Here is a 288,358-nt window from a genome sequence, read left to right on the forward strand (position 1 = left end):
CAAGCTCTTTACTTGCTGCACCAGAAACTGGAAGTCCCTATGACTTTTTCATATAATCCTCACCACAATGCTACAATATAGACATGACTAACTCAGTTTCAAAGATAAAGGAAAACATGAGAAAAGTTAAGGGACCTGTGTAAGCCACACCGCTTGAAGTGGCAGAACCGGAATCAAACTCAGATCTCCCTGCTCTAGGGTGACCATTATCCTTCCACAGTGCCTATTGTCTCTGCTCATACAAAGCATCACAGGTTTATACTTCATTTGGCCAGATTTGTTCTGGTGCTTACCTTGAAGCTCTTTAAATTAGAACTTGAGTATTTTGACCTGGTTTTGCAAATGTGTGGGTCTTCTAGGGAAATCCAGCTTTTCATCATACAGTGGTTTATTACCTAATTCCTTTTTAACCTATGATTTTGCTTCTACTTGGGGAGAGAAAAAGAGTGAAAAGTGAAATATGCTCATTTTATAACTTGATATTAGCTCAAGTAAAATGATTTAGGATGGCATAATTTGAAAGGAAGAGCCAAAATGTAGCTGTAGGAATACATGTGATCACTGTTAATTTGTGCAGAAATGAAAAATGGACTTATAATCATCAGGCCAGAGTTTCAGTTGAGTCCTGGCTCTGCCCTCAATCTGCAAAGGAATCTGAGTCTCAGTTTCCTCATCTATAAATAACTACTTTCTTATATTTGCATCATGATTGATTTAAAAAATACCTATCAACATTTATGGACTATCTCTGTGCCAAGCAGTATGCAAATAGACAGGAGTAATATAAAAAATATATAATGATGCTTGTCTTGATGGGGGTGTTTGTGGAGAGTGGAGAGCTGTGTGCTTCAGGAGACAGGTTGCAAACTATCAGACCTTGTACTGGAATCATTTCTGTCCTGCAAAATCAGTTGAGACATCTCATACCTTCTGCTTTGGCTCCTAAATTCCGAGTTTTTTGTTTAATTTCCTCATGTCCTTGCCTACTGCTCAGCTGACTGCATCTTTCTGTTGGTCCAGTAGTCTATCTAATCTATTTAGTTACAAAACAACTCTAGTTTCATTTAGTACAGCATCCTTCAGCAGACTTTGCCACTTTCCACCTATAGACCAGTTCTGACTCAAATGCTCAGGGATCCTTTTCCCCATTAATTCCGTGATTCACCTCATTTGTACTTCCTTTACCTTTAAAGAAAGCCAACACCAAAAGAGTGTCTTCCCAACATCTCAGTGGTAACCAGTATAAAATAAGTAATGCTTATAATTGAAGTAAAAGGCAAAGGAGAAAAGGAAAGATATACCCATCTGAATCCAGAGTTCCAAAGAATAGCAAGGAGTGATAAGAAAGCCTTCCTAAATGAATAATGCAAAAAAAATAGAAGAAAACAATAGAATGGGGAAGATTAGAGACCTCTTCAAGAAAATTAGAGATACCAAGGGAAAATTTCATGCACAGATGAGCACAAAAAAGGACAGAAATGGTATGGACCTAACAGAAGCAGAAGATATTTAGAAGAGGTGGCAAGAATACACAGAAGAGTTATGCAGAAAATACCTCAATGACCCAGATAACCATGATGGTGTGATCACTCACCTAGAGCCAGATATCTTGGAGTGTGAAGTCAAGTGGGCCTTAGGAAGCATCACTATGAACAAAGTAGTGGAGGTGAAGGAATTCCAGCTGAGCTATTTAAAATCTTCAAAGATGATGCTGTGAAAGTGCTACATTTAATATGCCAGCAAATCTGGAAAACTCAGCAGTGGCCACAGGACTGGAAAAGGTCAGTTTTCATTGCAGTCCCAAAGAAGGGCCATGCCAAAGAATTTTCAAACTACCACACAACTGCACTCATTTCACAAACTAACAAAGTAATGGTCAAAATTCTCCAAGCCAGGCTTCAACAGTATGTGAACCAAAAACTTCCAGATGTTCAAGCTGGATTTAGAAAAGGTAGAGGAACCAGAGATCAAATTGCCAACTTCTACTGGATCATAGAAAAAGCAAGAGAATCCCAGAAAAGCATCTGCTTCTCCTTCATTGACTACACTAAAGACTTTGACTGTGTGGGTCACAACAAACTGTGCAAAATTCTTAAAGAGATGGGAATATCAGACCACCTTACCTACCTCCTGAGAAACCTCCATGTATGTCAAGAAGCAACAGTTAGAACCAGACATGAAACAATGGATTGGTCCAAAATTGGGAAAGGAGTATGTCAAAGCTGTATATTGTCACCCTGCTGTTTAACTTATATGCAGAATACATCATGTGAAATGCCAGACTGAATGAAGCACAAGCTAGAATCAAGATTGCCAGGAGAAATATCAATAACTTCAGATATCAGATGACACCACCCTTAAGCAAGACAGCAAAGAGGAACTAAAGAGCCTCTTGATGAAAGTGAAAGAGGAGAGTGAAAAAGTTCTCTTAAAACTCAACACTCAAAAAACTAAGATCATGGTATACAATCCCATCACTTCATGGCAAATAGATGGGGAAACCATGGACACAGTGACAGACTATTTTCTTGGGCTCCAAAATCACTGTAGCCATGAAGTTAGAAGACACTTGCTTCTTGGAAGAAAAGCTATGACAAACCTAGACAGCATATTAAAAAGCAGAGACATTACTTTGACAGCAAATGTCCACCTAGTCAAATCTATGGTTTTTCCAATAGTCAGGTATGGATGTGACAGTTGGACCATAAAGGAGGCTGAATGCTGAAGATTGATGCTTTTGAGCTGTGGTGTTGGAAAAGCATCTTGGGAGTCTCTTGGCCTGCAAGATCAAACCAGTCAATGCTAAAGGAAATCAATCCTGAATATTCATTGGAAGAACTGATGCTGCAGCTGAATCTCTAATACTTTGGCCACCTGATGTGAAGAGCTGAGTCATTAGAAAAGACCCTGATGCTGGGAAAGATTGAGGACAGCAGAAGAAGGGAATGACAGAGGACAAGATGGTTGTATGGCATCACTGACTCAATGGACAACAGTTTGAGTAAGCTCCAGGGGTTGGTGAAGGACAGGGAAGCCTGGCATGCTTCAGTCCATGAGGTTGCAAAGAGCTGGACATGACTGAGTGACTGAATGACAACAACAATAATTGAGCACATTTAATGTAAGACCTCCCACCCCCACATCCAAAAGTGGACACAAGACAGTCTGCATAAATTGTGCCTGGCAGAGTTGAGTGCATTTGTCATTCTGAATCCTGCTCTGTTCAGGTTCAGCTCAGGAATAGAAAGTTGGAGTATGCAATGAGTTGCTTCAAGAATGTGGCAGATGAGGTCATCATCCAAGAGACAAACCAGGAAGACTCAGCAAACAGTGGATACACTTGGCCATGTCAGGCGGAGTCTACCCTGAGAAGAGCTTTGTAAACATGCTGCTGATGGAAACTTAGGAAATATTCAAGTGCAGCTGAGGATATGACCTCAGGCTTGGATTTCACTGCAGGAAATATTTGTTGAATAATCCTTTGGAACAGTGGTTTGGCAAAATGACCAGGCTGCATTGGATCTGGGAAGAAGGAATTGGGCTGTGCAATCTCACCAAAACCAACCTTATAGCCATGAGAATGTGGGTCCTCAGAAAGGTTTTACTTTGATACAGATTCCTCATAGCGCAACAAGAGCATTCCCTCACTTGAGAATCTTGAATGGTTCTCATGTGGGGGTGATTTTTCCCCAGGAAATACTTTTCAATCTTCTCTAGTATCCAGTCAGTGGATACTATCCAGTATAGTGATAGCAGCAAAATTGGGGGATCTAGGAGGCTTTCATAATAGTCCAAGTGAGAGATGGCAGGGCTAAACCAGAACATAGTACTGGGGACAGAAGTTAAGGACTTCAAACTCCTTTCCACTCTTCTCAAACACTTTGCTTGGTCACTGTTCCAAAGTAAATCCCAGTGCAGCCTCAGCTAATTACTGGGCCAAAAACAGCTCTCCCAGGAGCCTTTAAACCTTCATGTCACCGTTCCCAACCTCTTCTTCTTGTGGGAGTGCTTTTGAGTCCCTAGGCATCCTTGCTTGTCAGTTTGACCTTGATCAGAATCACTATACAGTATCCAGTCCAGTGTTCTGGAAGAGTGCATTTTGACCTGAGAAAGAGTAGAACATATTCTTGGCACATTTCCTCTTCAACTTCCTAAGTTCCTGACCCCTCCATTTGTGTTGTTGGAGTGCCATGGTCAGAAAGAAACAACAAAACCTTTAGCAAGGAATGAATAAAGGGTGATGGGGGTGGGTACAAAAGTGATACAAAGAATGCAGCCAAAGATAAATAAATCTTTAAAAAAAATGGTACACATTTCCCTGCTCTAGTTTTGGAGACAAGAAGTCTGAAATCAGTTTCACTGGGTCAACATCAAGGTGCCAAGAGGGTGGTTTATTCTGGAGACTCTAGAATAGGATCCATTTCTTTGCCTTTCCTAGCCTCTGGAGGCCACTTGCACTTCTTGATTCATGACCTCTTCCTTGCATCACTCTTACCTCTGGCTTTTGTTGCACATCTCCTCATTCTTCTTTTGTAGTCAAATTGCCTCTGCCTTTCTTTTATAAGAAGTCTTGTGATGACATTTAAGGTTCACCTCATCTAGAATAGTCTCCCCATTTCAAGATCCTTAACTCAGTCATATCTACAAAGTCCTCTTTTTCGCCATATAAAGTGAAAGTGAAGTGAAGTCGCTCAGTTGTGTTCAGCTCTTTGCAATCCCATGGACTGTAGCCTACCAGGCTCCTCCATCTATGGGATTCTCCAGGCAAGAATACTGGAGTGGGTTGCCATTTCCTTCTCCAGGGGATCTTCCTGAACCAGGGATAGAACCCGAGTCTCCTGCATTGCAGGCAGATCCTTTACCCTCTGAGCCACCAGGGAAGCCAGAGGTTTTTAAGGTAACATGGTAAAAGATTCCAGGAATTATAACTTGGATATCATTGGGAGTCATTATAAAGTCTACTACAATTATAGAATGGAGAAAAGGGTATTGGGACTGGACCTTGAGGAATGAATGAGTTCTGGCATTATTCTAGCTGAAGGGATATAATATGGAAAGCCTCACCTGCTTAGGAAATACGAAAATCTTTCAAGTAACCAGAATATAAGCTGTATGATGAAGGAAGACAGAAGTTGAAGATGGTGAGGAGAACAAGGCCAACTCACAAGAGCCTTGAATACTAAACCAAGAAGTTTGGATCTGGCCTTCCTAAAAACAGAGCTGTTAAACAACAGATGGAATGGGCTGTTGACACAATCAAGTGCAAAGATGATGAGTTCTGAATGAAGGCAGACACTGCGTTCATCAACTACTAAATAACAAAGCTGTTCCTGCTGGAGGTGGGTAGGAATGCTGAATATTCTTAACTTCTGTCCCCAGTACTATGTTCTGGTTTAGCCCTGCCATCTCTCACTTGGACTATTACGAAAGCCTCCTAGATCCCCCAATTTTGCTGCTATCACTATCTAATCAATTTCTTAGTCTGTAGTCAGAGTGAGGAGAAGGCAATGGTACCCCACTCCAGTACTCTTGCCTGGAAAATCCCATGGACGGAGGAGCCTGGTAGGCTGCAGTCCATGGGGTCGCTAAGAGTCGGACACTACTGAGCGAGTTCACTTTCACTTTTTACTTTCATGCATTGGAGAAGGAAATGGCAACCCACTCCAGTGTTCTTGCCTGAAGAATCCCAAGGATGGGGTAGCCTGGTGGGCTGCCATCTACGGGATCGCACAGAGTCGGACACGACTGAAGCAACTTAGCAGCAGCAGCAACAGTCAGAGACCTTCTAGAACATAAGGCTGACCACACCACTGTTCACCTAGTTAAAATGGCATCCAGTTGCCTTTAGGGCACACAGTCCTTCAGCATCTGGGTTCTTCTCGCCTTTCCACTCTTATACAGTTTGCTTGGTCACTGTTCCCAAGTAAATCCCAGTGCAGCCTCAGCTAATTACTGGGCCCAAAACAGCTCTCCCAGGAGCCTTTAAACCTTCATGTCACCATTCCCAACCTCTTCTTCTTGTGGGAGTGCTTTTGAGTCCCTAGGCATCCTTGCTTGTCAGTTTGACCTTGATCAGAATCACTTGAATCCTCTTCAATATGATTTAATAAATTTGAATCTCAGGGTGGAGATTCTAGGAAGGATGGAGTTCTAGGAAGAATCCCAAGGTGTCTCTCAAGCTTCACCTTTCTGAGTCTCACCCACCTCATGCCCAACCCTGGGTAGATGCCTTGAATAATCCTCTCTCCTTTGTGGGGGGGAGGGGAATCTGTGGATGTGATAGGGTATCACTTTCATGACTAGTGATCGAAAGTTCAACAAAAGACAGATTTCCCTGAGTGGGTCTGACCTCATCAGAAGAGCCTTTAAAAGAAGTTAGAAACCTGTGGTCCTGCTGACCTTAGGGAAGAGGAAGATATACTAAATGTGAGAGGGTCAGTGGAGCTGAGTGCAGGTGGGGGGTGCTATGGCAAGGACTGCAGTAAAATTCTGGAAGCTGAGAGCAGCCCAAGTCACCAACCAGCAAGAGGATAGGGGCCTCAGTCCTAGAATCTCAACAAATTGAATTCTTCCTACAACTGCCTGTGTTTGGAAGAGGACTCGGAGCTCTAAGAAGGAACACAGCCTGGTGAACTCCTTGACTTCAGCCCCTCAGGCAGAAAATCTTGCTCAGCAGAGCGCAGATTTCTCTGCAGAAACCAGATAATCAGTGGATGTTGTTTGTCACTAAATTTGAGTCCCTTCCCACCCAGCAGACCCCCCGGACTCCTTACACAAAAGCATTCATTCCCTTCCCAGGGCTCTGCACAGCAAGAGGACCCAGGAAGACATCAGGCCACAAAGTCCTTTTCCATCTTTCTCTCCTGGATGCCTTCTGGTTTTAGAGTTACATAGCCGAGAGTGTTATCACAAAGACTCTTCTCTAATAAAGTTCTGTGTTCAAAGGACTTGCTGGCTCTACCTACACAGAGAAGCAATGCTGAGCTGTCCGCTTGGGACTGTATCATGCATGGCTAAGAGTGAGGAAAGGAGTAGAAGGAGGTGTTCTAAGGAGATGGTGTAAGTGGTTTGCCCAGCGTGGCCCTTAAAGCAGCACCAGAAGCAGCGTCTGGGAACTTGCTAGAAATGTGAATTCTCAGGCCTCATCCGGATCTTCTGAATCAGAAACTATTTTAGCAAGCCCTCCAAGTGATTCTGACGCACAGTAAACTGAACCACTGGCTTAGATAAGTCATTCTTGATTGCATTAATGACATATAGCAGCATTTCCTTTTTTTAAGTCAATTTTTATCAGAGTACAGTTGATTTACAATGTTGTATTAGTTTCTGTTGTGCAACAAAATGATTCAGTCATGTATATAAATATATTCACTCCTTTTCTTAGATTCTTTTCCTATATAGGCCATTCAGAGTACTAAGTAGAGTTCCCTGTGCTGTATAGTAGGTTATTAGTTATTTATTTTATGTTAGTAATGTGTGTATGTCATTTCAATTTCCCATGATATCCCTCCCCATCTTTATCCTCTGGTAACCATAAGTTTGCCTTCTACATCTGTGCCTCTATTTCTGTTTTGTAAATAGGTTCATTTGTAGCATTTTTTAAGATTCCACATGTAAGCAATATCATATGATATTTGTCTATAGCAGCATTTTTTAAGAAACCCCCTCTAAAGACTACCAGAGTAACAAAAGATGTAGAGGGTGGCCAAGGCTCAAACATGCCCACACTGGCCACAAAGTGACCAGCCAGTCTCAGTTTCTCATAGACTCTGATAACAGGACAGAGAGAGAATCTGTGATGTTAGGTGTCAGGGTCAGCTTAGGATTTAACCCCTGTCTGCAATTTAATCTTTGTCCTCATGAAGCCTGCCACATAGTTGATGTTCAATAAGCAGATGTAAGATGCATAAATAAAACAATCCTTTCTGGTGGGAACAGAGAGACCAAATCCCTTACTCAGGCCCTGGGGTTGGAGTCCTCCTCCCAGTTAACTCAGGGATAAATTCACCCTCATTAAGAGAGAAGACAGTCCCCTAACCTGGCCTCCTTTTAGAATCTTTCTGGAAAACCAGGAGTGTGGTACATGGTGAATAGTGCCTTGGCATTCAGAAAGAAGCCAAAGAGCAGAAGGAAGTACCATTCAAGAGCCTGCAGAGCCCACCTCTGCCCCGTTTGACCTCCAGTTCAGGTTATTGGAGTGGGTCCAACACCTGTGTTCACAGTCAGAGCCCTTGACTGCTGTTCCTTCACAGGGTGCCTCAGACAGAAAATCCTGCACCTCTTCTTGTCATATTGAAATGAAGAAGAAACCAATTTGCATTAATGTACACAACTAATAGATGGGAAATTGAATGACTCTCTCTGGGTAGCAAAGGTGTTCCCAGGACATTCAAGAGCAGAAGGTATTTTTTTAGTTTGGTCAGTTCAGTTCAGTCACTCAGTTGTGTCTGACTCTTTGTGACCCCATGGACCACAGCACGCCAGGCCTCCCTGTCCATCACCAACTCCCAGAGTTTACCCAAGCTCATGTCCATTGAGTTTGTGATGCCATCTAACCATCTCACCCTCTGTCGTCCCCTTCTCCTCCTGCCCTCAATCTTTCCCAGCATCAGGGTCTTGTCAAATGAGTCAGCTCTTTGCATTAGGTGGCCAAAGTATTGGAGTTTCAATTTCAACATCAATGAACACTCGGGACTGATCTGTTTTAGGATGGACTGGTTGGATCGCCTTGCAGTCAATTCTTTGGCACTCAGTTTTCTTTATAGTCCAACTCTCACATCCATACATGACCACTGGAAAAACCATAGCCTTGACTAGATGGACCTCTGTTGGCAAAGTAATGTCTCTGCTTTTTAATATCTATCTAGGTTGCTCATAACTTTCCTTCCAAGGAGTGAGTGTCTTTTAATTTCATGGCTCCAATCACCATCTGCAGTGATTTTGGAGCCCCCAAAAATAATAAAGTCTGACACTGTTTCCACTGTTTCCTCATCTCCTTGCCATGAAGTGATGGAACCAGATGCCATGATCTTAGTTTTCTGAATGTTGAGCTTTAAGCCAACTTTTTCACTCTCCTCTTTTACTTTCATCAAGAGGCTCTTTAGTTCTTCACTTTCTGCCATAAGGTTGGTGTCATCTGCATGTCTGAGGTTATTGATATTTCTCCCGGCAATCTTGATCCCAGCTTGTGCTTCATCCAGCCCATCATTTCTCATGATGTACTCTGCATACAAGTTAAATAAGCAGGGTGACAATATACAGCCTTGACATACTCCTTACCAGACTTTAATTCCTTCTGGACCATGTATTATTATGTGATTCCTGTTGCCTTGGAAAGCTCAGATGATTAAAAGAGTTTATATTTGCCACTTCCAAGAACTCCTCTTGCAATTTAAATGATTCATGCATCTAAGTTTTACAAAGAGGAAAACAATCTCCTTGTTATTTGCTCTATTAAAGCCCTCAAGGGTTCATCTTATTATTTTGTTATCTGGTAAAAAGGGGGAGTTTAATTCTCTAATCTTTTCCATGGGAAATTCTTAACAGCATAATAAAAATCCCTTATTTAACTAGCAGAGAAATAGCTACTGCTGTCATCTTTTCTCCTTTTTGGGGAGGGTGGAAGAGAGATACTGTTGGTTACATGCTAATACTCTCATGCCATGTGGCAAATTTCAGAAGAAGAAATGGGAAGAAGCCAGGGCAGAGTGATAGGAGTATCCCTCTGTCCCTGGTCTTTGCACCAGAACACTAACTGTTATGGAGACTGCTTACCGTCCCCTGGAAATCGTCTCCTTCTTCCTTTTCACAGATGGAGTTTCACTTGTCCTCGCTGGTGGGCTTGTTATTTTATCACCCGTGTAGGTCTTTGTGGCCATCCTCACAGTCAAGGTGGAGAGTGATTCTGTCATCACAGTGGTCCCTAGTGTTGCCTTTTTATAAACACATCTATCTTCCTTCTGTTTCTCCCCTCCTCGCCTAACCAACCCCTGGCCCTCCACTTGTGTCTTTATCCCTGGAAACCATGATCTATTCCATTTCTATAATTTTGGCACTTCGAAGATGTGTAATGGAATCCTACAGTATACACCATGTTGGGATTGACTTTTTTTTCCCAGCATAATTCCCTTGAGATTCATACAAGTTGTTTCATATTATCAGTAATTGGTTTTTAAAAGACATAGAGACACAGATGTAGAGAATAAATGTATGAACACCAAGGGGAAAAGGAGAAAGTGGGATAAATTGGGCAAGCCACCTGATGCAAAGAGCTGACTCATTTGAAAAAGACCCTGATGCTGGGAAAGATTGAAGGCAGGAGGAGAAGGGGACGACAGAGGATGAGATGGTTGGATGGCATCACCGACTCGATGGACATGGGTTTGGGTAAACTCCGGGAGTTGGTGATGGACAGGGAGGCCTGGCATGCTGCAGTCCATGGGGTCACAAAGAGTCAGACACAACTGAGCGACTGAACTGAATTGAACTGGACCTGAGCTATACAGTAGGCTCTCATTATTATCTATTTTTTACATAATATCAACAATGATACATACACAGGGAACTCTCCTCAGTGCTCTGTAGTGACCTAAATGGGACAGGGAAGCCTGGAGTGCTGCAGTCTGTGGAGTCGCAAAGAGCTGGACATGACTGAGTGACTGAACAAGAAATGGGAAGGGAATGCAAAAAAGAAAGGGGAGCTGATTCACTTTGCTATACAGTAGAGACTAACACAACATCGTAAAACAACTATACATAAATGAAAATTAGTTAAAAATTATTTTTCTATTGTCGAGTAATATTCAAGGTGTGGGTGCATCAGTTTTCTAACCATTCAGCCATTTAGGAATATGTAATTGTTTTCACTTTTTGGCTATGAGCATCTGATAACAGTTTTTTAATCAACAGTGTCACTCCTCTGGGATAAATGTCCAAGAGTGCAATTGTTAGGATGTATGGTAGTGGCATGTTTAGTTTTATAAGAAACTCCCAAGTGCCTTGTACCATTTTTACATTCCTACCAACTGTGTATGAATGATCCAATTTCTCCACATCCTCACCAGCATTTGCTGTCACTATTTTTGTTTTAGTCATTTTGATAGATATGTAGTATCTCCTTGAGGTTTTAATTTGCATTTTTCTAACGGTTAATGATGTGGAATATTTTTGTGGGCTTGTTTGCCATCTGTATATCTTCTTCACTGAAATGTCTGTTCATATCTTTTGCTCATTTTCTAATTAGATTGCTCATTTGAGAATAATTAAACATTATTTAAGTTTTGAGAGTCCTTTGTATGTTCCAGATACTGATCCTCTATTAGATATGTGGTTTGCAGTCTTTTCTCTTAGTACTAAACTTCTGGGGTTTAAGCTGGGCATCTGGCTACTTTTCCCAACCTCTCTTGCAGCTAGGTGTGGCCATCTGGCAAAGTTCAGAGCAATGAGATAAAAGCAGAAATCCTACATGCTATGCCTGAATCATCTCCAAGGAAAACAAAAACTGTGTGTTCTGAATTTCCATCTTCTCCCTCTTCACGCAACACGCTGTTGCAACTACCCAGCTTCAGCCATGTATATGAAAACTGTGCCTTAGGGCAAGATGGGCAGACTTTTTGTTGAGGGACAGACAGTTTGGGCTTGTGGGCCTTACGGTCTCCACACATGCTCTTCATCTCTGCTGTTGATAGAAAAGCAGCTGTTGTCACGGAAGCAGCTGTGACAGTGTGCAGTCAAGTAGGCATGGCTGTGTTTACATAAAATTCATTTTGAAAAACAGGTGGTCTGCTCACGAACTTCAGTTTGCTGACTCTCCTTTAGGAGTCTATATTAACACAAAACCACACACAGCAGGAATGGGATCTCTGAAGTCACATGGAACCATTCCATCATCCTGGATTGCTACCCTCTAGATTAATTCCTGACAAAGAGATAAACTTGTCTTATTCAAGTCACTTTCTTTTACAGGCTCTTTGGTAGCATCTCAGCCTATGCCTATCTAAGAGCAATAAACTTGGCTTTCACAAGGCACTTGTTCTGCTTGATGTACAAAGATGATTCAAAGGTGTATACCTATATTCATTGCCTAGAGAGAGTTTGCAGTGTGGTGTGAGAGAGTATCCCAGTACTGTAGATTGAGCTATAACCTAATTATAAAAAAAAAAAAAATGTGCTCTGTAAACAGCATGGGGATGACTGGGGAGAAGGAAAGAAACACCGAGTGCCTAACATATGGCAGGCATTTTAGTGTTATTATGTGGCTGAAGTTTCAGAGACATCTATGAAATATGTTGCATTTCCATTTTAGGGAGAAAAAAATGAGTCTCCAAAAAATTATTGAACTTTCCCTGTAGCAGAGATGAACCTTTGAAAAGTGTCCACTTCCATCATGGATTTACTCCTTGCTGACATTCACAGACTGACCTGAGTCCCCTCCTTGGGCAGCACAGCACCTTTCTCTCCAAGTCCCCTCTGGCAGGCAGAGCCCTCATCATCATATTCTGTTAAAGTTAGCTCAGCAAGCATTTACTATGCACCTTCTATCTGCCTGCAACCAAAACCAGGAAATATAAAGGAATGTAGTAAAAGGCCTGAAAACTGTTTCATTTTTTTTTTTTTTTCTTCACTTTTTGGCTATGGGGTCTTTGTTGCTACTCACGGGCTTTCTCTAGCTGTAGCGAGTTGGGGCTACCCTCTGGTTGTGGCAAGAGTGTTTCTCACTGCAGTGGCTTCTCTAGCCGTCAAGCACAGGCTCTGCAGCAGTTGTGACTTGCAGGCTCTAGAATGTGGGTTGAGTAGTTGTGGTGCAGGGGCTTTGTTGCCCCGCAGCATGTGGAAACTTCTCTGACCAGGAATGGCATCTGTGTCCCCTGCATTGACAGGTGGATTCTCAACCACTGGACCACCAGGGAAGTCCAGGAGTTCATCTTTGAAAGAACAAATCTTTGGACAGTGTTGCATTTTATATGAGCCCTGCACTCCTGGAAGCTTTTGTGTTCCTGGACTTGCTAACAACAAAGGAGGTCCTTGTATATTCTGAGATAAGATCTGTCTCCATCCTTATCCAGGACTCCCATGAGACTCCTAATAAGTTGTTTGCTTACCTGCCTCTATAAATCCCAGGTCCCCTTATTTTTCTGTGAGACATTCCTCATTAATTACCATTTTCCTTATTGCAATAGTATAAGTAAAATCATATCCTTAATTGTCCAATGCATTTTGTCTTTCACAGTTTCGGTGCTGTGACTTAAACAAGATTGGACCTCATCTTTGAATTCACATTTACTCTATCTACATACTGAAGCTTCTCAGAGTCAGCTGTGCTCCCTCCTTGACTTCTAACTTGGGACCCCCATGGTGCCCCTGACTCCTGGCTGGTATTCTGGGCTCTTGCCTGTTAATAGCTGAGTAAGGATTTGGTGCTGATTCTGCGTACTCACTCGACTTCCAGTCCTGGCTTTTCTTGGTTTTATTGTCTGACAAATTGGTGTTCTCTGTAAATAGACTAATGTAAATGTAACAGATGTAACATCATGAAAAAGTTCTTTTCTCTATTGGATGGAAGATAGCACAGAATCAGAATTGTTAGTCTTTCCTGTTTGTCTTTTGTTTGTTTTGAATTTGAATTAACTAAGAATTTGTACGGGAAAAATTCCTTGATACAGACCAGCGAGTCTTGTATTTCTGTTTTTATGCTTGATCCATAGCTGACATTTTAAACTTGAAGCTATTTCTCTCTGTATGTGTTTGTGTGTTTATATATATATGATTCAGAAAGACCTTCACCTTTCCTTTGTGTGACTGTGTAATGTTTTCCTGTTTCTGAATTGTATTACTAAATTAGATTATAAATCTCTTTATAGGAGCTCTATTCTGATTACCTTAGAGGTAAATAAGTGCTTATGTAAATGGAATATTCCTAAAATTCCAAGAAATTAAGGAAATTAAGCCCCAAATATTTTCAATGTGAAAAAGAGATATTCCTATGTAAATGAACTCAGAAATGATTTAAGAATTCAAGTTAACATAATTTAGGTAAATCTTTCACAAAGAAGACTTGTATAATTTTGGTTTAATAAAAACAGCTGTTTTTCTGAGTTATTGACAGTAAGTATAAAAATAGCATATATTTTGTTGTACTTTATGGGTTTTCTAAACATACACGTGTTCACTTATTAGATAATTAACATTACTTTTACTTAATGCTTAAGGTTATGAAAGACATACATTTATATTTTCCCAAATTGAATCACTATTCTGAAAACTTTATTTCAACAGTAATTATCTTTTGTAATATGTAAGCTTGAAGGTAATTTCCCAGAATATTAGGTGATTTAAAACTTTAGACTTCTACTAAATTGAGTTTACATACATCACCTCCAAGTAAGATAGAGTACTAAAACATTAATTACTAATCATAATTTAAAGTTTGAATACACTTGCCTCTTATTTTTATACACTGCAGAGAGGTTTTCTACTTTGGGTTGTTAATGAGCATGTTTAATTTTTGCCACTTTGAGACACTGTATTGTAAGGGACATGTATGGTTACAGGAAGTTGTGAGCTCTGCTAATGTGCTGCAAAATGCTGGTGTGTGGCAGATTGTTCAGTTATCAGCCTCTTAATTTTCCCTCTGGAATAGAAGTTGCTGTGGTTAAAAGTTATAATCAATATATGTGAAGGAGATGCCAGAGAGGACTAACTCCATATGCAAGGTAGGTAGGATGTGCTTTTGTTAATGAAGCAAGAGAGTGGTTTGGTTCTAAGCTATCACTGGTTGCTGCAGAATGAGAAAGAGAAAAGAGGAAGGCCGAACCTAAATGGATGTAAAACCTAATAGAAAATTTGTGAAAAGGAAATTTTATTTGTTGTGGTCAGTGCTATCTCAACTTTGATAGGTTTCTTATAAGATTTCAAAAAGGGCTTTTAGTGTCAAATATTGGTGGTAGTGGTTTAGTTACTAAGTCATGTTTGACTCTTGCAACCCCAAGGACTGTAAAGTGCCAGGCTCCTCTGTCCCTGGGATTTCCAGAATACTGGAGGCGGTTGCCATTTCCTTCTCCAGGATCAGGAGAAGGGATCCTGATCTTCCTGGATCAGGGATCAAACCTCAGTATCCTGCATTGAAGGCAGATTCTACACCATCCAAGCCACCAGAGAAGCCCGAGTGTCAAATATTATGCTGATGCAAAATTGAGATTGTTTTTATCTCTGTTAAAACGGCAAAATTTTCTGTCCATTTAGCATGAAGTTTTAAAATATTATTCTTTGCCTTCTGCATAATGTTTTAGTTCACAAAGATTTTGTGTCTTAACAGAATAACCCTCTATGGTTTAATGTTGGTTTTAATGTATCTTTGAAGATTTAAGAAAATAAAAGCTTATCACTTAGGAAAAAGCACGTTACCTTCGGTGTTTATTTTTGGATGTTCCATTGTCACTTTGAAACAAGAAGCAAAATGTCTCAGGCACTCATGATGCAATTCTATCTTAGATGTTCAAATTTCCTAACAACTTTTGAGTTTTGTATTTCCAAAATACAGTTATAAATGATATCTTTACACCTAAAACTGCCTTTGAGATTTCCCAGAGGGCCCCTAGAAACTCACAGAGAATTTGTTCTTTCACCTTATCAAAAGAGAGGTGCTAGAAATAATCAAATTTATTTCCTATGTTACTATTGATGAAAGGCAAAGAGTTGTCAAATCAAAAGAGATGCTTAGCCTTCCCTAGGTAAATTTGTATGGGTGATATTATTAATACAAACATTTTAAATTGTATGTCATAGAGGAAGTTCCTAGAGATCTGTCGGTGCCCTTGCTTTCTACAGTATGTTTCTATTTATCAGATTCCTGGTTCTTCATTGCCTTATATTAGATAACATCAGTGTAGTATTAGTCATATTTTCAGTATTTAAAAAAAATTTAACTTTGTTGCAACTTTATTTCTTTACTTTAAATCTGATAACTTCTAGAACTGAAATCTGACTGCCTAGATCCCTATTAGGATACTAGATTGCCTTGTAGGTGGTGCTATTTCCCAAGATCTGAAGAGGCCCTGCAAGCTGAAGCCCAGCAACTTGCCATAAACTTCCAAGGGCTCACCACTGCAGCAGAATTCTCCCTGTACAAGCTGTGTTTGGATCACTAAGTGAGTGCAGTGAAAAGTTCAGGTCATACATGCTCTTTTACAAGATGTAACCAAGACAGTGGACAACATCACCAAGAACAACAACGTCCCAACTGGAGAACTTTAAGAAATCGAGTACTGCCGAACAACCTTCTCCAACCTCTTGGAGTCCATTGGACTAGCTGCCCTTAGAATTCAGCTTCTGGCTCTTTACCTTAATACAACATTCAGTGCTAATATTTACCTTTCTAACTTTAGGTATCCCTCTTTCAAGATGCCTGATCTCCAGAACCCTAAAACGACTGATCTTCGCTACCACTTCTCAACAGATGGTTCACCTGGTCTTACATGAATGGCATTAACAAGAATGCTTGCATTGCAGGAAGAGGGACCCTGAGAGTGGATTCTTGTCTAACACTTGGAAATGAATTGGCACCTCCTTTTGACTTTCCCAAGTTCTTCTATTAATCATTGTTGGTGGCTTGTTAGTTTCATGTTCCTTACCAGGATCACTTGTCATCAAATAACTCACACAAATTGTTACTGTGGTGGCTGGCCAGGATAGGCAGTTTCAGTCAGTGTTTTCTCTAACAACTACCTTCCTGCAACACCTGGGAGACTATTTCTTAGATTCTACCTTGCCCTCTCAAGAGGCTTATAATTACCTCTGAGTTGTTCAGCAATGAATGATGCTTGTCTGGAAAAAAGGGGTTCTGACAATGTTGAATTATTTTCTGAAACTTGTGCTCTCAGAAAGTTGCAACAGTTAAGAAATCCCTACACTACTGTATATAAAATAAACAAGGTCCTACTGTGTAGCATAGGGAACTATATTCAACACCTTGTGATAGCCTATAATGGAAAAGAATTTGAAAAGAAAATTAGTTGTGCATATGTGTGTGTGTGTATAACTTTGCTGTACACCAGAAAATAACACAGCACTGTAAACCAACTATACTTCAAAAAGTAAAGTAAAAATGAATGCCAAAAGTCAAAAATCCAAAACCAACCAACCAAACAAAAAAGAAACCTTCCCCCTAATCCTTCCTTTGTATACTCCAAGATCCATTCCCATCCTTTCTCTTGACTTCCATAAGACTTGTAGATTACTTCCTTATTTATCTGCTCTACAAAACCCAGGTTCTCTTCCTTTTTATGAGATGCTCTTCATTAATGAATGTTGTCCTTGTTGCAATAGCCTGAACAAAATCATATCCTTAATTATCTGATACAGTCTGTCACACTCTCATTTCTACGGTTGAGTTCTCTCAATTTCTTCATTTCTCTGAGCCTCAATTTCCCCATCTATAAAGGACCATTATGTCCACCTCCAAAAGATGTGAAGGTTGAGGCAATACACAAGATAGAACAAGCTAGTCTAATAGCAGGTGGTCAATAAGTAATAGTCCTTCTCCCTAGAGGAAAACAATCTCAATGCAATTGGTAGCCAGAGTGGGAACTGTGGTGACTCAAGATTGAAATAGCAGATGAAACCAAGGAGGGGCTTGGAATGCAGGAACAGAAAAGCCAGACCCTTATTGTCCTTCCCTCCCCCATGTTGTAACTATTAATGGATTTCAGGTCCTCCTGGGCAGTGTAACCTGTCTCCCCTCCTACCCCACAGGGAGAAGGTATTTGCCCTACTCTTCCCCCCACCCACTACATGTGCCTTATCCAATCAGCAAATGACCCGCAAGACCCCTATCCCACTCCTTGTACCCTGGGTATAAAAGTGGACTAAGGACCCCTGTTCAACGTCCCTTCTCTCTTGAGCTGGCCAGCTGTTCTAACAGCGCCTCCCACTCTAATAAACTGTATTTCCCTCTCATTCTGTCTCATGTCTGGAAATTCTTTTCCTACTACTGCCCGGACCACGACCTTTTTGGGGCCTGTATGGGGACTTGGGGTCTCTTCCCCACTGCCTCAATTCTCCTTTCTCAAAGGGACCCCCTGCGAACACACAAGTGCTGTGGAGCAACTGAGGCACTCTGGCCAGGGTTATCCTCTGGTGTGTTCCAAAGGGCCCGCTGCCCGCTGCGCCCCAGTAGCTGCCGCCAGAACGGGTGAGGGTCTTTCCTTTGTCTTCTTTCCAACTGAGGACTAGGCCAACCAATATCGTGTGAGCACAGGTTAGGCACTTAAAAGCCACATGAAGACTCCCGTGTGAGGATAAGGGGCACACGGAACAGATCAGGCCACAAGGGCCTCCGCCCACAGCAAGACAACTTCCATGCACCGTGTCAGGCTCACAGTGGTTAACGCAAAGCAGAGCCCACTGTCCCCTGGTCACCGCCTCCCCAGGAGGCTCGGAAGGCAGATTCCTCAGCCTTCTTCCCTGTCACTCTCCCTTCTTTCCCTTTCAGTCCGGATTCGGTTACAGGAGCCTCGGTGTTGCCTCTGGGCCATGCCAAGAGTGCCCTCCGCGTTTCAGGGAGTCTCCCAGCCGTGCATCACCCTGTTGCTCCCGGGAAGCTGTCTTTCTCTGCCCGGGTCACACGGTGCCCTAGCTACACGGCTCTCGGGGGTCGCCTCTCACTGTCGGACACGGCTGTGGGGAAGGGCAGCCATTTTTATGCCGTTAGTGGCACAGAGAGATCCCTGGGACAAAGGGACGCCTTTCTGTCAGCCGGTGACTCTCAGGACCCACGTTCTATGGCAGGTAGGCTAAGAGTGGGTTCTGGGTGTCCTGGGAGCCCTCTCAGACTCACCCCCTGGCTACATTCTCAGAGACGGGAAAATTCTGACCTTGTGAAAGGTCTGGCCTCAATACAAACTGGGGGACGCCCCCAAAATGGCCTCTGAATGGCACACTAGCTCTTGCCAAGAGCAGGGAAACGACCCAGAATCTCCTCACATTCAGTCCTTCATGGCCCTCAGTCGGAATTCGGATTTCAGGACTCATGCCTCACGTGTCTGTCTGTTGCCTCCTTATCTCCCGTCCCCCTCTGACTCTCTCCACCAGATTTCCTAGGCGACCCCTACTCGACCTTTCATATCCGCATGATTTCTAGGAAAGGATTCTGAGGTTCCCTTTGGTCCAAGTCTTTCTCCTATATTCAAAAGCCTGAAGGATTAAAACCTCTCCTAACATTCTAAAGAATGTTCTAACTACACTCATCTCACGGGTGTGGAGGGAACCAAGCTTTCCCCACTCCTGAACATCCTAAAGAATTCCCTTCTAACTACTTCTGTTTCTCAGGGTAGAGAAATACCAAGCTTCCCCCACTCCTGCAAACTCCCTTAACCCTTCAGATTCTTCTGATGTGACGAAGACCTCCCTTCCCACCAGAGATTTTTATCAGCTGATATCGCCTGATATCAGAGTCAGTTTGAGCACTATTTGGTCTATATTTTAGCTATAGAACTATGACTACAGAAAGGAAAGATGACTTTTTGACACAGGATGGCCATGATATTCTTTAGACTCTGGAGAAATCTGGTTAAAATGAAAATTTTTTTTCTTGGAAATTGCAAGACCAATTCTTTTTGCATATGCAATTAAAAAAAAACTAGCTTGTCAAAAGGCCTGCCTAGGGAAAAGCTTGAAGTTAACCCCTTCCATGTCCTTGAAACACACAACCAACTTTGAGACCTCAACCTTGGCCAAATTAGAACTGCAAGCCAAAAAAGAGGGTGGGGGCCGGGGAGGTGGTGTCAAAGTGATATTTTAAAGCTCAAGCAGAAAATTATGAGATCTCGCAGAAAACTGAGATCTCTGTCTGTCTGTCTGGATTTATGCATGTCTCAGTGTGTGTCTTTTGTGTTTTGTTTTTTTGATAATATTGCTGAAGTTGTAAATGAGTTCTAAATTGGCCTAAAGAAAAGTAAGCACTTACAAGTGAGATAATTCTAAATACAAGAGAAATTAACCTAAATGAATTTAAGATTCACATGAACTGGGAAATATTCAGTATTAGATATCTAGTATTAATGTTTGCTTGTTAACCTAATATAGGCATGTCCAAGAGTTATTAACATTAAGCATACTATTTTCACTGTCCCTAGGTTTATTATAAGTTATGTGTTATTATATTGTTATTATCTATTACAAGTTTATCCACAAGGAAAGAACCTCAAGAGAAGAAACTTCCAAAAAATATGTAAATGAGATATGAGCTTTTAGATAAACTCTGTTAAGAATAACCATACTTTAGAAATGTCTGTCTAAAACAGTCTCTCTAGATTTTGGTAACCTGAATTTCTAGGGTTGTGCTAAACTAAGTAACAGAAGTTTATTGAATAGATAGGTCATTTCCAAATAAAATAAGATTCTGAAACATTCATTACTGAATACTAACTTCCTCTTACAGAGAAACTAGAGATTTTGGACTATTAATGAATAATGTTTGATGGCATCCTGAGATGTTCTATAGAATTTTTTTTTTTAGAAATTGTCTATGTTCACCAATCTATAGAATGCTAATATAAAAGTCACTTCTTGGTTGCTTGAGGAAGGTAGGATGTGTGTTTTCAGTAAAGAAGGTATGAGGAATGAAATTACATTTTATAAATGGAAACATGAGTAGGTCTGACTTATAGGTGGCTGTTTCAGGATGGGTGAGGAAAGTAATGGGTACAGATAGTGATAAGAAGATTTTATGGAAAGTGGACCCCAAGGGAAGAGTTTTTTGCATAAATACAAGTTTTCTTGAGATGTTGAACTGCCTTTGATAATAGATTTTAAGTTTCTTTACCTCTGAAGTGATATGTTCTATGTTTACCTTTGAAATCTTCCTTAATACTTTGGTTAAATGAATATATTGTTTTACAGTGATCTATATGATTCTATCTGACTGTTATAAACCCTTTTGATATTTATCGACAAAACTTCTTAAATAACTTAACTTCTAGCTAACTTTGGGATGCTTCAGAGGGCCCCTGAGACATCCCAAGGAGCTATTAAACTACCTGGGTTCATTGGACATGTTAAAGTACATGGGAAGTACTATTGAAGGGGTGACAAATCTTCTCAGGTTATACTGAATGGTTGATGTTATTAATATAGATATCCTAAAGTTATATGGAATTCATATAGATCTGATATACCCTGAGAAAATGTGGTTAACTATAATGCTAGTTAGCATATTGAAGTGTTACATCTCACAGCAATGACCAGGCTATTTTGTCAATTGGAATTTAATCAGATTTTAAACATGCCTTCTATGGTTTCACTCTGATAACTGCAAGAATACTGCTACTTCAAGATTTATGGAAAAGACTTATCTAAGATTAACCAATAAACAAATTTTCTTTGTTTCTTATCTGGTAAACTGGTAACAGACTGGAATTTATTCTACTCTCTTTGTTAAGAGAACAAAGTTTTCTTAGAATGAAACTTTTGTTAATGGATTATGAATTTCTTTGCCTTTAAGTGATTTATATTTGTTTTTAAAATCTTTTGTTACTTTGATAAAGTAAATAAGTATTATTTAAGATTATGGTACATATAGGCAAAGCTCATTCTGCTTCTACAAAAAATAAGTCCTCACTGTTAGACCTTTGCTATCCTGATGTCCTTAAAACATGGCAACAGTCTACTCCTAAATCGGGGAATTAGAAATAGGTGAACAATAGCTGTAAATCAAAGAGTCAGGGCTGTGGGAAATCCAAGGTGGCCGCTTGGCTTTCCTTGCTCCCTGACAAACCTCATTTTCATTTGATGAGTTAAAGCCTTCCCTGGCTACAGGGTTAATGTCCTCACAATGACAAAAAATTATATTTCACTTAATATTAAGTTCTAGTTTTGCTAATTAAGGCCTGGTTTAGTACGATTCATTTCTGAGATAGTTCCTTGTTGTTATGTTATATTGCTAAAAGGTTTAATTAATTAAGTTATTAGAAAGGACATTCTAAGTTTGTTTCTAAAGCTTATCTCAACGACTAATCTTTGGATAAAGGTCAGAGGCTCCATGATGTACACCAGGAGATTAACACATGGCTATAGTCATTTAACTAAGTCAGATGACCTGGGGTATACTGGGCTATACCTAATGAAAGTTCTTGACTTAAATTCTTGCTTAAAGTGAAGTCGCTCAGTCGTGTCCGACTCTATGACCCCATGGACTGTGGCCTACCAGGCTTCTCCGTCCATGGGATTTTCCAGGCAAGAATACTGGAGTGGGTTGCCATTTCCTTCTCCAAAATTCTTGCTTATGACCTTACTAATACCTGCTAGCTATATTATTTTCTGTGTCACTTGTTTCAGAACTGTTTCTTATGTTACTAAATGTGTGCCTGAGCCTGTGATAAAATGCTGATATGCAGTTTCATATGAGATCAATGATTGTAATAATGTAACTCTAGAATTGGGAAGAAGCAACAAGAGGGAATACTTTCCTGGACCAAGAGGCTAGTAAGACAGGTATGGTCCAGAGACTTTTGCTACTCTCAAGGTCTGGTCCAATAACAGCACACTGAGTGGCCTCTCAATGGGATCTTCCCAAGACCTGGGAATGAGCCTTCCCAGCACCGTGGGACACAATGGCCATGAAATGCCCCCCAAACATGGTCAAATATGTGACTATGAAGGGATCCTGCTGACTGGAAATTGGTGCTTGCCAGCTATCTCTACAAAGATTACATCATGACCATTGCAAGCTGTTGACCTTCAACACCCCTTGAAAGAAATTCAGGGTGGAGATCAGAAATAAGGCACTCTGTGCTCTGGGAAAAACCCAAAAGAACTGGCCTTCAGAGGGTCAGATGCTTTCAGGTAAAGGTTTTTATGAGCCCAAATTCTTGCATCTTCTCTTACCTGGAAAAACACTAATGTCACAAACCAAAGTCTAGTCCTGGTTCTCCTGGCTAGCTCCTCAGAATCTTTTCTACTTCTATTAGTCTTTAGGCCATATATCTTTAAATTTCTCATTAAGCTGATTTCTTCTAGAAAACAAAAAATCTCCGAGTGATAGTTTGACAAGAATATTCCCGACCAACACCTAGACAATGCTGAAACAAGCCACTTTATTATTCCATGGACTCTCATCTCCCTCCATAAATGCACCCTGACAGAGAGCAGGCAAAGGGAACTGAAACCCAGAGCCCCAGTATGCCCCTACAGCCTGAAGAAACCAGAGTGGTCATCGCCTCTTTTCCTTTGAGACTGGGTTCCCAAATGCTTGAAAAGGAAAATAGGTAGATAGTTAGATGTGAGCAGAGTATCAACAGGGGCCAAAAATTTGGTCCTAAAAGTAAAGAGAGGGAGGAATGTGGTGACCCAAGGACGAATGAGCAGATGAAACCAAGGAGGGTCCTGGAATTCAGGAACAGAAAACCAGACCCTTATTGTCCTTCCTTCCCCCACATTGTAACTATTAATGGATTTCAGGTTCTCCTGAGAAGTATAACCTGTCTCCCTCCTACCCAATAGTGAGAAGGTATTTGCCTTACTCTTCCTCCCACACCATATATGTGCCTAGTCCAATCAGCAAGTGACCCGCAAGTCCCCTATCACACTCATTGTACCCTGGGTATAAAAGTGAGCTAAGGACCCCTTTTCAACATCCCTTCTCTCTTGGGCTGGCCAGCTGTTCTAACAGCCTCTTCCACTCTAATAAACTTTATTTCCCTCTCATTCTGTCTCATGTCTGGAAATCCTTTTCCAACCCGCACACAGACCATGACATAGATGATATAGATGTAGAATAGACTTATTAATAGATGGTATAGATATAGTGCAACTGAGTAGGATTCTAGGGGGCTTTTTCAGACAAGCCTTCCTCGATGCCGTATGCTTCTCTCTAAAGTACCTAGATTTGATGCACATTTCCCGAGTTGTTTTGCAGATGTGAAAATCCCTCCACAGATTCAGTGCAGTTCAGTTCAGTCGCTCAGTCGTGTCTGACTCTTTGTGACTCCATGAATCACAGCACGCCAGGCCTCCCTGTCTATCACCGACTCCCGGAGTTGACTCAAACTCATGCCTGTTGAGTCGGTGATGCCATCCGGCCATCTCATCTTCTGTCGTCCCCTTCTCTTCCTGCCCCCAATCCCTCCCAGGATCAGGGTCTTTTCCAATGAGTCAACTCTTCGCATGAGGTGGCCAAAGTATTGGAGTTTCAGCTTCAGCATCAGTCCTTCCAATGAACACCCAGGACTGATTTCCTTTAGGATGGACTGGTTCAATCTCCTTACAGTCCAAGGGACTCTCAAGAGTCTTCTCCAGCACCACAGTTCAAAAGCAATTTTTCAGCGCTCAGCTTTCTTCACAGTCCAATTCTCACATCCATACATGACCACTGGTAAAATCATAGCCTTGACTAGATGGACCTTTGTTGGCAAAGTAATGTCTCTGCTTTTTAATATGCTATCTAGGTTGGTCATAACTTTCTTTCTAAGGAGTAAACATCTTTTAATTTCATGGCTCCACAGAATAGAAGACACTAATTACTTGACAACTAAAAGCACACAGCCTCAGGCCTCCTGGAGCCTAAGGACTGATAATGTGACACCACCCTGTTCCCTCCCCAAATCAGAGAATTGTATACCAGCTCACCCCTCCCCCCTCACCTGGCTTTTAAAAGTGCTTTGCTAAACTCTTAAGGGAGTTTGGGCTTTTAGGGTGTGAGCCACCTGTCTCCTTGCATAGCCCTGCAATAAACCTTTCTCTGCTTCAAACTCTGATGTTTCAGTTTGTTTGACCCCAGTGTGCATGCACAGGAATGTGTGCTAACAGTAGAATAAGTGTAGTTGATATAGATATAGAATAGATGGAAATAATAGAGACATAGAATAGATGTAGTTCATATAGATGTAGATGTAGAATAGATGGAGATGATACAGATATAGAATCTGTGAAGAGCACCCTGGGGTGACAGTGGGGATGATACTGGGCTGGTGGAGGGACCAGATCCAGGGCTGGCTTACAAGCAGTGGCAGTGACACCAACGAACCCAAGGTGGGGGCCCGCACCATCATTGTGAGGCCGGCCATTTCCTCCGACCTCAGCAGCCAAGAACACATGCCTCCCGCCAGCCCTGAAGTGTCCATGCTTATTCCTGACTGGCTTTGGGATACCATTCAGCAGCAGGAGAACCAGGAGTCAAGGAGAAGACCAGAGAGCCTGCCACTCCCTCACCCTGCCCGGAGGCGAGGACCGTCACCCCCAGCTCAGCCCCCTCCACTCACGACACCCATGATGACAGCAGCGCCCGAGCCACCGATCACGCCGGTGACCGCCACGACACGTGCAGCACCACGGCCGTGGGGGACCACGCTGAGGCAAGCGCTGCGCTCACGGGCAGGACCGGGCCCCCCGGCCCAGCCGCCGCCGCCGCCACCTACCACAAGTAGGTGTCCCTGTCGCACGTGTAGGAGGAGGCGGACAAGGGACCAGGAGCCGGGCGGGAGTTGAGGGAGCTAGGTTGTTTTCCGTTGGTAGCTTTGCCAAGGTCACTTCCGTTTTATCTTAATGGTGCTGACGCCCGCTCCTGGGGCAACTTGGAGAGGAGGGGAAGGGGCTGTTTCCAGGGGGGCACCTGTCCCAGGACTTCTCAGAGGGGCTCAGCTGACGTCTGCTCTATCTTCCTGCCTTTTTGAGGGGAACCATGTTTTTAATTTATATGTCGTTTTCTTAATTTTTAACTTTGTTGCATTTTGGCAACAAAACTTACCTTTGCTTTGGGGGGGCAGTTACAATCCTGAGGTTGGCATTATAATGAAGGTCCACTTGGTTCAGGGTTCTGTGAACTGTGTGGTCTCAATTGGGAAAATGTATTTCCTATACTTGTGTCTTTAAAAATAATGTGAACAGTGAAAGTTTAGGTTGCTGTGAGCGGGAAGTTTCTCGTGGGCTTCTCCAGCTTACTTCTCCTTCCACTGCTTAAAGTGTCCCAGATGCTTTAAGATGAGCTGCTTGGCCCTTTCCCTAACTTTGGGGACACCCTAAGTCATACTGAGGAGGGGGAGCATAATGGGTTTACACCTCCAGAAAGTGACAAGGTTAGGAAATGTTGAGAGTTTCTGTGTGCGTCCTAGCTTTGTTTAGCAAGCTTGAGTTTCTTTTCTGTAGTCCTTGTAATCATTCTCATTCTTAACAGTGCCAGCTTTGCTTGAATGACTTAGAGGTAGCATTGTAAGTGTCCAGAATAAATGTTTGGAATAGTGCTAACCTAAGGGATGGCGATTGGTTGAACTTCAATTCCAGACTGTTAAGATGGCAGCTTTGTGCTGGAGGAGTGGGTGGTTCTTAATAGACTCTAGTGATCTTACTTAAAAAAAAACCAACAAAAAACTTGTGTTATATTTTGGTAAAAATGAGCCCACTTCCTTCTTCTGAAAGTACTTAGTGATAGAGCTGAAGGGGTCTCCTTTTTACATTTAAGGACTAAACTGGATATACCTCCTGTAATTAAGTAAATTTCCAACACTTCTCTTATCTGCTCCTCCCCCATCCCACCTCCTTTATCATGTTAAACAGTCCTTTTGCTTTTCTTATTCCTCCTCTCCTGGAGAGCTGTGATTAGAAACCACACCCATCCTTGAATGAGGGGCTTGAAAGGGAGGCTGGCTACCTGTGAACAAACATTGGCAGCAATGAGGGAAAATGACTGTCCCTGGACATTGGACTAGATTACAGCCAGATATTTCAAAAGCAGCGAGACACTGCTCTCTGCAGCCTCTGACAACAAATGAGACCCATAACACACTTGCTTAAGCTTTTGAAACGTGAATCAGTGTAGCAAAAGGAAAGCCGTTTTCCCCACCCCACCTCAATATATTTTTCTTTTCCTCCTCTTCTGAGAAAGCTTGTATATTGGTGAGCACACCCTCACAAACTTTACTGTTAGAGAATTCTGTTTGCTTTTCTAATCTGTTGAACCATTCCCTCATTCTTATATGAAAGCCTGCGTATTGTTGAATACACACGTACACACACTACACACACACACTTTACTATTAAAAATGCTGTTTGCTTTTCTAATCTGTTTAACCATTCATTCAAGAAGAGTGTGAGGCTATAGTTGGGGAAGGGAGTGACAGTGCATTTTCCGGTAAAATACTGGGGACTAGATTTAAGAAGCTAAAATGGCAAATGCAATTAAAATTTGGGAAGGCCTCTCTAGAAAAATGACAAGTATAACGATTTGCACTTCATTTATACCAAAGTTGGAAAAGTAAGATTTAAGCCCAGGGCAGCTTTTACTTTATGGATATTAAGTAAACAAGTGTGTATTTTCCACAATGGATTTAAGCACTATGCTGATGGAAAGAAGCATGATGTTAATAGTCTTCATGAACTTTCAAAGGCTGTTCATGTTTATAAAAATGCACTGCTCTTAAACACTCACCTAAATCAAAATTAAATTTCAGTATATTTGACAAAACCTGGTACACCGAGCTACAGAACTTTCTGCACATCTAATTCGTCTGCTTTTTCTGCAGCTGCTTAGAACCTTGAAATAGATCCCCTGCCTGAGGGCCAGTTCCTCTCCTGTTTTTCAAATGAGGACCTTTTCTGATCACCTTGACCTCTTCCCAGAAAATACATAGATTATTCTGCTGCCTTCAGTCATTGTGTCTAATTTGGGTTGTTCCTTTTCCTTTTTTTTTTTTTTTTTGTGGAAGAGTGTAAAGATGATGCAGAATTTATCTAAAAGTTGTGAGAGGATGTGGTTGAAGTGATTTAATTCTTACTTTTAAAACAATTATTTTTTTATTTCGGCAACATACCAAACCTAAAAAGAACAACCAATTTACTTTAAAAACAATTTAAGACAGTTAAGAGAAAGGATACTAAGGCAAAGAGCAGTAATAGAGGTAATGCACTGGAGGTTTTTTGGTTCATCCCAGTTGTTAGCGTTGCCTGTTTTCAGTCTCTCTCTCACCCCTGCTCTCCCTTCCCTCAAAGATTAAGCCCACTGCTTCCTGAAGTCTTGCATCAGCCACCCCTCCCCCTACCCAGGCAGAGAAACCCATCTATTTATGCTCACCCCCTGTTTCCATCTCATACTCAATTCTCTCCTGATTTTTATTTTCATTAGGCAGACCATCCATACTCATGAAAGCAATTATAAAATGAAAGGATGTGAGGTAGTTTAGCAACTTCTTTACAGCTAGCTCTGATTTTAGTGAGGATTTAAGGCCCAGTTTAGTCTCATACACAGCTTTTGGGCTGTCCCTTTCGTGGTTCAATTTTAAGCAATGTCTCTCAGCATAGATAGGAGGGTGAAGATTTAGAAGGAACTAATATGCGACCTATCAGTGAATCAGCTGACAAGAGCCTTAGGAAGTCTTTTTACTATGTATTATTAACCTCACATTCTGAAGCTGTCTAAATTGACTGGAAGAAAGTTCTCTTGGTGCCTTATTGGTTTATCCTTGCAAACCTTTGTCATACTTTCTTGCTGTCGCTTCCAACGACGGGCCCATGTGTGTGTTGTGTGTCACTGTGCGCATGTACAGGCTTAAATAATGTGCCAGCAGCCCTGTTTCCAAGTTGGTATTCATTAGGCCCTTTCCTCCTGGGCTAGGGCTGCACTAATCCTGACACCGGCTGCCAGGAGAAAACCTCATGGATCCCGCACCGAACCTTAGTAACAGCATCCGTGACCCGCAGTCTCAAGTACAGAATGGGAACCCCAGAGCTAGGAGACGTAGTTGTATATTTTAATGAACTGCCACCCCTGCTAAAGAGGCTTCTTTCACTTTTGTGCTCTACAGAAAGACCAAGGCGGGTAGGAGGGACAAAGCTTTGAATCACTGCTTTCTAACACTGAATGGGGCCAACAGGACAGAGAACATCACAAATCTAGGCAGGTGTGAGGTACAGTGGCTGAGAATTGCCTGTTCCCTCAGCGTGCCCTTTCTTGCCTCCAAAGTCCAATCAAGTGATCCTGGGAAAGAAATCTGCCTGGGTTGAGGAGGGTGGTTCTGAAAGAAAAAGCTACCAGGACATGAAAGCAGGGTGAAGGGTAGGCAGGATGAAAGTAACTAAGTAACCCGACTCAGAACTCTCAAAAGCTTCTAGCAGCTTGATGACAATTACAGGATTTATTTCAGCCAGGATAATGTCTGTGGTACATCATTTGAAGACAATATTACTTCATGTTGTTAAAAACTGTATGCATAGTATGTATGTGTTGTGGGTGTATATAAATAATTTTTATATATGGGAGATTTAGTGACTTTTGATACGGGTTTGGTGCAGGTGAATTTATTACTGAGCCAAATGAGGCACATACCGAGTCAGTAGTTTGAGCCCAGGGCATTCACTACTTTTTCTGATTTCCACATATGTGTATTGCCTGTCCCATGAGGTATTGTCGATGTCATGTCAAATCCAGAACTCATAAAGCAATGCCAGTGGTATTTTATTTGTAGACAATCAACTCAAATCTATAAATTATTACTGGCAGATGATTATAATATTGAATCTCTTAACACTAACAAAAGGAAATCCAGAGCATCTTGATAAAAAGTTTTTTGTTTTGTTCCTGGAAGTCAGTAGAACAGCAGTTGCATGTGGTTATGTTAGTTTCAAGGTACTTAATTTGCTGACACTATTTCAGATAAAAAATCTGTATGTATTATATTTGTGGGAAGCTAAAATAATGGTTTGAGATTTTTATCAAATATGGAGAGTAGCTATTTATGAAAAACAAAGAAATGTCTGTTTTTGTTTCTTTGTTCCCAATATAGATAAATTTTAAAGTGCATTAAAGCAATGGTAAAGTAAGTAAAAAGATGCTACACAAGTATTTTTCTCCTCATGCTTTTTACAAAGAGACACACTGCTTTCTAAGGGATTCCCTGGAGTAGGAAATGGCAAACCACTCCAGTATTCCTGCCTGAAAAATTCCAAGGACAGAGGAGCCTGGTGGGCTACAGTTCACGGCATCTCACAGAGTTGGACATGAATGAGCATGTGCTGGCTGAAGGCGCTATGTGGATTCTAACTTAATTATCAGATTTTTCAGATATGAGTGGCAACCTTTTTGTTGATAATGAAATTAAGCAAACTCCAATCACAGAAGCAGAACTAATGAAAACATGTTTTACTTGAATATACTTCTTAGGTTTCTCCTGCCAATCCTGTGATTGTTTTATGATTCACTGGAAGAAGGGAAATACACAAGAGCAGAGGCACTGCCTGACATTGTGTTGTTTTGTCAGCTCTGTCTAGACTGCTGAAGCAATTTGGATGGAAGCGGTGCTGTTCTGTGTGTCTGCTTGGCAGTCATGAACTCCCCAAACTTGATCATTCAATTTACAACTTGGTATGAAGGCCTCCCAGGTGGCTGAGACGGTAAATTATGTGCCTGCAATGCTGGAGACCTGGGTTCTATCCCTGGGTCTGGAAGATCCCCTGGAGAAGGAAATGGCAACCTACTCCAGTATTCTTGCCTGGAGAATTCCATGGACAGAGGAGCCTGGTGGGCTATAGTCCATGGGGTCACAAAGAGTTGGACATGACTGAGCAACTAACACCTTCACTTTCATTAAGGTCTAAACACCAGTCAAGGAGCCCAGATAAGGAGATATATATTCTCCCTCTATATTTGTGGAGTACTGGTTCCAGGAACTTTCCCTCCTGCAAATACCAAAATCCACAGATGCTCAAGTCCTTTATGTAAAATGGTGCAATATTTCCATATAACCTACACACAGTCCTTCCGTCTTCCCCCTGCATCCTCCCATATACTTTAAATCATGTCTAGATTACTTCTAATGTCTAATACAAATCCTCAGTAAGGAGTTGTTTTAAGTATAATGCAAATGGTTGGTAGTATGCAGCAAATTAAAGTTTTGTTTTTCGGAACTTTCTTAAATTTTTTCCCCAAGTATTTCCAACCCATGGTGATTGAATCCACTGATCAGAATCTGTGGGTACAGAGGACCTATTGTAAGTTGATTTAAAGTTGCCACTTCCCTGACAATATGGACAGATGCTTAGCAAACCTGAGAGAATGTAGTGTCAAAGTAAGATGAGCATTGTTAGACTGGTACACATTAGGGCATTTGAGAGAATAGAAAATACAGCAGCTGAGCTGGATCCTGGTAGAAGAGCCACTGTGCCTTCCCCATACAGGTCTCCATAGTTGACACATCTTCCTGATGCTTTCTAAGACATTGCTTATTCCCCACCAGTAGAAAAGGGGCCTGTTAGACTTGGGTGGCTAGAGAAGTAGGTCATAATGCATTTTTAGTGGCTTAGTTGCACAGCTCTTTAATTGGTCACATCCAGCAGAAGGAGAGGCAGTATAAGCGTTCTATGCATAGATTTGGGAGCTAGACTGACGAGGGACTCAGATTCCAGCTCCATCAATCATGGGCTGCTTGATCCTAGACAGATGGCTTAACCTTTTAGTACTCTCATCTTAGCACTTTCTCATCTGTGAAAGGGCGATAATGATAGTATTTATATTTTAGAGTTGAGAGGACCTGAAGGATTAAACCAGGTTAAGGTAAGTATCAATAAAATGAGGAGGAAGCAGCCATTCAGGCATGGGATGGGAGAGAATTGAAAGACTAGTTTTCAAGTTTGTGTCTGTGTAAGAATCATTGGGGGTTCCTATTAGAAATGTAGATTTCCTGGCTTCGCTCCAGGAACTGAGATTCGTTTAGTCTAGGGCCCAGGAAGTGGTTCTTTTTGTTTTGTTTGCTTGTTTAAACTTTTAGAATTATTTTAGGTTTACACAGAAGTTGCAAAAATATATACATCTTGCCCTAATATTAACATATTATCATAGCACTTTTGTTAAACTGAAGTCAAGATTATCATATTACTATTAACTCCAGACTTCATTTGGATCTCACCAGACTTTCTACTAATGTTTCTTTATCTGTTCCAGGATTCCCCTCATTTCTTACAAGTTTTCAGCCCATGAGAGGCAAGATGGTCTAGAGACCACATCTTGTGAAATACTGGGACATGTAAAGGACCAAGCAAGGTCAAACTGCCCTATCCTCATGTTGGGAAGATGAATGCAATTTTGAAGCAGAAGGGAATAAACTGGTGAGGTTCTGGAGGGGATGGGGGTGGATATAGCAGTTTGATTTTAAGCCTTGGGATGGAATTGCCTCCGTTGGATGAGAGGGGTTACCTTAAGAGTGAGGCATCTGTTCCTAACGCCAGGTGAAACAAGTTGTGGAGTCTGCACGTGGGGTTGCTGCTTAGCCTGAGGTGATACGTCTAGAATTGTGGGCAGGTCAGGGGACTGAGTGCAGCAGATGGGGAACAAGCACCTTGAGGAGGGCCCAAGCAGTTGATTAAAGGGGATCACAGGGACCAGTTAGCCTGTGAGCCATATAAATCCTGTACTTCCTGGAACCTGCTAAGGCTTTGGAAGTGGATCACAGTAGTAACCAGCATCAAGCACTGCCACATTTGGCACTAGCAGAAAATCAGAGGGTGAAGCTGAGATGATCCTGAGAGAGGCCAGTGGGAGGTGACCGAACACTCAACCTTTGCCCTTGGAAGGGTCAGTTCCCACAGGGAGGTAATACAGGGCCACCGTCTGGGGAGCCAGAAGTAAAGGTTGGAAATGAGAATGCTAGGATGAAGGAATAGATGTTTTAAGAAAAAGTCAGAACAATCTGAGTAGATATGGACACATTCTTGAGTACCTTAGGTTCTGAGGCTGTCGCTGAATTTTTCTAATATTCAAATTACTAGCTCCCTTCACATTTACCTGGGCCTTTTTTTTTTTTTTTTTTTTTTTTATGAAGATTACTTTCCTGTATCCATTTTATGCTTCTAACTTAGCAGTTTATCTTGCACCAATGTTATTCCTGTATTTTTGAAAAAACAGAAATGACGTGTTGTTTGTTTGGTAATTTCTTTTTTTTTTTTTTTTTTAATTTTTTTATTAGTTGGAGGCTAATTACTTCACAACATTTCAGTGGGTTTTGTCATACATTGATATGAATCAGCCATAGATTTACACTTATTCCCCATCCCGATCCCCCCTCCCACCTCCCTCTCCACCCGACTCCTCTGGGTCTTCCCAGTGCACCAGGCCCGAGCACTTGTCTCATGCATCCCACCTGGGCTGGTGATCTGTTTCACCATAGATAGTATACATGCTGTTCTTTTGAAACATCCCACCCTCACATTCTCCCACAGAGTTCAAAAGTCTGTTCTGTATTTCTGTGTCTCTTTTTCTGTTTTGCATACCTGGGCCTTTTTTAAAGAATGTTAACCACTTTTCATTTGACTCTGGATTCCTCTTAATTTCTGTTTCACTTTCCTAGTTCTTTCTGCATCCTAGAGTTCCCTAAACCACAAACTGGTATTCTTAAAATTTGTTTCACATTAAATTGTTCTCTCATCTGCCAAACCCATTTAAAATAGACTAAATTGCCTCCGAAACCAGACTGCACCTGTGTACAAGGGACCAGACTTTGCTGAAGGGCTCCTGGATTTTATTTTTGCTGGCAGTGTCAGGCCGGCCAGGGTGATAAGTAGCCAACAGTTGAGATCTTAGGTGATCTAATCCTTGGTAGATGCTAGGGATAATCGACAGATTCTGCACAGAAACTAGCGCTTGCCTGAGAGAGGCTCTGCCAGCCATCAGGTGCTTTACCTAGTAGCTCTGAACTCACAGACCACGGCTTCTGGGCGAGGAACAGTCCTAGTCACTCTACACGTGGTAGAAGGCTTGTGTGATCAAAGAGTTCAGGTAACCTACATGCTGTGTGGAAACACTTCCCAAAACACTGCATAACCTGAAATATAGAGTGAATGATTTTCCAGTAAATACTGACTTCATCAGCACTTTTAAAAAATCAAGTAATGGTATATCTTATAAAATGGGAAAACTAACAAATGAAACATGAGTTGTTATAAAACCAGGACTTTGTAAGGTTGAATTTCAATAATGGGCATACAGGGTACTTTAGATGTGATAGAATAGGGTCATGATAGAATCTGATACAGAATGGAAAAAACTTCTCAGAAACACTGGGCCCTAAGTTGTCTTAGGGTGAACCACGTGAATTTAATGTAGAAAAATGACAATTTCATTTGGTTCATACATAGATTTGAAACCTTTGTCTTGTCCTTATAAAGTTCAGTTCACAGTATTCCAGTTAAAATTGCACCGTCAGTATATTCCAAAAACTAAAAATGAAAATAAATTTGAGTTGAGGTATTCTTTTATAGTCTTAGTACTTTAGGGAATAAACTCTTCCTAGGTATAAAATCTCAACACTACCCTATTGCCCCTACTAGGAACTAGTTTTCATGCCCTATAGTACTTATGAGAATCTTTAAGTTTTCCATTTATCAAAATGGCTGTAATTGTCTCTAGAATTAACACTGAAAGAGCAATGTTTAGTGATTCTAACTTGTCTTCAAACTACAGTCGTGTCCAAGCAGTGTTCCTACCCCCACTTTTTTTTAACCTTTGACCACTCAAGATGTGACAGCATTTCTGCTTAGTAACTGGCATATTATTACATGGTACAAACTATCTTAGTGATTTGTCATAGTTTTTCTCTCCTTCTGCACTAATTCAGATTATTTCTCCTAATCAACAACTTACCAAGAACAAAGTTAAAAGATCTGACCTTAGGTAGTGAATTAAGGTGGATGAAGACACAACAATACTATCAGGAGTGATGGAATATTGCGCGAGTGCAGTGACTAGGGTCTTAGAGAAACCTGATGGTGATCTGGTACATCACATGGCTTGTTTAACATCACCCTCTTTACAACAACCGCAGTTCTACTTCCTCTTATTCCATTTTCTTTCCTGTTCAGTGGCTTGAAATCCTCAAGTAACTCATGTTCTGATTCAACAGTATTTCTGTAACTCCTTTCTGTGTTTTACCTTTTATCTTCCAATGTGCTTTTTTCCCCTGTTGGTACAATAACACACAATTCCAAAGTGCCATCTAATGCACTATGCCACTGAGCACCACAGCCAGTGATTTTAAGTGTACTAAATTATCTTCTGGTTGAAAAGAACATAAGCCGAAGAAATAAATGCCTCTTAACTAAAGGCAACGGTCAAAGAAACTTTTGAATGGGTAGTCGGAAAATGCTTTCAGGCCTGCCTATCAGAGCGGATTGAGAACATTTGCGCTAAGCAGAGCCGTGATGTTACGTGAGCAGTGAGAAGGTGCACAACAGCCACGTATTTTAATTAAAATACTTTTATTCTTTTCTTTTAATATAAACATGAGGAAGAAAAACCACACAAGTTGTAGCATCCTTTTCAAAATAAAACTGCAATCGATACTTGAATCTCCAAGCTCCATAAACAACATTTTTTGAGGTGGTAGACTGTAATATTTTATATCCATTATTTATCGTTTATGTCTCTGTCCTTTAAAAATGATGGAACCTGTGGCACTCAATATAATGTGAAGCCTTGCTATAAAGAGAGAAAGTATTTATAGCCCAGAAATGCTTTGTTTACAGGCAAAATTCCTAGGATTATGTTTGAGAAGGTAGGAGAAAGATTTTACATAGTTGAGAACACTTTTTTTTTTTAATGTTTCACATTTAGGTGACATCATTACCAATTTCCTAAAAGACTGATTACTGGACCTCCCTGTCTTTTAATGGGCTTCCTGGTGGCTAAGTGGTACCCTGTGTTTTAAAAAGCCTGAGGTAAGGGTTCCTAAGATTTATCTTTCCTCAAGTAACAACTTGAACTGACACACCTACAGCCAGGTTAACACGCAGAACAGAAAAGCTGTTTCATGTCGCTTACTTCCCTGTCACTACTACTAGGGTCCAGTTCCTTTCAGTTTATTATCGATAACTAATGCTATTGTTCGTAATTCCTTTACCAAACCTATAAAAAAGAAACTTCCGGGCTCAAGCAGATCAACAGCCCAGCCAGGCAAAGGACTATTTTAAAAAGAGGAGGCCAGGTCTATAAAGATACAAGATATCCTCCTGAAGTCTTGGTGCAATTTGAAGCTTTGATACTTGTAGAAATATAAATGCTACAAACTTACAAAACATCACCTGAGAGTTTACTTGAATTTCTTCTAAACTCATTTAGTTTTGTAAATTTTAAACATTAAGCTCTTAATTTTAATCTTTTGTTTTAGCCTATTGTTTGCCATCTTCAAGAGGGACTGAAACAAAAAATTCAAATTAAAAGCTTAACATCTAAGATTTACAAAACCAAATGAGTTTAGAAGAAATTCAAGTAAACTTTCAAGTCACATTTTGCGTCTGTAGCATTTATACTTCCACGGCAGTGTCCTGGAGTGTCCAAGCACACTGTATTAAAGCTTAAAATTGCACCAAGACTTTTGGGACACCTTCTATTTCACTATCTGCTTATTCCTGGACTAACAGGTTGGCTGCAATTATGAAAATATCCTTTAATACAAGTATTTAACAAAGAGGAAAATCATCAGAAAATGAGAAGCACCATTAGAGTTAACAAGAAACGCAGCAGGGACCCAATAGAAGCAGGTAACAACATACTTTCTCTGCTTATGATCCCAAACATGCTAATATGCTAATAAGTAGTGCTTGCAAAAAAACTGAATGACAAGTGTTATTCAGCAGCTTTTTGGTTTAAACTGATTGCCAAAAATGACTAGCAGCTTCAATGAAATAGGGAGGAAGAATCCTTCAAAACCTAACAGTGCTACAGCAGTCTGTTCCTAAGTGGCTATATGAGTTGTCAGGAGTCCCGTGTTTGAACGGCAATACTGCACTGATTCTAAAGGAATATGCAGCAATATGGGTGAGAAAAATAGGAAAAAGTAAAAGTTATACAGTTAGTGTCTTTAAAGTCTAAAAATTTAAACTATTAAAAAAACCTCACATAGTTCACAGTTATCGGCCTACACAGTAAGCAAATATCTGTGGGTGGGTTGGGAGCTTTTAGCTTTGGAGTGGTTTTTGTAACTCTGTTTACATTAAAAAGGACAGAAGAGTGTGTTGTCTTGACAAGGTCCAGTTTTTTCCTATGACCATAACCTTTGCTGTCTGCAAGTCTCTTGAATTCAGTGTCTTTCTTCTGGGTGAAATACTAACTTTGCTGGTTTCTGAGCAGGAGAGGTGGTATTTCTCCAGTCCTTGTTACGAGGGGTTCATGATGTTACAACCCCTCACCTCTCTCTGTTCATGAGAGGATGGCATTGGAGCGCTGAATACCAATGAAATGATCAGCGCTGAAAGACCTTCTCACAGCAACTCTGCCCACTTTGTATTTGTCTTCACACAGTCTGGAGATGGCCTAAGAAAGTCAATCAGATAGAACATAAGTATAATTGGGGGAAAAAAGTTCCAACCTTAAAGAAAGCAGCATTGATAAGCCACACATCTGCATTCATTTAGGTTGACAGTTGCTGCTACTTTGGATAGCTCATATCTACACTGCTGATTCCCTAAGATAATATTCTTCAAGGGCTATGATGAGATTGCTGGGGCAGGGAGGAACATATTTAAAAACTGGGTTCCCAAAATAGGCCCCATCTAACAGCAATATGATGTTACCTACATACTAGGTCCTTAAGCATAATGAACACACCTGAGCAAAATCAGTGTTTACCCAGCTATTCAACTTCTATTCAGTCTTCATTATTTACTACACTACGAACATTTTAATGAGGGTAGGTGTGTGTTGAAGGCAAGAAAGGTCTAGTGATGAAGCACTACAAGGTGCTATTTCACATGCATGTAAATTATTGTAGAAAAATGTCTTATTTCTAAAGTACCAAGGTACCAGAAAAAGTGTCAACTTTATATGTATTCATTTCAGTTGTAAATTTTGCTGTATACCCACCAGAAATCACAAACTACTTCAAATTACTCTTCAAATCACTACTACAAATTCCTTCATCCCATGTATGTTACCACTTCCATTAAAAACCCACCTACTTTCTACATCCAGTTTCTGAACCCACATTCTAATTTCCAAGTATAGGTCTCACAGGTTAGCCCCTGATGCTTCTGGTCTAATAAACTCATGGGGCTGAACTGTGATACACAAACACACACTACAAGCTCAGGCAGTTAAGAATGGTAAGTAATTATCAATGTACATATGATTAGGGACACAATTATAAGAATTATTCCTGTATGGTTATATGTAAGTGTGGAGGTTCAAATGGAAAACCATTAAGAACAATTAAATCTGATTTAAAATATTCTGAATTATGGTTACATAAGAGATATCTGTAATTTTTTTAAAAAAATAATGTGATATCTCTGTCTAACCCATAAAAGACACAGGGAATAAGATGCCAATGGGTTAATAAGCTCTGCAAACTGTCAGTCACTGCAGAGTGTAAGTCAGCCACAGACGCTGGCTTTGGTGGCTGACAGAAAACCCAGTTAGTGAATCCCCAGTCTTACCTCTAGGCTCTGTGCTCTTTCTGTGCTAAAAGGAGCAATTGGAAAACTCAGGTTGTCGTCATCTGCTAAGGAGAAAAGGTCAAAGTAGTATCTGGCATAAACACTGGTGGAAACCTTAAGATGAAACTGGAGGAGCTCCACAAAGTGCAGTTCCGCCTCATTCCTGGGGGAGGAGAAGACAAAACCAACATAGGACAATTTTAGTCAACTGGGCTATCTTCAGAAACCCCATTCTGTGCCACAACAGCTCTAAATACAGCTTGGAAACAAATAACGGCTCCCCAGCTGGATTAATACACTCATGTTCAAACAAGGGACAGCTCTTGGTGGTTCTTCCTGCGTCCTGGCACTTGGAGTTTGGGACAAGGGGGGGAGGTTACGGCCCTCTTATGCACCCATGCTGCTGACTCGGGGGCTCATTCCTCAGAGTTCCATCAGTGCAGCTGCGCATTCATGCTCCACGCTCGCTCACACGGCCCCGCTACAGTCATCAGATGACAGGAATGATGTGTGCTGTTTACTAGCTCTGGAGAACTTGCAGACATTCCCACAGATAACAGGAAGGGGCTTATTGAAGTAGAGACACGCCAACAAAAGGAGTAGGCACATCACCACGGCAACAAATGGGGCCATGGAGAGCCACTGCTATTATCTCTGAGGGGAGAAGACTCTTGAGGCAACAAGGATTCATCTCAGATAAATAAATAAATAAGCTACACGCGATGCGAAAGGGAATCCCCTCCCCCCGCTCCAGTGCAGGGGACTGTGGCAAAGGGCAGAATGCAAGTTTCTGTTCCTCTTAATCCCAGTAGGACCAGAAGGTGTTCCTGGGACAGGATGGGATACACTTTTCAAGCTATGGGAGGCAGTAGGATTAAGGGGAGACGTCTTGGCTAGACTAAATGCACCTGAGCAATGACCCCGATGGAGCAGTTCCCCCTGCGCTCTGTCCGCCGGCCCTGACTAGGACAGAAGGTGCATAGGCACGCAGGGGGCGAATTCAATGAAGTGGGAAAGTAGGGTCCTGGGAGCAGGTCTTTCCTGTGGGACCATACACAGTCATTAGCTTGTCTAATGTTTAAGTAAATAAAATCAGAGTAAGTCTTACCACTTTCACAGCAATCACTTTAAAGAGTTAATTATATACAAATGATAAATACCCAGACAAATGAAAGTGACTTATTTTTCAAAATATTTGTTTCCTGGTTTTAAAGTGTTAATATTTTATCCATTGGTAAGTCATCAAATGTTTGATGTTCTCCTGCATGGAGAGCAGAGTGTGAGCAGAAATGAGGTTTCTCATTTGCTGAACTTTAAACCTAACTGAACCTACCTCCAAAATTAATTTCCTGTTCATATGGCCATAAGTCTATAGAAATGTAAAACAGATAATGTTTTGATAATCAGCTAATGAGGACTTAATTTATTATGGGAATAAATGCACTTCACTATCCCTTTTATATTCTCTTCCACTAATACATTTTAATTGTGTGGAAATACAGTACTTCATAGGATTAACATGTCTATTAACAGAGCTTTACTTACTGAAGAAAAAGGCATTAGAACTACAGAATACGCTTCTGCGTTTTTTTTTTTTTTTTAAATGACTAGATGACTGAAGAGCATGCCATTTATAGGTGCAGCAAATTTTCTGAACAGCAGCTGCTCAATATATTCAAACAAGATACATGAATGTTAGAAAACTTTTAAGGAAAAGCTGATAGATGCCAATTTTTCAATTTAGACTCAAAATGAGACCATTACAAATAGCAGCCAACAGCAGGGGGATGAGACAAATGTGACTTGAACACTTGGCTGTAATGCTTTCCAGTTTCCAAAGATCATAAACAAAAGCAACCTATTACGAACATAGCTCCTGGTGATTCTGTTGTACACAGAAAAGGGCTGTTTACAATTAGCTTCTTCCTGTAGCTAGACACTGCCATCAGTGCTATTGGGCTCACATCTATGAACATCCACACACTTCCCTGCATGTTCTCTGATGCTGTAACTGGACCCAGAGCCCCCGTCAGCTTAGCTGCAGGTTCTGAGAAAATTTCAGCTGCCATCATGGCAGACCTGGTGTTTATGATTACACATTTTCCTTCCTTCAAGGAACCAGTTTAAAGATGGATGATAGTGGTGCTCAACGTCACCTTAGTTTCTACAAATTCCAAAAGTACTTCTACTTATCTCGAATTATCTGCCGTAACACTAAGGTGGCTACCAGCAATATCACCATGACCCTTTCTATCATCAAAGTGGACATTTTCACCAAAAGCCACTTTGACAGCTACCAACAATCACTGGTCCCTTCTCTTAGTCACAAGCTTCTTTGCTTCAGTTGTAAATATGCACTTTGGTAAATCTGAATTAAGAGTCAGGGGCAAAGGGAACAAACTCTTGCCACTGCCTGCCATGACCTTGATCGTCCTCTGCTGTTCAGTATAATAAAGAGGTGCCCCTTTACGTTTTCCTAAATGCCACCCACAAGGACATTTTTCCTGTCAAGTGAGCACTTCTAGAGTCTGCTGCAAATACCTCTCTGGTTCCTGCTGCCTCCCACCCTCGAGGCCCTTCCCTGCAGCCAGACAGCAAGCCTGATGTTTCACGCCCATGGGAGCATGCCATCTGTGAGGAACCCCCCAAGTTAACTCGAGGCCCCACCAAGTACCACTGTGGTTGCTGAGTGCCCCGGGTGAGGCCCCACTGACACTTCCTGGGCTATCTGAGACAAAGGAGTTTCCTAACTCAGCAGACCTACTTCTAAACATGGGGAACACTCCTGACAGTGGAGGAGACAGAACACAGAGATCTGAAACCTTTCTATTTGGTCATCTGTACATCATGGTTTCCGTAACAACAGAACCTTAGAGACAACCTCAGATTACAAAAGAAAAGACCTGCAAAAACAAACATACAATGTGTGACTCAAGTTGAAGTTATAACCTCAGTAGTCTGGAGGTGCTAAGATCTCAGCAGTGACCACTTAACTTCCAAGGCCAGACATGTGTCTCTTAAAAACAGACTGGACCTGGTAGACAGCTTTAAGAAAGACGTGAAGTTATTTACTGCATCATGTTGTTCTGGTAGTGAGCTTGTAAAATGGCAAAAACCACCAGAAAAGTAATTTCAATTTATCAAGCAGAATATTACAACAGTAACACACCAAGATTTAACTAATTAATGATGGGAAATACAAATGGTTATACTACAGCTAGACAGAAAGAAGTCTAATTTTATATTTATACCTAATTCAGCTCTCTGCACAATGTAACATTTCTTAAAATGTAACATATCTTAAGCTGTAAACTTTATGGGAGTAAATAAGGTATTGGAAAATGGTTAGACAGTTCACCGTAACCTTACAAACTCACATGTCCTCAAGTGTAATGTCCTTTAGGATCTGGCAGTAGTCCGAAATAGCCTTATCGTCCCAAATCTTGGAGGCAAGAAGAATGGCTCCCAAAACAATTCTTTTCCAGTTAGTGGGGCAAAGGTCGATCTCAGCATAAGTTAAAAGCCTTTCTAAGTAAACCTGCAAAAGTAGAGGACTGACCTTTGATTTTAGTTCAGTTTAAAAGCTGTCATAGAATTGTTAGGAATGATAGGTTTCATCTGTTTTTAACATATCTTTTATTCTTTGGTTCTACAGAGACTTTTGCTTGGCCAGCCAAGGCCAAAGGCCAGGTCACCGTTGTAAGGCAAATATTTCTGTCAGTCTGGTATTTCTACTCTGCCCATGTGAATTTCCAACCCAATTTTGGTCGCAGGAATGAAAGGACATCTCAGCATTCTAAAGACAGGCATTGTGTTATTACCTTCCCACTTGTAAAAGGCAGCACGTATGGCCCAGCATTGATTCAACCGTTCAGTAAATGCTTGAGTGCCTACCGTGTGCAATGTACCTACCATACTGGTGGTGGGTACGTGGCAATTTTACATAAAGCTTGAGTATGTAAAACTCTGGTAAGACTGAGCATTTCTTTATCTTCTCTTCAGAGGGTGAACTTGAAGATAATAACTGGTGGTCAAGGAGCCTCCCAGGTCAAGGAGCCTCCTTGCTGCGCCCCACAGGGCAGGCAGCACGGAGCAGCTGTGCTTTACACTCAGGGCCTCTTCAGGGAAGATTCACGCACAAAGAGCTCTTTGTTCACACCCCGATTTTTCACATCTCCATTATTTCATAACTCACTGGTCTTACATATTCTGCAACTTAGTCAATTTGTTTGGTTCTAAGGTGGTTAAGAGCTGCCGATGTCTGAATCCCTGGGGCTCCTCTAAATCTGCCAGGTAGTTTGTGAGATGACTTCATGGCTTCTTTTATATGTGTCAAATGGCTATTCTATAAAGAACCAGACCAAGTTAACAGCTGAGTAAAGACTAAAGACATAAGTTGTGATGGTGTTACCTCTGCAGAAGAAAATATATGCCATTTGACAAAAAGAAAAATGTCCCGTTATCAGACTGACAGCTCCGATCTGCCAAAGCTCTCCAAACTCAATTGTGTTTCAAACACGGTTACTGAGATTATATACTCTTAGTGAACTTCTGCACCCCACTCCCCAGAGAACTCCACACGCGCCAGTACTCTCCAAGAACGAGTCTCCCGCAGGGTCCGCCCCTCTGCTGTATTATGGCACTGACAGAGGCAGTTCAGCCTTAGGGGCAGTCCCTCAGCTTCCTCTCAGCTTCACTTTATAAAGGCAAACCTGGTCTCATTTACACCACTTGCCCTCCTGTCTCAGTGGAAGTTACACTTCTTTCTTTTCCCTGAAGCTAACTCTTCTATGAATGAAGTCAGTCCCACCTCTCATTTCTGCAGAACACTGTTCCCACAATTCATCTCTTCTTGAACAACCCCCTCTCTGTCAGAGATTTTCTCCAATGTTTTCTTACATGTTCTCAGCCCATCCGTCACCACCCCTTAGAACACTTCCTTCAGGAAATGTTCTGACACTGGCTCCTCATGACCCATCCTCTCCTTAGCCCATCTAGTCTGCCCCTGGCCGCCACTGCCCCCCTGAAACTACTGAGGCATGGTCACTGCTGCCTTCATGACAAACAGCCAGCACTCTTCATCACAGCGCCCCACTCCCCAGGCCTGCCCTCAGAGCTGAGAGACACTGCCACACGCCTGGCTGCCGGGACCAAAGACCTCCACTTGAGTTATCTCACTACCATCTGTTGGGAATTCTTATCTCCACTTTCACTGGTCACCTGCCGGCTCTGCTCTTCTGTCCGTCACTTCTGGCTTCTATCACTGCCATTGCCTCCTAACTTCTCTGCTTCCACTGAAAGCCAACCACAGTCTGTTCTCCCCAGAGCAGCCAGGAGAGCCTCTCAGATTAAGTGCACTTCACGGGCCTGCTCAACATCTGCCAGGGCTCTCCCATCAAACAGGTCACTTCTGTGGCCTGCTAGTCACGAGGCCCTGGGTGAGATGCCATCGTCCTTCTGTGCCCTCATTGCCTGTGCCTTCCCTCATTCCCTACTCTGATCACAGCGGCACCCTGCTGACCCCTCAGCACAGAACCCGCTCCTGTCTGCGCCTCGTGCTCTGCCCCCTGCCTGTGCTCTCAGGCCCCTCATCTTCCTCAGTCCAGCCAGGTCCTGGTTCAGATCTCACCTCTGTAAAGAGGCTCTTCCTGGTCTTTCTAGCGTGCATGTGTTAAGTCGCTCAGTCGTGTCTGACTCTGTGACCCCATGGACCCGTCTGGCTCCTCTGTCCATGGGGAATTCTCCAGGCAAGAATACTGCAGTGGGTTGCCACTCCCTTCTCCAGGGGATCTTCCCAAACCAGGGATGGAACCCAAGTCTCCTGCACTGCAGGCAGACTGCTTCCTGTCTGAGCCACCAGGGAAGCCCCTCGAATCTCTCCATCCCTTTACCTTGCTTTCTCTTTCTAGCTTTCACTACTACTTCAAACAGTCATCTTTTTAAAAATACTCATTTTAAAAAGTCTTACACTCTGTGGTACACCCGATACTTACACACACTGTAAATGAACCATACTCCATAAAAACTAGAGAAAAACAAAACCCTTATGTCTGCTATACTTACCTCAGAAAGGCAAGAACTCTCCTCTATGCCCAGCACTTAGAACCGTGACACGGGCAGGCATCTGGTGCCCATGTATGCCCTAAGGAGTTCCTTGGCAGCACTCAGCACGTGCACCATGCTCTCCTTCTTCAAGCTCTCCTGGCAGCTCTTCTGATTCTGTCCTGGGTTTCCTACCACTCCGGCCACTCCTCTGGGGATGTGTCCTGTGAGTGCTGACAGTCCCCACAGATCTATCTTCTCCTCAACTTTTATTTAACGTACTTTCTCTGCATTTGAACAGCTACACGTAATTCCCTGCCTCTTGCTCAGCTTCGGGCTCCAATCCCATACAGTCAAATGACTGCTAGACACTGTCACTCTGCTGTCTCACAGGTCCATCGGGCTTAACTTGTCTACAAAGAAATGCCCCTCTTCCAACCCACACACCCTCTCCTGCCTGCATTTCCCAGCTCTCCACGTGCCAGCGCCACTCCCGCCTCTCTCAAGCACATGCCAACTGAGCCCTGTACCTGGCTCGCAGCTCCAAGAAAAGGCCTGCGTCTGACCCGGGCCCACTGAGGGGAAGCCTCCTCTCCTACACTCTGCCTGCAGGGGCGCGGGCAGCGGTGGACGCAGGCCCTCCCTCCAGACCATGCAGCTGACCTTCCCCTATGGGTTTGCTATAGGGAGGAGTTAGGCAATCCCAACGACCTCTCAGCTGAATATGATGTATTAGTCAAATGATGAAATCTTACCACAGGAATTCAGTATGGATGACAGAAAGGTCCTCACATAGCTGGAGCTCGGCAGGCTAACCTGAGTAAAGCCTTTCCAAGCACTGCTGACACCCCAGTCCTGGGTACCTTCACACGCCGGCACCAGGGGACAGTAGAGATGGTTAACACTGTCGTCCAAGGTCAGGGAGGTGAAGGCAGTCAGTCTCAATCAAGACACACATCACACTGCCTAGGCAACACAGCCTGAGACTCAGAAACACACTGAATCTACACCTGCCGTGGGCCAGGAAGTTCAGTGATCGCCTCCATCCTACCACCCAGCACACTTTGCCGGTGTGCGCCTGTGTGCCCTGTGTGTGCATGCATCCTGAGGTGTGGAAGGAGAAACCAGAAGTCTCTCCTGCTGCCTTTAACATCAATTGTTTTGTGATGAGAAAAGCAGTGGCAACATTTTAAATCATGATGATTACTAAAGCTCAAATCTGTATGTTTTCATTCCTTTTGATACATTTCTCTTTAATAAAGTTCTGATGATCATTTCAGGAACCTACTTTCATTTGAAAAACAGGCCCATACCTTCTGTACAAGAAAAAAATTTCTAGAGATGCTTCTATTAAGAGAAAAATATATTACCAAAGTCACTATTGCACATTTAATAGTAGCCAGCTGGGCGGCACTGAAGAGAGCATACACAAATCTGTAGATGTATTTGGGTTCAGGATCATGCTGAAAGTACTCCTCCGGAACCCTTTCTCGCTGAAAGAAGAAAAAACACAGTGTTAAGTATCCACTGAAGAAAAATACTTAAAAGTACCCTCAAGATAGCAATCTTCACACGTGGGCCCACGTGCTACTTAAAATAATTTTGACTAGGTGACATATCTTGTAGTCTTTTAAATATAAACAATTGGATCCTAAAGTACCATAGTGATTCAATACTCACTACCATTCATTAAAGAAAAATGCAAGCACAACCTCAGAAAATGTATTTTCACCTTCTTCCCCAAAGAATTCTAACCAAATGCAAACTATTTTTAGGCTCAAAGTCTTGCTGATCATTGTACGTCATCAGACTTTTCTGCAGTCAACTATGAAAACACCTTTCCAGTGTCCTGTAACCAGAGGCTCTAAGAGTGTGCTCTCTTACACAGCGGTCACCAGTCACATGTGTCTACTGAGCACCTGAAGAAGTGAGTTTTTAAACCCTGTCATTTTAATTAGTTTAAAATTTAAACAGTTTTTAAATTTTCTCCTTAGAGGTCTTACATATGTGTTAGGAAATGTTTATATTGTGTGACGCTATGGAAAATCATCCTTTAAAAACCTACATTTTCTGTTGCTTGTGTATGTTTACTTACCTGCTCATTCGTCATACAAAGCGTAACTTGGTTCTTATCAGTCACACCCCTGACACAACATGCTTTTGGTAAAATTACTTGACATAATATGGGGTGGGGGAAGAAGACTTAAAGGAAGACAATCTTGGCTTTGAGCTGGAGGCAATAATTTTCTTCTAGTAATTAATTTCAAAGCAAATCAGCATGAAATAAACACAACTGTAATAAGAGAAAAATACACCTTCAATAAAAGTGACACTTACTGTGAGTGGATGTGATCTCTCATCAAAAATGTCCAAGGACCTATTAGAATCTCTATAAAATAAGAATGTGTATTTTAAAAATTAATTCAGGAGTTACTAGCTTAGTAAAATATCTGCTAAAAGTAGAGAGAGGAGTAGAGGAAGCTTAACCTTAATAAAGCAAACAGTTTTACATATTCTCCTGGATTCTGCCCTTAGAAAGGTTTTCTGACCTATTTTATACTCAGCACACCAAGTTGCATGAAATCTCTTCTATAACCAGCCAGAGCTGCCTTTACCCACACAGACCCCTTCTAACAGGCAATGTTCGTAGACCAATACATTTCCACTTCACTAACCTCACAATGGAATATACAAGAACATTTTATAAAGTGGTAGTAGTAGGCAATAAAGTCTTCTAACTTCAATGAATGTAAATATGAGATTCATGATTTTTTCTTGTCTCCACCCCGCTTTTGTTCTTCATATTATATTCTTATTGTTTATTTCTTCTTGTCTCTTTTAAATAGTTTGAGTTAAAAATTTTAATTGTCTTTTAAGAGAGACCAGGCTTTTTCTTTTAAATTCCACCACACTACTACACTGTGCCCATTTAAACAGTAGTTCTGCAAATGTGGTCTATAGGCCTCTATAGGAATCTCCCCTGGCCCCTCTTCAGAAATCCTGTAAGTCCAAGAGGTCAAAACGTGTTTTATAAGAATACCAAGACATCACCTGCCTTTACCCTGTTTGACACTTAACTATGATTGTATAAAAGCAAAAGTGGGTAAAATTGCTCATTTCTGAGTGTGAATCAAGGCAGTGGTATGAAACTAAATTAGAAGTCATTCACTTATTCCTGGCCAAATGAATGTAAAAAATCTGCTTCACTTAAGAACATCCATGATGAAAGAGTAAAAATTAAGTGTTCTTAAACCTTTACTCTTCTTCTTCATATTCTGAGTAAGCGGAAAGTATGCATTAAGCGCTTGTATGGACTGAAATATGGCTGTGCTAAGGAAGAGCATTTGTAACTTACTGGTAACCAAGTCACTTTCTTCCCCCTAGAACATCATATTTAAACCACTTTTTTCATGAAACGCCAATTGACAGTCATTTTTTCAAAAATGAACAAAGTGAGCCTGTCACTTCAAAGAAAACTCTAAACTATTTGTTGCCAATGATAAAATTCAAACCATCAAGCTAAAAATATTAGGATTTTTGGAAAATTTGTACCTTCCAGTGTGTTATTTATGGTGAGCTTGATTTATCAATACTTAAAGACTTTCCTGATAAGACTGGTAGTGATACTAACAAGAGTGAGTTTTTGACACTGTCTGAAGACATGTGAACCAATACTTTGCAAATGACAATGTATAATATAAAATCATGTACAGATAAAAAGATCCACTCAGTATGCATGACAGATCAATGGGCATTAATTTAACATAGTATCTACCTCAAGTTCACTGATAATGACTTGGAACTCCATCTTAACTAATTTAATAAACTGGCACATGTGGATTTTGGGGACAGTATCAAAGAATATGTCCAATTATCTCAAGGCTTTAAAAATTCACCTTTTCCCAACTATATGTCTGCATGTAGCTGGATCTTCATATTGCTTCTTCAAAGCAAATGACTGAAGACAATGTTGACATGAGAATCAACTGTCTCCTATTAATGAGATACTATCCTCTCCACTATTTTGTTGTGGAAAATGGTTATTTTTCATTAAAAAAATGACTTATGTTAAACACTGGGGTCCCCAGTCAGATGGTGATCTCATCCCTCAGGAGACAGTGTTCCTGTCCTAATGTGGAGAGAAGCAGAACACCTTACTTGCACCTACAGAGCAGAGGCCGGGGTGCTGCTAAACACTCTGCGGCACACAGGGTGGCACCCCACGCCAAAGCCTCATCCGGCTCAGAACTTCAGCAGTGCTGAGGAAAGCCTGTTTTCACATACAGTGGATTTAATTTTTTAAATTTTAAATTTCAATTTCTAATACAGTAAATATCCATGTAAACCACATAAAACTTAAAGAATTAAGAGTCTCAAAATAAAAATAAATGATTCACTTCAATACTGTAATGAAAGGACTCCTAACAGTAAAAGCTTACTCTAATACTGTCCATTGTTATTAACACTAAACTTGATACTGTGTAAATTAATTAGCTGGAATAACAAGACAGGTTTTAAAAGAGCTCACCTGTTTTTTATGTGGTTATATATTTCTAAGCTCACCCTGTGGAGGAAAAAAAAATATTGTAATAATTGGTTTTTATCACATTAGGCCTGAAGACATTTTAAAGGGTTGGTAGAGAGGTAAGACCATCCAGATGCCCGGTGGCCCCCACACCCCCTAATTCAGAGCAGTACCCATAGGTGGTATCCCCCATGTTTTAGGTTCTTTGGCTTTTAGCAAAATTAGGAGACCCAAAATATAGATGTGCTCTTAGAAGACATGTTTGGGTTGATTATTATAATATATAAATTCTTACATATTTCCCCGGTCATTTGTCCTTCTATGCACAGAATCTTTCATCCCATACAAGTTACATCATCTATCCACATGGTTAAATTTAAGCCATACAGATTTTGTGCGTGTGGCTTTTTGTTAGGCACTGCATTTCAGTTGATTCCGTTCGGTGGTCCCCCTAACACATCTATTTTCCATTATTTCTCTAAAAGTAAGTAATACAAGTGCTCCATATCAAATAAAATGGATTTAAAATCACTTTCACACATAATTATTAGAAAATTTAATAGCAAAATTTTATAGTCACAAAATTGATGATAGGCCTAGTTATCCTGAAATAAGCACTGCTAATAAGGCAGCACAATACAACACAGTACACTATCAATGACAGGTATTTCCACATTATTTTAAATAAAGTATTAACTAACCAACAGGTACAAGTCCTCAGATAGTTTTTACACTACTATAGCCCTAAGTTATTCACAGATGCTGTGTATTAGGCAATTAAGGGGTTCTCTGGTTAAGTTATTTGCTTCCCTTTGTTCTCAGTATCTAAAATGAAACTCAAAATAATAGAGAGAAGGCAAATCTGAATTTTGTAACTCCTCTATAGAATCTTAGCATTTGCAGAAAGGCCTGTAACACTGTTAGCATCAAAGATGGATACTTCTATAGTGCTTCAAAGTTTCTTCAAATTGATTTTAAAGTCACAGAATTAAAAGTTACACGATAAAAAGGGCAACTGAACCTAATATGATACTTAACCCATTTTACAAATAAGAGAATCAAGGCTTAAAATTGACTTACTCAACGTCCCACCAGTTATCAGAAGTAGTTCTCTTTCTCCTACCCTCAAAGCAGAGAGTGGTTCCCAAGGTCAGCTGCACACTGGATTACCCGGGACGCTTTAAACACTGCCTGGCTTCTGCTTCAAAATGTTCTGATTTAACTGCATTAGGTACGACCTGGGCAACAGGATTGTATTTAAAGCTCCCCAGGTGACTGCAACGTGCAGCCAAGTCTAGGAATGAATGAGTCAGGGTTAAGATCAGAATCTCTCAGGATGCTTTTGTCTATGAAATCATGCCTCACACATCATTCCTCAGCTTGTCAAAAGGGGTGTGTGTGTGAGAGAAAGAGACACAGGGACAGAGAGGCAGATAGACCCACAGACTGTGTCTTGAGGGCAGGGAGGAAAGGTGGAATTCATGTATGTGTTCAGAGACATACATCTTGAAAAAGTTGCACAAGTGATTCTAATAAGGCTCACCTACCCCAAATGAAAACTAATCCCATCGTATTTTTCAAGATCATTCCTAAAAGCCAATTTGCCCTATTAATTTTCTCAGTAAACCTTTATTTCATCAATAATGAATGTGAATGGTCATTTTTAAAACTTAATGAGAAAAAAATTTACTTTATTTCCAAACACTAAGACTAGGTTGAGAATAAAAAGCATGAAACCTACTTGTCTGAGCAAGGTTAATCTTTAAAACTACTTCTGAATTATATACTGGAACATCAGGCTCTTTTGAATTCAAAAGAAGCTGTGAGTCTAGCCACAGTGAGAGTAGTTTTTAACCCACAGATTTAGAGTCTTGGCTGAATAAAAACATTCAGTGATTACGAGAGAAGTGCCAAAACTCAGGACTTTAAAGAGCAATGGGGCTCAGTTTTTGTTGAAATACGATTTGACCGAAACTAATATTATAAGAAAGTTACATTATTATGATTGTGAACTGGTTGTTTTTAATTAAAGTTAGAAGTTACTGATCATTTAAATAGCTAAAAAATAAAAAGCCTTGCACATTAAAAATTAAATTAAATTTATAAGCTAATTATACTTTTAAGACAGAAAAGTAAAATTAATGATAAGGATACTAATATATTTTTTTTAAATTTTATTTATTTTTTCAGTGGGTTTTGTCATACATTGATATGAATCAGCAATAGATTTACACGTATTCCCCATCCCGATCCCCCCCTCCCACCTCCCTCTCCACCCGATTCCTCTGGGTCTTCCCAGTGCACCAGGCCGGAGCACTTTGTCTCATGCATCCCACCTGGGCTGGTGACCTGTTTCACCATAGATAATATACATGCTGTTCTTTCGAAACATCCCACCCTCACCTTCTCCCAGAGAGTTCAAAAGTCTGTTCTGTACTTCTGTGTCTCTTTTTCTGTTTTTGCATATAGGGTTGTCGTTACCATATTTCTAAATTCCATATATATGTGTTAGTATGCTGTAATGGTCTTTATCTTTCTGGCTCACTTCACTCTGTATAAGGGGCTCCAGTTTCATCCATCTCATTAGAACTGATTCAAATGAATTCTTTTTAACGGCTGAGTAATATTCCATGGTGTATATGTACCACAGCTTCCTTATCCATTCATCTGCTGATGGGCATCTAGGTTGCTTCCATGTCCTGGCTATTATAAACAGTGCTGTGATGAACATTGGGGTGCACGTGTCTCTTTCAGATCTGGTTTCCTCAGTGTGTATGCCCAGAAGTGGGATTGCTGGGTCATATGGCAGTTCCATTTCCAGTTTTTTAAGAAATCTCCACACTGTTTTCCATAGCGGCTGTACTAGTTTGCATTCCCACCAACAGTGTAAGAGGGTTCCCTTTTCTCCACACCCTCTCCAGCATTTATTGCTTGTAGACTTTTGGATAGCAGCCATCCTGACTGGCGTGTAATGGTACCTCACTGTGGTTTTGATTTGCATTTCTCTGATAATGAGTGATGTTGAGCATCTTTTCATGTGTTTGTTAGCCATCTGTATGTCTTCTTTGGAGAAATGTCTGTTTAGTTCTTTGGCCCATTTTTTGATTGGGTCATTTATTTTTCTGGAATTGAGCTTCAAGAGTTGCTTGTATATTTTTGAGATTAATCCTTTGTCTGTTTCTTCATTTGCTATTATTTTCTCCCAATCTGAGGGCTGTCTTTTCACCTTACTTATAGTTTCCTTTGTTGTGCAAAAGCTTTTAAGTTTCATTAGGTCCCATCTGTTTATTTTTGCTTTTATTTCCAATATTCTGGGAGGTGGGTCATAGAGGATCTTGCTGTGATTTATGTCGGAGAGTGTTTTGCCTATGTTCTCCTCTAGGAGTTTTATAGTTTCTGGTCTTACATTTAGATCTTTAATCCATTTTGAGTTTATTTTTGTGTATGGTGTTAGAAAGTGTTCTAGTTTCAGAATCCAGATAGGAAAAGAAGAAGTGAAACTCTCGCTGTTTGCAGATGACATGATCCTCTACATAGAAAACCCTAAAGACTCTACCAGAAAATTACTAGAGCTAATCAATGAATATAGTAAAGTTGCAGGATATAAAATTAACACACGAAAATCCCTTGCATTCCTATATACTAACAATGAGAAAACAGAAAGAGAAATTAAGGAAACAATACCATTCACCATTGCAACAAAAAGAATAAAATACTTAGGAGTATATCTACCTAAAGAAACAAAAGACCTATACATAGAAAACTATAAAACACTGATGAAAGAAATCAAAGAGGACACAAACAGATGGAGAAACATACCGTGTTCATGGATTGGAAGAATCAATATTGTCAAAATGGCTATTCTACCCAAAGCAATCTATAGATTCAATGCAATCCCTATCAAGCTACCAACGGTATTTGTCACAGAACTAGACCAAAGAATTTCACAATTTGTATGGAAATACAAAAAACCTCGAATAGCCAAAGTAATCTTGAGAAAGAAGAATGGAACTGGAGGAATCAACCTGCCTGACTTCAGACTCTACTACAAAGCCACAGTCATCAAGACAGTATGGTACTGGCACAAAGACAGAAAGACAGATCAATGGAACAGAATAGAAAGCCCAGAGATAAATCCATGAACTTATGGACACCTTATCTTTGACAAAGGAGGCAAGGATATACAATGGAAAAAAGACAACCTCTTTAACAAGTGGTGCTGGGAAAGCTGGTCAACCACTTGTAAAAGAATGAAACTAGGATACTAATATTTTCAAGTAGCATTTCCCAAACTGTTCTGGAAAGTCAACATTCATATGCTAAGAAGACATTATTTAATGTTCCATGGACAACCCCAAGGGAGGCAGGAAGGTCTGCATCCTGTTTCGTTTTTAATTCTCTCTCTTAAATAAACTTGAACATTCCCATGATTAGGGCGTTTTGAACTGTGCATCTCCAATTGTGGACTATGAGGGGCTTCCAGAAGTTGAGGAATAGTTTTCGTCATTGTAACACTGTTCGTGTCTTCTTAAGTATAAGCCTGGCCACAGCCTTGTTTCTGAAACTTCATCTCTTTTTTTGTTCTCTGCTTTGATTGATACAGTGTGTTAGAGATACACATATATAAACAAAAATTAAAAAACAAAAACAAAAATTTAATGTGTCTATTAAGTTAAAATCTCAGTTGAACAAATTTCATCTATGGAGAAATTAAGCTTGAGAGTATGCCCCTTAAAACGGTTTTGATATATTTTCCCCCTCTTTGGGGGAGAGGAAGGAGAAGTAAAATTTCCTACAGAAATATTGCAGGAAAAAAATGCACGGTGGGATAAATCTGACCAAGTCCAGTTAAATTTAACTGCAGATTCACTTCAGTGCCAATAGGGGACAAGCTGTTCCTTCTTCTAATGGTAGCTTCCAAACTAGTATACATAGTTGTAGGACTCTCCCAACTCATAAAGAAATAATTTTTTTTCTAGAAACATACAATAAACAGGTACCTCTGTTTCTCATTATGTTCAACATTGTCTTAACAATAGAAATGAATCAAATGAGGTTTACATTTTTCCTGGGATTTCTCACTTGCTAACTGACTTTCCCTTCTATCATGTACTCTATGATTAACATGGAAACTGAAGACTCATATTGAGAGGTCCCTGAAGCCAACATAGAGTTGACACCAGTTTCTTAACCTGATCACTGAAAAGGACAAACCAAACGAATGAAATAATGTATGGCGAGGATGCTTTCAGCATGAAGGGGGTCTGCCACTCAGCCTTGGCAACCTAGTTGTACTCACCATTTTATTGTGGTTCTAAGATTAGGCTCGCTGACTGTGCTGTCATCTGGAAATATGGTTGGGCATGAGCTATACCTTTTAGTAAGCTTCCTTGGAGATACCTGAAGGGGAAGGGAGATAGAAGAAAATGTCACAGTAAGTTAAACCTATAAAAGTGTGTTTTTTCCTTGGTTAAAATGTCAAACGATAAAGCATTAAGATTTTCCTTATACTCCATGAACTGCTGAGTGTGGCATCACGTGCAGCTCCATGGGAAACCTCTGTACTCTCACTTCCACAGGCAAGATCTGAGAAATGTGGTATAAACTGCTGCTCTTGAAAAAGGACCCACAAATGAACCTGGAAAGCACCTATTATAAATTGCCTTTATAGTAATGAGAAAGCTTTTAGTAAGACTTCAGTGTTTCTTCCTTAAGCAATGAAATGCAGCGGAGATTTCTATTTCTATTCATTTACTACAATAAAATGCAATGCTTTATATAATATCGATGTGAGAGCATTTCATTGCAGTCAATGAACGCCAATCATAAATGTATTAGTTTGGGAGACAGTGTGAGGAAACAAGCGTTTTTGAATCAGAGGCTGGGCATGCCAGGGCTGCTCTATCACTAGTGACCTGAAGGCCATAAATCTCTTTGAGCCTCAGTTTCCTTATCTGGAGGATGAAAGGGTATAGCTTTAAGATTCTCTCACAGCCAAGAAACAGACAAAGCAGCTCTGAGAATTTCACGGTTAAGTAAGACTGCCATTATATTACACAAGGGAGAGCCTCAGAGAATACTTTCCACTCATCTCACAGTTTTATTAATTCTACTCTACATGTTATCTGCCACTCATCATGGCACTCTGCTGCCTTGCACATGCTGCTCTCTGCCTGCAGTGGCTTCTTCCTCCTCCTTGTCCCAGCAAGCTTGACCCCATCGACCTCCAGCAAACCTCAGCCAGCAGCCACACCACCAAACTTCTACCTTTCTGCACACTTACACCTCTGTTTCACCACCTGTTACATGGTCTCAACTGCTTGCCTGGTATCCCCCTCCTAAGTAAGCAAACAAGCTCCTCCAGGTGACAGATTCTTACTGCTCCTCCTCCAGCTGCTGAGAACAGAATCTGGGACAAATTAGGAATCAAGAAGCATTTGACCAATTATTTAAGATCGATTACAACTGGAAGGTAAATCATGCTAATGATACACATTCAAACTATCTGCAGTGGTGCTGGGTAGGTGACAAAGAGCTTTGTCAGACCCTCTAGAGAACAAGCTATCTTTAAAACACTTTAGAAGTATCCATTTATTTGTGAAGAGCCCAAAACACAGCCATAGTCAAATACTAAAACAGCCTGAACTATGTGAGGACAATTCTCTTCCTTTAAGTAAAGGCCAATAATCAAATCCCAGTCACTGTCAGTAGCTCTGAGTAATAGCATTCTTTAATACCACAGAACACAAACAGTTTTAACACTTGGTTTTCTTGGGTTTTGTTTACTAATTCCGATGAGCCTTCCTTCCTTCTATTAAAATAGTTTTCACCACGCTGTCACACTCTATCCATGTCCTCCACAAACGCATCAAAGGTGAAACAAGGAGAAAGTCTAGTCAATGTTTTTTTTTAAATACAGAGCATTTAAATAAACATTGCCAGTAGCCAATAATAAGAACTATCCAAATGGGTGTATAAGCCACCGTTTTGCTTGTTTCAGGTATTTTATGGCAAGGCCACTTACTCCTTATTAACAAAAAGTTCTACACATAACATACCTGAAAAGTACCACTATTTGGGAGAATTTCTCCTTCAAGCTAGAAATGATTTCAACTGAAACTCATATATTCCTTAAGCCATCTGGTTAATGTGTAATTTCAGAATCTCAAAAGAGACACAGCATGAAAACTGTTCATTCAAATAGTTATATTCTAAATGAAGTTATCTTTTAAAAGGTCACCACTATTAAGAGTATGACACATTACACACAGTAAAAGTCAGTTCTGACTATAAAATCTACCTATGAGGGGAATAAAAATAGTAAGAAAATGCACCAAAATATAGACTAGTTTGTAGAGCTTTGGCTTTGGGTAACATTTATCCCGTTTTTCTCTATTAAAACTTTTTTCTTTATTATGAATTATATCTGTTTATCTTTGGAAATATTAGTGCTGAAACGTTTAAGAAGTTTAATCAGACGTAGCCCTACAGACTACGGGCGCTCATTTAGTCTATCAGTAACCTACAGACTACTGGCTAGATCCTACCAAAGAAATAGTGAACGCTTCTCCAGGCCTACTCCTGAAGCGATTCAAACTTTTGGCATCTACTATTCACTAAAGGATGGCAGAATTAAAGCCTCTGAGCAAAGCCTGGATGTATTAGCTGCCAACAGGTTACTTTCCCCTCATCTCACTTTAAAATTTAAGGTAACTGTCCTTTATGATTAAAGCCTTATCATCACTGGCTCAAAACCTCAATAAACTACACTGACAAAGATTAATGATATAAAATGCAAATACAAAAATCAAACAGCAGAACCCACTCACTGATAGTTTAATGTTCAATGAAGAAGAGTATTTACCTTCATTCAGAGCTAAGGACAGAACAGATGGACTTCTACAATCTTTACAAGAAGGGAAAAGGCTTACTTAGTAGACTTCAGTGTTAATGGCAAAGACTAGAAAATCATCATACTGGAAGACTAATAAGTAACAATCCCCCCCAAAACTTATCATTAAAAGTCAAGCACCTGTTGAAATTCTGCCTCCACCCAAGTGAATCTTCCCATCCTGCCTACTGCCTCTGAGTTTAACCCATCAAAAAAATTAAGCTGAAATTCACTTTTTTCTTCCCCTTTCCACAAGCTTTAGATGTGTTTATTAATAATTATTAAGACTTTAACTTAAAATTTTGTAATATTCTATGCATTAGCGTGGGGCTTCCCTGGTGGCTCAGTGGGTGAAGAATCCACCTGCCAATGCAGGAGACGCAGGTTTGATCCCTCAATCAGGAAGATCCCCTGAAGAAGGAAATAGCAACCCACTCCAGTATTCTTGCCTGGAAAAGTCCATGAACAGGGGAGCCTGGTGGGATACAGTCCCTGGGGTTGCAGAAGAGTCATGTCTGACTTAGCAACAAAACAACAAGAAGTGCATGAGTGTAAACTACTCCATCCACATTACTGCACGTTAATGGCCAATGTGGCAGGATGAGTAGTCTGAACAGGATTCTTATCAAGGCCTTAGTAGAAATGTGCAGTATTCTAATTGTAGGTATAATAGAAAGTACTGTCTGAGTCAGTATCATTAACTATACTGAATTAAAACTTTTAAACTGAGAATTTACATTCAAAGTATAAATCCAACTTTGAGTGGACCAACCACAAATCTACTTCTTTTCCCACCTTCTTTCAGAGATATCATCTCATTAGAATTAAAAGTATTTTGTCAAAAAAGCTGTACCCAAGACAGGATAAACTGCAGATGATTTTTGATGTTTGAAAGATGAAAAAATGAGATAAAGGAGTAGTAACTGACATGGCATAACAGAGGAAGCACAACCTTGGAACTACAGAGTGACTGGGCCAGGAACAACAAAACCAATCTGGCTTACAGAACCCAAGGCAGGTTCAAAATTCAGAGACGTGGTCGCCAAATCCGTGCAGTGAGGTCTATCAGTTAGCAAAGTGATGCTTCCAATTAGATCTTAACAGACAGCGAGGGACCATCACATGTTTGAGGGAAACCTCCAAGAAGTCACAGATCAAAGCAGGGAGAAGGAACTGATGGGAATGATAAAAATCCAGGAGCAAATAAAAACTTAAAAAAAAATCTTCAACATCTACAGAAAGATGAGAAATTGCATCAGTGAAAAAAAGAATGAAAGGATGGAAGAGAACTCTAAAAAATAAGGTAGACAAAACAATATATTCAATAGAAGGATTAGAGCAGAGTCAAGGAAACCTCCATGAAGTAGGACAAGAAGACAAAATGGAAAACAGAAGGGGAAAAAAATCTGTACAGAAATATTGCTCTAAAATTTTCAACATCTAACAGGAATCCAAAAGAAAAAAATAGAAAATACCAAAGCAGCACACAAAAAAAATCACTAGAAGAAAAGATGTTCTGCATGTTTAAATGCCCCAATAGCGTGACAAGGTCTATACCAAACCATGTTATGAAATTTCAAAACCCCACAAAGACAGAGGGTACTACAAAGTTCCACAGGAGGAAGGAATGGAGAAAAGACTAACTTGGTAATATACAATGTATCAAATTCAATAGATTTAAGAGCAACACTGTAAATGAGAAGACAAGAGGGAAATGTCTCTAAAACTGCAAAAATTAGTTTCGACCTAGAATTCTACACTGTATCAAATAGAAGGAGTTTCACAGAGGCTAGGTCTTTATAAAATTTTTGCTCATGTGCCTTTTTCCAGGAAAATGTGCTCCAGTAAAACAGGACAGAGGGAAACAGAATCTAGGACATAGGCGATCCAACACGAGAGAGCAGTGATGTGAGATCCCAGGTGACTTCACATAGATATCCCAGGAAAACAGGCACAGAGCTAGTCCAGGAATCATTAGTATGTAGGAGGTAGGAAGACAAAAGGTTGGCGAAGAGTGTCTCCAAGAAGAAATGGAACAGATGTGGTTTTCTGGATGGTAAATATTTTTGATAGGCATGTGACAAATGTTACAACATTTGGGGGAAAAAATAGCTGTTAGAGTGAATATAGTCAGGAAATTAATTCCACAGAACAAAAATGAAGAATGTGAAAACAGGGAGACTGGCCAGGGAGCTACTCAACTATGTTGGGCTGTGTGAGATCATGTTTGCTAGAAAAAGCAGAACTGGATTATCCTGAGAAGTGTAGAAGTGCTCAGATTTCATTAATATTGAAGAAAAAGAATGAAAGGTGTATAAGGAGGTGGCACAGAGAACTATATGGCTCAGCAATGAACAATACTTGCTTAGTCATAATAAAGTAAACAGTGATTCCGATTTAACAAAAACTGATGCATGTAAAGGGACCAGAAGGAGGGAAATAAAATCACGGTGGACGAGGAGGTTAAGCTTTCACCTGTTGTGCCAAGAAGTCAATGGACGGTGCTAAAAATTAAATTACCTATTACACTTTTATTACTTTGGTTAAAAACTAAGATAAAAAATTTAAGGCAAAAGAATTTAAGGTAGATCTTTATGCTATAACCATATTATTGAAATTTAACTTAAATGTCAGGACCCTTAAAAAAAAAAAGGGTACTACTAAGTCAAAAACCTTTCTGAATATACTTGATAATTAGGAACTAGAGATTCAGAAATTTTATAAATAAGAGGTTAAATGCTAACAGTATTGGATCCATCATACTTTTTAGGAATCATGGCAGACATACTTTTAATTAATCAAACTATTGATTTCTTAACTTTTCAACTATTTACTCACATGGTTTAAATGGTTGCTCTTCCTCTTTTCTCGCACTAAGAATAAAAAAAAAACTAACTGATGAATTCTGATAAAACTACCATAGAAAAATAAGTCACTAATTATCTGATGGATTACCAATATACACAATGAGTTAAAATTTCATTCTGTTTTTTAAAATAACTTCCAACAAAATATATAATTTAAACCACCCAGCAAAATGAATCCTATAAATAATATTTAAAAACTTAGTTTTACTATTTGACTAATACTAACAGATACTCTGTATTAGGTACAAATCAAAGACTCTCCATTTACAAAAGAAAAGGACAAAGCAAATTAGGCCAGGTGAGATATTTAGCTGATAAAAAAATTTACCAGCTGCACAGTATGTAGTATTTTCTAGTTCTACATGTACTTTAGTCACCAGGATTAACAGATGACAACTCCAAGTTCCAGTTTCTGGTCAAGCACCCGTGTCTCTGGAAGCATCCCGAACCACTTATTGGTCACCTACTCAAACACCCAACTTAAAAAATACAGGTTCTTTACACACTGGAAAGTAATCTATAAATTTTAACATACGTGCTGACCTCACTGAACATACATCGACAGCACATAGAACTGTTTTGCTCCAACAAAGGCCAGAAGAATATAAGCTCAAAGAGGGTCTTAGGCCATACACTTTCCCATGGCATCACAAGCACGAATTCCTTTAGACTGAGGAGAGACAGGGGCATGGGAGAGTGTTTCTTTTACTCTCTCCACCGTCTCTCTACAGTGTGAGCAGCTCAGGAGTCTGGAAAAGACTGAGAAATACAGTAATCCTAACTAAAAATAATTGCCTCAAGGCAAAGTACACACACTTTAAGAAAATGCAAACTAGAAACCCCAGGAGCTCCCAGGTTGGAGAACATGTGGTACACTCTGGGCCCTGCCCCCATGCCTGGCCCTCTTCCGTCTGGCTGTTCCTGAGACAGACCCTTTGATAAAAACCAGTAATCTAATGAAAATAAAAGAGGAAAAGAACCCTCTATTTTTTACTGTGCTGCATTACTTCAAATATTATAGAACGTTCACTTCTGGTATTCCTGCTCTCATAAACAACCGAAAAACCTGATCATATATGGCTTTTTAGCAAATAAACTAGGATTTAACATATATTAAGGAAGACAAGCAGGCAAGACAAGCAGGAGTGCAAAAACTTCTGATTCTCATCTTAAAACAAGCAGGACACTGGAAATTTACACAAGGTTTCCCACACTGAGGATAACCTTCTGGAAAATCCCATATGGCAGGCACATTGGTCTGATTACCCTGACCCAGCACTACATCAGGATGAAAGAACTTTGAAGAGCTAAAAGTTCTTATAAGAACTTTTAAAAGAACTTAAAAATTCACATGAATCTGGATGTGAGAGAGGTTCACCCGGTTGAGCACTGTGCAAAATGGTGCCGAAATCACAAGCCTCGACTCCCATACATAACAACTGATTATGAAGACCTAACTGTGACCTAAACCGTGTCATTCATCTTTACCTCATGTGCTCTTGGAGCGAAAGGAAAAGGACAAAGTAGCATGGAAAAACAGACCACAACTAAATCATGTGGCAAGCTGACTGCTGATAAAGAAATAGCAAAGTGTATAAACAGATGGTCTGGGTGTTTTTCCTCATTAAAACAGTGACACCTAAATGAAAAATGTATCATCACATATTAAAATAAAACATCACATATTAAAATATTATCACATATGAAAAAAAAAAATTAAACCATTCTAAGTGCTTTTCTGTATCTTCCTATAATACACAAAACAAAAACAGTTTTCAATCTTTTTCTCAGGGGGGGAAAACACTGTCTTACCGTCCGTTTCAGATTTGCTCCGGAAAATTGTGCTTGCCCTTGGGTGGTCAAAAGGGTTTGATTCCAAAGCTAAGTCTGCACAGGAAAAAGAAAAAGGTGTGACAATTTAGTTGAGTAGAAAAAGACATGACTTTTAAAACAGCTACACGCTGATTTTAATCAAGTTTAATAGTCTTAAGAAGAGCGTTTAGTAATGACAAGAAGGAAACTGTAGTAAAGGCAACAATACAAAAATTCTATTGGGAAACAGAAAAATTGTAGAAATTCTCCATATATGTGGAATAAAACCAGGGCTATGTCTTAGGCTTTTTTTTTTTTTTTAACTTGCACTTAATCTATGCCACTTTTAGGCAAATCATGTATGTGATTCCCCTCCTACATATTGATTAAAAATTCAGTCACCTCTCTTTAAGCTGATATTACTAGCACATTTCAAGAAGTCTCAAGAAGCAAGTTATGCTGTAGTCACTTACTATCAGATACCAGATCAATCAAATATGCTATAACCAAATGAGCTGCTTTTGGCAAACGTTCTTCAGACAATCTAATGGCTAATTCCAACTACACTCAACAAACCAACTCATTTAGTTGGCTGCCGTTTATCTAGGGGCTATTCATCATGGCAGATTTAAGAGGATTACATAAGAGTTCAATGTTCTGATCCATAGGAACACTTCCAGGATAGTGAGTTTTAACTTTGCCCTCTATTTCCAAAGCTAAACTCTCACTTCTTCCTTTCATGCTGCATGATTAATAGAGGGCTTCAGTAACAGTATTTCCTGGAGCACATCAAAGGGCTGCTTGAAAAAAATTTTGCCCATACCTACATAAAAAAGGTGGGTCTGCTGGCAGTTCACCTTGCACCAAGGTGGGACAGTCTTCTATTTAGGCAGAAATATCAAGCAAGCACAGGCTGCCATGCTGGACAGTAAGGTTGTTGTTTAAAACAAACGTAAAAGCCCTATGGGCAGTTACTTAGTGAAGTCCACCTCAAACCAATTAAACAATCTTTTAAGAAACTGGACCAAGATTTTTAAAGAGCAACAGTTAAGGCAGCATTTCCCAAACCACATAATAATTGGCCTATTTTTAAAGGGGACTTTGGTGGTCAACGTGATTTACACATTATCGCTGAGAATCAAAAGAATATACACATTGATATATTAAAAACTAACCATGTGTTCCCCATCCCGTATGGCAAAAACTACTACAATATTGTAAAGTAATTACCCTCCAACTAATAAAAATAAATGAAAAAATAAATAAAAACTAACCAGTCCCATAGTGAATTCTGTCTGACCCAGCATTTAACAAATGTTATCTACCTAGAAGCCTTTTCTTCCCCAAAGAAAGAATTTTGCATGAACAGTAATTTGGGACTTCCTGGTTTAATGGGAATTTAATTGTTACTGCCAGCACTAGAAATTTACATAGCTAAACCGACTGCTTTGTTCTTCGTGAAAATTCCTTCACTGCATTTGGAGTTTATTAAGCTGTTTTTGGAGAAAATATTCTACTCAACAGTTTTATGTAAAAGACCCATAAAATTATTTTAAAGTTTTTTCCCCCCTACAGATTTGAAAAGTGGGACACTGGGAAAATAAATTATTTCAGTTATACACAAAGTTGACAGGCACAGACTTTCGACCTAAGGCTTCTGAAAGGATTCATGACTACTTACTTGTACCAGAAAGTAAACAGACTACACTGGAATCTAAAAAATAAGCAGAAATGCTTGCAAAGTAGCCATATTTTTCATCAGGGTTTATGGAATGGCAAAATTTAACAAGAGTCAATGGAAGTCCAGGGAAAATAAGTGTCAGGATCAAAGAGAAGCAAGCTTTAACATACACACACACACACACACCCCTGCCAAACACACACACACACACACACACACACACACCCCTGCCAAACCAGGGTGTGTTACAGGTATGCTATGATGTGCTACTACGGATCTATATATAGAAATCAAGAAGGCTGGGATAAAAGAAATGACAACATGCAGGAAAAAAGTAAACTTGCCCAAGTGATCAGAAAAGAGCTGGCACTCCCCCTACCCTACCCTAGAGGTTTCAAGGGTGGGCACATGACCCAGAACTGACTGACAGATCACAGCTTTCCTGGAACTTTCCAAGAAGCAGAAGAAGGCAGAGGGGTGCCCTAGGACCCTTAGCTAGTCTGGGGCTGCTGGACACTCCTCTTGCCATCATGAGGGGAAAGGCTTTTCAGGAGAGATCAATAGAGGACAGCAGAACTGAGATAGGCTGTGAGGTCATTGAACTCCTGGGTCAAGTACTGCTTAATTTACTCATTCAACTCCAGTTATATAAAAGTCAATATATATATTTTTTAATTTAAGCTATTCTGAGACATTTTCTCAAACTTGCAACTGAAAGAGACCTGGTTAACCAGCAGTACTGATGATCACAATGAAGGTGGGGAAAGGTAAAAGTCACTTGCTCATTCCTTTAACAAATGTCATGAACAAAAATTTGCATGAGCCAAAATGACCCTATTTAAAAATTAACCCACAGACTTACAACCCTTACTTTTAGTTGTTTTCCTTATACATTAGAAAAAGCTCTAATTAGTGTATAATTTATGTCTTCTTGTTACTAACAACCCTTCTACATCTCACTGTTGCATATTTACTGTTTAATGAATACACAACAGTCCATCAAGCGTTATTCCTGTGCTGGACTTAGCCAATCCCCTATTGCTGGGGTTTAGGTACTTACAACGTTCTATTCTTTGATGAGGAAACTTTTCATCTATAGTTATACAGCTTTTTAAATAAATAATGGTTTTATCTCCTTAGCAAAGATCTTCAAAAGTGGGATGTCTAAGCCAAAAGGTTAGATCATTTTCATGGCTCAAGGTACAGTGCTAAACTGCTTCCTGAAGAAGGTGGGGCCACATTAATGTATAATACTACCAATCATGACAGTTTTAGTTCCGACCCCTGCTCTGTACAGTTGAGAGGCGGGGGGGAAGTTCTACTAATATAAATAAGGAACAGCACTGTAGATCTAATCTGTATTTCTTTCGATTACACAGTTTTTACTACTTTCCCATAATTATCAGCATCATTTCCACTTTGGTGAGCTGCCTATCATTCATACATACTAAACATACCAGGGCCTTACTGCTGTCAATTTGCATGAGGTTTTCAGAAAATATTAATCTTCTGTTTACAGCCTATATAACAATTTTCTATACAACTTGCACTTTTTGCCAGTGAAAACTACATCACTATTTTATAACAGACTTGACAGGTAAGCCATTAGACAGTAAACTCATACATACACACAATATTTCTGCACACTCCATTAACTGTTTTGCCAAGAGTCTAAGGAGACGATGAAAAAAACCTACCGTACTCTTCACTGTCACAAAGGTAAGACTGTCAACTCTGAAGCAAAGCATTACCACCCACACTTCCCCTCATCCCCTCTCCCACAAGCACACACAGTAATGTTAGAGGTATTTTGAGAAATTACTGTGCATTTTATATGTGAATTCTTCCTAAAATTACTTCTCTAGCAATCTTTAAGAATGTTTTAACCCAGGAGAAATATTCTTGAGCTTATGATTAGGGGTTATCATTAAAGTTATATTTTAAGACCCATCACTTTTATATTACCAATTTAAATTGCAACTTATTTGACAGCATGATAGACTTATGTGGAAAAAGGATGGCTAAAAAAATTTAAGTTGGGGTCTTAATATAAACACTCCCAGGAGGAAACCTGTAAAATACCAGGTCACTGAACATTACTTTTCCTCCAACCTAACATTCTATCAATCGTGAGATCCATCTCAATTGCAGATGTTAAAAATATGAAAATAAAGGCCACTTAGGACAAACAAGATGCATTACTGAAGCCTAAAAGTGTTAAAATTATGCTGTCAAACTGTCAATAAATGATTTTTCCCTGTCAAAATATCAGAGAGAGGGTAGTGACTAAGAAATCATCTGACAGGAGGAGACTAATGCCAACATACTGACTTCAGTTCAGTTCAGTTCAGTGGAGTCCGACTCTTTGCGACCCCATGAATCGCAGCACGCCAGGCCTCCCTGTCCATCACCAACTCCCGGAGTCCACCCAAACCCATGTCCATTGTGCCGGTGATTCCATCCAACCATCTCATCCGCTGTCGTCCCCTTCTCTGCCTGCCCTCAATCTTTCCCAGCATCAGGGTCTTTTCAAATGAGTCAGCTCTCTGCATCAGGTGGCCAGAGTATTGGAGTTTCACCTTCAACATCAGTCCTTCCAATGAACATCCAGGACTCATCTCCTTTAGGATGGACTGGTTGGATCTCCTTGCAGTTCAAGGGACTCTCAGGAGTCTTCTCCAACACCACAGTTCAAAAGCATCAATTCTTTGGCACTCAGCTTTCTGTATAGTCCAACTCTCACATCCATACATGACCACTGAAAAACCATGGCCTTGACTAGATGGACCTTTTGTCTCTGCTTTTTAGTATGCTGTCTAGGTTGGTCATAACTTTTCTTCTAAGGAGCAAGCGTCTTTTAATTTCATGGCTGCAATCACCATCCACAGTGATTTTGGAGCCCAGAAAAATAAAGTCAGCCACTGTTTCCACATCTATTTGCCATGAAGTGATGGGACTGTATGCAATGATCTTGGTTTTCTCAATGTTGAGCTTTAAGCCAACTTTTTCACTCTCCTCTTTCACTTTCACCTTCATCAAGAGGCTCTTTAGTTCTTTTTCACTTAATATATTGCAATTAAACAGGACTGTCAGCATTTTCTGGGCCAACTTCTGGGCTCCAGTTTACTTAAAGGTTTACTCCATTTACTGAACTGCCCTATCACCCCTAGTAGTACAGTATATTAGTTTTATGGCTAATATTACATTTCATGTCTTACAGTCATCCGGTGATTTCATCTGAGTCCACACTTCACACCCTAGCCAAGCGGTTCTTGCCAGCAGATGCTGACCTGGGCTGTCTCACCGGAGGGCACACAGCATGCTCCTGCAACCCCCTCAACTGACCTGCTTCCCCAGTTTCTGACCAACCTGGCTTCCAAACTGCTTCTCAACTTGCCTCTAACTTGGTTCTCAGTCCTGCCTTACCTTAATCCTCAATCAAATGCTGTAATGATGATGACCAAGAGATGAAAGACAGGTAAGTATACCTGGATTTATGTATTTCTAAGGAGTACTTAGCTCGGGCTTCTTGGACTTTTAGGAACCTTTCTGGGTTGCAAGCTATGGTGATTTCATTTCACATCATACAATGTTACTGTTTTAACTCTTCAAGTTTTATTGCTTTAATACCCTAAAAATAAACAATTTTTCTAAAAGGGGCGAGAAAAAAGGTAGTATTTCAAAGCAGAGCACAAAATGACATCAATAAATTTTATCCCTATATGTCATGTACATGGAATTTACAGTCCTGATCTATCAAGGTTTTAAAAATGAGTAAAACCTTGGACAATTCTATACCTCAGAGAAGAATCCCTACACTGCCTAACTCAGAACACGATAAGAATCAAATGAAATTCAAGAGCAATCCATACACTATAGCTTCACAGAGTTACACAAGCCCCTTCACCATGACAAGGCTGCAATCCATGAGGGGATATACTATATAAAGCATAATAAATGACACATCACAGCTTTCACAAATTAACTCAAAAGCCAAAAGTGAACATTTAGCATTTCATAGGAAAACTGATGTCCACTTATCACCCTCAGCCAAATAACATCTTAAGTAGATAGTGCTTTGTTGTTGTTCAGTCACTAAGTTGTGTCTGACTTTGCAACTCCATGGACTGCAGCACGCCAGGCTTCCCAGTCCTACAGGATTCTGTTTGTGCAAACTCATGTCATTGAGTCAGGCCACCCACTAAAGGAAAGAGGATAAGAGTACCCAAGGGCAAGCATTTCTCCTAGTGTTCTTCCTTTTTCTTCTTTAATAAGCAAATACATATCATTTCTCCTGCTTCTGTCATGGAGATTGGTGTATATTTTCTCCCCATTTTTTTTCAGGTTAACATCCCCTGCAGATGAAGTCATTAACAGTGGAGAGAGCTCCTTCACAGCTCCCTAATTCTTCAGTGTCTGGATGTGCTAGTTTACCAGTCCCTTACTGGACATCTGAATTATTTCCAGTATTTTGCTACTGAAGATAATGCAACATATGCAGCCTATACCTTCAGAATAAATTCCTTTAGTAGGATCTCTGGATTAAGTGAGACTGTGCCAACTTCCCCTTCAAGGGTTGACCAATCTCCCATTTTTACCAGCAATATATGAATGTAACTTTCCTCAGTATCACCAAAGAATGCAGTGCCGAGTTTCTGAATTTTCTCCCAACACAAGCTACAGTAGTTGTATTTTCATTTCTCTTATGTGTGAGGATACGCTTAAAAGCCATCCGCATTTCTTTTTCTGTGACTTATCCCATTCATATTGTTGTTAGCCTACTTTTAGATTCACTCAGTTTCTTCAAGTCAGCCTATTTTAGGCCCTTCTTAATGTTGCTTTTTTGTTCAAACCACTGTTGGCTCTCAGCTGAGTGACTACACCAGCCTCCTAGCTTGTCTCCCTGCTTCATTCTACCCCTGCCCACGTGAGAGTAGCGAGTAGCTCGTCTGATCTCCCTCCCCTCTCCCCACGTCTCCTTCCCCTTCTTTAAGAATTATCACCATTCCCTTGCATATAACCTTTCAATGGTTTCCCATTACAATTAGACTAAAATCCGTATTTTTTCTTGTCAAGGTCTACTAGACACAAGGCCTTAACCCCCTGATATTCCTCCTGGCATTCTTTCACTCAGCTGCAGCCACCCTCTTTCTGTCCTCTGCCTACACCGAGCATATTTCCTTCTGAGGACCTCACAGGGCTCCCCTTCACTCCTAGGATGCTCACTGTCACTTAAGGAGACCACCCCCAGTAACACTGCCCCCTCCCCAGTCCATGACCATCCTTTTCTTTCTTCTCAGTGTTTCGCTACTTGACATTATTCCTGTGTCAACAGGCCCCAGGGACCTCTAGGAAGTAAAGACCAGAGTTAGGGTTTGGGTTTTGTCAGTATAACCTCTGTTTGTCCTGCCCCTAAATCGTGCCCAATAATCATCCATTTCAGTGTACCCCAAATCATTTATGCTTCTCCCAATTTTCCTTCATCATCTAAGATTTCTTCTAATGCTGTCCTTTGATGGGTCTGTCACCCAAGACCAGCATTAATTTCAGATCTCTTCGAGCGGTAGTTTAGTTACTCAGACTCAAAGACACCGACAGGTTACCAAGACCCACAAAAACCTAAGAGAGGAAATCTACTGTTCAGTGACAAATCAATGGTAACTTTAATTTGGGGACAGAACATTTAATGTTAAAATACCTTAACTACAAAATGACTCACCCTATGAATTTAATTAAGTCGAAAGACAAAGCCACAAGACCAGAATTCTGCAGGGAAGTACGATACATCACTTTTTATGTCTGTGCCCAGATTAAAGCAATATAATGAGATTATAAAAGACAACCATAAAGGGTGTGTAAATGAATGATGCTCCAACCATTAAACAGGTGGTAAAAAGCAGACTGCACAGCTACATGCAGCTGCGTGGAAATACATCCTGGGGCACGCTTCAGGTGTCAGCACGGTTCCAGGAGCTTCCCGTCTTCACTTTACAAGAGAAAGTTACAATGTGGCACACAAAGAACGATCTCATACAATAAACACAACATTCTGTTTATTCGTATACAAAAGGTTCAGGAAGAACCAACACCAAAATATTAATGAAAATTCTGGATATTCTGAGTATGAGTGAATGACTTTTTAGTATTTTGCAAATCTTTTACCCCAAATGTTTACTGGTATCAAAAAAGTAAAAAAAAAAAAAAAAAAAAGTGTTTATAATAGCTACTGAAAGGAGGAAAAACCTGTTGCTCAGAGGTTTTCCCCCATTACGTTGTCAATTCCTTCCCTACCCGCTCCTTGGAGGATGGAAGGAAGGAATCACTTGAGAGAGCAGCTTGCACCAGAGAATGAGCAAAGTTCCTAAGAGGAGAATATAAAGGCTGTTTGAAAAGCTGATGCATAATAATAAAATCAGATAATAGGACCTTAGCATCTTATTTTCTATTATTGACAGTAACATCAGTTACATTAGATACACTGTTAAAGGCAAGATAGCCACAAAATTCTTTTGAGTCTATCTGATATTTATACTAGGTTCGTAGGAGTTAACTGAAACAGCTTGAAGAAATCATGTTCTTCTCAAAGGTTTCTGAAGAAAAACACACAGCATCATTTATGTTTGGTTTTGTCTAAGTAACCAAATAATTCTTCATTGCAGAAAAGCCAAAATGTTTTATATCAATGCAGGTATTTCTCAGTTTCCAGGGAAACTGATATAAAATTGTCTGAAATAAAAACATTAAGAGCAAACTTCCAATGTGCTTGCACTTTACATTCGTGTTCTGACCTCGTATCTATGGAAACTTAATAATAGGCAAATGCTGAAATTGAGGTTTCTCTCATCACTTTATTGAATGCCAAAAAAGAGAGACAAATTTAAGTAAAATTTTCACAATCATGTCAAACATAAAAAGGTAAATTCTGTGCTCATGAACCCTCTTTTTCTAGTTCCCGGCTCAGCACTCCCCCTCACTAAATGCTTCGTACCTTACCTGCCCCCTTACCGGTTTCTCCTAATGTCCCTCTGTCCAGGGCATTCTCGGCTTCAATTTGAGTCAGCAGAACAAACTCTTTAAAATATACCAACATGTTTACCTGACTGGTAAATTGAGGCTATTTCACGACTTCTTTTATTCCTATCCATTGTAAGAAATGTACAGACACAGAATGCAGAGGTATGTGTTGCTTCTGAGTTGTGAACAATAAACTCAAATGGAAATAACCAAACTGAAGTTGAGTTAGGCCTATCTTATGGATAAATTATAAAATAAAAAGTGCATTCCAAACTTTTTTTTAAGCACCCAACAACTGAATTTGGTGTATCTACCATTCTCAAGTCTGTCTCTTCTGTTCAGTAGCTATGTTACACAGTTATTTCAGAGCTCTAAGTCTTGGCTTCTTCATTGGCATCACAGGGAGAATATTCACAGGCCTTATTTATAGATGGAAGGGTCAGGTGAAATACACCCGAAAATATGTTGTAAATCGTAAAAGAATCATACAGAAGTCCAATTTTGGTCTCCCTACACTAGCCTACTACTGTTTTTTAAAATCACTTAGAGGCTTACCTTATAGCAACAAGCTGAGCAGTTTTCACAGGTATGCACAAGCTTTGTTTTTAAAGCTACAATTAATTTACATTAATTTGTGCTTTCACAGTATCTGAGTATTCTGAAAAGGGAGTACTTTCCACTTACAAAGCCATGTCCATCATATGGGTGAGTTCACAGGCTTACCTATTCTAACTTTGAAAGAAATTAAGTAAACCCAAATAAAATTTAAATAGAAGAGCTATAAGACATATCCTCTATGAAATAAAGAAATACTCTCTGGCATTTAAATGAAACAAGTGGGCCAGTGGGGCTTTAACATCTTTACGGCACAATGTTTTCTACTTTAAAGAACACAGTCTTGATTAATGAGCCACAGTGTTATCCAGAATCTTTTTTTTTTAGAACCTAGAGCCGTCCAGTCTCAAAATTCTAGAGGAAAAAAAAAAAATCAAACATTTCCTCTCCTCTCTCTCCTCTTCTCCATGACAACCCACCCCCACCCCCAGCCACTTCGTCTTCAGAATTTTCCCTGAACGTTATAAAAGTTGACTAGGATTCCACGGGCAGGAGGGGGTTGGAAGGAGAGGTAGCCATGGAGACAACTTTCCTGCAGGATCTGCCATCTCAACTGCCAAATCTTTGCATTACAAATTACAGTCTGAATTTCTCTTTTCTCCTTTGAAACTTTTGACCAACAGTCTCAGGAACCACCCCCAATCCTCCCTTAGAAGAGGCAACATGCAAGTGAAGTTGGTTAAAGCTGGGGAGCTGAAGACATTTTTGTGTCAAAGTGGGAATCTTAATCTGAGCTCCGTGGGATCGTCTTTGGGTAAAAACAACAACAACAAAACTATTCCCTGCAGCCGTTGCAGTAACGTTTCACACCGTTCAGTTATTTTAAGACCCCCTCTAACCTTTTTCTTTCTTATCGTTTTCAAATTATAGTTAGAATAAGGTCGCTTCAATCAGGACAACTCTAGACAGAATATTACTTAACGCCACACTAACTCTGTCGATAGCAGTTTTGATTTTAAATAACAAACCCTAAAATCTGTCTTAATTGTCCCGAGTATCAACTATCCTAACGAGTGGAAGTGTATCTAGATCCTTACCTCGTTCCTTCTCTTAGGTACCACCTGAATAGGTAAGGATTGGAAGATGGGATGGATATCGCCGAAGTTGGGAGTATTTAAGTTTTCATTGAGAAAAGAGAGAATACATCAGAAAGTCTTTACAAAGTCCCACAAGATGTTAAATAGAATCACGAACAGGAGCCACAGACTTGAGGGTCTTGGGTCGGGTTGCGAAAAGGGAATGAGGAAGAATTGGGCGTTCGGGTAGAGAAGAGGGAGAAAGACTGGCCGGACGCGACGGAGAAAGAATAAGGGGTGGGGACGCCAGGCAGGGCCAGCCTCCGTCCTTGGTGCCCAGCCCCGAGAGAGCCAACTCCAGGCAGGAAGGAGCCCTAGGCGGCGGCTTCCTCCCGGGGGACCTGGGGGTCGGCGGAGGCCAGAGGTAAGCCCGAGAGCAGACGGGGCCGGCCCCGCGAGGGGCGAGGCGCGCCGGCCGCTTCCTTACCTTCGGGCATCTCCCGGTCGCTGATGTGCTGCAGGTGGTGGCCTTCACCCGCTCGGAAATCCAACTCGGTGGGTTCCACGGCAGCCGGCGCCGGTGCTACGGCCACCGGGTCTCCGGCCGCCGCCTCGTAGACCTCAGACTCGGAGTCTGGCGCAGGCCCCACGCGCCGGTTGGCACTGAGGCACACGCAACAGCTCAACGTGTTCCCCATGGGGCGCCTCCGCTCGGCCCCGGACTCCGCCAAGCTCAGAGACCGCCCCCTCCCCCAACAATGGAGCGGCGGGCACCGGCAGACCCGGGCTATGCCGGGGCTGCGCCGCACAGGTAGACGCGGCCTCGCCTGCCTCTCTCCTGTCCGCCACGCCGCCGGGGCCGGAGCAGGGCTCCGGCCCGGCCGCACCCCCGCTGTCTCGCCGCCGCCGCCTCCCCGGAGTCAGCTAGTCAGTGAAGGCTGCGACCAGCCGGGCTTATTTAAAAGGGGTGGGGACCCGACAAGCGCTGAGACGCACAGCCACTGCCGGGAGAGAGCGCGGTCGGAGCTCCTCCTCCTTCCGCCGCCGCCTCCAGACTGAAAGCCGCTCGCCTGGCTGGCCCTTGCCAACCGGAATGCGTCCTTCGGTCACCTGGTTACGACGGACCAATCACACACAGAGGTTCCTCCCCGCGCCCGCCTCAGAGAGCAGGCACGTGACTCACAATGCCCCGCCCCCACCCTGCGACTGCCCCGCCCCTCGAGTGGCGCGCCCCGGACTCTTGTTTCCATTCCTCGTGCGGCACTCGGAGCTTTCCGTGTCCTTCGGGAAGCATTGCGGGAGTTTGTGAATCGAAGCTAGAGAGTCAGTGGACCCTATAGAAGGCTTGTTAGTAAAGAGTCAGTTCCGTTAAGCAACTCGGTTTCACCGGGTCTGACAGCTGACTCATTTGATGCATTCCTCAATGAACTTAGTTACACCCGAATTGTTGACAGCTTTTGTAACTAAATGCTCCTCTCAAATTGACTTCGAAAGAGTGTTAGTTTCCGCCTTCAGTTTAACCATAGCAACCCCCCGGGTCCTCAATAAAGAGCTGTGTCTGTGTCTTGAATGAGACTCCAGGACACGTCACCCCTCCGCTTCCTCCTCGGTAAATTAGGGACCGAACGCCTCCCTCCCAACTCTGAAACGCTGGGATTCAGCAACTCGGTTTTCTTGCTGTTTCTCTCTTCCACGGCACGAGTCTCCAGGTTTCCCTACTTTCACCGGTAACATAAAGCATAAAGCACGATTTTCTCATACAAAACTGAAGAGTCGCAAAGTGAAGTACCGCGGTTTTGATTTAATGAAGGTGATGGTAAAGATATGTTCCCAAGGTCACATGATTGCTCAGGGGTATGGCCAGGATTTGGTCTCCGATCGTTTGGATCCGCAAAGGCACCTTATTGTGATTATCAGAAAAGAAAGGTAGAAGTCAAATTTGATTGGAAGTGGCATAGGATTTTCTCTAAGGGAGAACAATTTTTTGAAGTGGATTTTAAAATTCTTTCCCTTCCTTCAACATTGGTTAGTCCCTCCTACTTTCTAGGCACTGTGTTCCTGCAATAGCCCTGCCCTCGATGAGCTCCGTCAGGCACAGGAGAAAACAAAGGCTTAGAAAGTCCAGTTGTCTGAGGTCACTCACACTGCTGCCAAGTACTTGAACCTGAAATTCAAACCCAGATCTGTCTAACCCCAAAGTAGGTTCTGGGGTAAAGAGCTTGATTTTTTTTCCCCCCAGAAACATGAAAGCCTTTGAATGTTGTGACGTTAAGGAGTCACAATCAGGTGGTTTCTAGTGAGGACACTATGGACAATAAGGAGGATTGATGAAAGAAACAAGAGCAATGAAGAGACTTTTTATTCATCTAAGAGCGGAGTGAGAGTTTAAACTAAAGGCAGTGGCAGAGACTGGTGTGGTGGGAAAGGATTTGAGGTCATTTGGTGACTAGATACGGAGCAAGAGGGGGAAAAGAGAGGCAAAAATGGCTACTAGGGTTCTGACTGAGGGAACTAGGGAGAGCACAGTGACTTTTTCCTAGACAGTGCAGAAAGAGGAAGAGGTTTGAGGAGGAAGATCATTTGGGGCTCTGTTAATGAGAGCATGGAATTAGAGCTCTCCAGTTGAAAGTTAGATGTAAACTTCTGTAGGCCAAGTCCATTTTGTGATATCCCATCTTATGTTTTTGAAAATAACACATACTAAATCAATTTTAAAATGTAGTTGGGGAAATCCCCTAACGCTGTGCTGACAGTTAAGACTATGATATTTTTCATGGAGCAAATTGGAATCTATGGTTTTAGTAAATGACATGTCCTATGTAAACTAAAACTGTTAAATGAGAACAATATTAAAATTGTCATTGGAGTACGTACAAAGTAGTTGAAGCCATGGGTGTAGAGGTAATTGCCTCGAGAAGACATGTATAATAAGGAAAGGGATGAAGGGAGGAAGAGAGGGAACTTCACAAATAGGGAAATTTAAATGGCGTTCAAGTAAACCTGCCAAAGGGAGAAGTGGAAATCAAGGGACCTGTGTATTAACCAGAAGTGGCTGATCAGCTGAGTTCCATGAGGGTAGAAATCACATCTGCTCTTTTCTGGAACAGAGCACCTAGCACAGTACCTGGCCAGTAGAAGCTCTAATTTGTAATTCCCCAAACAGAGTCCAGTGTTGTCCAGAGGGCAGGAAAGTTACAAGTACCACTGACTGTGGTACATGGGTAACTGAGGATGGGTGCAAACTGGAAGGCAAGCAGTGAGTAAAAGAAAGAAATAGGCGGTGATAAAGTGGAGACAAGGATTTTCTTCCCAAACATTTGACTGAGAAGAGAGGTGTGCCAGTCATTAGAAGGAAATGTGCAGTTAATGATTTTTTAAGATGGAAAAAAAATGTGAGTATATTTATATGCTAAAGGGTATGAGCCGATGGAGAAAAAACGAGTTTGAGGTTAGAGGAGATGGGAAAATTGACAGAGCAAGGTCCTCAAGAAGGCAGAAGTGGATGTCCTCCAGGGCAGACATAGATTAGCTTTGGATTGAGAGAAAAGCAAGGAAGGAAACAGGACCTGGGTGACAGATGCCTGTTCTGGGTCTGTCAGAATAGAGACATTTCTGATAGAGAAGATGTTTAAGAAGAGCTCATCTGATGACCTCTATTTTTCTCTGTTATAATAGGCTTCTGTTTGGAAAGCTACTCCAGGAAAGTGAGGATAATGTGTAAAGAAGTTTAAACACTAGAAAAGCTTGATATACCTAATAAAAAGAAAATGATAGCTTCCCTCAAGGTGACTTGGACAAAAAAGTGTGTGTGATTTCCAAGATGATCTATGTATAAAATAATTTGCCCTGTGGCCATATCATAAGTCCATATTTTTTTGCAAATGAAATCATATTAGTCCAGAGTTTATTTGCTCAAAACTACTAGGGAAACAGTAGGATCTAGTTTAAATTGCTGTCAAAAAAGCAGGAATTCACTTCAATTTTAATTCTGAAGCTACCTTGTTGCTGATGTTATATTGGTGGGGTCAGGTCAGCAAATAAATCAAATCTTTAACTAGGAAAATAAGACTTCTATTTTCATAGGTATATTTGTTTCCTGTGGCTGCTATAACAAATTACCACAAGCATGGTGCTTTAAAATAGCAGAAATTGATCTTCTCATAGTTCTAGAGGCCAAAAGTCTGAAATCAGTAGCAGTGTGCCAAAATCAAAGGCACTGTGTTGGCAGTGTCCTCCTTCCTCCAGAGGCTCTAGGGGAGAATCCGTTCCTTGCCTCTTCCAGCTCCAAGTATCTGCCAGCATTCTTCGAATTGTCGCCATGTCACTCGAGTCTTCCAGGCCAGCATCTTCAAATTTCTCTTTGCCAGGTCTTCACATCACCTTTTCCATTGTGTATTTCTGATTCACCTTTCCCTAGTTCTCAAATATACATGTGATTGCATTTCTAGCCCCTAGATTATAATCCAGGAAAATCTCCATCACTTTTTTATATAAAGCAACATGTACAGATACTCAGGACCAGGATGTGAATAATGTTTGAGGGTCCCCTCCCAAACTACACAACAATAGGGAATGTTAGATAAAGCAGGGTAGGGAACTGGAAAGAACAAAAATTCTCCAGAAAACCAGGGTCAGGCCCTTGCTTTGTTACAACCGATCTGTATTTCCTAGGCAAAGTCACCTCTTCAAGGCTCACATTTATCATCTATAATACAGATGTGTAAGATGTTGGGTTTAGGAAAATAGATGCTCCCTAGAAAGAGATGGGAATACCAGATCACCTGACTTGCCTCTTGAGAAACCTATACGCAGGTCAGGAAGCAACAGTTAGAACTGGACATGGAACAACACACTGGTTCCAAATAGGAAAAGGAGTAAGTCAAGGCTGTATATTGTCACCCTGCTTATTTAACTTATATGTAGAGTACACCATGAGAAATGCTGGGCTGGAAGAAGCACAAGCTGGAATCAAGATCGCCAGGAGAAATATCAATAACCTCAGATATGCAGATGACACCACCCTTATGGCAGAAAGTGAAGAAGAACTAACAGCCTCTTGATGAAAGTGAAAGAGGAGAGTGAAAAAGTTGGCTTAAAGCTCAACATTCAGAAAACTAACATCATGGCATCCAGTCCCATCACTTCATGGCAAATAGATGGGGAAACAGTGGAAACAGTGGCTGACTTTATTTTTCTGGGCTCCAAAATCACTGCAGATGGTGACTGCAGCCATGAAATTAAAAGACGCTTACTCCTTGGAAGGAAAGTTATGACCAACCTAGATAGCATATTAAAAAGCAGACACATTACTTTGCCAACAAAGGTCCGTCTGGTCAAGGCTATGGTTTTTCCAGTGGTCATGTATGGATGTGAGAGTTGGACTGTGAAGAAAGCTGAGCACCGAAGAATTGATGCTTTTGAACTGTGGTGTTGGAGAAGACTCTTGAGAGTCCCTTAGACTGCAAGGAGATGCAACCAGTCCATCCTAAAGGAGATCGGTCCTGGGTGTTCATTGGAAGTACTGATGCTGAAGCTGAAACTCCAATACTTCGGCCACCTCATGCGAAGTGTTGACTCATTGGAAAAGACCCTGATGCTGGGAGGGATTGGGGGCAGGAGAAAAAGGGGACGACACAGGATGAGATGGTTGGATGGCATCACCGACTTGATGGACATGGGTTTGAGTGGACTCCAGGAGTTGGTGATGGACAGCCTGGCGTGCTGCGATTCATGGGGTCGCAGAGAGTTGGGACACAACTGAGCGACTGAACTGAACTGAAGGTTCCTTTTAAGGGCTTCCCTGGTGGCTCAGTTGGTAATGAATCTGCTTGCAATGCAGGAGACTTCCTATAACACAAGAAACCCAGATTTGATCCTTAGGTCAGAAAGATCCCCTGGAGAAGGAAATGGCAACCCACTCCAGTATTCTTGCCTGGAAAATCCCAAGGACAGAGGAACCTGGTGGGCTACAGTTCATGGGGTCGCAAGAATTGGACATGATTTAGCAATTAAACCACCACCAAGGTTTCTTTCAGCTTCAAAATTATATTAGATATAGATAGCAGAACTGTCATATTTATCCTTCATTCTCTAAGGGAAGATAAACAGTGAGAAAGAGAGGCTGACAGACATGTTTTACATACCTTTCTAGCAACCAGAAAGGTACCAGAATAGTGGAACTAAGTCTCCAGCCCACATCTCAAACCCTACAAGACCATAAAGACAGCTCCCTTTGTTTGTATTCAGAGCTTAAAAGCAACATTTAGAACTAATTCTGTGTTCCAAAGACACTGATTTCAGGAAGTCCTGACCCCTAGGGAAAAAAATATATCTTCTATTGTAAATCGATGAATTGCCTTTCTGGCTGAGAAGCCAAATTTTAGAGGTTTCCTTAGGCTTGACCAATATGACATGACCTAATAAAATATAGTTTCTTAGTGCCCACTGATTTGTGTTACCTGCTGAGGTTTATCCTGAAATAGCCTAGAACTTATTTTATTTAAAAACATTTACTCAATGTAAATAATAACAACAACAACAATAAGGGTGTCTCACATGCGCTGAAGACTTACTCAATGTCGGCACAAGGCTAACTACATGAATTGTTTCACATGTCCTCCGTAATTTTCCATTGAAATAAGTTCCTGTTCAACAAATCATCATGGAACGCTTGCTGTGCGCCAGGCATGTAATTTACGCTGGGAATATAAGGGTGAGCAAAGGAACTTAATGTCTAAAAGAGGAGACAAATATTTAAGCAAGTATCACAGAAAGAAATGTACCATTAACAGCTGCGTTAAATGCTACATATCCAAAGAAAGCACCTGGTGCTACTGTACTCATTGCAAAGATAAATCACTTTAAAAGAAATGATGTGAACTGTTCCAAGTCACAACTGAAGTAAGAAGAAAAGTCCAGCTTTTGGTCGAGAACTATTGACTTGGAACCCCTTGAGAACTCTGGGTCTGCTATGCCTTGACCCACGCCTGATTGCTTGATCATTATTTGAAGATCTATACGCTTGTCTTTTCTGTTGGCAATTATTAAGTGGACATTTCCCACCTTGACTACTTGGCTCCATAGTTTAGTTTTATTGACTCTTCTGAACATTCCTCATATGTGAAAATTCTACAAAGAACCCTCAAGTCATTTCTGGAGTCTCTGACACTGACTTGTTATCTCATTCTATTAAGAGTTTGATTCCAGGGCCACTTCTGAAAAGTGAAAGTGTGTACTCAGTAAATTCCTGAAGCTGACAAAAACCCTTTGGCTATTATTCAAAAATGTCTACTACAGTGAACTAAAGTGGTAAGTTATTTCCGCACTCACACACGACCCCTGCCTTCAAAGTAGAGCACCAAACTATGTTTACCACTGGGTCTAAAACCATTTCCCCTTGAAGATAATATGGAATAATTTGATAATGATGGCGGCCTGGAAAGCTATGTTGACACAAATCTATTTAAATCTGCTACGCTTTAAGAAAGTTATTTTAACTGACCCCAATTGTATGCAATAAATTCCTTGTATAGGATTTTGTAATTAAACTTCACACACTATTAACTAGAAATGGTATTAGTAAATACAGTCTTTCCTCTTATATTAACACAGCTACACTTAGGGTGAACTCTCTCTAAGTTTATCCCCTACAGTATAGTCATTTTTTCATATATAAGCAATATATTTTATGTGGGCAATGCCAGAAAAAGCCAAAATTCATCATGCATTTTATAGTTCCTATAGGTAAATATAAGCAGAAATGTTGACTGTACAACTAGTTTAATTTTTTAAAAAACCTAGTTTCAAATCTTTCTTTCCATTTGCATCCAAGATTATAATACAAATTAGTTATTTTTTAAAATTGACTTTTTGAAAACATTTTTATAATTTGAACTAATGGCAAAAAATGACTTAAAAGAGGTATTTTTTTCCCCTTAATAAAGAAGCAATTTTGAAGAGCTTTCCTCTGAGCAGCTCACTGGCAAACTAGTCAAGGAGTGACCCTGAGACTTATATTATCACCATTACATACTCAAAAGCAAGGACCCTGATCAAGTAAACAGCACAATTCAAACTGAAACACCAACCAAACCACTTTCCAGTCCCATTAAAATTGGTGACAAATGCCATTTAACCCCAAAGACCTGCTCTTCCATTCGTCCCTCCTCCCCTCCTTAACCTGTGAGAGCAGAAGATTCCTGAGAAATCATTTTCATTCTGCCTAGATCTGGTCAGCCCTACTTTAGAAATCCTTAAGTAAATACTTATAATCCCTGTTCTATTCAAGTGATCAGTCAAAGAGGACATGACATATTCTCTTACATGCCAAAGAGCTGTTTCCTTTCCTAATTAGGGGAGAACACTGCAAATGATAGTTCTAAATAAATGTATAATGTAATCTACTGATAATGACAATGTAAATATTATGGCAATTAGGGAAACAAATGTACATATATTTGAATATTCCTCAGAGGCTGAAATCCTTCCATGGTAAATCTTTGGCAGAAAAACTCTCTGGTGGGTGGGTTCCGCTGAGGAAGTGGGGTGTTCGACTTGGCTTCTGGCTCAGGCTCTAGGAGATGATTTGAGGAGGGAGATTCCAAGAGAAGGAGCCACTTGCAGTAAATTACCTTTCAGGAGAGAATTAGGAATCCCTGTTCTCATGGTTTCAAATCCTGGGTGGGGTAAGACTAGATGTCCCCTTGGCAAGAGGTGTTGAGGAACAGAAGACAGACAGTTTGCAGGGATCTGGGCAATCTGTCTTTCTGAGCAGAGCCCTACTTCAGAGTTCACATATACATGGTAACCAGAGATCAAAAGCATTGTTTCACTGTGAGAACATTTTTCTCCAGATAAGGTGGTACTTCTTCATAAAGCATTCATAAGAAGAAAAAAAATATGAAAGACTATACTATGAATTACAACATCTGCACTGATATTATGCAAGTCCTACTTAATTTTAGGCCATGTTTATCTAGTCTTAGTCTTCCCACCATTAAAAAGGGATTGCACCATTCCCTCACACCATATATAAAAGTAACACAAAATAGTTTACAGATTTAAATGTAAGAATGGAGCCCATAAAACTCCTAGGAGACAACATAGGCAGACCACTGTTTAACAAATTGTAGCAACATTTTTTTTAATAAGTCTCCTAAGGCAAAAGAAACAAATGCAAAAATAAACAAATGGGGCCTAATCAGACTTACAGGCTTTTGCACAGCAAAGGAAACCACTGACAAAACAAAAAGGCAATCTATGGAATGGGGACAAATATTTGCAAATGATGGGACTGACAAGAGGCTAATATTTAAAATATACAAAGAGCTCATATAACTCAATATAAAAAAAAACCCCAAACAACCCAATCAAAAAATGGTCAGAATATCTAAATATACATTTTTCTGAAGAAAATATACAGATGGCTAATAGGCATATGAAAAGATATTCAACACAACTAGTTAATAGAGAAATGCAAATCAAAGACAACAATGAGATATCACCTCACACCTATTAATGGTTAGCATTCAAAAACAACAAATGTTGGAAAGGATGCAGAGAAAAGGGAACCCTCCTACACAGCTGGTGGGAATATAAATTTGTACAGCCTTGTGGCTCAGCTGGTAAAGAATCTGTCTGCAATGCGGGAGACCTGGGTTTGATCCCTGGGTTAAGACTCCTTGGAGAAGGGAAAGGCTACCCACTCCACTATTCCAGTCTGGAGAACTCCACGGACTGTATAGTCCATGGGGTTGCAAAGAGTCGGACATGACTGAGTGATTTGGGCTTCCCTGATAGCTCAGTTGGTAAAGAATCCACCTGCAATGCAGGAGACCCTGGTTCGATTCCTCGATCCAGAAGATCCGCTGGAGAAGGGACAGGTTATCCAATCCAGTATTCCTGAGCTTCCCTTGTGGTTCAGCTGGTAAAGAATCCACCTGCAATGCAGGAGACCTGGGTTCAATCCCTGGGTTGGGAAGATCCCTTGGAGGAGGGATCCACTCCAGTATTCCCGCCTGGAGAATTCTCATGGACTGTATAGTCCAAGGGGGCACAAAGAGTCAGACACAAGTGAGCCACTTTCACTTTCACAGCCACTATGGAAAACAGTGTGGAGGTTCCTCAAAAAACTAGAAATAGAGATCCTATACGATCTATGGATCATATATGACCCAGCTTTCTATTCCTGGGTATATATGTAGAAAAACACTAATTTGAAATTATACATACACCTTAATGGTCATAGCAGCATTATTTATAATAGCTAAGACATGGATACAACCTAAATGTCCATCAACAGAGGATAGGGTTAAGATGTAACACACACACACACACACACACACACACACACACATACACACAGAAATATTACTCAGCCATAAAAAAGAATTAAATTCTGCCATCTGGAGCAACATGAACGGACCTAGAGAATATTATGCTTAGAAAATTAAGTCAGTCAGAGAAAGACAATACCATATAATATCACTTATATGTGGAAATCTAAAAAAAACTAAAACCACAAATGAAGGTATATGCAAAACAGAAACAAAATCACAGATATAGAAAATAAACTTGTGGTTACCAAAGAATAAAGTAAAGGCAGGAGGGACAAATTAGAGGTATAAGATTAAGAGATACAAACCAACACGAGAAACAAGGATGTGCTGCATGGTGGTTTAGTCACAAAGTTGTGTCTGACTCTTGCAACTCCGTGGACTGTAGCCTGCCATGCTTCTCTTGTCCGTGGGATTCTCCAGGCAAGAATACTGGGGTGGGTTGCCATTTCCTTCTCCAAGGGATCTTCCTGATCCAGAAATTGAACCCAGGTCTCCTGCATTGCAGGCAGATTCTTAACCGATTGAGCTACGAGGGAAGCCCCTATATACTGCATGCCAAAGAGGATTATAGCTCTTATTTTATAATAAACTATCAGTTCAGTCGCTCAGTCGTGTCTGACTCTTTGTGACCCCATGAAAAGCAGCACACCAGGCCTCCCTGTCCATCACCAACTCCCAGAGTCCACCCAAACCCATGTCCATTGAGTCAGTGATGCCATCCAATCAACTCATCCTCTGTAGTCCCCTTTTCCTCCTGCCCCCAATCTTTCCCAGCATCAGGGTTGTTTCAAATGAGTCAGCTCTTCACATCAGGTGGCCAAAGTACTGGAGTTTCAGCTTCAGCATCAGTACTTCCAATGAACACCCAGGACCGATCTCCTTTAGGATGGACTGGTTGGATCTCCTTGCAGTCCAAGGGACTCTCAAGAGTCTTCTCCAACACCACAGTTCAAAAGCATCAATTCTTCGGTGCTCAGCTTTCTTCACAGTCCAACTCTCACATCCATACATGACCACTGGAAAAACCATAGCCTTGACCAGACGGACCTTTGTTGGCAAAGTAATGTCTCTGCTTTTTAATATGCTATCTAGGTTGGTCATAACTTTCCTTCCAAGGAGTAAGCGTCTTTTAATTTCATGGCTGCAGTCACCATCTGCAGTGATTTTGGAGCCCAGAAAAATAAAGTCAGCCACTGTTTCCCTGTCTATTTGTCATGAAGTGATGAGACTGGATGCCATGATGTTAGTTTTCTGAATGTTGAGCTTTAAGCCAATTTTTTCACTCTCCTCTTTCATCAAGAGGCTGTTAGTTCTTCTTCACTTTCTGCCCTAAGGGTGATGTCATCTGCGTATCTGAGGTTAATAACCTATGATAGAGTGTAATCTGCACAGATATTGAATCACTATGCTGTATACCTGAAACTAATATAGTATTGTAAATCAACTACTCTTCAATTTAAAAAATAAATAAGTAAATAAAAATTTTAAAAAGGGATTGTGCTATATCCCTTCTAGTTCCTTTATGCTCTATCTTAAGGCAGTTAAAAAAAAAGACAGTTAACATCTAAGTAATATACTTCAACTGTTAGATTGACTATTTCTTGATTACAGAATTAATAAGTTATCATTATAATGCAAACATGAATGACTAAATGACAAAACTCCTATTTTTTATCATTAATTTTCTCGTATCTATATATGTGCACACACACACATACACATATATAGGCTATGATAAATATACATATTTGAATCCTGCTTCTGTGACCTTGCAACTATGAACATTTCCTCATATCATTAAAAAATTTGTGAAAATATGGCTTGTAGTGATGTATGATATTCCATTATGTGGATGAATTGTGATATATTTAATGTACCTATCATGAGATATATACAGAGTTTCTAACATCAATAATCTCTTATAAAAATGTTCATCTCTGTTGTGTTTGAGGCTCGCTCTCTCTCTCATGGTTGACTCAAATGCTAACACTGGCAAGTCAGGAATAAAGAGTTTTGAATGCCTGCCTAGTGCTTGCTAGCCATGTGATCTCTGTGGATGTTTAACTTTTGAGAATCTCAGATTCTGGATCTACCAAATGGGGCCCACAAGCCGTATCTTTCATGGCCATAGTCAAGGTGTGTTTATATGTATGTCAAATGTCTGCAATACAGAAGCCTCCTAGTAAGAATCAGATGCTTTCTCCTCCTATCTCTTTTTGTCTTAATCCAGGAGTCCAAACTGCCTGTGATTAGATTTCAGGATTTCTGTAACAATTCCTGGAATTGTGTACAAACTTCTGTATGCTCAGATGTTTTTCAGGGGGAAAAACTCCCATAAGCATTAAGAAGCATTGCAAATCTCATTCCTCCTCCATATCTTTCCATTTTGCCACAGTGCAGTAGGACTGGCATTGACCTTGTCCCTAAGGGCTGCCTCATTGGCCCTGATTTCTCTCTGAAGGTTTCCCTCATCTGTTGGGGAGCTAACTCTACAACATGAACCTAGCCTGACATACAGTTTCTATGCTGACATTCCAAGGCACTCAGCCTCCATTTCTTGGCACACAATGAGTATTCAATCACTCAACTGATGTAACTTGTTGCTGATATTATTATATACTTGATGAAATTTTCAGGAGAGGTCCATGCATCTTAAATTAAATGACTAGCTTGACCATGGAAGGTATGGTACATATGAATGGACACCTCCCTCCTCCTGTCTGTCTTTATCTCTGTCTCTCTCTCTTTCTCAACTCAGACCTATAGGGATTGAACCAAATTCTGAAGTTCCCTTTATCCTAAGAAGGTTTATAAATTTATCAAATGAGTCCAGAGATTACAATTTCTTTTACCTCATAGAAAAGGATGTGCGCAGGGGAGAGGGATTTGGCAAGGCAAACATCAATATACAATGTTAAAATGGGATGATGGTCCATCTGTCTTGAACAACCCCAACCACAAGCTGACTGGCAAAGGAGAACTTCTGAGATTTAGACACCAAGGGATTATCTTTTAATGGGCTGTCACAGGGTTCTGTGGTATGAAATTAAACATTTACTCACAGGTCAGCCACTACTTACACTAGACATTCTGCAGCGTGAACTCCCTGGCACAATTACCAATGTGTGGCTTTACCAAGACAAGTTTTGGGGCTTTTCTCTCCTACTTCTGTTAGAATATAAGTAGTGGTACACACTTACTTCCTTTAGCTACAAAATTTAATACTGTACTTGGAATTCTGTAGATTTAAAAACCGTTTCTTTTTAACATAAGGAATTGTGAGTTGAGCGCAAATAAAATATGCAACAAAATAAAACAAATAATGACTTCAACACAGTTTAACTTTGAATGAAAACTTTCCAGAACATTTATCTGAAAAAGGACTATTTTCCTGCTTCCATGTGTCAAATACTTCTCTATTTCCTCACAACTGTATTCTGGACAGGATGACAAAATATAACTAGAAGACTCCCCACTACTCTCTCTACCTTAACTATTATGTGATAAAGGATGGACTGGAATTCAAAAGCTATTGTTTGTTAGGATTAACGGCTGCTGGATTCGTTGAAAGAATACTTCTAAAATTACATGGATGGACAAACAACCTGAATAGAGAAATGAGCAAACTTTCCCTAGAGCTTCCTTGGCTGGCTGAATCACTGAATGGCAGCTGACAAGGTTTTCAATAATGCCAAGTCAGCTGGTTCTATAACGCTGTGTGCCCCAAACATAATTAAAAGTGTTAACAAGTTTGTAGCCTTTATCAGAACATATCCCCCTTGCATACCTTCAGTGACCTGGTCACAGCTACTAGAGACAAATCTCTTGTTTTACTTTATGTACTAAGGTCACTGTACCCTAGGGAACTTCCTTGACTGTATCATGCCCGAATCCGGAAGACTCCAAAATCTACCCAGATGAATTGTATAGGCTTGCTCCAACAGCATCCCTTGCCTTTATTGGGCTTCCCTGGGGCCTTAGATGTTAAAGAATCTGCTTGAAATGTAGGGGACCCAGGTTTGATCCCTGGGTTGGGAAGATACCCTGGAGAAGGGAATGACTACCCACTCCAGTATTCTTGCCTGATTCCATGGACAGGAGGAGCTTGGTGGGCTACAGTCCATGAGGTGGCAAAGAATCAGACATGACTGAGCAATTAACAGTTTCATTTTTCTTTCACTCCGACAGCATCCCTTTCCTTTCTCAGGATGACAGCAAAACATTAATCCTTTCGGATGTTTATGGAGGAGAAAAATGTGTATGGTTTGGGTCATCTTCTGTTAATTACTTTAAGTCCGTCCATACAACAGTGAAGTGAGCTAGGTTTCCTCAGACTTGTGTTGAAAAGGGGCCAGAAGAATCAAGTTATCCCCAGCGTATTACATTTTGGAAAATGAGGGCTGTAGATGTAAGATCGCTTAGCAGCATCTGAGCTTTCTAACTGCTGATGTACTGCTCTTCCCATACCACACTGTAAATTGTTGTGTCTGTGCTTCTAGAGCTGGGATAACCACATAGACCACACAGGTCAAATCACAGGTCTAAAAGTAGTCACTGGTGATTGAGACGAAACAATGCCAGATATTCTTAAAAGAGAGTAAATGCATATTAAGCACCTACCTAATGTCTTGCTTATATTCAGTACTGAGTAAATGACAGTGATTTTTTTTTTTCCTGTTATGTAAGGCATTATAGATAAATGGACAACTAGACAACAGTATTATTTTTCTTATAAGACTGCTGGTCAGGAATGAAACCCTTCTGTATTCTGCCAGAGGAGACATCATGACTTGATCACAGCATTCTTTCCCACTGATTCTCCTTGGAGACTTTGAATTCTTCAAAAGACATCACTTCCAACAGCCACCATGAAGTTGACTCCAAATGAAACTTACTTATTATACTTAAAGATCAGGATCTGTACCCTGTTCCCCTCTGCATCCCCCTACCAGTGCTACCACATGCTCTGTGCATAATACGTATTCAGTAAATATACTAAAAACATACAATCAACTTAACACCAATGGGATAATTACAAGAGTGCTGCCGGGGGAAAATTAGAGGCTGGGGATTGCTGTTTATTCTGAAAAATCCCAAACCTCTTGCAGGGTTGCTGAGAGCAATAACTCAAAGGACAGGGTTTACGCCGGGTCAGAGAGACATCTTGGCTCCTCAGAGCTCCTTTCTTAGTTAAAACAGGAGTGCTGGGGCAGGAAGGAGGGGGAGGTTGGGGGGGGGTCAAGGGCCACCTAGACCTGAGCTGAAGCCATGTGGTTCTACTTGGAGCTTCCAAGTCAGTGGCGCCAGTGGTCGTTTCCTCAATTATTTTAGGCCAGCATCTCCCCCTTGGCATTGGTTCTGGATCTTTGTGGCTGGACATTTACCCTCCCTGGCTCCACATGAATAATTCAGGGAGGTGGCCCAAAGCCAGAAGCTGCCCCAGAGCCCCAGATTCCATCATCAGCTCTCAGATGGGCTTTACTTAATGGCACCAGGAGACAGGGAGAATATGGATGATGACTCACTATCACATCCCTTAGAGGGAGAAAAAAAGCCCACGGGGAAGAGATGAGCATTCGGCTCCTATGAAGTTAAGAAAATATAATTTAGTCATCCAGATATCTCATTGGTAATAAAATTACAGATGAATCAAATCTAATTAGACCTGTTAAGTCTGGTGAAATGTTTAATTAATCTTAATTGGCTACCTCTGAAAGTAGCTTTGCATCCATTTCTTAAACAAAATAGAAACATTACAGCTCAAGTGACAGACTGTATGATCAGGTGATGAGTAAATACTAGTAGAATTGAGATGGTGTTGTATGAATTTAGAACAGGGGTTTCAAATTTTAATGCTGTCAGGGAACAGGCTGGGATTTTAATTTGAGCAGTAGGACAAGAGGGTAGCTGGGATGAACAGTTCTTTTTTGGCTTAATCTTTGAATTCAGTATATTTATACACTTCTGGCCATTAAAAAAAAAAATCATCTGCAGTCCAAATTTGGCCAGTCCACAGGAGTTTGCAACTCTTGATTTAGAGACTTCCTTAAAATGAGCTCAAGCTCTTTAAAAGAAATTCTTATACTCAAATAATAGATGAATCGTTCAGCAGAGTCAGGTTATTTTCCAATTTCTCATTTCCATCTATACTTCCTACTCCAGCAATACAAAGATGGGCAAATAGAATCTCAGGAATTAAGCTAATGCTTTAGCTGTAGAATGTGGAGATATTTAAGAGGCAGCATGGTTAGGCACTGACCAGTGAGAACAGATGCCAGTCGAAGAACCAGAGCCCCCTTAGGAAACTAGGCCGTTAGTTTCTGGAATGTGAGGAGGTCTGGAGGGACTCGGGCTGGGGGGCGGGAAGCTCAGGTAAAGAGAGGCCTGTGGAGGGCTCAGGCACGACTTTGCCCGACTCTCTGCGACCCTATAGACTCTAGCCCTCCAGGCTCCTCTGTCCATGGGATTCTCCAGGCAAGAACACTGAAGTGGGTTGCCATGCCCTCCTCCAGGAGATCTTCCCAACCCATAGGTTGAACCTGCATCTTCTGCATTGCAGGCGGATTATTTACCTCTGAGCCACAGAGGAAGCAGCCCCGTGACAGAAATATCTGTGTCTTAGAAACCAGTATGGCTGCTCTGTTATTTACTAACTGAATATCCCAGGAGGGGAAGCAAGTTCTGAGTTGCATCCAAGAATATTTCCCATCAGAGTCTGTGCTAGCTTTCAAGACTACTTTTGATACTATGAATCCCAACGGTATCTGATCTGGCTATTGGGCATACCCAGTTCTGTTTGGACACTCTTCCACTGAGCTTACCATTTGAAACCTTAGCGAGACAAAGAAAACTTACAACCTAATGACTTTCATTTTCATACCTGACAGAAGATAAACTCACAATTATAGCCTGAGAGCTAGAGATCTTAGAAAATGACATCATACTTTCCACTTCTCCCAGGTACTTTTGAAAAGAAATATGCCTGAATCACTTCTTTGCTGTTTACTAATACTACACAAGGTGAATTTCAGGAAGCAGAACTGAAGTATTCTGAGGGGAGAGCTTATACAAGGCTGAGCCTAAAATCTGCTAAGGTATCTGGTCACATTTTTCATATTATGCCTCAGATTTAGCAAAATTGCTAGATATCAATAAAAATGGAAGATATTGCTTCCATCAATAGCAACAAGTTATACCATTCATTCAGCTGCCTCTTATGTTTACATTACTCAATGTATATGTATTATCTTTTAAGCTTACAGCAACCCTATGTGGTACATTTTATAATCCCCATTTGCAGATGAAGAAACTAAGGTAGTCACAGTGATACTGACCAAGGATTCTTAGGTGGTCAGGGGCAGGGCTGGAATTTGAATCCTAACATCTAACTACATCTAACTGCAAAGATTCAGCTCTCAATCTCCACCAGCATTGCTCGACTTTTCATTAACCCTTGCTGCTGCTGCTAAGTCGCTTCAGTCGTGTCCGACTCTGTGCGACCCTGTAGACGGCAGCCCACCAGGCTCCTCCATCCCTGGGATTCTCCAGGCAAGAACACAGGAGTGGGTTGCCATTTCCTTCTCCAATGCATGAAAGTGAAAAGTGAAAGTGAAGCCACTCAGTCGTGTCTGACTCCTAGTGACCCCATGGACTGCAGCCTACCAGGCTCCTCCGTCCATGGAATTTTCCAGGCAAGAGTACTGGAGTGGGTTGCCATTGTCTTCTCCTCATTAACCTCTATAGCCAATTTAAACTCTAAGCTCTATCCAAAGAAATGTAATGTAAGCCACACGAGAACGCTGAAAATGTGTGGTAAAATACACATAAAATGTACCGTTTTATAATCGGCATAATTCACTGGTACTAAGTAGTCACTACCACCACTATCCATTGCCAGAACTTTTTCATCACCCACAACAGAAACGCCTTTCCTTTTAAACACTAAGTCTGCATTCCCCCTACTTCTAGTCCATGGTCACTTCTAATTCTACCTTCTGTCTCTATGAATTTGCCTATTCTAAGTATTTGATATAAATGGAATCATGCATTATCTATCCTTTTATGTCTGCCTTATTTTACTTAGCATATTTTCAAAGTTTCATCCATGCTGCTGCATGTATCAGAATTTCCTTCCTTTTAAGGCTGAATAATATTTCATTGTATTATATTGTATTATATACATGAAATAATATTTCATTGTACCACATTAAATTTATCCATTCATCTCTTGACTGGCATTTGGGTGATTTTATGTATGAATTTTTAAATGCTCTGGCGTCTCATTTAAAAGTAAAAAGTGAAGTTAATTTTAATTACATTTTTTTATTTAACCTAGTATAGCCAACTTATTATCATTTCAACATGTAAAATTATTAAGAGCATATTTTATATTCTTTGTTACTAAGTTTTTGGGTTATAGTATGTATTTCATATTTACATCACATCTTAATCTGGTCCAACTATATTTCAAGGGTTCAATAACCACATGAGCATAGGGGCTACCAGCCTGGTCAGAGCTGCTCCAGAAATTTACTTGGGGCCCTTCTCTTTAATGATGTTCCTTTGAGTCTGAAACCTTACTGATGTAAACATACCATCTGGTTTCAATGATATTTAAAGTTCCCTTTTCAATTATCTGTAATTAATGTATTTCTTTCTAACACTGGATATTGTAAAAAGATAATACAACATGGTCAAGATGAGGTTCAAGACACATGTATATAAGATAAAGGCAAGGCAGTATATTATTTATTGCCAAAAAGCAAGGGATACATAATAGCAACTTTATCTAGAGCAAATATAAGGTTCCAAGACTATAGAATTTTTCTTCTGATTTGTGAATTTTTTACACACAGTTTATGAAAGGTTAAAAAATCATTTTACTTAAGCATTTAATAGATCATCTTAATTTAAAATATAACGACATGGAATCTGAAATTTCTTTGAAAACCTAGGATGATTAAAGGAGGAATTAAGGAGAGGCCCATGAATATCAGAGTCATTGAGGAAGAAAGGACAACATTTATGAAATGACAGCCTTGTATAAGCCACACCCCATGCCTACTATGTACACACACAGGTCAAATTGTATGATATCAGTATTTGACTGTTTTTGACTTAGAAAACTATCAGTTTCAAAAAGTTCAACCTAATGCACCATTTCATCAGTGCATGTGATATTAGCAAATTAATTCTTCATGAAAAAAGTAGAGTTCAGCAGGGGTCTGAGGACTGTATACAATGTACATAGGAAGAGAGGAAGGTGAGATTCTTTTGAGAAGATGGAGTCAGGTAAAGGGAAGGGAATTAACTTTATAATAACAGCAGTGGCAATAATAATAATAGTCGTCACTGGTTTTTGAGTGCTTATAACGTGGCAAAGCATTTTATATGTATAACCTCATTTAACACTTATCACAACTTTGTAGGAAAGATATTCTCATTCTCATTTGGAAACGAAGATGCTGAGACTCAAGAGAGACATTTTTGTTGTTGTGGGTCAGTCACTCAGTCGTGCACAACTCTTTGTGATCACACAGACTGCAGCAAGCCAGGCTTCCCTATTCTTCATCTCCCAAAGCTTGCTCAAACTCATGTCCATTGAATTGGTGATGCCATCCAACCATCTCATCCTCGGCTGTCCCTTTCTTCTCCTTCCTTCAATCTTCCCCAGCATCAGGGTCTTTTCTGACAAATAGACAACTTATTCCTGACAACTTATTTATCTCTCAAGTTGATTAAAATTACTATGTTATTTCTGACTCCAAAGCACTCAACAACCATCCATGTTTGCCAGGGACCGAGGGGTTCCTAGAGCCTGACTTCTCATTTTAAAACAGGGACAGTCTTAAGCAAATGGGAACAAGTTAGGCACCCTAATGCCAGAGTTCTAATAGTCTGTTATGGCAACTTGGGGCCCCTGCCCACCAGTTTAAAGAGATCTTTTCACTAGGTACAGAATATATGTGGCAGATAGTAATGTTTTTTCCATTTTTTAATCTTTTTTATTGTTAATGTGAGCCAGCAAGAATATTTTCTTAAACTAGGTAATAGTTGAAACAATTGCCCACAAATGTGGACATTCCCCCATGATGCTGGGTACAATATTTAATAGTGGTGATTCATGGACTGTTTCACTTTAGTATCGATGGCAGGAGTTCTTAACCTGGGGTAGATGGTGGGGGGCATCCGAGAAATTATAACACTATCTTCATTAACTTCTAATTGAAATTCAGCATTTCCTTCAATTATGACTACAAAGAATCAACCACAAAATTATTAGCTGTACCTGTGATTTTATCACTCATATAAATTGTATATGTTTTCATATCACACTGTAGCTATTGAGATGCACGATTTAAACTCATCACTTTAAAATTACAGTAATTATCAGGCCTACTGCAGCTCTGATATTTAATATATTAATAAATACATGAATTACTGATTTGTTTTGAAAAAAATATTTTGACAAATGCATTTCAATATAATTAGTTTGCTTTGCAATTTTACGCTCTTTTTTACACAATCAAAAACATTTTGAAAAAGAGTTAATGCCCCACAAGAGGTTAAGAACCCATGTTCTAAACCTACGGGTAACAGACATACTTCCGTAAATCAACATCAACACTTTTTCTCCACTCCTGATACCACATCACCACATCACCAACCCACTGCTTCCACAGAGGAGTTAACCACCACGTGCCTGGCTTTCAAGATCTAATCGAAGGCTGCCTCTCAGGTTCTAATCTAATCCTGTTCAATGGGAGGATTTGGGCTACAATGGACTAAATTCAGAAAATAAACATATTCACCAGCTAGGAAGTGAGGGACTGGGCTTTAAGCCTTAGAAGGAAGTAGGCTCCCTTAACTCAGTGCAGCCCACCCATTCTTTCACAGGCATTTTCCTTCCCTGGCCAATTGTGAGAGTCTCTTTGTGAATAACATGTCTGGATTAGTTTGCTGAACAATTGCCTCATTTTAGTTAGCCTCTGATTGTCCTTGCTTTTGTGAGTCAAAAATCCTTAATCTTATTTGAATGAAATTTAATTCCCTAGAGAGCTGAGTCTTTAGTCTCTTAGTTTTATAAAGTGAGTGCTTAGAGAAAATGTAGGAGAGCTGACATGGGACTCCTTTAAAGCTAGGTCAAGCTCCTAAGAAAATAATTAGATAAATGTGCACTCCAGTTGGGGAGAAAAGGAGGAAAAGAATTTCTCCACAAATTGCTTTTAGAACATTTAAGTGGAATTGAATTTGATTGTCAAGAGCCAGACAGCTCTCAGGAGGTCATTTGATCTAGTCCCCTGTTGCTGAACCAGAGCACATGTGTGAAAATCTAGCCCAAACTTAAAAAGCTTTACAGAAGAGAACAGATAATGTACCTAAGCAGGTCCTGCCAGGTAGGTGGGAGGAGGTTGCTGACTGAAAGGAATATTCATAATAAGCCATATGGTAGCATGAGCTCATTAATTAATTATTTAATTAATGAAATACATATTTATTGAGCCCCTACCATGTATCAGAGACTGTCCTGGGCACCTGAGACATATTCGTGAGATTACATTTTAGTGGGGGGCAGGGAAACTGATACACAATAAACCTATTAAGAATGTGATAATGTGTGTTGCGAAGAGAGAAGTACACTGAAAACAGAAAAAAAAATTAGAGCAGGGAACAAAAATGGAAGTACTGAAGTGTTGGCAGAGAAGGGATACCTTTGTAAACTTGTAAATACAAATGAGTTACTACATGTTAAGAACTTAGAATGATGCCTAGTATGATAAGTCCTCAATAAATTATATGCATATAAAATATGCATTAAATATACCATATATATTTAGTAATGCATATTATATATTATGCAATATACATTATATATGTATGTATATACATATCATTTTGGTTACTATCATAATAGATGGGCTTGATTGGGTACAAGAAATAGAAACAGACTTAAGCAAAACAGGAATTTTATTAGAAGGGTGGTGAGGGTGCCTCTGAAGAACCTCTCAGAATTAGTTGAGAACTTGATGCCAGCAGAGAACACTTCATAGTGTTCTCTGCCCAGATCTTGGCAAGATGGGGAGAGCAAAGGAGAAGGTCATCTCAAAGAAGGAAATTGGTGAAAAGATGAAGCATTGAGACTGAAAGATAGTGTCATTCTAGTTAATAATGTGACAGAGTTCTATAAGATAGATTTGGTTTCCAAAGCAGGTACTGGAGGAGGGTGTTACACTTTCCCAATATGAGTCACAGATGAATATGATGTCAAATTTAGGGGATGGGTTTTAATTTCACAGCATATAAAGTATACTAGGGCTTCCCAGGTGGCGCTAGTGGTAAATAACCTGCCTACAGATGCAGGAGATTTAAGAGACATGGGTTAGATTCCAGGGGTTGGGAAGAACCCCTGGAAAAGGGGATTGCAACCCACCCCAGTATTCTTGCCTGGAGAATCCCATGGACAGAGGAGCCTGGCGGGCTACAGTCCATAGGGTTGCAAAGAGTCAAGACACGACTGAAATGACTTAGCATGCACACAGTATATACTATGACTTTCCTATCTAAAAATTACTGAATCACAACCATGATCAGTTCACACTTGGAAACCTATAGATGGATTCTGGATATACAGATAATCTCTGAGGAGGGAATTCTTGTCCCAAAGGTGGTCAGCTGGGTAATAAATGAAATGAAACCAAACTATATATGTTCTCTTGACTTTTGATCACCTCTTTTCAAAAGAAACAAAGTCAATGTTGGCTAAAACAACTTTCCCTGCCCTTGGTTTCCCTACTCATCATCCCTTCTTATTGCTTAGTTTAAACTTGTCCACGTGCTTACAGCTCTGACGCAAGAAACTGTCTGTTACCCAGAGGAAACCTGAGTGCCTTCAAGCTGAGAGGTACAGGGGTCTCTATGGGCTATTGAAACTGGTTGTAGTGCATCTAAGAGCATAATTACCAGTTCAGTGTGATTTTCCAAAACTTTCTCACCTGAGACACAATAATTAAAAACACAATAATTCTACCTGAGTAATTCAAACACTTGATTTGTCCCTGTGAATTTCTCCCAGCACATACAGAGGCTGGGATCTGTGGCCACACTATCCCCATTTGCATATTTTACTTCCAATCTCTGGGCATGGAAGTTCCCTTTTCCTTGTAGAGCCTCTTTTTAGGCAGAAATCTCCCATTTTTCAATGAATCATGCTTATTTTGGATGTCATCATGTTGCAGGTGTGTGAAGATTTAAAGGAAGGATTTGAGTCTGAGATATAAATGATTTGGGTTTCAAATATGGAAGGCCAGAGAGACTTATATTTTTATGACCAAATGGAATAGTAATATATTTAGACATATGGTATTCACATTATGTCTCATTTTCTTCAATGTTGTTGGCAGGAAAGCCATAGCAAGAGAAATGGCTTTCTCTTCCCTTGTGGTTATCTGAAGCAGTGGAGAGTCACCAACCAACATTTGGTTCTTACATTGATCCTCTCTGCTCAGGATAAAGAATCACAGGCCACCAGCTAACAATAGGATGGTATAAACCATCAAGTGTTGGGGAATTTAAAAGTATTCAAATGCCAACTCATTACCTCCCTAGACCTTACCATTTTTAGGAAGTACCTAGAAGGAGATAATACTATAATAACCTTACAGAAGGAAAAATCTGAGCCAGAAGCATCAGGGGTCTACTCCAAGTATGAGGATCCAGTTTCCCTTCTGAACCCCTTAAAGAATTCAGAACCACAGGGGAAAATAAAGGTAACACAAGACAACGTTCACTGAAGTGCAATATATGCCTATATCAGTAGGTAAAGTTCCTTAACCAGATGTTGGTACCAGGCACTGTTCCAAGCACTTTACATTACTAACTTATCTAAAAATTTCACAATAATAGTAAGAATTAGACACTTGTTATTTTGATTTTACAGACGAGGAATCTGAGCAAAGAGATGTTAAATGTCTTGCCTATCATCACAAAGCTAGCAATTAGCAAAGCTGGGATTTGAACCCAGGTTTTCTGGCTCCCAGGTCTGTGCTCTCAGCTACCGTACCTATCAGTTTCACATGCATCTATCACTGTATATTTGAAACAAAAAGATAACAAGCTATTATTGCTCTGGATAAGCCTAAAGTACAGACGATACTGCTAGTCCGTTTGGTATAGATATGATACCCAAATGGGCTCATGAATAAGTCAAGCCTTCAGTGACAATACCTTCTATCATATCACATTGGAAGGATGGGTATGATGTTATCTTATGCTATTAAATTAAAACCAATGTACCTATATTAAATTACAGGTTTATTTTATTTTTTTATTTTTATTTTTTTTGATTGCATACTTTTTTTTAAAATTTATTTATTTATTTTTTCAGTGGGTTTTGTCATACATTGACATGAATCAGCCATAGATTTACACGTATTCCCCATCCCGATCCCCCCTCCCCCCTCCCTCTTCACCTGATTCCTCTGGGTCTTCCCAGTGCACCAGGTTCGAGCACTTGTCTCATGCATCCCACCTGGGCTGGTGACCTGTTTCATAAATTACAGGTTTATTTTAAATGTACAGATTTATACAGGTAATCTGAATATCTGTGTATATGGCTTTATTCTTTTCAGGGTTATATTTCATGATATTTTTCCCCAAAGGGCAAAAACTTTGAACGCTATGTTTGAATGATTAATTTTGGGAAACACTGATGGTAGTCCAAATCTCCTATTTTAAAAGTGAGAAATTCAAAGCCTGGGTTCCTAAAGGAACTTGCTAAAAGTAACACAGTTAATGTCAACAATGGTTAATGTTTTTTGAGCTCTTGCTATGTATCAGGTACCATTTTAATTGTTGTTAAAAGGCTTACAGATATAAATTTAATTACAACTTGTAAGGTAAATAGTATTGTTATTATCTCCATTTTACAGATAAGGAAATATAGGCTTAGAGATAATGTTTAATTTGTCCTAAAAGGCAATATGGCTGTAAGAGTTAGAACTGGGATTGGAATCTCAGTCTTTCTAATTCCAGCGCCCAGATGTCATCTGTGCAACTACATTTCCATTCATGAAGTGTTAACAGTTAATTACAAAGCAAATCCTTTTCTATAGTTCTTTCAACATTACATGGCCTCCCACTGCCTCTGTTTACTGAGATTAGCTGCCATAAAATATAACTTTAGATGTAAAAAGTGGAAGGTATTATGCTGACGTGTACCCTCTCCTCAGAAATAATTACTTGAAGTTTCAAAATGAATGCCTTTCACAGCAGAAAGCTATTATCATATCTGTCACAGCAGCAAATGTTCTTCATTTTAATATGACTGAAATAATGCCATTAGATTACAAATAATTAATGGTACATTCACAAAAGTTTTGTAAGACCATGATGTTTTCATAACAAAATGATGTAACATGTTAGGGACCAGCCAAGTATAATTTAACTTCTCCCAGAATTCTCCTTCTCTACCTTCTCTTGCTCCAACCCTCATCTTGTTTTGTATTTCTAAATTTTACTAGGCACTGATATTACTTCAATAACAAACCATAGCCTTTAGGTAAGTCTTTCATCAGAAAGACAATCTCAAGGTTTCCTTTATAAACAGCATGTTGATTCACTGCCACTCTTTGGTGATGATAAAAATGAAGCAATTGCCAGTCGAAGACAGTGGCTGCAGAAGAAATAAAGACTGACATGCATGTATGCTTGGTCATGGGCAACTCTTTGTGACTCCAAGGACTGTAGCTGCCGGGCTCCTCTGTCCATGGGATTCTCCAGGCAAGAATACTGGAGCAGGTTGCCATGCCCTCCTCCAGGGGATCTTCCTGACCCAGGGAGCCAACGCTTGTATTGCAGGTGGATTCTTTACCATGGAGACACCTGGGAAGCCATTAAGCCTGATGTTCTGTTTTTTTAAAAAAGCGGAGCAAATGAAGCAAAGCCGCCACATAAACCAGAGAAAATCTACTCTATGGAGATTAACGAAATCCCCTATCATCTCAGACATGAGTCAAGTGTGATTTCCATTTTACAAACTCAGGAAATTAAGGCCTCAGAACCCACAGGGAGTGGAACCCAGTGAGCACACACACCCACACCTGTCTACTGGTAAAGGTGCCGCTTCGCCATCATCCTGTGCCCAGGCAGGAGGAAAGCCGGCAGTGCACAGGGAGCCCTTGGAACACACACGATCCTGATGATGATCCTCTCTCATTATTTCAGTTTCCTAAACACTTTTCCTGTGATTAAGGAACTGAATTAATTGTTGACAAGGTGGCTGGCCAGCACAGAGCAAAAATCCCACTCATGTGGGATGTGTTCCCTCTAAGTGGGGCAATGGGAAAGCATGCGGTATTGTTTTGTTTTTTCTGAGAAAGGGCTTGACAATTGGTCAGTGTCCAACAGCCTGGTCTTTGAACATAAATAATCATTTCTCCAGGGAAGGCTCTACCTAGGTCATCTGATCTGTTTTCCGCACAAAGTGTATTGCACTGACAAGGCTCTCATCCCAAGGAAGAAAGCAGAAATCTCATAATAAAACATTTTTATCAGTGAATCCCGGGAAGGGCCACAGTTCCAGGAAGGACTATTTATTCCAAGCACTGGGATGGATTTAACAATGTCCAGTCATAAAGTAGATGGCCTCCAAGAAAAGGGAACTGTTGGTAGGAATATAAATTGGTACAGCCACTATGGAAAATTATGTGGAGGTTTCTCAAAAGACTGAAAACAGAGTCACCATATGATCCAGTGATCCCACTCCTGGGCATATATCCAGACAAAACTCTAATTCAAAAAGATAAATGTACCTCAATGTTCATAGCAGCACTATTTACAATAGCCAAGACACGGAAAAAACCTAAATGTCCCATCAACAGATGAATAGATAAAGAGATGTGGTACATATATACAATGGAATATTGCTCAGCCATAAATAAGAATGAATAATGCCATTTCAGCTATCCATCCATGGATGGACCTAGAGATTATCATATTAAGTGAAGTGAGTCAGGCAGAGAAAGACAGATAGCATATAATGTCACTTGTATGTGGAATCTAAAATATGACTATGTAACAGAAATAGACTCAGATATAGAAACAGACTTGCTTGTTACTGTCTGTTTCCGTCATTAAAATGAAACTCACTGAAGGAATGGCCTCTGGTCTATAGTAGCTTCTTCAGTAACTAGAATAATGCCAGGCATGTAGGAGATGCTCAATAACATCTGTAATTTTTATTCATGAAACCAGTCATAAATATAGAGTATGTAATTGTCATTCTTCTGCAACAGAAGTATGCTGTGTTAAAGGGGAAGGAGTATTATATAATGGAAGGGTTATTAAAGTGACTTTATTATTAGCAAGATCTTTTTTACTCATTTAATTCTCTTCCATCAAATATCATTGATTTCCAGTCCTTGAGCCAACAGGTATACTATTCTCCCTGATGTACTGTCAAACCCCTCTCCTCTTCCCTTGCCATGTGTGTCTCCTCCTGTTGGTTTTCCTAATCTGACCATATCATCCCCCAGCTTAAAACATTTCCATTACATGCCAGTGCCCTTACGATAAAGTCAACTAACATGACTTGGAAAACATTTTGCAATCCTATCTGTGCTCAGATCTTGAGCTTCACTGCTTGGCCCTCACTTGTCTATCTTTCCATTTTTTCTTTGGTTTCTTGAATTCTCTCTTGCCTTTGGGCCTTTGCTCCATGCCTCACCCCTCTGCCTGGAACGCACCCGCTTCCAATTCACCAAATTAACACACATTCATCTTTCAGCTTTGAAGAAGATGTTACTTCCTTCTGGAAGCTTTGCCAACCACAACACCTCTTCTAGTATCTTTCTTGCTCCTTAGTCGTTAAGTTGTGTTCGATTCTTTGAGACACTATGCACTGTAGCCTGCCAGGCTCCTCTGTCCATGGGATTCTCCAGGCAAGAATACTAGAGTGGGTTGCCATTTCCTTCTCCAGGGGATCTTCCCAACTAGGGATTGAACCTGTGTCTCTTGCATCTCCTGCATTGACAGGTGGGTTCTTTACCACTAAGCCACCTGTGTAGCCTCTCCACTACATTATAATTTACTAATTACTGCAACCATCAGTCTACACTCTTATCCCAGCTTCCTAGTTTGCCTGCTCCCCCATCGGGTTGTATTTGTCTTACATACTCTTATTCCCCTAGAATTGAGCACTATGCTTGATATTTTTTGTCATTTAGTAATTAAAAAAATAAGACAAAATAAAGGGATGCTTATGGCATGGTTTTAAAGGAAATCTCTGTGTTGACACTTGGGAACTTTTAACCAGTCGTCAAGTGTCTAATAAGCCCTCCATGCCCAGAATCACTTTGGCCCTCTCTCCTTTTTGAATGATTACCAAGAGGCACTGTCACCCCCTGGGGAGGCTTAGTCCCAGACTCTGCCATTTAGAGTGTAATGTAAGAAGTCCTTTTCTGGAAGCAACACTGTGCGTGGTGGTACCTTTCAGCACAGCGAAAACTCGAAAAAGAGGGTGGTCTCAGCCAAGGGTCAAATTGCAGATACAATGCTTTATGTATTTGGCAGTGCTCTAGAGACAAATACATAATCACAGAGGTATGCGATCTGGTTGGAAAATTCGGGCCAGATAGAATGACATGGGTAGAAAAGCACATACACAAACACGTAACAATGAGCACTCTTATTTGTAAAAACCACATTAATGGATGGCAGCTCCCTACCTCTGAAGTGATTTATAAATTAAAATAATTGCCTCTTTGAACTGTGCAGATATTAACTGACCTATCACTAATGTACATACAGTGTCTAAACCATCCAAACATTACCTAAACATTTTATTCCCTTTATTCTGGAAACCCCAAAACCCGCAAAAACAGGCTCTTTGTTCTGGAGCCAAGGGTCATAAAGGAAAAGCCATCATCTTTGATGACTTTGCAATTCTTATTCTAGTTCTTCATCAAATTAATTCTGAGTGAAATTAGTAAGCACTCTGAGCTTGAATAAGTCTTCCTATTCCCCTCCCCATTTTACAATCTCATCCCAAGCACATGGATCCATTTCTGGCTCAAATTTCTGGTAATGAGAGCAGGGCAATTCATTATTTTTTTAAATTAATTTTAGCTTTGGGTACATATCCTAAATCACTCCAGGTTGTGGGCGCCTGGCATTTCCTTCCTACGTAAAATGAGGGAGAAACTAAATTGGCTGAAGCCCAGACATGCATGGACTATGACAAGCTTGCTAAGGGTTCATTCTGGAAGGGTGATCTTGACCTAAATTGAAAGGCAGGCAGAAAAGCACAGCAGTTAGGACAGGAGTCTTAGGGCAGTGGTTATAAACCAGAGCTGATTTTGTTTCCCCAGTGAAAATTTGATAATGTCTGGAAACATTTAGGGTTGTTGCAACTTGTTGAGAGGGAGGTACTGTTGACATCTGATGTGTGGAAGTCAAGGATGCTGCTAAACATCCTACAATGCCCAGGACAGTCCCCTATGCAAAGGATTATCCAGTCCAAAATGTCAGTAGTGCTGAGGTTGAGCAACTCTACCCTAGAGGCTGTGCAACTCTACCCTAAAGGCTGCGATAGTTGAATTCACATCCCAGCTTTGCTTTTTTTATGGCTGTGTTATCTTGAGTAAGTTTCTTGATTTCTTTGAGCCTTAGAAGTTTCTCTTCTGTCAAATAGAGATAATGATAAAGTAACTACGTTGACAGCATTTTGTCAAGCCTGGCATTTGTAAAGGTTTAAAAACATTATATTCTATTTTAACTGGAGTGGGTAGCCGTTCCCTTCTCCAAGGGATCTTCCCAACCCAGGGATCGAACCCAGGTCTCTTGCACTGCGGGCAGATTCTTTACCAGCTGAGCCACCAGGGAAGCCTAAGAATACTGGAGTGGGCAGCCTGTCCCTTCTCCAGGGGATCTTCCTGACCCAGGAATTGAACGGGGTCTCCGGCATTGCGGGCGGATTCTTTAGCAGCTGAGCTACCAGGGAAGCCCCAATTCACCAATTAATGTATTTCAAATAGAAATACAAATTGCCAAAACTAGGCGGGGGGTAATTGCCAACTTTTAAATATGAGTTCCAAGCCCATACTTTATTTTTTCTTTATACTGTTACACAATGGAAGGATAAAAAAATGCATCATTTTATTTAGAAAATAGATTTGGCAACAATTGACTTTTATTTGGTGTGACTAAGTGATGCTAATTTCCAAATCTCAAAGATTCATTCTGTTTTGATTTAGGAACAGGAAAGGATGCATTATGAAGATACACCTTTTCCAGCATCTACACAGATCCATAGTTTCTAAGCCAGAAATACAGTAATATTTGCTTTAATTCATAGAGTTTTTTAAAAAAAAAAGCCTCAGTTTTCCAGTGAGCAAAGCACTGGAATAGCATTCTAAAAATGCCTAAGAGAGTGGAAGAAAATGGAAATAAAAATCATATTCTGATATTTTTCTATGTGATACTGACATAGTATAACAGGTTAAGCAAATATGGTTTTTATACAAAGTTTAATATTTATTTGAATTAAATCAATTTGGACTTATAAAATGTGTATACAAAACAGTTTCCTGAAGTTACTTCCAATAAGAAGTGTTCTAATATTACACAGCAGTCTGCTAGTGCTTTATACCCACTCTGAAAATACTCTCCCCAAATAATTTTATACATGAAAACCAAGATCTCCTAATATTTCTTAATGTTACAACTCCTACTTCTTTGTGCCAGGCTTTACTGAATGGACTAAACTGCACAGTCTTTTGGTCATTCTACAGATATTTTTGAATACCAACTACATGTTCCCATGGAGATGGGTGCTAGGATTATATCATGCTTTGAAACATGCAGATGGTCAGGAGACCACACAGGTTGGTGAGTGAGGACTCAGATTTCCAGAGTCAGAGAGAGTTGGCTTGACCTCTGGACATTTGGCTAAGTTATGTATTAGACTGGTGAGCCTTTGGCCATCTACTGAACCTGCCTGAGGATCTGTTTCCCCATCTGAAAATAGGTGGAAAGAGTATTTCTTGTTTGTTAAGACGATGTGGTTGACATATTAATATATATATTACCATGTGTAAAACAGATAGCTAATGGGAATCTGCTGTACAGGGCAAGGAGCTCAACTGAGTGCTCTGTGGTGACCTAGATGGGTGGGATGGGGGAGGATGGGAAGGAGGGCTAAGAGCGAGGAAATACGTGTGTATATATACACACATATGGCTGATTCAGGGGCTCCCCCAGGAGCTCAGTGGTAAAGAATCTACCTGCGGTGCAGGAGCCGCAGGAAACATGGTTCAATCCCTAGGTCAGAAAGATCACCTGGAGGAGGATATGGTAACCCACTCCACTATTCTTGCCTGGAGAATCCCATGGACAGAAGATCCTTGCAAGTTACAGTCTAGAGAGTCAAAAAGAGTGGGACACAACTGAAGCAGCTTAGCATGCACGCACGCACATGGCTGATTTGCTTCATTTCACAGCAGAAACTAACGTAACATTGTAAGACAGCTATATCCCAACTAAAAACAAACAAACAAACAGGATACTGGTAAACAGCATTGAACTTGAGTCTTGTTATTTATTCAGAAAATGGTTCAAGAATGATTAGCTATGTTATTTTAATGACCACTGTGTTATTTTTTAGTCTAGAAATGGCCTGGTTTAGGAAAATGGAAGCTTTTTGGCATTTTCTTCTTGAAACACACAAGAAAACTGATGGGAGAATTTAAAAAGCATCACAAACCAGAAGTTGAATAAACCGTATTTCTTAGCACAACGTGTACAGGCTTACCAAATGGAGCCAGCTGTCACAAAATAACCCAGGGTTGTTGCTGGTTCTCTTTTTAAGCTTCTGATCGCCAACTGGATGCTTAATCCAGTAGCTGGGCAAGCTTCTCTATGAATATGCAACTTGATGGTTTGCATATTTTCTTAGACATGGAGTAGTATTATGAAATCCTTTGTACAAATCCTTCAGTATGCACACATTCAGAGCTGCTTTCTAACTGGACTTTAGATAAATGACTTTTTTTTTATACAGACAGCTAGCTAATAAAATTCTAAGTGGTTTTGAAGAAAAAAATTACACACTAAATAGCATTTATTAGTTTTGTTACTAAAAAAAAAAAATGCATGTTTCCTATGGAAAATACAAAAAGCAAAAAGAAGAAAATACAAATATTCATCTCTAATCTCAATGACCAGAGATAACGTTTTGTGTATGTATGTATATGTACATATGGAGTGTTATTTTCCTTCAACAAATTTTTCTCCTTTCATTTAATACTATATTGGGATCATTAAATGTTACTACATGAGAGCAGGGGTCAACAGTCTTTCTGCAAAGGGCTAAATGATAAATATATTAGATTTTGTGGGCCATGCAACTTCTGCCCCAGCTACTCAACTCTGCCACCATGGCATGAAAGCAACCAGGAACAACCTCTAAATGAATGACTGTGGCCAAATTCTGCCCGTGGTGGGCTGGGCTTCTCCCCCAACCTGCAGTTCACTGACTCCTCTATACAAAAGCCTCATCAATAATTATGATATGTTATTAAATCTAATTATACTACAGTATCATTGAACTACATTTGTTATAACAGTTATTACGGAAAATGTATGACTTTTTAATCCTCTAGATCTTAGAGATTTCTTCAAGTGTTGTCTTGTTACTGCACACTTTGGGAAATTAAATATAATCAAAGAATAACCAAGCATCAGAGGAATATAGTTTTCTGGAGGTCAGTTAAAAAAATGCAAGAACTCTGACACTACCCTTAATTAAGTGTCTGTTCCATCACCATAATTTCCCAAATTCCTAGTGTTGTTTTGGGAGCAGTGGTCCCATGCAATGAAGGCCAATGCTGCTGGTTACTCTAAGCTACAACAGTGTTTCTGTTTATGACACGAATAGCACAAATCCAACTCTCTGCTGCAGCTGCTACTGAGACCCAGTCACTTTCACAAATAATAACACTGCTTGTTTTGAGATTGTTCTAGTAAGGGGGAATATTCCTTGAATTGATTCCTTTGTCTTTTAACTCTTTGAAACATAGAGTCATGGGTTATACACTATGCTCTGTGGGAAACAAACTCTGGGACAAATACTAGCATTGAGGAGATTTATTAGGGAGTGCTCTTGGGATCATCAACACCTGTGAAAGGAAGGATGGGCTAGAGGGACAACTTGAGCTCTGTTTTATTCGCAGGACAGGCTTCAGCTGACCCCAAGAAAAGTTCTGGAGCTGAGGTGGCTCTGTAGCATTGACTTGAGATGGAGGAAGAGCATGCAGACTTGACACGCTGGAGTTGACCACCTATTGGCTGAGAATGCGTGGGAAGGGCTTGGTGGCTCTCCTTAACAGTCTTTTCCCAAAGGGGGCCAAATAACCAAGGCTGCCATCTGACTGCACTCCCAGCAGTTCATGGGTAAGCCCTTCATTCCTGAAGGGGTTTCTTAGTGTGCATCAAGACATCTACCATCTCATGGGTTAAGTCCCAGTGAGAAACTTGCCCAAGTCAATGTTCTGTTCTCAGTTTGAAAAGCCAATAAAGTGATGTTTTTGAGGTGGTGTGGAATTTTAAGTCTGGTTTAATGAAACCATTTTGTTTAATAATTTCATTCAGTCACCCTATGAATACCAAGATCTGCAAACTCTATGTGCAAGGCAAGTGTGCATAAGTTAGTAAAACAGATTAAAGAGCCATGGGGAGCTTAGAGTGTCTTGGGGGAATGTGCAAATGTGAATTACAAGGTGAAATGATGGCAGTATTGGAGGTGATGTTACAATTATATCCTATAAGAAACCACAATTTGTTCAATTCAAATTCCCATTTTATTTTTTAAACTGCTTCCTTGTTTAAATTTATTAATAAATGGTTATCAGTAGTAATCACAGTTCAATTTCTACTGTAGCAAAGCCTGGAGTCACACATGTAGATGGAAAGACTTGGAGATGGGCACCATGGTTAAGATTTATTATTTACAATACACACTTAGTTATGAGCAGTTCCATGTGCCAGGTAATCCAGCTCTCAGCACTATGATCTATAACCTTCTTCTGGATGTCACTCATTCCTTCCCTCTATGATTGTATATATATTTACCAGCATTTTATAATACATTGCAGGTTTTACTCAGGGGCCCCACTGAATAAAAATACTGTATTAAAATGTATTTTGATTCACACATGGAATGCAGCTTCAGCTCTTTCTCACGTGCAAGTCAAGAATGAGGTCTCTGTACAATTAAAAAGCTAAAGTGGGACTTTATATTGGCACCTGGAGGGCTGTGGACTAAGTTCAAGATTATGAAAAAAATTGATGCAGAATTTCAATAAGGGCAAAAGAGATTTCACTTGGAATACATAAAATGCCAACATTACTGCTTAAGTATGACATATATGCAAGGCATATATGACCACATGCGATTTTATGGTTTCTAGGAAATACTGGGCATCAAAACAGTTTTCTTCAATAAGGCAATTCTGTAATAATGGTGTCACTTATTTATTTATTCATTCTTTCATTCAATAAAGGGTTGATGTGTTGTACATTTCCAGGGAGCATCAGTGATATCATCATCTATGTGGATAGTACCCTTGAAGCGTACAGGACACGACCTTCGCAACCATATTCAGTTTGATCAACAACATAAACTGGGTGAGTCCACGCTTGGCACTGAGAACAGTGCAGTGAGCAAGGCAGATTCGGATCAGACCCCTGTAAAGCTTTATTTCAGATGAAGTCAGACAAAAAACGAGTAGCTACAAAAACCAAATGAATATAAACTGAGATGAGTCCTAGAAGTATAGGGATGGGATAGCACAAGGACCTCTAACAAGGGCTACTAAGAAAGAAATTCGGAGGAAGCAATATTCAAGTTGAAGCATAAAGGATAAGTTTCCTTATGGATGTGAAAACGGGTTAGCAAAGGATGTTTCAGGAAGAGGGAAGGATATTTCAGAAAGGAAAAACAACAGCAACAAATCACATCACGAAAGATATGGGATAGCCAAGGAACTGAAGTGTAGCTGGGAAATGGAGGAGACAGGACTGAAGGGGGAGTCAGGGGCAGTGCCCTGTAGTGAGGTCACGCTTGTGCATATGGAGAAGACATCTGACACTGACGAAATACATGTGGCTGATGATATGAGGACTCTTTCAGTAGAACAAGTGAGAGACAGCGGTGGCTTGTCTAGGGCAATGCCGAAAAAGGTGAGAAGAAGTAGACAGATAAAAGAGGTTTTCTACTGAAATGTCTTAACCTAACTTCATTCTGCTATTTGTTGGCCAGTACTGTGAATTATTTTGACCTTTGCATGCTCTTAAGATAGTATTAAACATCAACTATTGTCAGTGATTCTGTGAAGAGCAGAATTATTTGAAGTTAACATCAAAGACCATTGCAATCAAGTGTTGGGTTTGCCTATTAATATGTCATAATGACAATAAAACAGTCATTACACTCTCATTCATCAGAAATCTATTTGACAACCTAAAATTTAATCCCTCTTTACTCTTCCATAACATGGAGTATCTACTCATTTGAGATTGTGGTGAAGATGCAAAGAGATGATACATACCTAAAGCACTCATCACAATGTCTGCTATACCATATTTGTTGTTGGATATTTTTTACTACTGCTATTATTCATACTTATGATGGGAGTCTGGGGTGAGAATTAATCACCGTTTTTCCTCTGAGTTGGCTGGGCACCAAAATTTTGGGAAAGAGATACAGCAGTTAAATCAAGAGAGATAGAAATATTAGCTTTATCACCAATGTTGCTGAATTTAAGAACATGATTGGCTTTTCTGCCCACTTGCACCAAATCTAGCAATGGATACCCTTAACTGAAGGAAACCTTTATATTTACACCTCGAAATTGCTCTTGTGCCTCCATCAGGAACACAGAGGCTTCGAGCAAGACCAGGACCCTGCCCTGATTCTGGTATGCTTATGTCATGGAAGAAGTGAACAGTACACTTTCACTCTTCCCTGGAACCAGAGAGGGGAGGAATTGAGAGCAAGGATCCTGGAGTTTGATTGAGTGACTATACCTGGCTGTGCCATTCATCAGCCAAGCAGACATACAAGTCCCTCAGAGCTTCTATGAGTTAATCTCCTCACCTAGAAGATGGGAATGATAAAGTGCTACCTCACAGGACTGCTGTGAGGATTAAAGAAATGAAAATGTTGGTATCTGGCACGTAGAAATATGTTTGCCATGACCAGCATCTAAAAAAAAAAAGAGTACCGAAAATGCCGCACTCTATACTTTTCCAATCTCATCCACCAGAAAGATTACTGTTCTTCCCCAGGGGAAGAGCATACGAGAAGAAAATATTTCTGAAAGAGAAGGGAATACATATTTCCAGTGCAATCCCTTCCTGAGGCATGGGATGGGGGGTAAGCCCTTCCTCTATGCTGAAGATGAGGGAAGAGTAGGAGTTGACCTCCCATATAGTCTATCATGGACTTTCCTGGTGGCTCCGACGATCAACAATCTGCCTGCTACTCAGGAGACCTGGATTTGATCCCTGGATTGGGGAGATCCCCTGGAGAAGGGAATGGCTACCCACTCCAGTATTCCTGCTTGGAGAATCCCATGGACAGAGGAACCTGGTGGGCTACAGTCCATGGTGTTACAAAGAGTCAGACACGACTGAGCAACACACACACACACACACACACACACACACACACACACACACACACACCCTACTCTATCACTTGATACCTTGGCCTTCAGTCACACACACACACACACACACACACACACACACCCTACTCTATCACGTGATACCTTGGCCTTCAATCTGTCCTATCTGCCAGGTCCCTGTCTCTCCCTCCAACTACAAAGACAGGGATCTGTCACATTCATCAGTATATCCTCTTTATAACGTTGTACCATGTACTGTGCTTTGCATGCACTGTGCCATTTACAATCCGTGCCTGATGGATTTGAACACGAGCTTCTATGTCTGAGCTACCTTGTTTCTTAACTGACTTAATTATGAAGGGCTGCTGCTGAGTGGCAAAACACAGGCCCTGAGCAGGAAGAATGAGGTTCCCATTTGTCTGCTCCTTTCTTCAGACCCTGATTTTCAGGACTACCCAGAAAGCTGGGTGCCTAAAGCTAACAAAAATTTTCTTACCAAAAGGCAAACACTCTTTACATTTACATTCCTTGCTTCTGATTTTTGCCCTACTTTAAAATTCTTGGGTTTCTCTGTCCAAAGCAGAAACAAAGAATTTAGAAACAGTTTATTATCTTGATATCTTTTATTACCTTGATATCTTTCCTTCATATATATGCTCATCAATTAGATTTAGCTACATGTATGACACAGAGGAAGGAATATTAGGTTGGTGCAAAAATAATTTTGGTTTTGCATTACTGAATTTTGCCATTTGATATTGGAATACATTCTTAAATAAATGTGGTTTGTTATACATTATTTTAACGTGCATTTCTTGCTTTATATTTTTTGCTAATGAATTATTCCTTGGTGTTTATTTTATATGTATTTTAGACTAGGGAAATGATGTTAGACAAAAATCAATTCAAATGATCTTATTTGAGCACAAAATGGGTCATAAAGCAGTGGAGACAACTATGACTTCAACAATGCATTTGGCCCAGAAACTTTTAATGAACATACAGTGCACTGGAGGTTCAAGTAGTTTTGCAAAGTAGATTAGAGCCGTGAAGATGAGGAGTGCAGCAGAGGCTAGCCATTGGAAGTGTACAACGACCAACTGAGAGGATCACTGAAGCTAATCCTCTTTCAACTACATGCAAAGTTGCTGAAGAACTCAACATCGACCATCCTATGGTCATTTGGCATTTGAAGCAAATTGGAAAGATGAAAAAGCTGATAAATGGGTGTCTCAAGAGCTGACTGCAAATCAAATAAACAGTTTCTTTTAGAAGTATCATTTTCTCTTACCCTATGCAACAGCTCTATGCAACAACAATGTGAATTTTATGTAACAACCAGTGATGACCAGTTCAGTGGCTGGACTGAGAACAATCTCCAAAGCCAAACTTGCACCAATAAAAGTGTCATGGGCACTGTTTCATGGTTTGCTGCTAGTTTAATCCACTGCAGCTTTCTGAATCCTAGTGAAACCATTACATCTGAGAAGTATGCTCAGCAAATCAATGAGATGCACAAAAAACTACAACTCCTGCAATCAGTGGTGGTCAACAAAAAGGGCCCAATTCTTTTCTGTGACCTGGCTGCATATCACACAACCAATGCTTCAAAAGGTGAACAAACTGGGCTACAATTTTTGTCTGAGGTGCAATATCCATGTGACCTCTGTCCAACTACCACTTCTTCAAGCATCTTGACAACTTTTTGTACGGAAAATGCTTCCACAACCAGCAGGATGCAGAAAAAGCTATCCAAGACTTCATCGAATCCCAAAGCATAAGTTTTTATGCTATAGTAATAAACAAACTAATTTCTCATTGGCAAAAATGTGTTGATTGTAATGGTTCTTATTTTGATTAATAAACATGTGTTTGAGCCTAGTTACAGTGATTTAAAACTTAGCATCCATAAATAATTACTTTTGCACCAACCTAATAGTTTCTTTCATTTGTACTATTTATTCACTGAGACCATTTATTTGTTATTTACTATTTGCCCTCCCCAATTACAGTGTATGTTCAATGGGACTTTATCTAATATTTTGTCTGGCTCTTGGATGCCATGGTTTTATGCCACAGTTTAGTTAAACTGTGACCAGCTGGCCAAATCCAACATACTGCCTGCTTTGTAAATAAAGTTTTATGGGGAAACTATCAGATCTGTGTGTTCACATATTGTCTTTAACTGCTTTTGCCCTATAACACCTGACCTGAGAAGTTGTGACAAAGATTGGGTGGCCCTCAAAACCTTTTACTATGTGGTTGGCTCACTACAGAAAATGTTGGTTAATCTCTGGCATTAACTACTAACTGATGCATTCTAAGTATTTAAACACTTGCAGAATGAAGGAGTGAGTGAATCAATAAACATATAACCTATATAGATAGAGAGTAGAAAATACAGATAGATAAAATAGTGTGTTAAAGGGATAGGACTATGCTTAAAAACTGTTTTTCTTTTTAAATCTTGTAATATTTAAGAACGTCATTTTTTAAAGCAGATGCAGAATTTTAAAATACCACCACTTCTGTAGATTGCTGGGAATATTGAGTTCTTGTGGCTCAAGAACTGCTTCAAATATAGATTACTGAGCCTTTTGCCCATGCTTTCATTTTTAGTTCAAAAGCCAAGCACCCTCATTCCTAATTATCCTTCTAACTGTGAGCTAACAGTGGGGTAAGCCAGCCCATGGGGATTACTTGAGAAGCTATTTCCACAGTCAATGATGCGAGTTGTTCAAACATGAGTGGATCAGAAACAGACCTGACTTATGGAGTAATGTAAATAATATTTACCAAACTGGTCATTTATCAAAATTAAATTGATCCAAGACCCCACGAGGCTTGGTTATCTTAGTCTCTACTCCAGACATAACATTTACCTGATAACTCACAAAGCTCCCAGGCCAGCTCCATCCTCCTTAGCTTGGCATTTCTTACTTGGACCTTTCAAAGAAGCCTTCTTTGTTTAAACTTAAATCTGTTAAACAAGAAAAAGCAGTGAGCCTTTACATTTTTAAAAGATCAAGAAAAGAAAAGAGGAGAAAGAGACACTTTATTTGTTTCACACAAGGATGAAAATTGGTCTCGCTCACTGACTCCATCCATCTCCAGGTTCCTCTGAGTATGGTAACAGGATTTTTAAAGCTATTTGCTCATTTGCTTAATGCTCCTTTAGGGGGCTTTCCAATGAGTAACACAGCCCAAAAAGAGGAGAAACAATCTATTCACCAAAAGGCTGCATTTTTAAAAGACATTTTGCATACTCCATTTCACAAAAAAACAATGGTTGCAAGAGCTCTGGGACATTAATTTTTCAAAGGCAAAATATTCATCTTTAATGCACATGGCCATAGGTTCAAAAAGCAATGTTAAGTTTGTGTATGTTGGCTGGAGTAACGCTATTTAAGACTTCCTCCTAGTTCTCCACTTCAGAACAGTTTCATCCAACAGTGTTCAGCGTGTTGCTTTGCATTTCAAAGCCCTAAAATCAAATGTAATCAAGGTTCCAGGGTGGCTTTCAATGTAGAAGGCATGTGTTTAAGTGGATTTATAGGTATTTACATCCTTAATGAACACTGGTGTCATTTTTTCTAAAGTAACTCAACAACATGGTGTAAATTATTTGATCTTTTTTTTTTTTTTTTTTTTTTTTGCCAAAAGTAAGTAAAAGATCACAGTGCCCTAGAAAGCGGCCTGACCATCTGAGTGACCTCATTAAACATGGCTGCACCATCTAGCCCAGAGTTCCCATCTATAATTAATCATGAAAATGGCTAGACTAAGTAGAACTCAATTATGATGAAGGGTCAAATTTTTGAAGACAAAGTTGAAATGATTCTGAGGCTCAGGGTGATACAGCTCTTTGTAAAGGTTCACTTCAGAATTGACCTTTCTTGAGTGGAGAAGCGGCAAGTCTTAGACTGAACAAGGAAAGGCAGCAATTCTAGAAAAAACAGCAATGATGTATATGAACCCACACGGAGAATGAAGAGACCAAGTAGGACAGAATGCCAGAGACATTCAAAAAGTCATGCAAACAGAAATGGTGCAGGGATGCTAGTTGTGAATCTACTTCATAAGGGACATATTTTTTGAGGCCAATAACATCTTTCTACACAGTTTCAAATGTAGGATATCACTTAAGCCTCTTTCTGCTCCATATCTAAATCTATAGGAAGTCCAGCAGCCGTGTACTCTGCTTTTACTAGATTAAGCATATCCAGATGATTTTAATAAAGTTTTAAAAGGACATTAGTTTCCTGCTATTTCAATGAAAACCACTTGCAAGATGAATTTAAAGCAACAGATCTATTGCATGTCAACACATGCTCTCTTTATGCAAATACACCACTTTTCTCAAACAGCCAACAAAACAAAACACGGACACAATCATCAAGTGCATGAGACACAGGAGAAAAATGTCATTGTTGTAAATGTTTATGGGTAAAAAAAAAAATGGAGAGTGTGATGGGTGCCAGGGTAAGCTGCCCAGATTTCCAGGATGAAGACTGAGGTTCTTATTACTTCAATGGCTAAAAGCACTCAGCGTCTGTTCGAGTTCCTCTCTCTGGGAATTGTCAGCCAAGCAGTATCTTTTTAAAATTGTTTTATTGCAATATAGTTGATTTACAATGTTGTGTCTCACTTGTGTAGCATATTGATTCAGTTATACATATATATCTACTTATTCTTTTTCAGATTCTTTCCCCATATACGTTATTACAGAATACTGAGGAGAGTTTCCTGTACTAAGCAGTAGGTCCTTGTTGCCTGTCTATTTTATATGTAGTAGTTTGTGTATGTTAATCCCAAGCTCCTGGTCTATAATATCCCTCCTACCTCACATCTCCCCTTTGGTAACAATGTTTGTTCTTGAAATCTGTGAGTTTGTTCCTATTTTGTAAATAAGCTCATTTATATAATTTCTTTTAAAAATTAGATTCTGCATATTAGTAATATGTGATATTTGTCTTTGTCTGACATATTTCACTTAGTATGATCATCTCTAGATCCATCATGCTACTGTAAATGGCATTATTTTGTTCTTTTTATGGCTGAGTAATATCCCATTATATACACACACACACCCACACCCACACACACATATTCTTTACCCATTCCTCTGTTGATGGACATTTAGGTTGCTTCCATATCTTGGCTATTGTAAATAGTGCTGCAATGAAACACTGGGGTGCATATATCTTTTCTTTTTCTTTTTAATTTTTTTATTAGTTGGAGGCTAATTACTTCACAACATTTCAGTGGGTTTTGTCATACATTGATATGAATCAGCCATAGATTTACACTTATTCCCCATCCCGATCCCCCCTCCCACCTCCCTCTCCACCCGATTCCTCTGGGTCTTCCCAGTGCACCAGGCCGGAGCACTTGTCTCATGCATCCCACCTGGGCTGGTGATCTGTTTCACCATAGATAGTATACATGCTGTTCTTTTGAAACATCCCACCCTCACCTTCTCCCACAGAGTTCAAAAGTCTGTTCTGTATTTCTGTGTCTCTTTTTCTGTTTTGCATATAGGGTTATCGTTACCATCTTTCTAAATTCCATATATATGTGTTAGTATGCTGTAATGTTCTTTATCTTTCTGGCTTACTTCACTCTGTATAAGGGGCTCCAGTTTCATCCATCTCATTAGGACTGGTTCAAATGAATTCTTTTTGACGGCTGAGTAAAATTCCATGGTGTATATGTACCACAGCTTCCTTATCCATTCATCTGCTGATGGGCATCTAGGTTGCTTCCATGTCCTGGCTATTATAAACAGTGCTGCGATGAACATTGGGGTGCATGTGTCTCTTTCAGATGTGGTTTCCTCAGTGTGTATGCCCAGAAGTGGGATTGCTGGGTCATATGGCAGTTCTATTTCCAGTTTTTTAAGGAATCTCCACACTGTTTTCCATAGTGGCTGTACTAGTTTGCATTCCCACCAACAGTGTAAGAGGGTTCCCTTTTCTCCACAGCCTCTCCAGCATTTATTGCTTGTAGACTTTTGGATAGCAGCCATCCTGACTGGTGTGTAATGGTACCTACCTCATTGTGGTTTTGATTTGCATTTCTCTAATAATGAGTGATGTTGAGCACCTTTTCATGTGTTTGTTAGCCATCTGTATGTCTTCTTTGGAGAAATGTCTGTTTAGTTCTCTGGCCCATTTTTTGATTGGGTCATTTATTTTTCTGGAATTGAGCTGCAGGAGTTGCTTGTATATTTTTGAGATTAATCCTTTGTCTGTTTCTTCATTTGCTATTATTTTCTCCCAATCTGACGGCTGTCTTTTCACCTTACTTATAGTTTCTTTTGTAGTGCAAAAGCTTTTAAGTTTCATTAGATCCCATTGGTTTAGTTTTGCTTTTATTTCCAATATTCTGGGAGGTGGGTCATAGAGGATCTTGCTGTGATTTATGTCGGAGAGTGTTTTGCCTATGTTCTCCTCTAGGAGTTTTATAGTTTCTGGTCTTACATTTAGATCTTTAATCCATTTTGAGTTTATTTTTGTGTATGGTGTTAGAAAGTGTTCTAGTTTCATTCTTTTACAAGTGGTTGACCAGTTTTCCCAGCACCACTTGTTAAAGAGGTTGTCTTTTTTCCATTGTATATCCTTGCCTCCTTTGTCTTAGGAGTATATCTACCTAAAGAAACAAAAGACCTATACATAGAAAACTATAAAACACTGATGAAAGAAATCAAAGAGGACACAAACAGATGGAGAAACATACCGTGTTCATGGATTGGAAGAATCAATATTGTCAAAATGGCTATTCTACCCAAAGCAATCTATAGATTCAATGCAATCCCTATCAAGCTACCAATGGTATTTTTCACAGAACTAGACCAAAGAATTTCACAATTTGTATGGAAATACAAAAAACCTCGAATAGCCAAAGTAATCTTGAAAAAGAAGAATGGAACTGGAGGAATCAACCTGCCTGACTTCAGACTCTACTACAAAGCCACAGTCATCAAGACAGTGTGGTACTGGCACAAAGACAGAAATATAGACCAATGGAACAGAATAGAAAGCCCAGAGATAAATCCACGAACCTATGGACACCTTATCTTTGACAAAGGAGGCAAGGATATATCTTTTCAAATTATGGTTTTCTTCAGATACATGCCCAGATGTGGAATTGCTGGATCATATATGGTATTCTTAGTTTAAGGAGCCGCTTACTGTTCTCCATAATGGTTTCCCTGGTAGCTCAGATGGTAAACAGTCTGCCTGCAATACTGTAGACCTAGGTTCAATCCCTGGGTCTGCAAGATCCCCTGGAGAAAGAAATGGCAACCCACTCCAGTATTCTTGCCTGGAAAATCCCATGGATGGAGGAGCCTTCCAGGCTTGGAGGGCTACAGTCCATGGGGTCGCAAAGAGTCAGACATAACTTTTTTTTTTTTCTCACTGTTCTTCATAGCAGCTGTACCAATTTATATTCCCACCAATAGGGCAGGAAGGTTCCCTTTCCTCCACACCATCTCCAGCACTTATGGTTTGTAGACTTTTTGATGATAGCCATTCTGACCAGTGTGAGGTGATACAAAGAAAATCTTTTCCAAGGTTATACCTGTTCTCTGGAGACAGCTCACAATTCAAAGACAGATCAATATGTGTATGTATATGTGAAGGGGAGGGTAGTGAGAGGTGTATAAAGTCATGGTTCCCTGAGATCAGGTGACCTGAGGAGCCATTCTAGTTGGGAGTTACTGAAACCTTCCTTGTCACTACAGTGCATTCCAGCATCTCCTTGGGCCCAGTTCAACTTCCTGTAATCTCCCACGGGGTTTACTCTCAAGAGCCCTGCATGCAAATCTCTAAGCCAATTTCCCAGGGAAGCCAACCTAAGAGGGTGAAGACTATTCCTTCCTAATGTCTCTCTCATTGATTTTATTTTTAACTTTTTATTATGGAAACATCAAATATATACAAAAGTCAAGAAAAGAACACAACTCATCAAATTTATAAACATCTTGCCATTCTAGTTTCATCTAATCTTTGTTAAAACTATATTCTTTTAAAGTAAATAATTTCACCCATAAATACTTCACTATGTATTTAACATATAAAGGTTTGGTTTTTTTTTTTGAGGCAATAATCATGCCATTATTATAAGATATAAATTAATTGTAATTCCTTAAAGCCACCTAAAACCCAATATGTATCCAATATTCCTTAGTTGTTTCCATTTTTTTAGAGTACACATTGATTTGCAATTTTTTTTATCAAGAGGCTCTTTAGTTCCTCTTCACTTTCTGCCATTAGAGTGGGATATCATCTGCATATCTGAAGTGGCTATTTCTCCAAGCAATCTTGATTCCAGCTTGTGACTCATCCAGCCCAGCATGATGTACTCTGCATATAAATTAAATAAGCACGGTGACAATATACAGCCTTGTTGTACTCTTTTTCCAATTTTGAACCAGACAGTTGTTTCGTGTTTGGTTTTAACTGCTGTTTCTTGACCCACATACAGGTTCCTCAGGAGACAGGTAAGGTGGTCTAGTACTACCAGGTCTTCAAGAACTTTCCACAGTTTGTTGTGACTCACACAGTCAAAAGCTTTAGCTTAGTCAACGAAGCAGCAGAATTTTTTCTGGAACTTCCTTGCTTTTTCTATCACCCAACAAATGTTGGCAATTTGATCTCTGTTCCTCTGTCTTTTCTAAATCCAGTTTACACATCTCAAAGTTCTCTGTTCACATACTGCTGAAGGTTAGCTTGAAGGATTTTTGGCATAACTTTGTGCGCATGTGAAATGAGCACAACTGTATGAAGTTTGAACATTCTTTGGCATTGACCTTCTTTGGGATTGGAATGAAAACTGAACCTTTTCCAGTCCTGTGACCACTACTGAGTTTTCCAAATTTGCTGGCATATTCAGTGCAGCACTTTAACAGCATCATCTTTTAGTATTTGAAATAGCTTAGCTGGAATTCCATCACCTCTACTATCTTTCTTTGTAGTAATGCTTCTTAAAGCCCACTTGACTTTATACTCCAGGATTTCTGGCTCTAGGTGAGTGACTACACCATCGTAGTTATCTGGGTCATTAAGATCTTTTTTGTAAAGTTCTTCTATTCTTGCCATCTCTTCTTAATCTCTTCTATGTCTGTTACGTTGTTACCTTTGCTGTCCTTTATCATGCCAATCCTTGCATGAAATGTTCCCTTGATAGCTCCAATTTTCTTGAAGAGATCTGTAGTCTTTCCCATTCTGTTGTTTTCCTCTATTTCTTTGCATTGTTCATTTAATAAGGCCTTTTTATCTCTCCTTGCTATTCTCTGGAATTTTGCATTCAGTTGGATCTATCTTTCCCTTTGTCCTGTGCCTTTTGCTTCTCTTCTTTCCTCAGATATTTACAAGGGCTACTCAGACAACCACTTTGCCTTCTTGCATTTTTCTTTGGAAAAGTTTTGGTCACTGCCTTCTGTACAATGTTATGAATCTCTGTCCATAGTTCTTCATGCACTCTAAGAGATCTATCCCATGAATCTATTTATCACCTCCACTGTATAATCATAAGGAATTTGATTTAGGTCATACCTGAATGGCCTAGAGGTTTTTCCCTATTTTCTTCAATTTAAGCCGGAATTTTGCAATGAAAAGCTCATGATCTGAGCTACAGTTAGATCCAGGTCTTTTTTTTTTTTTTTTTTTTTCTTACTGACTATATAGAGCTTATCCATCTTTGGCTGCCAAAAATATAATGAATGAATCTGATTTCAGCATCCACTATGGTAATGTCCATGTGTAGATCCATCTCTTGGGTTGTGGAAAAAGTGTATTTGCTATGACCAGTGTGTTCTCTTGACCAAACTCTTAGCCTTTCCCCTGCTTCATTTTGTACTCCAAGGCCTGTTATAAACTTGCCTGTTATTCTGGGTATCTCTTGACTTCCTACTTTTGCATTCCAATCTCCTCTGATGAAAAAGACATCTTTTTTTTTTTTTTTTGGTGTTCATTCCAGAAGATGTTGTAGGTCTTCACAGAATGTTCAACTTCTTTGACATCAGTGTTGAAGCACAGACGTGGATTACTGTGATGTTGAATGGTTTGCCTTGGAAACAAATTGTGATCATTCTGTCATTTTTGAGACTGCACTCTACTGCATTTTGGACTCTTTTGTTGACTATGAAGGTTACTCCATTTTTTCTAAGGAATTCTTGCCAACAGTAGTAGATATAATGGTCATCAGAATTAAATTCACCCATTCCCGTGCATTTCAGTTCCCTGATTCCTAAGATGTCGATGATCAGTCTTCCCATTTCCTGCTTGACCACATCCAATTTACCTTGATTCATGGACCTAACATTCAAGATGCCTATACAATATTGTTCTTTACAACATCAGATTTTACTTTCACCACCAGACACATCGACAGTTGAGCATCTTCCTGCTTTGGTCCAGCTGCTTCATTCTTACTTGAGCTATTAGTGATATCCCTCCACCCTTCCCTAGGACTGAACACTTTCTGACCTGGGTAACAGAGGTTGGGGGTGGGGGGCGGTGTGGTAGTCATCTTCCAGCATCATATCTTTTCACCTTTTCATACTGTTCATAGGGTTCTCCATGCAAGAACACTAGAGTGGGCTGCCATATCCTTCTCCAGTAGACCACGTGTTGTCAGACTCTTTACTATGACCCATTTGTCTTGGGTGGCCCTGCACGGCATGGCTCATAGCGTCATTGAGTTACACAAGCCCTTTTGCCATGACAAGTCTGTGATCCATGAAGGGGCCTAAAGCTAACACATTATAAATCAATTATATCTCAACAGAAACAAAAAAAATCCGTATTTTCGAAGAAGCCTTACACAAATCTCCTAACCAGAATTAGTCTTTCTCTGAATTCTCAAAATACTTGTGCAACATATGGCAGCAGCAAAGACATAGACTCTGAGTCACTGTTCTGCAGGTTACCAGCAATAGGACTTTCTTATCTACAAAATGGGAATAATGTGGCATTTACCCAGATAAAATTTTTCTGAGGGTTAAACAAGAGAATGAAGGCATATGCTATTAATTCTAAACTCTTAAATTTAAGGCTTCTATAGAATTCATCTTTGTGGTTTCTGATGAGTCTCTTACAGTTTTGAACACAATATATTCAAAACTGTACAAGATTTATGTTTGCTAGAACATTACACTCAACTTTTGACTGAAATTCTGGATCATTTGTTATCTCCTTAACATATTGAGAAGATAAGTTATCTATACCGTTAGAGGGAAATCCTGTGTTTTAGGATATAATCATTGATCCTAAGTGTGCCCTTATATGCTAGATGGGCTTTGGAAGGTCACTTACCCTCTCGAGCTGTTTTCAGATCTGTGAAACTTAAGGCATTGGTCTAAATCAGTGACTCTCAAAAAAATGTCCTAGATTGCCAAGAACTTAAAAAAAAATCAGTTTTCCTATTATTTAAGAGACTTTTTCTTTAAGAAAGCAATCAGCACTAGTTCAAGTAACAATCTATGATCTTCCTACTTTTTATAATCAAAGTCATATAAAAATGATTTTATTTGCTTATGCAACCTCAATCAAAAGTAAGTAGACTGATTTTCCCCTGAGCTTTCTGTAATACTGAACCACAGTACTTAGCCACAAATTGTACCATAAGTGACATAAGTTGGCAACTGCTGTTCTTAATCATTTTTATGGTTCCCTTTTGCTTGCAAAAACTGGGATGCTCCAAGATAAATCAGGCCATTTAACTTTCAGTTCTTTTATGGCATTGTCATGTTTTCTATATGTGCTTATATACTTTTTGTTATTGTTGTAAAGGGACCAAAGACATGGAATCCAGTGTGGGGTACATTTCTAAGCCTGAGTGACAAGTGGGCATCATCTAGATAAGTAATGGGATAAGAGAGTGGAATAGAAACAGTGACTTGAGCAGAAGGAACTGGTATATACGCCTAAACACAAGAGATAACCAGAGAAACTTTGGTACTTTGGGTAATTTACTCTGTGTGCATACACATTTGTACTGTATAATGATGTAAAATGTATTTCTATGCATTGAGGTCAAAAAAGTTTGCTCACCATGACTTCAGACTTCAGGAAGCTTTCTTTAAAAGGCTGCTACAAGTCACCATGGGATATAGGTGGTAGATATCAACAAAGCAGCACAAATCCATCTCTCCCACTAAAGCATGAGGCTCAGAAGAGCATGTCCTAATGCTGATAACCTAAGAGTCTACCAACAAGTTCAAACTGAAAGAAGGACTTCCTTCAGAAGACCCAGAAATGGGCTGCTTCAGAGAGATGCATCAGTTTACTGCATCTTGTGTTTGTCAGTGGTAGTTCTGGGCCATTTCTGTGGTGTTACATATTTGTGATCTCTTCAACTTCCTGTGGCTCAGTCACTTTTCTGCTTAGCATCTACCATGGGAGAGCTGGGACTTGCCATCTGGGCCGGGAACTTCAAAGATGTGTTTTGGTTTACATTCTGTTACAATGAGGTCAATGCAAATTGTTTCTATGTTGTTGTTGTTGTTTTAATTTATTTTACTTATTTTTGGAAGAAGGAGACTAAGGGGAGTGAGCAAGGACCAGCAACAGTTTAATATGGTGTTGGCCTGACTTGAAAAAGAAAATCTAACAGATGTTCATTTTGATTCATTGTTTTCTGTGGGAATTGACTTTTCTACTATTTTTCAAATTCTATTTAGATCCAGATTTGTCTTAGTAAGGGGAAAATGCTAAATTTCCATTTAGAGATAGTCACTTTAACAGTGGCAACTTGCCATATTCTCCTAACTTTCCTTATTTTTTTAGAAATAACACAAACACTTCGTTGAATTTGGGCTGACCTGAACTTCATTTAGCTCTCCTTCAAAGGTCAACTAAAAGGCGTCAGTTCTCATGGAGGAAAAGAATATCAATCAGAGTTCAGAGTGAACCAGAAGAATCCAATTCCTACTAATCTTGCAGAAGCAGCAATCAAGTCTTAGAGAAGTATTGCAAATTCCCCAAGGACAAGAGGTGACTGGTGGTACAGCTGGACCCAGAACCAAGCTCAGGACAACCAGATAAAGCCCTTTCCACTTGGCATCACTACCTCTTTAAACACTTAGCAATAGCTCCTCCAAGATGGTGATTTCATGGAAGTCATTAGCCATGCAAATCAAATAAAACTCATCATACATTTGTTACTGGCAAGGAAATCTCAAAAGTAATTCTTTTAGAATTGAACATTTTATTTATTGGTTAATTGAGTCTATTATCATAGTAGGAGTTTCCAGAGAAAATCTTTAGTTTATTAAGAGTTTTTCCTTTGACAGATAATAAGATGGAACGTGAAAGTGAAAGTCACTCAGTCCTGTCTGACTCTTTGTGATCTCTTTGTGAATTCTTCACGCCAGAATACTAGAGTGGGTAGATCTTCCCAACCCAGGGATCAAATCCAGGTCTCCCACATTGCAGGTGGATTCTTTACCAACTGAGCTACCAGGGAAGCCCCAGTAAGATGGAAGGAAGTTCCCAAAGCATCATTAATTGTGTTATGTGCTATACATAATGGCTTTCCCCTAGAATTACTATTTTGGGAAGTAAGTAAATTATAATCAGAGGAGTTATTCAAGTCACAGGCTGGAAGGTGGAATTGAGGAAGGAAATCTGTAGCAATTTAAACAAGAGTTTCTCAACCTTGGCACTATGAGCATTTACACCAAATAATTCCTTGTTATGGCAGTGGGGGGCTAACCTGTGATTGACTGTAGGATGTTTAGCAGCATCCTTGGCCTCTACCCAGTAGAAAGTGAAAGTGAAGTCACTCAGTTATGTCCGACTCTTTGCAACCCCATGGACTGTAGCCTACCAGGCTCCTCAGTCCATGGAATTTTCCAGGCAACAGTACTGGAGTGGGTTGCCATCTCCTTCTCCAGGGGATCTTCCCAACCCAGGGATTGAACCCAGGTCTCCCACATTGTAGGCAGACGCTTTACTGTCTGAAACCACCAGGGAAGCCCATACACCTAATAGAAACACAACCTCAATTGTGATAAGCAAAACTGTCTTCAGAGCTTGTCAATTTATCTTGTCAAGCTCTTGTCAATATCTCGTGAAGACAGCCTGTCAATACAGCTTGTCAATATCCCTGGGGGATAAAATAGCCCCTAGTTGAGAATCGCTAATTGAAACAAGTCTGGGTGTTCAAATTTTAAGGAGATGGTTTCTTTACTAAGAGAGAGGCAGAAGAAGAGGAGAAGAGAAACAGAGAAAGGTATTATTATTTTTTATTATAAATGTAATAAATATTTATAAAACATAATATATGGGAACATATTACTTAAGCAACACCAAATTACCCAAAGTTAGTCTCAATCTGGTGTCACAGTCAACAAAGTCACAAACTGACATCCAAAAATCAATGAAAATAAATTTAACTCTCTAACAAAATTTCCCTAAGAGATATGGGACAGGCATTTCCCCTGAAATGTCCTTACACCCCTCTTCAACCATCTATTCATACTCTCATCACCACAGTTGCTCTTTCGCAATCTCTTTCTTCTCTCTCAAATCTGACTGTAAATGTGCTGGCTTGCCTGTCTCCTCTCCACGCTCACACTTTAGTGTCCAATGTCTCAGCTTTTCTGATGTGGTTCTCCTGCCTTCTCTTGGTCTAGATCCAGGTAACCTCATACCAGCTTCCCAGGTGGCTCAATGGTAAACAATCTGCCTGCAATGCAGGAGCCACAGAAGATATAGGTTCGCTTGATCCCTGGGTTGGGAGATCCCCTGGAGAAGGAGATGACAACCCACTCCAGTATTCTTGCCTGGAAAACCCCATGGATAGAGGAGACTGGTAGGCTTCAAGTCCATGGGGTCACAAAGAGCTGGACAGGACTGAGCATGCATGCACACACACAACATCTTACGCATTACTGAGATCCATACAACCAAAGTCCTGGATCTTAGGCAAATGCTATATCTTCCTTGGAATACTCTGAGATGGGGGAAGGTTTTTAATTTTATTGTTGTTGTTATTCAGTTGCTAGTAGTGTCTGACTCTGTGACCCCCATGGACTGCAATGCAGCAGGCTTCCCTGACCTTGACTATCTCCCAGAGTTTGCTCAAATTCATGTCTATTGACTTGGTGATGCTCTCTAATCATCTCATCCTCTGCCGTCCTCTTCTTTTGCCTTCAGAGTTTCACACATTTAAATCTTATACAAGACTAGTTTTATCCCTTTCATACTAGAAAGAAGAAAACCAGGATCGGCAGCAATCCCACTCCTCATAAACCCCAGAGTTCTTGGTAGGTGGTTTAGTCACTGGGAGCTGTGAGAAGAGAATCAAAATGAAAAAGTATAGTTTGCAACCCTAATCATGGGAGGAAAATACAACGATCTGACCTTTGCTCCCACATTGTTTTTTCCATCAAATTGTGAGGCTGACTTCAGGATGTTTCCATTTTATGTGGGGCCACCACCACCATAATGACCATTATCACATCATTATCATTTATTAAGTACTCACTATGTGCCACAATGTAAGCATTTTACATGAAGGTCATACTTTCAGTACTACTACTAACACAGGTGCTGTTAACATATTTCCAACTGACTGGTGAGGAAATTGAGTCTCACTGTGGTTATGTAAGCTACCCAGGACCACACAGCTATTCATTTTTTTATTTGTAAGTACAAGAAAAATTCCCATGCTCAGGAATCCCTGCTCTAACTTCTTTCTTTGCCATGTGTTTTCTCTGAATACCTGGTATGGTAGGTGGCCAGGTAAGAAGCACCACGTTGCCACTGCCATTCCATCTTCTAACAAAGGTCCATGGATGACTGATGAAGGGCTCAAATGGGTCACAGGAGACACTTTGCCCGTAATTTCCATTGTAAGAATCTATCCAAATATTCTTCCCCATGCTTGCTCTAGCTCTTTCAGAACTGTCTTGTGGCCTTGCTACTCAAGGTGTACTCCAGAGCATCAATATCACCTGGGAAATTTCAAGAAATGCATAATCTCAGGCCACACTCCAGAGCTACTGAATAGTTTCCCAGGTGATCTGAATACATTCCCTCAGGATGTTAGAAGGTTGTCCCAAATGTAAGACCTCCGTAGTCCAGTGGTTCTCACGCTGAGCAAATGTCAAGTTTACTTAGAGGACATGAGAAGTCACAGATTGCTCAGACTCCGCTCTGCTCTAGGGCTTGGGAGTCTGTAGATCTTGGGTGGGGCCCAAGATTTTGAATTTCTCACAAATTCCTAGGTGGTCTGGGACCACAGTTTGTGTACCATCACTATGGTAAAATACACTGAAAAACTGCTAAAAGGTAAACCAAACTGAAGCAGCTGATTTTCTAACAGGTTTCAGAATTGTTAATATGTTAGTACTTTGTTTCTCAAACTCCTGGCTCATTGAAACTATTTGGGAGGTGGGGAGCAAAATAACACTGCAGATTAGTATTCCACAAAACAAACTTTGAGAAACACTGCTCTACAAACACACAATATAAAGTTTGTCAATTATGATGAGAATGAAAAAAGTTGAATGCCATAAAATGACCTCTTTGGTTGGGTGAGGATTAGTCTTGGTTTTAGTACAGTGTCAGCACAGCTGTTATGTCTTTTAGCAAAAGAATAGCACATATCTCCAAGGGATTTGTACAGACTGAAAATAAATTAGAAATTATTGAGATTCACATAACATAGACCAGTAATTTAAAAGGGTCAAAAAATATATCGGCAACATTTAAACTGCTGTTTCATCCCCCCTGTTGAAATACAAGCCAAGAATAAAACATTGATTAAATAGAGAGCCCTGACATTTTACTCCTGGGCTGCTGGATACCAGCCTAAACAAAGAGCCAGTTAATTTCAAAAGACAAAGAATCCTTTTGTGAGGCAGTAAGTTCATCCGGGAGAAATATTAAGTGAAGTCTCCAAGGAGAGAGTTCCCCAACATCTTTACCTCCAATGCTCATTGAGAGGCACTAGGTAAAATCACATTCAAAATGTACAAGGGAAGGAAGGTGAAGAAATTTATTAGAAGATGGAACTGGGATACACATAAAACTCAACTTTTGCCTCCAGTGAGGGACATTTATATTAGGAAATGAAAATCAAAATGAACAACGAAAAATGAGCAAGAAAATACATTTTTCTGAGTAAACAAAAAGTGTCAATTTTACCATATTTTCTAAAGATAGACAATATAGCAGTGGACAGAATGGACATTCTTCTCTAGTCTCAAAGACTGTCCAGAGTGATAAGGAATATAGGTTCAAAAATAATAAGACAATAAATCAAATAGGAGTTATATTTGAAGATAAACAAGGAGAAAAGAGAGAGAAAGATCGAATTTGAGTAGAGTTGCTTTGTGTGCTTCAGTAAAGCTTCTTGGGTGATTTATTTGAGCTAAGAAAGAAGAGAATTTGAGCTAAGAGAAGAAAGGACCAATATAAACATTTGGGTAAAGAGCATTTTAGAAATCCAGAATAGTATAGGACTATAATGGGAAAATAGGGGTATTTACGGTACTGAAAGGAGACCACATAAGTTGAAAACTTTGCTTTGTACATGTGACCACGCTAAGTCACAGTGCTGAGTCTAACAGCGTTGTGCAGGTGTCAGGTAGGATGGCAGGTGATGATGTTCAAGATAAGTTAGACCTTAGCCTCCTGACTGTGGCCATTTCCCATGATTCATTCACTCAGCCCCCAAAAGCAACAAGCTGGTTTCTGCTGTGTTAGTACAGAACAAATAAAACATCTGACTGGATCCTGTTCTACATGTAGAGTCATACATAATGTCAGTAACTGTTGTTCTGGCCAAAATATTCTTTTATAACCCCTGCCTGCTGTTGAGAGTTATTCCTTGACAATAATGCTAAGTTCAACTGTGGCAAACAACTTTAAACAATTTAACGTTGCCCAGGGACTTTCCTTGTGGTCCAGTGGTTAAGAATCAGCCTGCCAATGCAGGGGACCAGAGTTCGATTCCTGGTCCGGAAATATCCCACATGCCTGCCGTGGGGCAACTAAACCTGTGCACCGCAACTACTGAAGCCCTAGAGACCGTGCTCCGCAACAAGAGAAGCCACTGTAATGAGAAGCCTGCACACTGCAACTGGAGAGCAGCCCTTGCTCATCGCAGCTAGAGAAAGCCTATGTGCAGCAATGAAGACCCAGCACAGCCAGAAATAAATAAAATTGCCCACCAACTTTAAATCTGTAAGGAGGCGTATCACATCTCTTCATAACAGTGTTGCAATCAAACATCAAAGAGGCCTCTACTGGAGAATTCTGAGTCCATTAGGCACGAAGTTCATTCTCTTTGTCACATACTGTAAAAGAGTTTCAGATGAATGGATACATTAGGTGGATTTTAAATATAATGAAATGATTGGTTGGGGTATTTAATAAAGTACAGATAAAGATTTCTTAACCCAAGACTATGAAAAATGAGTATGCAAAGGATATAAACATATCTAGACATGATTTTGTTGGAAGAACATTTTGGAAAGTAAATGTGCTTAGGATTATTTTAATAAAAATAAAAAGTATGCAGAAAGATCCCCAAGGGTTGGGGTTAATTAACAAATCATTTTACTTAAAAGTCTTACAGGGTATTCATTCCTAAAAGACAAAAAAGGTTGGCAAGGGAATTCAACAAAGCAAGACAGCTCAGACTCTAGAAAAGAATTTATCTTCCCTACTGTGATTTCCAATACTATGAATCTGGACATTTGCCTTCTAAGAAGTTCCAGTTCTTGAAATAGAAACTCTCCCACTGTCCTGCATGGACTATGTGATTACTTCATGACTCAGAAGTCTCAAATATTACATTTGCTCTGTGCTTTTAAGAGGCATCAAGTGAATAAAGACTGGCTGAAATCATTTACGGAAGAGGCAAAAATCTGCTTTTCCTTTCTGCAAGATGACCTGATTGTCTAATCACATTCCAGCCAAATCTGGCTTGTGTTGTTAGAGGAATTATCTCCTCATTAAAAACAAATCTTAATAGGCCTAATTTGAAGTCTGCATTTGTCTGTAACTTGATCAAGAGGGTAATGACCGTGAACCATGCTCTACAGAGGGAAAGTAAAAGAAAGTCAGAGACATTAAACAGTGCAGATTATAGTCACATTAGAGGCCTTTTGATATGCAAATAGAGCATACTAAGCAAAAAAAAAAAAAAAAAAAAGCAATGCGCTTGCTTCTATTTCTTCTCTTGATACTTTCCATAGTGTGTGCAGGAAAATCTTACTTTCTAAGAAATGGTTTAGTTTGAGAGATCTATAATTGCTCTTTTCAGGGCCTTAGTCTCCTCAGTTGTAACATAGGGATAACAATGTTTGTAATTATTATAATAGTAAGTAAGTAATAAAGTTGCTCAGTAGTGGCCAACTCTTTGTGACCCCATGGACTGTAGCCCACCAGGCTCCTCTGCCCATGGGGTTTTCCAGGCAAGAGAACTGGAGTGGGTTGCCATTTCCTTCTCCAGGGGATCTTCCCGACCCAGGGATCAAACCCGGTCTCCAGCATTGCAGACAGACGCTTTACCGTCTGAGCCACCAGGGAAACCCAATTATTATAATAGGGCTATAATAAAGATTAAATGAAGTAATATACGTGAAGCGTGCAAAATAACATCCAGGTTACTATCATTAGGCTTAGGTCTTATAGGTTTTGTTATTATATTGGCATTCTTTTCCTATCTCTATACGGTTCTATTGGAGAAGACAAAGGCACCCCACTCCAGTACTCTTGCCTGGAAAATCCCTTGGGCAAAGCAGCCTGGTAGGCTGCAGTCCATGGGGTCGCTAAGAGTCAGACACAACTGAGCAACTTCACTTTCACTTTTCACTTTCATGCCTTGAAGAAGGAAATGGTAACCCACTCCAGTGTTCTTGCCTGGAGAATCCTGGGGATAGCAAAACCTGGTTGGTTTCCGTCTATGGGGTCGCACACAGTCGGACATGACTGAAGCGACTTAGCAGCAGCAGCAGCATACTGTTCTATATCTATTCTATACCATTTCTATTTCTGTACCATTCTGTATCTATTTCTAAACCAGTCACAGATTCACAGAATTAGATTCACAGAATTTGGGGACAGGAAAAAACTAGGGTATTGTTTCCAGAACCGTGTTCCATGAATAACTACTACTATTAAGATATTAAGTTAAATAAAAATAGGGTTCTCTATTCAAAGACTTTGGAAATACTTGGCTAAGTAAAATCAGAACCATATCGCAATAAGACCTTTCATAATTTTTAATTTACCAGCAACATGAATCTCAAAGAGGGTAACATTTTATTCAGTCTTTCCTATATTTATTTGACCGTAAACACATTTCCCATAGAATGTCTGATAAACTCTCCAAAGAACATTAGTTTCTAAAGAAAATTACGGATGACAACTCAGTGATACTCAAAGAGAAAAATGACTTCTCCTAGGCCCTCATCTACTTGGGGACAGAGTACAGACTTATGCCTGAGTCTCCTGGTGTCTCTAGGATTCTCTGCATAAATCTGGCATCTTGATCTGGCCTGCATTTCTGCAAGGAAAGATCTTCAGTGAAATGAGGACTAAAACCTGGTGTTTAAAAGCATGGACCCGATTTAACTGCCTACTTTCCACTGTATGATCTCATGAAAGTTATTTCCCTTTCCTGGGCCTCGCTGTGTTTTTGTTTTTTTCCTCTCCACTGAAAATGGGGGTAATGCTTGCACCAGCCTCATGGGATTGTTGCGAGTTTAAATGACACAATGGATGTAAAACACATATATTACTTGTAAACAATTTATCATTGTTCCTAAAACATATAAGTGCTAAAAATAAGTTGCCAGTTATTGAGAAATAGTATTTTTAAAGAGGGGCAGATTCCTTCATAGAGAAGGAAAATCTGATGACAACGAATTTTTTGCTGTCAACTACTTTTTAAGACTTTGCAGCAGAAGCTCCTCAATAATGCGCTACTTGAAGCAATGCTAGGAAGCTCTCTAAACCACTGAACCATGACATGGCCAAAAAAAAGAGAAGACTGAACTTTTTCAGGCAGGATAGGAGATACTGTCCTAGGCTTTGAGTCTTTGAATTCTACTGCAGAAATTTCTCAGGAAGCAGCCAAAGTGCCCCTAGTCCTAGGCTAAGGGTTCTGTCATGGGCCATGCACCAGGCTTATCTGTGAACTTCTGGTAACCAGTCCATTAGGTAAGTACAGACACTGAGACTTGCCTTTCACCTTAGCTAGTTTGAGAATTAGTCTAGAAGAGGGGCCCTCAAATGTGTGTTCCTTGGAGAAGGAAATGACAACCCATTCCAGTACTCTTTCCTGGAAAAATCCATGGACAGAGGAGCTTGGTGGGCTGCAGTCCATGGGGTTACATGACCGAGCACACACTCATGAGGGGGGTGGACAGAGATGGGTTGGTAGCAATAAATTGGTAGAACTGAAAGAAAAAAAAAAATGTGTGGTCCTGAAACAGTAAAATCAGCATCTCTTAGGTACTTGTTAGAAATGCAAATCTCACTCCCACCATAGACTTGCAGCATTTGATCCTGGGTAGGGCCCAGCGATATTTATGTAGCAAGTCTTCAGGTAATTCACATGCACATCAAAATTTTCAAAGCAATGACAACATCACCAGGATAACTGCATCTTCAAATTCAGTACAGCAGGAATAAGTAGTATATCTCCAACTCTGCTGTACAAAAAAAAAAAAAAATACTATTTCTCTGAAATCAAATTAAATTTTACTTTGAACTGCTGTTCATTCAGGTTAGAAGTAGTTTCAATGTCACTTAGGATTAGGTTTGTTATGGGTAATGGAGACCCAAAGTAACAGTGGCCTAATGAATAGGTAGACTTTTAACCCTCCTGCACTGTTGGTGGGAATGTAAATTGGGACAGTCACTATGGAAAACAGTATGGAGGCTCCTAAAAAAACTAAAAAGAGTTGCCATATGATCTAGCAATCCCACTCCTGTGCATATATCCTGACAAAAACATAATCTGAAATGATCTATGACCCCTATGTTCACAGCAGTGCTGTTTACAATAGTTAAGACATGGAAACAACCTAAATCTCAATGAACTGATGAGTGGATAAAGAATACGTGGTGCACATACACAAGGGAATACCACTCAGCCATCAATAAGAACAAAATAATGCCATTTTCAGTTACATGGACGGACCTAGAGATCATTAAGTGAATGTAGAAAAAGAAAAATATCATATGCCATCACTTACATGGGAAATCTAAAATATGACACAAATGAACTTATCTACAAAATAGAAATGGATTCACAGATGTAAAGAACAGACTTTGGTTGCCAAGGAGTAGGAAGAAGGTTGGACTGGGAGTTTGGGATTAGCAGATGCCAACAATTATATACAGAATGGATAAACAACAAGGTCCTACTGTACAGCACAGGGAACTATATTCAGTATCCTACGATAAACCATAATGGAAAAGAATAAGAAAAAAGAATACACACACACACACACACACACACACAAAACTGAATCACTTTGCCATATACCAGAAACTATAACACAACATTATAAATCAACTATATTTCAATTTAAACAAAATAAGCAGACTTGGCGAAAATAAAAGCCAAGCAGCAAGGGTCCTCCAGAGGTGGATTCTGCTTTCTGCCCTACAATCCACACACTCTGAAACAAGAGGACATACAGGCCTGACTACCATTTTTCACGGAGTAACAAAAACTTGAAGAGGACCCAAATCCAGACTTCAATATACTATTCTCCCATATCACAATAATTAATTTAATAATTCACCGTGGCAATCCCAGAGTCAGACCAATTCCTAGAACTTTTAAAGCTCACTTTAAGTATCTTGGACTTGCTTATGCATCCGATAGTCCCCCCTCCCACCTTTAACGATTAACTGCTGAGGTCTTTAAAACTCCATAATTTTGGAACCCATGTTATTTTCTTCTCATCCTCACTTGCTTGTCTAGGATTCTTTCATTTGTCATAGACTTTTATTTTCTTGGTCCTTTCTTTATACCTAGAACCCTTAAGCAAAAAAGGTGGGTGGAAGCACATTTTACAGATTTATTCTCATGCATTTAGTGTTGAAGTCAATCTCTAATTGCAAAATTATTTTCCAGGAGGAACTAATTATCATAAGATTGATACTTAGTGCAAATTTAGTTTCTTTCCAGTCTGCCCTATTTGTGTAAGTTCCTTTTTTCACTGTTTCTAGTTTGCAGCTAAGGGGTTCCATATTTCCATTGGTCTGGGCTACTAGCAACAATGTTTATATAGTGATTTTTTTTAAATGTAAGTAAAATCATTGGCAACTTCAGAAGGACTTGGCATACATTTCTCAATGTCTACTACTGTGTCTAATGAATATTCAGCATTTTCTAGTGCATAAGATAATCAATTATGCATTTGTTATATTACTAAGCAGTAATGATTTCAACAATATATATTCAGAAACCAAATTTGATTTACTCCTATTTATGTTTTCCAGGATCATCTCTGTTCTATTATATGAATCTCTACATTTTGTTTCAGTCAATATTCCCCAGAAAATAGAATTTAGATAAATGTGAAGGTGATTTTTCTTCTATACCTGTTTACTTCTCTAACAAAAATTTCCAGGAGAAAAGGAGGAAAGGGGAAATCTTATCAAATCAAATATTATATCACTTATATTAATTTGATAGGAATAACTCATTATGCAATTTGGATCTCAACTTCATTCTTTACTTCCCATTATGTTCATGCTCTAATATACCTCTTGGACAATTTTTTTTTAATGTGAAATTAAGAAGAGACAAGACATATGTGGTTTTTCACAAGAGGAACAGAAAATCCATATGAATCCAGGACACTCATCAACAATATCCTCACCTGCTAAGGATTAGGTGAAGCTTCTGTATACAAACTACATCAATAAAATGTACTCTGTACTCTCAACTTTTTGAACTCTGCATTCCGCCTGGTCTTTCATTTTGTACCAACCAGGCAAAGGCACAGAGGTAGCAAGATGGAATTTCCTTCTATGATCTCTTTGATTCACTCAAACCAGAATCTATTAGCTCTTCTCTCCTGAATGGAAGAAGATGAATTTTGAAAAGATGGAGTTCATGAGTGCAGAAGATTTATACTTCTGATTAGACCCTGACAGTTGTTCCACTTGTTCCAGAAACTGAAGGGAAAGGTTTATGGGGGAAAAGTGGGGAGGGTGAGAAGGAGGGGATGAATAGCTATATCATTTACGTTTAGCCACAGAATATATTATACAGCACACTTGATTTTACCTCTCTCCTGCCCTTGACAGACATTGCTAATCAATCAGGTCACATTTCCCACTGACATGGGTATAGCCTCAGAGTCTTTCTTGGCATAGCTTTTTAAGCAGCTGTTACAAATCTATTGGGTTTAGCTTAGGAGACTGATTTACTGAGTGCATTATTTATTCATTTATTCAACATTCATTGAACATCTAAACTGTGCCAGGGATGTCAAAGGCATTCAAGAGCAAGACATGAAACTTACATTGTAATGAGATGAAAACTTTTTATTGCCTTTTTCAGCCCTACACATTTGCTAGGCATACAGTAGGTGCTCAATACATTTCCTTTGTCACATTGCTATGAATTGGCTTGCGAAGAGCATTCTGGCATCAGCTGACCCTGCTAAGAAGTGGAGTGTGGCTATGGTTCTCTCTGAAATAATAACATTTGTTCCACCTCAATTCACTTCCTGCTTAAGGTCTATCAAAAACAAACTCACCCTCAAAATGAGTTCTCCACTGGATATGTTTCAAGGGGCAGGAGTAGATATCCAAGAGAAGAATCATACTTGGAAATGCAACTCATCCCTTAAATCTGACCACTGCATGTCTTTTAGATCTGCTGATTAGTCTTGCTAGAACACAATATCAGACTCCATCCTCAAAGGAAATAAATTAAGCTGCACCCCATGAGAACAAATGGTTGACACTGTGCTCTTGCAAGCATCTTGTGTGCAGCTGTGAACAGCTGTGTTAGTGCCAGTTAAGCTGTGATAGCATCACAGGGGGCGGGGGGCAGCGATAAAGGGCAATTCATTCACAAAACACTATTCAAAGGGTCTCACAGGTGTGTTCTAAGGATTGGTTTTCTGCTATCTTCTTTCTATCTAAAATTTATCCTGAATTTAGATGATTGAGTAATAAAATTCTCCCAGAATTATAGGTCTGCTCTCTCCAGGGATGGTGTTTTCAGAATACATGCTGTGACATTCATAAACAAATATGAAATAGGGAGAAGCATTCCCCACTTGACAAAAAAGAATTAGCTTCTGACTCTCTGGAGTGATTCTTTGACCACTGATTCATTCCCTTATGAATAAGCCTCAGTCTTCCCTGCCTCCGATAGAGGAAAGCACAGAATGTGCCAAAGAGACTGGTTCTTTCAGAGAACGGTTTTATTTATCACCCTTATTTGCAATTTTACTCCCCTAAAAGGAGCCGTCAGCTGCTCATCCATTGACTACAAATGGCCAGCTCTTTTGGTGAACAAGGACGGGGTCAGATGCTAACTGCTGGTGAAGGGGACAGAATGAGGAGAGAAAAGGGCATCGTGCAAAAAGGAGAATGAAATGGCATTTAGATGTTTGCTTTAAACAGACTTCAATTGAAGGGGAAATTGTGTACATGAGGTGCTCTCTTAAGAAATGAGTTAGGAAATAAAGGAGTCAAATTAAAATTGGATAGAAATCCTAGGGCAGTGTTTCCAAATGCTGGCCCAGTTCATGGGACACCTCTTTGGAATCAACTGCCTAGTAATCAATTGCCTAGTAAACTTAAAGCTGCAGGTCTCTAATCACAGAATCACTGGGAAGTATGTCTGGGGTTTTCTGACTGACTCCCCCAGATGAGCCTAGAGCATACGGTTAGATTTGAGAATCACTGTTAGATCCTAGGCTAAATAAACAAACACAAAGATTAACAAAGCTGATGAAATATTTAAGAGGGAAAAACAGTGTATAGAACCAGAAAAAAGAGATGGCAGGGCTGACCTATCTCAAGACAAACTAATATAGCATTTTGCAATAAATGCACGGTTATTAACTGAAGACTTACAATGTATCCAGTGCTACTCCAAATGCTTTCTGTTTCTCACTTTTTAAAAATCTTTGAATTGTAAGGAAGTCATAAGCAAGGAAGGATCCAGGAAGCAGACTGCACACGAGACACAGCATTTTTAAGGCACTCCGAGATCGCACAGCAGGTAGGTGGCTGAGCCAGGCTTCCAACTCAGGCAGCCTGGATCCAGAACATGTTTTTGTTGCTCAGTTGCTAAGTCCTTCCCTACACTTTGCGACACCTTGAACTTGAGTCCACCAGGCTCCGCTGTCCATGGGATTTCCCAGGCAAGTAGGTTGCCATTTCCTCCTCCAGGGGAATCTTCCCAACCCAGGAACTGAATCCAAGTCTCCTGCATTGGCAGGCATGTGCTAAACCTCAACCAGATACTGTTTTCCCTATGCAAATGCAGGCTCTGAGGAAACAATGTTTAATAAGGTAGTATCTCCCCTTAAGGAGTTCATAGAAATTCATGATGTCTTATAGCAAGTGCAGTGAGTAAAGTGCAGACAGAAACTTAAGAGATCCCTGCAGGACTTGAAACTCATTTTTATCCTTGAGATTTTTCATGGTTTGTATGATTAAGCAGAATATAATTTTCTGAATATAAAACTGCCATTAGATTGGACACTATGAACCAATATTTGACCACTTTTGATCTACAACAAGGGAAATTCCAAAAGATAGCACTGAAGAGAGGAGCAGAAATAGAAAAGCTCATTTCTTCAATTGTGTTTTGATAATTAATAGGTCATCTCTCTGTGAGAAAAAGTTGAGGTTCACCATTCACATAATGACCTAGTTATTTGTCATGTATTTACAGACCCCTGGTTAAAAATTAAGCACTAGCTCCTTAACCATATTTAAATATTACAAACAACAATATGAAGAGAGAGTATTGTTTCTTTCTATTTTGAAGATGAGAAAACTGAAGCCAAGAAGGTTTAGATTAACGTGCAAATAAGAGGTAAAGCCAGATTTCAGACCAAGGTTTGCAAAATTCCAAAATTTGTGGTCCCCTGCCACTCTGTAGCTGCAGGTCATAGGTGAGGATGTTCACTTTCACATGTTATAACTCATATTTATAGCTGGCACCCACCCACCTAACATTAGATGTGTTTACTGCCTCCAGATGACATGAAACACGGTAGATGTCATCATTAACACTCTGAGTATTTAAGCCATATTAATTCATTCAATCAGCTTACAAACGAGACATCTTTTATACTTTTGTTACCCAAAATATTTTATGAAAATGAGTCAATCTGCTAGTCTCTGAAAAAAAGTTTTTACCTGTTTCTTTGTTCATCAGAGAAAATTCTGACTGCTATTTTAAAAATGAAGTAAGTTCTTAATCCATCAAAGTAATCCAATACCACCCGATTCAAGATCAGAACAGATATTAAAAATGCCTCAAAGAAGAACTCACCAATTTAGAGTTACTGAAGGGACAGGCAATTCTGAATTAATAAAAATCTTAATTAAAGTATAAGTTATAAGAAAGTATATCTTATTACCTTTTGATATCTGATGGATGAATGAATCAAACTGGAGTGTGGAAAGTATAAGATTATAAAATATGAACTGGGCAAAGACAGAACCATGGGGAGATCTCATTGGACCTATTTTGATGACCAGATGAAGGCTATTGAATATAGTTTTACATATATTTATGGACTTCCCTGGTGGCTCAGTCAAGAGTCTGCCTGCAGTGCAGGAGACCCCGGTTCAATCCCTGGGTCAGGAAGATCATCTGGAGAAGGAAATGGCAACCCACTCCAGTATCCTTGCCTGGACAATTCCATGGACTAGAAGCCTGGCAGGCTATGGAGTCTCAAAGAGTCAGACAGGACTGAGCAACTTCACTTTCACTTTATGTATATTTATAGGTCAAGGTGCTGTTATACTTTGAGGGAAAAAGTAGTTTGTGGAAGCCAGTAAAGATTTCCTTTACCCTTACAATCTTTTTATACTGTATTCTATATATAGATGCATGTATAAATGCCCAATCAGTAAGTCATGTCTGACTCTGTGACCCCATGGACTAGAGCTCACCTGGGCTCCTCTGTCCTTGGGATTTCCCAAGCAAAAACACTGGAGTGGGTTGCATTTCCTTCTCCAGGGGATCTCCCTGACCCAGGGACTGAACCTCTATATCCTGCACTGCAGGCAGATTCTTTACTACTAAGCCACTTGGGAAACCTATATGTATATATGCATATACACTGTACTACATAGAGACATAAAAACCAATTTACTGATATCAACTTTCTTAAGCTATTATTTCAACACAGACAGGTATGAAGAGTTGGAAGACAATGATAATAAACCCATGACTGGAAATTTGCAATCCTCCATCTGAGGATGAGAGGCAAGAGGGAGAGAATATCGATACGTCTACAAAAAGAATATAGAGACTGCTTTCAATTATAGCAAGTAGTAATGGTCCTACGATACACATACATACTAAGGCAAAGCAATATATATATATAGTATTATATATAATCTGTGCCATATATATGAAATCTCACAAAGATAATAAGCTCCCCAGATTTCATCTAAATAAACACAAAATTTGAATTGTTAGGGATGGAATTCATAAAGTCTTTTTATAGTGTCAAGCTTAAAAAAAACAACTAAAAAGGGACAACTGAGTATGGTTTTTCTATTTGAAACAGCCACACTTTGTTCCATCACATTTATGACTCTTCTCATACCAATGTCACGGAAAACAAAATTCTTATTGGCATTCATTTTTGGTTTGGTCATTTAGACCTACCTCCAATATCTTTCAAGAAGAAAAAGTCATCTTCTGCTACAAAATAGGAAGACTAGCCAACAAACAATAATGAATAATCTTGAAGGGAACAAAGAAACACACGGGAAAATATGATGTATCTATTGCTCATAACACATTATTCCAAATCTTAAGGGGCTTTAAACAACAAACCTGTATTATCTCACATGCTTGTGGGTCAGGAACCTGGAAGCAGTTTATCTGGGTGGTTCTGGCCCAGGGTGTCTCATAAGGCCGCAGTCAAGGTATCAGCCTGGGGACACTACCTCCTGGATAGGACTAGGGAGACAAGACCTACCCCTAGGACAGGAAGGAAGTGGGGAGGTCGTGCAGAGACTGAAAACAAAGCCAATAATTGTAACAGTGCACTGTCATAAATGTTATGTGGACATGGTCTCTCTCAAAATAGCTTACTGGACAAATTTAAAGCCTTTTCTATGTTAACTTTTCTATGTTAACTAAACGCTTTTCCGTGGCTGTAATTTCTCCAGTTTATGGTGCAACAGAAAATCTAACATGGATTTCTCCTTCACAATTTTACCAAGAGAAGAGTCGTTCTTACCAGAGATCTTCAGGAACCGCAGCATACATTTTTCCTTTGCTTATTAAGTCAAGGACTTTCCTTATGAACAGTCCTTCTGCTCGGTGTCCTTTCAGCTGACAGAATGTGACTCAGTTAGCTTCAGAAGCAAAGGAAAGCGTCCTTCTCTGACAGACGAACGGAGAGACACCAGCTCACGCACTGGAGCACGTGCTCTTCAGGGCCGAAGGCTGTGGTGGGGGCTGCTTTATATACGCCAAAGCAAGGAGGGGGCGGGGTTCTCTCCGCACGTGCCTGCGTGCGTGCCAAAGCAAGGAGGGGGCGGGGTTCTCTCCGCACGTGCCTGCGTGCGTGCGCCTAATGGATTCCGAGGGCCGAGTGCAGCTTCTCGGCCTGCTGCCTCCATCTTGGATTGACGTGTCATGCGCGGTTCTTCCCGTGCAGCCCACCAGCCGTTTTGCTATAGGAACTTCCGTCTGATGTGCCCGGTGCGAGACCTCTGTTTACAGACTGCCTTGGCTGATGTCCGGGATCCTAGACATCAAGATGGTTTTCACCCTTCTCTGATGAGAATGACTTCTTGTATCCAAACAGCTTGTGCAAAAATAATGGCTTATGCTGAATATCTGCGTATTGTTAATTTCTTATGATGCCTCATTTACAAATTAAATTTTCTTACGGGTGTGCTTGTATAGGAAAAAATATTATATATATAGGACTTGGTATTATCCATGGTTTCAGGCATCCATTGGGGGCCTTGGCACTTATTTTCCACAGATAAGGGGACCACTGTATACCCAGAGGTGAGATTTCTTAATGCTATGGTGATTCTATCCTAAAAGTTGGTTTTGGTTTTTTTTTTTAAATTTTACTTATTTATGGCTGCGCTGGTTCTTTGTGAGGACTTTCTCTATTTGCTGCGAGGAAGGGACTACTTTTTGTTGTGCTTCAAGGACTTCTCATTGCAGTGGCTTCTGTTGCCATGGAGCTCGGGCTCTAGGGTGCGTGGGCTCAGAAGTTGCAGCTCCCCGGTTCCACAGCAAAGGCTCAATAGTTGTGGTGCACGGACTTAGTTGTCCCGAAGCATGAGGGGTCCTCACAGACCGGGAATCTAACCGGGGTCTCCTGCATTGGCAGGTGAATTCCTCACCACTGAGCCACCAGGGAACCCCTATTTTAAGATTTTTGAGGAATCTTCATCTGTTTTCTGTGGTGACTGCACCAGTATATTCCTACCAGTGATACGAAAAGTTTCTCTTTCTTCCACAGTCTTGTCAACCCTTGTTATCTTCTGTCATTTTGATAACAGCCATTCTAAGAGGTATCTCATTGTAGTTTTGATTTGCATTTCCTTGAAGATTAGTGATATTAAAAATCTTATAATGTACATACTGGCCATTTGTGTGTCTTCTTTCGAAAAATGTTAATTCAGCTCCTATCCTCATTTTTTAAATCGATTTTTTTTTTTTCTATGAGTTGTATGAGTTCCTTGGCTATTTTGGATATTTACTCCTTATCTGATACATGCTTTGGAAATACCTTCTCCTGTTCCATAGGTTGCCTCTGCAATTTATTGATGGTCCTTTGCAAAACTTGAATTTTCTTATCATTATTTGTGTCCATTATACTGGAGTTAAAGTGCTAAGCCTGGATGAATCTACCTGCTATCTTCTCTTTAAGTTTAATACTTTAAGAAATTCATAACTTTGGGGGAAATTTTTTTTTAAGCTATGGTGCTTAAACTCCCAACTCTTTAGTTGTCCTTATAGGCTGATATCATTTATCATTTATCATTTGTCTAGTCGCTGAGTCATGTCCCACTCTTTTGTGACCCCAGGCTCCTCTTTTGACAAAATTTGCCAAGGAAGAATACTGGAGTGGGTTGCCATTTCCTTCTCCAGGTATTGAAACTGCATCTCCTGCATTGGCAGGTGGATTCTTTACCACTGAGCCACCACAGAAGCCTGACTTTCTCATTACTGAGACTTGTTATAGCACTATCACTTCTTTATATTCTCCTATTTTTAAAATATATATATATATATTCATATTCAAAAAAACTAAATTAGCCTTATAGAAGAATAATCGGATAAGAAGCTTCACCACAAACGTAAAACCCATCCTTTCTCATGTCCATGTTCTCCCTCTGCTTTCCTAATTCAGTGAAGATAGTACTCTTTTTTTCTATCAGTGTCCAACTTTAGAAAATCTGTTTGACACTCTACATATCACCTTCTCAAACGTGTTATCTGCTCCTCATCCTGCCTTGTCCATCACTCCTCACAGTAGGTGATATGTACCTACCTTTACCCACTAACACAGATGCTTCTCTCATTTGAAATTGCAATACTTCACTTTCTTTCTTCAAGACATTTAATAATGTCTGTAATAATTACATGTATTTGTTGGAACTTCTGTAATGCTGACAGTGTTCTAGTTCTTGCCCTAAGAGTTTACACAGTTTTTATCTTATTAAGCTCTATATTTACTATGTTTGAGTAGTTCTTTTTCACATGTTTCTATTAGACTTCAGAAAATCTTAATTTGATATATAGATTTCTATCATACTTAAATTCTAATTGCATTTGTTATGAAGAACTCATGTCTGTATTGCACAATTGCCCAATATGAACATTTCATTATTAGTTAAGTTTTGGAGTAAAAATTCAGCAAAAAATTTTCTTTGCCAAAAAAAAAAAAAAAAAAAAGGAAAATGAATCCAAGATGGAAGCCAGTCTTTTTATAATCTAGTTTTGGAAGGAACTGCCTCACTTCTGCCAGATTCTGTGTATTAGAAGTGAGTCAGCAAGTCTGACCCACACTCAAGGAAAAGGGGTTACTCAAAGGCACAAACACCAAGAGAACCATCTCAGAGTCTGCCTACCACAGTGCATTTCTTCTGTGCTGACATCTCCATTCTATAGACTATCTCTTAGAGGTTGTCATTTCTGCAAAGCATGCCCTGGGAACACTAGGAGGAAAAATAAAACAAGGACAAAGTATCTAAACCATGTTTTGGCTCTTGGTTTCTCCTCCTGTTGAATCTTTTCCCTAACCCACTTACAGAAAAAGATTCTGTTCACATGATTTGTTCACCCAGAGATTGGCTGAAGTATTGGATGAAGATTGGGTGAAGTAGAAATATTGGTCATTCCCCTTGTATGACTTGTGAGGAGACAGGGAGACACCCCCCACCCCTTCTTAGAAGAAGCTACTTGATCCTTGGGGTGTAAATGTACATTCTCAAAGGGGGCAATATCACTCCCAAGGCAGGAAAAACTGCCCTGAGGGGGCAAGAAGTTGTTAGTCTTTTGATTTGTAAAGCACAGATGTACATAGAGTACATAAATAGATACACAGTATATTTGTGGTATTAAAGTTTTATGGTGGAATGATTAGGGAGAAAATGCCTTCAAAAGCTGCTTTAGGAGAATGATAATGAGAAAAGATTGAGAAAAACCTGATGCAGTGCAGGCTAGTGAAAAGAGTTCTAAGACAAAGGTTTCAGGGAGGGAGGGTCTGGGATGCAGATTTAGCTGGGGGTGGAGAAAAGGAGATGAAATTTGGAATGTGGCAGACTGTAAATGAATTTTCCCATGTACATATTAGGCTTTGGTTTTACTCCTTGATCTGATTTTAACTAATTGCTAACTTCCAGGGATTCCTCACAGTTTATGATCCAGTGAGAGTTCTTTTCCGGTTTTGGAGCAAGGCTCTGTACAAATTCATTCTAAACATGTTTTCTAACATTTCTGGGAGACTTGGGTTTGGTGGGAAAGGTAGTGACAAGTGTTCAGTTTACCATCTAGACACGGAAACTCTTCATTATAGAGTGAGAAAAGATTGGCTCCACTTTCCCTTTTTTCCCTCCTTCCCCCCATTCCATCTATTGGATGGAGATAAAGTCTGTGAGTTGAAGTAAGGCAGGAAATGGACTAGAAAATAGGCAGGAGGGTGTGGAGTTGAGGAACTGAGTGCAATACAAGAAAACTGGTCTGATCAGTCACCATATGAGGATCTGGTGCTGATGATGCTCCTAATGTATCCAAATTTCTGTTTTCTCATTTGTAAAATGAAGGGTTTGTATAAAATAATACTTACGGTTGACTTCAGCTTCAACATATGTCCCCATGAGATACCATCTCCATTTTCACAGTAATTCCTGAAAGCACAGCTGTTTGAGTTGTGCATCTTTGGGTTATGGTTGTGATTCTCCTGCTGCCATTTGAATACTCAGGGAGATCAATCAAGGCCAAGCTGTTAACCTATAATTGTCACCTTCACGTGAACTCTATCACTGCAGTAAAGGCAAAGAAAGAGCCCAATTCTGTGGAGTCTTATTGGATTCGATATAGGAGCCAGGTTTCAAGTCCTGTGGGCCCTCCAGGACTTGAAAGATACTCACAACCTATCTAGGCAAAATCACAATTTTACTTATTACAATGAGCCACATGAAATCCCCATTTTTGTAGGTCAAAAATGGGTGAATATTGCAAATGTATATAGTTCAACTTAGAGTTAAACCAGCAGATCACTCCCTTTTAATGAAAAGCAAGCTTTTTTTTATTAACTAAACTTATATCTATCTTATGATACATTAAATAATTGTCACTGATTTCTATCCCCATCTTCCTTTGTTTTGCCATTTTTCCTATGTCTTTTTGTCATCAGTTAAATCCAGTTATCACCTGAATTTGAAGGTGAAAACAAAAAGATAAGTGTCTACTTATACTGAGCTTGCTTGAAAAGCAAAAAATATAAAGTTATTTTTCTGGTTCTAAGGAGAAGTTGTCCCCTAATAGATGTGGCCAACCAGCGGGTGGAGAGGGAGGTGGGAGGGGGGATTGGGATGGGGAATACGTGTAAATCTATGGCTGATTCATATCAATGTATGACAAAACCCACTGAAATGTTGTGAAGTAATTAGCCTCCAACTAATAAAAAATTAAAAAAAAAAAAGAATGTAAAGACTATGCAGAAAGAAGAAAACTCAAAAAATCTATCATTAAAATTCTCAGAGATATGGAAAAAATATTGCATCTAACCAATAAGAACAGGATGCTATAAAAAGAACCAAAACACACACACACACACTTAAAACTTAACAGCATGGTAACAGGAATAAAGGAAGAGTTGGAGAATGAATTTGAAGAAATCTCCCAGAAAGTAGAGCAAAAAGACAAAGAAATGTAAAATTAAAGAAAAGATAAGAAATAGAGGGCCAGTCCAGGAGGCACAGCATCTGAATAACAGGAATCCCAGAAAGAAAGAACAGAAAAAAAAAAAAAAAAAAAAAGAATGGAGAGAAAATAATTAACAAAATTATTCAAGGAAACTTCTCAGAACTGAAGGAAACCAGTATCTGGGTTTAAAGGACCCACCGAGCACTCAGATAGATGGAAGAAAACTGGTTATGCCTGGGCATATCGAGGTGAAATTTCAAAACACTGGGGAAATGAGTAGTTCTTACGGGGCATCACTGGGGACTCAGTGGTAAAGAACCTGCCTGCCAGATTCTGGGTTCGATCCCTGGTCCCGGAAGATTCCACATGCCGCAGCGCAACTAAGCCAGTGTGCCACAGCTCTTAGGCCTGTGCTCTAGAGCCCGAGAAACACAACTACCGTGTCCACGAACTGCAGCTACTGACGCCCACAAGCCCCAGAGCCCGTGCTCCACAAGAGAAGCCACTACAGTGAGAAGCTCACACACAGAAAGGAGAGAAAGGGCTGCATAGCCATGAAGATCCGGCACAGCCTAAGGGGAGGAATATTATTTTAAACAGTAGTTCTTACAAATAGCCTAAGAAAAACCGCGAGAACACATCAAAACAATTAAGAAACCAAATGGCTTGTAACTTCTCAACAGCAACGCTGGAAGTGAGAATATAGTGGAGCAACACTTTCATGTCACTGACAAACATTACTTCCAATCAAGAATCCTCAGTCCCTCAATCTAAGAGTGAGGATAGAATAATGATATCTCAAAAAAGTCATCTCCCATGCAGCTTTATCTCAAAAAATACTGGAGGCTGTGTTCCACCAAAACAAGAAAGTAATCTAAAATGAGGAAAATGTGAGGTTCAGGAAGCAGGAGGTCCAGCGCAGAGAAGCAGCAAATGGAATCATGAAAACAGTGAAGAATGATCCTAGAATCAGGAGTGTGAGACAGAGAGGACTAATCCAATTTCATCAATGTGACTAATGAGATACACAGGCTGAGTGCTATCACCACCAACCCCATTCCCTCCCTTGCCTTTTTTTAACCACCTTTTCAACCTGAATATAAAATGCTCAGGTGAGCCTGACCCAGACTCTGTGCTTTGGCTCATTCTAACCACATGTGAATGAAGCTCCTACTCAATTCCCCACCTATGCCCAATCCCACCTTGAAGCCTTTACCCACTGAAGACTTTCTTCTCACCCTGATTGCTACTTCCCTCTATGCTGGAGAGCTGTGGTGGCCAGAACCACAGAATTCAGAAACAGAAGAACAGAGATGTTCTTGTTAGCGTTTTTCTGCCAGGCATCTGACTCACACAACAGCCCTGCCAGGTTTTCTGATTATGGTAAACCTTTTGTTTCCCAGAACTCACTCATGACCTTGAGCACTAACTTCCCCAGAAGAAGCTCTGTAACCCTCCAGGAAAAATGAAGCACAGCTATGATCCAGAGACTCAGTTTGGTCTCTCTAGTTATGGAGGCCACAGTGGCAACACTGCCCTTCCCTTACACACCCAGATGCAGAAAAGTAACTCAGCTTTTCAAACCAAACGTCTCCTGGGGGAGAGGGAAAAGGGAGACACGGGGAACGACTCCACTGGGAGCTTCTGGACACTGATAATGTTGTTTGCTTAACCTGGAAGTTGATTACTTAAGTGTTCATTTTACTATTACTCTTTAAAACATAATACACATTATATACATTCTTCCCCATATAGTATATGTCCCACAAGTTAAAAAAAAAAAAAACTAAGACATTAAGAAAAACTGGTTAATAAACCCCATTTTAACAAAGTTAGTGCTTTACTAAAATGACTAAAAAGTTACAACGACTGAAAACTATAGCACTTTCACAGTAAAGGCACAATGCTGCCCGTGGCAGAGAATTACTGAGTGACAACCTATGAAAAAACAAACTGTAAGAGAGCAGGCAGCCTCGACACGGCATCTACACAAGCTGAGGCCGTGTGTGACTATTACCTGTTGACTGAATCAAGGCTATGATAAATCTGAAAAGACGTCCATCTTGAACAACTTACCGCTGCACTGGCACAATTTCAGCAATTCAGAAAACCAGGTTTTCCAAAACAAATTGTAGAGGCATCATCATAACCAGGAACTGTAGAAATTGAACACTTGACTAAAATTTACTTGTTTTACATGGTGTGACATGCAACATCAGACTTTAAAAAACAAAATATAAAACCCCTACATTTTAATTAAACTTTGGATTTCCACCTATTCTTAATTAACCAATAAGAGCTGGCTCAGATCAATGGTATCCATTCCCATTGATCTTTACCTGCCCTTACGGCCACAAAAAGCCTGATCTGCCCTGTAAGCAGGATAGGAAATGCCTTTCAGAGGATCCCAAAAGAGTCCTGGGCTGGAGATAAACACATGGAAGCCACTTAGCATACAAACAAGCCGTAGCTGAAGTCCTGGCTGTGATCAGATTATCCATGGAGAGTGTGAGGGAAACAAAAGATAACGCTCACAGGAGAAATTCCAATATTTATAGGCAGATAGATAAACAGGTGAAAGGCTGAGGCACTGTGTCAGTGATCCTGGGAGGAAAGGTGAGAGGAGGGCTCTAGACGCCCACAGAGGAAATGGGTTCAAGAACGGGAAAGTGCTGGCTGTTAAGAGCAGCGGGTAATTAGCATCAGCAATCAGGAGGGAAGGCAGTCTTTCTACTACGTGCTACGCAGCAGGTTAATCTCACTCAATTCTCCCAACAATGCGATGAAATGGCTACCGCTGTCACCCCATTTTACAGACTCGAGACTCAGAGAGGTTAAGTATGAGCTCAAATTGAGAAAGCTGGTAAATAAATCCACCTACACTTGCAGCTCTTGCAAGATCTAAAAAGAGACATAAACTCAAACTATGAGCACATACTCATATATAGTCTGTAGAGTATAAACCATTCTTCATAAAACCTGACATCTTCCAAGGTAGGCCATGAGTTTTTTTCACCCCTAAAGCTCACACAGACAAGAAACGAGGCCTTAATTTCTTACATAACAGTCCGAAGCAAGTTTCAAGAATAATGGCTTAAAACTTCAAATTAACATGTAGGCCAATTTAGCCTTGGGGTTTTAAATGACCAACTTTCAGAGAGCTGGTTTCTTTAAATCACTTATGATCAATATAAACCAGATGGCTGGACTGTCAAACTGTATAGAGCTGTCTGCGTGATAAGGTCACTGCATCTGTCGCTGGGAGACTTTGGGGAAAGGGTCACACGCAGAACTCCCTAACCTCACAGCCCGTGTAGCTGAGAAGAGTCCACCAGGGATTAAAACGTGCAGGGAGGGGACTAGATGGGGTTACAGCGTTTGACAGCGTTCGCCTGTCAGATTATTGCTGGCGTTTTTATTTGGGGAGTACAGAAAGGAAACAAAATCAAAAGCTCTCCACAGCCTAAATAGCATCTAAGCGGTTTATCAAGGTATGTGATTTTATTCCTTCAACTTTAAACCACTTTTTACTCCATCTTATACAAACAATACAATCTTAACAGGCGCCATACTGTGTCTGATATCAGGAAGGATATTACCACAATTAAATGTTATTTCTGTGAGGATACGTGTGTTACAGGTTGAGACAAGATCATATATAGTATTATATTGCAATTTGCAAAATCATCTCACTCCTGCTGCTTCAGAAACTCACTCTGGAATAGCAATGACTGGAAAGCTACAGCAGTCTCATAATACCGGTGCGATGATGTCTGCGGCAGAGAGCTACGAAAAGAGTGATAAACATCATCTATCAAAAAATAAAAAATAAAATGTAAAAAAGAGTAGGTAGCTTGACATTCCCCACAGATACTATATTTATTCACACAGATCTGCAGCTCCAGTCCCCCTATGTACATTTCTATTTCACAATTTCCGCCCGAGGGATGCCTGTCTTCAGGGCAAAACAATCTAAAAAATAAGAGAGTAACCACTGGGCTCACGTGGAGTTAACATGCTTATAGGAACATTTTTCAGGATCTCTCTTTTAAGTCATAAACTAAAATAAAGCCTTGGGAATAGGTACTGTCTTGTCTGTCAATAAACATTCTTAATCTAGAGTGATTTCAACTCTCGTGTATTTGTTGCAGACTTTTTCACTGGGAAAAATGGCATGACCAGCAACAGTAATTATTTAATTACTCTACGCCAGAAACATAAAGGGACAGAAATGCGAACATGGAGACACACTGCATGGCTGCTTCACAACCACAATTAAGTCAGGTGACCTCAGAAGAGGAGTCTGGTCACGCACTACTGACCTAACTGCGGGAGGTAAAAAAGATTTTATCTTCCAGCCTGTAGAAGAAATTAGCCAGATTTAGCTTGAATTTGTATGCCTTCACTACAGTAAATAAACTAACCAACAGTCCATTCTTTACGCCTTCAGAATGTACCAATGAAGCCGAACTGAAAGGCTAAACATTTAGAGCACAGGCATTCTTCCATAAAACAGAGAAATCCAACATGTAAAAATTCATTGATCTGAAACTTATTGAGCATAAACCAGTGCATTATACCTGACCTGAATCCTCACCATTTTAAATTTTCACCCTCACTAAGCAACTTGTTCCAAACAACTCACCTGTTAATACAAAGCAGTATTATTTTCTCTATGCATTATAATTAGGAAGCAAAACAAGATAAGGTAGGTAAGACAACTTTTCCTCTTATATTTATAATGCTGAAGACATGTTAAAAATAGGGCTTGATACCCTGACAAGATACAGGAACTTTAAAAAAGTGTATATGTATATGTCTCTATGCTTGCAAAAAGAACAGTTTAATTCAGAATCCCATAAACAGACTGTAGGAATTACAAACACAGCTGCAACCAAGATAATAGAAATGACCACAGCTAAAGTGTATAGCACATGACTCCATACTAGGCGTTACCCTTCAAGTCTCAGATATGCTGACTTGGTTACTCCTGCAGCAACCCTACGAGACAATTACTGAATCACCCCCTCTTTAGGGATGAAGAAGCAGGGCTGACAGGGAGGTTACAGCCACACAGCTCCTTACTCTGTGCCAGGGCAGGGATTGAAGACCAAGCCATGTGCCTCCAGAGTTCAAGCTCTTAACCACTTTGTTATACTGTCTCTATGCCTTGGAAAATGTTTATCAATAACTTTACAGTTAAGATCTTATTTGATCTTCACAGTAACAGTCCCCTGTGAAAATATGATCTATATGTCCTAACTGTGTAGAAAACTTTCCTGGAATAGAAGAATAGAAATTTTGAGCTTACTACATCTACACTAGAATAAGCTGTTAACTCGAGAGACAGTGGCCTCTCCTTCCCTGGGCTTCGGTACTCGAAGAGCAGCCAGGCAATGAGAGCAGAGCCTGCAAATTCACCGATGTGGGGGGACACAGCCCACTGCGGAGACCAAGGTGCGGCGGGTGGGGAGAAGGCAGAGAGCTAAGGCCGCGGAGGGGCGCAGAACCCGGACGACCGGGGAGTCAGCGGAGGTCCCTGTGGGAAGCATGACACCGTCGCTACCCTTTTTAAGGGAATAGTTAAGTCAGTGTTGTAGAAAGCCTCAATAAACCAAGGGAGAGCATGTAGAACTGTTACATATTCCAGCTGTTGGCCTGAACTAAGGGCACAGAGAAGATGGTTCTGAGGAAAACATAATGTTGTGATCAACAGGCTGCAGAGAGAAAGGCGTCAGGCACTGAGATTTCTTTAAAGCTCCAGGCTTGAGAGGCAGACGGTGGTATCCCCTTTAACCAAGTCCGGGAGTGACTCTGAGTAGTAGCACTTTAGAGAGACGAAGAGAAGCCTTTTCTTGATGCCTTTATTACAGATTTTAAATCTGGGGAAGTCCTTTTTCCCATCCAAAGAGTTCATAAATAGAGATAGCAGAGCAAGTTCTTTATTTTAAAACAGCCTTTCTGAACAGGTAAAAGATGGCATTTGCAGGCCTCAGTCCAACTTCTAACAGGCAGGGCACGGTACCAAGGCTAGGAAGCCTGCCTCCTCGTCCAGAACTGATGGGTTAATTCCTACACTTAATAAGGAAGAATAAAATTTATGCAGTTCAACAAGAAAAAAAAAAACTATCCCCTAAAGACACTCCTGGACCAGTCCCCAAGCTCTGCACCTGAGGGGACACTGAGCTTTACTGGCCCACCGGCCCAAGGTATTGTCTCCATATGTACCACTATTATTCTCTACCTCTTTCTGCACAAATGTGTTCAAGTGACATTAGGTCTCAAGTTTTCACAAGACAGAAGGACATTGCTAAACAGTACCGTTTAACAAACAACGGTTGGAACTCAAGCAAGAGGTTGGGTTGCAGACGGATAAAGACACACATGAAACCGAGGCCCAAGAAGCGGGCACCCTGTGAGAGGGGAGATCCCCACATCACCGCCTGTGCATGATCGTGAAGAGAAGAGAAAGCCACTCAGTCGTGTCTGACTCTTTGTGACCCCAGGGACTATACAGTCCCTGGAATTCTCCAGGCCAGAGTATTGGAGTGGGTAGCCTTTTCCCTTCTCCAGGGGATCTTCCCAATCCAGGGATTGAACCCAGGTCTCCCGCACTGCAGCCAGATCCTTTACCAGCTGAGTCATAAGGGAAGCCCAAGAAAACTGCAGTGGGTAGCCGATCCCTTTTGCAGCATATCTTTCTGACCCAGGAATCGAACTGGGGTCTCCTGCATTGCAGGCGGATTCTTAACCAACTGAGCTATGAGGAAAGCCCATAATAAGTGCATGACAAATACTTCCCAAATAAAGTATATGGATTGATCTCTGAATTATGCAGCAAAATAGTGAATGAGGTAGTCCAAACAGGTGAACTTTACATACATTTGCTCTTATCTTTTTAAATATTAGGTTAAATTCTTAATAGTTTTGGTGGTTTTCCCAATACATTTTGTCTTCTTTAACAAAAGTATATAAAACATAACCCTTTTTCATAAACTTATAATTTCCAACACTAATTTTCTCACTACAGCATAATGTTATGATCTCCTTAGAAGTTACTATTGGCTCAGAGATATTTAGCACACCCCTAAATATCCCCAGTGTTCTTGCCTGGAAAACCCCATGGATGGAGGAGCCTGGTGGGCTGCGGTCCATACGGTCGCTAAGAGTCGGACATGACTGAGTGACTTCACTTTCACTTTTCACTTTCATGTATTGGAGAAGGAAATGGCAACCCACTCCAGTGTTCTTGCCTGGAGAATCCCAGGGACGGGGGAGCCTTCCAGGCTTGGAGGGCTACAGTCCATGGGGTCGCAAAGAGTCAGACATAACTTTTTTTTTTTTTTCTCACTGTTCTTCATAGCAGCTGTACCAATTTATATTCCCACCAATAGGGCAGGAAGGTTCCCTTTCCTCCACACCATCTCCAGCACTTATGGTTTGTAGACTTTTTGATGATAGCCATTCTGACCAGTGTGAGGTGATACAAAGAAAATCTTTTCCAAGGTTATACCTGTTCTCTGGAGACAGCTCACAATTCAAAGACAGATCAATATGTGTATGTATATGTGAAGGGGAGGGTAGTGAGAGGTGTATAAAGTCATGGTTCCCTGAGATCAGGTGACCTGAGGAGCCATTCTAGTTGGGAGTTACTGAAACCTTCCTTGTCACTACAGTGCATTCCAGCATCTCCTTGGGCCCAGTTCAACTTCCTGTAATCTCCCACGGGGTTTACTCTCAAGAGCCCTGCATGCAAATCTCTAAGCCAATTTCCCAGGGAAGCCAACCTAAGAGGGTGAAGACTATTCCTTCCTAATGTCTCTCTCATTGATTTTATTTTTAACTTTTTATTATGGAAACATCAAATATATACAAAAGTCAAGAAAAGAATACAACTCATCAAATTTATAAACATCTTGCCATTCTAGTTTCATCTAATCTTTGTTAAAACTATATTCTTTTAAAGTAAATAATTTCACCCATAAATACTTCACTATGTATTTAACATATAAAGGTTTTTTTTTTTTGAGGCAATAATCATGCCATTATTATAAGATATAAATTAATTGTAATTCCTTAAAGCCACCTAAAACCCAATATGTATCCAATATTCCTTAGTTGTTTCCATTTTTTTAGAGTACACATTGATTTGCAATTTTTTTTATCAAGAGGCTCTTTAGTTCCTCTTCACTTTCTGCCATTAGAGTGGGATATCATCTGCATATCTGAAGTGGCTATTTCTCCAAGCAATCTTGATTCCAGCTTGTGACTCATCCAGCCCAGCATGATGTACTCTGCATATAAATTAAATAAGCACGGTGACAATATACAGCCTTGTTGTACTCTTTTTCCAATTTTGAACCAGACAGTTGTTTCGTGTTTGGTTTTAACTGCTGTTTCTTGACCCACATACAGGTTCCTCAGGCGACAGGTAAGGTGGTCTAGTACTACCAGGTCTTCAAGAACTTTCCACAGTTTGTTGTGACTCACACAGTCAAAAGCTTTAGCTTAGTCAACGAAGCAGCAGAATTTTTTCTGGAACTTCCTTGCTTTTTCTATCACCCAACAAATGTTGGCAATTTGATCTCTGTTCCTCTGTCTTTTCTAAATCCAGTTTACACATCTCAAAGTTCTCTGTTCACATACTGCTGAAGGTTAGCTTGAAGGATTTTTGGCATAACTTTGTGCGCATGTGAAATGAGCACAACTGTATGAAGTTTGAACATTCTTTGGCATTGACCTTCTTTGGGACTGGAATGAAAACTGAACCTTTTCCAGTCCTGTGACCACTACTGAGTTTTCCAAATTTGCTGGCATATTCAGTGCAGCACTTTAACAGCATCATCTTTTAGTATTTGAAATAGCATTTACATACAAGTGTACACAGTATGTTCAGCAAGACAGGTCATATCTTATATGAGGCTATAAAGCAAATCTCACTGCGTTTAAAAGGATTGAAATCATACTAAAATTTCTAATAACAACACAATTAAATTATAAAGTAGTAATGACAAGAAATCTAGGAAAATTCGAAGTACTTGAAAATTAAACAACACCCTTCCCAATAATCCCTGGTTAAAGGAGCCTTTAGAAAACGTGTCTAACTTAACAATAATGCAAACACAAAGTACAGTTGATGGAATGGACCTGAAACAGTGCTTCGAGGATAACTTACAGCTTTAAATACTTGTATCAGAAACAAAAAGAGGTCAAAATCAATGACTGGGAGAGGGTCTTAGCTACATACACACTGCTGGCTGGGCGTGAGGCCTTGTGCACTTACACTGGAGAAAGAAGGTCCACCCAAAAGTGAAAACTGGGGCAGACTTATGAACTGCTTGAAAGTGGGATGCTGAACATTCCCAAACCTTGTCGGCAAAAGTGGAAAGCCTTAACGGCTCAAGGTGCTCAAGCACACCTGACTGATCACTGGCTGGACTGCTAAGCTATTGGAAGCCAGGCTCAAAAATATTTTAGAAGACGGCGGGGCGGGGGGGAAGCACATAACTTTCTACTTCAAGAAACTGGTAAGGGGTAACAAGATGGCGACTGAGACGGTGGAGCTTCATAAGCTGAAGCTTGCTGAACTAAAGCAGGAGTGTCTTGCTCGTGGTTTGGAGACCAAGGGAATAAAACAAGATCTCATCAACAGGCTCCAGGCATATCTTGAAGAGCATGCTGAAGAGGAGGCAAATGAAGAAGAGGTACTGGGAGATGAAACAGAGGAAGAAGAACCAAAGACCTTAGAACTGCCTGTCAAAGAGGAAGAACCTCCTGAAAAAACGGTTGATGTGGCAGCAGAGAAAAAAGTGGTAAAAATTACATCTGAAATACCACAGACTGAGAGGATGCAGAGGAGAGCTGAATGATTCAATGTACCTGTGAGTTTGGAGAGTAAGAAAGCTGCCCGGGCAACTAGATTTGGGATTTCTCCAGTTCCATCAAAAGGTCTGTCGTGTGACACCAGGCCTATGGTTAACCTGGATAAGCTAAAACAAAGAGCTCAAAGGTTTGGTTTGAGTGTCTCTTCAATCTCCAGAAAGTCAGAGGATGACGAAAAGCTGAAAAAGAGGAAGGAACAATTTGGGATTGTCACAAGTTCAGCTGGAACAGGAACCACAGAGGATACAGAGGCAAAGCAGAGGCAAAGAGCAGAGCGCTGTGGAATTGCTTGATGAAAAGCTTTTAATGCTTTCTGTTCTCCGGTGTTTTCCACCTCTTTGACTCTTCCTGGTCACCTACATACCTAAATGCACAGTTATGTGCCTAGGTCCTGCCTTGCAATGAGGGTGCATGTACCCCAGGTACATCTGTGAACTCCAGCAGCAGTTTGACTTATTGCAGTTCCAACTTTAGGGTTTTTGTTGTTGTTTTTTAATTATTATTTTGCTTGTTAATAAAAAAAAGAATAGAAAAAAGAAAAAAAAAAAGAAACTGGTAAAGAAGAGCAAAGTAAATCCAAAGCAACTTAAAAAAGAAAGAAAACAGCAAAGCAGAATCCAAAAAAATAGACATCAGCAAACAAGACAGAAAAATGAAGTCAGCCAAAAGCTGGTTCTTTGAAAAAAGCAACAAAGTCAGGAACCTAGAGTGACTGAGGAAAAACGAGAACACAAATCAATCCCACAAATGAGTACCTCTTCAGATTCGGTAAACTTTAAAAGGCTAACAAAAAGCACAGGTGAAGTTTAAAGTTATAAGCAAGACTCTTTGGAAATCCAGTACTGAATAATCACCTCAAAAACCACATCACAACTCTGATGTTTATCTGTTCAGCACAATCACAAGCTGGGCTTTTAAAAGGATGATTTAACATAAACACACCCATACTAGGGACTGAAGTGAAGCTGTAAAGCCAGGTATCTACCCATCCCCGTAAACTCATCATGAACAAGCTCCTAAGGCAGCATATCAGGAATTTCTGTAACTCCCTGAATGGGGGCTAGCTTTACAGAATAACCACTAGGTTTTTTTTACCTCTTCTACAGTGCCTTCATCAATTTTTGCTTTTTAAAATTTCTCTGTAGTATTCATGGTGTGTTTCCAAACTGTGACTTTCAAAACAAATGAAAAGCTAATTTTCCTCAAGCTATTTCTATAAGAATTACAGGCAGAGAGATAATGCCTTATAATGTATTTAAGGGGTTTCCCTGGTAGCTCACACTGTAAAGAATCTGCCTGCACTGCAGGAGACCTGGGTTCGATCCCTGGGTCAGGAAGATCCCCTTGGAGAAGGGAATGGCTACTCACTCCAGTATTCTTGCCTGGAGAATTCCATGGACAGAGGAGCCTAAGGACACATAAGACAATGTCTAAATATTGAGAGTAAGACTAGGAAGTGCCAGTACATTTGAAATATTGTTGAGCTCTTTCCCCCATTTAATAAGACTGCATTGCTGCTGCTGCTAAGTCACTTCAATCGTGTCCAACTCTGTGCAACCCCAAAGACAGCAGCCCACCAGGCTCCCCCGTCCCTGGGATTCTCCAGGCAAGAACAATGGAGTGGGTTGCCATTGCCTTCTCCGAAGACTGCATTAGGTATATAAAAATCCTAAATATGTCTGAGTTATTCAGATGTGACCATTACAGGTGATTTCTTATTCAATGACTCTGAGAAAAATTCTCAAACAATGAGGCTCAGTGATCTCCTCCATGGCATCAAGTCCCACACTGGCCACAGGCTGTCTTCCCAGACAGAGGGGAAGAATGTGAAAAAACAAAGAAACAAAAAGCAACAGGAATCAAACTAAATGGCACTCAGGAGAAGAGTTTTAATCATTTTGATAGACCTGAGAAAGAGCTGTCATAGTCATGAAAATGCTTTGAAGAAATCTTGATTAGACTCAGCACGATGAAGAAATTAAAAAAAAAAAAAAAGACAGGTGTCAGTTAAAAAGCAACTCCTTAAATGTAAATCAAAAATAGTTTGTAACTGAGCCAAAGAAGCCATTACAAGCTGCAATATAAACAGGCATTTAATGATTTTTCCAATGTTATGTTATTGATCTAAGAGGCCCTGTGTTTCCGCTGAAATGAATAAGTAATTTGTTTAAGATAACATTAACAGGATTTGCAGCATATTAAATATCTTCGGTCTCGCTCATCGGTAAAATCACCATGATAAAAAACAAATTCTACAGTGTCTTTCAGTGAAACATTTGCATCATTTCAGAAATCACAGCACAAGGCCTGAGACACGAGATACACCCAGCAAGTGCAAAAAGGCATTTCTAAGTCATGACACCTTGAATGGCATTTATTCAGCTTCTAACATATTCATACACTTCTAACATTATTCATACACTTCTAACATCAGACACTACAACTCGAAGCCCTGAAAACACAATGGCAAACAAGAGATGAGGTCTCTGCTCTCGGAGTTTCCAGTCCATCTGGGAAGACAACCAGGGAAGCAAGGTATGCTAAGAAAGGGTACCAGGCTCCATACAGAGAACGGGGCCCAAACCGCTGTAAAGGAAGCCTAAGAAGATCCTGGAGACACGGATGCTGAGGCTGAGGCGAGGATGGAAGTAGGACAGAGCCAGGCTTCTGGGGGGAGAGGATGGTTTAGTAAAAGACGGCTCCTGGCTAAGAAAACTGCAGTCATAGGCACAGTACATGCAAATGGCCAGGTATTTACGTTAAGAGTTGTCTTTTCTGTCAGAAGAGAGACTACTGTGGAATATTACACTTGCTTAGTAAAGCTGCATGTATCAAAAGACAAGTCACAGGACTTTCCTGGTGGTCCAGTGGTTAAGAATCCGCCTTCCAAAGGAGGAAAGCAGGTGTGATCCCTGGTTGGGCATCTAAGCCCACGTGCCGCAACTACTAAGCCCTCCGGCTCTAAAGCCCATGCTCCGCAACAAGAGAAGCCACTGCAAGGAGTGAGCACACTGCAACTAGAGAGTAGTCCCAGTGCGCCAAAACTAGAGAAAGCCCACATGCCGCAACAAAGATCCCCAAAGTAAAAATAATAATAAAATAAATAAAAAATAAAGAAGAGAAGGAATTAAAAAAAAAAAAAAAGCAGCCACCTAACTTCTTAACCTAGGAAGAAGAAAGGTAGAAAGGTCACAGTTTCATCTTGGCCGATTCCCTACATGGCCCTTTCACAGGCCAGGCGTGAGAGGGGGATCCAGGGCTGAGTGCATTTGTGCCTCAGTCACTCAGTCGTGTCTGACTCTTTGCAGCTCTGTGGACTGTAGCCCGCCAGGCTCCTCTGTCCATGGGACTCTCCAGGCAGGAATACCGGAGTGGGTAGCCATTCCTTTTCCAGGGGATCCTCCTGACCCAGGGATCAAACCTAGGTCTCCTGCATTGCAGGCAGATTCTTCATCATCTGGGCCACCAGGGAAGCCCCCAGTGGTGAATAAGACGGCCAAATGAACAAATCAGAGGACTTCTGTGGCTACGTGATTCTGAAATCTAGCTCCCTGATTTCAGGTATCGCTGAATAAAATAGAGCTTAAAAGCTACTGTACTATTGAAAGATGCAAAAATAAGTAAGGGAACAATCATTACAGGACATCAAATACAGTATAACAGGAACATTAAAAGAAGCTTTGACACCTCTTACCCATAAACAAGGAATTATGTTTGCATTTTCAAGTAAATACTACTCACTAGTGTCTTACAGATTCCAGATTTACACACACTTATGTTTACTGTTCACAGCGAGGGAGGCCAAGCAGTATCATAATAATTACTACCAATTATCAGGCACTGCTGGTGGAGTGCCAGACTCTTTGCTGGGAACTTAAAATCTGTGATTGTGGGGCTTCCCTGGTGGTCCAGGGGCTAAGACTCCGAGCTCCCAATGCAGGGGCTGGAGAGCCCCTGGTTGGAGAACTATATCCCACAAGCTGCAAAGAGTTCACATGCTGCAACTAAAGATCCTGCATGCCACAACAAAGATCAAAGATCCTGAGTGCCACAACTGAGACCCAGAGCAGCCAAATTAAACAGACGGACAGACAGTGTGTGATCTCATCTTACAAAGTAACTATCATCATCTCCATCTCTCAGTGAGGAACCTGTGGCTTAAGAGTTTATGTAACAGGCCTCGAGGTGCGTGGCTGACAGGTGGCAGAGGCAGGTTAGGTCCCATGTCAGTGTGACTTTAAAGCCTTTGCATCCCCTTCGCTCCCATTGCACGGCATAATTCCTTGTTTACGGGTAAGAGGTATCAAAGCTTCTTTTAATGTTCCTGTTAAACCATATTTGATGTCCCGTAATGATTATCCCCTTAACTCATTTTTGCGTCTTTCAATAGTACAGTAGCTTTTAAGCTCAGTGACCAGAGCGAGGGAGGTGAAGGGCAACAATGAATGAGTAAAGATGTGACGAGATTTAGGGTGGAGGACTTCCCTGTTGGTACAGTGGGTTAAGAATCCATCTGCCAATGCAGGAGACATGGGTTCGATCCCTGATCTAGGAAGATCCCACGGGCTTCGGGACAACTAAAGTCCCTGCAACACAACTCCTGAGACTGTGCTCTCGAGTCCGGTGCTGCACCTACTGAGCCCACACGCCGAGAGCCCGAGCTCCGCAAGAAGAGAAGCCACTGCAATGGGAAGCCCACGCGCCACAAGGAAGAGCAGCCCCCGAGCGCCACAACTAGAGGAGGCCCACGCACGGCAGGCAGACCCAGCACAGCCAGAAACAAATGAGAGAGATACATGGGGGAAGAAAAAGATTTGGGGTGGGGAGTTCCCATCAGTGCTCTCTCAACCATGCTGAAGTCTCAGGACCGTCTTAATCTCAGGGGCCCTGCCCCCACACCTGAAGTCATCCTTCGGTTTCTAATAATCCATTCCCTTTGGATTCCATGTAAACTGTCTTTCTAAGGATTGTGGGGGCATGGGTCACAAATAAGCAAATGTGAAAACATGTCACTATTAACAGCAGTATCATTCACACCCTGTATCCAGTACTGTTCCTGGTGTCATGAGCTCCTGCGGTGCCTTTCATATTGAAATCTACTTCGAAACAACCATCATAAAAGTTCAAAGCAATGCCAGCTTTATATACATAATCATTTCATGTAATCCTCACAACAATCCTAGAAAATCCGTAACACAGTCCTCAGTTTATAAAGATAAGCAGAAGCTTATCAAAGAATCTGCCCAAGGTCACACAACTATAGCAATATGATTCCAGAGCCTAAACTTTCCATTTCTATAACATGGCATATATTCCTGTGATGGTTATATACTTTTTTTTTTAAATACCAAAAAAAATTTGACCTGAATTTGTGTTTGTAGAAATTTTCATATAGAGCTGCTTATATTCTCCTCATACGTCATCAGAATTATATACTGTTAGTCTGTGGCACTTCGTTTAATAAGAAGAAAACGTTAATCAGCATACTTAACATTTTCACGTGTTTTTATTATTAACACCAGGGAACTTGAAATCTATGTGAAGAAATAGCTGAACAATACATATATTCTTCAATAGCTTTGCATCCTAAGAAAACGGGATGTTTTGTGATGGTTAATATCAAAACTATTTAGGGTCCAACAATAAGAGAGTTGGTATTCGACCTTTTTACAACCCTAATTTAGAAGCAACTGAAGTATCTTTCAGTTTATTTGTTTGTAAAACAAGTATTTGATACCAGTTTAATGGAATAAGTGAATCACAAAAAGTTATAAAATAAATGGGAAAAAGTACAGAGGCAAACAGGTCAATATAGGAATCACCATCTGGTGTCCCCCATTCCTCTCAATTTGCTCTTTTTATCCTTCCAAGTAAACATACAAATCATTTTAGAAAAAGGGCTATAAGAAAGGAACAGAAAAGTGAAAAATATATGATAGAGTATCTCTAAAGAATCAGTACATTTGTCTTATTTTCTCATCTACGTGCAATACTTACTAACTACTTCCTTTATTTTAGAGACAAGCTCAAAACAAACCAGGCAACAATGCTTGTGAACCAGCTGACTGAACACCACAGCATCTAGACTGGGAAGTGGGCAAGCTCCCACCTTTTAGTTAACACACAAGACAAAGGCCCAACACACTTACCAATTGGTACCTGTTCAGGCTGGCTGAGAGAAACAAATGCTGACGTGTCATCAATCCAGGATATCTCAATGTTACCTGCAATATTGAATTAAAAGCAAAGTAAGCATTTAGCCATTAAGATAGCTATCAGATTCCATTTGTATATCTGATATATTTCGGAACATCCATCAATTTAAAGAGAGATGAGGTGTTAGTTTAAAAGATGATCAAAATCTCAGCACTAAAGAGAAATAAAACTTAAATCTATCACAGTAGCTACTACAGTTAAAACTTCAAGAAAGCAGATAAACCAGGACAACCAGAAGAATCTTTAAAAGTTTGTTTTAAAAACAAACAAAAAAAAAATCCTTCTGGATTAAATCCTGAGGCAGTTTATCATTCAACCCAATCTCCTGCCAGGGTTAGAGACTTTTTTCCAATCAAGATCAGGAGAAGGGAGTTCCCTGGTGGTCTAGTCATTAGGATTCGGCACTTTCACTGCTGGGGTCAGGATTTAAAATAAACAAACAAATGAAAACTAATGAAGACTTAAATAAATGAAGGAATATGCCAGGTTCATGTACTAAAAGACTAAAAAGTCCATGAGCCTGGTATATTTTTTAAAAGATCACTAGTAAAAACCAGAGACCATGTGTGTAAGAAATAAGAAAAATTCACTGTTGATCTCAAGGCCAGGGAAAGAACTCAAATAAAGAAAAACAGGTAGAGGATAGAGGATGAGGAAAAGAAGGCATCAGAGAGAGGAAACCAAGACAGACCAATACAGAAAAGAAAAACACGGAGGGACAGAAAGCAGTATAGTGGCACAAAATGACTTTCACATACAGAGACAAGTCCTCTGCAAAGGCGAAACGCAAAGAGTGGAATGCAGGAGAGCAGACAGAGGCAGGAGAGGAGCAGAGGGCTGGGAGCTGGAGAAAACCCAGGGCAAGCAGACATCTACCCACTACCCTCTTCCTGAAAAAACACAGGAGACTGGAATTTTTTTTAAATGGCTAAACATCACCAGAACTTAGTGATGAAAAAATGTCTTATTATCTATTAAAATTTTTGAAGGCTTCGGAACACTTGAAAACTGCTTTGCTTCTCCTTCACAGGAAAGAACTTTTACTTCCTGCTGCACCATGGGGTGCCAGGACTTTCTCAATTACAAAAGTCACAACCATGACTTCCTTAGCTCTCTACCCTGTGTGTTTTTTTTAGACAAATAATATTTGGGGGCTTCCCAGGTGGCTCAGTGGAAAAGAATTCACCTACCAATGCAGGAGATGTGGATTCAATCCCTAGGTTGGAAAGATTCCCTGGAGGAGGAAATGGCAACCCACTCCAGTATTCTTGCCTGAGAAATCCCAGGGACAGAGGAGCCTGGTGGGCCACAGTCCATGGGGTTACAAAGAGTTGCACACGACTTAGTGACTCAACAACAATATTTAGCGTTTCTTAAGTAATTACTCTAGGCCACATACTTCTGAATGCGTTCCATGGATCAGCTGATTTGATCATCCTGACAAGCCTATTAAATAGGCAGTACCATTATCACCATCATCATGTCCAAGGAGGAAACACAAATACAGAGAGGTTACCTGTTCAATATCACACAGCTAACCTTTCTTTAATTAAAATGAAAAATATTCTACTCAGAGCGTCCTGCTGAATTTAGCCAATTAAAGCTTGAGTAAATAGGGGTAAGAGCAACACAAGATGGGAAACAACATCAAAAGCTTACCAAAGGAATGTGCTGTGAAATCTAACTGCATTTAAATTAAAAAGCAGGACCAGAATTTCAGAAGTCATTTAGACTATCTGCAAAGATGAGGATAACTTGCTAGAAACACACTTGTGTTCATTTACGTTCCTAAAAATTGCACGATGTTTTGTACTTATAAAAGCTAATATATGTTTATTTTAAGAAATACTGAAAAGCACAAAGAGGAAGAAAAAATCCTATCTAAAATATTCAGTGATAAGAGCATGGTGCATCCTTTCAGTTTGATTTCTAAGTTCAACAAAAATGATGTTAGTTATATAGGAATTCTACTTTGTATCTGCTTTTTACCATAGATGCTAAAATATAAACACCTTACCATCTTTTAACAAACTTCAACTCTTTCTAAAACGGCTACATGCTAAGCTGTTGGGGACACATTAACATTCACTAAACATGCTTATTATTGGACAATCAAGTCTTTGCTGTTTCCATTTTAATCACAAATTTCCAGAGATGACAGTTTAAATACTTTGTTAAAATTAAGAGACACTGCTGAAGACTTACAATCAGAATGGCCTTTATAAACCCTAATCAGAAGACTGTTCAATTGAATCTAATGGCCTGACCTGATAAAAAAGGTAACAAAAGAACCTACCTCATACTTGGTCCTCTCAAACATCTGTGCTTATCTGCTGGGCTATTTGATATCAAGCAGCAACTGCCTGCCCTTATGAAACAGGTATTCTCTTTCAATTTCACCTTAACAATTATTTAGCCTAGACTTCTTCCCCATGGGTCGTAAGGGGCTAACTGTTCTTGATTTCCATGGATATAGATGAATAACAGTGCTCTACTGTGGGATGCTAGCAAAAGGTCCTCAGGTCATATTGGCATAAGAAAGCAGCATACCAAGCTCCAAAAACTCTCCGAGTGAGATGAAAACTTTGCATATTAATCCTCTTTTATGTCCAAGCTAAAGCCATCTATATACTTTGACCACCTAGACCGTAAGAAGAGCAGGACCCTGAAAGGACATCTATACTTATGCTTGACTTACCAAAGGCACTGAAAAGCTGGTAAAGGTCGCTGGTTTTCCATTCTTTGGGGAATGTCACATGGAGGACGTGATCACGTTTAGGCTGCACTACAAAACAAATTTTTGATGAAAGGTTGATGGCTGAAAAGCGGACAGCTGACCAGTGGTTCGTCAATGAAACTGAGGCCAAGCTAACTTGGAGAATGATTATGAGAGCCTTGCAATTACCAAATGAGCCCTAACGTTCATGTGTATCCAACTTAAAAAAAGAAATGCACTGTCCAAACTGAATGGATGTGCTTGAACAGACGCGGTCCTGTCACAATCTTGATTTCTAATCCCACACCCACCACGTGACTGCGACACAGAGCAAGAGACCTAACTACTCAAGCCACTCGTGGTTACAGACTGGGGACGACGAGACTCAGCTCACAGAACTGCTGCGAGGACGACAGGTTTGAGCATTAAAACTAGGACGATGTCCTCAAACTTCTACTGCAGTGATTATTATCACCGTGTATAAAGCGTAATTCCTCTGTTTCTATATGCCTATGGCATATATTAAGGCAATTTACCAAGGCTACAAAAACAGCAATGGAAAAGAACAATCGGAAGAAGCAACAACTACCTCTCAAACAGCCTGGTTGTCTGAGGTCTTCAAAAAGAAAAAAAAAAAACCTAACCACAAAACTTAAATATATACATACTCAAATAACTGGAAAACAGAAAATGTACTGTTATTGACACAGCTAGTACATCTTGAAATCTATTACATATACAATTTTTTTTACAGAAAATCATGAACTCAGAGTGCTGAGTGAAAATGAAGTAATGATGAGAAGATATATATTTTTTTAAATTCAACTCATGTATAAACTGGAAAATGTAAGTAAAGAGATGGGTTAATCAAGGCCCAAGGGTAACATTAACTTAAGCGTACTATTCATATCAACCACAAAATCACTGGCTATTTTTAAGTGAATAAAGCTCTTTCTTCAGTAATTCTGTTCCTGTTCTCCTTTCCAGACCACACACTTAAATGTGCAGATGCAATGAGAAAATAAAAAATTCACTTACAGTCTGGTCCTTCCAAGTTTAGATAGGGGATATCCATGACTCTCATAAGAAATAACCTACCAAAAGAAAAGGAAAATGGATAATGGACTAACTTCTATTTAAAAAAAAAAAAAAAACAGCTGATATAAACATCTAGAAAATTCTTTTGTAGAAGCTCCTTAATTACATTACCTTATTTCTAAAATCATTTTGAAGAGTCTTAAGATCCACTTCACATTTTTCTCTAGAGCTAAATATTAGTCAGACATGACTGAGCACACTTCTTGAGTCTGAAATATTTATTACAAATAGAAAACAAAAACTGGTATCCCCAACACCTACAACAGTTCCTGGAGCTGTTCCTGGAGTAGTTCAGGAGCTACTCAATAAATATTAGCTAGATGAATAAAATTAGTCATCAAAGAGTCAAAACAAAGTCCTCTGCTGAGCTGCCCTGTTAGTCCAGAGAAACTGAGAGAAAACAAGTCCTACAGTGTACTGACCATCTTAACCCCCGTGAACAACTGTCCCCACAAATTGTAAAGGTAATCCCTATGGACTGGTGTTTTGTGAGCTAGGAATGTGTCACCAATGTCTTTCTTTTCTTCTTTTTTTAAAGTGAAATGCCATCATTGGATGAGTACTGATCTTACTGGGTGAACTGTCATTACTCCCATTTAAAACATATTAAAAGCATGAAGCAAAATAATCCTTGGTAAAAACAAACAAAAAACCTAACACACTGATAGAAACCATAGCAGTCATTTATGTATACTTTTAAAATGGATACAAAGGCACTTTTTAAAAGAGTGCTTCTAAATTACAGCTCTCCATAATGCCATTCAATTTGCTTTTATTTGCAAGATTGTGGGCAAAATATCAGGCATTCTGTTGTCTGTAAGATGATTTTAATGAGTTTTATTTAGATAACGGCATATTGTGCATTTCTGGTAGGGACTGCATTATACAGCAAATTAAAAAGGCAATCCAAGTGCCCAACAAGCAATTAGTTTGGCTTCACTGACCTGCAATTAAGGCACATTATTACCAGGCATTCAAAAGCCAGGCAGGGCATGATCCAGTTTACAAATGGAACCATCAGCATGAATACCACTGTTCTGTGAACGCCAGAAAAAAAAAAGTCCTGGTACTCTGCGGTTTGAGGACTTGTTGCCTAGCCTACAATTTAATAAACCAAATCCTATGGCTAAGAAACCAAATTTATTTTTAGTTCACTAATTTAGGCTCAAGTGTACTATTCTGGATCTGGTAGCTGGTTCACCCAGTTTAATCGATACCGCCTGCAACGCCAGAAAACAATGAGACATATAAAAGCATAGATTCCCCTCGAAAGTGGTTGTTATTACTACTGACAACCAGAACCTGATGAGTTAGTCCTGAGTTAGAAGGATCAATAATTTTATGGTTCACGTAATTCTCAATTCTCCATTTAGTAAATTGAGAGATGGCTCCCAACTCTAAACCAAAAATACAAAAAAAAAAACCAAAACAATTTTCAGTAAAAGTTGAAGAAACATATCAGCCACTATAAAAATAAATTGTGTACCCAAATTTCAACAGAAGAATAAAAACTGAATCAACAAGATGTTCACTGCTATACCTTCAAAGGCACCAGTAATCAAAATCAACCTCCAGATTCAACAACCTATGTGCGTGGGTAAATTACAGTTCATCATTCCAACAGAATTAATTTCAAGATAACTTTCAAAAAATTCAAAACATCAGTAACTTGTAGGGCAATTTTTAATTTAAAAAAAGCACAAAATTTTATACTATTGTGACAGCTTTGTAAAACACTGGTATCATTAAACCAAAAATAAAAAATACTCCCCACTCCCTGCTCTGAAAAAAAAGCAGCCAATGGTTCTGGGAAACTGAGTTTTGTTTTTCAAAAATCCTTTTATGATTATTTTTTAAACTTAAAACAGAGGCTACCAGAACTGCGAGCCCCAGGGGTAATAACTAGAGATTTCCTTAGAGAAAGTTCAACTGAAAACACCAGTAGAATCAATCCGTATATCCTGTGCACTACCCCACCTGCTGTGGGGAGACAAATATAAAGAAAAATCACAAGTTTGAGTGTTCAGCTGCTTTATTTCTTTTAAAAATACTGTTTTCCTCTTAAGGTCATGTGGCCTCAACAAGTTTAGAAAATCTAATGTATAAATACAAACAAGGGTGACATTTAAAAAGCAGATTTCCCCAATTCTCTCACCATGTAAATATATATTTTCTTAATTTTAAAGATACATTTTGTCAAGCATTACACTGGCTGTTTGTCCTTTAATATTTCATCTCGATTATAAGTATCATTTCTGTTCAAACTCAGTAAAAATTTATTCTCAGCAGAAACACTCAAGATTTTTCTTAAGTTAGTTAATCCTACACTACCTTGTTTGCTTACTCAATACTTTAACTAAATAGAAACCCCTTCCAAATGAATTATATTAATAGCCCTTCTCACTCATCCCTCCAGCTTCATGTTTGGGCTTTACAGAGAAGCAAATCACCCCAAACCCTGGAAGAACACGCAAACCAATCTGTGTATGACTTGGCTGACTGCACCCCATGCAACTGGGAAACCAATTCTAAAACTGGAGCTGAGCATCTGTGGAACAGAACCAAAGTCAACTCGCCGAGGGCCTCCCTCTCCTTTTAGGCCAGACAGTTTGCAGGCCACTGCTCTGGAAGCATCCCCGCCTGCCCTTTTGAGGGAAAATTAAAACATTTCATTGCATGCATGCCTCATACTGACTGGCTGTCAGATGGCCTACACTGACACCCTGGGATGATCTGATAAAATACCTCATGTGTGGCTCATCTGACCGAACAGTTTTCATTTTAACGTAAGAGAAATGCACTAGGCGAGCAGAAATACTGACAAGCACATGAAAGGATGCTCCTTCCCTGTGAACTGCATTGAAGAACAGTCTCTCCCAGAAGGCCTTTCATCTGCAGATATTGGAAACACACTCGGACCATTGCTTGCAGGAAATGTTATTTTTATTTCAGTGAAGATTCAGGGTGGCTATAATTTGGTAGAGACACACAAGACTGTGTGGGGCCCTGGCCACGTTCCTGCAAGCTTCCTGATGAAACACTATTTTTGCACTTATTCTCTGAAGGACTGACAATGATTCTGTCAAAGACTAAAATTAAAGTTCCCATCTGATACAAGGGCCAATCGTACACTGGGATTCTATCCCAGTACACTACATGACTCATGTTCACATTCTAGATGCTATAAAATAAATTCTACCCTTTGGGGCATCTGTCAGTTTTTTAATGTTCTGTGATGACACTGGCGATGTTGTTTAGCGCGGCTTTCAAACATCCCAACAGATCCAAGGGTGGAGCACAGTACACTCCGGGGTCATTCACTCAGCAGACTGGATGACTTCAGCTCAGCCTCTTAATCGGCTCCACAGAACAGGCTGTGGACAATGTCTTTATGTCCAAAACAGCCACCCGGCTCTGCTGCCCATATGCTGCATGGCACTCATGGAAAGTCATCTGCTGACATTCTTTTCTGACCATGGCAGTGTGACACTGATCCAGACTATGTTAGAAGGCTTGTAGTCACAGGAGAATTTCATTTCAGACATAAAGCTTCTTAGGAGCCTAGAAGCTTGAGCACTTATCAAAATGTGTTTCCCCAGATAGGCATCTTGATAGAAATGCAAATTCCCGGGCCCCACCCACTTAAGCCCCACTGACTCAGAACCTGGGAACTGAAAATCACTGGGTTCACAGAAAAAAAGTATGTTCAAGACTGTGTTAATTTCCACGAATGATGATTCACTGATCAGTTGGGTAATAATGACTTGTCTCAACTTCTCCAAAAAGGTATTAGTCTCAATGATTTGTTTGCAGTAAATCATTTTGACTTAAGAGAAACACAAAACTATTAAAACAAACACCAAGGACTACCTCAACATCCAGGCAGCAATAACAAGGCTTCCACCATTCCCTGAAACCAGGAGGTCAACTGTGGCAAACAACTAGGTTCTCTGCAAGATGTCAACTGGGGGAAACAATTGCTGACCACTGTTTCCCTCATTTTGAAGAAGAATGTAAAAAAAGATGGCGTAAACTACTCTCTTGGCAATTCACTGGCAAAAGTCCAACCCTTTCTGTAACTTGGCAACAAAGCAGCCCCTCCGCATCACAAGCTTTAGTCAATAATACGGCCTCCAAGGCTGGCACACACACACACACACACTGAATCTCCAAACTTGTCAAAATTCTCCAACCTTACCAACACGCTTCAGACCCCAATTCTGGCAAGCATGAGACACAATGAGCAGCTCAAAAGAGGTACACTAAGATCAGAGGGTATTCTTTGATGACACAAGAGCGTGTCTTGGACTGTGGCTGATCTGAATCATTTGCAGTTGTCCAATGTGAAAAAGGATGGCAAAACAGTGCTGGTATTAACCTGTTTTATGCAGCTGTGCTCAAGAAAACAAGAAGGGCAAAGGTAACATTCAAAAATGCAGACAGGAAGTCCTGAAGGTGATTCAGGAATATTTTGCACCGAGGCTCAAACCTCTGGGAACCAAAGAGATCATTACAGTTCGTTAAAATTCCGCATGACCGAGTCTACGTGTAAAGCCAATAATTCTATTCAGAAATGAAAGGAAACAGTTCATTTAGCTCCTGCAGCAGCATGGTTTCCACTGCTGCTAAGTGATGGCAGAAAAAGACTGTGGATCAGTGACTTGTACTCAGGGCCACTTAAAGAAGCAATCGGCAGGACTTCCCTGGTAGTCTAGTGTCTAAGACTCTGCACTCCCGGTGCAGGGGGCCCTGGGTTCAATACCTGGTCAGGGAACTAGATCCCACATGCTGCGAGTCATGATCCCACAGGAGTTCGAATGCCGCAACTAAGGATCCCGAATGCCGCAACGAAGACCCGGCACAGCCAAATAAATAAATTTAAAAGAAGAGAAGAAAGAAAAGAGACAACTGGCAAGAAACCAGTAATACCTGTGCACCTGACAGAAGGCCCGACACACAGGTCAGGTTATAAGAGGACCAGGATGTCCCACCTGACAAACCACTGAAGACCAGCAATGCGATGCTGCTGACCACCGGTTTTAACGTCTTTGGAAAAATCCTTTATTGAATTTTTTTAAGTTACCAAATCATAAACCAGCACAATCTCAATTAGCAAATGAAATAGAGATAGAAAATTAGCAGGAAACACACCAAATGACAGCTTTTTTTTTTTTTTTTTTTTCGTTTTGGCTGGTAGAATTACAAGTGGGTAATTTGTGTTTCAATCAGGATAAAAATATACTATTTTTTAAAAGGACAAGGTTCCTGACTAAAATAAGTGTTTGTTATGGCGCACTCAGCCTCCTCTGATCCTCTGGCGTCTAGAGGACAGGCACCGAGTCCTATCACACAGGGAATGAGGAAGCAGCTTTTTCCTACTCCGGCGGCTTACCCTTGGCCAGCATGGGAGTAGAGACAGATTCAGACCCAAAGTTTCCCCATTACCAGTCTTACACTAAGGGCCTCACCATCTCTTTGCCAGGTACCCCCTCACGTGCGTGTGAGCTAAGTCGCTTCAGTCGTGTCCAACTGTGCAACCTCGCTGGGCTCCTCTGTCCGTGGAATTCTCCAGGCGAGAATATTGGAGCGACTTGCCATTTCTTCCTCCGGGGGATCTTCTTGACCCAGAGATTGAACCCACGTCTCTTACATCTCCTGCACTGGCAGGCAGGCGGGTTCTTTACCACTGATGTCACCTGGGAAGCCCATACCCCCTTCACATCGGCTTTTAACCTGAGCTCTTCCCACAGCCTCATGTGAAACTGAGCCTACAGTCCCCGCAGGAGCCTCTAAGGGACAAATGAGGACTCGCGTCCTCAACCACCTCTAGTGCAAGAACTCGGGATGTAAGATCTCAGATATAGGCTTTTGTTGGCTTTTTTGGCAATGCTCTAAGGGCTGATTAAATTATAGCTTCGTGCAACGGGGCAGAGTCCAGATATAAGAAATGAGGCTGCTCTCTGAGAAGAGCTTTGGGTGGACTGAGGAAAGCAACCAGGATGAAGGAGCAGAGAAGAGAGCCATGCTGCTACAGGTCAGAGGACAACCTTCCCACGTCTGCAGCGCAGAACCAGCTGCTCCCAGGCCTCCGGCCTCACGGTCACACCTGCCCCCCACACACCAAGATCACCATCAGGGAAACCCTGTGAATCGGCCCATCCTAGGGGTGAGTGAGATAATGGTGTCTGAATACAGGACCTTTATTTCCTGTAAGGTCAGATCTGTACACACACACACAGGCCTGGATGATCTAGGATTTCTGATGTCACAGCCTGTCTTCATAAGAGAGGACAGTGTTTACTCTGGTTCTGCCTGAGCAAAAGGAAAACCCTCCAGGCCCCAAACTTTTCATTCTTCCACCTAGAAACTCAGTATTTCATTTAATGAGTAAACATGCGCATTTCTTCAAGACTACATATCTCTTCCTAAAAAGCTCTGCCTCAAAGAACAGATTTCCAAGCAAAACTGTACTCCTCTTATGCCACTACAGACCGGAATACGGAGATGCTGAGTACAATCTCATCTCAACACGATTTGAGTGGTGAATTAATTTGCACCTAACTCCAAGTCCCAAGCCTTCCAGAGGAAAATTGAAACCCTTAACGACTGCCAGCTCTACTGTTCTTGCAAATGGTCTCGGTATTTCCTTCAGGGCACAGCAGTAAAAAGCACTTCATGAGAACCGTGTATGCAAAGGCTCATCATTATACATATTTATGCGCCATAAAAAACTAATTTTATCATCCAGGATAGGAAGCATGCAGACATCTCTCACAAAATAAGCTCACTTATTTTGCTCACTAAAGCTCTTGTGTAAAATAAGAGGGCAACCACTGGGTAGAGGAGAGTCCTTGTGGCACCAGTTATTTTCATTTCACTCAGGGTGGGGGGAAGAGGGGTGCACGTGCAATTTCCAATCTAGTCACTTGATATCTTGACAAATAGAGAGTTACCCAACATTTGTCCCAAAGCCAACTCATGTCCCTTCTCAGAGATGTAATGCAAGAAACAAGTGTGTGTGGGGGGGGAGGGGGGACAGTGCGGGGAAGAAAGGCAAAAGGAAAGAAAGTCAGCAGCATGTTTAAACAGTCTCCATCAAATGAACCATATCAAATTACATCAAATAAAAGTGTTAAACTAAACATTGTACAAAGGCAACGTCTGCTGGACCTATAAAACAGCAGATTGTAAAATGTCAGAGGAAACTGGTCGCACTCGATCCGGTGGTCCAAGTCAACATCTTTTAGAATCACTGCCCAAACCAAACATGCAGAGAAAGAAATCTTTCAGCGATACTAGCAGTGTCTCTTAAGAAAATGTCCTACTAACTGTTGAGCTGTCTCTTTTAGAGAATGATGCTTTGGAGGAAGAATCCTATCCCCAGCTGAGGACAGACCTGGGTTGTCCCTGACTCAACTGTTTCTGGGGCCCGCGGCAGATGGCCTCAGCTTGCAAATGGGGGACCTTATTACCTACCTCCTCAGGGATGCTGTCAGAAATTATAGTCGCTGTGGGTGAAACACTCTGAACCATGGAAGATGTTCAGTGGAGAAGATATTTGGCAGCTAGTCTAAACTCCTTCATGGCTCAACCAGTAAGGAGTCTGCTTACAATGCAGGAGACCTGGGTTTGATCCCTGGGTTGGGAAGATCCCCTGGAGAAGGAAATGGCAACCCACTCCAGTATTCTTGCCTGAAAAATCCCATGGATAGAAGAGTCTGGCGGGCTACAGTTCATGGGGTTGCAAAGAGTCGGACAGGACTAAGCAACTTCACCTCTCTTCACTTCTTTTCTTGCAAATTTCTTAGGGTAAATTGCTAACCTCTGACTCATATAAATTAACTGTGAAACAGACTTGGAAATAACCATGACCTATCTGCTTACAGCCAGGGCCAAGGCAAGGCAAGGACTACCTAAGAACACGGGCTTTACTACCAACATGCCTATAAACAGGCCTCCAGAAAGCGAGGTCCACAGCCTAACTCCCAGAGCCTCTGAATGCTGCCTTATTTGAAAAAAGGATCTTAGCAGATGGAACTAGAAATTAGGTTAAGGACCTTACATGAGGACATATCTTAAACTATCCAAGTGAACCCTAAATACCATCACAACTGTCCTTACAAAAGAAAGAGGGAGACAGGATACACACAGAGGGGGAGGCAGAGACTGGAGTGACATGGTGACTAGCCAGGGAGTGTCAGCATCCCCAGGCGCTAGAGAGGCAAGGAACAGATCCTTCCCAGAGCCTGTGGGAGAAGCACAGCCACACCTATACCTTAACTTCAAACTTCTGGCCTCCAGAACTGTGAAAGAATAAATGTCTGTTGTTTCAGGTCACCTACCACGCTTGTGGAGATTCAAATAGGAATCACAGGAAACTAAAATGATATCCTGCTAAGAAGGAGGCAAGCTGCTTAAACATATATCCAGGGACTGATTTTTTCTAACCTCTACAAATTGTAATGATAAACAAGTTATTAAGCTAGAGAGACACATACTTTAAAGCAACCAGAGCCAATACAAGGGCAGAAGGGGCCCACGGGGCTAGCACGCCGAGCAGAGGTGTGTGGCGTGGGTTTCCCTTAAGGTGTCTCTAGAAAGTGGCCTTATGATAAAGCCACAGAAGCAGCTTGCCTGATCAATCTTGGGAAAATAAGGTTGCACGGCAGAAATTAGGTAAGGCAGTATCAGTCTGAGGCAAGCACCCCTTGCTGGGAGAACTCAACGACTAGTTTGCAAACAAGCACTAGTTTCCAGCCTTAAGAAGCCCCACGCTCAAGGCAGGCTCACCTTGTCCTTCACCTTCATGAGAATCAGGGCGTCACTTTCAGGGCAATCAAACCAAGCCAATGCTTGGAGATTATTTCCATCCTACTGATTTGGGAAACCCAAGGTACTGTTTCAATAGATTAAGATCTCACTGAAGCAATGAGTTGCTCAAGAAGAAACAGCTCACAAAAGGACAAATGCATCGACAGAAAAGCAGGTGAGAGGTTTACCTGGGGCTGAGGGGAGCAGGGGGATGGGGAATTACTGCCTAATGACCACAGAGTTTGTTTGGGGTGAGGAAAAAGTTCTGGAAACAGATAGTGGTGGCAACTGTGCAACACTGCCACTGAATTGTACGCTTAAAAATCGTTAAAATGGCAACTTGTATGTTACATATAGTTTACCATAATTTTTTTTAAAAAATGCATAATGTCACATACCCCAAACCACTGAATTGTACACTTTAAATGGGTGAATTGCATGGCATGCAAATTTATATCCCAATAAAGCTGTTAAAAAAAAAAAAAAAAGAAACCACTTTCAAAGGGTCACTTAGTAAATGCTACTTCTTTACTTTCCTCTCCCAATAAAAACCTACAACTAGAAATGCTGCCCAGCCCAGACTGAGATTTAACCATATGCCTCAAAGGGGGAAATAAAAAGCAAAAAGACATACATGCAAATCTTCCTGAGCACCACTGAGTTACAAGCATGCTTTATCCCGCTATCCCTCTTTTTTCTGATCAAGGCTCATAACTGAATACAAAGCCCACCTTATAAGAGGCCTACAGTACTAAAGATATGATTATATGGTATTTTCTTTAAAAATGAAAAGCTCTCCATTTGTTCCCAGCATTTGGTCAACAGAAGTCTTCAAAGTATAAATGTCCCCAAAGCAGTGACAAGCTGACTGAGGCCTATGACATGTCAGGCACTGTGCATTTTATACACATTCTCCCGTGGCACTCTGACAGCAACCCTATCCAATGGGCACCATCGTTCTCAACTACAGATGAGGAAGCTGAGGCACACAGAGGGTAACTTGCTCAAGGGGGTCCAGGTATAAGGAGCAGGGCTGGGATTCAAATCCAGGTACCTGATCCCACAGACCACAGCTGCTCTCTACTACACAGGACCCTGAAGTGAGGCAGTTCTACTGGAGAAATTAACCAAATGATTTTAACACATGAAACGCATATGGAAACCCATTATGCTGAGCACTGTGACAGTCACAGGTAGGCCTTCCCAACAGCACAAACTGTATTGCACCTCTCACTTATGTTGTAAAGCTGGAAAGCTCTTGAGGGAAATTACTCTAACACTTAAAACAATGGACTCATGGGCTTCACTGGTGACTCTGTGGTAAAGAATCCACCTGCCAATGCAGGAGATAAGGGTTTCATCCCTGATCTGGGAAGATCCACGTGCCGCGGAGCAACTAAACCCATGCAACGCAACTACTGAGCCCACAAGTCACAGTTACTAAGCCCAAGCACCCTAGAGCCCATGCTCCGCAATAAGAGAAGCCACTGCAATGAGAAGCCCGAGCACTGCAACCAGAGTAGCCCCCACACACCCCAACTAGAGAAAGCCAGAGCAGGAACGAAGACCCAGCACTGCCAAAAATAGACAAATTAAATTATTAAAAAAAAAAGAACCACAATGGACTTGATACCCAACATTACCAGGATCTCAATGAAGACATATTGGCTCCCTCACCCAGGATGCTAAAACCCAACAGCAATTGCTGGGAGGCTTCCCAGATGGCACATTAATAAAGAATCCACCTGCCAATGTAGATGTAAGAGACGCGGGTTTGACCTCTGAGTCAGGAAGATCCACTGCAGGAGGAACTGGCAGCCTCCTCCGGTATTCTTGCCTGAAAACCCACAGGCAGAGGAGCCTGGCGGGCTACAGTCAGCGGCGTGACAGAGTCAGACACTCAGGCTGAGTGCCTGAGCACGCGCGCAGGGCAGACCGGCCTCGCCCTCCTGTTGCTCCACCGCCTCTCACTCCTCTGTATGAGAAGAGGCCGGCAGGACCGCAGAGGGTAAGGTGAGAGCCGCCCTGCAGGGGCCAAGTACTGCTCTCATGAAAGACAAGCAGGATCTGCACTTCCGGACACGTGGGTCACCAGTGAACGACATGGTTCAACGTGAAGGGTGGCTGCTGGTAACTGAGACAATAAGCGTGGTTCCGTCCAGCACCAGTGAAAGGAGGTTTCGCACGGATCTGAAGTATTTTGTTTTTCTACAACCCTTCAGTTTAAAAAATCTCTCTGATATTAAAGGTGAAGCACAGGCATATTAGCAGAAAGAACTTACTGCCCGCACATGACTGCTCTCCATGGAGGAAAAGGGAGAAGACATCAGTGTGCTTTATCTCAGGCGCCGTAATCATTCCTCCTACTCACCACTTATCATTGTGTTGTGTAGCTATACAACCTTCCATAAATTGCTGGATTCATCTGCATAACAAAACTTTCTAAAATGCTTCAAATCAAAGCAATCTTGCTTCTATTATGTACCAATCTGACAGACTTCATTGTCCTCTGATTTTTCCTAAGCAAACACTAAAAGGTGAGTACAGGGAAAGTGGATGCCTCACATTTGCTCCAGTTTTAAATCAGCACTTCAATCCATTTTCTTCTCTATCATGAAACTTAAAACAAAAACACATGCTGCTACCATATCTACTGTTTTGAATTTCCCAGCATGTCAAATTCTCTTGTACTTCAGGAAAGGAAAATAATAGACCCTGGCCACCTACTAAGTCTGAGGAACTATCAAAGTCCTTTAGCATCTCATGTGACTTCTATAACTTACATGGGAGGGGGGTAGTTCCAGTCCTGTTTTTACAGAGGAGGAAATGAATTGTCTTATCTTCAGCTTAGATGGAACACATGGCCCTGTCATCCTAGGAAGACTCCCGTTGAAATTCAGAATGCTGTGGGACTTCCCTGGTGGTCCAGTGGTTAAGAATCTGCCTTTTGAAGCAGGCGGTGTGAGTTCGATCCCTGGTCCAGGGCTAAGATCCCACATGCCTCATCACCAAGAAGCCAGAACATAAACAACAGAAGCAATACTGTAACAAATTCAAGAGACTTCTAAAAGAAAATTAAAAAAAAATCAGAACACTTGTGCCAAGCATGACGCAGCTGTCCTTTACAGTAGAGTGCAGGCACCTCTTCCTTTTTAATCCCACTACTTAGAGACTGGCCAAAATAAGATACATGTTCATTTCCTTCCTCCTTCTAAGAACTGAGAAAAATCGAAAATAACCTTTCCCCAAAACCCTTCATAAAAGGTTATCTATTAATACAAGAGCGCTCAAGGTGTCTTGCAGAAACAGATGGCTGTTAATAAAACATAACACTGAAGTCTGATTATGTGCTTTCTGTCGTGCAATAAAAAGTATAAGCAGAAAGTATTTTTAGCTCCTTCCGGGCCTAAAAGGATTTGACCAAAGGATCTTCTCTAAGTCTGGTTTTCTATGCATTGATGAAAACTGACCAAGGTCATAAAAGAAGGTAAACCATTTCCTGAGCAGAGAGCCTGCAACATAGAGGAAGAGCACGCTGCACACAGCCTGTCATTAGCAGTGGTCTCATCCCGATTTCCATCGTTCAGCAATCTTAGGACTTTCATTCTGAGTCCAAAAAAGAAGGGAGAAACACACAAGGAGCCCAGGAAAGGAAAGAGACAAATGGTACCCTGCAAAGTCCTGCCGGGACATTTCCCTGGACAAATCGGGCTTAGAAAGTGCCCTGTACTACACTCCATCTCTGCAATCTGCTCAAGCACCAACTGTCTTGGGATCTTCTCAATAGCTGACTCGGTAAAGCTTCCCCAAAAGGCACACCGAACACAGTCAGATGCTAATTTAAAATAATGCAGAAATAGGCTGGGTTTATCTCCACTCAAGGTCTACTTTTTAAACATAAACCTTGTGAGAGCAAAGCAAAATATTATTTACACGTGTAAGTCATCTCATGTCCACCCAAATTCTTATTAGGGATATGTGTGTTTGGTTAAGCTTACATTGAGAAAAGCCAGGTGCCAAAAAGAAGGCTGAGCGCCAAAGAATTGATGCTTTCAAACTGCAGTGCTGGAGAAGACTCTTGAGAGTCCCTTGGATAGCAAGGAGATCAAACCAGTCATCCCTAAAGAAATCAACCCTGAATACTCACTGGAAGGACTGAAACTAAAGCTGAAGCTCCAATACTTTGGCCACTTAATGCAAAGAGCCGACTCATTGGAAAAGACTGATGCTAGGAAAGACTGAAGACAGGAGGAAGAGTGTGACAGAGGATGAGATGGTTGGATGGCATCACTGATTCAGTGGACATGAGTCTGAGTAAACCCTGGGAGGTAACGACAGGAAAGCGAGGCATGCTGTGCTCCATGGGGTTGCAAACAGTCCAACACGACTTAGTGACTGAATAACAACAAAAACAAATAAACCCTCAGAAAGATTTAGATTCTTCTAAAATCAACTGCTTGAGATAACACTGATAGCAATTGTTGCACAGCTTTTTACAAGAGCAATTTTGAAGAAAAGTAACAAAATCAAGGTTTAATATCATAAATGAAACCTGCCTTTAAGTAAGAATGAGGTCAATATTGGTTTCCTAGGTGGTGCAGTGGTAAAGAATGTACATGCTGATGCAGGAGATGCGTGTTTGATCCCTGGGTCGGGAAGAACCACTGGAGGAGAAAATGGAATCCCACTCTAGTATTCTTGCCTGGGAAATCTTATGGCCAGAGAAGCCTGGTGGGCTACAGTCGAAGGGGTCACAGAGAGTTGGACACGTCTGAGCAACTGAACATGCGTCCACTCACAACATCAAAAGCAACTGCTTTTCCCACTTTCTTAACAGGTTCAGAATGGGTGGCTATACTTAACCAAGCTAGTCCAATATAGAATAAAAATAGTCCTTATTTTGCACTTTAAATCCTGCTAGGATCTTTTTCCCTTCAAAGATAAAGAAACAATTCTTCCTTCACAGATAGGGAAAAATAGAGAAAAAAATCAAATTGGGCAAGAATTTTCAGTGCAATATCACAGGAAGATTCCTAAATCTCAACTATTTTTGGTATGCATCTAGGTTTTAGCAAAAAAATAATCTGAATGGACACCAGTCCCATTTTAAAGTTAAGTTATGTGTTTACTGCCCAGTTCTTCTGAGTAATATCTTTGCCCATAATTAGCAATACTAAATTGATCTAGAAATATATAAAGTCTTATTTAAACTTTTAAAGGGCTTCCCTTGTGGCTCAGCTGGTAAAGAATCCTCCTGCAATGCAGGAGACCTGGGTTCGATCCTTGGGTTGGGAAGATCCCCTGGAGAAGGGAACATCTACCCACTACAGTATTCTGGTCTGGAGAATTCCATGGACTTTACAGTCCACGAGGTTGCAAAGAGTCAGACATGACTAAGCAACTTTCACTTCACTTAAACTTATAAACCAAAGCCTACTTTGACTGCTCTTCATTTTGGCCACACAGATAACTGATAAACAAGAGACATCCTCTATCTACCCCCATTTGCAACCATCACCTGACTTTATTAGGAGCTGATTTTAGTGCAGAAGCAGGATTGTTGTTTTAAATATTTAAATGGAAGTAAACATCTCCCCAGTTGCAAAATACTGCTGAATGACAAACTTAACATCACATGCATAAAAATGCCAGAAAGGCCACAATCCAAATGTATTTAGTGTCACTCACAGGTTCCACGGTTGATGCCATAAGCGGGCCTAAGATTTACAAAGATAAACACTGCCCCCAATTTAGAGTTAAGGGGTTAGAAAATCCCACTGTGAACTGGATAGATAGCAAGAACTTAACTGGTGGCAGAACTACTTTTCCATGCAGAAAAATTCAACTTAATTTTCAATATATACTACATTGTTACCCAATCCTCTTTGAAAGACTTTTTTTGAAGTGAAAGATGTTTTTGAAAAATCAAACACATCTACCTCTGAACTTCCACAGAAAAGAACAAAGATTTAAAAAGGAAGAAGCCACAGGATGACAGAATTCACTAACTCAGACTACAAAAATTCCAAACCTGTAGGAATCCAGATGTTTGGAATTAACTTCTGACTCTGCAGCATGGCACCTATGAACAAGCACTGTGATACCAGAATTTATAAACTCCGGAGGAGACGGCATTCTTACTTGGGAAAGCACTAATAGACATGTAAAATGCCGCATACAATATAAGGAAATGACGTCACCAAGCCGACCCTGAAATGGCTCTCTCAGAAATGGTGAGTGATGTGGGCTGCCCACTTCTGTCTGGCTCACCTAAGCCTCCCAGAACCAGCCCTGCGGAGAGAGCCGGGGTAGAGACGAAGGCCTGGGGCCCTGGCACAAAGCCAGGCTGTGGCCAGCTTGATGATCACATTCACAACTTTAGTCTCAACTGTGCCAAGAAAGCGCCAGCCTCGCTTTGAAGTGACAATCTAGAGATTCTTTGGAAATGCTCTGAAAGCAGACGTTTCCCTACAATCACACTGACTTCCTCCGACGGTGAAGGTGCAACTTCACCGGATCCATTCAGATGAGGGTTTGGGATGCAATGACCATCAAAACTGCTCCACAGGTTATCTCAGAAGTCATTTGTGTAACCAACATCTTCACAGAAAGGACGTTATTTAGTTAGGTAATAATGTAAGCATGAAGAATAATCTCACTTGTAAAGCCTGTTGGGGTTAGATAGGTCTGACTGTGTACACAGACACATACACAGAGTCTCCCTCGTGGGACATTTAAACTCTGAAGCCGTCAGTCCTTTGTCTTGGAAGAGATGTGCTACCTTTCATAATGTTTTCTAATTTTTTTTAGCCAATATATTGAATACATTCTTTTTGAAAAGGTCAACTTCTATTTTTCAAAAAACATCTGAGTCACCAGAGATGAGGAATATCTTATCTAAAAATGCCCAAGAGCTCCCAGTCACCCCTCACCAACATCCCAGATACTGGGCTTTTCCACCAAGAGAGGAGGCTGGGGCCCTGGGACTCTGATTACTTACTTGTTAAAAAAAGGTTCGATGAGTTTTGATCTGGCAGATACATGACTCTTTGGAGGACTAAGAAAAGAACCTAATGAAGAAAAGAAACAGAGTATCACAAACAGTCAAGGAGACAAAGCCTGAAAAAAATATCTTGAAAAAAAAAAGGAAAAAAATATCTTGAAATCAACAGTACGGTTCCGCAAGGGTAAAATAAGTGCTCATGTGGACCGAGTACCACAACCCCAGGTAAGCATTTGATGGTTCCTCCTGTGCACTCCCCAACCCCCACCCAGCCCCCTCCCCCTCCTCCCTCAAAACCCTCCCACTTTCTATTGGTTGAGTGGATCCCAGGGAAAGGGTAGACAGGGAAGAGTCCCCTCCGGACCATGGTGTGTTGACAGAGGCAGGTACAGCGTGTACCTAGGTAGTTGGCCATGGAGATGAAACACAGTCCTGTAATATAAGCATCATAGCCGGCCTCGTGGAGCTGCTCAGAAGCCGTGTCGTAACTCGGAAAGCCTTCTGCACTTTCTAAAGAGAAAAAAGAAAACACAGTCTTCCCAAGGTCATCACAAATCATGAAGACTGGTAAGCATGCTGCCCTGCCAAACCCAGATGTCTGTGCGGCAGAAACACCCTAAATAAGCAGAAAGAAAGCTATCTCCTTCTTAATTCTCTCCACACAAGACCTTGAGATAACAGAGTCACTGAAAATGAGGGCTTTGGTCTGGACTAGAGAAGTGTCTTGGTTACATTATCAAAGACTCAGCCCCAGGCCTCCCAACTGCATGCTGTTGGATGCTATTTACAACCATGCATAACTCACTCTTGTGACCATGACTCCTCCTCTGATTGGGACGCAAGGGGTATTTCAGAGCAGTTGTCCCCAATCTTTTTGGCACCAGGGACCAGTTTTGTGAAAGACAAATTTTCCATGGGGGTGAAGGTGGTTTGGGGATGATTCAGGCATGTTACATTTATTGTGCACTTTATTTCTATTATTATTAAATCAGCACCACCCCAGGTCATCAGGCATTAGATCCTGGAGGCTGGGGACCTCAGAGCAATGGCTAAGAGCATGGCCCCCAGCGTCCACCGTCTGAGTTTGAATCTCTGCTCTATCACTTAGCTGCTGTGTGATCTTGGGACACGTTGCCCCCTCCGGGCCTCTACCATGGTAGAAGGGCAATGACAATCAGAGCCCCCTTGTGAGGCTTTTGTGAGGATCAAATGAGCTCACTTAAGTAAAGCTCTCATGCCACGTTTGGTACATGGTAAACACTCTGTAATTGTTATCTGACAATACTCCAGCTCACCCTCCCCAAAAGCCAAAGATTCCCATCAAGGTTGGCAGTTCAAGTCAATAGTGTCCTTCACTATGTCTCCGAGCTCACAGATACAAAGATGGAAAGCACAACCAAGTCCAAAAACAGATCAGAATTTGCTGTAATGCTGCCCGTGCAAACACGGCACATCTTCATGGGAGAGACAGTTTTATGACATGCCTCTCTGGTCACAATGATATTCACAGATGCTGAGAGAATGAGGTTTGCTGAACCTGCTTTAGACTAAACTCTCCTTACTGGAATATTATGTAGAAATAACGGGATAAAACGGTAATTCATAAATAGTTATTTCCTAGAACCATTTTGTAAGTGAGTATCAAAAATGTTACAACAGAATCAAAAGCATGAGTGGAAATTAACAATGAAAAAGCTATAATTGTTTTTATATCAATACAATGCTCTTTAAGCAAGAATTCTTTAACCTCAGTAAGTATCGAATATTAGATTTTAAGCTTAAAAAAAAAAACTCTTTTAATGTGATAGCCAACTAAGTCATGGCCTCTATTCTACTACCAGCTGAGACACTTATTTCCAAAATCAATTATTTCCATTATACTGCCCATTATATTATTAGAGGAAAGGTCTAGGTTTTCTCCCCCCACCCTTTTCTTAATTCCTTTTTTGGACTATTCCAGAAAGGGAAGCAAATAACTGTATTCCTGGCTGCTTTAGGACCTTCCATTGTCAATTTCTGAGCCATTAGCCCTGTTATCAATTTCTCAGGAAGCTGCAGGCTACATCTAATGGGATGTTAATTACAATACCAGCAGCATGACTAAGATCAACAGGAACCAAGGAAGTAACTAACACCTGGAAGTTTCACCAAAACACATGGGTGGAACCATGGCCAGATAGGGCAAACATTTCCACCCCGGAGAAACGTCCCTCCCTTCTCTGGTTTTCCTCACCACTGCTGTCCAGTGCCTAAGCTACCTCTGAAGGAGGCAGAGGTGAAGCCCCCTCCTTCCTCATCTGTAAACCCAGTTCTTGGGCTTTCCTGAGACAAAAAGTATATTTTCACTCTACCCCTGACAATTAATCACCAGCTCTTTGTCTTCGCTTAAACCAAAAGGAAGACCCATAAAGTCTGGGGACAATTCCAAGATTAAGAAACAAAAAGTCCTGAAGATGCCATTGCTAAACTTCTTAATAAACAGGCTACCCAATCCTACCCGTGCAAGGTAGAGTTAGGATTAGAAGACCATCTTTATTTAGAAAACAGCAACTCAACCAAGGGTATGAGCAAGTTAATTCAGCCAAAATTTATAAATGTACAATTTATTTAGTTTCTAGAATAGTTTTACCTTTCTTCCATAATAGACATCCATAATTATCATTGAGAGTGTGGAGCTTTCTACGATCATTTATATTCTTACCAACTTTAGGAGGGTTGAAAGGTGTCTCTTTTAACCGCTTTTCCAATTCTGCAAGGGATGTGTTGTTAATGATATCCTGCAAACCAGGAAACACAGGGAGGAGCTGTCATCGTCTCAGAGCAACATTTACTAGAGATTCATGAACAATCAGGACCAAAAAAAAAAAAAAAAAGTACCTAGTACTGCCCCCTTGTGTTCTTTAAAGAAACACAGGAGTCCTTCTTCTCAATATAAGAGAGAAACCACAAGTTTAATTTCCACCATATGGAAAGTACAGCCACATGAAAAGTTTTTATAGATGTGTTAAGTATCTACAGACCTTTGGCCAGAAAGCTATACTGTTCTGGCATTCATTTCACTCAGCCATATAAAGTCACTTCAGAAAGAAGCAAATGATTATATTTTTACCTGAATTCTCTTGATTAGACTATATACCCAAAATATGTAAAATAAGGAAAAGGAAAGAGTGTATGCATCTGTAATCTATTCAAAAATTCATTATATGTTTTAACATTAAAAATTTACATTCAGAAGGAAAAAACCCTCACAATTCCACTACCCAAAGACAACTGCTATTGACATTTGATGTATTTATTTCTAGTCTTTTCCTCAATTTCTTTTTTATCTTTTTTGTTTTTTCAGAGAACAAAAGGTGGTTAAGGGGAAGGTGTATTGGAAAATGACATTCATTAATTGACCAGAATTCTAAAGCTGTAAGCAGCAATCTGGAAAATTTCAAACTGTAATTTATCAATAATAATTCTGATTTTTAAAATACCTTAAAAGGTTGTGTGCTGGCCATCAATTTTGTATCCAAGAGCCTAAAAACAGAAGAATTTTTTAAAAAGGTAAACAATGGACAGCAATGTTCAAAATGTACTTTACTCCAATGAGTAATAGTGGACGGGGGCATTAGGCACATCAGTCATCCGCATCTCCACCACGTCGGACTGTGGATGAGGTCCCCTCATCCGGGCACTTCATCACAAGGCTGCGGGGAAGCCCACAGCCACTTCTGGAACAGAAGTTCCAGAGGGCGCGGGCTCACACTGACATCGGGGTAAGTCAAACATCCTCATGTGTTTGCACGTGGCTCAAACACTGCTGCAGGGCTGATGCTCCCAAGCTCTCATCCTCTCCTACCACTATCCAGATCTGTACCATATAGTATCCTAGAGGGTCAAAACCTGCATTTGCAGTCTCACACAACTGTTATTTCTCACTACTCTGCTTCAGAGATTGCAATAGAAAAAAAAAGAGACACACACACACACACACTCGTATGAAAATACTATTTCCTCTCACATAAATATGAGTAACTGCAGATAATTGGGCAGAAACAGTCTGGCTGAAAGAGCAACTGCTCCAAGTCCTCTGCAGACAGGTCCTCGGATACAGACTCTTGCTCTGAGGGCTCCATGCGGCTGACGTGGGATCTATCAGAACACACCATACTAACCATGGACAACACCAACAGGATAAGGCACTGACAAAGTTGAGAAAAAGGAGTTCTCTAGCCAGACAGTTTTTGACCGATGACAGAATACTACTCTCAACATATCCAACTCTATCCAACTATATATTCAACCGTCTTCAATACTCAACTGAATACCCTCAACTGGATGCTTCACTGTGACAAGGTTCACCCAACAGACAAGGCAGGTAAGCGCCAACTCAAGCAGACCTCACAGGTCCCTCAGACAGTGGGAGGCAGGATGAGAAAAAAAGCAGCTGCTGTCCATTTTCATCCTTGGGTCAAATTCTGATTTTTACATTTTAACAACAAACATCATCAACATTTATAAAAGCAAACCATCAGCAAGGTGGAGCTATTAAGCCATTTTCCAGCTTATGAAAACTGAATTGTGACCATGATCTAATGGTTTTAATAAATTACTGTATACCTTTGTGTAATTATGGATGCCCAGATGGCTGTTTTAAACCAAAGGCAAATCCTCAAGGAAAGCTTACCTGGGGAAAACACATGTTGTCACCTCCTTAAATTCATTTAAGTCCTAAAAAACAAGAACGTGACCTGTTATGATTTTACTGGTATATTTGCAATATTTAAAACAAATATTTCAAGTCCCATGGTTCTCTTCTCAAACCATGATACCAACACAGGCCCCTGAAGCTAAACTGTCAGGCCCATTTCTCACTAATATCTAAAAATTTGGGCAATTCCTCACTGATTGGGAATCATATGACCTGATACTAAAATTCTGCATAAACAAAATAGATATGTGAGCATTTTATGGCTGAAACAGAAGAGTTCGGGAAAAGGGTTTCTATTATATGTAGAAAACTATCAGTAATACTTCTCTTACACAACTCACCGTAAAGTGAGACATGTAGAGTTATTTAAATAAAATGGTTCACAGTATCTTGTGATAAAGCATAATGGACAAGAATGTGAAAAGGAATATTTATGTTTAACTGAGTCACTTCGCTGTACAGCAGAAATGAACACACTACAAATCAACTGTACTTCAATAAAATTCTTAAAAAAATAAAGTGGTTCATGCAGGAAATGGACATACTGTAAATTGGATCATACTTTTAATGGAAACACCACTGAAATATTGGTTAAAATGGCCACTAAAACAGAGACTTTCCAATACACATGATTCTTACTTTAACTACTTGGAAAATTGCTTAAGTGGCACCAATAGCAAATGCCTAAATTAGGCAATTCATTTCCCAAGTTTATTTGATCAGGAAGTCTAGAGCTGGAATGAGATTGCTCTCATTTTGAATTAACTTATTTATATACATAATTGCCATACTGCACTGCCTACTCATACTCCTGACCCACTGTGACTACAGTTCTCTTCAGCGATATTCATGCTTCACAGGAAACTGCCATTTCCCATTAGCTTTTCGAGCCTGTAAATACAGTCTGTATTTAGCTAGCTTGAAGTATTTACCAGCTTTTCAATGGCTATCGTTAAATTAATGAACAATACACGAATAAGCGGTTTCAGTGCTAAGTCAAACAAAAAGACAATAAAGAGTGTAATCTCTCAGTTTAGAAAGTCTCACAAGCAAGAAAAAAATTAGAATTATGGCCAGTTCCAGGGTCAGCATATAGCAAGGTAGACCAATGCCTTCTAAAAGGTCATGCTGAATGAAGTAGCAAGACTTTTAAGAAAAGACTCTTCCCCTAAAAACCTGCCCCCAAATATAGATTCTTTAGTGCACTTTTAAATACAACATTGGTAACAGTGTATGTAAAAGTTCTATCATTTTAATTAGGCTTGTTCCTTTCCTGTCATCACTTCTTCCAAAGGTGGATGGAAGAAAACCATTTTCTCCTTCTGACAATGACAGAACACAAAGAAGTTATATAACATACTCGGGCCTTAGTAATAAAGCAAGGGATAAAACCACTTACCGGGGGGAGGAGCCAAGATGGCGGAGGAGTAGGACCGGGAGACCACTTTCTCTCCTACAAATTCATCAAAAGAATAACCGAATGCAGAGCAAACTTCACAAAACAACTTCTGATCGCTAGCTGAGGTCATCAGGCGCCCAGAAAAGCAGACCATTGTCTTCGAAAGGAGGTAGGACAAAATATAAAAGATAAAAAGTGAGACAAAAGAGCTAAGGACGGAGACCCGTCCCAGGAAGGGAGTCTTAGGCGGCCTTGCTTGGGCTAGGGTCCGGGCCTGAGTGCCCTGAGGACAATCGGGGGGAGCTTCTGTGAGGTGCCAACTTGAACTGTGGGAGACCAAAGGAGAGAGAGAAAATTGACCGGCCGGAACACACTGCCGGCCGTTCGCAGAACAAAGGGACGGGGAAAGTCCCGAGAAGAGCTCGCAGGCTGCGGACCGGCCCAGCCCCGCCGGAGGCAGGAGGCAGGGGGGAGGGGAAGGTCGCGGCGAGACACAGGGCGCAGGCACCCGACCGGCGCGGGGCGGGGACTGGGGCTGGGGACGCGGAGGGCGGAAGGCGCGCGCACCCGCCTGGCGCCAGCGGAAACTGAGACTGGGTCCGCGGAAGGGAGTGGGTGCGCCACACCTGGGGATAGCGCGCCCACCAAGCCCCTGGCTGCCTGGACCGCTCTGACGGGGAAGGCACAGAGAGCAGGCGCAGCTTTTCCTTCCGCGCTTTTGTGTAACACCCGAGGGCTGGAACCTCGCGCAGCGCGGGGCGCGCTCCATATAGAACAGCCGGGAGCCTGAGCAGCGCAGACGGAGAAAGCAGCGTCAGCCCCTTCCGGCAGCGCCAGCCCGCCCCCGCAGGGCCAGCCCCTCCCCGCAGCGTCAGCCCCGCCCCCGCAGGGCCAGCCCCTCCCCGCAGCGTCAGCCCCGCCCCCGCAGGGCCAGCCCCTCCCCGCAGCATCAGCCCCGCCCCGCAGCGCCAGCCCCGCCCCGCAGCGTCAGCCCCTCCCAGCAGCGCAACGGAACTAGCTACCTGAATAAGAGTCCGCCTCCGGCCGCCTGTGTCAGGGCGGAAATGAGCCTCTGAAGAGACCGGCAAACAGAAGCCAAATAAACAAAGGGAACCGCTTCAGAAGGGACTGGTGCAACAGATTAAAATCCCTGAAGAAAACACCGACTTCACCGGAAGGGCCCTGTAGATATCGAGAAGTGCAAGCTGGAACGAGGAGCTATCTGAAACTGAGCCGAACCCACACTGACCGCAACAGCTCCAGAGAAATTCCTAGACATATTTTTACTTTTTTTTTTTATTTTTCTGTTTTTTCTAAGTAAGGAAAAAAAAAAAAATTTTTTTTTCTTTTTATATTTTTCTTTTTTATTTTTTCTCTTTTATTTTCCTTTAAAATTCCCTATTACTCCCCCATTACTCCTTAACTTTCATTTTCATAGATTTTTACGATTTTTTTTATTAGGGGAAAAAAAAATTTTTTTTTTCTTTCTTTTTTTTTTTTTTTTCTTTTTCTTTTTTTTTCTTCTCCTTTTTCTTCTTTTTTTTTCTTTCCTTTTTCTCTTCTATTTTCTATTTTTCTTTTTCTCTTATTTCTTTTAAAGTCCTCTAGTACTCCTCTACTACTCTTCATTTTCATCTTCACTACACTATAACCTTACAAAAAAAAAAAAAAAGAGAAGCCCTATCTTAAAACCGAAGATTATTCCCTCCCAATCTTGACTCTCTGTTTTCTACCTCAGAACACCTCTATTTCCTCTTTTCCCCTTCTCTTCCCCATCCAATTCTGTGAATCCTTGTAGGTGTCTGAGATACGAGAACACTCTGGGAACAGACAGCTGCGTAGATCTGTCTCTCTCCTCTTGAGTCCCCCTTTTTCTCCTCCTACTCATCTCTATCTCCCTCCTCCCTTTTCTCCTGTTCATGTAACTCTGTGAACCTCTCTGGGTGTCCCTAACGGGGGAGAATCTTTTCGCCATTAACCTAGAAGTTTAATTATCAGAGCTGTATAGTTGGAGAAGTCCTGAGACTACAGGAAGAATAAAACTGAAATCCAGAGGCAGGAAACTTAAGCCCAAAACCTGAGAACACCAGAAAACTCCTGACTACATGGAACTTGAAGTGATAAGTGACCGTCCAAAAGCCTCCATACCTACACTGAAACCAACCACCACCCAAGAGCCAATAAGTTTTAGAGCAAGACATACCACGCAAATTCTCCAGCAACACAGGAACATAGCCCTGAATGTCAACATACAGGCTACCCAAGGTCACACCTAACACATAGACCCAACTCAAAACTCATTACTGGGCACTCCATTGCTCTCCAAAGAGAAGAAATCAAGTTCCACGCACCAGTACACTGACGCAACCTTCCCTAACCAGGAAACCTTGACAAGCCAAACGTCCAACCCCACCCACTGGGTAAATCCTCCACAATAAAAAGGAACCACAGACCTCCAGAATACAGAAAGTCCACTCCAGACACAGCAATCTAAACAAGATGAAAAGGCAAAGAAATACCCAACAGGTAAAGGAACAAGAAAAATGCCCACCAAGTCAAACAAAAGAGGAGGAGATAGGGAATCTACCTGAAAAAGAATTTAGAATAATGATAATAAAAATGATCCAAAATCTTGAAAACAAAATGGAGTTACAGATAAATAGCTTGGAAACAAAGATTGAAAAGATACAACAATTGTTTAATAAAGACCTAGAAGAAATAAAAAAGAGTCAATTAAAAATGAATAATGCAATGAATGAGATCAAAAACACTTTGGAGGGAACCAAGAGTAGAATAACGGAGGCAGAAGATAGGATAAGTGAGATAGAAGATAAAATGGTGGAAATAAATGAAGCAGAGAGGAAAAAAGAAAAAAGGATCAAAAGAAATGAGGACAACCTCAGGGACCTCTGGGACAATGTGAAACGCCCCAACATTCGAATCATAGGAGTTCCAGAAGAAGAAGACAAAAAGAAAGGCCATGAGAAAATACTCGAGGAGATAATAGCTGAAAACTTCCCTAAAATGGGGAAGGAAATAGCCACCCAAGTCCAAGAAACCCAGAGAGTTCCAAACAGGATAAACCCAAGGCGAAACACCCCAAGACACATATTAATCAAACTAACAAAGATCAAACACAAAGAACAAATATTAAAAGCAGCAAGGGAAAAACAACAAATAACACACAAAGGGATTCCCATAAGGATAACAGCTGATCTATCAATAGAAACCCTCCAGGCCAGAAGGGAATGGCAGGACGTCCTGAAAGTAATGAAAGAGAATAACCTACAACCTAGATTACTGTATCCAGCAAGGATCTCATTCAGATATGAAGGAGAACTCAAAAGCTTTACAGATAAGCAAAAGCTGAGAGAATTCAGCACTACCAAACCAGCTCTTCAACAAATGCTAAAGGATCTTCTCTAGACAGGAAATGCAGAAAGGTTGTATAAACGTGAACCCAAAACAACAAAGTAAATGGCAACGGGACCACACCTATCAATAATTACCTTAAATGTAAATGGGTTGAATGCCCCAACCAAAAGACAAAGATTGGCTGAATGGATACAAAAACAAGACCCCTATATATGCTGTCTACAAGAGACCCACCTCAAAACAAGAGACACATACAGACTGAAAGTGAAGGGCTGGAAAAAAATATTTCATGCAAACGGAGACCAAAAGAAAGCAGGAGTCGCAATACTCATATCAGATAAAATAGACTTTCAAATAAAAGCTGTGAAAAGAGACAAAGAAGGACACTACATAATGATCAAAGGATCAATCCAAGAAGAAGATATAACAATTATAAATATATATGCACCCAACATAGGAGCACCGCAATATGTACGGCAAACACTAACGAGTATGAAAGAGGAAATTAATAGTAACACAATAATAGTGGGAGACTTTAATACCCCACTCACAACTATGGATAGATCAACTACACAGAAAATTAACAAGGAAACACAAACTTTAAATGACACAATGGACCAGCTAGACCTAATTGATATCTATAGGACATTTCACCCCAAAACAATCAACTTCACCTTTTTCTCAAGTGCACACGGAACCTTCTCCAGAATAGATCACATCCTGGGCCATAAATCTGGTCTTGGAAAATTCAAAAAAATTGAAATCATTCCAGTCATCTTTTCTGACCACAGTGCAGTAAGATTAGATCTCAATTACAGGAAAAAAATTGTTAAAAATTCAAACACATGGAGGCTAAATAACACACTTCTGAATAACCAACAAATCATAGAAGAAATCAAAAAAGAAATCAAAATATGTATAGAAATGAATGAAAATGAAAACACAACAACCCAAAACCTATGGGACACTGTAAAAGCAGTGCTAAGGGGAAAGTTCATAGCATTACAGGCTTACATCAAGAAACAAGAAAAAAGCCAAATAAATAACCTAACTCTACACCTAAAGCAATTAGAGAAGGAAGAAATGAAGAACCCCAGGGTTAGCAGAAGGAAAGAAATCTTAAAAATCAGGGCAGAAATAAATGCAAAAGAAACTAAAGAGACCATAGCAAAAATCAACAAAGCTAAAAGCTGGTTTTTTGAAAAAATAAACAAAATTGACAAACCATTAGCAAGACTCATTAAGAAGCAAAGAGAGAAGAACCAAATTAACAAAATTAGAAATGAAAATGGAGAGATCACAACAGACAACACTGAAATACAAAGGATCATAAGAGACTACTACCAGCAGCTCTATGCCAATAAAATGGACAACTTGGATGAAATGGACAAATTCTTAGAAAAGTATAACTTTCCAAAACTGAACCAGGAAGAAATAGAAGATCTTAACAGACCCATCACAGGCAAGGAAATCGAAAGTGTAATCAAAAATCTTCCAGCAAACAAAAGCCCAGGACCAGATGGCTTCACAGCTGAATTCTACCAAAAATTTAGAGAAGAGCTAACACCTACCTTACTCAAACTCTTCCAGAAAATTGCAGAAGAAGGTAAACTTCCAAACTCATTCTATGAGGCCACCATCACCCTAATTCCAAAACCAGACAAAGATGCCACAAAAAAAGAAAACTACAGGCCAATATCACTGATGAACATAGATGCAAAAATCCTTAACAAAATTCTAGCAAACAGAATCCAACAACATATTAAAAAAATCATACACCACGACCAAGTGGGCTTTATCCCAGGAATGCAAGGATTCTTCAATATCCGCAAATCAATCAACGTAATACACCACATTAACAAATTGAAAGATAAAAACCATATGATTATCTCAATAGATGCAGAGAAAGCCTTTGACAAAATTCAACACTCATTTATGATTAAAACTCTCCAAAAAGCAGGAATAGAAGGAACATACCTCAACATTATAAAAGCCATATATGACAAACCCACAGCAAGCATCACCCTCAATGGTGAAAAATTGAAAGCATTCCCCCTGAAATCAGGAACAAGACAAGGGTGCCCACTGTCACCACTACTGTTCAACATAGTGTTGGAAGTTCTGGCCACAGCAATCAGAGCAGAAAAAGAAGTAAAAGGAATCCAGATAGGAAAAGAAGAAGTGAAACTCTCACTGTTTGCAGATGACATGATCCTCTACATAGAAAACCCTAAAGACTCTACCAGAAAATTACTAGAACTAATCAATGAATATAGTAAAGTTGCAGGATATAAAATTAACACACAGAAATCCCTTGCATTCCTATATACTAACAATGAAAAAACAGAAAGAGAAATTAAGGAAACAATACCATTCACCATTGCAACAAAAAGAATAAAATACTTAGGAGTATATCTACCTAAAGAAACAAAAGACCTATACATAGAAAACTATAAAACACTGATGAAAGAGATCAAAGAGGACACAAACAGATGGAGAAACATACCGTGTTCATGGATTGGAAGAATCAATATTGTCAAAATGGCTATTCTACCCAAAGCAATCTATAGATTCAATGCAATCCCTATCAAGCTACCAACGGTATTTGTCACAGAACTAGACCAAAGAATTTCACAATTTGTATGGAAATACAAAAAACCTCGAATAGCCAAAGTAATCTTGAGAAAGAAGAATGGAACTGGAGGAATCAACCTGCCTGACTTCAGACTCTACTACAAAGCCACAGTCATCAAGACAGTATGGTACTGGCACAAAGACAGAAATATAGATCAATGGAACAGAATAGAAAGCCCAGAGATAAATCCACGAACCTATGGACACCTTATCTTTGACAAAGGAGGCAAGGATATACAATGGAAAAAAGACAACCTCTTTAACAAGTGGTGCTGGGAAAACTGGTCAACCACTTGTAAAAGAATGAAACTAGAACACTTTCTAACACCATACACAAAAATAAACTCAAAATGGATTAAAGATCTAAATGTAAGACCAGAAACTATAAAACTCCTAGAGGAGAACATAGGCAAAACACTCTCCAACATAAATCACAGCAAGATCCTCTATGACCCACCTCCCAGAATATTGGAAATAAAAGCAAAACTAAACCAATGGGATCTAATGAAACTTAAAAGCTTTTGCACTACAAAGGAAACTATAAGTAAGGTGAAAAGACAGCCGTCAGATTGGGAGAAAATAATAGCAAATGAAGAAACAGACAAAGGATTAATCTCAAAAATATACAAGCAACTCCTGAAGCTCAATTCCAGAAAAATAAATGACCCAATCAAAAAATGGGCCAAAGAACTAAACAGACATTTCTCCAAAGAAGACATACAGATGGCTAACAAACACATGAAAAGGTGCTCAACATCACTCATTATTAGAGAAATGCAAATCAAAACCACAATGAGGTACCATTACACGCCAGTCAGGATGGCTGCTATCCAAAAGACTACAAGCAATAAATGCTGGAGAGGGTGTGGAGAAAAGGGAACCCTCTTACACTGTTGGTGGGAATGCAAACTAGTACAGCCACTATGGAAAACAGTGTGGAGATTCCTTAAAAAACTGGAAATAGAACTGCCATATGACCCAGCAATCCCACTTTTGGGCATACACACTGAGGAAACCAGATCTGAAAGAGACACGTGCACCCCAATGTTCATTGCAGCACTGTTTATAATAGCCAGGACATGGAAGCAACCTAGATGCCCATCAGCAGATGAATGGATAAGGAAGCTGTGGTACATATACACCATGGAATATTACTCAGCTGTCAAAAAGAATTCATTTGAATCAGTCCTAATGAGATGGATGAAACTGGAGCCCATTATACAGAGTGAAGTAAGCCAGAAAGATAAAGAACATTACAGCATACTAACACATATATATGGAATTTAGAAAGATGGTAACGATAACCCTATATGCAAAACAGAAAAAGAGACACAGAAATACAGAACAGACTTTTGAACTCTGTGGGAGAATGTGAGGGTGGGATGTTTCAAAAGAACAGCATGTATACTATCTATGGTGAAACAGATCACCAGCCCAGGTGGGATGCATGAGACAAGTGCTCGGGCCTGGTGCACTGGGAAGACCCAGAGGAGTCGGGTGAAGAGGGAGGTGGGAGGGGGGATCGGGATGGGGAATAAGTGTAAATCTATGGCTGATTCATATCAATGTATGACAAAACCCACTGAAATGTTGTGAAGTAATTAGCCTCCAACTAATAAAAAAATTAAAAAAAATAAAAAAATAAAGCATGTAACCAGATGATTTAAAAAAAAAAAAAAAAAAAAAAAAACCACTTACCCTAACCCACCTTCTACTTTGCAATAAGTCATATTCTCTTTCCAGTAGAATTTGATTGAAAACTAGCTACATGCAAGATAACATTTATTTAGTCCTTACATACAAAGGCTATGCTAGGCATTTAGACACAGATAATAAAAAGGTCACACTCCCTGTCCAAGGAGGGAATCACTTAGAGAGAAAAGTGGAATAAGATGTAAAGGCAACATTTATGCAACAGAAGAGGTACACGGTTCTCTGGCAGTTCAGAGAAAGGAAAGATCACTCTTGGGCAAGGCAGCAAGCAGGGAAAAGGTGTACACCCAAAGAGGCACACACTGGACCTGGGTAAGATGGGTAAAGCCGTAAATAGCAAACACTGAGAAAAGCCAGAGGAAATTCAAGTTGAAGGATTTCATATACCAAAAATTACAGACATGCAAAAGCACACGTTTTCTGGGGGTTGAAAAATGAGCCAGTCTGGCTGGGAGGAAGGACAAAAACGGGTCCAGACTACACAAGAAGGTTGGGCCAGATCACAGAAGGCTTGATAATGCCAGGCTAAAAAGAATCAACTGTATAGAAAAACAAAGAACATGGGATTAACTCAGAATTTAACTCAGGGTCAGTGATGTGGACAGAGCCATACATCAGGAGATTACAAAGCTGACACAGTTGGAAGACACTCATTTGTTAAATCAGTACTTAATGCCTGTTACAAGCCAAGCTCTGTTTGGTGTCTGAAACACCTATAAACACAGCATTAAATACACTTTCCTTACAGATAACTTCACTGCTCTGAAGGTCAAAAAGCCGTGAGAAAGGCTACTACTATTCAGTCAATAAGGAGTGACAGCTCTGAAATTAACATTAGCCCTTTAGATTTACACAATGCAAATTCACACCCATCATGTTTGTTTTGAGGCTCACAACTATGATGCCTTTGAGTCCCTGAGGGTGATGCAGTTTTTATGAAAAGCAACGACAATCTTAAGGCTGCAGAAATAGGAACAGGCTTCCCAATAGACCTGCGGTACTCAGTGTTGGAATTTTCCAAAGAAAAGTAATCAAGATGCTGAAGGAACGACGCATTGTGAGAAACGTGAAGTAACTGAGGCTTTGCAGATGTATAAACGACACTGAACTCTAAAGTAGGTATCATCCAATCCAGAAGCCATAAAAGGTGAATCTGGTGGTATACGCAGACACAGCAGTAGAGAATGGACTTGCGGACAGGGCGGGGGAAGCAGAGGGTAGGATGAATTGGGTAGCGCTGACATATATACACCACCATGCGCAAAACAGCTAGCTAGTGGGAAGCTGCTGTGTAACACAGGGAGCCCAGCCTGGTGCTCTGTGATGACCTAGAGGGATAGGGTCGGGGGAGGGAAGAGAGCTCAAGAGGGAGGGGATATATATATAATTATAGCTGATTCGAGTTGTATGGCAGAAACCAACACAATATTGAAAAGCAATTATCTTCCAATTAAAAAAAAAATCTGGCGGTATGATAGTTTAAAGCAGAGGCTGGAAACCACGGTCTGCAGGCCAAATCTGGCCTATCACCTATTTTTAAATAAAATTTTTCTGGGACAAAGTCATACCCATTTGTTGACACACTGCATTCTACAGCAGTTTTCAGGTGACAATGACCATCTTAAGAGTCCTGACAAAGACTAGGCAGCCCGGAAAGCCCCAAATATTTGACTATCTGACCCTTTATAGAAAAAGTTTGCCAACCTCTGTTTAAAGGATGGGCTGAAGGTTAAAGTGAGGCAGGGAATCCTGCCTGGAGTTTGCCATCTTCAGATGAGGAATAAGGCTACTTGCTACTTGAAATGGAAAGAATCCAGATGTGAGAGACAGCCTGGAGACAAAACTGCCAGGATTTTCTAACTGGCCAGATCTGGGGGACAGAGGAAGAGCCAAAATGGATGTTAAAAACCATGTTGGTGACTGGGTATCATTTACAGTAAAGCAATCAGGAGGAAGAACGGGTTTGGAGACAGAAGGAGAGAAAGGTTACGTTAAGTTGCACACCCTGTTTGCGACACATGAATTTTAAACCCCACTCATTCTGAAAGCTACCCAGGTAGAGACGTGCGGGGTCAGCGTAAACTGTGACCGGATCTGAGGAGAGATGCCAGCTGGAGAGGAAGATGTCGGTGTCTCCAACTGAAGTTCTAGAAGGCGGGTGAGGTCACTGAAGGACAGAAAACAGGGGGAGTAAATGAAGGCAAGGCACTGCAGTGATGAGCAGCAGTAAGATGAGGCCCTAGGCAGTCAGGGAGCGAAGAGGAGGAGACAGAGAGAAGCCCTTCTCCCGGACTCTGTGCTTTGATGCCCTGAGACCGCACGGCTCCAAGAGTCCCAAAACACCACGGTCCACAGAGAATCTAAGGGTTACCTTGCAAGAAGCAACCAAGACTTTTACACAACCTGACCCAGTCTACAGACCTCTAGCACCACCACCCACCCCCGCCCCCCACCCCTACCCCAGCCACCCCTGCTTCAGCGCCCTGCTGTGGCTCACGTTAGCAGTATCAAACCCGGAGACCACATCTGCGGCTCAGCAACCCCTGCTCAGCACTAACTGAGCAAACAAACCTCCAGCATCAAGACGAAACAAATGTTTAACCTCGCTCCAGCAATGGCAGATGTCCGAAGATCCTTTAAAATCTCTTCAAAAACATTCAACCAAGTGCAGGAGACTGTCCCTCGGGGACAGGTGCAGACAAGGGAACGGCACCCCACAAAGAACACTTTCTCAGTATTGAAGATGAGAATTTTTAACACAGGCTGACAGGTCACTCACCACGGGCAGAGGGCAGTAGAACTGATGAACGTGTGCATGACATCCAAGAGCATGTTGTGTCCAATGACAAGCTTCCCCTGAAAAAAGTCAAGGTTAGGAAAGACTCCTTGGTGCAAAATTTTATCAGGGCTTTTTATTGAAGAGCTCAAAAAAACAGAAAATGCTAAGTATCTTGAAATGTATGGCTTGGTTCCATGAGGATTTTGTACTAAACTTACTTTTTGACACTAAGGGGAAAAAAAATGTATAAAGATATGCAAATAAAGAAATTTGGGCTGGCTTCATTCCTCTTCTGGTGTAAAATCCAGAATGCAAAGTAAAAGCTCCAAATGACTTTGATTTCATTGATCTTTTTCTCTGATTTTATTCATTTTCTACCCAAAAGAATCAGAAGTAGTAAAATTTTTACTAACACAAGAATCAGAAGTAGCAAAATTTTTATTAAAGAGCTCAAAAATGTAACTGAAAATGCTAGATACCTTGAACTGTCAAATAATTTGTGAACAAACTCCAAATATCTATTTCAGAAATGTATTCTTCAAAACAACTCACTTATTTTCAAAAGACACACTTATAACAATGCTAGAAGGTAAAAAATAAGTAACTTTATTAAATAGAATGTTTCCATTTCCTTCATCATGTATGCCAAATTCCACAGGGCTTGTTTCGAAATATTGTTTCCAATGAAATTCACTGCTCTTCAACCAACGAGGTACAATATATGTGCAATAAATTAGTCCATTTTGATAAAAATTAAACTGCAAAAATGGAACATCAATTTAGATTTAGCTAGCCAGGTGACAGCATTTTTAACATAAAGCATCTGGAGCTTTTCTCTATGTCCCAGTGGACCTTCAGAGCAATACTCCTTGACTCACAAAGGTAAGCATAATCCTCTGAAATAAATAATTCTATACAAAATCTCCCAAATCCAACAGATGAGCTATCCTCTCATTCTGAATATCTACACAGTGCTAAGATACCAAGTATTGATCGAAACCACAGAGAAGGAAGAAACCCAAAATGGAAGCCCTAAAAGATAAACCTAACTGTATTATAAATGAAGCCCTCGACCATACTGAAGGTGGCTGGGAAGAACAGAAGTAACATCAACACAGCAGATAACAAGAACTGCAATTCCCAGTGTTGGAGGGAAAAAAGTTACAAAGAAGAGAGAGTAGGTTAAAAGTAAACCCTGTGGTACTGGACTAGAATCTGTCGTGTATCAGTATAAATTCATTTTTTAAAATATGCATGTAAGTCAGACACGGAAATATCAACGTGTGTAAACATGTGTGGCCACACACATGTATCATTCTCAGCTCTGTGCAGGGAGGGGAACTAGTAGTAGTAACACCACAGCAGCCCAGCACCAGAACTTGGTTTCTAAAAGGAACCCGGGCTCCTTGGAGAAGTCATTGATTCTAGAGCTGAGGAAAGGAAGATACAAGATGAGTGTGGAATATCTTGTGACGTCAGAAAGTAAGGAGGTGCTCAGAAAAGGAAGGGGCTTGTTACAGGCGAGCCAGCCTGAAGAAGCACCAATGGCCCATGTGGTACCATCCGAGCAACAAAATAAATGATAAGAACACTAGATTAAAATCTGTAGAGGGACCTCCCTCATGGTCCAGGGCTTAGGAATCCACCTGTCAATGCAGGGGACACGGTTCGATCGCTGGTCCAGGAAGACCCCACAGGCTATGGGGCAGCTACCCCGTGTGCCACAGCGTCAGAAGCCTGCATCTCTAGGGCCCATGCTCCACAACAAGAGAAGCCACTGCACCGGGAAGCCGTGCACCGCAACCAGAGAAAAGTAGCCCCTGCTCCACTGCAACTAAAGCCCACAGGCGGCAATGAAGACAGCACAGCCAGAAACAAATAAATAAATAAATAATGTTTTTAAATTAAGAGATAAATCTATACAATGGGGACTTCCCTGGTGGTCAAGTGGTTAAGGATCCACCTTCTACTGCAGGGGATGTCAGTTCGATCTCTAATCAGGGAACTAAGATCCTACATGCCTTGGAGCAACTCATCCCGCAAGCCCCAACTACTAAGCCTGTGTGCCACAACTAGAGAGCCTGCACGCTGCAACTAAGACCTGCTGCAGCCAAATAAACAAATTGTTTAAAGATATGTAGAATGAAATAAGTTTCTCTGAGTCCAAAAAAAAAAAAAAAAAAGGATTAACAGAAGGGGAGCAGGGGCGGCTCTTCTAGAAGATTTCCAGAAACAAATGGAGAAAGAGGGAAACACAAACTCGCCACTAGAATACCACAGTAATGACGGCTGCAGGCAAGATCCACCGACAGATGCTGTCACTGGCAAAAGCTCAAGAAAAAACAGGGTTTTCAGCATCTCAAAATATCGCCCCCAATATATTTATTAACTACAAAAGGGAAAACAGTAACTCTACAGTGCATAGACCCAGCAGACACCACCTGAACTGAGTGATGGGGGTCAACGTCATGAACCATCATTTCTGTGGTCTGCCTGCCAAAACTGTGTCTTCAATCCTACGTGAGAAAAGATCAAACAAATCCAAACCAAGGGACACCTGACACAATTACAATCAATCAATACTCTTTAAAAACATCAAGGTTATAAAAGACAAAGTAAACTACAGACTGCAGAAGAGTAAGGAGAAATAACAAGTAAACTCAATGTGGGATCCTAGATAGAACCATCAATAGAAAAAGGACTTAGAGGAAAAACAGGTTAAATTCAAGTTAGCTCATAATATTGTACCAAGGCTAATTTCATGGTTTTGCAACTGTGTGGTTATACAAGACAGTAACATCAGGTGTCGCCAGGTGACGGGCGTATAGAAATCCTCTACCAGTTTTTCTGTGGGTGAAAAATTAATACGAATTTTTTTTAAAACTAGAGAAAACAGATTCCTTACTAAGAATGACGGGGAAAGAATCTGGTCTAATACAGAGTGTTTACTTGTTCACTGGCTATACAGAGCTCAACTATGTTAGTAGTTGTAAAGTATGTGACTTAAATTTTAAATGTCTGGATCACTAATAAACAGGGCTAAATTTTTATCACGGTATGCTCTGTGACACGCACTACGAATGGTCCACAACTTGCCATGAATCACTCTGCAGAAGAGGGACCACAGAGAGGAAAAATAGAGGCACAGCTGGCTCAAGGATCTGAATTGTTTGTACAAGGCAAACAAATGCCCCCATCTTGGAAAAGCCCCCTAAACCATCATGCTGGTTATGGGAGCTCAAAGCCAACTGCTGCCCCACATCTGTTTCAGGGACAGCTTCAGTCAATCCACCACTGCTCTGAAAACGGCTGGTTAAGTGTGTATAATGTAAGCAAACACAACCAGAAACTCCCCTCTACTTCTGTGTGGGTGTGTGTGCCTCTCGGTCATGTCCAACTCTTTGTGGCCTCATAGACTGTAGCCCACCAGGCTCCTCTGTCCATGGAATATACCAGGCAAGAATACTGGAGTGGGTTGCCATTCCCTTCTCCAAGAGATCTTTCTAATCCAGGGATCAAACCCAAGACTTTTGCATTACAGGCAGATTCTTCACCACTGAGCCACCAGGGAAGCCCTCTCTGCTTCTCTGGATACACACAATCTTGTTGCTGTTGATCAGTCATATCCTGACTCTTTGGACTGCAGCACATCAGGCTTCCCTGTCCCCCACCATCTTGTGGAGTTTACCCAAGTTAATGTCCATTGAATCAGTGATGCCATCTGACCATCTCATCCTCTGTCACCCTCTTCTCCTTCTGCCTTAAATCTTTCCCAGCATCAGGGTCTTTTCAGACCCTGAATATTCAGGACTGATTGCTTTGATCTCCTTGCAGTCCAAGGCACTCACAAGAGTCTTCTCTCCAACACCACAGTTCAAAAGCATCAATTCTTCAGTGCTCAGCGTTTTTTACGGTCCAACTCTCACATCCATACATGACTACTAGAAAAACCGTAACTTTGACTATATGGATCTTTGTTGGCAAAGTGATGTCTCTGCTTTTTAATACGCTATCTAGGTTTGTCACAGCATTTCTTTCAAGGAGCAAGTGTCTTTTAATTTCATGGCTGCAGTCACCACCTGTAGTGATTTTGGAGCCCAAGAAAAAGTCTGTCATTGTTTCCATTGTTTCCCCATCTATTTGCCATGAAGTGATGGGACCAGATGCCATGATCTTAGTTTTTTGAAATGTTGAGTTCTAAACTAGCTTTTTGGCTACTTCTCAAGAGACCCACACCTTTGTTTTTCTCCAGGCTCATCCCTGGTTCTATTCTGTTCCAGTAATATCATTTACTTGAAAGAGCTCCTGAGGAGCCAGCCCTTCTCTCTCTCAAGGTCTAAGTTCTGTTTACCCCTTCCCAGGGCCAGTGGCTGCCTCCCCAAAAGTGCTCCTGTGTGACAAGGCTGCACCTACTGTTGAGACAACCACGGACTCCTGAAGCACTGCCCTCAAGCTTCCCCGATGCAGGGCTCAGCATTTAAGGGACAAGATGACTCCTCCAGGGAGACAAATCCTTCTCCCTAGGCCAGCTACTCAAGGACAAGGAAGTCTCGGACTCCAGGAAGTTTAGCATCAGGCAAGCAGTGTGACTTGGATGGGTAACTCAACAGAACAACCAGCAGCAAGACCCAGTTTCTCTCTGCAAGATGGGTGTGCTTCTTTTCTTAAAGGATGTAAGAAACAAGGGAAAATATCTACTATATCTATCACAGAATCCTCCAGCACATTTACATAAACAGTTGACACATTTTTTAAATGCATCAAATGTTATCAAGATATAATTAATTCAGGGCTTCTCTGGGGTAGTGGTAAAGAATCTGCCTGCCAATACAGGAGACACAGGTTCAATCCCTGGCCCGGGAAGATCCCACATGCTGGGGAGCAACTAAGCCCGTGTGCCACAACCATCAAGCCTGTGCTCTAGAGCCCAGGAGACACAACTACTGAGCCCATGTGCCATGTCTACTGAGGCCCACGTGGTCTGGAGCCTGTGCTCCACAACAAGAGAAGTCACCGCAATGAGACGCCCGCGCATCACAACTAGAGAGTAGCCCCTATTCGCTGAAACTAGAGAAAAGCCCTCACGGCAACAAAGACCCAGCACAGCCAAAATAAATAAATAAATAAGATTATTTTAAAAACAAAGATACAAGATTCAATTAAGTGGAAGAATTCAACACAATTATTTTTATCCTCTAGATTTCTTTTAATGAAGGAATACAAGGTTTCAAACACTGGATTATTTCTCCTCATATTCTTTAGTTTGCTATTCTGCTTCTTGTTGGTTTTGAGAATAATAAATATCAGTTTCATGGAGCCACATAAGGCCATCACAGTATAATCCTCTTCTGCATTTTAATAGAAATGCTTTCTGAAAAAATGGTTTGGATGTAATTCAGCAATTACAATGTCACACTGAGCACATTATGACAACAAGCTATCTTTATGAAGTTCTAACTTCTCCCTCCAGACCAGGAAAACATTCTAACATCAATGTGACCAGATGATGGATTTGCAATGATAACTTGGCATTTCACAGTAAATGTTATGTCCAGGAAATTAATTACAAAGTGTGTTTCACTTACCGAATTAGCAATGGCATGAATGACTCTAGAAAATCCCACGGCATCATTCAGTTCTTCCTAATTTAAAAACAAAACAAAACACCAACTATTGAAATATATATGTTCCTTATTTGAATGAGTTCTTTATTGAATCTAAGCAAAAAAAAAAAAAAAAAAAACCAGAGACTGAAATTTTATATCCAGTTAGATGACTTTTGTTTGCTTTGAGTCCATCACCCCCAAACAAGTGTGTTGGAAATGATTTCTGCATGTACCATTTTTCTGTTTCAGAGAGAGGGCTGAGCAAGTGGCAAACTATTCACTAGTTACTAAGATAACAGTGCTAGGGTATACCCATCACTTCCAATCAACTGTTGAAATTTCCATATCCCTCAAGCTGCCTTGAGGGGCTTCCTGGTGGCTCAGCAGTAAAGAATCCATCTGCCAATGCAGGAGACATGGGTTCAATCCCTGGGTCAGAAAGATCCCCTAGAGGAAGAAATGGCAACCCATTCCAGTATTCTTGCCTGGGTAATCCCATGGACAGAGGAACCTGGTAGGCTACAGTCCATAGGGTTGCAGAGTCTGATACAACTTAAGGACTAAACGAGAAGTTGTCTTATAAACAGGGACTTTTAAAAGCTGCCACCTGCTGGCCAAATCAATACTGCATTCCATTCTGAGGAGAACCACTCAGACCATCTGTTAATCAAGAATTCTCTGATTTTTTTTTTTTCCTGAGTGAGTGCTTAGTTGCTCAGTCGTGTCAGACTCTTTTTGACCCCATGAACTGTAGCCCACCAGGCTCCTCTGTCCATGGAATTCTCCAGGCAAGAATACTGAATACTGGAGTGGGTTGCCATTCTCTTCTCTAGGGGATTGTCCCAACCCAAGGATCCTCCTGCGTTACAGAAGGATTCTTTACTAACTGAGCCCCCAGGGAAGCCCCCCCCCACCACCCCGCTGTCTTTTTTCCTGGTCAAATGCATTTTTACAAAATTTTTATAGCATCACACTGAGACGCATTCCCACTCAGCTTCTTCTCTCCTGTCTTCTTCATGACGGTGCTTAAACAGACTCAATTTCTTTCCTATCTTGAAATCCCTTCCTTAACTCTAAACTCTAGAGAACCATTCTCCTTCTCCTTATCTCTTCACAGCTAAATTACTTAATGACTCTTCTCCTGGGATGTCCCTGGTCCAGGGGTTAAGACTGTGCTTCCATTGCAACGGGCATGGGTTCTACTCCTGGTCAGGGAACTAAGATCCTGCATGCTGTGTGGCATGGTCAAAAATTTAAATTAAAACAAAAAAAATTCACTAGGTCCAGTTTAATTCCCAGGAACCTGCAAGCCCCCTGCTCTCCCACTTCACCCTCACTGAAATTGTTTACCTCCTTAAACTACTCTTGAGTCTGAAAAGCACTGGTGGTTTTGTGGAGAAATTGGAACACTTGTACTTTGTTGGTGGGAATGAAAAGTGGTACAGTCACGTGGGAAATAGCATGGTAGTCCCTCAAAAAATTAAAAATAGAATTATCATATGATCCAGCAATTCCACTCCTGGGTATATGCCCCAAAGAATTGAAAGCAAGGACTCAAGAGAGTCCTTGACAACCACGTTCAGAGCAGCATTAGTCACAAGAACCGAAAGACAGAAGCAACACAAGAGTCCATAAACAGGTAAATGGACAAACATAATGTGGTATATAGAATATTATTCAGACTTCAAAAAGAAAGGAAATTGTGATGCATGCTACAATAAAGATGAACCCAAAATGCCATTACGCTAAATGAACAAAGCCAGTAACAGAAAGACAAATACTATCCAATTCCACTTATGTGAGGCATTGAGAGGAGTCAAATTCACAGACAGAAGGTAGACCGGTGGGTACCAGAGGCTGGGGGATGGGAGGAGTGGGAAGTTACTAGTTAATGGGTATAGCGTTTCAATTTTGCAGGATAAAAATAGTCTGGAGATGGATGGTGGTGATGGTTGTAGGACAATGTGAATGTACTTAACAGTACAGAACTGAACACTTCAAAATGGCAAAGATGGTAAATTTCATGTTACATATTTTACCAGAATTAAATTTTTTAAGACAATATTTTTTTTAAAAGAAAAAAAAAAAAAAAACCTGTTCTCAAAGCTAAGCCCCTCTAGAGGAGGGCATGGCAACCCACTCCAGTATTCTTGCCTGGAGAATTCCATGGACAGAGGAACCTGGTGGGCTACAGTCCATCAGGTCGCAAAGAGTTGGACATGAAAGACCATTTAACACTTCCACTTCACTTTCTCCTGTTTAAGGCCACTGGTGTCTCTTAGCTGGTTACTCTTCAGCTTAACTAGTCTTCCTGCTCGAAACCATTCTCCAGAGGACAACTAGAGTGAGGTTCCAACGTTAACTATGAGCATGCATCTGTAGGCCCATATCGTCTCAACTTTGTTTTAGGAAAACTAGTTAACCGGGCCTGAATTTAGCCACGGTGAGATCACTTAATGGGCTGAGATGCTCAGTGACACAAAGTCTGAATGATAGCCACTAACTCTTGCTCTGAGATGGCTTCACGGAGGTGAAGACAGTCCACCACAATGCCACCCTCACTTTGCTGGCTACATCTAAATACCTACCCTCATTCTCTTTCAGGTTTTGCTATGAATTCAACTCTTCTATGGTAGAAAATGATTCACTAAATTGAATCTAACAAAAGCTCTACAATTCTCTTGGCATTTCTCACCCAAAGGAAATGAGTGTAGTTCAGTCACCTGTTCCTTAGCGTGTTTCTGCTGCTCTCTTCTGCGTTCTTCTTCATCTACTTTGCTGATAACAATGTATCGCTCTTTCTAAAAGACATAAGGCAGATATTCAATTTTCTGGAAGCTACCCGACCCGCCTCACCCTCTTGAAATTCAGGTTCTGCCACCATTAGAAGTTATAATTTTTTATCAGTGCACAGTCTTTCAGGGGAAAAACACATTCAAAGTATCTTGAAATGCCACCAAAGTTGAGTTGTTGCTTTACAAACTAGAACTCATCTCCATGTTTCCATGACATTTTCCTATGATTTATTAATTCACCCCAACAGAGTCAATTATAAATATCAAGAGACTGTGAGAGTAAGACACTCCATAATGGACACTAAGATGTTGTACTTGAACATGGATTTAAAAATAGTTGGTTTTAAAATAAAAATTCTATGTAACCCATATAAATTTAAATCATTATATTATATACCTAAAACTAATACTGTAAGTCAACCCTACCTCAATTTAAAAAATTTCTGTATTGTATCTTATTAACATAAGAGAAAAATCCTGGATTTTCCAGTAACTTGTCGGGTAACTAGCATCTTCTTTCTCACACTGCATTCTGGATCAATCAAACACCACAAAATCTCCTGTGTCAAAGTTTGAGATTTATCTTCTAGCAAGATTTAATACATAATCTCTTAATTATACATCTCACTTAAGAACAAGAACCAAATTCTTTTTTTTTTTTTTTTAAATACTGAGTTTATTTCACATGTATATTTTTGTCTCCGCACCATTTCCATCTGTCTGACCACCACTACTACTATTCCTATCATAACATTCCATACATACTTAAAACCAAGCAAAGGGTGGAGTTCCATCTTTAAAAACTAAACAGGCATTTTGGACAACACATTCTTGGCAATGGAACGTGGACAACATTTATCAGACACGGTAGGAAAAGTTCTCACTCTGCATTATAAAAAGGACAGCCAGATATCAACTGTTACAGAAATGAAATAAATTCTAAAATTCTATAGTTCCGTCAAAGGAACCCACCATCAGCCCACCATTACCCATTTCGGTTCTATCACTGCTCTCTGGGAATACATGATGACAGCATGCTTATGCCCCAGATTCTAAAACCTAATTTTAGTGGCCCATGTAACAAGAAGCAATTACTCCAGGAGTACCATGCATACCAGCTTTCTGTGATGATGAGAACACGTACTAACATTTGCATGCTCTCAAGTTTACAAAGTTCAGTTCCATCCACTACTTTTTAAAAAGCCGTGAGACAGTAGAGCTCATCATCACCATGCTCATGAGTGGATTTACAAATGAGGAAACTGAGGCTGGCAGCGGGGAAATGACTTGTCCAATGTCGCCCAGCTCATGCGTATGGGAGTCAACTCTGATTTTCAACTTCCTGATCTGACTGCACTTTGTATTTGATTACTATGGCACTGGTTCAGTGCATTTAATGTTGGCCCTGGATAAGCCTTGGGGTTACCTTTTCAGTTTCTAAAGTCTCAACATGAATGCCTTTGGGATACCTAAAGAAAAGAAAGAAAACGTGCTTATCAATAGATGAGATAATGACAGCTAAGACCCTAAAGTACTTTTAAAACAACTATATAGCTATAATTTCATTACATCAGTTTTATTAAGTATGCAATAAATATCACTACAGGAAGACTGTAGAGTAAGCCTATTCCATAATATTTCAGTTTCCAAATGTTTCCCTATCTCTGCTCTTAGAATACAGCAATGTATCTCATTTCAAATTAAGTTTTTAGGACTTAGACAGTTTCTGAAATGTCAGGCATCATATAATACAGTCAACACATTACTTCACAGTCAAATCTTGCTTCTAAATGTCACAATGCTTACTTCCTAAGTGAAATTTTGAAGGTCTCTTTAGATGGTTTGGGGCACACACAGGGGAGGTTTGAGATGAGTAACTCTGTGGTAAGCTTGCACAGTAGTTGGCATCTGCCAAGGAGAGGAATCTGGAATCCATAGGGAGTATGTTGCAAGGATAACATGAGAAGAAAGGAGCCTGATCAAATAATAATGGCCCTTTTCCTGGTCTGGTCAAAGTAAATTCACTGGCAGATTCTAACGAAAGAACAAGAACCCCAAACAAAGTCAAGTGCAAACATCCATCTCTCCAATCCTGACCTTCAACTGCTAAGTTAAGAGATTTACTTGAAAATATAACTAAACTAATGGAAACACCTCCAGAAAAAAACACATACAAAATTTTGGACATTATTTCAGGAGATTCACAGGCCTCCTGAAACCCACCCATGGTCTAATCCCTGCTTTAGAAAAAGCATTCACCTTTCATTTAATCTACTTTATTTCAGTATTTCTTATAAACAGCAAAAGTATGAAATTAAAAATTTTGTGTACAATGCTACTGAAATATAGTAAAGAAGGCAGCCTAATATAATTAAATATTTTAAGCTGCATAAATTAAATGACAAGAATCTAAGTAAAAATTATCCTGTTTCAAAAAAGAAAAACAAAGACCATTCACCTGAGTATTTCCCAGGTCTTAAAGCCAAACTTTATTATATACCTTCAAAGGTACTACACATACCTTCATATACCTTCAAATAATACTTCAATTTAGGATATGCCAAATCGATCATTAAAAGAAAACTGTAAAGCCTTTACAGCAGCTACTAAGAAGCAAGAGCAAATAAATTAAGCGGGTATTTAACTTAAGAAATTGGGGGGAAAACAGTAACAAAATGAAGCACTGCCCAAGAACACAGTATGGTCAAGTCACCAAAACCAGCAGAACATCAAAAATGAAATAAAGGCTAAAAAACTGCTTTTAATTTTTTAATCCTGGGTCCCTCACAGAGCCCTCATGTATAATATAAACACTTACTTCCAGCTCAAAGTCTGATAAATCAGTTTTCTTTGGAACCTACGAAAACAAATGAAAAGGTATTAATTTGCAATCATTGAAGCAAAATTCAAACTGACCAAGCACTGGTTGGGAAAGACCACATAAGTTTTAAAAGAGGCTTCATTAGAAGTGACAGTTAACATGCAAAAAAGAACAGAGAGGATGCTTGAGGTGGGAGGATTCCTCACCACCTTTCTTCATCAAAATGCTCTTTACTGGGACTTCCCTGGTGGTCCAGTGGTTAAGAATCCACTTTTCAATGGACAGGACTCGGGTTTGATCCCTAGTCGGGGAACTAAGATCCTATATGCCAAGGGGCAACTCAGTCCACACACCACACAAGCTGCGAGACAAGCCCGTGTGCCACAACTGTGTCCCGACACAGCCGAATCAATGAACTGAACGTGAAAGTGAAAGTCGCTCCGTCATGTCCAACTCTTTGCGACCCCATGGAACAGTTCATGGAATTCTCCAGGCCAGAATACTGAAGTAGCCATTCCCTTCTCCAAGAGAACTAATGAATTGAAAATGCTCTTTATCACTGCTATTATTATACTGCCTTTATAAAAGAGGCAGAAGTCCTTATCAAACCAAAATATTACCTCCTGTGGCTGTATGAACAGAATTTTAAGTAGACAGATGCATTAAAACACTTCTGTTGAAGCTAGTCACAAAGGAGAAGGAAGGAAAGCAGGCTGTTTCAATTACTGACTCTGAAACACCGATGCTTTTTACTGCAGAGAGAAATGAAAAGGACAGAAATAGCCTAACAATGGACTCTGGCTCTTCTGAAGTCTTTCTGTATGAAGCACACATCAAGGCTACAATAATTACGCACTCTTGAGCATGTCTTAAAGCAGAGGTGCATAACAGTTTTCTTCCCTCCAGGACAGGACAAAGCACTCATTCAGTGTCTCAATATACCATGCTCCCCACTGCGTTAACACTAAAGTTAGTGCTGAAATCTTGGGAACATACCTATAATAAAAAGACTATTTATGAATGTTTTTAAGAGACCAAGAAGAGCACATGCCAGAAATCATCTACCTTTCCCAAAAAAGAACAAGTGAAAATATTCAAGGCAACTGACCCAGTACATGGCTCTAAATCCAAGTTCTTGTCCTCTTCACTTTGTAATAAATCTTCTATTTTCTTTCTGAAGAATTAGAATAAAAATATGACCATCAGCATCATTAAGGAACGAAGTCATCAATCAAAAGAACCACCATACTCAAAAGCAGTAACATATGACAATGTAATTTTACCAAATCATAACTTTTTAGTTCAGTAAGGCTTAAAATACTTTACTTTGGCAGATTCTTTTTGTCATTGTTATTAATGAGTCAGTGACAACTTCTCAAGGATTCATTGATACAAGTGATTTACATTTTTACTTTCCTAGTCAAGTAGTTTTGTTATTCAGTCGCCAAGTAGTCTGTTGTTCAGTCGCCAGGTTATGTCCACGTCTCAACAACATGGACTGCAGCATGCCAGGCTTCCCTCTCCCTCACCATCTCTCAGAGTTTGCCCAAGTTCATGTCCATTGAATCAGTAATGCCATTCAACCATCTCATCCTCTGTCACCCTCTTCTCCTTCTACCTTTAATCTTTCCCAACATCAGGGTCTTTTCCAATGAGTCAGCAGTTATACTGATAACTAAACTAAGCAAAACCAGACGCTCCTCCCGTGGCACATTTGCTTGTCAGAACTTCACCACAACAGAAAAAAAAAAAACACAGATATGTTGCAATATCTGGATGGGCCTCTGCCTCTGGGGGAACAGTGGCTGTCAGGCCTGTGGTCCACACAAGAGGTCTGCCCCCTTGCCAAGGCAGTCTCAGGCCTGGTGACACATGGCAATTCTGCGCACAGTACACAAAACTCCATTTACAATTGACAGCAGATGGTTGGATGGCATCACCAACTCAATGGACATGAGTCTGAGCAAACTTCAGGAGACAGTGAAAGACAGAAAAGCCTGGCATGCTGCAGTCCATGGGGTCGCAAAGAGACGGACACAACTCAGCGATTGAACAACATATAACACAAACTCAGGTATGCCACAATTAAATCCTGCCCTCACATCACCCTCTGTGTGCGCTGTGTGTGGGTATCACAAGCCTGAGATACAGGCATCGATCCTGCCCCAAGACACACGTCTCATCGCACGTCTGCTTTCAGTTTAGGAACTTACACTACTTGGTCAATAAACTTCTTCTGATCGTCAGGAATTGTCACGGGACACTTTGAAGTGTTAGGAGACGTGTAGGACAGAGCACCTGCGCCGTTGGACTGCAAACGCTTCTCATCATACTGCTCTCTTAACTGTCTTTCTTCTTCCTGATTTAAGTACGGAATTCCTGAACAGAATTTTTAAAAGTGTGTATTAGCAGAAGTCACTGTTTATCATAAAAAATTTTGTAACAAACCACAGAGTCTAAAATACTTGGGAAAGACCATATTTGACTACAGCTCAAAAAAAAAAAAAATCAATGGAAACAGCAAGTGATTTTGAAATGTATGTGTCTTATTTCATTCACTCCATGTGCTCATTCGTTCATTCATCTCTCAATAAATTGTAATTTGGCATGTACACTGTGCCAGGCACCATACCAGGTGCCGGTGAGCTAATGATGAACAAGGTAGATGCGTCCTGCTCTGTAGTGAAGGGAACAACCTTAGGATGACCAAAGAAGGCCACCAGGCAGGAGGACCCAAAAGGTGAGCATGGATCAGACACGCAGGAACTGGGGGAAGAGTATTTCAGGCAGGGAACAGACATAAATGCCCAGAGGACAGAAATGGCTTGGACTGTTCCAGAAACAGTTCCAGAGAAGGAAGCTGTAAGCAGGAGAACGGAATAATGTCAGGCTGCAGAGGATGGGGCAGGATTACACGGGCCCTTAGAGGCCACGGTAAGAATTTACTTATTCTAAGGACAACGGGATGCTGTTGCAAGGCTTTAAGCACAATAATCACATTATCTGCTCCGTTATTTTCATGTACTTTTTAAAAATTATTTACTTATTTATTTTTGGCTGCACTGGGTCTTTGCTGCTGCGCACGGGCTTTCTCCAGTTGCAGACAGCAGGGGCTACTCTCTAGCTATGGCGGGCACAGGCTCTAGAGCTCACTCAGGTTCAGTAGCTGTGATGTACGGGCTAGCTGCCCTACTGCATATGGAATCTTCCTGGACCAGGGATCAAACCCATGTGCATTGCAAGACAGATTCTTAACCACTAGACCAGCACGGAAGCCCTGCTCCATGTTTTTAAAAGACCATCTGGACTTCTATGAGAACTGAAGTAGGGAGGTCAGCCAGAAGGAACTGTTCACTGTGGTTGTCCAGGCAGGAGATAACCGCTTAGATCAGAGATCAGTACACCTTTCCTTAAAGAGACAAACAAGAAACATTTTAGGCTTATGGGCCATATGGAGATCTCTATGGCAACATGAGATCTCAACATCTTTGTAACATGAAAACAGCCACACACAGTGAGTAAAATAAATGGACACAGTTGTCCCAATAAAGCCAAAAGCTACCTCCTGGACATATTAAATCATCTAGGGATGTACATATAAATGAAGAGCTACAAATAAAAGGCTAAAGCTTAGGAGAAAGGTGCTGAGATACAAATTCAGGTGTCATCAGGATAAAGGGGGGCATTACAAGTCATGGGACAGTTAACAAACTGTGGAACCAATGATGAAGTTAGAAAATCATCATTTGTCAGCAGTAATAACTGTCTCAAGCAAGACTCATCAGTGGATGCTAAACCTAATTGAAGAAGTCTGATCAACATTCCAAACACCAAAAGCTGCACAACAATATGCATGTACTTAATACCAGCCAACTGTATACTTAGAATTGGTTAACAGATGACGTACTGTACGTGTGTTTTTCTAAAAGTAAACAGAAGAGCGATAATCATCAGTAACTCGGCTCACTGGTGTCACGTTCTCCTGATATGATGTACTGAGCAGCACGCATCTGCAGTGTCTCTGCCCGAGACGAATCGATGCCTCTGGACTTGGCTGCTGCTGCTAAGTCGCTTCAGTCGTGTCCGACTCTGTGCGTCCCCATAGACGGCAGCCCACCAGGCTCTCCCGTCCCTGGGATTCTCCAGGCAAGAACACTGGAGTGGGTTGCCATTTCCTTCTCCAATGCATGGAAGTGAAAAGTCAAAGTGAAGTCGCTCGGTCATGTCCAACTCTTAGCGACCCCATGGACTGTAGCCTACCAGACTCCTCCGTCCATGGGATTCTCCAGGCAAGAGTACTGGACTTGGCTGAGGAAACATCAAAAAAGTCCCAATCGAGGGGCATGCCACAAACTAGCCTCCGCTACAAAATACTGTCAAGGTACTCAAATCAAAGACAGACTGAGAAATTGTTCTGGATTGTAAAAGAGCAAAGAGATATGACAGCTTAAATGCAGTGTGTGAGCCCAGAGTGAATCTGGATGGGGAGAAGTTGTTTTTCTCTTTTACTCTAAGTAGCAAAACTTATATACATTAGGTTTGTAAATGAGGTAACAGTACTAGAGCAACATCCATTTCCTAATTTGGATTACTGTACTGTGTAAGAGAAGGTACTTGTTTTTAGGAAAATGCACACTGAAGTAGTTAGAATAAAGAAATGTCATGTTTGGAACTTACTCTAAAATGGTTTGGGGGGAAAAAATTATACACAAGCATGTAATGAGAGAAAGGATGACAAGGCAAACAGTATAATGCCAACATTCAGGAAACTGGAGGGCAGGTACCAGGAATTCTCTGAGGTATTTTGGCAACATTTATAAAGTCTGAGATTATTTCAAAATAAGAATTTAATAATAAAAAGTAAATAAAACCATGGAATATATGAGACTAACATTGAAGCCAGAGGAGACGAAACAGTCAGAATGGGGAGAAGTTCAGAGGGAGGCAGGAGGAAAAGCACAGAACGAAGAGTCTAAAAGCCAGGGGAGAGTGTCCAGGGGAGGAGGGAGCAATCGACCCAGTCAAATTCCGCCAAAGGCGGAGTGAGGACAAAGAAGGATCCACAAGGTGTGAGATCCTGGCAGTCTGACCCGACCTCAAGTCCAAGGAGGGCTGCGGACAGCAAACGGGCTCAGGTGGGTAAAGAGAAAACTAGAGGGGAAGAGGCAGGAATGGCAAGCGCAAGCCCCTCATTCAAGATGCTTTCCTCTGAGTGGGAGCATCGCAGGCCAGAAGTGGCGCTGGGGATGTGGAACCAAGTGAGGGGCGGGTGTGCTTGGTCAGTGTTATTCTGAGACAGACAGATCCCCACGGGCGTGATTCATCTTCACGTGCCACCTACTCCTTTGGTGGTCGGGTGAAATCTACAGGCCCCACCTCAAAATGACGTTTTCAAATGCATAAAATAAAATACACAAGATTATAAAGGAAAGTAATTATACTGAAATAGTTACCAAGAACTTTTTTTATATCTATGATATAGTAATGTAAGATACCAGCTTCCTGGTCAACACATTAAATAAGAAGACCTAACGGCAGGCACTTCCCCACTGGTCCTAAGACTCTGCGCTTCCAATGTAGGGGGCCCGGGTTCAATCCTTAGTCAGGGAACTAGATCTGGCATGCCATAACTGAGAGTTCACATGCTGCAACAAAGATCGAAGATTCCAAGCGCTGCAACTAAGACCTGGTGCAGCCAAATAAGTAAATTAAATACATAAATATTTTTTTTAAAAGACCTACTGGCAGGTGAATTAATGATGGTAATTTCAAAGTACTGGCGAAGGTAAACAATATTCAAGATATCTGCCACAACAAAAATGCCACTTGAAGATACCTAGGATTTCACTGAGGACAAACTTCCTGCTACTGCTAAGGTGGCTGGGTTGTTGCCTACATTCCTAACAGAAGAAATGAACAAATTCAGTTCAAGGTTAGACAAAATATAGATGTCAACTCATCACCACCTTCCCCAGATTCAGACTCCAGAACTCACTCTATAGCAGGAAAGCAGCCTCTGGACTAGATTAAGGAGCTCTGCACTAAAAGACGAAGAACGCAATGGCACCCCACTCCAGTACTCTTGCCTGGAAAATCCCATGGATGGAGGAGCCTGGTAGGCTGCAGTCCATGGGGTCGCAAAGAGTCGGACATGACTGAGCAACTTCACTTTCACTTTTCACTTCCATGCATTGGAGAAGGAAACGGCAACCCACTCCAGTGTTCTTGCCTGGAGAATCCCAGGGATGGGGCAGCCTGTTGGGCTGCCATCTATGGGGTCACACAGAGTCAGACACGACTGAAGTGACTTAGCAGCAGCAGCAGCAACACTAAAAGAATGTTTACAAAGGTTGATGGAATGATCAGCAGAGAAGGGAAAACATCCAGCAGACAGAAGGGCAAACTGGAAGGGCCAGTGCCTGACACAGAGGGAGGGACTAGCCTTCTAAGGAACACCTGTGAAAAGGCTGGGCCCAGGCTCGGCGGGGAGACCTGTGGGTCTGGTGGTAAGAACACAAACTGGCTCTTGCCTGCTGGCTTCTATTTTCATTGAGTCATGACCAGCAGCTGAGAGGGAGGCCTGGAGAGAGAAAGTAAAAATACTGATATCGTAGAAAGTCAGAAAGGGAATTTCTAAGTCAGAAAAGTAGGATTTCTGAGCATGATGGAGTCCTTACTTGATGCTTGTGCTCATGCATTTAAAGTGACAAATGAGCTCAGGTATGTTCCATTTTACTGCAATACTCAGATGCTCAGGAAGAGAGAAAGTGAGTGATCAGAACCAACTAAGGCTGGGACTTAGCTAGACGAGTTCAATATGTGGAGAGGAGCAAGAGGAAGAAGAAAGGATAATAATGGACCAGGCGGACAAGGAGCGAAGTTAAGACCAGACAGTAGGAGGTAACTGACAGTGAGAAAGCAATGGAGATCAACCAACTGCTGAAATGAGGTAGCCAAGTGGATGTGAAGGACGAGAGGAGGCGCTGTCAAGGAGAAATGATGGAGGTGGGCACAGTTCCTCCTGATAAGACCCATGATGCCACTAAGGGAGTGGACAGCTAAGGGGAGGCAGAAGCGAGGACTGCTGACCCCCTGGGAGTAGACACGACAGAGCTTTTGCAGGTGCTCCATGTGGATGCTGGAGTAACCCAGAAGGAGGAGAGAGGTAGGAATAGAGAGAAAGATGAGCCAAAGTCTAGGCTTCTGGTGTCCTTGCAAACAGAACCTAAAATAATTGAGGCTGGGGTGAAGAGAGGGGAACATTTGCAGGAATGCAGATTCCACCTGGAGGTTAAAGAGCATAAATTCAGGTGTTAGACAGCCTGCACTAGAATCCCAGTTCTATCACACCCAGGACGTCAGCAGAAGGGGGACGGCAGAGCTGGTTACACAGCCCTGGGAAGAGCCGTGGCTCCTGAGAAGAACTCAGCTGGACTGAGGTGGAAGGCCTACCGCCCAGCTGCATAGACAGCTGAAACCATCTGTGCTTGGGAGAATGGTGACGGCAGTCACCTGGTTCCACTTCAGACAAGGAAGTCAGAGGTATGTCCAAGGAGGCTGCCAGGAGGAAAGGGTCTAGCATGTGCAAACCCTAGAGTGCAAAGATTTAATAAGGAAGAGGAATAAAGGTCCGGGTCAGATTTAAAGCACAGGGATAAGAGTCTCAGTAATAACAGATGGCCTGGGAGCCCTGATGCAGTTGTGACTAAAATACTTCAAGGTCTGACTACAAAACTAGAAAATGAAGCATCCTTCATGAAGCTGTTTCTCTCCTTCTATGAAAATAAAACCATCAGGCTGGAAATTACACATTCATAGGAATCTGGTTAAAGTAGTTCCTTCAAAACATTTCTGCAATAAGACTTCCCAGATGGTCCAGCGGTTAAGACTCCATGCTTCCAATGCAGGGGGCACGAGTTCGATCCTTGGTCAGGGAACTAAGATCCCACATGCCAAAAAAAAAAAAAAAAAAAACTGCACACATTCCATCATAGTACTCTAACTATATGTGGAATTTGTATTTTATAGTGGCTTTTAGAGTCAAGCATGAGCCACAGGAAATAAAATTACTTTGTTATACCCAAATTGTGTTACCCAGCAGGTTTACCCACTAGGTTAAGCAGTTTGGATTCAAAAATTTTTTTAGCATTTCCAAATATCAAAAGCACCAGTAGATATGAGGATGCAGCACCACTGAAGCAATTAAACAACCAACATGACATGGTCCTAAAGACCCTACAAGGAGATCATGCTGAGGGAAAGAGATTGTAGCTGAAGTCTATGTTCTGGAACCTTTGCTGAGAAATATCTCCTTCCCTACCTCACTCAGTAACACATCCACCATGGGAAAGAAAGCAGTTTACAAGAATAATTAAGTGAAAAGTAGCTACTGACCTTAGAGCAGCAGGCACTTAATACTGCTGGGAACGACAGAGGCTTTCCCAGGCACTTTTAGGGAAGTAAATGAATGGAGGAAAAAAAAAACCACTCTGATGTGCTTGAACGTCCAGTGTTCATTAATTAAATATTTAACAATCACCTCTCTGAGGGATCATGCCCTACGCTGGGGACAAGGACTCGGACTTGGTCCCCCCACCCCACCAGGTTGCTGGTCAGCACATCACCCAGCAAGTTAGCCATCAGAACTGAATTTTTTCTTCCAAAGACCATCGCAGTATTACTGAAACATGGCCGATTATGAAAATGCGACACTGGACCACTTGTCTCAGTGGAAGACAACAGGGACACATACCCCACAGGGAGTCTGCCAGGCGACTGAGTCACACCAGTGACAGCACAAGCCCCACCCAACGACTCTGGGGGCTCGAGAGGCCTCATCAGAGCTAAAGGAGGCAGCAGCGCCTCTCCTGTGCCACTCATGCTGGACCAGGCCTTCAACAGCGGGGCACAATAAAAACTCTAACGGCTGCACAGGCTGGAATGGAAATCCGAGACCCTGTCTCAGACAGTACGCACAGAGAGATAATTCTCAACCGAGTCCAGATTTACAAGCTCTGAAGAGAGGTCACGTGTAATCTTACCGTTGCGAAAAACCTTATTAAAATCAAATCCTTGGCTTGCTAGAAAGTCAATGCTTGAGCTCTGAAACAAGATAAATAGAACATGCATTTCAGTGATGTTCATGGCAGGTGTGTGAACATAAGCAGAGAAAGAACTCTGGGGAGTAAACGAAGGCAACCAGGCAAGGGGGTAGCATGCCACGGGTCAGAGAACAAGGGGCTTCTACTCCACGGCTGCTGAACTGTCCATTCATTCACTTCAACTATCTGGGCTTTTCCCTTATAGTTTGTAAGACAAATATCCTTTGTTACCCAACATTTAAGAAAATCTTACTTGGTGAACATATATTCTCCCAAGAGGCAGGAAACTGCTGAATAAAAATTAAATGTATTTCTATTATCTCACCCCAGGTTCAAATTTAAGGGAAAAAATGTGCAAATTATAAGGTATCAATATTCACTTCAACTTAGATTCTGGAAGCCCAAAATCTTAACTGGATGTTCTTTACATTCAACATCATAGTACAGAAAAATTCCCAGTAAAGAGACTTACTAAACACATATCTCAAAGTCAAAATATATACGTAAATGTAGAAAAAATATCAAGTAAGTAATTATACACAAGAATGGGAACATTTTCACAAAGTCCTTACTCAACTGACTGAAGGTGGGAAACTTCACTGAGCTTCTCTAATTTTATTTTCGTTTTAAGTCAGAACCGCCTTGTCTAACTCAATGAAACCATGAGCCACTCTGTGCAGGGCCACCCAAGACGCAAGGGTCATGGTGGAGCATTCTGACAAAACGTGGTCCACTGAAGGGAATGGCAAACCACTCTAATTTCTTGCCTTGAGAACCCCATGGACAGTATGAAAACAGAAAAAGATACATGACACTGAAAAATGAAATTCCCAGGTCGGTAGGTGTCCAATATGCTACTGGAGAGAAGTGGAGAAATAACTTCAGAAAGAATGAAGAGACTGAGCCAAAGAGAAAACAATGCCCAGTTGTGGATGTGTCTGGTGATGGAAGTAAAGTCTGATGCTATAAAGAGCAATACTGCATAGGAATCTGGACTGTTAGGTCCATGAATTAAGGTAAATTACAAGTGGTCAAACAGGAGATGGCAAGAGGGAACAGTGACATTTTAGTAATCAGTGAACTAAAACAGACTGGAATGGGTGAATTTAATTCAGATGACAATTATATATACTACTGTGGGCAAGAATCCCTTAGAAGACATGGAGTAGCCCTCACTGTCAACAAGAGTCTGAAATGCAGTACTTGAGTGCAATCTCAAAAACGACAGAATGATCTCTGTTCATTTCCAAAGAAAACCATTCAATAACACAATAATCCAATCTATGCCAGTAATGCTGAAGAAGCTGAAGTTGAATGGTTCTATAAAGACCTACAAGACATTCTAGAACTAACACTCAAAAAAGATGTCCTTTTCATCATAGGGGACTGGAATGCAAAAGTAGGAAGTCAAGAGAAACCTCGAGTAACAGGCAAATTTGGCCTTGGAGTACAAAATGAAGCAGGGCAAAGGCTAATAGAGTTTTGCCAAGAGAACACACTGGTCATAGCAAATACCCTCTTCCAACAACACAAGAGAAGACTCTACACACGGACATCACCAGATGGTCAACAGCAAAATCACACTGATTATATTCTTTGCAGCCAAAGATGGAGAGGATCTATGAAAGAAAGTGAAAGCAAAGTCGCTCAGTTGTGTCTGACTCTTTGCAACCCAATGGACTGTAGCCCACCAGGCTTCTCAGTCCATGGAATTTTCCAGGCAAGAGTACTGGAATGGGTTGCCATTTCCTTCTCCAGGGGATCTTCCCAACCCAGGGATCGAACCCGGGTCTCCCACACTGCAGGCAGACACTTTACTGAGCCACCGGCAAGCCCAGGAGAGGCTCTATAACAGTCACCAAAAACAAGACCAGGAACCAACTGTGGCTCAGATCATGAACTCCTTATTGCCAAATTCAGACTTAAATTGAAGAAAGTAGGGAAAACCACTAGACCATTCATGTATGACCTAAATCAAATCCCTTACGATTATACACTAGAAGTGACAAATAGATTCAAGGGATTAGATCTGACAGACAGAAAGCCTGAAGAACTATGGACAGAGGTTTGTAACATGTACAGAAGACAGTGATCAAGACCATCCCCAAGAAAAAGAAATGCAAAAAGGCAAAATGGTTGTCTGAGGAGGTCTTACAGATAGCTGAGAAAAGAAGAGAAGCTAAAGGTAAAGGAGAAAAGGAAAGATATTCCCATTTGAATGCAGAGTTCCAAAGAATAGGAAGGAGAGATAAGAAAGCCTTCCTCAGTGATCAATGCAAAGAAATAGAGGAAAACAATAGAATGGTAAAGACTAGAGATCTCTTCAAGAAAATTAGAGATACCAAGGGAATATTTCATTCAATGATGGGCACAGTAAAAGACAGAAATGGTACAGACCTAACAGAAGCAGAAGATATTAAAAAGAGGTGGCAAAAATACACAGAAGAACTATACAGAAAATATCTTCATGACCCAGATAACCACGATGGTGTGATCACACACCTAGAGCCAAACATCCTAGAATTCGTGATGTCAAGTGGTCCTCAGGAAGCATCACTACGAACAAAGCTAGTGGAGGTGATGGAATTCCAGTTGAGCTAGTTCAAATCCTAAAAGATTATGTGTGAAAGTGCTGCACTCATTATGCCAGCAAATTTGGAAAACTCAGCAGTGACCACAGGACTGGAAAAGGTCAGTTTTCATTCCGATCCCAAAGAAGGACAATACCAAAGAATATTCAAACTACCGCACAATTGCACTCATCTCACACGCTAGCAAAGTAATGCTCAAAATTCTCCAAGCCAGGCTTCAACAGTATGTGAACCATGAACTTCCAGATGTTCAAGCCGGACTTAGAAAAGGCAGCAGAACCAGAGATCAAATAGCCAACATCTGTTGGATCATCTAAAAAGCAAGAGAATTCCAGAAAAACATCTACTTCTGCTTTATTGATAACACCAAAGCCTTTGACTGTGTTCAGTTCAATTCAGTTCTGTCACTCAGTCATATCCGACTTTGCAGCCCCATGGACTGCAGGACACCAGGCCACCCTGTCCAGCAACAACTCCTGGGGTTTACTCAAACTCGTGTCCATTGAGTCAGCAATACCATCCAACCATCTCATCCTCTGTCATCCCCTTCTCCTCCCCGCTTCTATCTTTCCCAGAATCAGGGTCTTTTCCAATAAGTCAGTTCTTCACTTCAGGTGGCCAAAGTATTCAAGTTTCAACTTCAGCATCAGTCCTTCCAATGAATATTCAGGACTGATTTCCTTTCGGATGGACTGGCTGGATCTCCTTGCTGTCCAAGGGGTTCTCAAGAGTCTTATCCAACACTACAGTTCTAAAGCATCAATTCTTCAGTGCTCAGCTTTCTTTATAGACCAACTCTCACAAACATACATGACTACTGGAAAAACCACAGCTTTGACCAGACGGACCTTTGTTGGCAAAGTAATATCTCTGCTTTTTAACATACTAAAAAGAAACTAAAGAGCCTCCTGATGAAAGTGAAAGAGAGAAGTGAAAAAGCTGGCTTAAAACTCAACATTCAAAAAACGAAGATCATGGCATCCAGTCCCATGATTTTGGACTCCAAAATCACTGTAGATGATAACTGCAGCCAATTAAAAGACACTTGCTCCTTGGAAGAAAAGTTATGGCTAATTTAGACAGCATATTAAAAGGCAGAGATGTAAAATAAATAAATAAATAAAATAAAAGACAGAGACGTTACTTTGCCAACAAAGTTCCATCTATTCAAAGCTATGGTTTTTCCAGTAGTCAGGTATGGATGTAAGAATTGGACTACAAAGAAAGCTGAGTGCCAAAGAATTGATGCTTTTGAACTGTGGTGCTGGAGAAGACTCTTGAGAGTCCCTTGAACAGCAAGTCCAAGGGAGATCCAACCAGTCCATTTGAAAGGAATTCAGTCCTGAATATTCACTGGAAGGACTAATGCTGAAGCTGAAACTCCAATGCTTTGGCCACCTGATACGAAGAACTGACTCACTGGAAAAGACCCTGATGCTGGGAAAGATTGAAGACAGGAAGAGAAGGGGACAACAGAGGATGAGATGGCTGGATGGCATCACGACTCGATGGACATGAGTTTGAGCAAGCTCCATGAGTTGGTGATGGACAGGGAAGCCTGGCATGCTGCAGTCGATGGGGTCTCAAAGAGTTGGACATTCCTGAAGTAACTGAAGGTAGAACAGTTAAATCTGACCCTTTATAGAGCAGCCCTTCCTCAGTCGCACTTGATGTTACACCATCAGTCTAGACTGAGGATGCTCTGCCAGTTCCAATAAGCTCATTACCATATCCACTTTAGAGATGCTGCTGAAGACAACGTCGTCTACACAGAGGGCTTCCCTGGTGGCTCAGATGATAAAGAATCTGCCTGCAATTAAGGAGACCTGGGTTCAATCCCTGGGTCAGGAAGATCCCCTGGAAAAGGGAATGGCTACCCACTCCAGTATTCTTGCCTGGAGAATTCCATGGAGTCTGGCAGGCTACAGTCCATGGGGTCACAAAGAGTCAGACATGACTGAGCGACAAATACCATGATAACAGAAAGGGAAATGTCTTGGGGTCTCTAATCTGAGGAAAGCTGAACTGGTCCTAAGTCCTGGTCCATTTTGATCCTTTGGACCACAGAACTGACCGTGTGTTTCCCCCTTGTCTTGGCTGGTAGGAAGCTCAGAGACAAGCAGGTAAGACTTTCTTTGGCATGAATTCTGTGTTCTAATCATAACACAGTAATCACACCCTCATTTTTCTTTTCTTCCAATTTTTCACTTACTTATTTTTAATCTTAGGTTAAAAGGTTTTATATATTATATATACTTTTATGTACTTTATGTATCTTTATTACTTGACACCAGTTCTTTTAAACTATGAGCAACCTAGTCAAATATACATGGGTATGTGCATGCATGCACACACACACACAGATACAGACACATCATTTTCTATCATGTCCAGGTTTTCTGTGATGTGAAATAAGCAACCATTTCCCCTATATCTTCCTTGTTCATCCTGTTCTGAAATAAGACCCAGTGCCTTCTGACTTGGGCCACAAGCCCCTCTACCTTCCATGCCTGAGTACTCTTAACTCTGCTCCCCTAATACCCATCACTGACAGAGACAACAAAAGATGGCTTATGGAAAGGCGTTTTTACCCCTCCTATCACTAGACTCCATCCTAACTTTCTTCTTTAAAAATCAGAGTCAGAGATCACGCATCCCCTTTTTCAAGCTATTTATTTTCTACTCAAATAATACTCTTTAGACTGCAAAAAAAAAATGTACTCTATGCCCCTGAATTTAAAGCCTCTTAAAATGGTAAATTTTAGGTTATGGATTTTTTTTTTACCATAATAAAGAGAAAACACTTCAAACCAACAAACTTTATTTATAATATACTAAACACTATCTTTGGTTTGTTCTAAATGTATCATTTTCAGGATTCAAAAGATGAGCATAGATATTAGAGAGGACAATTTGAGGCATCTATCAAAATTTTAAATCTATAAGTTCTATGACTCATCAATTCCCCTCATAGGAAAGCTATCCTATAAAACATTCCTGGAGTTCAACTTGAAACTTAGTCTGTGACAACCTGGAGAGGTGGGATGGGGTGGGGGAGGAAGGGGAGGGAGGTGCAAGAGTGAGGGGACATATATACACTTATGACTAATTCATGTTATTGTACGGCAGAAACCAACACAGCATTGTAAAGCAACTATCGTCCGATTAAAAATAAATTTAAAAAATAGCTTAAAAACATATGTTGATTCGGCAAAAAAAAAAAAATTTCCTATATACAACCAAGACACATGCACATGGACACTGACTATAGCACTGTTTAAAATAGGGAGCCACTGGAAAACTTTCCAATTCCAATTAGATAAATTATAATACACCTGTATTATGAAATATGAAGACATTGTGTTAAATGGAAAATGCAAGTTATTTAAAATATGAATGTTATGATTCTGTGTATATTAAAGCAAAAAACTAAAACTGTGTTTGTGTGTGTGTGTGTGTGTATATATATGTAAACACAGGAGCATATGTATATATGGCACAAAAGGAGTGAAATGGGGAAAGAAGTGGCATGGGGGAAGAGGGGATTTAAAAACAACATTTTTTACTCTATAGACAGCAGCAGTGTTTTGACTTTTCACGGCCATGTATGTATTTTCTTCCATGAACTCCACTACAGATGTTCAGGCAGAAAAAAGAAGAACAGAAGAAACAGGAAGTGAAGACAATGAAGACGCCTTGCAATTCACCTGGACGGGCACGCGCTGCAGGCGTGTGCATGGCTCTCAGGGCGTCATTCCTCCACATCCTGCCTAGTGTGCGTGGCTCACTGTGTGTACAGATACTTAGTTTTCACACAGCACAGAAAGTTGTCTTGCCCCCCAATTTTCCCTGCTTTAAGGATAATAAAAGCTTTTCAAGATCAATTTTTCACTAGACACAATCTTCACCCTACTCGCCGACTCTAGAAGCTAAGTTCCTTTAAAGACGCGACTCTGCTGCAGGCATAGATTTTTAAACAAGACAAAATCCACCTTAGATGGAGGACCAGAAAAAAATCCAAAGATACTATCATTTACCTTATCCATACAATTGCCAAGTTTACTTACTGAGTCTCAACCTCTTCCCTGCCTTTGTTTTTCCAGAACAGAGAACTGCACCATTTGAGCCCATTAATCTCTGGCCTGTCTTCAAGTCTATGATGTTTTTCCTTTTTTTAAGGAGTGGCTGGCTATCAGGACTGCATGAAGTGTTCCAGGTGTAGTCACAGGATGATTTTGTGTGATGGGTAGGGTTCTTCCGACCTGTCTCCAGTTGTGTTTGTGTTGGTCTTTTAGAACATACTGTCATCCCTAAGATGTCTCACTGCCACTGTGTGCATTTGATTAATTCCTGGCTAAAACCATGGAATCCACTTTAAGGAACTGTCTTTTCCTGCTACCACTGGAAAACTACATCCATACAAATGTCCAAACTGAACCTATCTTTCTCAGAGAAAATTTACAAATACCATTTAATGAAGTATTCTATACTCATGTGACTGGTAAATAGCTGTTAAATGAGGATGAGACGGTTGGATGGCATCACCGACTCAATGGACATGAGTTTCAGTAAACTCCAGGAGTTGGTGATAGACAGGGAGGCCTCACGTGTGGCAGTCCATGGGGTTGCAAAGAGTCAGACATGACTGAGCAACTGAACTGAGCTTATTGCAAAGTAAAGAAATATCAACTATGGTTTATCTGCTAATTTAAGAAAAATACTGGATACAAGAGTAAAATTACCTTCTCTCCAGCTCCTGACATACAATGAATGCTGCTTCATTTGTTTACATCCTGCCTTATTACAGAGAGAATCTGACATGACTCAATCACTCAGAAGCCTACCCTCCAGGCTTTCTTAACTGCAGTACTACTTAGATGCAGGAAAAGGGACAGATGGGAAGACTCAAAGGAACTAATGTTACTCCAGGGAGAGAAGCTCAGACATAAGATTATAAGGAAGAGAAGACCAAAACTCAGGTTTCATCACATATCCATATGATAGACACTAATTCACACTGTCCTTATCAATAGAGATCAATGATCTCCTTATTCGTTAATCAGATTATTAAGAGAGCAGAAAGGGGAAGCTGACATTCACCGAATGTCCACCAGATCAGCTACAACTCTGAACTGGCTGTTCTAAAGGGGACCCTCCCTGAATCCTCACCTTGGCTCATAAAGTCAGCCCTTTCCTCCTCAGGAGGCACCAGTGGTCTTTTTCTACCCTCTTTCCTAACTGGTAAGCTTGGGAAAAGAAACCGAGCACATGTAACTTAGCCCCTTCTGGGTTCCCTAGTGGCTCAGACAGTAAAGAATCTGCCTGCGATGCAGGAGACCTGGGATCGATCCCTGGGTTGGGAAGATCCCCTGGAGGAGGGCACAGCAACCCACTCCAGTATTCTTGTCTGAAGAATCCCATGGACTAAGGACCCTGGGAGCTATGTTCATGGGGTTGCAAAGAGTCAGACACAATTGAGTGACTATACTTTCACTTTCTCTTTTAGGTTTGCTCTTTTCAAAGAGCATACACACATACTCTGCTCCTCCAGAAAATAAAGGTCTACCCTTGAAGAGGCGTGCAGTGAAAATGGGGTTGGGAAAAAAACCTGCAGGTCCTAATCTGTAGGTTCAGTTCAGGGGTAAGACAATAAAAAACATCCCCCAAAGAGCCACAGTACGAAGTCATGGTCTCAAATTCAGCTCTACTTATAATAAAGTTCATGTTCCCATGTCCCTCTGCCTGTCTCTTACATCTTATTCCTTAACTCACTCTCAGGTCAAAGGAAAGATGAGAGTATAATTTATTTATAATCCAAAAACTGAAGGTCAGTGAGGTAAAGTGATTTGCCCGAAGTGCAAAGTTGGTCATAGAACCAAATTTTAAAGAGAATTCTGATTCCACGTTTCCACACAGCTTCATCAGGGATTCGTAACAGAAAAAAAAGGAACAACAACTCAGTTATACTACTAACCTGACAAACAAATTTGACATCTGGTGAGGATCTATTGAAGGGTTTCGGGAAAACGTAGAAGTTAAAAGACTTCGTTATATACCTGGGGAAAATAAGATAAAAGGAGACTTAGGGTGTTATATTATGCCATGACAAAAGAATTCCCACCACTTGTTAAAACAACCTACTTTGAATCTGTGTAGTCATACTTAAAAGTGCAAAGGCCAAACTGAAACAGCAAAAAGTCCATGGAATGCTGGAAAAGGGAAATAAAATATCTGTCAAAACAATGCTGTATAGTCGACATGAGCAACAGTATTTGCAATCAGGTAGGTTTTCTGATTATTCTACTTGACTTTGGCAGAATACTTCTGATCCAAACCGATTATAGATTATCTATCAGGAGCATTATTAATTTATGAATATTTCTTACTATTTTTCCCAACTAAGCACTTATGCATCATCCAGAGCATCATAGTAAACCTATTTCCAAATGATTAAAATAACCACATCATATTTCCTGTAAATGAAATTAACAATGAAAATACTAAACCTTCCCCAAAATGTTTTCCAGCAAACAATTATTTTTGCTGTTGTTTTAAATACCACTAAATATCAATTCATAGCTGGGGTTGAGAAGTTAATAAGCAAGCTTGACAATTTTATTCCTCTATAATTTAACATATGCAAGACCAACATGGGAAAAAAAAATGAGATTTTCTAGCACACCCACTTACCTTTTTAAGCTTCTGATACCTTTCTTCTGCAGTGTCAAAACCATTTGTTAATGCGGTGACTGAAGGTCCATCGCTGATTCCTAGATTTTAAGAAAAAAAATTTTAACCTATTCGTAAATGCTAACAGAAAATGTCAGTCAACTACTCAATGGCTCTATAATTTCTTATTTTTATGAATTAAAACTAACTGGAAGTGCTCTTTATTTCACTTTTTCAAAATTAGCATGAATTTCGCAGGCTAACAAGCCAAACCCTGTAATAGAGAATTCAGAGATACAAATGTTTCAATTTGAGAATGGACAGTTTCAGTATCTAAAACAGATTTCAAATAAAGAAAACCCTATAGATATCTCACCAAAAAATTATTAGAACTAATAAATGAATTCAGCAGAGTTGCAGGATACAAAATTAATATTCAGAAATCCACTGTAAATTTCTATACACTAATAACAAACCATCAAAAAGAGAAATTATAAAAACGATCCCACTGACAATTGCATCAAAAAGAATAAAACACCTAGGACTATATTTAACCAAGGTGAAAGACCTGTCCTCTGAGAATTATAAGACACTGGTGAAAGCAATTGAAGAAAACATGAAAAACAGAAATGCTCATGAACTGGAGGAATTAATACTGTTAAAATGCCCATATTACCCAAAACAATCTATAGATTCAATGCAATCTCTATCAAAATACCTACGGCATTTTTCACAGAACTAAACAAATAATCCTAAAATTTGTATAGAACCACAAAAGACCCCGAACAACCACAGCAATCTTGAGATACCACCTCACATCTGTCAGAATGGCCATTCTCAAAAACACAAGAAATAACAAATGTTGGCAAGGATGTGGAGAAAAGAAAACTATCATGTACTGTTGGCGGGAATGTCAATTGGTGCAGGCACTATAGAAAACAGTATAAAGCTTCCTCGAAATATTAAAAATAGAACTAACATATGATCCAGCAATTCCACTTCTGGATATTCATCAGAAGAAAACAAAAATTATTTTTTCTTCAATAATTCTAACTGAAAAAGATATATACATCCCTAGGTCACTACAGCATTACTTAAAATAGCAAAGATAGAAGTAACTTAAGTGTCCAAGGATAAATGAAAAGATAAAGATTCTATACATATGTAAAGATGCTATAAATGTGTGTGAGTATGTGTGCATGTGTGTGTATACATGCATATATATGCATACATGGGGCTTCCCTGATGGCTCAGATGGTAAAGAATCTGCCTGCAATGTGGCAGACCAGGGGTTGAGAAGATCCCCTGGAGAAGGGAATCGCTACCCACTCCAGTATTCTTGCTTAGAGGATTCCACGGATAGAGGAGCCTGACGGGCTCCAGTCCATGGGATTGCAAAGAATTTGTGTAAAGAAATATTATTCAACCATAAAAAAGAAAAAAAAAAAAAAAAACAACCTTGTAATATGGATGGACCTAGAAGGTACTATGCTAAGTGAGTGAAATAAGTCAGACAAAGAAAGGCAAATACTGATGATTTCATTTACTGATAAAATCTTAAAAAAAAAAGAAAAGAAAAGAAACAGAAAGAGACTTATTGATACAGAGAGTAAACTGATGGTTGCCAGAGTGAAGGAGGGGAGTTTGGGGGGGGGGGCAAATAGGTAAAGGAGTTTAAGAGGTACAAACTTTCACTTATAAAATAAGTCAGTCACAGCACAGAGAATATAGCCAATAATATAGCTGACAAGAACTTTGTATGGTAACAAATGGTAACTAGACTTAGCGAGGTAATCAATCCATAATGTATAAAAATACCAAATCAGTGTTATACACTTGAAACTGACATAATTGGTTGATCATAATTCAGTAATTATAATTCTATACCATTATTTATATAACTATATGTATATAATTAAGCAATTATAATCCAGTAATGGATTATGCCCAGTAAAAACAAAGTTATGCCCAGCATGGATTCCTTTAGAAAGAGCTGAAGTCTTTGAAACAAGCACAACTTGTAGCAAAAACGGCTATCTTTACCAAAAATTGGATATCTCTGATCCAAAAGAAAAAAAAGAACCTTGCAATTATAACTGTTAGTTACACTAATCTAAGTACTAGATACATGTGTACACCCACGCCAAGGCAGGCAGTGAACACGTTCACTAATGCCTAAAGGAATACCCTCATTTATTTGCAGAAGTCCAACCCTAAAGTCAGCCACAAAGCACAAATCTTGTATGAGCCCTCTTAGAGCAAATGTCTAAACTAGTCAAATTCATAGAGACAGAAACAATGATTGCTAGAGGCAGAGGGGAGGGAGGAGCTGGGAATTACTGTTCAATGTGTAGAGTTTCAGTCCTGGAAGATGAAAAAGTTCTGTGGAGATGGACGGTGGGGATGGTGGCACTCCAGTGTTACAGTCTCACTTAACTTTAAAACCACTTAAAAATGGTTAAAAGGATACATTTTATGCTATGTGTATTTCACCACACATCAAAAAAGGCCTGACCCTAACTCTCCAGCGCTGTCCCACACCTGTCCAGCTGTTTTTAAGCAGCATCAAAAGCATAGTCTCTTATCTGCAACCCTCAGAGTTCGAACAACCACAAACCCAATCAGGAAACCCACCGCACCTCTTTCGTGCTTTTGAAACGTTTAAGAGGAAACGTGGAGACTCATGCAACCTGACCCAGAAAACTCAAACAGGGAGGAGCGACCAGCAGGTATAAGCCCAGGCCAGGGGTCAGGAGGGCGCGGGGGTGGGGGGTGGGGGTGGCGGGCAGGAGGAGGCTTGGCTATGCACTGCAGGGTGCCAGCCTCGAGCTTGCAAGCGAGGGATACCTGAAAACTCCCCATCGATGGCGAAGAAGTCGGCCTCCTCTATAGCCTGGTACACTTTGTGGAGATTACTCTGAAAATCTGCGGAGAAACCGAGAAGAGGCTCAGAACTGGTGGCCTGGCTTTCTGCCCACGGGTTACTAGGGGGATAGGGAAGGAGGGAAGGGGAGCTGCCAAGGATCCTGGGATGAGAGGACAAGTCCCTAAGGGGTGCACAGACCGGAGGGATATAAGCCCCGAGGGGTGCACGGGCCAAAGGCGAACAAGGCCCCAAGAAGCGCAAAAGGGGAGCAAACCCCTGAGGGGACTGCCTCTGCCCCAGGCCGGGTCAAGTAGACCTGCCGCGGTGAGGGCCTAGCAGGCCGGGTGAGGAAGTGCCCCGAGGACGCAGGGAGGTGTACAGCGGACACGCACTGCTCCTGATTATCTCCATTCTGCGGAGTGGCCAGGCCTCCGGCCCCGCCCGGGCCCGCCTCGACCGTTCCACTCCCGAAGTTCCGCGCGGCGACAGCGCTGGCAGCCACGGCAGAGACCGCGGGGGCGACTTCCGGAAACAGCGCGCGCCGGCGCGCGTCACGTGCGCCTGCGTCATGGTGGGGCGGGGCCAAGGGTGGGTTTCATTCCCTGGACGCAGCAGGGCTAAGAGAGTTCCAGAAAAACATCTATTTCTGCTTTATTGACTATGCCAAAGCCTTTGACTGTGTGGATCACAATAAACTGTGGAAAATTCTGAAAGAGATGGGAATACCAGACCACCTGACCTGCCTCTTGAGAAACCTGTATGCAGGTCAGGAAGCAACAGTTAGAACTGGACATGGAACAACAGACTGGTTCCAAATAGGAAAAGGAGTACGTCAAGGCTGTATATTGTCACCCTGCTTATTTAACTTATATGTAGAGTACATCATGAGAAACGCTGGGCTGGAAGAAGCACAAGCTGGAATCAAGATTGCCGGGAGAAATATCAATAACCTCAGATATGCAGATGACACCACCCTTATGGCAGAAAGTGAAGAGGAACTAAAAAGCCTCTTGATGACAGTGAAAGAGGAGAGGGAAAAAGTTGGCTTAAAGCTCAGTATTCAGAAAACTAAGATCATGGCATGTGGTCCCATCACTTCATGGGAAATAGATGGGGAAACAGTGGAAACAGTGTCAGACTTTATTTTGGGGGGCTCCAAAATCACTGCAGATGGTGATTGCAGCCATGAAATTAAAAGACGCTTACTTCTTGGAAGGAAAGTTATGACCAACCTCAGTCAGTCAGTTTAGTCACTCAGTCGTGTCCGACTCGTTGCGATCCCATGAATTGCAGCAGGCCGGGCCTCCCTGTCCATCACAAACACATGCCCATTGAGTCGGTGATGCCATCCAGCCATCTCATCCTTTGTCGTCCCCTTCTCCTCCTGCCCCCAATCCCTCCCAGCATCAGGGTCTTTTCCAATGAGTCAACTCTTCGCATCAGGTGGCAAAGTACTGGAGTTTCAGCTTCAGCATCAGTCCTTACAATGAACACCCAGGACGTACATATTTTAATGTATGTCCTTTAGGATGGACTGGTTGGATCTCCTTGCAGTCCAAGGAACTCTCAAGAGTCTTTTCCAACACCAGAGTTCAAAAGCATCAATTCTTAGGTGCTCAGCTTTCTTCACCGTCCAACTCTCAAATCCACCCATGACCACTGGAAAAACCACAGCCGTGACTAGACGGACCTTTGTTGGCAAAGTACTGTCTCTGCTTTTTAATATGCTATCTAGGTTGGTCATAACTTTCCTTCCAAGGAGTCAGCGTCTTTTAATTTCATGGCTGCAATCACCATCTGCAGTGATTCTGGAGCCCAAAAAAATAAGTCTGCCGCTGTTTCCACTGCTTCCCCATCTATTTCCCATGAAAGTGATGGGACCAGATGCCATGATCTTAGTTTTCTGAATGTTGAGCTTTAAGCCAACTTTTTCACCTCCTCTTTCACTTTCATCAAGGGGCTCTTTAGTTCCTCTTCACTTTCTGCCATAAGGGTGGTGTCATCTGCATATCTGAGGTTATTGATATTTTTCCTGGCAATCTAAATTCCAGCTTGTGCTTCTTCCAGCTGTGTTTCTCATGATGTATTCTGCATATAAGTTAAATAAGCAAGGTGACAATATACAGCCTTGACGTACTCCTTTTCCTATTTGGAGCCAGTCTGTTGTTCTATGTCCAGTTCTAACTGTTGCTTCCTGACCTGCATATAGATTTCTCAAGAGGCAGGTCAGGTGGTCTGATATTCCCATCTCTTTCAGAATTTTCCACTCCAATCCCAAAGAAAGGCAATCCCAAAGAATGCTCAAACTACTGCACAACTGCACTCATCTCACACGCTAGTAAAATAATGCTCAAGATTCTCCAAGCCAGGCTTCGGCAATACACGAACCGTGAACTTCCAGATGTTCAAGCTGGTTTTAGAAAAGGCAGAGGAACCAAATTGCCAACATCTGCTGGATCATCAAAAAATCAAGAGAGTTCCAGAAAAACATCTATTTCTGCTTTATTGACTGTTCCAAAGCCTTTGACTGTATGGATCACAATAAACTCCTGCTCACTGGCAATTAAAACTCCTCAAAATAATCCCTCTTGAACCTGAAATATTTATACTCTCTCACCTGCAAGATTATAGTTAAGATTACATTTGAGTAAGTTATCTATCTAACCGAACATATTCAGGGACTTATCAAACCTGTAAAATTTACATTCTCTCACAATGGGGACCTATTGGGGATACTGTATCTTCTTTAAATGACAAATATTGCTTTTTCCCCCTAAATTAAATACATTTAACTCTCTGAATTAAAACTAGTCATGACACTGTACTAATTAAGTTACAAATCTGAAGCGACATGAGAAATTTAATATACACTACTCCTCATACATGCATTTAACATGATTATGTGTTAACATACAACGCATCTAAGAACACTTTAATGTATTTTTTTTTTTTGGAAAACTGATCTCTAACCCAGAGGTGAAAATTGTCCCACATAATCTGCATATCTTTTCAGTCACTTATCAGCTATTTTGTTATCTTAATTCCAGATGATAACATTTGACTGGGGAATATCTGAATACTCACATTTTTACTAGCTCAACAGCTTTAGAACACAGACTAAAAGCTGGGTGTCACACCTAGCGGAAGAGGAAATTCTCTGCACACACTTCATGCTACACAATCTAGAGATTCAGGCTAGTTTTGTCACGCTTATTTCTCAACAGTTGAAAATTAGTCCTTAAAGCTTAACTAATGACTGTTGCCCTCAAGAGAGATTCTCAGGACATCCAAACGGTGTTTCCAAGGAAGCTGGTGTCTTTGCTGTTCTTGTCAGAACGGTAGCGCCCTGAGCGACCTGCGCAAAGCAGGCAGTCACTGTCTACAGCACTCCGCGGCTCAAGCTACAGTTACGGGCAGAGTCAGAATCAACCCTGACCCCTTAACTGAGGGCTCCTCCTTAGGTATCATTTATTAACTTTTCATGCTTGTATCTTTAAAAGCAAAAAGGAAAATAATTATTTTCGCAATGACTAATTTCTCAGAGAAATATTTATGTTGCTCCGAGGAGGAGTCATCAGTGGTTCAGGTTCTAGTTCTTAGATGAGTTGACTAGTCTGAGGTTTACACAGTAAATATAATCTATGGATACAAATGCTGACTTTTGAAGCCCACAGGAAATCATAAATGCTTGAAACCCACACTATCAATTATCAGATGAAAATCTAATTAGCACGTCCAGCTTTTGGCAGTAGCCAATCTTTGAAAATACCAGTCAGGATTTTATTGGGAAGGATAATGGAAAGGCTACTGTTGTGAATTCTACAGTCGCACACGTTGCTGTGAAACAATGAACACATTGGATACATTTTTTAGTTCTGTATTTAACGCAGCTGATTAAAAAGCTAATTTCATTCCCCTTCTGTATTACTATTCTTCTAGTGTACAGCTGCCAACCACAGTTAAATCTGATGAGTCCCCATGTTGAGTTAATCAATTTGATAACATCAGACATTATTAGGAAAGCGCACATAATACGGTCACAGTGTCTACTATCAAAAGCATATGCACCAAAGCTTTTGTTTTCCCAGGACACTGCAACCGCTTAAAGTAGCTTAGCCTTATTTTGCTTTGTTTTGAAAAGAATTTTAAAAGAACAAAACTTCTTTATTTCTTCCTTAGGTCAATACAAAAAATTATTCTGTAACAATATTAATACCATGATTAACTTTTTCTTTATCGATGTTTATATAATGAAATAATCCCGGAATCACAGTCACGATTAGAAATAAAGACCAACAAAAATATAAATGCTCACAATGTAAAATAGTATCCCATGATAATATCCTGAGAGATTTTTCTATTCTGTTTTTGTTTACAATGACTAAAGACTCCTTCAAAACACAAGGCCCCTAAGCCCCAAGGCCTTTGGTCTTTTACTTTTAACTCTCCCTGCCAACCTTAGGTGGGCTTCCCGGGCATGGCCATCCGACACCAGCGCCCTCTAAGACCAGCGGAGCACGCAGCTTCCTCGGGAGGCTCCCGGCCCCCTGCACACGCGTCCCCTTGGGTGAGGAAGCACCGGGGCACCCGGAGCCGCCCAGGGCAACAGCAGAGTCAGCCGCCGGGAGGAGAGTGGAAGGAAGCACGCGGGTTTTCACCAGGGTGCCCACTTCTGCGTCGCCCTCCAGCCTATTCCGCCTTCCCCGCTGGCTCGCCTAACTCCCACTCCCATGACAGCTCCATCTCCAGGGTCAGGGGAGCGCCGCTGCTGGCCCAGTCACCTTTCCAGGCGGGTCACCACTCGTGACTGGCCCCCAGCCTTCACCCCCCTGTCCTAGACCTCATCCGCATGTGCGCGGCGCTGCCTGACAGCGGAGGGCAGGCAGTGGTGGGGGAGAGCACCTCTCTGACGGCTGATCGGTTGGCCACCGTTTGCGGCCGCGACCTGAGCCCCAGCATCTCTAAGCCCCGTCACCCGCGCCCCAGATGCCCAGGTGCAACCCCCGTCGGGCTCTGCGTTTCACCTTCCCTCTCCCTCCTCACTGGTTTCCTCCCCTAGACGTGCAAACGGCCTGAGGCCTCCTCCGTTCCTTATACAAAAGTCCTTCAACCGGGCCTCTCCTCCCCAGGACTGCATGCACCCACGGGCGCAGGCTACACAAGGAGCTCCGGTTGCGCCCTGCACTCCTCCCCAGCCCAGAGCACCGAGGGTGACTACTCCTCCGACGCTGCCCCTGCTGAGGCACCCGGGGCCTGTGGCCACGCAGTGGACACTAAAGTCCTCTCTGACCTGGCACTTCTCTGCGCACTCCACAGACCTGAAAAAACGCTTTCTTACTGGAAATTCAACTTCTTGGCTTCCATGACAGTCCCCCTGCCTGGGATAATTACCCACTCAATTGTGAGCTTAATAAAATGAACAACTGTCACCGTTTCTTGTTTACCCTTCTCAATTTTCAAAACAGAGATGTCAGCCAGGATCTGCTCATTTGAAGTATACACAAAGTATACTTTGGTGCTTCTGAAGTAGACACAAAGACCCGGATTAAGTGGCAAATGTGCAGCCATCTATGTCATTCCTCTCAGTATTCCGGATTTAAAAAAAAAAAAAATTTCCTGAACTCCAGGTGCCTTACAACGCTGTGTTACTTTCTCTTGCCCAGCAGAGTGAGTCAGTAACACACACACACACACACACACACGTCCCCTCTGCTGTAGACCTCCTTCCCATCCGGGTCATCCCGGAGCACCGGGCAGGGTTCCCTGGCTGTGTGGCGGGTCCTCATCACTTGCCTACTTCACACAGCGCATCAGCAGTGTCTGTGCGTCAATCCCAACCTCCCGATTCAGCCCACCCCCTCCTCCCCACGGGAACCAGAAGTTTGTTCCCTACGTCCGTGACTATTTCTGCTTTGCAGGTAAGTTCACTTGTACCAATTCTCTAGGCTCCATGTATAAGCAACGTTATATGGTATTTCTCTCTGTCTGACGTACTTCACTCTGTATCACAATCTGCAGATCCATCCACGTCACTGCTAATGGCATTATTCCATCCTTTCTACGGCTGAGTAACACTCCACTGTATATGCATACCACTTCTTCTTGGTCCCTTCCTCAGCCAATAAATATTTAGGTTGCTTCCATGTCCCAGCTACTGTAAATAATGTGGCTAGCATACATCCTTTCAAATTATAGTTTTTTCAGGCTATATGCTCAGGAGTGGGATCATGTAATAGCTCTATTTTAGCTTTTCAAGGAATCTCCATACTGTTCACAATAGTGTCTATACCAATTTACATTCCCACCAACAGTGAAGGAAGGTTCTCTTTTCTCCATACCCTCTCTAGCATTTATCGTTTGTAGAGTTTTTGATGATGGTCATTCTAATTGGTAATACCTCACTGTACTTTGATTTGTATTTCTCTAATAATTAGGGCTTCCCAGCTGGCACAGTGGTAAAGAATCCATCTGCCAATGCAGGAAACGCAGGTTCAATCCCTGGGTTGGGAAGATTCCCCAGAGTAGGAAACGGCAACCCACTCCAGTATTCTTGCCTGGAAAATTCTATGGACAGAGGAACCTGGCAGGTACAATCCATGGGGTCTCAAAGAGTTGGACATAACTGAGCATGCATGTACACAATAATTAATGATGTTGAACATCTTTCCATGTTTTTTTGGCCATACGCATGTCTTCTTTGGAGAAATGTCTATTTAGATCTTTCACCAATTTTTGATTGGGTTGTGTGTTTCTTTGATACTGAGCTGCATGAGTTGTTTGTATATTCTGGAGATTAATCCCTTATCTGTTGCTTTGTTTGCAAGTATCTGCTTCCATTCTGAGGGAGTAGGCTAGATCTTACAAATGGATCAAGCCACTCCATGCATGCTCAGTCATGTCTGACTCTTTGTGACCCTATGGACTATACAGTCCATGGAATTCTCCAGGCCAGAATACTCCAGTGGGTAGCCTTTCCCTTCTCCTGGGGATCTTCCCAACCCATGGATCAAAGCCCGGTCTCCCCCATTGCAGGCCGATTCTTTACCACCTGAGCCACAAGGGAAGCCCAAGAATACTGGAGTGGGTAGTCTATCCCTTCTCCAGGGGATCTTCCTGACCTAGGAATTGAACCGGGGGGTCTCCTGCATTGCAGGCAGATTCTCTACCAGCTGAGCTCTCTGGCATCTCACTGCCCAGATCATGCTTGGGCATTCTGGCCTTATGGTTTGTTGTGGGATTAAAAAAAAAATCCTATTAAACCCATCACCCATATACTATAGGCAGTGTTATGAAGAAATCATTTCCAGCATCTGATCCCAGTGAGTCTCCTTTGGAGGCACCCACAAGGGGGCTCTATTTGAGGATTAAGTCCTAAGAAAAAGATTTTAAATGGTATTCTCCCAAACCCCATTCACCCTTCCCACTTTTTTTTTTCTTTTGCTATAGGAAATTTAGAGTCAAATTCATGGTTGAGTCCCAAGAATTGTGGGACTTGAAGACACGAATATTCAATGTTTCCGTCTTGTTCCTCTACCCCTACTGATTCTGTAGAGGTTGGGAGCAAAGGTTAGACTTCTGAGGCTAGCATTCTACCTCCATCTCCCAGAATGTTAAATGTCGGCAAGTTACTCAATTCCTGTAAGCATCACTTTCTCAAGTGCACAACACAGGTAAGAGCAGTCCCCACCTCCTACGGCTGGTGTAAGAAACAGGCACCTAGATCACAGGGAGCACCCGACAAATGCTAACTATGCTGTCGCTGCTGGTGCTGTGGCTATCATCACTCACCGCAAACCCTCTGTGCGGAGACAGGAGCACAGACGCACAAATAAACTGCAGTCTGGCGTGCCCAATCTCGAGGTTTGTTACTGAAGAAGAAAACAGACAAAACAGGGAGGTGGGAGGTTTAAGCCTATCTGTTCTAAGTTATTATGGATCTATGCTGTTTCACCAAAACTTTAATAAAAAAGGATTAAATACAACACTACTTTGGTATTGTTTAGATATAATGATGTATTTTATAAAATATGTATATGTTTTAAAAAGCTTACCCTGAGTCCTAAATATCTAGACCAAAATTTATAATATTAGTATAAATATTAGTATAAAGTCAGGTCTTTGAGTGCTCCTTTTAAGTTGACTCACATATCATTACAGCTCTTAAACAAAAGACCCCACCCAACTATAAACGCTTTAAAAGATAAGCATCCTCCACTCTGTTGAGATGACCCTATTAGCATGTTCCAAAGAGAGACTCAAGAAGCAGCTGATCTGGTAGCCTATTACTGTCAGAGCAGCCAAATATCAATTATCCCAAAGCCAATACCACACGGTAACTGGCAGATGCTCCTCAGAAATTCTATTCCACATGTTAACTCATTTACTTAAGAAGCTGAACTTAAACACATTAAAGATCTTTGTGTAAATGGTATCTTTCTGACTTTATGAACTAATGCCTGAGGAAAATGAGTAAAAGATGGAAAGATGGAAAACCATGGTTTGCTCACCTAACTCAATTGGCTGTCGGAACACCCCAGCTGTCCCAATGGCTCAGGATGTGAGGCGCCAACAGACCGCTGCATCCCAGCCACACGTGTCCTCTCCCCTGCAAGCCAACTGTTTCTGCTCCCATCCTCATCACGGAAGGGGGGACACTAATCCAGGAGGTAGATCTCTGTTTCACAACACCTACATCACACCTGCTTTTACTCATCAGAAGGAAGTTCTTGTCCTCTGCACACTTAGAAAACAAACTAGCACAACTCTTAAGAGTTTTATGTCTTTCTGAGACTAAAGACTTTATAAACTGAAACTTGAGACTACGCTAAGGTTTAAACAGTATGACCATCCTGGTGGTTTTCTAAAGATGTGAAAATGAGTTCTTTCATCATCATGTATAAGAACTGACTTTTTAAAAAAAAGATCATATTTCATATGTGATAAATTGCTACAATTTACAGGAACTCAGTATTTGGTTACTAGTAAGCAATGTAAGGGTGTTGTAGAATCCTTTAAAAACTTTAGAAATTATCATTGAAAGTCCCTTTTAAAGTATGATATTAGAAAAGACTTCTGTCTATGTAGAAGTTAAGGCAAACCACCGAGTTGGGGATATTGTTTTTTAAATTAAAACTACACTATGAAATTGTTGCCACAGACAACAATTTGGTACAGGCTTACAATTTACAACTGTTTTCTAAATCTTTTTTGTTTTCTAATTCTTAAAAAAAAAGAGCATTATAAACATACATAATATGTGGATTAATAATAGTGTCTTCAAATTTTATAACATACCCATTGAGCTTACCATATGTATAACGATTCATTAAACAAAACAAGGGCTTCCAACAAAACAGGAGTAGCAGAGCAGAAACCACTTTCATAACTCAGATGTTTTCAAGGACACAGATTCTATTCTAAATGATATCAAGGAAAGAATAACATTTTAATTAAAAAATTTTTTTTTTACTTTTGTGCAACAGTGAATTGCTTTTCATAAAGAAATTTAAATTCTCCTTCAATCTCTGTGTCCTCTGGGCCCTAGTTCTCTTCTCCGTTTGACAACTTGTTTCTACAAAAAGAAGTCTAGGGAATACTTTTGAAAGAAAAGAGAATTCAAAGCAAGTATTATCTTTAATGAATGTAAGATGGATTTTGCAATCTATCCACCTAGTTCCATATATTTTCTACCTGTAACTCTTGTTGATACTATAAAGCAGAAAAAGGTAAACAAAATCAGTGAATTTTATTTCTGAATTGGGAAAGTTCTCTACATAACTTTATCCTGAAATCTTTCACAGAAATCTTCCCTATAAGGAACTGGATCACCATGAATCTCTTCAAATATGCTAAATCATTCAACAAGCAATTTCCACAGGGTAGCTATGATGTAAGGTAATTTTTCTACATGCAATCATACACATGCAATAAGCTTTGGTCATCAAATTCTACTCTAAAAAAACATTTCAGCATTTGAGTGATTTTTTTTAAATAATACTGTTCTTTCGTGAGAAGAAATAATACAGTAACAATGCAACATTTTCACTAACTATTTAGAGAAAAGGGAAAAAAACTAATATCTTAGAAAACCATGCCTCCAAAATAACTTAAATATTACTTTACAAAAATTAGCAGATCTTGGGATCATAAGTGAATACACACACATACTTACAAATATTAACAAGTAGTGTGTGCACATGCATGTGTGCAAGCCACCCCCCCCAACACACACACACACACACACACACACACACACACACAGATCCCACAGACAGTGATCTAGTGATCTAGAGCCTTGTGTTTTCAGGAGAGAGGAGACAGCCGTTCAGTGGGCCAGCCATCACTCATAAAACCCCACAGAGGTACTGGTTGATAACATTCATGTTCTACATATTTCCCATAATCTAAAGTACCTTTTCATGACTTTCTGCCCACCGCAACACTCATTTTAAAAACAGATGTCAAATGCAAATCAAAACTACAATGAGGTATCATCTCACACTGGGCAGAATGGCCATCATCAAATAGTTTACAAACAATAGCTAGGACATGGAAGCAACCCTGATGTCCTTCAGCAGATGAATGGATAAGGAAGTCGCGGTACACATACACAATGGACTATTACTCAGCTATAAAAAGGAACGCATCTGAGTCAGTTCTAATGAGGCGGATGAACCCAGCGCCTATTATACAGAGTGAAGTAAATCAGAAAGAGAAAGACAAATATCGCATATTAACACACATATATGGGATCTAGAAAGGCGGTACCAACGATCCTATGTCCAAACAGGGCAGCAAAGGAGACACAGATGTAAGAACAGTCTCTAGGACACGGCTGGATGAGACGGCGGGACGACTGGAGAGGAGAGCGCTGGAACATGTGTGTTGCCACAGGTACAGTAGCAGCCATGGGAGTGTGACGTACCCGCAAGGAGCGCAGGGCAGGTGCTCCCTGGCAAGCTGCAGGGCCGGGTGGGGAGGGGTTCAGGAGGGAGGGGTCACGCGGATGTAAGTCAGAGGCCTCCACAATACTCTCCGGGGATCGTCTTCCAATTAAAATAAATTCATTCATTAAAAAACGAAACACAGATGTCAGAAGTCCTGCAAGGCCGTGAAGACACGCTGGCCCCGCAGCCCTTCCCGGCCTCCAGGGCGCCCCGGCCCCGGCCCAGAGCCTCCCTGGCGGCGGAGCGCCCGACGCCCAGCGCTGGCGGCCGCAGGGCAGCCGTGTCACGAGCCCCCTCCACCACTAAAGCCATTCACCTCTGGCCTTAGACTCAACCAAGCTACTTTGTTTAAAATAAACGTGTCTTTCTAACTGACCATTCCATGATAGAACTGTACACCTAGTCTCACACGAGGCTGCGTGGCAGGTGCCCGCACACACAGCCCCGCGGAGCGCGGCGGCCGTCCTGGCCGGACTCTGCAGAGGGGGCAGCGGGGCACGCCCGCCGGGAGAGAGGGCGCGTGTGGCCGTCCGGCCGCCTCCGCCTCCCCGATGCCGGCCTCAGGGAAACGCACTCCGAACAAACCATTCCGGAGACACGCGCCTCCGCCCCAGGACCTGAGCGAGCCCCCCGCAGTGGACCCCGGGCTCGGAGAGGAAGTGTGTGTCAGCTGTGACAACGGGACCCCCAGCCACGGTTTGCCAGTGTGGGAGTACACGGAGATCTCCGCTAAAACTGCTCTAAAAATAAGGCGCATTCAAAAAATAATTTGCAGGTACCAAACACCACCCCAGACTTCACTTGTATTAAAATGGTACCTTAAAGTTGCCAAAGATTCTCCGTATTTCAGGATAAGTCTTTTACTGCGTTTAAGTCAAAATATCATGGTAAATACCTTATTCTTACCAGAAGTTAGAGCCATGTTTAGAAGACCACCACCAAAAGAAATGTGATTGTTAAAATCAACATAAGGATCTGGGTTTTCGTAGCTTTACTGTCATTATTAATAAAGAATACTGTAGAAAGGCAAAGCTCTTTTAAAGTGGCCATTCAAAAGCAGTACATTAATAGGTGACTTTTTTCGATAGACCATGAATCAGCTTAAGCCGTTTTTCTCCTTTTTACTATCACTGCTCACCCCTCTCTCAGCAAGACCATTCCCAGGGCCACGACTCATCCCCTCTCGTGCTCCAGTCTACCCTTGGTGACATCTCCCGCTTCCGTCCCGCAGTCACGGTCTCCGCTCCCTGATGCGCCTCCGCCTCCCATCCACGTGTCGGCCCGCCATATCTCCAGGGCGTCCGCTTGCCCCGCCCTGCTGACACCCCATCCGTCCGGTGCCGGCTTGGCCTCCTTCATCGTGTAATTAACGCATGATTTACTGAGCAATCACACGGTTATGTGCACTGTCAGCTCTCCTCATTAACCTTTTCTTTTTAGATCCATTTCTAACACTCATTTCTCCTAGGAAGGGATTTGTTTTTCATGGCAGTGGCTGAACACATGAGAAGCAGATCTGAATAAAGAAAAGCAAAAACACAGAACATAGGAGTTACATCAGGGGTAGATTTCTTTATGATTATTAACCTGCAGTCCTGGAGGATGAAGAAAGATGAGGTGAATGCCAGTCTGTATACTGCACATTTTCTACAAAATACTGATACTTTCTCCAAATTAAAAACAGAGAGACGAAAGTGACGGTGACATGTTTAGTACTAGACACTGAGTATTTTTTGGTTCCAAATGTACCTTGAAGCTAAAAAGAAAAAGTAAGAAGCCAGAAGAGTCCTAACACATGAAACTTTCCTTCCCTTTAGCGGGGCAAGGCGTGCAGCAAAGCAGCAGCGCTGTGCCGTCCAGAACCGCCCTCAGGAGCCGGGCCCTCAGACCGGAGCGGGCGCACTGGCGCTGGGCTCGGGCCACTCACTGCCGGGGCAGGGTGCAGGGCGGCCGGCGCCGACACAGAAGAGCTGGTGGGCACGGTCACCGAGACGGGCCTTGGCCGGAGCCGGGTGCAGGACCATCACCGCGTCCGCCCCCCTGAGATGACACTGGGGCCAGGAGAGCTCTGGCCCGGCCTCTCCTGGAAGGTGGAGACCCACAGAGGCGCCGTGGCTCAGACTCACCGACAGCTTTCCCACGGCCGCGTCCACCTGAAGGAAAGGCCCATCCAAACCATCGCCCAAACACCGAGGGAAACGGAGAAATAACTCGCTGCCACTTTCTGCTTGAGTCACAACGGGCAGACAGATAGATTTTTACTCTTTTCTAAGTGCCTGATGTTCTATCAAAACATGCAGATGCGTTAGCAGAACTGAAACAAACTGCATATTACTCAGGCTAGACCAGATGCCATGCTAGCAACCTCTGGAGGAATAAAGTGGACGTGGACCATAATACGGAGAAAGTGATTCTGGGGTGGTGTCAGAGTCTGAGAGTGTGTGTGTGCGCGTTTACATGTAGGAGCCTTAGAACAAGTATATAAAGATTCTAAGTAAACAACTAAATATCAAAGCAATATCTAATGCACTGCATTAAAAAGCAGAAAGAACTCAGATCAAAACAGGCAGCCAGGCACTGACCTAATTTAGTAATAACATTATTATGAAGAATTTACATACACCACTAACTCCAAAAGGAGTTTATTAACTGCTTTAAAAGAAATTGACGTTAACCTCAATAAATCATACTTTCCTCACTTTTCGGAGTTTGTAACTAAGAACTAAAATGCTCTTGGATAAAATAACATATCCTTCAGGAATATAGTTTAAACTAACTTGTTTCTTGTCCAAGAAGTTATTTTAGTGTATATTACTAATAAAAATGCACAGAGGCACATACATCCAGTTATGGAACATCTTTTAAAATAAAAGACTAATAAAAACGGTAATATAAGTCTCCAAGCATTCAACATGAGATATTTAAATAGCTAAAATAAACTATTATATTAATTAGAAATGATTATAGATGCAATCCTATTCATTTTAGCAAAGTATTTACCACACTTGGGCTTCCCTTGTGGCTCAGCTGGTAAAAAATCCTCCTGCAATGCAGAGACCTGGGTTCGATCCCTGGGTTGGGAAGATCCCCTGGAGAAGGGAAAGGCTCCCCACTCCAGTGTTCTGGCCTGGGGAATTCCGTGGACTGTACAGTCCATGGGGTCGCAAACAGTCGGACACGACTGAGCGCCTTTCACTTCACTTAGCATACACACTGCAAGTACACGTATGCGAACGGAACTCTGTAATCTGAAATGTATAAGAACAAAGGCAAAGTCAGGTGGCATGATCCCCATGCCAGTTTTGTTCCTAAGAGCAGACAAACAGAAGGACCTCCACGGCTGCCTCACAGGATAAGGATGGGCAGTGTCTCTGACTTTTCCTGAATTAACTTCAAAGCCTGGCCTGGGAAAGTAAGTTTAGTGACCAGTACTCTCTCAAAAGCCACTGTGCTTTAGTATCTCAACCGCAGCTACTGGGAAATTTACCCAACACTGAAAACAGTTTAGATTAAAAGAAGCTAAATCTGCTGAAAATGATAACAAAGACCCTATTTGTAATAAAAAAAAAAGCAAAGGATTCAGAAGCTCATCTTCTGTGAGACAGAAAAAGGAGAGCTCCTAGACCTACCCACCACTTCCCACCAAGACCATTCCTTGGGAACGTATCCATTCCTTGGGAACGTCACTTCTCCCTACTGTAGCTCCTTCTATATCTGTATTTCTCAACTCTCTTTAGCTGCCTCCCTGAATTCCTGAATTCTTGCTTTCTGCTCATATAGCATATCATTAATAAATAGGAAACTTTTACCTTTTAAACTGTGCTGTTTTAAAATTAAATAAAAGCCACAGCTTAAATTGTCCTTACTGTCTCCCAACAAACTGTTCTAGATGTGTCGAAGCTGGCCAAGTCATGTGAGATCACAGACCACCTAGGCAGCACTGGCTTAACCCTCTCATCATCAAACTTCTTTTAAACGTGGTGATTCATTTACTGACATATGATGCACATGCAAAAATGCCTTAAAGAAGCCAACAGAGCCACCTGCATCCCTTTAATAACCGGGCTACACCTGCCTTTTCAGACTGCTCTTCTCCTCACTCCCACCTGCCCGCTAACTGCCACTCACCCCTCAAGCCAGGCTCACTTACAGCCTCCTATAGCAAGTCCTCCCGGGTCACTATTCCAGCCGCCTTCCCAGGCAGAATCAGAGCCCCCTTCCCCCGCTGTAGTCCTACAACATCTGATGGTTTCCTTTAGAACAAAAAGCACCACACTGTCTGGAATCGGGATTTCGTGAAAGGAATTTTAATAAAGCCCCCCAAAATCTTCATGAACAAATTTAAACCAATACACTGGATTTTTAGTTAATTCTCGTTCCCCATACTGGACTACATGTTCCCTGAGAACAGAGCCACCTTCACGTCTGTTCACTAAGGCATCCGCACAAACCAGCAGGGGCCAGCTTCTCAAACACTGGCCACCAACCCTCCTTTCATTGGCCCCGCGCACCTACTTATTTACAACTCCAGAAACACGCGGCAACCTGGATGTCCCTTAAACCCAGGATATTTCTGTGCCTTTACTCATTTTATTCCATGTTCCTTCCTTTTATTTATTTCATGGATCCTCTGCTGCCTTCCAAGGATCCATGAAAAAAATACTGCTTATTTCGTGACCTTTCATCATCCTCCAAGGCTCACAGCCTGTTATATAACCTTTGGGAAGTCTTCCCTGCATCCCTCAGTCAAAATTCCCTCTTTCCCATGGTTTCAAGTCATTCTTAATGTAAACACTGGTGGAAGCATTTAATAAAGTGTGACTGAAAGCAGGGCCTAATCAGATACAAAGCTCCCATGGAGCTGGGACCACATTCTTCATTCATCCTCACCCCCAGATACATGCCTAGGAGGGTTTATAAGCATGCCACAAGTGTATTTAAATAAATACCTAGCTGACTATTCCCAGCACAATAGTACCGGATGCAAATTAATGGTTCTACCATCAAGATGTGAATAGAAGAAACAGCATCTCACTGATAGTTTTAGATTCTTAGACATTTTCAGTGCCTTTAAAAATTAAGTTTATTTCATTAAGAAATATTAACTTTTAAGGTTCCTTTGACTTTACAAGAATCCAGTATGTAGAAAACTGAATTTCAAGAGTCTTCGCAGAGCACTTAAGTTTCTCTCATGCCAATAACTTATTTCTTTTTATTGTAGTTCTAACCCACTAGACTAGCAGTTCCTCGAGAACAAGAACTAGACTGTCTTAAAAATGTAAATCTACATTTAATTTTTTAAATTAGTATAATACTATTTCAGAGAGGCCAGAAGGGAGGAAAGGAGAGCATCTGTAACCTCATTACTTGAACCCAGATTAATTAATTTATTAGAAATTAAATTTTCTTCTTTTCCTTTCAAATATTTAAAATATGTACATTTTATAAACTTATCATTTATGATATATAGTATCATCTACTCCTTCTTACATGCATCTTTTCATATTGTTATATAGTTTGCCCATTTGTTTTCACTGGATACATAACCATCCGAAGGATTAACTTTAGCCGTTTCTCGTCACATAACATTGTTTACTTTCACATTTCATTATTACACATCCCAGTCCTTATTTTTAATTATTTTCCATAAGCGAGGGTCCCTTATGTTAAATTACTGAATCAAAGGTTATGAACATTTCTCTTGCTGCTGAAGCACAACCAACATGTTTTCAGTTAGAGCTACATCTTCCTCTAAGCTTTTTTCATTTATACAGTGGTAAGAAGTAGGTGTCGTCTCTGCCAGCTCCCACAAACCTACTTCAGAACCATTCACATGCCATTCACATTCAATAAATGTTCAAATATTCCTCATTAAGAGATAAAATGTAGAAAATATTACCCATTATTATAACCTTACCAGTGTCTTTATAGGCTATATATAGAATATATGAATACAATATGAATAAAACAGCAGAATACACTTTATAATGAGGGACAAGACAATGCCGCAGATCTGCTCTCTCTATTGCGGGAATATAAATCATATCATTTAAGGAAATCTGTTTTTGTTGGCACACCAAATTTTAATGTGTGTGGTTAAGTGTGGTTAAGTCATACAAATTCTTTTTCCACATACCAAGCCTGCAGAGTAGCAAGCTGGATGGTAGTGTGGGATTCATTTTCCTCAGTCTTCAACCTTGGATCTCTGTTACTCACAGGGTTCTATAACCAGGGAGTGAAGAACTATTGAGTCATTTATTATAACCCACACCATAACTCACACTGCTATATAATTCACAGACACAATCGCTTTTATTATAATGACACTTTGGTAGTAGTATTTCTTTTTGTCAGTCATCAACTCTTCAGGAGAAAAATATGTATTTACATACAACTTATAGATTTAAACAACCAAGACATCGCCTAGTGAAAAGCAGATGGCTTTACTCCCTTTTTCCAACTTGAGTAACTGTAATTTTATTTTGTTGCAAAAGAACACTCAATTAGACCAAAAAGCCTCTATAATCAAAAACATAATACACGTGCCCCCTTGGATTATAGCACAATTCTGTAGAGTACCTGTCAGTACAATTTGCATTTGAAAAACTATAAAAAACACTTAAGACGACAGCTGTGGAAACTAATCTGAGTAGTGAGGTTGGCAGCGCAGGCTTTATTTTCCTCCAATGGGTATGACTGTTACCTATCAATGCACAGGTCTAGCTAAAAATGGCTGGTAACTCTACCCTATGTATTTTGGGAGTTGTTTCTCCTAAAATAGAAACAGTCCAGAAAAATGATTAGAATGGCTAGAATCTTTTCTGTTTACCCACAAAACAAAGGAAGAAGATGAAGGAATATTGTTTACATGTATAGATTTTGGCTGTACATGTAATTGCTTAAAATGTTAATTCAAAATATAAATTAATTCATCGTTTTACAAATACTTTACTATTCGCTGTTTAAGGGCATGGTAAAGGAGTACGGCAGGGCTGTCTGCTGCCACCCTGTCTGTTTAACCTGTGCGCTGAGCACAGCATGAGAAATGCCGGGCTGGGTGAGTGACAAGCTGGAGTCAAGAGAGGCAGGGGAAGCATCAACCACCTCAGAAGCGCAGGTGATGCCACTCTGACGACAGGAAGTGAAGAGGAGCTAAAGAGCCTCTTGATGAGGGTGAAGGAGGAGAGTGAAAGAGCCGGCTTAAAACTGAGTGTTAAAAAAAACTAAGATCATGGCATCGGCTCCATCACTTCATGGCAAATAAAGGGGGAAAAGGTGGAAGCAGTGACAGAGCTCCTCTTCTTGGGCTCAGAATCACTGCAGATGGTGACGGCAACCATGGAATCACAAGATGACTGCTTCTTGGCAGGAAAGCGATGACAAACCTAGACAGTGTGTTGAAAAGCAAAAAACTCTGCCGACAAAGATCCATACAGTTACGGCTCTGGTCTTCCCAGTGGTCACCTACAGTGGTGAGAGCTGGACAGTAAAGAAGGCGGGATGCCAAAGAACTGATGCCTTCAAACCGTGGGGCTGGAGAAGACTCCCGAGAGTCCCTTGAATCAAGGAGATCACACCAGGCAGTCTTAAGGGAAATTACCCCTGAATAGTTGTTGGAAAGACTGATGCTAAAGCTGAAGCTCCAGTATTTTGGTCATTTGATGTGAAGAGCCGACTCACTGGAAAAGTTCCTGATGCTGGGAAAGACGGAGGGCAGAAGGAAAAGAGGGTGTCAGAGGATGAGATGGCTGGATGTCATCACCGATGCAATGGACACGAACTCGGGCAAACTTCAGAAGATGGTAAGGGACAGGGAGGCCTGGTGTGCTGCAGTCCATGGGGTCACAAAGAGTTGGACATGACTGGGCTACTGAACAACAACATTTAAGGCAATAAATTAAGAGGGAAAAGCTCCTTTAAAAGAAAATAAATGTAGTAGGTACATGATATGCATGAATACATCAACTATTCTTTAAGCTCCTAAGACTGAGTGTCTTTTAAAATTACAGAGAACCGGTTGATAAAATTAACTTACTTGTCAGAGAATTTTCTGACAAAATTGAGAAACAGGATAATGATTTGAATGTATAGGTATGATTTACAATCAACCTATTGCCAAAAAGGTTATAAGCAGATTATAACAAGAGAGTTTGTGAGACCATTAAAATATAAAATGAATAGCCAGTCCAGAGAACAATGGTTCCTCACTTTTGGGGAGCAGGTGGAGGTCACTGAAATTTTGATAAACACCAAGGAAACTCCCCCAGGTTCCCAGCTGAACATACAAATAATTTTTCCTATCATTTCAAAGGGGTTCATGAACTCCCTGAAGCTGATACACAGAGGACAGCTTAAAACCTCCAGCCACAGTGAGCCAGAGGAGAAATTTACCCCATCAAAAGCCTAGGTTAAGAAAGTTACTGTAATTAAAATGAACTATAACCCCAAGCTCCCTTGCAGCCAAAGCAAATATTAATAGAAAGCACAACAGGCTAAGTAATTGTCAGCGGCTGACAGGAGGAGATGTGCCCGTCTGTAAGAGAACTTTCCTTTGAAACCAAATCCTTGAAGAATCTGCTATGTGAATTCTTACAAAAGGACGGCCGAACACCTGAACAGACCATGTCACGGGAGACACAGACGAAGAAGTATTTACCATACAACTGCATTTAGAAAGACTGGTAAGATATTAGGGAACGGTACTAAAATATAGACCTAACCAGCTTTCTGATAATCTAGTTTGACATAAGGTAGAAATGAGGTGATGTCACCACTCTTCAGCCTCATGTTCATTAGAGCTTCTGATACAAAATGAGAAAATTTTCAGAGTCTGGACCTAGTCTAGACAGCATATTAAAAAGCAGAGACATTACTTTGCCAACAAAGGTCTGTATAGTTAAAGCTATGGTTTTTCCAATAGTCATGTATGGATGTGACAGTTGGACTGTGAAGAAAGCTGAGCACCGAAGAATCGATGTTTTTGAACTGTGATGTTGTCAAGACTCTTGAGAGTCCCTTGGACTGTAAGGCGATCCAGCCAGTCCATCCTAAAGGAGATCAGTCCTGGGTGTTCATTGGAAGGACTGATGCTGAAGCTGAAACCCCAATACTTTGGCCACCTCATGTGAAGAGCTGACTCACTGGAAAAGACCCTGATGCTGGGAAAGATTGAAGGCGAGAGGAGAATGGGGACGACAGAGGATGAGATGGTTGGATGGCATCTCTGATTCAGTGGTCCTGAGTTTGAGCAAGCTCCAGGAGATGGTGAAGGACAGAGAGGCCTGGCGTGCTGCAGCTCATGGGGTCACAAAGAGTCAGACACGGCTGAGGGGCTGAACAACAGCAATAAGGCCTAGTCTAGACCCCTAAAGTAGGCACTGCCCACAGTGAAGTGGGCATTTGAGACCTTTACAAATGACACAAAAATAACAATCAAGAGTCAGCACAGAAGACGTGTTAAGAGTGCAGGAAATGGAGCCAGTCTGAATGTGGGACCCTCGATCACGTACCTAACAGCTGTGTGACTTTCTACCTGTGATTACACTGTAGGTTCTCATCTACAAGCTTGTAATAACAACTATTTTCACTCTCAACAGAGCTGCTGAGAAATAAGTTAATACATACAAGCTCCTGAAAAGGGTCTCTTGACCCACTCAGAACTGTGAAGATTAGACAGGGTTGGCAGGGTCTGACATTTGTTTCTTATCAGCTATTAAATAATCCTTCAAGAATATATATATATATATATATATATATATATATATATATATATATACAACTTATTTAACATGACAGGCTGTAGATTTAGTATAAATATGGACCGTAAGTCTGAAATGGTTTAGAAATGTTATGTTGGTGAAAAAATAATTAAAAACTGAAAACAAATTAATACTTTACATTAAAAAAAGAATACATATATTTAAAACTTTAGGTTACTATAGAAGCCGTTTTAACTTAAGGCAGATTTAATTTAAATGGTCTGATTTTTACTTAATGTATACATTTACTGTTAAGGTCACTACAATCCCTAATCGTAGCTAATTTATCTCTATCTATCCTGAATCAATCTCTTGCTTCCCACTTTTTCTCTCTGGTCAAAGTTTTAAGGAGTTGGAAAACCTACTCAGTTCAGTTCAGTCGCTCAGTCATGTCCAACTTTTTGCAACCCCAGGAACTGCAGCATGCCAGGCTTCCCTGTCCATCACCAACTCCTGGAGCTTGCTCAAACTCACGTCCCTTGAGTCGATGATGCCATCCAACCATCTCATCCTCTGTCGTCCCCTTCTCCTCCTGTCTTCAATCTTTCCTAGCATCAGGGAAAATATACTAAGCAGTTTTTAATGAAAACAGATTTATTAAAGACTTACTTCTCTATGAGTATCTCACCGAATGTCCAGGATTTTTCAAAACCATTTGTTCTCAAATGCCTCCATTTGGCTTCAGCTCTGTTGGTAGAGTTAATCTTTAATGCACATAAAATTACAGCAAAATCACACCTTACTCCAGAATTAGATTCTAAAGTCATCATAAAAGGAAAAAATTGCACACAGTCAAAAAATTACCTCTGAGTACCTCCTTAAACCAGAAAGAAATGGCAACCCACTCCAGTATTCTTGCCTGGAAAATCCCATGGACAGAGGAGCCTGGTGGGCTATACAGTTCATGGGGTCGCAGAGAGTCAGACAGAACTGAGCAACTAAACAACCACCACCTCCTTACACCAGCCGGTAAAGTGACGTCCTCCCATTGGGCCGGCAGAGCCCGTGTTCCTGAGTGCTGCTGGGCTCACGGCTCGTCCTGCTGCGAACGGATGAAGGGAAGAGCGTCTCTCGTCTCTCACTGAGGGACACACACGCGCTGACGAGGAGGCAGCAGAGGCCCCACACGCTCACCTCGTCTCCTTAAACAACCCTTCCCTCAAGCACGCTCTCTTTTCTTCAAGGGAGATTAAGGATGAACACTTGGATTGACAAAAGTTAAATAAGACACAATGATGTGAGACAATGTTTGCACTAAAAATTCTAAAAGCATCAATAGTTCGGATGCCATACAATTTCAACATTTCTAACTTAGCCATATAATGTGGCACTTTTTTTTTTTTTTTAGATTTCCATATACAAACTGGTCAGATGTTTTTGTGCTGAATGTTCTAAACTTTCAATATTCCACTTAGCTGACAGAATTCAAATTCTGAGGAACAATTTCAAATTTCACCTGGCCCCCTTAACCCTTCCTTCAGTCAGGGATTATAGTATAAAACTAAGCTGAAGTCTCAAGGAAATTCCACAGAAATTCCTTTCCTTTCTATAAAAGTGAGAGGAACGCCAGTAAGGATGTGCGGCAATTCGGACCACGCTGCCTGGTGAGTATTCCCATGTCTAAAAATGGAATCAGATCCCTGTCATTAAGGCCGTCACCTAATGGAATCATCTACAGAAATGTGTGAGGCCAGGCCATATCAGGTCAATCAATGATCGCTCTGCTAATGGAAGAAAATGTATTTAACCACACACACACACACAACAGCAACATGATCTATGCTTCTGCAATAGAGAGAAGTAAGAACAAAATCTGTAAGAACTGGGAACCGGAGACAAAATACACTTGCCTGGCACACACAATGGGCTCTTCTGAAGCTTTACGTTAATCAAACGTTTTGCACAGCAATACTATTCTTTTAAATCCAACACTAAGACGTTTACAACTTACAGTTTTAGGGTCGCTATTTGGGCACAATGGAAAACCAAACTGAATTTACTAGTGACTTTTCACAAGTTATTGTTTCTCTTCCTAAAGCGGGGAGAGGAGGGAGAAGGAGTAAATGTCAGCAGAATTGTTTTACAAGCTAATTTCTGGGAGAGAGCTGAGACGGGAAGTGCCTTTGCAAAGGAACCTCTATGTTCAACTCACTGTCGTGAAGATGCCTTTCCAACACCCTGGAAGAATTCTTCCTCTTCAGGCCCAAACATCTCTGCCTAAAAGATGATAGACTCTTAGATATAAGTAATACATAACCAGGTTATTTTCTGATTTAAACATCAGACAATAAAGAACAAGATAATACAGCACCAGAACAATAACGTGTAAAACTAGTCTAGTTGTATAATATTTCGGCAATTAAAAGATTCTTTTTTTTTTTTTTTTTTTGTATTCTTTGGGAAGCGGCTTTTTGAGAAATGGAAAAAGGAGTAAGACTAGAAGTCTCCCCTGTGGTCACCTCCTCACTTAACAGCAGTGACTGAACGCTCTAAGCGCCGGGCCACGACCCAGGCGCGCTGTCACGCCCTCCCGTGTAATTCTTGGCGAGGATGTGTGCCACTACGGTTTCAGAAGATTTCATGAAGTGCCTCATTTTTAACTGATTATATAACCAGGTAGTCTATGCTCAAAATATATTTTATTGTCTATTTTAAACAACTGGAAGCATCTTGTTACTCCTTTTGAGTCCTGTCCTTTTGTTTATTCATTCAGCCGTCCATTTATCCATAACTGCCCAACAAGATCCATGTATGTTAATTCGCAAAGACAATTTCTGGACTTAAAGAGGCATGGTTCTTCTTTACCTGAGAAAGGTTCAAGAGGGAACAAAACCAATCATTCGGCAGATCTAATGAAAGGTTTAAGGTGCTCAAGTAACAGATATGGAAGTGTCCTTTAAAACTATAAAGTGCCTTTCTAATTCAATATATTATTTCTGAACAGAACTACTTGCTTACTCTGACGACTTTAATCCCTCATGCTATTATTATGAATATCAAGAGTCCCTTCCTCACCTGGATTGGTACTGTCAGGAGCCAGGTAAGGCCTAGCCGATTCCTTCTTTGATGAGTTCAGTCTGAGCATTTCACTGATGACATCCAACACCGTGCCGACCGACTCAAGTTTGAAGAAATTCTGTCCCTTGAGGGTATCTAGCCATTTATTCGGGTTTAGTGGAAAGAAAATGGGATTTAAAGTTAGGATCTGAATTCTGGCTTCGTGTGCGCTTCCACAACGTAAGCTCTCCGGAACTCAGTCTCCACAACAAAATGACAGGGTGCAGACACCCCCGAGACAGACGCTGTGCAGATTATCTGAGGGAGAACACGGTATTCTGCGTACTCACATGTGAGAACTCAGGGTTTCCCGTGTACCCGTTTTAGGACAGTGTACAACCTATTTATCATTACCGGTTATATTTCCTCTGTTACCAGACAGTAAATACTCTGTAGGGTTTTTTGTTATTTTTTTCATTTAGGACCCTCCATTCTCCTGTAAATAGAACTGTGATCTCAGTATCTTTCACTATCTTAACTTTCTTTCTATGTATCCCCACAGTGCCTTGTCGGGATATTGGCTAAGCACATTTACTAGACCATAATAAGTAGGCCCAAAGGGTATTTTCATTTATAAATGTATTTAATAAAGAGAAAATGAGGGGGAGTATCTGAAATCAGGACTTCCCCAGAAAACATAGGCTGAACAAAACCCTAAATTCTCTGCACACTATCTATTGCAAATTTATTATTTAGTTATTGGAATATATCATTTTTCTTTAGGTCTAATTCAATAAAATCAGAAACCACTCCCCCCCAAAAAAAACTGTGCCTTAGAGTGAATTTCATTACTTTTGTAACATTACCCATTTGTAAAGAGCTCAGGCTTTCAGAATCAAACTATACATAACACTTCTCCAATACAATCATTTCTCCAAGCAAAATTTCCATTATTTCCTTGCAACAGTGTAACAGAAATGGCAATTAAAATCAGACATTTTAGTTCCTATTATCTGGAAAATGTAAGCATGTGCTTACAAATTTACCAACTACCCACTGAAGGTATTATTACAATTGGCCAGCCTCACACGCTGCTGTTCTTCACTAATCTTCTGTGTGTTTTCCTCTTTGAAGCATTGTTCTAGTTCTCGGCTATAATAAACAAACCTTGTATGGTTAATTATGCTGTGCACTAACAATAAAAAGTTGGCCCTCTTCCACTCTGACTGTAAAAATCTTCATTAAGGAGGCTAATGAACACTAATTCTGAGAAAGTAGACTACACAGTCATGTGACTTGTTAAAAGGGAGAACGTATATGAGAAAATAAAATTTCCACAAAGCTAAAAACAGAACAATGTATAAACTATTTATCACTACCAGTTATATATCCTCTTTTACCAGACAGCAAATACTCAGTAGGTTTTTTTTTTTTTTTTTCATTTAGGACCCTCGATTCTCATGTAAATAGAACTGTGATCTCAGTATCTTTCACTATCTTAACCTCCTTTGTGAGTATCCCCACAGTGCCTTAAATATTGGCTAAGCACATTACTAGACCATAAGTAGGCCCAAAGAGTATTTTCATTTATAAATGTCTTTAATAAAGAGAAAATAAGGAGGAGTATCTGAAATCAGGACAGATTATACAAATATGCAAATATGAACCTGTCAACATATGGTGAGAATCCATTACTAAAGATCATTTAATCTTTCTTAGTTAAAGTTTCTGCATAAGGCATACTCATCTTAAGTTTCTCCTAGGTATGTCTCCAAAAAATCAAAAATCAAACTTAGGCATATTTAACATTTTTCCCTGTAACAATATACTTTGTTTTCCATATAAAACTGAGAGTATATGTTTTCTATGAAATTGCCCTTAATAAACACAAGAATAACGAGATTGAAAACTGCACGAGTTGAAAGAAAAAGCCTGGCCAGAGCAGGGAAATGCCGTCAGGGCTGCGCCAGACACACAGCGGCGTCTAAACCAGCAAGTGAAAACGAACAAACGGGCCTAAAGAAAAGTCCGGAGCAACACAGTTCTCATAAAAACGCAAATATTCTCTAAACTGGCATTAGGTGGAAGGAAATCTGCTGCATCTTATCACACTTAAGTATTCTGAAGAGAACTATCGGGAAGAAAGCCGTGCTGTGCTGCGCTGAGTCGCTTCAGCCCGGCTCTCTGTGATCCCAGGACCGCGGCCCGCCAGGCTCCTCTGTCCACGGGGTTCTCCAGGCAAGGATCCTGGACTGGGGGGGCCATCTCCTCCTGCAGGGGATCTTCCTGACACAGGGATCAAACTCGACTCTCTTACGTCTCCTGCACTGGCAGGTGGGTTCTTTTGCTGCTAGTGTCACCTGGGAAGCTCCAAGAAAGCCTTAAGGGCCAAGAAAAAGAAACCCAGTTATAGAGAACCAGAAAAAATTTTAATACCATAAAGGTATTCAGACGTTCAATTAGCCTAACCAAGGCTTGAAAAGATGCCATAAACTTGCCACAATAATTATGCCTGAACAGCAGAATAATGTTTTTGCTGAGGCAGAGAAGGATGTTAAAATTAACAGTAAATAAACTATTTCCTTAAAAAACGCCATTAACTTCAAAATGAGTATATGCTGCTCTTTAGAGGAAATTCAGAGGAAATACAAAATAAAGAGTCAGGTAGAAGCTGGGGGAGGGGAAACAGGATGTAGGATAAGGAGCCCAGTATTTGAGGTCTGATAAGAAAACTGAGGCTTGGAAGTTGAATAAAACATATTTAGAAAAGTGAAATTGTAGTATCTGCCATTATAAAACTGTTGGAAGCATAAAAAAGCATGAGAACCAATACATAATAAGTGCTCAACAAATGATAATACTAAATTGTTTGTTCATATTACTGGATCTTGTGCAGCACATGAAGAATAATTTTGTTCACCAAATGCCCAAATCAAAATACTGTCCATTAAAGGTTTTCCTTGCAGTTCTCTTTTTTTCATTTCACCAGTCATTTGATCTTTTTTATAGATCCATTCAGTGATAACTATTTTCAAGCAAAGCACTTATGGCAAGTTGTAAGAAAATCAGGTTTTAATTGCTTTTATTAACCAACTTATTAACCTAAAATCACTTTAATGGTAACAATTCCATTTTTCTCAACAGAAAGATGTGGAATGTACTGCTTCACTTTTCAATATGACAATTAACCTTGATATTCACCTGCAACGTGCTCCACACTGTCAACAGAATAAAATTATCTTCATCTAAATCACAGAGATCTAGCAAAGTGGCAAAGGCTGCTGTCCCTGTGACATTTGCATTCATAAGCAAAGAGGACTGCAAACGCACTTCCATAAACTCTAAACACAATCTTGGTGCTGCAAAGGGCGTCTCAGCTCTGTGGACTGCTCAGGAGACACCGGAAAAGGCAAGGTGGAGCAAGTGTCACTCCGGCCTCACTGAGGGGCAAGGCTCTGCGCAGAAACTTCTCATCGGCAGCTGACCTTTATTCGTGGGAGACGACCTCCAATGAACTAAAAACAATGTTAAAGGCTATCAGACTTGGGGAGCAGAGTGACGGAAGGGGAAACAGGGGCGGCTCCTAGGGTACCAGTAATGTCCTGCTGCCAACATCATACACTTTCCTGAACACGTAAACCATCAGGGCCTTCAGGACGCGAACACGCTGATGGGAGACCAGGGATCACAGTCACACCACAGACGCCAGTGTCGGACAGAGTGAAGGAGGCTGGGTGAGCTGAGGCCGTGGTCAGAGCAGCTCCGTGCGGCAGCTGAGAAAGAACGAAGATCAGGGGGCCAGTCAGGCAGCTTTTGAAAGAAGAGCCATCCAGGCCAAGGACAGAGGCTCGCAGAGACCCGGGGGGCGCACGCCTGGCCCGTCTGAAGGACAGGAAAGAGCCCCTGCAAAAGGACCACAGGAGGCGAGAGTCGGTGAGGTCAGGGAGAGGAGTGGGCCCTGACCACTTAGCATTTCACAGGCCCCTGTGATGGGAGTCCCAGCAGGAGAGCGTCTGACTTCCACCTTAAAAGGATTGCTCTCTCGTACCAAGAACAGACTGCGCGGGAGGAGAGAAGTGGGGAGAGCTGGTGGGAAATCATGGCAATTGATTCAAGCAAGAGACGGAGATGGCTCGGACGACGAGGAAGGGAGCAGTGGTTAGACTCTAGGTATGTTCATTCTGAAGGCAGGGCTAAAAGAATGTGCGGACAGGACGAATGCAGACAGAGAGAGAAGAGAAATCTAGGATGACTCTAGGGTTTTCTGCTAACTGGAATGGTGAGCTGCTGTTAACTGAGATGAAGACTGTGGGTGAACTGGACTTGGACTGGAAAAGAGGGGTTCAGTTTTGGACCTGTTCCTCTTTTGATGTAACTAAGAAATATTCAAATGGAACGCTGAACAGGCAGCTAGACATAGAGGTTAAAATTTAAGTGATAGAGCTTATTTTAGAGGCAGCTAAACAAAAATAAATTTTAAACAAGATTAAATCTTAACTGTTAACATCAACTTGACTAATCAATATAATAAATTTTCACTATTACTAATCTTCATTTAATATATCCAAGTAATGCTCCATCAATAAAGGTTACATGAAAAGTGAATGTGGGCAAACAGAGAAAATACTAAGGCTATCCAGTCAGCTTTAATAATCACAGCTCAACAATACAGAAGGCTTAATTTGGCCCTGGAGCAGATGTATAATGCTTAGAGGTGGAAATGCCCAAAGACCCTGTCGGGCTTTGTCCGTATCTTTCACTGCAGACACAGTGAGCCTTGCAGATTTCTAACGGCGTCGTAAACAGTGCTATTGTGCAGCAAAGAAACAAAACGATTTAATGACAGGTTTCCTCCCTCAACAAAGTAACTGGATCATGCCTGTTGATTAAGGATAACATGGTACAATCAGAACTGAGTATTGATGTCAAATAAGAATATTGCTATGCAGCTACACACACTGCCATATTCAAGCATTACCCAAGTTAGCCGTTTACCTGACAAGATTTTTTTTGGTTATAAAGGCTAATGCATTTGCACAACTTTAAAACAAAACAAACAATCAAACCCTGTAAGAATCACTAAGTTAACTGACATGGGGAGAGATAAGACTGTCAATGAAGTAAATGAAAAATGGGAATTATCCATTAATAAGGGCTTCCCTGGTGGCTCAGCCAGTAAAGAATCTGCTTGCAATGCAGGGGACCCCGGTTCAATTCCTGAGTCAGGAAGATTCCCTGGAGACAGGATAGGCTGGAGTGGGCACTCTATATTCTTGGGCTTCCCTGCTGGCTCAGCTGGTAAAGAATCTACCTGCAATGCAGGAGCTCTGGGTCTGACCCCTGAGTTGGGAAGATCCCCTGGAGAAAGGAACAGCTACCCACTCCAGTATTCTGGCCTGGAGAATTCCATGGACAGAGGAGCCTGGTGGGTTACAGTCGATGGGGTAGCAAAGAGTTGGACACAACTGAGCGACTTTCACTTTCACCAATTAATAAAATATGGATGTTTAGCCAATTATCCTAACCTTAAATATTAAGCAATAAAGTATAAAGGGAAATTACTGAGATGTCTACTCTCCCAGTCAGTATTTGAAAAATTTAACTGGTTGCTCTACCATTAATTTATACACACACACACACACACACACACACACACACACATATAAACCAAGGATAAGGCTGGCATCATGGAGCAAGAACTCTATATACCTCAAGAAATGGAAACTGGGAAGAAGCGGGAATTATACTTTAAAAGAGGAATAAGACGAGGGTGGGATGTTTCGAGAGAACAGCATCGAAACATGTATATTATCTAGGATGAAACAGATCACCAGCCCAGGTTGGATGCATGAGACAAGTGCTCGGGCCTGGTGCATTGGGAAGACCCAGAGGGAGCGGGTAGAGAGGGAGGTGGGAGGGGGGATCGGGATGGGGAATACATGTAAAACCATGGCTGATTCATGTCAATGTATGACAAAAACCACTACAATATTGTAAAGTAATTAGCCTCCAACTAATAAAAATAAATGAAAAAAAAAAAGAGGAATAAAAGCTGAAATCATACTAATCAAAGGTTGACTGTAGTAATAATCTGTTATCCAACTCCTTTCCAAAGGGTTCATTTAGCACTTCTACACATTAAGAGGATATTACTTCTTTCTTCAAAATCCAATTATCACCAACCAGGGAGGAAGTGTCAGCACACCTTTCAGAACCGCCTCTGCTTTACTGCCCAGTAACTCAGCCCAGTGCCAAGCTCACAGACACTTCAGAGAATCTGGACTTCCTCTGGTCTCGTCCTTTTTCCTCCTGGTTCACCTTCCTCCTCTCACGGGCTCTCTTAAATTTCCTTCCAACTCCACTCAATCAATTTGACTAGCATTTTTTTATTCTAAATCTGAATGTTTTCAGTGAAAGAAGCCAGACACAAAAGGCCACACCTTGTAGGATCCCATGTGGGTGAAATGTCCGAGGCAGAGAAGCCACAGACAAAGTCAGTCAGTGGTTGCCAGGCCTGGCGGCGGGAGGATTGGGAATGTCGGTTCTCGGGACTCGGGTTTCTTGTGGGTGATGAAAACACTCTGGGAGTAGTCTAAGGGCTGAGGCTGCCCAAGTCCATGAATACACTAAACTACTGGATTACACTCTCCAAAAGGGTGCATATGTCAATTTAGTAAAAGATAGTCTCCAGAGATCCTTTGAAGGCATGAGGTAAAAGCCAAACACACCTCACTAACTCCAGCTCTTCACCAACCCCTGCACGGCAGAGGAAGGCCCTGGCTCCAGCTCTTCACCAATCCCTGCACGGCAGAGGAAGGCCCTGACTCCAGCTCTTCACCAATCCCTGCACGGCAGAGGAAGGCCCTGACTCCAGCTCTTCACCAATCCCTGCACGGCAGAGGAAGGCCCTGACTCCAGCTCTTCACCAATCCCTGCACGGCAGAGGAAGGCCCTGACTCCAGTTCTTCACCAACCCCTGCATGGCAGAGGAAGGCCCTAAACGAATAAGAAAATATTAAACTCGTTATATCCTGTTTTGGAGAGGAGGAAAATGCAAAATCCACTTTAGAAAATTGATAATGTGAAAGGTTATTCCAGTTGCTCAACGAATTCAGTCAGGCAGTTCACTCCATGTTCAATGAAACACAGCTGGACAATTTCCCAACGTGCTCTTCTCTTCCCAACTACTTCACCAATTCCAGGTGCTGGCTTTTTAAAATTTATTTATTTGTAATTGACAGATTAATTGCTTTACAGTATTATGTTGGTTTCTACCAAATATCAACATGAATCAGCCATTACCCATGTCCCCTCCCACCAGGGTACTGGCTTTTAAAAACAGTCTCTCCCCTGATGCTTTCTGGGGACAATCAGACCCACCCCTAAGGTTCACCCTGACTATCCCAACAGTCATTGGTATTTCTTTTAACTGTCACCATACATATGGTCTGCCTCTGACAATTTAACACTATACAACTCTTCATATTTGCACAATGCTTCAGTGTTCTAAGAGCGCTCATACACATCATCATATTTGATCTTTTTATCGTCCTGTGCGTAAGTAGACCAAGTAAAGACAAAGAACTTGTTCAACTTCTCAGTGGCAGATCTTGGGCTAAAATTCAGAGGTTCTGAATCCAGTGAGAAAGAGATGCTCAAAAGGCTTTTGGTGAACAACAAACAAGACTGCTAGATGAATTATCTTACTATTTTAATAACATCACACTTCCTTTGTATACCATTTGATATTTTTCTCTATTTCAAGTGAGTCGGTCTTATTTCAACAATTAAGATTCTAATCTCTGAAAGTGAAGAATTCCACATCCCCAGTGCACTGACCCCTTGGAGATGAGGTGATTAAAATGCCAAGCTGCCTGTGTACACCGAATTTAGTCATACAGACACGGCTGCTGAGCTTATCATGAGAAAAAACAAACTGGAAAACACTGAAAAATTTTTATCTTAAAAAAAGATTTCCCCTCTCCTCACAGGAACCTGTATGAGTGCTTAAAACCAAGCTCAGGTTCATATTATAAAAATTGTGTGTATGTATATATATATATTTTTAACAAATGCATTAAATTCTGTTTATTAACTGCACTGCATGGAAGAGATACTGACCACCAAGTATTCAGGGTCACACATAAGACATCCGTGTGTATGCCTAGTATTCTAGACAAAAACAACACATTCAGTTCTCTGCCTTAATAATTTACTACTGCAAAAAATATTGAGTGTCTCTTACACACAGTATACCATGTTGAGAAGATAGTGAATTACATGTCATAAGCCTTCACCATCCTCAAAACAAATGAGGACAGTAAATGCATAAAACCCTTATAAATAATGATAACTGCACAACAGCTAACAACTCCTGAGCCCTATGAGCCGGGTCCTACTCTTGAGTCCTTTACACACACAACTCACACAATCCTCCCAGACTCATGGCGTTTTACAGGTAAGGGAACCGAGGGAAGCCACGTAACTGCACCGAGAGGACGACTCTATAAACCCAGGCAGTCCCTGCGGCAGAAAGGGCTGCGCAGCATGCCTCTCTGACCGGACGCAGCGCGTGCTGCGGGCGTGCGGAGGGCGGAGAGTCAGCGAACGAAGGGACATCTGAGCGAGGCCCCGAGGTCCAGGGAGAAGACGTGGGAAAAGGCCGCGCCGGGCGCCGGGGCGGGAACGGCTGTCCTGCTCACCCGGGCGCAGGCAGCGGCGGCCACCGGCCAGGCCAGCGCACACCCACAGGAAGCGTCGTGAGGCTGGCTCCGCCACCCGCGCTCCAGGAGCCGCCCGTGCCGATCCCCTCGGACAGCAGCCCTGACGGCTCTTTCTCGGCGACGGAAGCGAGGGCCAGGGCGTGCTGACCACGCTCCCTCTGTGCTCCCAGAGCATGGGCGCCAGCCACATGCAGACTCAGAGGCCGCCAGCAATGGCTTCCTAATTAAATGGTCCCTGAGCCTGACCGGCCAGCGTTCAGATGGGCAGGACCTTGCACCCCCAAAGGGAAAAGGCATGCCTTCTTGAGCCCAATTATGGACTCTGCGTGAAAAGGTGATGCGAATCATCTTGGAAAATTATAAAAGAATTCCTCTGGAAATCTCAATGCAACTTGATAGTCTTTATTCCCTTATTACTTTCCTGGTGGGAAAAGTAATTACAATTTTCATTGTTGCTATTTAGTCACTAAGTCCTGTCAGACTCTTCTGTGATCCCATGGACTGCAGCCCACCAGGCTCCTCTGTCCATGGAATTTTCCAGGCAAAAATACTGGAGTGGGTTACCATTTTCTTCTGCAGGGGATCCTGTCGACCCAGCGGTCGAACCTGTGTCTCCTGTGTCTCCCGCACTGGCAGGAGGGTTCTTTACCTCTGAGCCATCAGGGAAGCCCAGTGTTACTCCACTTTTCATTCACTTAAAATTTTCATTCATCATCAATTTAATTTTTTCCTTATGGCTGAGTCACCTGTAGGATCCTAGTTCCAGGACCGAGGACCAAAGCCGTGCCCCTGGCAATGGACGTGGCATCCTGACCACTGGGAAGCCCCCAGGACCACCAGGAACTGAGCCCGCCCTGCCCCGGCCTGACACACCTCCCCCTGCACCCGGCTCCCTGCGGGCCAGCTCCCGACTCCACACCCGTGGTTCCAGACGGCCTGGCCTTGGGTCCCCTTCTTTCCCCACACCCTTGCCATACACAGAGGCCTCCACTTCCATGGATTTAAATATCTTTACGATGACAACTTTGAACTGGTATTTCCAGCTCTCCGCGGACTCCACCTCATGTCTGGCCGCCTGTCTGACGTCTCCACCTGGAAGTGCTAAGCCGCTCCCAGTTAGCAAGGCCAGAAGAAGCCTCCGAGCCCGCTCCCTCCACCGTCCTCCCAGGAACAGGTGCCTCCCTCTCCCCAACAGACTCAATCCCAAACCGATGCCTCCCACATCCCCGCCTCTGCCATCACCCCCCAAGTCCGCCACTTCTCCTGCAAGAAGCGGCCCAGTCCAGCCCGTCCAGAACGCCGTCCTGCCTCCCCAGCGATGAGCAGCCGGCCTCCAGCCCAGAAGCCTCATGAGAACCAACCCGGCTCAACTCGCCAGCCTCACTTTGCACTCGCACCTTGGGCCCCCCCATCCCAGGCAGGCTCCTCAGCGCCCGGGGACCCCCGCCCGCTCCCCCAAAGGCAGAGCAGCACCTCTGCGACAGCACCGCGGCCAGGGGCCTGCTCACCTCGGGAACTCACACCGCGTCCCCTCCCGTCCTGGGTTTAGACGCCACCTCCTCAGAAAGGCCTTCCGAGCCCAGAGGACAGGCAGGCCCCACACTGAGCCCCGCCCCGCACGCGGCTCATCTGCCCACTGCCCCCTCCCGAGCAGGCCTGGACTTCTGCAGCGACGTCCCTGGCTGCCTTCGCAGCAACGCGCGAGCGCCACACGGGCTGCACACCCCTGCGTCTTGTTGGGACGAACTGCAGCCCCAGCACGGTGCTGACCACACAACGGGCTCTTAGAAAACATCTGTTTGGCGTTAAACGACTATTCCTGGGGGAGGCTCGGCAACCCTCTCCAGGATGCTTGCCTGGAGAATCCCGTGGACAGACGAGCCTGGCGGGCTGCAGTCCACCGGGCGGCAAAGAGTCGGAGACAACTGAGCAACTTGGCACTCAAACGACTGTTAATTTCAAAATACACCCTACTCAGCTTATTCTATTACTCACTTAACCTAATAACAGCTATTTTTGGAATACAACAGCACCTTACACACTCTTATTCAGGAACATAATTTTATTTTGCTGTTTCTAGGCACCGATACCATTCTGGGCCTATTCAAAGGCTTGCCTGTTAATCTCTGGCCGGGTGCTTTATCAAACATGAAGGTTATTCTTATCCCTGTGACAAACTCTTACTCTTTAACAACACGGCAATGTGCATGTCAATAAGCACTTATCTGAAGCTGCAGGGATCAGGGTGTGAGGAGACCCCCTCTTTCCCAAGCCTCCAGCAGACCACAGGGCAGCAACATGCCAGTCCTTGACTACGCCCACCTATGAAGTGAATGTTGCAAGCACACAAACATCCATGTGAGCCTGCCTGATCTCCTACCTAGGCAAGCGTGCTGACTCAGATTCAATCTCTGCTTTGTAGACTAGTCAAAACTCCCCAGCTGGACCTCCCAGCTCATGGGCTCTGACCACGGAGGAACGGAAGGTCACTGGGTGCACTTACATCTATGTGTCCAACTGAACATCCATCTCTGACTACCTTCCACACAGAAGAGTAAAAACCTGCTCAACCTAAGTTTACCATCTCCAAAATCCACTGTCAGGAGTCCCCAGTTGACTGATTACAAAGCTACACGAAATCTGGTCATGTCTCCAGGCAAACCCCTACTTCCTAAAACGATGGCAGACAGGGGAGTGACAGAAGATTCTGAGAATGGAGAGTGATGACGTCAGAAACCACACACAGCTTTACTTCTCTGTCAGTGACCAGTCCACCCACACACACCTCTGGCAAGCTCAAAACCGGGAAGAACTGTTCAACGATTTCTCCTTGCTTTAAAGTTAGACACATCTGGCTTGTATGTAATTTGAAAAAGGAGAAAGAATCAATTAGACAGCTACCACTTGTTTAGACAGTCACCACACCCATATTTGCATATTTGGGGAGGCTACCCTGAATTTATTACTTAAAACATTTTATACATTATTGCAAATACTATCTATAATCCATACTCCATGGTTCTTAAATGGTGTATTTTCACCTTAGATTGACACAGGAAATTATTAATTTCCCATTTAATTCATGTAATTAATGGAATAGGTCTGCTACACAAATATTCTTCATGTATCATCCTTTTCTTATAAATTTGAAAGTTATAAATAGACAAATAAAAGCCTCATTTACTAATTCATATACAGAACTTACAACAAATAAACTATCTGTTTTAAATAAACCAGCTAGGCCAATAAACTATACAAATTATGAACCACAGGCTCCAAGAAGGCAAAGGAGAGAGAGAGAAACTGACTCGCAACCCACAGAGGAGAAGACGAAGCCGAGTCCAGCGGCCGGGAAACACGTCCACCAGCACGACCATGCAGCTGAGACCTGAACACTCCTCTGAAATAAGCAAACAGAGTCATTTTTAATTCCTCCAGAGAAGGGGCACACACTACCTACCTCCCGAGTTGTCCATTATTTCTCTGGACAGCTCTGGACGAAGACGAAGACTTTGTATCAAGAAGGCAATGGTTTCCTTCTAATTTAATACGGCAGTGCTAGTTCTACACCCTGACATCCCATGGAGTAAGGTGAATCTCTCTTCCGTTTTCTGGCTCTGAAAACAGTTAAACACAGCCATGGTGCCCCCTCACTCCCCCAGACAAGGTAACTCCAGTTCCTTTCCAATGTCCTTTCTGATCGCAGAGAAGACTTCCAATCTTCCTTGTTTATATTAACGGTATCTACATTTCCTAAGTGTATAAAACACATCCATTCTGTCGATGAAATCAGTGACACATCGACTCTCAGAACTGAATGCTGGCCTGGGCTTCGTCATGAAACTGCGTGTCCCTGTCCACGCGCGGGCTTCTCTCTGGTTGGAGGGAGGCCAGACCACACGCTTTCCCGTTTCAAAATCCTGAGTCCATAAAAACAATGCTTTCAATGCCACTTTCACTTTGTTAAAAAGAAATGAAACACCTTTAACCATACTATATAATATTAACATTTATATGGGTCTTTTACATAATTAAGGGCATTTTGTGTGATGCTCTAAAAAATACGTTAGCGGTCGCTGGCTCTTAGAAAATAACGGTGGTTGGTAGGAAGGGTGGGGAAAGACAAATGCATAACTGTAAGTACCCCTTAAAAACTCAAAATGACCTGCTAGCTTAGTCTCACCTGACGTTAAAGCATAAATTTAAGCTTGAGAAATGTTCATTTTTCTAAGTCTGTACTATGGGACACAGTAGCTCCTAGTCACATATGGTCACCTAAATTTAAATTAAATTTTAGTCAAATTATAAATTAATTTACTCAGATTAGCTATCTTTCGAGTGCTAAGCAGCTACTGCGCAGGATGCCAGATGCAGACCACTTCCGTCCTACCAGGAAGTCCTGCGGGTCAGCGCCATTCTAGACCGCTCTCCTGTGTCCACTCCGCAAAAGGCAGGCAGCGCGGCAGAGGCTCCAATCACCTGGGCTCCAAAGCCTGAAATCCCAGTTCTGCGCCGTCGGCTCTGCAACCTTGAACAAGCGGGCTCACCTGTCTGAGCCTGTCTTCCCACCTATAACACCATCCACAACCACTGCCTCCCTCCTGGAGGGTCACGAAGATTAAATGGGACAACGCTGCTGAATGACAGGCCTCGGCACACCGCCGCAAACACTGGCAGCATCCAGAGATGCCAGCTTCCCAGGACAGCAAGTGTATCCGTGCCCTCGCGGTCCACCAAACGTCAGATGAGTGCCAAGATCTGAAGTACAGAGATTAAAGAAAGAACTCTCACCCAACTGGGCAGGTCAGACAAAGGAGTCATACCATCGGGAGACCTGAGAGCAGGGGGCTGAGGGAGGCAGGGGGCTGGACCCCTCGAGGGTGGAAGCAAGCCAGGGACTTGGCCCGGGCACCAGGGCCCACCTCTGCCCCGGAAGGTTCGGAATCACCACCAGGCCTCCTCTTCACGTGCAGAGAGGGAGAAGCGAGTCGGTGCACGTGTGGGCTCGGTTGCTTCAGTCGTGTCTGACTCTTTGTGACCTCACGGACTGTAGGCTGGCAAGCTCGCTGTCCGTGGTATTCTCCAGGTGAAAATACTGGAATGAGTTTGCCATTTCCTCCTCCGGGGCTCTTCCTGACCCAGGGATCAAACCCATGTTTCCTGCGTCTCCTGCATTACAGGCAGATGCTCTAACGGCTGAGCCACCAGAATAATATGCTGCTTCTACCCAAATAAGGGCTTCCCTGACGGCTCAGTTGGTAAAGAATCTGCCAGGAATGCAGGAAGACCCCAGTTTGATCCCTGGGTTGGGAAGGTCCCCTGGAGAAGGGAAAGGCTACCCACTCCAGTATTCTGGCCTGGAGAACTCCATGGACTGTATGGTCCATGGGGTCGCAAAGAGGTGGATACAACTGAGCGACTTTCACTTCACTTCACTTCACTTCACCCAAGTATGGAATTCGTTATACCTTTAAAGGATCCTATTAAGTCCCTAACTTAAAATACACAGACATTCTAAGTAAACAGTTCTAAATGAACATTTACAAAAAGCATAGTCAGAAAGCTAACGGTGGTAACATTAAATTTAAAAAATCAAAACTTACACTGCTCTTAAAATAAAAAATGCTAATAAATATTGCTTGACTTGCTATTTGCAATAATGCTTAGTTGATAAAAGATATTAAAGCCAATGAACAGTAATAATCACTGTAAAGAAAATGCTTTGGGCACACTAAAGAATAGCTTTCAGGACATCTTAAAGACAGAACAGCTATGTGAACTAAAATATTACCTGCTAGACAGTAACATGACACTTTCTATCAAAAGTACTTAAGTAATAAATCTGAAATAATAACCAGTTATAAAACCAGGCAAACTAAAATAAATGATAAAATGTTCTATTGCTGTTATAAAGTATAATCCCTTTGTGATCAGTTAATGCATGTTTTTTTCAGACATTCTTATACTGTTCTTAAAGCAGCAAAGATTAGAAAAAAATAAAAAGAAAATCAGAAGTCACAAATAATGGGTACAAAACTCTATCACTCAACATTTTCCCTTATTATGAAATAAATACTTTAAAAATCTATGGTTAAAGGCAGATGCTAAGAAGTAACATCTTGGAGTAAGAAAGGAAGGAATCTCTCCAGGGTCTTATTGAGACAGTGACGTCTTCCCCAAGCTCAGTTTTAAAGTAAAGGTGCTGGCAGCAAACGACTGCGCCTGGACCACGATGTCTGCAGCAAGGGCCCCTCGCGGCGGTGTTGGCTGTGTCCGGTGAAAAGTCAGCTTTGAGGTGAAGCAAAAAGAGAAGCACACGTGCACTGTCCGTGGTAATGAAAGCGCACACCACGAATGTCAAAGAAGGTACAGAAGCAAGAATACAAACAGGCGTGAGGCTCCCGACACAGCTCTGCCAGGGGAAGGTCCGGGCCGACCATGCTCCCCAGGGCTGCAGCGCCGTCCATGCCCCCTCGGCCCCCGGCCCAGGCCCCCGCACGCGCTCCAGGGTTGCACTTCCAGCAACCCAGATGTCAGCAAAGACTTTTGTCCTCGGAGAGTCTATGCAAAACCACGCAACACTGCAGCCATGGAGTCCAGAACTCAAAGGAGTGAATGAAAAATATGCTTCTATTATCTCTACTGAAGAAAGGAGACATGCATATGAAAAATTCAGCATCACAGGGCCTCAACATATACTTAAATTTTGTCAATGTTAATGACTCCTCATAAGAGGCACTCCAGCATTCTGCTTCCCTGGACTTCCCTGGTGGCTCAGACGGTAAAGAATCCGCCTGCTATGTGGGAGACCTGGGTTCGATCCCTGGGTTGGGAAGATCCCCTGGAGGAGGGCATGGTAACCCACTCCAGTATTCCTGCCTGGAGAATCCCATGGACAGAGGAGCTTGGCGGCCTACAGCCCACGGGGTCACAAAGAGTTGGACACGACTGACTCCTCAGAAGAGGCACTCCAGCATTCTGCTAACAAAAAGGTGTTCACATCACCTTTCAGTTATCCAGTGTTTATTTACTAATAATCTGCCTTGCTCCAAAGACTGAGGTGGCTTTGAAAAAAACTTACACAGTATACGAGTACAAAGTGTTGAGAAGACACACGGTGGAGAAAAAGAGTAAGAAAATAAAACAGAACCAGAGGTCAGGTTTCTACAAAATGCAGCTAATTATCAGGATGGGGAACACATGAAAATCCATGGCTGATTCATGTCAATGTATGGCAAAAACCACAACAATATTGTAATTAGCCTCCAACTAATAAAAATAAATGAAAAAAAAGGCAGCTAATTACTAATGCTGAAGAATACACAAGGCCATCGGCTTTAGGGTCACAGGGTAAAGAGGGAAGCAGATCCCTTTTAAGACCCGCAGTCTACAGATACCGGCAGTCTCTGCCAACAGCACCATCATTTCCCTGGTCTTGGTCCTAAAGCATTTTATGTTTTCTCTCTCAGTTAGTTTTAACCGTATCTACAGGATTAGGAACTACATCTGATTACCTTCTTGCAACCTACACTTTTCCTACCACAGATCTAACACAGGAAGCCCTCAGTGAATACTGAGGTGTAGGGGAACATGACGGAGAATCAGGCTGAGGAACAGGGAAAAACAATTTGGCATTAAAAGTGCAGACATGGAACTGCAAACTGCCAAATGTAAAAAAATATCCTTTACCTGGCTCAGTGCCAGTAACAACATAACACGAACATATACACCCATACAAACACACACACGACAGAAAAGTGTCACAGAAATCACACTACTCAAATAATTACTTTTCAGAGTGTTCCAACTAACTATTGTTTCATGGAATTCAGAAATTTAAATCAAGCATAGTACCTACAATATATTGGATTGCCTTGCATGTTGATTTTTTCTTTTTTTTTTCTCCTTAACTAAACCACATGTACCTAGCCACAAATGTAATGTTTAACGTATTTCTCTATCTACTCACACATTTGGAAAAATAAAGGATGAATGATCAGAAAACCTGGGTTTAAATGCAAATCAACCATTTCTAGTCATGCAATCCTGAGCAAGTTACTTAATTCCAGGAGTCTCACAGAAAAAGACTAAACTGCATCATACATAAAAATCCTTTAAAAGCTACAAAATGCTGCACAAATATTATTATAATGGCCAATAAAAGGAAAATAATTAACGACAACAGATTTTTACATTGTTGGCTCTCTGTAGAAATCACACCTATACAGACACAATCCCTAGTTTCTATCTCAATGCCTTCCTGTTCTATGATACAGTTTGGAAAGCATTAACTCACACACTTTTTCCCCACACACTGTCTCAGTTACTAGGGTCTGGCAAACAGACCCTCCTCTGGTCAGTGGCTCTCAACAACAGGAGGAGGAAACAGTGGTAAGGCGTACGCCCAGTCCCAGTCTCATCCATTCCGATGATGCCTTAACTAATGAGTTAGAACAGTGAAAAGTGAATCAGTTACAGGACTTACACACCAAAGTTTCTGACTCAAAACTTACCACAGAGCTCCAGGGGGCTCAGTGGTAAAGCATCTCCTGCCAATGCAGGAGACACGAGTTCCATCTCTGGGTTGGGAAGACCCCCTGGGCATGGAAATGGCAGCCCACTCCAGTATCCCTGCCTGGGAAATCCCATGGACAGAGGAGCCTGGTGGGCTATAGTCCATGGGGTTGCAATGAGTCACACACGACTTAGTGACTCAACAACAAAAATCAAGACTGTGGTACTGGCCTAACAACAGACATAGATCAATGGAATAATACTGAGAGTTCAGAAATAGACCTTCACATTTATGATCTATTGATTTTTCAACAGGATATGAAGATAATTCACTGGGGAAAAGGGTCTTTGTAGCAGTGGTGCTGAGATAACTGGGTATCTACAAGAAAAGCATGAAGTTGGACCTGTAGCTCACACCATATACTAAATGGATCAGACACCAAAATATAAAAGCTAAAACTAAAAAAGTCTTATTAGAAAAATGTAGGCAAAAATCTTCTTAATCTTGGAATAGGCAATGGTTTTGCAGAAATAACAGCAAGTGTGTAAAGTAACAAAAAAATAGATAAACTGGACTTCATCAAAATTTAAAACTTTTATGCTTTAAAAGGAACTATCAAGAAAGTGAAAACACTATCCACAGAATGAAAGAAAATATTTGCAAACCATATATCTGATATGGGACTTGTAGTCAAAATAAATAAATAGTACTTACAACTCAACAACAAAAAAGACAAAACAACTTAAAAACTGTCAAAGAATTTGAATAGACATTTCTCTAAACAAGATACAAAAATGTCCAATAAGCATATGAAAAGATAGTCATCAAGATTGTTATACAGCAGGGTAAGAAATATCCAGACCACAGTGACACAGTACTTCACACCGACAAGGAGGGCCATCATTAAAAGACAGACAATAACAGTTGCTAAGGCAGTGGAGAAACTGGAACTCTGATACACTGATGTCAGGAAGGTAAAATGGTGCAGCCACTCTGGAATATAGTCCGGCAGTTCCCCAAAAGGTTAAACACAGTTAGTGTTTGACCCAGCAATTCTACTCCTAGGTCTATCTATACCCAAGAGAAATGAAAACAAATGTCCACACAAAACCTTGTACACAAATGTTCATGGCTGCATTATTCACAATAACCACAAAGTGGAAACAACCCAAACTTCCATCAGCTGATGAACAGATAAATAGGATGTACTATAGCCACACAATGGAATATTATTCAGAGACAAAAATAAAGTACTGATGAATGCTACAACATGGATGAATCTTGCAAACATTATGCTTCATGAAAGAAGCCAGTCACAAAAGACTACATATTGTATGATTCCATTTGTACAAAATGTCCTGAAGGCAAATCTATAGAGACAAAAGTAGACCGATGGTTGCCCAGGGCTGTATGGTTGTGAAATTGGGAGGAAATGGGAAAGGATTGCTAAAAGGTATGGTGTATCTTTTGGGGTGATCTGAATGCAAAATTGATTATGACAGATATAAAGCAGTGAAGACACTAAAAGTCACTGAAATTTACACTTCAAATTACATCTCAATAAAGCTGTTACAATTAAAAAATAAAGCAGAGTCTGTGTTCAACGAGTAGATAATTGAAACATAGCAATAAAAGTAAAAACTGCTAATATAACTGAACTACATCCTCTTAAGTATTTTCTCCTTTCATTTGCTCAAATAGTAAATCAAAAATCAAAATCCAAGCAAATCATTTTACCACAGTCTCTACTTTTAAAAAGTAGCAAGGATCTCTGTCATTTCCATGCTTATAAAGCTAATATAAATTTGGGCAGTATCAGACCATAACAGAATTTGAATCTAGCTTCTGTGCAATCAGAGACACAGGTTATCCTCAGGATGACAGAAACTTGTATCTTAATTCAGAAATTTTTCCAGCTAGCTGCCAGTTTCCCACTGACATTGAGGAAATAGGAATGAGCACACCAGCACATTTACAGATTTTGAGTCTGCATTTTTGACGGCTCTGCGGAGTCCCCAAAGCCGCAGCATAGTCGTCTAGAAGCTAAGCTGGCGTGCAGGTCACTGAGGCAGTGAGCAGCTGCGGCCACTGGCAGCACCTCCAGCTCAGAGCGGGACCGACACGCGGGCCCCTGCAGAGGCCTCGGAGAGAGCCCTTCAAACGCCACGGGCCAGTTACGTTCTCACCGCACACCGAGACTCAGCAAAGCACCTCTACTATCCACAGAGAATACTCGATGTATATAACCGAATCCCACCCAGATCATGTGCACTTTCCTATGCCTATGATCCCACAGACCCTACCATTCTGGGAATAGAAACTTTTTTCTTAGATAAATCATAAAGTTTTGGTTTTAAATATTAATTCTAATGTTATAAAAGAATTAACTTAATCCAGCCTAAAAAGAAAAAAAGATTACTGCACTTTTACCTCAAAGACAACAATGACCCAAAAAAGTGAAAAGATACCTAGAAACTGTATAGGCAGATATTACCTATACAAAGAAATAATTTAACTGATCATCAAAATATTTTGCGCATACTCTTAAAAGATTTAAGTCTGTTGAAAACCTGGGGGGGTGGGGCAGGGGAGACCTTCAACAATACTACAGTAGAAGACAAACACATGCTTGTCCCTGTAATATGAACCCAAGAGTCGCTTAGCGGGCATCTTAAAAGAGATGCACTCAAGTTCCGAGGTCCCATCTCTAACCCGACACACCCACAGAAAATCCAAGGCCTACGGTAAACCCCTTAGCAAGCGCATGGCCATCGACGTGAGGGGCAGGGCTCGCGGTGAGCATCGACATGAGGGGCAGGGCCCACATGGCCGTCGACGTGAGGGGCAGGGCCCGCAGCGGGTGTTGACGTGAGGGGCAGGGCCCGCAGGGGGCGGCAGGAACCCCCACTTACACCAGCGCAGCAAAGAAGACCCTATGCAACAGGGGAGCCACGAACATGAAGGTGGGCACGACCTTCGTCCCTGCCTGATCAGTCCATCAGCTATCTAGGGATCAAAGAAGCTGCACCCGTAGGCCTTGTTCTGAAGCAATGTGAGCTATCCAATCTTCACATGGTTAAAAGGATTACAGTGGAAGTTTCCATAAGCCAGCAAATCCACCGAACAAGCTATCTTTCTGCAATGTTATATGTCAGTATCTCAATAAAACTGGGGGGAAAAAATACAACTGAGTAGGTTTCTTTCTTGAAACTGAGGAGCTAATTATATGTGACATCTACATTTTTTAAATGAAAAACTATTAGAAATATTTTGCTTGCACAACCAGTACACTTTAACTAAGGCTCAATGAAAAAGTAAACCCCCAAATTTCCATAGTTAAAACATTTCTTTTTTACATTAAACAGAACTATGATTTAACCATTTTAGTTTATTTAAGGAATAAACATCATGTAATTTTCTTCCTCAGAATTTTCAGTTTCCATGCACATTTATAATATATTGGTTTAATCTAAGTTAAATTTTTATCTGTAATAAGTCAAAACTAAATTAGAGTAATGCACCAGGAAATAATATATCTGATAGCAAAACTGCAAACTCTAATCATCACATATTATACAGGGATTACATTCATCAAAAAGGAGCCCTAAACAAGCTCATTAAAACAAAGCAATTAATTTATTTTGCCAATAATCTGTTTTCAAAGTTTAAACAAAGTTTTCAAAGTATATAAACTAAGTTCATATATTGTACCATTTCAGTTGTTTGTAAAGAAAGGTAACAGGAATAATATATGTGGTAAACACAGTTTATTAAAAAAAAAAAAGATTCAAACATTAAAACAAATACTACCCTACGAAACAAGAGAGTTTAATTCAAACTGAAGTTTTTCCACAAATCAATCCATTTACACGAATTGGCCACCAAAGCTTAAACAAAGATGTGACGTCTGAAACAGCTCTAAGGTAACACAGCCTAAGTGTGACAAAAACACCTGACTACCCAACAGCTTCTCCTAACCAAGAAGTGATTTGTTCTAGTTGAGTGAAATATTCTTCGAACATTATTACTACAAGTTTATAAATGTGACTCCCGTGTAAAGAACTACAATAAATTCACTACAAACATTAAGTCTTATTAGAATCTTTCCTACACAAAAATGGCTGTCAATTAGCCATTTAGCCACCTACAGGTTTTTCACTTCCATTAATACCTAGAGCTGTTATCTTTGCTTTCATATTAAAACAAGCTCAGTTAAATCAGAAATCACACCAACAATGTACTCAATACTGAAGCGCGTCCTCTCGCCTCTGACGCACAGCGCTACCATTTAAACTACACAACTCCGCAGTGGCTTGGTTCCAACACTGAACTGACATCAAAACACAAACTTCTTCAAGGAGTCAAACAGCCATCTTCCGACTACTGTACCAGATCCAAGATACAGCAGAAGCTAACTTCCCTCCTTCTACTCTACATATATCATTAATCAACTCCAAGCAAGCACTTTAACTTCCCATCAGTAAACTCAGACCAGATTGAGGGTATGTGGTCATAATGGAGAGAGTGTTTCAAACTTAACCTCACCGCCTCCAATCACCACAACCTAGGACTATAAGAAATAATGTAAACCATGAAGAAACACTGTTTAATGTTCCAGCACTTCTAAAAATCAATTTTCAGCAAGATAACAACTAAATAAATTATCAAACAGCAAATATTTTAGCCACAGTATTACTCTATCATGAAAGAAATCATTTAAAACTCCAACACCTCTTCCACTAAAAGATCATTGTATGTGTTACCCTATAATTCCATTATCTTACTGTTATTGCATTACTCTTTTTTTGGCAACTCCATCTACCATTACAAACAGATTCATGAAGATTCCATTTCTGCATGGAGACCACCACAACCACTGTCTTCACAGTCACTTAAGTCCAAAACAGAACCATGTTTTCGCTAATTAATCAGGCTCCAACAACAATAGTTGAGACATCACAGCAACAGTTCGATTACACCTTCTGCAAAAGATACAAATAAAAATCCATTAAGTACTTACCTACAGTTGGGGGGTGGGCCCAACGTAATTTCTGCAAGTTCCTTCTGAATTCTTGAAAATAAAGACAAAGAAAGTTACATTAAAATGTCTTTACTCTTTTAATATTCCATTAAATTTTACACTTTTACACTAATCTTTCCTATTTGTGCACTTTTAATTTGAAATACTATCACTGTATAAATCATCATACACAGTACCAACAAAGTAGCAATTTCTGCCACAGTTTCCACAGTGCATCTACAAAGAGGAGACCGGCCGCTATCTGTGCCTCCATCTCTCACCAACAGCACAACTTAAATCAAAACTTTAAGCCACTGCTGTGCTGTGCTTAGTCACTCAGGCAACTCTTTGCAACCCCAGAGACTGTAGCCCCCAGGTTCCTCTGTCCATGGGATTCTCCAGGCAAGAATACTGGAGTGGGGGGCCACTCCCTCCTCCAGGGGATCTTTCCAACCAAGGAATGGAACCAGGGTCTCCTGCATTGCAGGCGGATTCTATACCAGCTGAGCCACCAGGGAAACTCAAACCACTGCTAACGCTAAGCACACATATGCCTTCTGCAAAGGGGGAAAAAAGAATTTTTATTTTAAAAACCTGTTTTTACCCTCATGTGTTATTTTCATCTTTTATGTTTTACTTCACCTAACCCCCTATATGGGCTTCCCTGGTGGCTCAGTGGTAAAGAAGCCACCTGCCAATGCAGGAGACGTGGATTTCATTCTGGGCTAGGAAAATCCCGTAAAGGAAACGGCAACCCACTTCAGTATCCTGCCCCGAATGAAATGTCTGATACAGATACAACTATCACTTCTCTAAGTCGTGTGACTCAAGGTGGGGAAGACGTTATGAAATGGGTGTTTGTTGTTCACTGGTCAAGTCCTGTCTGACTCTTTTCGACCCCACAGACAGCAGCACACCAGGCTTCCCTGTCCTCTATCTCCCGGAGCTTGGTCAAACTCATGTCCATCGAGTCAGTGATGCCATCCAACCATCTCATCCTCTGTCGTCCCCTTCTCCTCCCGCCTTCAATCTTTCCCAGCATCAGGGTCTTTTCCAATAAGCGGGCTCTTCGCATCAGGTGGCCAAAGTATTGGAGCTTCAGCATCAGTCCTTCCAATGAATATTCAGGATTGATTTCCTTGATGATTGACTGGTTTGACCTCCTTGCAGTCCAAGGGACTCTCCAGAGTATTCACCAGCACCACAGTTCAAAAAGCATCAACTCTTCGGCGCTCATCCTTCTTTACCATCCACCTTTCTTTACCATCCAATTCTCACATCAATACACAGACCAAGACTAACAAATCTAAAGCCAAAAATAAAAAACCTATTAATTCAGCTGTCCCACTGAGACTTCTTAGATTCTATAGTGTGTTCATGTGCATTTAAAGTACATATGGCACATAACTAAACAAGAGAAGTCTCAAATATCTGATAGAGAACACCCTTTGTGGATTCCACACAAAAGTGTAAATAAAACAGGCACTGTGAGGCACAACGCGTCACGTCCAGGTTAAAGGCAGTGAGCTGAGAGCACACACTCCCCCTCCACCCCATCAGCGCCCCAGGTGACGGCGGGGCACACACACAGAGGGCAGAAAGGGATCAAGGACAGAGACAGGGGTGGTCACCACTGGCAGAGGAATTCCACTCTATTTGGAAGACAAAGTACATGCTGTGAATCAAACAGGTTGAGACGCTCCAGAGGGCACAGAGCATATAGGGTGTAATAAAGATACACCACTCAAGGGAGAAAAACAGTCACAAATCCCACAAGAGAAACAACTCTGTAAGAAAATCACAGATAGAACAGGCACGAAACTAAAACATAAAATACTTTCAATCCAGTAACAGATATTAAGGGATAAAAAGGAGGCATTTTGCCTAAATGCTATGATTCATTGCGTAGCTTTAAGATCCTAGTTCAGTCACTCAGTCGTGTCCGACTCTTTGGACCCCATGGACTGCAGCACGTCAGGCTTCCTGTCCACCACCAACTCCCAGAGCTTGCTCAAACTCATGTCCATCGAGTCAGTGATGCCATCCAACCATCTCATCCTCTGTCGTCCCCTTCTCCTCCTGCCTTCAACCTTTCACATCATCAGGGTCTTTTCCAATGAGTCAGTTCTTCACATCAGGTAGCCAAAATATTGGTGTTTCAACTTCCGCATCAGTCCTTCCAATGAATATCCAGGATTGATTTCCTTTAGGATGGACTGGTTGGATCTCCTTGCAGTCCAAGGGATTCTGAAGAGTCTTCTCCAACACCACAGTTCAAAAGCATCAATTCTTCGGCGCTCAGCTTTCTTTACGGTCCAACTCTCACATCCACACATGACAACTGGAAAAATCATAGCTTTGACTAGACAGACCTTTGTCGGCAAAGTAACGTCTCTGTTTTTCAATATGCTGTCTAGGTTGGTCATGGCTTTTCTTCCAAGGAGCAAGCATCTTTTAATTTCAGGGCTGTAGTCACCATCTGCAGTGATTCTGGAGCCCAAAAAATAAGTCTCTGTTGCCACTGTTTCCCCACCTATTTCCCATGAAGTGATGGGACCAGATGCCATGATCTTAGTTTTCTGAATGTTGAGCTTTAAGCCAACTTTTTCACTCTCCTCTTTCACTTTCATCAAGAGGCTTTTTAGTTCATCTTTGCTTTCTGCCATAAGGATGGTGTCATCTGTGTATCTGAGGTCACTGATATTTCTCCTGGCAATCTTGATTCCAGCTTGTGCTTCCTCCAGCCCAGCGTTTCTCATCATGCACTCTGCATATAAGTTAAACAAGCAGGGTGACAATATACAGCCTTGACGTACTCCTTTCTCAATTTGGAACCAGTCTGTTGTTCCATGTCCAGTTCTAACTGTTGCTTCTTGACCTGCATAAAGATTTCTCAGGAGGCAGGTCAGGTGGTCTGGTACTCCCATCTCTTTCAGAATTTTCAATAGTCTGTTGTGATCCACAAAGTCAAAGGCTTTGGCATAGTCAATAAAGCAGAAATAGATGTTTTTCTGGAACTCTCTTGCTTTTTCAATAATACAATGGATGTTGGCAATTTGATCTCTGGTTCCTCTGCCTTTTCTAAATCCAGCTTGAACATCTGGAAGTTCATGGTTCATGTACTGTTGAAGCCAGGCTTGGAAAATTTTGAGCATTACTTTGCTAGCATGTGAGATGAGTACAATTGTGAGGTAGTTTGAACATTCTTTGGCATTGCCTTTAGGACTGGAATGAAAACTGATCTTTTCCAGTCCTGTGGCCACTGCTCAGTCTTCCAAATTTGCTGGCATATTGAGTGCAGCACTTTCACAGCATCATCTTTTAAGATTTGAAATAGCTAACTGGAATTTCATCACCTCCACTAGCTTTGTTCGTAGTGATGCTTCCTAAGGCCCACTTGACTTAGCATTCCAGGATGTCTGGCTCTAGGTGAGTGATCACACCATCATGGTTATCTGGGTCCTGAAGATCTTTTTTGTATAGTTCTTCTGTGTATTCTTGCTACCTCTTCTTAATACCTTCTGCTTCTGTTAGGTCCATACCATTTCTGTCCTTTATTGAGCCCATCTTTGCATGAAATGTTCCCTTGGTATCTCTAATTTTCTTGAAAGAGATCTGTAGTCTTTCCCATTCTATTGTTTTCCTCTACTGCTTTGCATTGATCACTGAGAGATCCTAACACTGGACCTATAGGAAATCTAATCCTAACACCCCGTCTGGTCTGGCACTAAACAGGTAAACTTATACAGAGTTTATTGGCCTTTTATTACAGATAAAGCACAGATAACAAGTTGTAGTTGCACACTACAAAATGGAAATACTACTAACCATGAAGATGTAAAATCAAGTGTAGCTAATAGAAACCAACTAAAAGTGGATGGTGGGGGGGGGTGTGAGTAGATGGAAGGAAGAACAAAGGTATTAATACCCTCATTTTACAAAGTAAGGAACCAACGAGTATTGCTGAAACGTGAAGCAACGAGCAACAGTGGCTTAAATATACTACTTCATTTAGAAAGACAGCCAACACTCTTTTTTTAAGTATTTGTTTTAGTTGGAGGCTAGTTACTTTCCAATATTGTGGTGGTTTTCGCCATACATTGACATGAATCAGCCACAGGTGTACATGTGTCCCCCACCCTGAACCCCCCTCCCACCTCCCTCCCCATCCCATCCCTCCAGTACTTTTTAAAAAATATGAATATCATTAACTGGGAGGCGGGAAAAGAAAACAGGTGAACAAGCTGGTGAACATCCTCAAAATTCACAGCAAGAAGACAAAAGGTATTATTTAACAATTCAACAAGTAGGTATAAGTCTATTACTTAAGGTCAGGTAGAGTCAGCTAACAGGAACTGCCACAGGGAAAGTATCTCAACAGAAAACTGCTACTTTGTAATCAAAATGTCTCTGTGCTGTTTAATTTGCCAGCGGGAACATGAAAAACTTTTATAAACATTTTTTTATTTAAGCATAGGTGATTTACAATATTGTGCTAGTTTCAAGTATACAGAAAAGTGATTCAGATATATGTATCTGAATATGTGTGTGTATATTTGTGTGTGTATACATACACATAACTCTTGTTTTTAAACTCAGAAAACCAAAAGAACAGGGATTCAAAACAGTATGCTCACAGTGTCAAAGAAAACAATTTTACTGTAAAAGAACTTCCTAGGGATTTTCAAATAATTCATCTTGCTTTATGCTTATACTGTCCCTTTGGTTTAAAAAATTGATGTCATAATTTTGTCACAGAATTCTGTAATGGAACTTGAAACCCCTCTAGATGTCTATCATTCTAAATCTAATTATTCAATACAAAAAGCAATTTACTGATAAACTTGACAATTTGGAGCAGTGAGTCAGTGCATTACAATATATTTTGAGCCACTGCTACCAAAGAATGGCTGTATTTCTCTTGACAGAAAAGATTATACTAAGAATTGCTATTTAAACGGTTGCAAGATGTCCTGCTGTTTTCAATGACAGCAATTCAATTCTATCTCAAAAGTTGTGATCATGGTATGTATTAAGTTTCTCAGTCTTGACATGTGGGGTAATAAGGAAGGCAGCTATTTCAGGCACTGTCCCTTAGGGTGAGGAAAAATGAAAAAGTATCAGTAATTTACACTTACAATGCACCTTTTACATGGTGATCTTAGGCTATTAAAAGTGAATTAAATAAATCTCACAGAATTCTTTAAGTACTACCATTTTATCAGTTCCCATTTAGGAAACTCAGGCTAGTAACTGCATGCTGTTAAGGTGAAAAGACAAGCAATTATCTTGCTAAGTCAAACAAACAAAACAACATCTCCTCTCTCTTATGAGAACTTTTAAGACAAAATTATTTCTTTAGAAACAAATCCACTAGACAACTGTCTATATCTCCAATTTCTGTCCAGCAGTGCCACTTCCTTGGTTGTCATGATACATAAGTCAGCAACTGCACATGGTTACTGAAACAAGTCAGAAGCAAAATGCAGACTAAATTTCAGTTTGTACGACTTCACCTGAAACCTTAAATGTTCCAGGAACGGTAGGAGTTTACATGTGACTGTCATCTGCTAAAAAGAAAGAGGAGTGGGGGGCGGGGAAGGGGAGATAATTATGACTCATTCAGACTGAACTGAAGACCACAGCGACAAAACTGAACCCAAGTGGAGAAGACATGAAGCACTCGTTTTAATACTAACATACTGGATTAATGGTTCAGAAAAATGAAGCAGTATATATACCGACGTGTCTCAAACACAAACACATATTCAAGCTTAAAGAAAATTCAGTAACTCACTCAGGGCCAAGTAGAACATGAATATATGGACTTGGGGATTCACAAAGGTATTTTCTTAACAGTTATTTAAAAAAAAAACTTCATCCACTTAGATGACTTTCTACATTCCCCTATGGTCTGCATTCCTCAAAACCTTCCAAAATGAACTCATTCTCAAAAGAAAACATCATGTAACTAGTTACTAAAATTTCTTAAATCTCAAAGTAATCTCTGAATTAACTTAGAAAACACAGGGCCACTGCAAGTAATAAATCCAGAGTTTAATTCTGAGTGGTGCTACATACTGTGCACCTATGACTCCAAACAACTGCTCGATTTTTAAGACAACCTAAATTAATGATTCTGCACATCAACTGTAAACTGCATCCTGATTTCAGGAACATTAAAAACTTAAATGAACATTCAGAATCAATAAAATACAATAATTACAAAAGATTATCTATAAAGAGTACTTCATTCTCATGTGGAAAAGAAACAGATTAGCCCATATAACAAAATATCACAGTCAAATATACTGAAATCAACCTCCCAACCTAACAACAATTTAGAGTCTAAAACCAAATATCATTTCTAGGACAGTATTATATTGTATCCAATAAAATCACATCAAATTATGAAGAGAACAGACCATGCTAAAAGCATTCCGATTTTTTAAGAAATAATTTCATGCCAAAGAAGAGCAAAAATGCATCAAGAAGTAACTGTAATCTCCCTCTTAACTCTGAAACAGACAAAAATTAATTTATACCATTGTTTAAATAAAATTCCAATTTAATATTTTCTGTATCCAATATTACTTTGCCATAACACCTGAAAACTGAGATTTTTTTTGCAAGAAAACACATTTCTACACCTAATGATTAATTCTACAATTACAGCATATTTTATGCAACTGAACACCTATGTGCAAAGTACTTTTCTTGAGTTACTATAAAATGTATATATAATTACAGCATCTGAGCTTTACTATTTTAACAAAAAGCACTAAGTCCTCATAGCATTAACATAAACTTCATTTTTCTAAAATTTATCACATGGACTTAGTAAAATACTATTGTAGGCTTTAACTGGCACAAAGTCTAAGAACGACAGCATCAGTGTATGAAACCTTTCTGTGTGCCAAATAACAGCTTGATCACTTTCCATCCTCACGCTGGCCCTGCGAAGATGGGACTATTTCTGTCTCCATTTCACAGATGAGAAAGGTGAAGCTTGGAAATGTTAAACTATGTTTCTAATATCACAGAGCAACTAAATGCCAGGACCTAGCATTAGGTCTAACCCAGATTCTGTCTCTCCAGTGCAAGCTCTGCACTGCTGATTAACTCTCCCTCAAAATGACACTATTTGGAAAAGATGTCTCATCTGCATAAAAATCAATTATCAATAATAATAAGTGAGAATTTTATTGTGAAACTACCTCCACCTTTGATCTTCTGAACATATCAGTACTAGGATTCTAATCTCTGGGGAAGATCCAAGCCTCACAACAAACCCTAGGTTCTAAGGCAATCAGTCAATAAATACGACCCTACTATGCAAGGCACATGGTGAATTAAAACTATGTTTTGAGTCCCTGTCATCAAGATTCCCAATGTTTTTCCTCAGTTGTTAGAGCTCAGACAGAGGGACTTCCCTGGCGGCCCGGTGGCTAAGACTCCACACTCCCAACAGGGAGCCTGGGTTCCACCCCTGGTCAGGGAACCAGACCCACCTGCTGTGACTACAGAGATCCCGCATGCACAACTCAGGCCTGGTGCAGCCAAAACAGACACCTACTTAAAAAAAGAAAGGAACCTAAAGCAGAGATGGGGGACAAAATCAACTTCCACTATCAACTAGACTGGGGAGAAGGAAAGGAACAGAGTTCAACTTTTTAGTATTGGGTTTTTGTCTTTTACCTGAAAATTTGCCGTGAAGCAGCATTTTATATTCAAAAAAATAGTAAATGCCTAAACCCCCTCAGACACTCAACCATAAGCCACCCAGAAACTGTGTAGAGGAAAGTCATCAGTCACAGTCTGAAAATCACAGATTCACAAGAATAAATTTGCCAACGGAGTGACTTTTTTTCAGCCAGGAAGCAACTTAAAAGGCATTTCTTACTTTCCCCAATGCCGTACTACTAATTCCTATCATGTGCCCATCAGACACTGTCCTGGATTCTTCACACACACACACTCAGAAATAAACTTTATCCCCAATTTAAAGAGTGGGGAAAAGGAAAACTAGGTTTGAATACGTAATCTCAACTTTGTACACACTGTGGGAAAACGAAGTAAAGAATGACTGTTACCGAACAAGCCTCACCCAATCCCAGCTTTCACACATGGCCCAGTTTCCACTCCCCCGGCAGACTGCGGGCCTTGCTCCGACGCCGGCACGATGCCCGGCCGCGCTCCACGGGGCGCCCGCCGGTGGGGAGCACTCCCAGACGATCGTCCTGCCCGGCCCCCACAGCACCCTCACTCTCAGGGGCTGTGTGCGCCTAGTCGCTCAGCCGTGTCCCACTCTTGGCGACCCCACAGGCTCCTCTGTCCATGGGATTCTGCAGGCAAGAACACTGGAGTGGGCTGCCTCACCCTCCTCCAGGGGATCTCCCCGACCCGGGTCCGCGCTTTGCAGGCGGATTCTTTCCTGTCTGAGCCACAGGGACGCCCTCAGTCAGGCGGGCCGCAGTCTGTACCTGAGGATCTCCTGCCCACGCACACCCACGCACCTCCCTTCCTTCCTCTAAACGTCCTGTTTCTCCATCCCCGCTCCGTTCCACCCTAGTCCACGGCATTCCCTGCAGCCGGTCGTTCTGCGCTGTGACCGGGCAGCTGGCCGGGCCCTGAGCCGAGGCCCCTGGAGCTGCGCTGTGCCCGCAGGAGCGCATGGGGCCCTCCCCGCCGTCCAATACAGAGGTTAGAAGGCCTCAAGTCCCAGGCCGTCTCACTTTCTCACGGCTCCTTCAGCAGAGGGCGGGCATCCGCAACCCGCTTCCAGGACAGGGAAGCTGGCTACCCGAGGCCCTTAGAATGGACGGCGCACTCTAACAACTCTCCCCAGAAAGGCACGGCCTGCAGGGGGCCTGACAGAGGTCTTCCCAACCTGTGGACTGACTCGACCAGAGAGAAGCAAGCTCCTCCAGCCCACACGGGTACGACCTCTGGGATGGGTTCCCTCATCCACACCAACAGTAAAGGATGAAGCTGTCACTCAACGGTCAGTCCACAAGGCCCCAAATTCTCAGACAGTACATCACAGGGCCAGGAAAGACTACTAGATTCAATTCACCTTTAGATTATTTACCAAGAGATATTCTATAATGTAACAGTATTAAAGTGTATATTCCCTCTGCTGAGTCCAATGACATGCCAATCACCCTAAGCAACTGATGTGGCAGCAAAGAATCACCCAAAATATCCTGCTTCCAGATCTACCTGTTCTCTGGAGGAAAAGAAAATCTGTTATCAAGACTAAACCACTGCCTGATATAATGAAAACGACATGCATCTGTTCTTCAGTTCAGCTCAGTCGCTCAGTTGTGTCTGACTCTTGGTGACCCCATGGACTGCAGCACACCAGGCTTCCCTAGCCATTACCAGCTCCCGGAGTTTGCTCAAACTCATGTCCATTGAGTCAGTGATGCCTTCCAACCATCTCATCCTCTGTTGTCCCCTTCTCCCACCTTCAATCTTTCCCAGCATCAGGGTCTTTTCCAATGAGTCAGTTCTTCCCATCAGGTGGCCAAGGTATTGGAGCTTCAGCATCAGTCCTTCCAATGAATACTCAGGACTGATTTACTTTAGGGTTGACTGGTTGGATCTCCTTGCAGTCCAAGGGACTCTCAATAGTCTTCTCCAACACCACAGTTCAAAAGCATCAATTCTTCAGTGCTCAGTCTTCTTTATGGTCCAACTCTCACATCCATACATGACCACTGGAAAACCATAGCTTTGACTCGGACCTTTGCTGGGAAAGTAATATCTCTGCTTTTTAATATGCTATCTAGGTGGGTCATAGCTTTTCTTCCAAGGAGCAGGCGTCTTTTAATTTCAGGGCTGCAATCACCATCTCCAGTGATTTTGGAGCCCCCAAAATAAAGTCTGTCACTGTTTCCATCGTTTCCCCATCTGTTTGCCATGAAGTGATGGGACCAGAAGCCATGATCTTAGTTTTTTTAATGTTAAGTTTTAAGCCAACTTTTTCACTCTCCTCTTTCACCCTCATCAAGAGGCTCTTTAGTTATTCTTCGCTTTCTGCTGAAAGGGTGGTGTCATCTGCAGATGTGAGGTTATTGATATTTCTCCTGGCAATCTTGATTCCAGCTTGTGCTTCAACCAGCCCAGCATTTCTCATGATGTAGTCTGCATAAAAGTTAAATAAGCAGGGTGACAATATACAGCCTTGACGTACTCCTTTCCCTATTTGGAATCAGTTATTGTTCCATGTGAATCCATCTGTTGTTCCATGCCCAGTTCTAACTGTTGCTTCTTAACCTGCATACAGATTTCTCAGGAAGCAGGTAAGGAGGTCTGTATTCCCATCTGTTTAAGAACTTTCCACAGTTTGTTGTTATCTACAGTCAAAGGCTTTAGCGTAGTCAATGGAGCAGAAGTAGGTGTTTTTCTGGAATTCTCCTGCTTTTTCTATAATCCAACAGATGTTGGCAATTTGATCTCTGGTTCCTCTGCCTTTTCTAAATCCAGCTTGAGCATCTAGAAGTTCAGGGTTCACGTATTGTTGAAGCCTGGCTTGGAGAATTTCGAGCATTACTTTGCTAGAATGTGAGATGAGTGCTATTGTGCAGCAGTTTGAGCATTCCTTGGCATTGTCTTTCTTTGGGGTTGGAATGAAAACTGATCTTTTCCAGTCCTGTGGCCACTGCTGAGGTTTCCAAATTTGCTGGCATATTGAGTGCAGCACTTTTACAGCATCACCTTTTAGGATTTGAAATAGCTCAGCTGGAATTTCATCACCTCCACTAGCTTTGTCATAGTAATGCTTCCTAAGGCCCACTTGACTTTGGACTCCAGGATGTCTGGCTCTAGGTGAGTGATCACACCATCGTGGTTATCTGGGTCCTGAAGATCTTTTTCGTATAGCTCTTCTGTGCATTCTTGCTACCTCATCTTAATATCTTCTGCTTCTGTTAGGTCTGTACTGTTTCTGTCCTTTATTGTGCCCATCTTTGCATGAAATGTTCCCTTAGTATCTTGAAGAGATACCAATTTTCTTGAAGAGATCTCTAGTCTTTCCCATTCTATTGTTATTAACTCCCACATTTCTCACTTTACTAACAGTGAGTGTAAATAATCATCCAGTAACTATTTCAATAGACTCCCACTTTTATTCTCTGCTGCTCAATAAAATAAAATAGTAATGGTCAAGGAACCATAAAACAAATTATCACACTTTTACATGCACTTTCCTATTCATAGTCACCTAACAATACATATACACACACTATGGATACATAGTTTATAATTTTGCCATGCTGTTTAACTGACTTTAAACACCAAAAAGTTCATATTGCATATAACTAAGATCATGAAAAAGAAATAACCTTGAAGAAGAAAAAATCCATGAACTTCATGGTCCATATCCCAGAAAAATGATTAAATGCAAGAGAAAGTCAGACTTAAGGTGATAAATTGATACTAAAAGCAAAGAAGTTCCCGTAACTGAGGTACCTTTTAGCACTAGTAGACAGTTTAGCAGCTGTTTTGCTGGATATCTTCCCCTCCTTCTTCTTCGGCTGAACCTGCTCTCTCTCTGGTTCCCACTAGACACTCTCACGCTGGTCTCCATCGGAGCTTCCTCCACTAGTGCCCGGACTGTCGTCAACTCTTTGTGCCTCAGTGGACATTTTAGATCCTGGATTAAAGAGTCAAAAAAATCATTTATTCAGTTGGGGAAGGACTGCAGAAAGGTCGCTCGAGAACAGAGAGAAAGTGAATCTTAACAGGAACCAAAGAAAACTCACTATAGAATGAATGACTTGCTCACTTTACCTAACAGCTTTGGGAGTTGCCAAAACTTTTCCTTCATCCATTCAAAATGTATTGAGAAAAGAAATGAAAACAAATATATATACACAATATGTTCACAGCAACACTATTCACAGAACCAAAAAGAGGAAACAACTCAAATACCCACCAGCTGACAACGAACAGATAAACCAAATGTGGGATATCCAAGCAATGGAATGCCATCCAGCCACATAAAGGAACGGAGTACAGTATGTGCAAGCTACACCGTGGATGAACTTTGAAAACACGATGTTCAGTGAAAGACACCAGGCACAAAGGGCCACAAATGGCACGAACCGTCCAGAATCGGCGAGTGCGCAGAGACAGAAAAGTCAGTGAGTGATTGCCAGGGGCTGGGAGTGAGGGAAGAATGGGAACGGTACAAAGCTAAGAAGTGCAAGGTTTCCTTGTGGGGTGATAAAAATGTTCTTATATTAGATAATGGTGATATACAGCTCTAAATATTCTAAAAACCACTGAGCTATACATTTTAAAAGAGTGAATTTTGCAATACATGAATTATGTGTCAATAAAGCATCATCGAAAAAGAAAAAAAACTGCGCTACCCACCAGGCACTGTGCCGGGCTCTTGAGTCCTAGGATAAGCAAGTTGATTCAGTGGGTAAGACTACTTGCTAGGGGCTGTAACAGAGGTCAGTAAAAATGGCCAAAGAACACAGGGATAGAGCAAATGCTGGCACCAATACCACATGAATACATCCTCCGGCTGGGCTACAATTAAAATCCTCTAAGTCAGTCAACTGTTTTAAGTAACCTTTGTGATAACAGAAGAACACAGAGGCCTCCGTGATTCTAAATAGAAGCTGAACTGCAGGACGGTGCCAGCCCTGATCCAACAATTTACCAAGCAACCAGGTTCCACAGGAGATGAAGGCTGTATGGAGACATTAGGGGCCTGTCTTTCCCCCCACGGTCTGGATGAAACATACCTCGAGGCTTTCAAAGTCCCTTTGCTCCACAAGCAACTCTGATTACCAACTCAATCTTCTCAATATCTTGGTACATGGGTAAGCTGTTACAACCTAGATAATGCACAAAAAAATTCCAGTTCTCTCTTGCTAACAATCATTCTATCATAATTGATTTCTGAGTCTGATTACCATGAGTACATCCCCTGTGACCCAACTAGCTTAGACTTTACTGACAAATCCAAAACCGAACTGATAAAACCCATGCCCACACTCTCACCATGTTACTGCCACCTCATAACTACCGGAGCTGGTACACCTACCTTCTGGGGCGCCTCTCTTCAAAACACAGAACTACCTTTAAGGAGTGACATCAACACCACAAAGTACCCCTTTAAGAACCACAAATAAATGGGAACAAATTCCTTTTGAAAAAGATACTATGTAACTCTTAGTCAAATTAAGAGTTAAAACTGTATTTGCTGGATCAAAAATAAGACTTAATATGTAAGAGAAAGATACCTCAAATAAAGCACTGTTTGATTACCAGAACTGGTCCAAATGTAGAGCTAGCTGACCATAATTAAAATTCTTCCTCACTGAAGATTTAACTTATAGCTCGCTCTATTTCACTTGTAGCTTGCTCTAAATCAAAGTGATTTCATGAGACAGAACTTGAAGTGGTTGAAATGAGAAAGGTTAAGACAAACCTGAAGGAGAAGTGAGGACGCGGGAAGCAGAGCCGGTGAGGAGCCAGCAGAAATCCTGAGTGCCTTCACCAAGGCATCACCAGACACAGCCCCATCACCCTCAGCAGCTCCCTTCCTCCACGCCAAAGAAAGAGAGGTCTGCCCAGGCAGCTCTGAAGCGGGGAATGCGATGGCTTTCCCCTGTAAACGAGCACAACCGTCTCCTCAGCTGGAGCATCTTCTAGGAGCACTCGAGTCACTTAACAGAATCCCGAGATTTTATATCAGCATGTTCCACATCCAGCTCAAACAGTCCTAACGTATTTCTTGCTTTCTTTTTTTTTTTTTTAATTTTTATTTCACATAAAATTCTCATCCTTGGATTTAATGCTGAATTTTTTTTCAGCTTACTTCTTTCAGTAAAAAAAAATATATATATATATATATATATATATATATATATATATATATATATGAGTTTAAACCCTTGTAAGTATGTACATAAGAGCCTGTGAGAACAGCTGTGCATGGGAGTAAGAAAGAGAGTAATTCTTAGAGAAAGGCCCTCACATGCAGCAAAACGCTGCTGGCAATATTTTGAGATATGTGAAACGAGTGAGAAATCCTTTTATATGTCTTAAACTGGAAGCAATCCATTAGTTGACAAATACATGAAAACCTAAATGGAATAAAATTCTTTTTTACTG

General features: G+C 41.0%; 1 long non-coding RNA gene and 2 pseudogenes across 1 annotated transcript; 1 reads left to right on the top strand and 2 right to left on the bottom strand.

Annotated features, from left to right (window-relative positions):
- Positions 1 to 35,204: 35,204 nt before the first annotated feature.
- Positions 35,205 to 228,686, bottom strand: LOC122684184 (annotated as a pseudogene).
- On the bottom strand, positions 73,544 to 138,361 carry LOC122684185. Its single transcript, XR_006337946.1, has 3 exons — positions 138,328 to 138,361; positions 111,761 to 111,858; positions 73,544 to 73,760 (listed from the first exon to the last, which is right to left on the bottom strand). It is a non-coding gene; the product is annotated as an uncharacterized LOC122684185 (long non-coding RNA).
- LOC122684183 lies at positions 152,514 to 153,720 on the top strand (annotated as a pseudogene).
- Positions 228,687 to 288,358: the final 59,672 nt, after the last annotated feature.

The sequence above is a fragment of the Cervus elaphus genome, chromosome 26 (assembly GCF_910594005.1).
Source record: "Cervus elaphus chromosome 26, mCerEla1.1, whole genome shotgun sequence".
Taxonomy (NCBI): Eukaryota; Metazoa; Chordata; class Mammalia; order Artiodactyla; family Cervidae; genus Cervus; species Cervus elaphus.